We start from the raw sequence: 281,299 nt of genomic DNA on the forward strand, positions 1-281,299 counted from the left end.
TGAATATGGAAGTTTGAAGTTTCTGAGTGACCTGTTAAAGGTATGTCCCTTGGAGAAGGGCTGTAGTGCAGTGAAGGACAGGATGATGTGAAAGAGATCTAGGGAATTTGAAATTAGGATGGGATCTTTTCCTACACGCATATTGAAATCTCCTGGGATTGTGACAGAATAAGACTGTGAGCCGGGTCTGAAAGTCTGGCTTGAATGGAATGAGTTTAACAAGGATGATACAAGGTAAAGAGCCTTCAGTGAGGCTGGGCTTCCACAGGCAGATGGAAGAGTAAAGGCCTGGAAGCAGAGCTGGAGGAGCAGTGGCATGTTGCCTCTACCATATCTCAATAAACACACATTCTTGTGTATATACTAAAAATAATCACTTTCACTGGAGAGGCTTATGGGAGTACTGAAAACCACAATCAATGTATATCTTCCTGTGGCCTCCATTTCTACACATGCTAAACAATTTCAAACATCTTACATTAATACAACTCAGAGATACAGGGTCTGGCACAAATAATGCCCCTTTTTATTATAAAATCTTTTATTCAAAAATCATAAGCATGTAATTCTGTAACATAAACTATCACACTCAAGCATACCTTATGAAATTTTCAGTGAAATGTTCAAATTAAAACTATAGGTTATTACACCCATATTATTACCCTACCAACCTCACTCAAGCAGGCCTCACTTCTGCCGGACCCTGTATTTGAAAGTCGGGTGAAAAATTTATGTATACATTGATGATAAAACAACAAATGCCAAAGGAAATTTGCAGTTATGAAATACTGTTTTGGGCTGAATCTCCAGTGTCTTTAGAAGACTGTCTTTCTACCATTGTCTGTGTGAAAATACTTTAAAATTATCTAAGAGGTAAGGGGAGGTGAACAGATCCTGAAAGAAAGGTTGGGATACAGGGCAGTTCATTGTCCACAGAAAAGGGTCTTGCCAGGTGGTAGGAAAACAGAGTCAGGGTGTTTGGGTTGTTCAGTAAAGAGAAAGATCAGGAAGAACAGCCTGAAAACTAATGGTGTGGGCATCCTGAAAAAGAAGAGAGGAAAGTGCCCAGACTGTTGAAATTTTCAGTGATTAAGAAAAATGGAATGGGGATTGCTCACAAGTTTCAACATGGAGAAAGAAGACACCTACAAAGACAAATTCTTGGTGGCTACCTGGGCTCAAATTTTAAAAAGGGGGAGAGAGAGAAAGAGAGAGAGAGGGAACTTAGCAGTCATCTGTACACAGGAGCCTCCCACACAAGCCACTTCAGGGAGAAGCCTGCACTGAACTGACTGGCTCTGTACTGTATTTCTCACGTTTGAGCCAGCCCTTATTACAGAGTTCCTGGAATTCTACTTTAACCAATAGGACTGAGGCTTTCCCAGTCCAAATGGTGGATTGTGAGACCAACCAGAGAGGCTCTATTCTGACCAATTGGAACAGTGCCTTTTGGACCAATCCAACTTTGAGGATTTAGAGTCCTCATTTGCATGAGGACAGACCAATCAAGGACCAAGGGTGGGGGCTTCTGTCCATATACACCAGTTCTCCCGTGGTTCAGAGAGTGTACTTTCCCTGTCCACTGTAGACTGTACCTCCCTGGCTAAGCTGAAACACCAAAGATGTTTCACTAGAGCAGAGTGGCACAAATCAGAACAACCAAAACACAATGGTGCAGCATAGAGCAGAGTGAAGCAGACCATTGAGGAGAAGAGTAGAGCTGTTCAGCAGAAGAGGGACCTGGCCCCAGGGCTGTGTCCGAGATGTGGTGTATCACAATTGAGCTGTTTAGTACTGAATAAAGTTTCCTGCCTCACGGCACCCCAAAATGGGGATTCCTGTTGGTGTCGAATTGATGTCAATGACCATCAGTTGACACTGGTGATTGTCCTCAGATATTTCCCATTCTAAGTTTTTCACAAGTCCATTTTTTTGTGCCGGAAGTACTATACCATGTCTGTCTCAAGGAGGTGGTAGAGCTACATGTGAAAAGATTTTCTGTAAGTATCAAAAGTTCTGACCATGGAAACAAGGAACAAACTAGAGGAAGCAGAAGGGGGACAAGGGAGGAAAGAAGGGGATGGGTCTAGTTAAAGAACAAGTCTAAATGACCCATGGACATGGACAACAGGGTGGGGGGTGACTGTAGTGGGGGGAGGTGGCTGGGGCAGAGTAGAGCAATGGGGGGAATTTGGGACAATTTTAATAGAACAACCATAAAAATAGAGTTCTGACAAGTTCATGGCTTTTTCACTTTGTGAGAAGCAGTGATGGGTCATTAAGTCCCTTTCAGTCCCTTCATGGAACCTTCTGTGAGTCTTATAATTAATTCAGATGGTGACAAGATAACTCATTCCTGCCACATTAGATACAATCAATGAAGACTGAAAAACAGGATTTTATTTCTTTTATTTTGTTTCTATGGTGCTTATCTCTTCAACCTCTTTAAGACAGTTAAGTATGTACAAAAGGACAAACAACAATGAATTTCTCAGAAAACCTAACTTTTAAGTCCCCAAATATCAGATCTTCCAGTCTTCCATTCACAGTGTCATAACCCTGGTCCTTTTGTTGGAACTATTTACTTTCATCAACAATTACAGCAACACTCATTTTCTCCACATAAAGGCTATTTCTTCCTCATAAGAGATCTTTAAAAATGCACCAGAGTGAAGACGTGTTTCAGGACCCTTGAAGCTCTTTTCCTCCATTGCCGAGATGATTCTGTTATTTTGAAATTATGTAGCACTCTCATCTATAAGGCTTTACAAAGAAATGCTTCCTTCTTCAAATGTTATTGGATATTGATTTATAGTTCTTTCCCCGGTCATTGAAAAACTGGTCATGTTATGTTTGGATAAACTAATTTTGTAATTTTTTAATGATTTTGTGGCAACAGTTTAAACCGGTAAGGACATGAATGGTGAAATTTAAAAAAAAACTTTTTTGGAGAAATTTTGGAATTTAAAGAATTATATTTTCATTCCAGCCTGTGATAGCTAAGGTTATTTCCAGAAGGAAATAAAGGCAAGCCAGTTAAAAAAAGATTGGGAGGTTGGAACAATTGACAAAAAGATATTTTTCTAGAAAGGCAGGCAGTGGCCTCAGAAAAGAAGACTTGCTAAATGTATTGGATACAGGCAGGAAATAATAAAATTTCCAGATTGGGTTTTTGAGGATATTAGGATGGGGCTTAGCTGGGAATTCCTGAGTTTAAGTCTAGCAAGAAAGGAAAGAGTAACACATGGGGCTGTTACCAGTGGTTTGCTGGTCTGAAGGGGAAATATCAAAGTAATGTTAACCCTGAGATGAAATGATGAATTTCTACTTTTAAGAGATGCTGCTATCATCTAGATACAATAAAGCATCAGCTGGTATCTATTAAACAAAATCTGAACTTATTCAATCATTTAAATGTCAAATGATTTACTGAATTTTTTAAAAAAGACAATTTAAAATTGTATTAGAAAATTCCACCACTTTTTTGAGAATAGGTGGGGATGATTAGAGATAATCAAATTAGTTAAAAAAAAGAAAAGCATTGTGATATAAGGAAGTTCACAGAAAATACTGCACATTCTTAAATAGAAAAGCAGCAGTGACTTAGGACTCTTAAATAATGATATTTTGGATTGGCAAGGATTCACTGGACATGAGGTGGTGGCAGCTATTGCAATAATCCAAATACTAAGTGAATCTTCCCTGTAGGACAAGTTTTGTGATAATGGAGAAGAAGAGGCTGTGGCTGCAATTGATTGTGTTCAGGCCACCACTGGATCCAGATAGGTCTTATGTATGTGATGGTGATAAGGTCCACGAGAGTTTACCTACTCTGACTGAGGAGGCTTCTGCAAGAAAACCTGACCTAACAAGAGAGGGAGCCAATACACTTAACCTGTAAATATTAGAATAAAAGGCATTCATCACCCTTGGGGAATGGCTATGCTGAGTACACATTGTTTTTGCCTGTTAGATTTGTCTTCTCTATGGACCTATATTTTATAGTAAAAAAAACATTTGATTTATAAGTTTCTAAGATGGAAAACAAATGACTCTGCTGTGTTCATGTAAAAGTGATAAGCATTGTCTTCCAAGTCAAATACCTGGCATTTTTGAGATTTGAGTTTTTGCTGTTATGATGAGCACGCAGTGCATGTCATTATCTTTATCTACACTTCTGTGATTACCACTGAAATTGGTTTTCTCTTCATAATTTTATGGTGTCTGTATCTATAAGTTGCGTATTCCTATTCTTTCCCAGTTCTTTCTGATTTCCTTATTTCTTGAAAATTTGTAGGAGTACCTTGTATAATCCAGACCTTAATCCTTTGTCAGTTTTGGGTGTTGCAAATATTGTACCTTCTACCTGCTAACTTTATCACAGGGACCCATTTGAGAAAACCCTTACTTTTTTTTTTAAAGGTTTTTCTTATTTATTTTTAGAGAGGGAAGGGAGGGAAAAGAGAGAGAGAGAAACATCAATGTGCAGTTGCTGGGGGTCATGGCCTGCAACCCAGGTATGTACCCTGACTGGGAATCGAACCTGTGACACTTTGGTTCGCAGCCTGCGCTCAATCCATTGAGCTACACCAGCCAGGGCTGAAACCCTTACTTTTGATGCAGTACTGTATGTGACTTTCTTTTACTTCATTAATGCCTTTGGGTCTTACTTAAAATCATTCTCCATAGAGAGATAAAAGATATTAGAATACCTTTTCTACTAATTCTGTTGTTTATCTTTTTGCAACATGTCTTCAATCCACAGAGCTTATTTCTATGACATAGAACCATGATTTAATTGTGTTTTCCATAGAAAGAACTGATTTTTAAAGCATCATTTACAGAATAATCCATCCTTTATTCACTATATGCTATTTTAGTGTTTCACATTTTTACATCAAATGTTGCTGTTTGGAAATCTCAGGTAAATGATTCGAATTCAAACTTGTATTACTCTTTTCACTCTAGAAACATTAAGAATTGTCTTTATGTTCAATTCTTAAAAATATTTCTATACATGTGTATGTATTGTTTTATCAGTTCTGTCCTGTTCTGTAGTCTAGAGGGTTCTCAGCTGAGGGCATGTATCTTTTTTTAGTTGTGAGAAACTTGTTACTGTTTTGTCTTCAGTTCTTTCCTCTCTACCATTTTCTGATTTATTTTTCTTCTTCCCGGGGTTTTTATTATGTAGAAATTGGTATTTCAACCTTTAGTATTTGCATCTCTGAACTGCCGTCTTTGTAGGGTTAGTGTTTGAACAAGTACATAAAAATCTATCTCATTCATTTAAATAGCCATATAATACATTACAATATTATAAAAATAATTAATTGATGGACATTTTGGTTTCCAATTTTCACTAACAACAAAGAAATCACCTACTCTGTACATTTTGATGCCCATCTGTGACTATTTCTTTGGAATTGTTTTCTATAAATAGAACTGCTGAGTTAATGGGGTTGCACAATTTTATTTGGATAGACTGTTAACTTGTTTTCCAGAATTTATTCAATTTATACTCCCACTAAGAGTGTACAAAAGTACTATTCTTTGCATACTTGCCAAGGCTTCATATAATCACTGTAATTCTTGTCAAACATATGAAAAATAATTCCTTTTAATTTGCGTTTTACTTTTAACTAACTTGTCATTTTACTTTTATACACTTGTATATTTATGTAGATATTTGTGATTATCCTTTGTGACTTGCCTGCTTATATCCTGCCTGTTATTTCTATTTTTAAAATTGATTTTAGGAACTCTGTATATATATTCTGGATAGTAGTTTTTGTCCTTAATATATGATGCAAAATTTTTTCTAGAACTTTGCTAGAATTTTAACTTTTTTAATGATTTATTTTAGGGGAAGCTTTAGTTTAGTTTAGTTTGTCCCTTCGACAGTTGTTTTACTTAGAAAATATCCAATATTACCATATTACCAATATTACCAATAAACTTCTATAATTTGATTATCCATTTGGATTGTTTTCCAGTTTGGGGCTACTATTAATAACTATCTTTGTTAATTTTTTGTTGAAGATTTTTAGGGGACATATTGGACTTGAACTTTTTAAGTGTACAGAGAATTTTAATTAATCAATTGAACCAACTCAGAATTGCAGACATAAGGGAATTAGCAGAGAAAGACACTAAAACAGCTATTTTAATTATGATCCATATGGACAAGAAGGTAGAAAAAAACACAATTATGAAAAGGAGGAAATTGGAAGATATAAAAAAGACCTAGATTAAACTTTCTGAGATAAAAATACATTATCTAGATAAAAAATAAAATAGATCATAATATAGAAAATGTCTGTGTTCCCCTCTCCTAAATTCATATACTGAAACCTCATCCCTAAAGTAATAGTATTTGCCAGTGGGCCCTTGAGGATGTGATTAGATTCCAAAAATGGAACTTTTATGAGGGAAATAGGTGCCCTTAAGGAGGAACCCTTGAGAGCCCCTCACCCTTCTCACCATGTGAGTACACAGTGAGAAGATGGTCATTTATGAACCAGAAGTAGGCCCTCAGGAGATGTTGAATCTTTCAGTATGTTGATTTTGGACTTCCCAGCTACCAGAACTGTGAGAAATAAATATCTGTTGTTTAAGCCAGTAAGCTTATGGTATTTTTGTTACAGTAGCCTGAACAGAGTGATACAGATAATATTTATGTTAAATTAGACACAGTAGAGAAACAGAACTTGAACACAGAGCTGTAGAAATCATACAAAATCATGCACAGACACAAAAGATGAAAAAAATAAACAGAGCATCAGTGACCTATGAAATAATATGAAGCAGTTTAACATACATACGATTATGGTTTCAAAAGGAGAGAAGAGAGAGATGCGGGAGAAGAAACATTTGAATAAATAATAGCTGGCAATTTTCCAGGTCTGAGGAAAACTATAAACCTACAGACCCAAGAATCTCAACAAACTCCCAGCAGAGTAAACCTTATGAAAACTACACTAAAGTATATCTTAATTGAACTGCTGAAAACCGGTGGTAAAGAGAATATATTAAAAGCAGTCAGAGGAAATAAACACAGGAGACTTCACTGAGGTAAAATTTAGATGAATACAGTATTTGTGATTGGTAGTATTTAATCAACACATTTAACATAGATTATAATAGAAAGCATAAAAGATTTATTATTACTTTTTAAGTCTATACCAATTTATATCTCATAAAAACTACATTACCAAAGGAGTATAATAATAGTGAAAATACATTAACAAAATTTTTAGAAGAGTGTGGTTCTTATTTAAAAGATGTGAAGAGTCGATCATTTACAGAGGAGGTGAGAATGTGTTAGGAAGTCATGTTATCCCAAACCTCACTGAATATAAAACTGTAGCCCATTTCATAAAGAATCAACAAACTATTACCACTACCTAATTTTAAATGGCAAAAGCTAGGTAAAAGTTTGAGTGCTGAGTACTAGGTAAGAGTATAACTTAATCAGAACACTACTACTAAAATTTCCTGCCAGATGCCAGGATTTCTGCCTGGAAGGCAGCCTTCTGTATAGTTTATTCTCCTATTACACTTTTAACTGAATCAGGAGACAGCTGGAAGTGGCTCCCAGTGAGAGCTGTCAGGCCACTTGGAACAATTTTATAGAAAGCATTGGGACAACTCCACAATTACACAGGAGGAACTCTCCAGCAAAAAAGAGAAAATCCATGCTCTGCTTGCATCAAAGTATAATGTCCTTGTACTAATTTTGCAAAATAAAATGATGTTCCTAAGTTTTTCTCTTCTTGCTCTTATCATTTGCACAGGAACTCAATAAATTTCTTATAGCTCATTTTAACCACAATATTGTTCAAACACAAGTTTTTTATCTCTAGGGCTAAATAAACCAAAGAGCTGGTCAATATATTAAAAAACGGTAAAATTTTAAATGATGGTAATCTGAAGAAGTAAAACAAATACCCATCTATAAAACAAACTTACTATAAGAAAGTAGAAAAACCTTGCTAAAATCCATAATTTGTAAGTGTATCAAGGTACATAAAAATTAGAGTAGAAAGGAATTAAAGATCCAAGGAAGATTTAGAGATTAAAATTATGACTGCTGGATTTTGAAAATTAAATAAAGAAAAAGCTGTATATTGTATAGTTTACTGATAAATGCGCTAGTTTTTATCTTCTCAAATTAAACAGAAAAGAATATAATGATAAGTGCAACAAAGAGATCACTTGAGAACACAGATGCCTAACATTATACTTTCAATTCTTTCTTTTCTATGTGTCTGCTGCAGCCAGATGTCTTAACATAATATCTCAGTGTTTCACTATGTTGGTGATAATAGGTACATAGAAACTACCCAAACTGATGTGCACAGAGAAAAAGAATAGGAAAAAGAGACTAGAACATTCAAGACTGGGACAACTTTCACAGATATAACATACATGTAATTGGAATACCTGAAAGAGAAGAAAGAAATAGTAAAAGAAAAACTTGAAGTAATAATCTCTGAGAATTTTTCAAAATTAATGACAAACACTATAGATCCAGGAAGCTCATAGAATATAAAGTAAGATAAATATGCAGAATCCACATCTAAGCATATCATTTTGAAGCTGCAGAAAACCAAGACAAAGAGAAAATACTGAACACTGCCCAAAGGGGTGGTTGGGGAATCTTACTATAGAGTACTAACTATAAGAATTATGGCCAACTTCTTGGAATATAAACTATTCAGGCAAGAGTGATGTCAATAAAATGGCCAAATAAAACATTTCTTGCTCCTATCCCTCCCTCAACAAGAATAATTTAACATCCTTTCATGGTCAAAATTGCCTTTGTGTGAGCTTCAGAATCCAGGTAGGAGACTGAAACCTTGGTACAGCTCAAGCCAGAGACAACTATGTTAAAAATGCAGGCTTAAACTCAGGCAGTTGACTTGCCAACTGGATCCCTGCTACAGACCCAGAAACAGCTTTAGACACTGAGAATTTGGCTGCAGTCCTCTTTGACATTGGTGTGGTCACTAGCACCACACACCAAAGGACCCAGGAGAAGTCACGCTCAAGTGTGTGTGGAGTACTAAGCATATAGAACTCAGTCCTTTCTGTGGACCATGAAGCAGCTTTTGAACAAACTTCAGCCACTCTTAGCTTCAGCCTTGAAACTTAGAGAAGACTTCTAAACTTATTTGGGCTGTAGATTCTGAAAGAGCCTTGTAATGGGGCTTCAGCCCTTCCTAGCCACAGTCCACAACAGTCCTGCTGGCACAGAGACCCAGCAGAGGACACATCAATACTTCTACATGTCCTGAAAGGGCCCTCTCTGGTCTTCTAGCTTCCTGACAAACAGTCAGCCTGCAGTCTAGAGAGTCTGTGATTGCAACAGGAGACACTCCTATTTGCATCCTCAGAGATCCTAAATGGGTCTTTTATTCAACACTAGACCCCTTCAAGTCACAATCCATGTGCAGGCCTGCTAGCAGAGAACCTTCCACAAGATCTAAACTTTGCCTGACAAAAAATTTAAATAATCATCTTAAGGAAATGCAAGAGAACACAGACACAATGTGAAAACTGAGGAAAACATTACATGAACAAAATGAGTGATATAATAATATGGAAACCATAAAAAAGAACCAAACAGAAACCCCAGAGCTGAAAATACAATGATAGAATTGAAAATTTAGTAGAGGGCTCCAATTACAGGCTTGATCATGCAGAAGAAAAGGCCAGTGAACTTTAATACAGATCATTTGAGATCAGTCCATTAGAGGAACAAAAAACAAGAGGTGTGGAAAAGAGTGAAAACCTACACTAATTACAGGAATCAAGCCAGTGAACATTTGCATCATGAGAGTCCCAACAGGAAAAAAGAGAGAGAAAGGAGCAGAAGATTACTTAAAGGAACTTGGGGAACTAAAAACTCCTCAAATCTGGGGAAGATATGGATACCCAAGTACAGGAAGTTCAAAGGACCTTAAGCAAGATCAATCCAAAGATGATCACTCTCAGACACATTATAATCACAATGTTAAAATTCAAGGGTAAGGAGAGAATTTTGAATGTAGCAAGAGAAAAGCAATTCTTAACACACAAGGGAACCCGCAGAAAGGTATGGGAATTCTCTGCAGAAACCTTGCAAGCAAGGAGATTGAGAGATCCCATAATGGGGTGGGGATATATACATGAGTTATTATTGCACGTACTATATACACATATTTCCTAATTTTGTCAGCTGAGGGAGAGTGGAAGCAATGATACCCAAGCAGCAATGAGTGCACCCAGACTATGGTTTTGAATATCATTCTCCAATAAAAGAAATCAGGTCAACTTGGGGAGAAATGACTCATTTTAGGATGAGGATAGAAAATATTTAAGATAGCCTGGAGCACCTTGTAGAACCAGGAATTGTTACAGAAAGTAAAAACTTATGAAGTGCTTAAAAATAGCCCTTGCCAGGTGGCTCAGGTGGTTAGAGCATTGTCCTGATATTCCAAGTTGAGGGTTTGGTCTCCAGCCAGGGCACGTACAAGAAGCAACCAATGAATACATAAATAAGCGGAATAACAGATCCATGTTTCTTTCTTTCTCTTTCTCTCGCCATTCCTCTGTTTCCAAAATCAATACATTAAAAAAAAAAAAACTAAAAAAAAAGAAGAGGAATGGGCAAGCCAAGGAACACAAATAGAGGACTCATGGGCATGGACAATGAGGGAGGATTGACTGTGGGAGTGGGGAGCAGGGCACGGGAGAACAATTGGGAAAAATGTGGGACAACTGTAACTAAACAACAAAAAAATTATATTTGACTATTTAAAACAGTCAAATACAGTGCTCAAAAGCAAAACAAAGCAACCTCCTCAATGATGGGGGGGGGTCTCCTAATGCCCAAAGCGAGAACAGGTTGAGCAATAAAATAACTAAATGTTAGATTATAACTCAAACTATAAAATAAATATCCATGAGTCCATACAGATACACTTAGATTATTGAACAAATACATAAGTGGGGAGAGTAAGTCCATTTTTTAAGCAGAAGAATTCGAAGTAACCTTTGTAGATACTCTAGCCTCAAAAAGTTGGGACATAATTCCCCACTTCTTAAAAATGAGCTGTACATAGTACTTCCAAAGAGTATAATATGGAAATGGGAGTGAAAGAGTAACTTTACAGTGGAAAAAATCTAACAAATGCTACTTCAGCCATGTGACTGAGTTTAACAACAACAGTAGGAAGGCATGTTGATCTGCACACTGTTGGTGTGATGGAATGAGAAAGGGACTTGACCTCTGTGGTCTTTCTCCCCAAACCCTCTGTCTACTCAGTAGAAAAAGTCAGAAGAACTCAAATCAAGGTACAGTTTACAAAATATATGATCAGCATTTCTCAAAACTGTCAAGGTCACCAAAAATAAGAGAAGCCGAAGAAAACGTCTCAGTTAAGAAGAACCTAAGTGAACATGGCAATTAAACATAATGTGGTATCCTGGATGGGATCCTGTAACAGAAAAAAATGACATTCGGTTAAAAACTAAGAAAATATGAATATGATATGGACTTAGTTAATAATAATGATCAATATTGGTTCATTAATTGTGACAAATGTGCCATAATGATGTATGATCTTATTGATAGTGGAAACTGGCTGTGGATCTACAAAAACTCTCTTTACTACCTTCTCCATTTTTCTGTTTATCTAAAACTATTCTAAACTAAAATTTTCCTATAAGAATATTGTGGTAGTAAATGTTATGTTCTTTCCCACACAGTAAAATGTTTTCCTTTGATCTGTATTTCTATCCTGCATGTCATTTAAATAGTAGCCTAAAATAGAAAAGCCGTCAAAATGGACTCTTACTAATGTAGTTTGTAACTGAATATGCCTGAGAGAAAAAGATCAATGGGAGAAAGAGTGTCCTTGTAATATTACAGCCAGAGACCCTGCAAAACCCACAAAATTCTTGGAAAGTTTCTCTGTAGAGAGAGCACAGAGAGTCTCACTAACCTGAATAGCTGGGAATAGGAACCTGAAGTTACTCTTTTTGATAAGGAAAAAGGCAATTCATATTCACACTAAAGATAATGAATCATTGTTTTATCATGTGATATGACACTGGACACAATAATGTATACTATCTCTAAACACTCTTTAATCTCTATCTTCCCAATGTAGACATTTAATTTAAGGTTGCTATACAATCTAACTGATCCATAAGCAGCTCATAGTTCTCCATCTTTTCTTAGAGGTTTCTTTAAAAGACTTTGCCTATGTGCACAAACAAAATTTCACTGACCTGGGTGCTTGGAGTACAGAAATGAAGAAGACATACAAGGTCTGTCCAGAAAAAGTTCAGCCATTGTTAATATAATAACGGTTTGAGTGACATTGATATAACCTGACAGACAAGGAGAGCGGACTAGAATGCACATGTGTGAACAATGATGACTTCATTGTCCTAGTCAGTGGGGGCAGTAGATGTTCTTGAGTGAGCATGTGTACTGTGGCTGTTGCTTTCAAAATGCCTGAGTGAGTAGAGCAACAAATCTGCATCTGACTTTGTGTTAAGGTTGAACATTTCTCAGTGGAAACCTTTTGGATGATTTAAAAGGTCACAGCTATGGGCAACTGGTGATTGGCAGCTTCATCATGACAACAGGCCTGCTCATATATCATGTTTTGTGCAGAGATTTTTGGTGAAACACCAAACATCCAGGTGACTCAGCCCTCCTACAGCCCACATTTGGTGCCCTGTGACTTCTGGCTTTTCCCAAAACTGAAATCACCCTTGAAAGGGAAGAAATTTCAGACAGTTGACGTGACTCAGGAAAATATGACAGAGCAGCTGACGGCAATTGGGAGAACTGTGTGAAGTCCCAACGTGCCTACTTTGAAGAGGACTGAGGCATCATTGTCCAATGTACAATGTTTCTTGTATCTTGTGTCTTCTTCAATAAATGTCTCTATTTTTCATATTACATGGCTGGATACCTTCTGGACAGGCCTTGTACATGCTTCTCATCCTGATAGAGGTTACAGTATGGTTAGAAAGACAAATATTAAACAAGTAATTATCCAGACAACTAATCAATTATAAAGGTAATAAGTGCTACGACGGAAGAACTGAAGGTATAATTGGAGAATCTGTGTGGAGAGGTGGTGTCAGAAAAGGATTCTATAATGAAATAAGGTTGAATCTGAGACATAAATGATGGATTGGGTTAGCTAGATTAAAGCCATGGGGTTTACGAGAGTGCCAATTAAGAGAGAGAGAGGGGTTTACAGTCAGAGGGAAGAGCACGGCAGAAGTTCTGTGTGGGAAAGCCCAGTGGAGGATACCGCTGGACAGACTGAAAGTTGAGAACTGAGTTACACATTCAACAAAAATTGATTGGGCTTCTTTATGTGCCAGATTTTTGGTTGAGCAGGAGCCCTCTGTGGTTGAACATAGCAAAGAGAGAAGGAAAATGTTAGTATTAAATCCCTTGTCATTAGTAAACTATTTCTTAATAACTACTACTTTATTTCATAAATTCCTTTATAGCCTATTCTAGAACTTTTATTTGGATAAAAGAATCTTCAGGGTTTTTCACTTGGTTCTCTGCATTTTTGAATATTAGAAAGACATTAGATTCTCTCTAGGCTTTCAGTACTCTTGCGTCCACCTCACAAAGATTAATGCCCATCATATACCCTTCAGCAAACTCCTTTGCAAGTTATTGTATCACTCTTTGGATTATCCACCTAATTTAAGAGAATTGACCTCATTTTTCTCATTTTGAGATGATACTTTGTCTCTAAATATTTTATGTTCTAGCCTTTAATTTTTCTCCTTGTGGTGTGTTTATTCTATCCTTTAAATATAGTCATCTACCTTGCAGAATACAAATGTAAAAGTTTTATTTTCTTCTTCAACATTTCCTTAAGCTTCCACTTCTTTGTCTTTTGCTCCAAAAAACAGAGAAAGAAAGAAGAAAAAATTATTTTAGTTGACTTTAATATTTTTGTAATTTTACACGCACTGTGAACAAAACTTCCTGAAAACATTAAGTGCCAGTATCTTATCACTGTCACTCCTTCTTCATTTCAAATTGTGTATCGGAAAGCTTTCTTTGTGGAATATCAGCCTTACTATTGTTGGCCCCCAGGTTTTCCTCATCAGTATCTCTTCCATAGTTATGTGAGGAGAATAATATTTTGTGTGGAGCATTTTAAGGCCTTCCCTCTTAGGTGCCTACAGCCAGAATTCATTTTCACTGTGTTCTTAAACTAATCAATAATTTCTTGGAAAACTTAAAGAATGTTGTCTGAATGGGCCCCAAATTATCTTTTGTTGTTATGTAAAACCTTAAGGTAACATTGTTTCCTGTTCCCAAGGTTCTTGTCACTTCTGCTTTACCAACCTATTTTTCCTTTTGGTCGTGAATAACCTCAGAGTAGCAATTTTCCAAATTGCTTCACTACCTTCTAAAAGGTAGAAATGTCAATAGAAACAATGTAGTTACTGTTTAAACAGTCCAGGGCATTCCTACCAGTTTAGTGCCTTAAGTGTACTTTTTTTGGTAGTAGAAATATGGGTACTATGGGTAGAAATATTATAGTAGTTAACTTAGTTATAGTATAGCACCATAACTCATATTGTATTCTATTTTTAAAAAGTCACAGAACAAAGATGAGTTGTTCTTACTGTAGCCCACAAGGTTCTCCATGATCCAAACTCTGCTCCTCTCCAACTCCAGCTGATACTAATTTTCTGCCCACTCATCTTGGCCATGATCTGCCAACACAGTCAACTTTTTTCTGCCTTGAGTCTGTATTTACTCCCTCTGCCTGGACACTGCCCAACACTCTGGATAGGCAGTCCCTTCTTAATTTTTAAGTTTCAGTTTAACGTTTACTTTTCTATAATAACCTGCTGTTTATTCCCGTCAAACCACTTATCATAACCTGGAGTTGTTATACTTGTTTATGTGTTTGTCTATTGTATTACAGCAATGAGAAGATAAATGCAGTAGGAAATCTTTGTATCTTTACATTATTGTAGAGTAAACCCTCAGTAAATAATATTTAAAGAGGTGATAAAAGATATACTGAAATGTATTCTTTCCAAAAGCGAATTAAATGAAATTGTTGGTCAGTTCTTTGTTGTACATAATTACTAGATCAGAACAGCCAATTCATACATACCTCCACTGAGTAAACTTTAGGAAAGGTCACAGAGAAGGAACTCTGATAACAGCAGCCTCCCCCCGCCCCCAAATGCAGGCCATCTAGAACACCCAGAAAAATGGGCAAATTATAAAAATAAAATTGCTTGAAGGCACAAAAAAACTAACAAGATAGCGAAGAATTATGAGGCAAAGATTTGGGAACAGAGAGCACTCAGGGAAGCGATCCTGGCATTTGGGGCCGCGCTCACTGGGAGACGCGCCCTGCGGAGAAAGGGGTGTCTGCGCTCGTGAGATACGCAGAGCTTTAAGTAGTATAGGACAATAGGGGGATATTGATATCCGGAGCCTATCAAGAAGAAATAGCATTGGCAAATCTCCCACCTTTGGGAGGTCACACTAGAAGTAGAAAAGCAGTTCAAGAACATGGACATTATCCAAGACAAGATATACAGAAATATTCACACCAACCCGGTATATAGATTTTTCCGCAGACTTTCAATCATATGATTTTATGACTTTAATAATCTCTGGATTGCAGGAATTCAAGTAAAACACAAGCATTTAAAAATATAGACCTTATTAGTAATGAATATTTATTGTTATGTTTGCACCCTTGGTAGTTTCCTGAGTGAAATCCGAAACGAAGGGCAGGGAGAGAGGGAATAAAACGGTAGGCCCTCCAGGTCGGTAGGCGGCAGGCTCCCTAAGCAAGGGGCTTATGTATGAGGCTTGTCTTGGGCAGCAGGCACAGAGCAAGAGATCTCCGCACCCTTCAACCTGCCAGAAACTTAAGTTTGTATATAGAGCTTCACTGGGTTCAGACACATGAACCGCCCGTACGGTCTTAACAACACATTACTCCTTCAAGACTTCATCCATGAAAAGGCTCCCATGCTGGGAACAATGGGGAGAACACACATTTAAAGGACTGGAGAGAGGGCTGAGAAGCTTCCCACTGTCTGGGTGAGGCAGTGACAACGCCCTATTCATGACCTCTTCTAACATGGTAACTATCTCTATGCCCATATTTTATTTCTGTTATTTAATTTATTGCTTACAAAAACACCACTAAGAAGTACTAATATTATCCTGACTTATAGATACAGAAATTAATAGAGAGGTTAAATAACTTTTTTCAATGCTATATAATTAAAGCATGAGAGAGATGGGGTTGAAATAAGTATACTGTATATGAATGAAGAACATGTTTTAATCATGGGGCTACATTTTCATTAATAGTTTAAAATTGTTTTTCTTTTCTACTTATTGTTTGTTTCTTTTCTTTCATCTGTGGCTTCATTAGTTGAGTATAAAAACATTTTTTCATTTATCCTTCTACTAACATTTAGTTAAAAGTCAATTATTTAAGGGTTGCTTAGGAGATTACAATATGCAACTCTGATGCATATATAAGTTAGTACTTTTTACCATATGTGAGACATCCAAAAGACATTTGAACATGTAAATTCTATTTATCCCCCATATTTGTTTTAATTCTATATATATTTTAGACAACACACAATATTATTATTACTAATATTATAGTAATATAGTAATATTATTATTACTATAATAATATTGTTTAACAGTTTTTAAAGTCAATATTCATTTGGATTTGGTTACATATTTACCCTTCTCATTTTCCAATTTTTATTTCTCTCTTCCTTTGTTTCTATCTGGGACTAATTTACTTAGGCCAAATAACTTTTATTATTCCTGTCAGGTGGATCTGCTACAGACAATTCCTGTCAGGTGTATGTGAATATGTGTGTGAAAATATGTTTCTTCCATCTTCATTTTTGGAGGATACTTTCATTGTGTATGAATTCTAGACTGGCAGTTATTTTCTTTCAATACTTGGCAGTTGTTCTATTTTATTTTATAATATCCATTGCTTCTGTTTGTAATTCAGCTTTGGTGTTATCGTGAGTCATTTGAAGGGAGTGTGTCTCTTTGGACTACATTTAACTATTTTCGTTGCCTCTGCTCTTTAGCATTTTTATCCTGATATGACAAGGGACACTTATTATTTTATTAATCTTGCTGGGGATATAAGAGTACTTCTTGAATCTCTGGCTTAGAGTTTTTTTTTAAAAAATTTAGATTATTGTCACACTGCTATATATTCAAATACTGCTTCTGTCCAGTTATTTTTCTCTTTTCCACCAATGATTTTAACATTTGCATTAGACATTTTTTTCAACTACATATTTTTTAAAGTAACTTTTTTTTAGATTTTATTTATTTATTTTTAGAGAGGGAAGGGAGGGAGAAAGAGAGAGAGAGAGAAACATCAATGTGTGGTTGCTGGAGGTCATGGCCTGCAACCCAGGCATGTGCCCTGACTGGGAATCAAACCTGCAATGCTTTAGTTCGCAGCCTGAGCTCAATCCACTGAGCTACGCCAGCCAGGGCTGCATTACACATTTTATAGTGTCCCATATAACTCTTATATTCTTCATTTTTCCTGTATGTGTTTTAGTCTTGTCATTTGCTACTAATTTGATGATCTTCCACTTCAGTAATTATTCATCAACTCTGTCTAATGTCTCATTACACTAATATAATAATTCCTAAATTTCAGTAATTATGTATTTCATTTCTAGAATGTCTCATTTTGCAACAACTAATACAATAATTAATTCAGACAGACTATCAATGAAATGTTGGGGAATATTTTTTCATATGATCTTAAAGAATCATCCTATCGATTACATACTAATTACACTAGTCAAAATGTACTTTTGCATGAAGAGATTTGGTTGTCAATTTGATTATCAAATGACCAACTTAGCATCTTCATCAGTAGAACTACCTTTGCATGTCTTCTGATGTACTGTGGTAAAAAAACACACTCTATCATGTAGGTAGTATTCTTTCCAGAAATGTTTAATTGAATATAATAATGGGAGACAAATCCAGAATGTAGGATGCTCTGCAAGACAAATGGCCTGGACTTTTTGAAAATATCACAAGAAACAAAAGAAAGGCAACACATACAAGATGAAGGGAGATTAAAGAGACATAATGAACACATGCAAATCTGTGAACAGTAATTAGATCCTGGTTTGGGAAAAATCCAATGTGGAATATTTATTAGACGGTATTGAATCCTTGTTAATTTTCTTAGGTATTATAGATATATAGGAGAATGTCTTCATTCATAGGAAATACTCTGTACATACTAAAATGTTCAGAGATAAAGTGTCATCTATAGTTTTTTTTTCCAAAAAATCACAAACCATCTGTAAAGCAGCCTTAGAAGACTTTTTCTAATTTTTAATTATTTATTTTATTGATTATACTGTTAGAAGTGTCCCAGTTTTCCCCATTTGCCCTCCTCCACTCATCACCCCCACTCACTCCAGTGATCCCCCCCTCCTTTGTTCCCATCCATGGGTCATGTGTATACAGTGTCCAGCAGGAATAACACCCATTTTTTACCATAAAATCTTTTACTGCAAAGTCATAAGCATGTAATTCTGTAACATAACAATATTACATTCACACACACCACAAATATTAGGTGAAATGTTCAAACTAAAACTATAAATTATTACACCCATATTATTACCCTATCAACCATACTCAGGTGGACATTACATCTGCCAGACCCTGTATGTACTTTGGCAACTCCATTTTCTGTACTTGCTCTTAACATCTCCCTGCCTATTCTGTAATTAACAATTTGTACTTCTTAATCCCTTCACCTTTTCCTGAATTCCACCAGATCCCCCTCAAAATTGGCCACCATCCCAATATTTTCCATATCTGTGATTCTGTTTCTGTTCTGCTGGTTTGCTTAGTTTGTTTTTTTAGATTCAAGTGTTGATAGTTACATATTTATTGACATTTTAATGTTCATAGTTTTGGTCTTCTTCTTTTTCTTAAATAAGTCCCCTCAACATTTCATATAATAATGATTTGGTGATGATGAACTCCTTTAGCTTTACCTTGTCTGGGAAGCACTTTATCTGCCCTTCCATTCTAAATGAAAGCTTTGCTGGATAAAGTCATCTTCAATGTAGATCCTTGCCTTTCATGACTTCGAATGCTTCTTTTCAGGCTCTTCTTGCCTGCAAGGTTTCATCTGAGAAATCAGCTGAGAGTCTTATGGGAACTCCTTTAAAGGTAATTACCTGCTTTTCTCTTGCTGCTTTTAAGATTCTCTCTTTATCTTTTGACATTTTAATTATGTTGTGTCTTAGTATGGTCTTCTTTGTGTCCATCTAGTTTTGAACTCTCTGTGCTTCCTGGACTTGCATGTCTATTTATTTCACCAAATTAAAGACGTTCTCTTTCATTATTTTTTCAAGTACATTTCCAATTTCTTGCTTTCTCTTCTGCTTCTGGCACCCCTATGATGCAAATATTGGAATCCGTGAAGTTGTCCCAGAGACTCCTTATACTATCCTTGATTTTTTGGATTCTTTTTCCTTCTTTCTATACTGATTGGATGTCTTTTTCTTCCTTATGTTCCAAATCATGGATCTGATTCTCAGCTTCATCCCCTTTACTGTTGATTCCCTGTAAATTTTTTTTTAATTTCAATTAGTGTCTCCACTTCTGATTGGATAATTTTTCTGCTGTTGAAGTATCCACTGAGTTCCCTGAGCATCCATATAACCAGTGTTTTGAACTTGCATCTTATGGTTTGCTTATCTCTGTTTTGTTTAGTTTTTTTTTTTCTGGAGTTTTGATCTGTTCTTTAATTTGGGCCATATTTCTTTGTCTTCTCATTTTGGCAACCTCCCTGTGTTTGTTTCAACATATTAGGTAGAGCTGCTTTGACTCTATTTCTTGGTAGCATGGCCTAATGTAGTAGGTGTCCTGTGGGGTCCAGTGGCACAGCCTCCCTTATTCCCCAAGTTGAGTACTCTAGGTGTGCCCTCTGTGTGGGCTGAGTATTTCCTCCTCTTGTAGTTGAAACTTGATTGATGTCAGCAGGTCAATTGGAGGGATCTACCTGGTCCATACAGCTGGTAAAATTGGCTGTGACCCCTGGCCAGCAACTACCTCCCTTTGTGGTTGTGGAGGTGGTTAGGTGATACTTCAACATGGTCTTAACTGTCTGCTGGGTGCACAGACTCTCAGGTTTCCTGGGTGGTGCAGGCCAAGGTCAACTCCACCTGTGTTCTGTCTGGAGCTCCTTGGCATAAGTTGTAAAGTGATCATCAGATGGCTGTTGGTAGTGTGGGGCCTGGGGTCACTCAGCGAGAGGTACAAGGGTTGGGTTCACTTATTGTTTATAACTTACTTACAATTAATTAAAAAATAAACACACATATACCAGTATGTATGTATTATGTTAATGTGTATACATATAAATGTAAGTTAATATGTATTTAATGAGTGAGTTAAGTTCACCAGTAATCAAATAAATATAAAGTAATCAAGCAATAATAAAGCATTTTCTTTCTACCTCAATAAAGAAGGTAAGTTATGCTTTTTTGATACCATTTACTAAGGCAGAAAATATGGAATACATTCTAGATATTAATACATTCTGTCCTTAAAATATTGAAAAGTAAATGTTTGAAATCTAAAGGAATATTTGCTACATATCTTGAAATTGCGAACAACCAGAACATTTGCAAGCCATCCTAGACATTAGAAACAAAATCTTGAAGTTTTTATATGTTGAGAGCTGCTACATTTTTTTCTGCAAGTGAAATGTCCAACCTTGTGCAGTCTCTTATCTCTCCGAGGGCAGCATATGTGTACTGGACATGCTATGGTATTATTTAGAAAATTATATTTCCAACTGTCCTTCATGGCCAGAATTCTTTCGTTCTATTTTTGTTGCAAGTATTTTTGGTCCAGTAAAGTAATTTTGTCTTTATATAAAAAGAAGAGATTCAAGACTTTTATTTTGCTAGCCTGGAAATGGGGCTTCCAGGCATTCTTTCCTAATAGGTTGTGCAAGTTACCAGCTGTGGTTGTTTTTTCATTCAGCAATGGTACAAAGATATTTCTGTATTGCTAGTTTTTTTACTGTAATAGACTCTAGTATGATTCCCATGAGTTAGAATCTGTGGAAACATTTTCCTTACTAAGAAAAAATGCATGTGAAATTAATGTGCTCCGAAATCCTGATGGCAATGATGAAACTTGATATTTAATGATGTTCCCTTGTGATTTGGAATGCACATTTTTATAACTGGGACAAGACTACAGTTAAATCTCTAGTTTCCCATATTGCCTAGAGGGAGAGTTCGTGCAAGCTGATCCAGGCATTGCTTTCTAATAATTTCTTTTGCCTCTGTGTGACAACACAACATATTTCATTCTCTCATAACCATTGAAGTCAGAACTTTCTCCCTGTGCCTAACATAAATTCCTAAACTTGCAATTTCATTTTGGTGTTCTATTGTTCAGATGAGAAATAAAGAGAGTTTAAGAGATATTTTTGAAAGAATAAAAATGCATAAGCATTTTGGTTTTATACTGAACATATTTTCTGTTCTGTATATATGGTTGGTGTTGCTCAGGGTTTGGGAATAAAATGTAAGGAAGATGGTGATTGATACAGTTGATGGGAGTTAAGTCGAGAAGTTTTAGGGCTGTAGATTCTGCTCTATGGTCCCCACATTTTTTGGTCTGAATTCAAACTTAGTTCTTCTATTTATGATTCCACCTTCCCTAAACTTAAAGGTGAAGGACAAGGGAAAAATGTATACGATTAAATTGTGTATAACTTTGCTTTTCATAAAACCACAAAGACTAAAGGATGGAAAAAATAAAGCCATAAGTATTTGCAGTATCTCACCATCTGCAAAAGAGGGTTCTCTTTGTCCCTTTGACCTTTCTACTGCACACCTCTATCTCCTTAAGAAAAGTGTCATGCCTTCCAGGATTCTGGGTGACTGATGCAAGAAGTAAGGAACTATGTCAAGACAATCACTATGTAACAATGAATCTGAGCACTGACTTGAGTGATGTAAAGGGCAATCCAGGAAAAAAAAATCCATAAGAATAGCAATTCAGGCAAAAGAACAGTAAATGAAATGGTTCCAAAGTAAGAACTAGTTTAGTACATTAGTGAATAGAAACAGGACTTCGGGGACTAGAGATTAAGGTTAGGTTTGCAACATCATAGAGATCTTTGTTGTTTCCACCATGGTGTATCGGATGTATTGCTTTTGAAGCCCTGAGCTTCAATGTCAAGTGTCCCACTCCCCTGGTAGCCCTTGGGCTGCCATACTGGGGAAATTCCATGGAGACATCCTATTAAAAGATCCCAAGACTATGTAGATGGCAAATTCTCAGACCCAGCTGATACAGTCCATAGCCATTCAGTTCTCCTCTCTGAGGCCACAGATGAAAGAAAGATATGACTCAGATGAGACAGAGTTATAATAAGGAACTTGGATTTATCCTGAGTGCAATAGATAGACATTGACAAACAATGAAAAAGTCAGGGGCACCTGGAATATCTTTATTTTTTGGAAGACCACTTTGCTGGTGGTACACAGAATAGGTTTTTGCATCAATATTAAAGGTAGAGAGCTCTGTTAGAAAGTCACGGATAGCATGCTGGTAAAAGAGGTTGACTCCCTGGACAGTTAAGAATGGAAGAAGTGAATAGACTTGAATGATACTAAGGAGAAGGAATTTTATGTACTTGGATAACAAGTTGATCTTTGATATTAGATAGAAAAAGGATTGAGTTATGAGTGTTTTCCAAGTTTTTAGCTTGAGCATATCTGTGCCCTACCCCTAGATTCAGAAGGTTGCTGAAAAGCCTGAATTGGGGATTGGAGATAATGGATTTGAGTTTAGTCCTAGGTATTCTGTGTGCTATGCCTTGGGATAATTTATTTCTCTTAGTCATGGTCCTCGATTAAGCTTCCTAACTTGGTTCTCCTGCCCAATACTTGTTTGTTTGTTTTTTGGTGGTCATTGCCTAAAAGGGAACAAAATGATTGAAATGATTAGTAGTAAGAGCAGGGAGTATTGTCTTTAGGACTAAGGAGGAATGCATTGTGAGTATTCTCTTGGTTCATATTTCATTAATAAGTTGTGTCACCTATCACAATAATGAAATGCAATCAATGAAAGATGCTCTTAAATCTGTTTAACTAAATGAACAAATTTAATTATGGTGATAAAAAGATTCAGGACACTCAGAGAATACTGGACTTGTCAAGATTATGTATCTAAATATGGAATTAAAATTTATGTATTTTTTTCTCCCGACAGAAATTCAAAAAATGTTTTATATCACTTGGGAACAATTAGCTGTGTGTTTTGGCACATGGCTTAATGTTTTCCGAGAAGTTGTTTTGCAGTGCTAATTTATACTGGGGTTTTAAATTACTTTTTATTTCTGTCCCCAAAATTGCATGATAGTTTAAGCTATCCATAGTTTGATTTTTTTAGAAGATAAATTGAAAAGCAGGTTTCCATGGTCTGGTTAAAAGAGAAGAATTTCAATAATGCTTGCCTTTGTCTAGTTCCCTAGAACTGCTTCTTTGCCCTCATATCATTTTTACTTCCCTCAATTCTGTTTGAAACCTGCATGTAGTAGCTTTTCAGAAGCCTGCCTTTCCAGCTGTCTAGATGTCTTTCTAAATAATGAAGCTAAACTGGTGTCCTTATATCTGCTTTAGTTTAATTACAAGTCTGTTTCAACTTTCTCATTCCTTGTGCTCTTATTTTCATTTCCTGGGTAAACCAGCCAGATTATTTTCAACCTCTTGCAGAACAATATTTGTAACTCATGGTTTCCATTCTTTTTCTTCCATATTAAAGAAATTCAAACATAGCCCTTTAAAAAAATCTGCTTTACTTAACTTATTTCGATTAGTGTTCTTAGCGTACACTCTTTATTAAACAGGAGGATATATAGCTTTGGGATATAATAGGTTTTCCATTCACTAAACAATTGATGTACTTTATGGTATTTATATTTTGTTGTGTCTATTATTTTCTATTTTCTGTTCAAATCATGGTTCTACCATTTGCTCTCTGATGGGGACATAGGCATTGGAATTAAACACCTGTGGGCATGAATGTTACCAGCTGTCCCTTACTAGCTATGCCATATTGGGCAAGCTATTTTAAAATTTTAGAGTCTCAGACTCCTCATCAGTAAAATGCTGGTAAAATCATAGGTTGAGGATCAAGTGAGTTAAATCTAGACCTATTTGGTATTTTATTTTGATCTCAGTACTTTAAAGAGTTTGCACTACTGCAGTCACTAATGATTCCTTTTCTTTAATCACTCTGGCAATCCCTTGCCTAATATGAAGAAAACGAGTGTTTCAATACCTGCTTGTTGCACTGCTTGTAATGAAATAATATATGTAAATATGAAGTCTACTGCTTGTGCTTAGTAAATGTGAGTTCTTTTCCTGTTCCACTCCTCCCTTAATATATTCTGCAGATGCAAACTTCGGCTAATTTCTTGTCATAGTTTTATAAACATTCTCTTCAATATAGTTTCTTATGGATGTTTCATAAAGTGTAGTATGCTTTTAAAAATACAAATTTCAGACTGCAGGAATTGGTGCAGACCAAATCAACTGAATCAGAAACTCAGGGCGGTGACTTTTGCATTTTAGAAAGCTGCACAGGACAGTTGAATGCACTTCAAGACATAGAACTCTACTATAGCTGAGAGGTCAGAAAGACAATGTAAAGAGAGGGAATCTATAAACATATAATGTAGTAGAGTAAGTCATACATGTATGAAATCATTAGCAGTAGAAGGCAGGGAAGTACTAAAATACCGATTATAAAATTTTAATGAAATGTCTTACCTAACATCCATGATCTATTATGGAACAAGAACAATAGAAAGTACACTTTATTGATATCTGTCAATAATTTACACTTAGAGGTAGACCACCATCCTCTAAGAATAACTCCTGCATATTGCTCCCTTTGTAAGTTATAGTGACTTTAAGTAGTATGATAGGTGGCCATTTACTAGGGTCTATCATCTATCTATCTATCATCTGTCTATCTATCTATCTATCTATCTATCTATCATCTATCTATCTACCTATCTATCTATCTGAATGACTGGTACAGAGGGCTATGATATGGAATTTTTCATAACAACAAGGTCATTTTCAACTCTTGCTTTAAATGCTCATCAGTCAACATCTATGCTCATTGAGAATTTTTCTTTTCCTTCAACCTAAAATGCCTTTCTCAGCACTATTTGCACATTAATTTTCTAAATATACAATATGCTCAAATTGACTAAATGTCTGTTGTTTTGCTGGGTATGCAAAGCCTCTGGATCTGGACAATCAGGGAAAATTCTCTTTTGTATTTCTTATGTATTTCTTACAAATCAAATGACCAAGTTGTAAAATTAGTAATAGAAGAATTTTTCACATGTACATTTATCATCATCTTATAATTGTAACAAGTAACTATGTTGGATAGTAAAAAAAGCATATTGTATAAGATAGGTTATTAAAAGATGGTAATTGCATATATTTTTAAATAAAAATAATTTGAGAACAATGCAGACTTATTGCATGGATTCTAGTTTGGATTTCATTCTATCTCTATGGAATCTTCAGTATTTGAGCTAGTTTTGGCTTCTGCACAAGACAGTGTAGAATAACAGAGGATGTCATCAGAGGATGTGGGTTACAATTCTGCTCCTATCAATTATTAACTGTGATTTGAGGGTGATAGTTTTTCTTCATGTTACAATACAAGGTACTGTTAGTACATGCCTAAAATGTGTCATTAATTTTTTAAGTGTTCTATTTGGTTTTATGTGATTTAATAATAATAGTAACTATACTGTCATCATCCTCATTCTGTACGTGAGGAAATTGAGGTTCAAGGAGCTGTGTGATTTTTTAGGGGTCAGAAATCTCATGAAAAATACTTAGAAGATGAACTCCATTTTTTCGGCCTTCAAGGCCCATGGAATTTGTAATTAACCACTATAAAATACTTCCTCTCAAAAATTTATGAAATGAGAAAGTATAAATCACATATTAGTTTTAAGATTCATAATGTATGATATAAATATTAGTTATTGTTAAAAAACAGGTAAGTGGGCTCACATTTTTTACTTTTCAGATGAAGAAAACACAGAGGATGAATCAGCTTGTGTAACAGACAATTCCAGAGCATAATAACCCAAATATAGGTTTTTATGTAGTTAGTGACTCTGTGGCTCAATGCATCTGGACTAGGTTCACCTGGACAGTTCTGGATATGTATGACAGCAGTTCTACTTTTGGGAATTAAGTGGCTCTCATCTAGGGGAAGAGATGAAAAGTTAAAGCTGCCGGCAAGTACTTTATTCTTTTTTAAAAATCCTTATTCTATTGTGTTCTTGACTTGTTTCTTAATGCTACTTCTTTTTGTACTAAAGAGTTATGTGTGTGTGTCAGGGAGAGAGATCTCATCATCAAGCAGACCAGCTGAGGCTTGTTCTCACAGCACCAGAGGAGGGCTCCAAGAAAGAAAGAGAATGCAGAAGCCTGCAGGACCTTTTCAAGTTGAGGCTTTGAACTGTTACATCACTTGGCTTCATTCTATTGGCCAAAGCAAGTCATACAGCCAGTACAGATTCAAGGGCTGAAGAGACCTGATAGGAGAAGATATAAAGTCATATTATAAAGGATCATAACTACAGGGAGGGATGGGACATTGTGGCCATTTTTAAATCTACCTCAGAGGAATTTTGTCTATAAATAGCATTTTGCTTCGTAAAGGTGAGGAATATTTTTTAAATCCTTATAGCTGTTCTTTAAAAGAGTTAATTTGTTCAAATGTTAAACTTACAGATATGTCATTCTGATATTCTCAGTGTGGCTTCATGAGATCAAGCCATATGTCTGGTGGTGAAGTAGTGCTAGGTTTCCACAGCCTTGTGTGATGCTGACTCAAGGATGCAAAGGAAGCGGCATTTCAGCTACTTCACTGCAAGGAGTAACAGTCATGTAGATCCTTGCTGCACACAGACCAACAAAGGAAACCACAGCTGTTTTTTTTCCCCCTTCACCTTTCCATTGCCATTGTTCATCAAAGATTTGGAGTTAGCTGGAGGGATTTTCTGTTCTCTCCTGTCCTATATAATGAAGCCTGGATATTTGTCTTAGGATCTTCCCCTCTTATATTGACTGGAAAAAAATAACAAAGACTGTATCATTTATCAGTTATCCAGTGAAATATCCAGTGAAATATCAATTATCCAGTGAAATACAAGCTCATCTTTTATTTTTCACATTCTTATTTTCAAACTTATCTGGCATGTTCTCTAATTTCATATCTAATCCTTTTATGAATCACAAGAAAAGTCTGACTTCTTCTATAAGATGATCCTCTTATTCTTTGATTATTTCTAGATAGCTTATATAAGCTTAGACACAAATTGATTCATTACATCTCTTTCTTCTCTCCCCTCCCCCACGAGTCCTTGGCATCTCCCTCAGCCCCTTTTTAGATTCCTCTATAGATCCCTCATAATACAAATTTAATCCCAAATTGAAGGTTTTCATTATTGGTTCTGCCATCTGTATGAGTTATCTTTCTAGAGTCTTGTAATTTAATGTGAATACTTCTTCCACTTAAATTAAAAATCAGTAATTTAGGTAAAGCACTTTGCATGTAGTAAGAGCTCAGTAAATGTTATTATTATTATAAATGCTTCTGTTACTACACTTACTATTGCCAGTTTATTTTAAACCAAACCATGCACCTTCTCTCTCCACTGAATTTACATTAAGTTATATAAGGAACCATCTAGACAATACGAAGATGCATGTTAGAATTTGAGTAGAATTTTTCTTTGTAAATTTTATGGCAATTAAAATTAACTATCACTATTATTTTTAGAAATTCCTTTGTAATTTATAATAGGGAAAAACTAGAATCACTCCCTCAGTATTTAAGCTTTACACTTTTTTGCATGTGTTAGTAAAGGAAATTTATATTTTCACAGAGCAGTTTCTTAGGTTATTACTACCCATTGACTGTCATATTGTTAGTAAATTTTATACATGTATACATATGTACACATACATATTTTCTTGCATTACTTTTCTAGAAATCAGTGACATTTTAAAAACCTTTTAATTCTTCACTTTGTTTATTTATTGTCATAACAGGTGTTTTTAGTGAATTGTTTATCTTTAACCATACACCTTGCAGTCCTCTATATTGCTAAAACTTTATTAGTAACTCATAACTTTTGCTCTTTTCAGATCACAGTGTCACTTTGAACAACTTTTTCAAAGAGATTTCCTCCTACATACAACTTGGTGTTTTGCCTACTACGTGCACATCAATTCCATGAAAACATACCTGTGGAATAGGTGCTTGCCCCCTTCACCTCCCTCCCTAGAAATGTACACACAGGCACAGAAACACACACGTTTTTGGGTGGTGAGGTCTGATAAGGGTTGAACTGTTTCCCTGCCTTCCAGCCCCCAACCCTCCAGCACCCTCTCCAAAGAGAGATGTTGAAGTTCTGATCTCCAGCACCTCAGAATGTGACCTTGTTTGGAGATAGGGTTTTTACAGAGGTGATCAATTTAAAATGAAGTCATTAAGGTGGGTTCTAATCATTACATCTAGCGTTTTTATATAACTGAGAAATTTGGACACACAGACATCTGCCTAAAGAGAAAATGATGTGAAGACACACAGGCAGATGACCACCTCCTACAAGCCAAGGAGAGAGGGCTGGAATAGATGCATTTCTCAGAGCCCTCAGAAGGAACCAACCCTGACAACGCCTTAATTTCCAGTTTGTAGCCTCCAGAACTGGGAGATAATGTATTTCTGCTGTAAACAATGCACATTGTGATACTTTATTATGGCAGCCCCAACAAACTAATACAAGGCACGATACAAATTTAAGAAGGTGAGAGATTGGCTAATTAGACACTTGCTTTGGTACTTGGACATCTGTAGCTTGTCTTTCTCGTTTCTGATAAAGAAACCTGAATTTTTACTTGCTTGAGCATTATGGTCCTGGAATAAACTTTTAAAACTTGTTTTGTTTTACATAACCATGATGTGGTGTCTGGAGACCTACATTTGATTGAAAAGAGCAAGCCAGAGCCATGTATAAGACACGAGAAAAAAGACTCACTGGTCACCTGTAAGTAGACGTGTCTCCCATCAGCTGCCATTAAAAAAACAAACAAACAAACAAACAAACAAAATAATTGGTCTTAGATTCTCTCTCACTTGTTGGGAGGGGCGGTGGGGCAGCGGGAAGAGAAAGGATGTGGAGAGCCGGGTGTAAATAAGGCCGGCAGAGAGGGTGGGGGTAGAGCTTCACCAAAGAAAAATAGCTGAACCTGGTTGGTACAGCTGAGCTCACCCAGACCCACCCACACACCCACCCACCCTTCCCCGAGCTCCGTGCTCCAGCGGCGGTGGTTGGCGGCGAGTGGTGCGGCAGGGGCAGTTCCAGTAGCGGTTGCTTCAGGGGAGAAACAGAATCTGCAGGTCGCCATCGGAGCAGGGTGGCTTCACCTTCAAAGGGTTGAGCTGTCCAGCCCTCCACGGCCAGCTCCGCTGCAGCCGCGGCCAGCCTGTTTGCCCGCTCGCGCCCGGGGCGCGGAGCGCCGGCCGGACCCGCCCCGAGCTCCATGGTTCGCCCAGCCCCGCGCGATGGTGACTCGCGGCGCCGAGGCTGGCGCTGGGCGAGCCCGCCTCTCGCGGAATGAGGGCGGGGAGCGTGGCCGGCGGCCCGCGGGGGCTGTCTCCGCGACCCCAGCGCCCAGACGAGCGGCCCAACCCCCGGAACCCGCAAAACACCAACAAGTAGTTTCCCGTTGGAGAAGGGCGGCTCGGCTGGGTGTTGGGACCAAGTCCGGCTGCCGGGAGAAGCTCGTCCACGCGGACACCAAAGCAGAACCACTTTTATCTCGGTCTCGAAGGTATCTGGGGGCGGGAGGGAAAGGGGGTGATGTGCTGGGAAGGGCACGCTGACCCTGCAGGCAGGCATCCCCCTTGCATTCCGCATTAGGAGTGTGGAAGAGAAGCCCCGGGGGAAGGTGGCCGGGAGACTGGAAACGGGGACACTGTCAGCCCGGACTCGCAGCCCGGGGGGTGTGCCTCCCGCAGCCTTTCCCGCGGCCTCGCCCCTCCTAGAAAGCAGCCCCCACCCCCATCCCCGAGGCATTTTTGTGTGTGTGTGTGTGTGTGTTAGGAAGAGGAGACCGGACGGGATGCATTAATCACTACTATTCTCAAAAATGGATGCTAGTTAGTCTTTTCCTTTCCCAAGTAGTAAAAATATAAGCAGCAACAGCAATAAGGTGAACAGAAAATTGGATCAGGAAATTGGTCCGAGGTCTCCTTGGTGAAAGGCAACATCAGGGAGATTTTTTTTTTTTCTTTGACTTCTGCGTTGAGTCTTTTTGCCTGGTCAGTGAGGGAGAGTAGAGGTGAACCTAGAACAGGTCGCTCAGAGGGCACGCCCTGAGCACCAGGGAGCAGGAAGCCACCCAGAGTCGGCCGAGGGTAAGCGTGCCAGGGGGCTCTAGGCCGAGTCCGGGGGGCTGGGGGGGGGGGCCTCTCAGCTTCCACTGCCAACTTGGCTCAGCAGAGAGAACTCCCTGCCTGAGGGAATTACCTCCAGGCTAGGGGACGGAGAGAGCGACTAAGAGAGTGGCGAGTGGCAGAGAGGGACCTGGGGTGGGGGGTGCGGCGGCGGAGGGGAGGGGGGGAGAAAAGTGCAAGAGGGGGAGAGAGAGAGGAGAGAGCGAGCCCGGGGCTGGGAGGGTGAAGGGTGAAAAGATGAAGGAGCAGAGGGAGAAAGGTGAGGTGCGAAGCGGGGAAAAGGGTGTCCTGGAAGGTCAAGGAAGACTTGGACCGCCACCCCTTTGGTGCTCTGGGCACCTGGGAAACTTGGTGCTCTGAGCACCCCTTGGTGCTCTGGGCCCAGGGAGGGTCGTTTGCCCTTTGCCAGCCTGGCAACCCCGAATCTTGGGGCTCTTGGTCTGGGAGTGGGGGTGGGGGTTCGGCTCTGACGGCCGAGATGTTTAACTTGGGGCCGTGTCCACCTCCCCCCAGTCATGTCTGAGCCACAGAGATGGGCAAGATCGAGAACAACGAGAGGGTGATCCTCAACGTCGGGGGCACCCGGCACGAGACCTACCGCAGCACCCTGAAGACCCTGCCCGGGACGCGCCTGGCCCTGCTCGCCGCCTCGGAGCCCCAGGGCGACTGCCTGACGGCGGCGGGCGACCAGCTGCAGCCGGCGCCCCCGCTGCCCTCTCCGTCGCCGCGGCTGCCCGCTCTGTCCCCGGGGCCCGGGGGCTGCTTCGAGGGCGGAGCGGGCAACTGCAGCCCCCACCGGGGCGGCGGGGACCACCCCGGGGGCGGCCGCGAGTTCTTCTTCGACCGGCACCCGGGCGTCTTCGCCTACGTGCTCAACTACTACCGCACCGGCAAGCTGCACTGCCCCGCCGACGTGTGCGGGCCGCTCTTCGAGGAGGAGCTGGCCTTCTGGGGCATCGACGAGACGGACGTGGAGCCCTGCTGCTGGATGACCTACAGGCAGCACCGCGACGCCGAGGAGGCCCTCGACACCTTCGAGACCCCCGACCTCATCGGCGGCGACCCTGGCGACGACGAGGACCTGGCGGCCAAGAGGCTGGGCATCGAGGACGCCGCGGGCCCCGGGGGCCCCGACGGCAAGTCTGGCCGCTGGAGGAGGCTGCAGCCCCGCATGTGGGCGCTCTTTGAGGACCCCTACTCGTCCCGAGCCGCCAGGGTAAGTAAGGCCAGACTCCCCCCGCCTTCCTTGCTGCTCCAACTTTTTCCAACTCCTTCCCCAGCTTGCTGTTCATTTGCCCCAAGGGCCTCTGGGATGGGGAGTGGGGGGAGGGGAGCAGGGATCAGGGGTCCTAGACCAGGAGATTGGAAGCCGGTCGGGTGAAAGGTAAACTCAGGGGCCCGGACCCCCACCTGCCCAGGTCCCCTTCAGCTCCCTCCTCTCCTCGACTCTAACTCAGATTTACTTCAGCAGATGGGACCTGAAGGGCCTATGGTGACTTCTCTGTGCAAGTCTGTCTGGAACTTTTTCTTGAGACCAGCATCAGACTTCATCTGGAGGGCGTTTTGTTGGTTTGCTTGTTTTTCTTGATGGTTTTGTTACAACTTTTCTTTTAGCACGATGTCTCTTCAGGCCTTCTGGTCACCCCACTCTGACATTTTCAGTGAGGCTGACACTCCTTCACATCTGACTCACCCAGGGCAGTGGCTCAATTAGGGGTCTCATCTGAGGACAGACGAAGGGGAAATGGAATCCATGTACCCGTGGCTGGCGTGGGAGAGGGTGTGCCAGGAGGTTCTTTTTGTGAAGACAGTCTCCTGCCTGCTGTTTGGGCTGGTCTCTTTCCAAGGGAGAGGAGTGCTGGGATTGCTCTTCCCAGTGAGCTGAGGGGAGAGCCCACCTGCACACTGACTTTTGGATGCTGGTGTCTTTCCTCTTGGTCTGTAACAGTGTTTTTCCCAGGCTGAACGTGAATTAGTCACTTTGGTGATCCAAGTTTCATAAAATTTTCTAAATCTGGGTAATTTAAATTGTAGCAAACTTTATTTTACTCTTTAGATTGTGATCCCACCCTCAATTTTTCTTTGCAGTTTCCAGCTTGAGTGACAACTTAAATTTGGTTCTTGACATTCCCAATTAATTCTTCAAAATCCCATAAAGGGACTATAAAAGTTACCAATAGTGATTTCTTCAGTTTAAAGGAAACAAAAGAAATATAAATAACCAAAAATTATATGGTACGTGAATGGTTTTTAATTATATGTGAGGACAGAATACTGTATTTTGTTAAGTCTCTACAACTGTATGTGTCTCATTTGCGTCTGACACCCAGAAAAGATGCCCCCTGGGCAGAATGGGAGTTCTCCCAGCTTCACGTTGGCTCCATTCTCATTGCTGTCTTTGCGTGTCAGAAGTCTTTGCCTCTGAGATACCGTGCAGCCGTCCCTCTACCAACTTGTCAGAAAATGTGCTTCTGACACCACTTTAGAAGTCTGAAGATATGTTTTGTTTTCAGTATGAAATTGAATATAAAACAGATAACTTAAAACACTGCCACTCCATTGAATCTGGAATCTAAATGCATACATAAAGTCTAGGAGTTCCACATTACCATATTTGAATATAGAATTCATAACTTCAACCCTGAAAGGTTCTTTTCAGACAAAAGTTGACATTCAGAAAAACACAAACAAACAAGTACGTATTTATTTAAATGAAACCTCAGACTCGTGATCATCACATCTGAGTTCCTGCCCCCCTGCCGCTGCCCCAGTTGAGTGCCACAATACTCTTTCTCCTTGGTGGAGATAACTGGTAAAAAGATAACTGAATTTGTTTGCAGGTTCACCATGTGATATATGTATTTTTCTAGATCATGTGCTGTAAAAAGAATATTTTGTTATCTTTCCCTCATGATCATAGCATACATTTTATTGTATGACATTGCATAGCAAAAACTTTAATAGGAGTGTGTTCATCTATTATTATTGCTATGAAAATTGATTCAATTGATTATTGGTCTAAGGGTAGACCATTAGGTTGAAGATAGTCTTCTATAAATCTTTCTAAGATTTCGTTAATTAATAGTACTAAGAATTTGAGTTGCATCCATTTTAGGTGAGGGAAGAACACAGGTAGATTAAAGATTAACTTAAGGTCACAGATCCATTAGAAGCAGAATCAGTCTGTGAATCATAGACATGGACAATTTCTTTGACATCACCTTGTGAAGACCCTTTATTTTGTAGATGAGGAAAATGAAGATTGCAGATACTAAGTGATTGCCAAGGTCATATGGCAAGTTAATGGTAGAGCCAAAATTATCTGGAGGTCTTATGACATCCTCTGCAGGCTTTTCCACCACAACAGCTGATTCTAACTGACTGATTTGTGAAATCCCTGCAGATCCTGTTGCTCTGGAGAGCTAATGCAGCATAAGATATTCACTAGCATGCTAACTTCGAAAGGTCACCTGTGACTTTTTTTTATATATGTGTTCCCGGACTTTGGCTGGTGGAAATTTTACCCTGCAGCACCCAACATTGGAGTAAAAATATGGGATTGAAATTAATTTCTTTAAACCAGCCCTGTTTGAACTTCCATTTTTATTCACCAGTTGATAAGTAATGTTTTGCTTTCCTTCAGACTGGCTAACATTTGTAGGACTTATCTTCAGGGAAATCCCTTTTCAAATTGCTAGGGTTGCCTAAAAAAGAATAATCAGAAGTAAACCTCCATTCCATTTAAATGTGAGTTAGTATTTTTATATGAACGCTTTTAGTTCAGATGATGATCTGACTTAATGTGATCTGACTAGGTTGATAAATAGAATTACATTGGACATGGACATAGTTCTAGGAGACATATATCAATTATCAGGTGGCTTGCTTTGGCTCTGGTCTTAACTGCCACAAGTATCATTCTTAAGAGAAGTTAAATATTTAACTTCTATGATTTTCCTCATTTTTTATATTAATGCATTTTTATTGGTATACTTGAGATGAACAATTTGTCTGAACACCTTTTTAAATTTTTCATCTTTTCTAATATTGAAGAGATTGGCTCAGTTTTATAATAGATGTGTTTTATTTCTAACTTTTGTGATCTGAACTGTCAGACTGAAACAATAGTCATAGGAACCGGATAATTAACTGCAATTTACAGCATTGTGTTTTTGTCTTTATTTTTTTGTTGGCATTTCCCCTCTAGTCCCTTTAATTTATGATGTAAACACATATTTGAGAAGTCTAAATTGTCCAAGTGAACTTGGTAAATAAGTTTATATTTTATATTTTTGAATTCTTATCCTTAAGAATAGTATTCAAAAATAGAAATTTATAAAAACTCACAAATAAGTTGTCATGGAAACCTGTTGTGGAGAATGAGATCAAGGGGAAAAAAGAGATAATTCTGTTGATGCCATTGAGAGATATTTACAAATAGTAAAAAGCAAAGATCCATAGTTGTACCTGTGCAAATGTTCTGCATTGTATGTTTTCAATGTAATATCTAAGTTTTAGAAGGAAACGAAGCTTGTATGTGCTTTCTTCCGAAGACATTCTGTCACAGGTAAGCAGATAGGAACCAGGAAGAGATTCCTTGATAGAACTTTTAGATTTTTTAGATGTTTTAAGAAGATAATATAGTGACAAAATACTAGAATTAAAATTATTACATAGTTTCTTCCCAATATTAAAGAACTGAGAGCAGTTATAAATATCTCCTTCTTCCACTTCCTTTCACTTACTTTTTGGGGGGTGGGTGCAGGGAGATGGAAGGTGATTGAGTTAGGTTCTTTTTCAGATTGTGGCTCTTCCTTGGCAGGATGATCTTTGATTACCTGATAGACCATTTTTTACTTTCAAAGAACATTTTAGAAAAGAAAAACAAACGAAGAACTGCCATGGAATCAGATTGAAGGCATTGCATTTTTGTGTGGGTCCAGCCTATTTTATGCCTCTTCTCCAGACCTTTCTTTAGTACACTGCTGTGTGCAGGTCATCCCAGAGTACACACGGGTTATGATAGTGAATCCATCATTTTTTAATCATGAAAATATTTATTTTATTTCCAGAATTTCAGTCCTTAAAACTACTATAATTTAAATTTCAATATCTGGAGTTGGTTTCAGAAGTCACATACTTAATTCACTTTTGTTATTTCCCTCTTCTTCAAACTGAAGTAAATAAATAAATAAATAAATAAATAACAAAACCAGAAAGGGAAGGACCTAAATAACTATTTGCTGGCGTTCAGTGTAACATTTAATTAAAAATATGACAGCCCTGCCTACTATGGCTCAGTGGATTGAGTGTCGGCCTGTAAAATCTAGGGGTGGCTGGTTCAGTTCCTGGTGCAGGCACACTCCTGGGTTGCTGGCCAGGTCCCCAGTAGGGGGCATGCAAGAGGCAACCTCACATTGATATTTCTCTCCCTCTCTTTATCCCTCCCTTCCGCTCTCTAGAAATAAATAAATAAATTCTTAATAAAATAAAATAAAAAAATAAAAAATGATAAGGACAACTGGAGTCAAAAATTAAGATTAAAGAGGAAAAATATTTTAATTCTTGTTTTGTAAGCATTGGCTCAGTTAAAAGAATTAATGGCCAAATATATCTTGTTCACAAAATATTATTGTCAATTATTACAAATTTTAGAGCATTTATTAATTCAATGAGTATTGATTATGCAGTCACTCTAGACCAGAAACTATGCAAGATACTGTGAATGCATGGAAAAGATATAGTCTTTCACCCTCAATAAACTCATCACTGTATTTATAATAAAATATTTCCTAAAAACATGATCTATTAAATTTTAAAAATGCAACAAACAAAATTCTAGAGATATTAAAACATATTCCTTAAAAACAGCTTGCATGGAAATACTGCCTGACACATGCAGGAAAATATTCTAGTTAGAAATGATGGTGTTCAAGTATTGTTAGTCTACATTTTATTATGAAAATGTTAGGCTGTTTTAGTCTTGATTATTCTGCTTTCAAAGTGAGTTATTGGCTTTCTCTTTGTCATATTATTGGAGAAGATGATGAAGGCTGTACTTATACCGAACAACTGGATTTTTTGGGATATAGTCAAGTCTCTTAATCCCTTTTATATTAATTAAAAAAATCATGGCCAACCATATAACAATGCAAATCCAACCTTCGGAACCCTGAAAAGAATCTGCTGTAACAGTAACAGTTTGCATTTGCCATATAAACATCTAAGTATCTTTTGACATTTTCCAGGCCACTATTTTGAGGTTGACATGCTTATATTTTCAGAATCTGCTTATATTCTGAGGATTGGATAGGACCAGAAAGTACCTAATTCAATACATCATTAAAAGAACTAAGTAACTTCAATAGTCAAAAATAGTACTGTATTTTCAGTACTATATTTGAATCACAAACTAGATCATCTGAGCACTAGGCTGGGCATTAGGTGTGCCAAAGGTGAATGTAGTTGGACAGATTAGGCATGATTTTTTCTGTAATATTTTTCTAAGAGCTCATTTGTGTACTTCAGCTGACAAAGCTAAATAAGAGTCAAGGAAATTTTTCTTCTCTGTCAAGAAGCACATTTTCAAAGCAACTAAAAACAAGGAAATGTGTGGGTTTGTATGCAGGCCAATCTTTCCCATTTGAAATGTCTATCATTACCATTTATTTTTTACTACTACAAATAAAATAAATGTAGTTTTCAGGTCTCATATTTTTTGAACTTCTAAGTCATAAGTCCTTTTTATTATGGCAACCTTTAAAAATATGCCTAAGTGAAATAGTAAAAGGCACTAAAAGATTGATAAAAGATAAACACAGATCCCCAGAGGGAAATAGATAGTGGCAACATAATCCAAACAATATATTATGTAAATTTAATTCAGTTCTTGAAGTATGAAGGGATTTTTTTTAGAAGATTAGTCAAGATTTTTGTTTCTTATGACAGAACAGCACTGCTCTTTGCTTCTCTTATGGGTTGAAAGGTAGTAATTAATTTTAATACTGTGTAGTCAATATTTTTACAGAAAGTGACTAAACTGTGGGTACTTGGAGGAGAAGAGATCAGGAACAGGGAACATGTGGAAACAGCACTGGAAAAATGCCTGGATTGGGATGTATGACACCTAGGCATTACCCCTGATTTCACCGCTGGCTGTGTAACCTTGGAGAATTCATTTCATCTTTCTGAGTCTTGATTTTCTTTGCCTTATTCTGAACAAAAAGAAAAAGAAAAAGAAAAAAATGAGAATGACCCATAGGACTAGATAGTAGCCAAAACTTCTTTCCAGGCCTAACATTTTGAGGTTTGGAGGAAAAGCAAGGATACTAATTACTGAAGACCCCTGGGGTTGGTGGTGCAGGGACAGCATCCCTGCACCGATGTTGACTGTGCCATAAGGAACATCACACTGATCAGGTAAGCCAGCATCAGTTTTGTTTGTTTTTTTGCATTTATAACTTTCTGCCCTTTTTCCCCCTACAGCTGTTGGGTAACTGCTGCTCTAGTTACCATAGAAACAGGGTGGCCCTGAGTTTCCCGTTTCCATTGAAAGCAGCATTCTCTCAATTGCACATTTGATCTCAGGAAATCTTTTGCTGTGGCTCCGTCATGAAATCCATAAAGATGATTGGCTCTGTCATTCCCTAAATCTAAGAGTCCACACAGGTGTAAATCTATCCACCCACAAGGATAACTGATTAGATAATCTCAGTTTTATTTCCACTTGAAAAGTGTCTTGTCAAAGACACCATCCTTTTCCCCTTTCTGTATTTTATACAGAAGGGAAAATCTTATTCACTTGAGGATTTACAGATATGCCTGACACATTTAAGTGTTTACAAAATAGTGTCAAATTATTCAGTTCTATCTGTTTCACAGCCTGTTTTATCAGAATAAGCTTGGAGAATATAACGCTGTCTAACACAGTTCATAAGCTTACATTATAATATACTCATTAATTAATAACATTTCAAGATATTTATATATGTATTTTGTAGTGCTCCAAATTTCTCTTGAGAAAATAGTTTTTCTAAGTCAGGATACACATATTTACATAAAAAAGACATAGTCACTATCATAACAGATACATACTCAGAGAATATGTTTATAAAGTTTTTATAGGGATGGAAGAGATATCGAGGAATATGGTTTAAAGTTTTGAGTGAGAACATTAGTGTGTGTGTGTGTACATGCATGTGTATTACATATATTGAAAATATATACTTTTTGAATGAAATCAGTGGCTGATACACATGCCAGACTTCTGGTGTTTACAAGAACTAAGAGTTGGAAGGAAACTAACCATCATCTGGCACAGTTGCCTCGATTCATGCTAAGGCAGCTGCCTTGTTCATAACTATGGTTCATTAGTGACAGGCACAGGACTAGCATTTAGACCTGATTTTGGATGCTCTTCCCATTCAGTCTCGAGTGCCTAGGCTGGACTGTGTTTGACATGAGATGCACAAATTGTAGCCCTTGGGAAGCAGCAAGCATGTTAACAATGGTTAGGGTAAGGTCTGCACTCTTCCATTTCCTATCGTTCAACAAAAGCCAGCAATCGTCGCTGCTGCAGGCATTCACTTTATTTCCAGGTTTCTCTCCACTGCCTTCTCTACCAGTTCTACATCTCACTGCTCTACTTCTAAAGCCTCAAAACTATGAACTTACCTCTTATTTTTTCCTTTAGCTCGCAATCTCCATGTGAAGATGTATAGAAGTCTTAGCTCCCAAACAGCCATCCATGTATAATAGGCTTCAGGAGATATTTAGATAATTAAGAAATAATTTCTATATTCCCCTTTATCTCTGTGTATGTTTTATAACATGGTTTTTGACTCTTGTTTGATTTACTGTCTTTGAAATATTTTAATGCAACCCTGGTGCAAAACCTACTGGTGATGGTTAACGTGTTTTGTAGGGCATTTTCTCCTCATACAGAATTAACCGGATAGGGTGGGTGTATGCAGAGGAGTGAAAGATGTTTGGAACTGCTGTTAAGGTCTGCAAAAGAGATTGGATGTTGTTGTGAGGCCAGTAAATACAGGGCAGAATAGCTCGTCCTTGAACCTGTTTTGTTTAATGGATGGTTAGTCTGTGTTTACTGCACCGGAATGCAATGTAAAGCAACACTATAATTTTAGGAATTTTTTTGAGAGAATTCATTTTATAGGAATCAACAGAAGAACTTTGGCCCAAGTGTTACTGGTGATATCGGGGAAAAAAATACTCCATAATTTGCTACAGTCACTTGACTGATGTTTTCTTCTGAAAGTTGGTAATGGTAAGGACATCTGTATGATCCTCCATGTTCCATGTATTAAGAAAATCCCATGCAGACAACCCAGTAGGGTCGTCTTCATTTTCTGTTTGAAGACCTTCTGGGTTTGCTGTCAGATCTTAGAGCTTTGCCATTTTTTATATATCTGACAACATTGTTGACATGCTTAAACACTGGAGCAAAGGCCAAGACAGTCATTCCTGGCAGGTGTTCTCTGACTTAGTATCATTCATGAATGGTGTTTTTCTCTTGAATGTCTCTTTGGAGACAGTGCCAGAGGTGAAATTATGCCACCTATTGGCTGCCGACTCTCCCTTACTTACTACATTTTACACATAATTTTTAAATTGGTCACTAAATGATAAACTGCAAAAGATTTTAAAAATAAAATTAGGTGATATTTGAATAATATTGTCAATATATCCAGCTGATATTGTTGATTCTAAATTTTATACACGATTATGAATTTTTAAAGCAAAAACTATTTGTACCAATATAAAGGTATTTGTTGAGTAGTTTGTTAGATTGGGTTTAATGAAAGGGCCAGATGTTGTTCAGAGCTTATGTGAAATTTGTGTCTGTGTCTGCAAATTACACAACAGAAATTCAGATATGAGGTTGCTTATTTTGGTATATTTATGTTTATTGAGTTAGGATATAATGCTATTTGTCAGAAGTGAGTATTGTATCATAATTCAATTGGAAACAATAGCAAAATAATCATAGCCAAAATAAACATCCTTATTATTTTGACATATTAATTTTGATAAAGTGAATAAAATTGATAATTAGGAAAATAGAACAGTATAGTTATTACACTTTGATCTATTATTTAAATCATCCTGCTTCTCTCTTGGGGTGGGCAATGAGAAGGCAATTATGAATATTAAAATATCCTTAATGAAACCTGTTTTTCATTTAAATTAAGTAGGAAATGGACAAAATAGATCCTTAGCTGGCACTGTTCTGTGGAAATGCAGGTAACCTTTTTTTTAAGATATTGAGAATTTATTATGTATTAGTCCCAAGTGAACCTCTCTCAATCATACAAAATGATTAGAGGGTGCATCAAGTTGAACAATAATCATATTTATGTCATGATGAATAAACATTTGTGAGCTTATGCTTAATTCCTAGGTTCTAAATGCTGTTGATGATGTTTTGTTACTTAGAGTACAATGTTAGATATACACAATTCAAGCAAATTAATGAAATATTTGCTTGTTTTTTTTTTAATTTAGTGATTGTTTTCAACATCATTTCATTTTTCTACTTATGTATCAGTCATTGATTTAGTTCACCTCTGACTTCTATGTGAGGTGGCTTTTTGGTAACATTTGTTTTCTAGAAGTGAGTGTAGTTGTCAGAGTACTTTGTGCTCCAGTGCCAGGTTTATTGACCACCTTTTGTGTTTCCTCCACCATGGTTTGCATCGACTGGTTGATGTGTGTTGTCACTGGGCATTTGTATATTTCTTTCTTGGCTAAACAAACTGGAAAGTAATCAAGCATCAGAAATAAAGGCTTTTAAATGCTTTTGAATCTTTCAACTGATAAATATTGAGCTTCCATTATTGGCTAGGACTGCATTAGTATTGAAAAGGCAAGAAGCATTAAAATTTGGCATTTACCATTAAGACACTTGTATTCTGTTGGAAAGGAAGAAATGTACATCCATAGTGATAATAGAATGCATTAAACACTAAAATAGAGATAGTGGTATAGTGTGGACACAAAAACTAAGGAGGAACCCACCTTTCTATACAGAGGAGATGACATTTTAGTTAGCTGCCAAAAGATACTTGTTTTCCAGCATTAAGGGGAAGGCCAGTCGAGCAGTGTGCAGACATGGAGGACTAACAGAGAATACTGTGCCATGGAATATGGGGCAATAGAAGGACCAGAAGGCAGGAGAACAGACCTGAGTACAGAGAGTTGAAACTGGAATGAAGGCACCTCTGGGTTTATAAATGAGATTTCCTGATGAGATGGAAGATGCTAAGTCCAGGGCAGAACTGAAAACTATTATTTCAGTTCATTCAAAAATACAGTTTCTGAAACTTAGGTGTTCCTAGAAATAGGCACGATGACTACAAATTTCAATTCCCAGTTTTCACTCCGGAGATTGTAATTCAGTAGGATTTCATTAAGATTCCGGTGAGGTGAACATCTTTGGGGTTGTAGTTGGCTACTGGCCCAGTACATGCTGCTATTATGATGTGATTGCTCCAAAAGCAAATAAAAGTTAACAACGAATTAGGAGGATACTCATGCTTAGACTAGTGCTTACCAAGATGCATTTTTTTTAGGTCTGCAGTCCTTCAGGATAGGAGCAGGTATTGACCCTTAAAAGAGATCCATGGATAGATGAACTTGGAAACCAGTTTAAAGCAAAGTCAACTGGGTTTTTATTTTTAAAATTTATTTATTATTATATGTTTAAATACAAGTATTTTTAGGGTCAATGAATTGAAAGACTGACAGACTCTCTGATGGTTAGTTTGAGGTGGAAGTGGAGTAATGCTGAGGGCAGGACTCAGTTGGCTGAGTTTTAATTCTGATTCCACCACTTGCTTGCTGTGTAGCTTTCACCAAGTTGCTTCTCTAAACCTCCTTTTCATCTGGACTGGGAAGGTTTTTTTTTAAAGAGTTTATTTATTTATTTTTAGAGAGAGGTGAAGGGAGGGAGAAAGAAAGGCAGAGAAACATCAATGTGTGATTGCCTCTTGTGTGCTCTCTACTGGGGGGACCTGGCCTGCAAACCAGTCAGATACCTGAGACTGGGAATCAAATCAGGGACCCTGGGGTTCATAGCCTGGCACTTAACCACTGAGCTACACCAGCCAGGGCGAACTAGGAAGGTATTACTAGTATCTGATTCAATAGTATCTGACATTTTATGAAGGTGGACTAAGCACATTCACGTGAAGAATCCAGCATAGTGCCTGGTTCTATAATGTCACTTGTATCATCGTTGCCATCATCATCATCATCATCATCATCCCTTAAGGCAAGCATTAGTTGTTTTGGAAGATGATGTAGTTGCAATAGCCACTTAGAGAATCATTCTGGCATTTAGAATGTTCATGAAAAAAATAAGTTGTCTGTCCCTGAAATTTTTCATGTGAAAACTGAGTAACTGTCAGGAAATTCGTTAACAGTAATTCTGTCCCTCATAAATAAATAGTGATTAATTAGAACAGTATCTAATATGTACATTTTACATACCAGGCATTTTGCAAATGGCAAGGTCAAGGCATATCTCTTGCCTTTAAGAAGTTGGTAGTCTCCTGGAAGAGAAAAGTAAAAGGGAAAAAATAGTGCAATGTCATCAGAGGTCCAGAAGAGGTAAACACAGGGTGCTTTGGAGGTTAACATATTCTTCCCAAGGTTGGGGGAAACTTCCTGGGGAGAATATGTCACTGCTGGTACCAGGAAATGAAAAGGAAATAGTCAAACTCTTGAGGCAGATGGAAAAGCCTGAACAAAGTTCTAAAAGGGGAAGGAGGCGTGGCCTGTGCAAGGCACTGCAGGTAATTCAGTGCAGCTGCAGCGCTGTGTAAGGGGTGGGGAGAGGTGGCAGGGGACAGAGCAAAGATCAGGTGGAAATATCTTCCTCTTCCCCTGGTGGTAACGGGAAGATTTTGAAGGATTTTAAGCACAACAATGGCATGCAGATTTATAACTGGGAATGTCATTCTGAATCTATTTTACCTAAAGAGGGGATTGAGCTGAGGTGGAGGCCTGCAGTTTAGCAGCTGTTGACCTTAAAAATAAAAGTCAGTCATTTCACCAGCAAAAATGGGTTCATTTGGGAACAACAAAGAACTGCAGTTCACGATAAGCACGCTACTGCAAAAGTCATGGGTAAGGTCAACAAACAAAGGAGAGGAAGGTCATTTTATGGAGTAAAAGGGGGAGATTGGGAGAGAAAAACAAGAATTCAGGGAGGTCACGGTTTCTCATTGGCTGAGTTGCTGGGGTATTTGATTTCTTACAGAAGATGCAATGTACATCTTTTCCTGTTGGAGCCTATAGTTGATGATTGTTTCCTGTTGAGGACTGATTTTTCTGTTGTGGTCTGTGATTGACAGTTCCTCCTGTCATTGACATGGAGTGTGGGAGCTTTCCCCTCTATCTCCCTACTCCATTTTAGTGAGGTTTCCTTTTCACTAATTTTCACACAGGTTAGAGATTCTGGTGGCCTGGGTTAAGACAGTGGCCAGAGAGATGAAGTACAATGGACATGGTTGTGTGTTAACATGGAATTGTTGATTGATTAGGTGCAGTGAATGAAACAGAGAGACATCAAGACTGTTTACCTAGTTTCTGTTTGCACCATGGGACAGGAAAAGCTTTATAACTTTTCTAATTCAAGAGTCAGTGATTATATGATTTGAGAATCTGGTTTATTAATAGTTATTCTTTTATGGGGTTTAACACCATAATATTTTATATTATGTTTTATGATTTTCTTTTATATTTCAGTACCGATTAATGGCTTGTAGGCAGCAATTGCATAGATTTTATGGTTGTGACATTAGATGCAAAGTATGCCCCTTAAATTTTTTGATTATAGTAATTCACCACCATAAAAAAGAGGTGAAGAACAAGAAGTATCTTGAGAAGTATCAGCTTTGCATTGTTATTATCTTGGTTTAAAGCTCAAAAACATAATATTAATTTTTGTATAATTTCTGTGAAATGGAACTGACTATTCAATGTAGTAGTTCATGTAGACTCCAAAACTAGAAGCTTAAATTGACTGGAGATTAATAAAATACTAATAAGAGTCTGTGGCTTTAAACACTCTTTAGAAATTGTTTTAAATAAATACACATTTCCTTTAGATAAAAGTCTAGGAAACAGCCCAGGTAGTGAGGAAGGAGATAAAAACTGAAAACAGGCCTCATAGTAGTTAAACTGGGCAGAACATGGTGACTTCAAATGCAAGGCAGTATAATTCCTTCTAAAGCATAAATGTACCACATTGTTTTCTTACTTAAAATCTCTGTCCTTTTCTTTTGGCTACATATTAAGGTACTTTCCTTAGTCTGGTTCCTCAGAATCTGTCCACCATGCGTGCTCCTAATAATACCTCTTACAAGTCCACCAGTAAAAATACTGCTGAAGTCAGGCCATGTGTTTTGCCATTCCTGAAAATGAATGATGTGTTCATGTAGTTTACATGTGCATTACTGTTATCACAGCCTGGAACACACCTCTCTTTCTGGATTTAACAGTCTGACTTGATCACCTTTCAACATTGTATATAATTATTAAGTTTTACTTCACACTTTCTATGTTCTCTCAAAAATCACTTTGTAGATACAGTATTATAGTACTTAACTGACTGTATTAGTTTCCCAGAGCTGCTATAACAAATTTCCCCACACTGGATGTCTTGAAACAACAGAAATTTATTCTCTTATGGTCCTGGAACCTAGTAGTCTGATATCCAGGTGCCAGCAGGATTGCTGTCTTCTGGAGGTGTTGAGGGAGAATCTGTTCCATAGCTCCCTCCTAGCTTTTGGTGATTGCTGACAATCTTCGGTGTTCTTTGTATTACAGATGCATAACGCCAATCTCTGCCTCAGTTTTCCCATGCCACTCTTCCTTGTGTGTCTTTGTGTCTCAGTTTTCACTTCTTAAAAAGACACCAGCAGTTGGGATATAGCCCATAATTATCTTGTATAACTATATCTTAATTTAGCTAATTACCTCTGCAAAGACGCTAATTCAAAATAAGGTCACATTATGAGGTTTGAGATTGACATGAACTTTGGGGAGATATTATTCAACCCAGTATGTTGACTTTTCACATTTGGCAACATATTTGTAATATCCAATAAATCTTTTATTTTCTGATTTCTCCTTTTTTAATATCAGTGTGCTCTCATTTAATGGATGCAGTGTTTTTGTGTATCTTTCTGAAGATACCAGTTAGGTAATTTTTAACATTCTGTTTCATTTTTGGTATTAGCTCTGATCCCTTTATGAATATTTCTTTCTGATTTTCACTTTCCTTCTTTCTTTTACTATTGATTTTCAAATATCTTTTCCTTTGAAATATGATAGGGGTGATTATAATGTTATATGGGTAAATAGTCAGGATCATGAAGAAAGAGAGGATTCCCTTCAGGGTGGATGGGTAGAAGTAGGTGGGCAAACTAGGAACACTTTCCAGGTTTAAGAAAGGAAGTTTCATTTGGAGACAGGACTTCAGTATATTTCAGTTAATGTGGAGTGACCTTTCCCTCTTTTTCTCCTTCTCCTCCTTCCCCTTTCTTTTTCCTTTCCTCTCCCTTCCTATCCTTCCCCTTCCCCTCCTTCTCCTTCTCCTCTCCTTCTTCTTCTCCTCCTCTTTTTTTTTATCCAGTGTCCTTGAGGAAATCTGAGGTGGTAGGAAGTTCATTTCACTCTTCTGTATCACACTGACACATCTAATTAGGAACTGTCTTTTCTTTTGATTCTCTACTTAATTTAGAAAGCTGATCTTGCTGGTTGTATGCTGAGGGCAAATTCTGTAGGAAGTGGAAAAATTCCAAAAGTTGTCCCACAGCCAACTCCTTATTTTAGTGCCTGCTGCCTCTGAGTTTGAGGTTCTTATGGATTCTGCATCTCATTGGGAAGAAATGGAGCAACTCCAAGAAGTGCTCTCTCCTACGATTCTTCCACACAAAGTCAATGTTTCTTCTTACTTTCTTCAAGCCATTCTTTATCTTTTTATCTATTATGATCCCCAAATATATAATACTAGCGAAAAAATTCAAAACTTACATGTAGTGTGTGAATTTATCATTATTATAAGAAGCTTGTTGGGCTAACAATAACACAAAATACTAGAAAATTATCACTTGGAAAATGGTAATACATTAATTTGTTGACTGCCCACTGAGAATACATTTGTAAGAACATGAACTTTGATGGTTTAACAGATGTTTGTGGTACTTAAAATCCCCAAATAAAGTAACAGCATTATGTTGAAATGATGTCTACATATTTGTGTGCTTTCATTTTTTACATAGTGACATTGCCACTGGGACCAAATGCCTAGTCCCTATTTTGTAGAGAAGCATCTGGCTGATGATAATAGATGGCACGGATTGTCCTGTTAATTACATGGACGCAAGGCTTTCACCAAAGCATGTTATGTCCTAAGATGCTGAAGAATGGATGTTGTAGCAGCAAGGAAATTCAATGAGAGCAGAAAAAAAAATAAAAGATTCTTACTAATCACAGTATTATTATCTTATTTCATTTAATAAAATAGAATAACCAAAGGTGATTTTGCCCCATGTTATCTAGAATGCACTTTATCAAAACAAGGCAGTAATGAAGATCAATACATCTAAAACCTAATTGTGTCCAGATATTCACTCTGAGCTGTGACAAGTAGAATGACTGAGAAAGACATATAATGAAATATTCATACCCTATAGTGGTCATGCAAATAAAAGGAATGAGAAACTCCCTTCTTAAAAAAAAGATTTTATTTATTTAGTTTTAGAGAGGGAGAGGGGAGGGAGAAAGAGAGGGAGAAAAACAATGTGTGGTTGCCTCTCTCTCTCCCCCTACTGGGTACCAGGCCCCCAACCCAGCCATGTGCCCTGACTAGAAGTTGAACTGGTGACCTTTAGGCTCACAGGCCAGAACTCAATCCACTGAGCCACACCAGCTGGGAGAGAATTGTTTTACACAAACACGCCACAGTTAGTATAGAGATCAGCTGAAACTATATTGGCTTTAGAAAAAATGGAGGTAATAGATAAAAAAATTATAAAATACTGTAAAATATTAGAACAAGTTCATGTATTTAAGAAGGGAACATAGTTTGTTTTTAAGATAAGTTCATAACTCATTAAATATTTTCATTATGAAAAATCAGAGAAGTATAGAATATAATGAAGAAGAAAACATCTCATCTCCTAAAGACTATTAAAACTTTAGTATAATTATTTCATTTTTATTTTCTCATGATAATTCTAACTATAGGGTATAGAGAATTTTTTTAATCTAATATTTAATCTTTGTAATCAGAGACACTGTATCTTTCCATTTCATTCAAATCTGGTTTTAGATATCAAAAAATAATTTCATTGTTTACTTCTCACATATGTCTTACATGTTTCTTTCAGATGTTATTATTATTTGTTTTGTGTTTATTTGGTATTTTTTTTAAAGATTTTATTTATTTATTTTTAGAGAGGGAAGGGAGAGAGATAGAGAGAGAAACATCAATGTGCAGTTGCTGGGGGTCATGGCCTGCAACCCAGGCATGTACCCTGACTGGGAATCGAACCTGCGACACTTTGGTTCGCAGCCCGTGCTCAATCCACTGAGCTATGCCAGCCAGGTACTTGGTATTGCTAATAGTATCTTGCTCTCCCTTACTTACATTTTAGGTAGTACTGATATGTATGAGTAAGCATAGCTTTTAATATATTAATCAATCATCGGTATGATTATCTTATTGAATCTTTATTGATGGAAATAACACTTTAGTATATTGTTTTAGGTTTTGTGGATGTGCCATTTAATAAGTGGTAATTCATTTAATAATTTCTGAGAGTTATAATTAATATATATCTATATTATTATCTTTATCTTTGTTACATATATATATAATTTATAACTGTATTCATGGTCATAATTTAAAGACATACCTGTTTAACAAATTATTATTATTGCTTTCCTGTCATTATCTTCTCATTCTTGAGCCAATTTGGAAACACTTCTTTATGGTATGCTACATATTTTTAAATTCATTATTTGACAAATGACTTGAGTTTTATTTTTTTGTGGGTCTTCATATATATCTGAGGGTATCTTTCTGTTGCATTCGCAATTAATAGTTATCTTGGCTCAATATAGAATTTTTTGATACATGATCTGTTTATTAAAGTCTGCAGCTTTCTGTCTGATATTTAGAAATAATGAATTGATTTTGTTATTAAATAATGAAGATATTTAGAAAAAGAAGATAGGGAAATTCCAGTGTGTTGTAAACACAGGCAGGAACCCTAAACAAATCTTAGCCCCCAAAAGGACATGAGCTAAAATACAAAGAAAGACTAAGATTTAGCCAAAGGAGAGAAATGAGTATTTAAGAATGGAAAGTAGTGGGATGGAAGGCCTAGAGATGAGGGAGAAAAGTGGACTGAAAGAACTGAGAGGGGATAGGTGTGACTAGGGGATGGAGGGCCAAGGCAACTGTGGAAAGAGGGCCTGGAAATGTATGGTATTTTGCTGTGTATATTGTGCTTCAGTGTATGATGAGCACCCATGTTTTGGGTCCAAACTTTCAGGAAAAAAATTTCATTTTAAGTCAATTTTTGACTTATTTATATTTAGAAAAAAACCCAATGATCATATTACAGGGTATTATTTTGCATACAGATATCATTATTGCTTTCTAGTTATACTTTTAATGCATATGCATAAATAAAAGAATTAAAAATATTTATATAGAGATGAAATTAGCACTCCCCATGTCTAATGCACATCCTTATTTTTTCCTCAAACATTTGGGCAAAAAAGTGTGCATTATACATGGAAAAATATAGTAATTATGGGGCAATCAAGAAAGGCCGCATGAGCCACCTGAAGTTTCTCTGTTTTCACATCCATTTTTTAAAAAACTTAAGAAACCAAATCTACCTATATTTATAGGTTCACTCTCCTTTTTAAAATTTTATTCATCTTTCATCACTTGTGCTATTCCTTCTTATTTTGCATTTTTGCAAAAATTCCTAAGTAGCCTTCTACATTTATGATTGTCTCATTTTTTTTTTGCTGTGTCAAATTTGTTCTTCACTGTTTTCAACAGAATATATTTCAATTTTAATACCCTTAATGTATTTTTAAATATTTTAAATATTTTAACTTTCTAACATGTTTCTGGGTTTTGCACATTCTTTTATTAAATTGCTTGGTTACTTTCTCACTTAGGTTAGTTCTCATTTTTTCTGTCTTAAAAAACATTTTTCAATCTTTTCTTTGCTTTTGTTTTGTTGAATCAGTATCTCTGTCTCATGGCAAACTTGAAGCAGGTCGTGTTACAGTAAGAACTTCACTCTCCAACAGCAGAGTGCTTTTTCAGTTATCTCTTGCTTGCAGATTCCACCTCTGCTTCCAGTTTTACCCTACAGTGCTCTTGGACTCTCCCTTTCCCAAGTCTCCTCATCCCACCCACGGAGACGATTGACATCTAGCATTGGAATGCAGCCAAGTCTGAGAATTGTTCTGAACTTCCTCGTGATCTATTTATGTTCTAGCAGCATAATCTCCCTTTCAGGGACAACTTATTGTGCTGATGGCTAGGAGTATAGATATTGGCATCACAAAGACCTGGATTTAGATAGGGTCTTATGACATATTAGTTGCATGACCTTGGATGATATAATTCACTTCCTTAAGTTCAGGTTTCACTATTTATAAAAGAACCCTCTCATAAAAATGGGTATTATGAGTATTAAATGATACAAAAACTAAATGAGCTAATGTAATTAATGTGTTCAACAGAATGTGTAACATAAAGTAAGGTGCCTACATATTTTGATACTGATACTATTATTATTTAAATATAATTTATTGATTATATTATTATAGTTGTCCCATTTTTTCCCCTTTATCCCCCTCTGCCCAATACCATCCTTCCCTCCAGCATTACCCCTGCCTTAGTTCATGTCCATGGGTTGTACATATAAGTTCTTTGGCTTCTTCATTTCTTGTGCTATTCTTAACCTCCCCCTGTCTATTTTGTATCTACCAATTATTCTTCTTATGTGCTGTAACTTTTCTTCATTCTTCTTCTTTCTCCTTCCCACTGATAACCCTTCATGTTATTTCTATTTCTGTGATTCTGTTCCTGTTCCAGTTTGCTTAGTGTATTTATTTATTTATTTATTTTAAGTTCAGTTGTTGATAGTTGTGGGTTTCTTGTCATTTTACTGTTCATAGTTTTGATCTTCTTTTTCTTAGATAAGTCCCTTTAACATTCCATGTAATAAGGGCTTGGTGATGATGAATTCCTTTAACTTGACCTTATCTGGGAAGCACTTTATCTGCTCTTCCGTTCTAAATGATAGTTTTGCTGGATAGAGTCATTTTGGATGTAGGTCCTTGACTTTCATGCCTTCAAATACTCTTTTCCATCCCCTTGCCTGCAAGGTTTCTTTGGAGAAATCAGCTGATAGTCTTATGGGCATTTCTTTGTAGGTAACTCTCTTTTCTCGTGCTGCTTTTATGATTCTCTCCTTATCTTTAATCTTTGGGAATTTAATTATGATGTGTCTTGGTGTGTTCCTCTTTGGGTCCAACTTGTTTGGGACTCTCTGAGCTTCCTGGACTTCATGGAAGTCTATTTCCTTTGCCACATTGGGGAAGTTCTCCTTCATTATGTTTTCAAATAAATTTTTCAATTTCTCACTCTTTCTCTTCTCCTTCTGGCACCCCTATGATTGGGATGCTGGAATGTTTAAAGTTTTTCTAGAGGTTCCTAAGCCTCTCAGTTTTTGAATTGTTTCTTCATTCTGTTCCCGTTGAATGCTTATTTCTTCCTTTTGTTCCAAATCATTGATCTGAGTCCTGGTTTCCTTCCCTTCATTGATGGTTCCCTTTATATTTTTCTTTATTTCACTTTGTATAGCCTTTACTTCTTCTTTTATTTTGAGGCTGTATTCAATCATTTCTCTGAGCATTTTCATTACCTGTGTTTTGAACTCTGCATCTGATAAGTTGGCTATCTCCTTGTCGCTTAGATTTTTTTTCTGGAGCTTTGATCTATTCTTTCATTTGGGCCATATTTCTTGGTCTAGGTGCACCCATGACATTGTAAGGGGTAGAGCTTTGGGACTTTGCCAGGGCATGGCAACCTACTTCACTGTGTTGTGGCACTGTTTGTGGAGAAGGGATCAGAGAGGGAACAATGCCATTTGCTCTGCTCTCATCTTGCTTTCTGTCACTTCCCCTACTTCCCACACATGAATTGTGTCCTTTCAGGTGCTGCCCTCATGCTGATTCCTATTTGGGTGGGCTTGTGTATGTTTTAGGACCCCTCTTGACCCCTCCAACAGATTGTCTTATGAGACTGGGAGTTTCTCCTGCTGCCACAACCCCCCACAGATTTTTACATCCAGAGGTTTTGATGCTTCATTTTCCTGGTGCTGGAACCCTGGGTTCCATGGTCTGTCTTGCTCCCCAGTTATTCCTCCTGGTTTATCAGCACGTGGATGTGCCTGGTCTGCCACCTGCTGCCCCACTCCCCAAAGTCCCCTCCTCTGCCAGCCACTGCTTGCCCTGAGTCTTCTCCTCAACAGCTGCCTGTCTCTGGCCCTCCTACTGGTCTGGATGAATGTTTCTTTTTTAATTCCTTTGTTGTCAGACTTCCACACAGTTCAATTTTCTGGCAGTTCTGATTATTTTTTTTTGTTTTTAAATTGGATGTTATCCTTCTTTTGGTTGTGTGAGGAAGTGAAGCATATCTACCTGTGACCCCCCTTGGCTGAAAGCCTATTATTATTATTATTATTATTATTATTATTATCTCATAGGCAGGGTGATGTGCAGAATCTTTAATAATTGGTGGCCTTGATCAAGTGATTGTTTTATGTCTATATCTGGGGACAAAAGAGTGTCTTTTTTTCATTAGATCACAGGTAGAAAACCCAGGAGGCTATGATAGAGAGTTTTGGAGATTATCTGCATTTTTGTCAATATATTGTTGAGTGTAGCTGACAGCTTTCTATCTTGCTTTGACCATAATTTCATGATGCTTGGACTCTGCATTGAAATGAAGTAAGATGACATTGCCTACTTCTTTGAATTAGGTGAAAGTAGTGAGTAGTCAAGAGCACAGGGGAGACTGAGATCCCTTTTGCTTAATGAATTATTGTTGCCTAGGACAGACTGGCACACAGTAGGGACTTAAAGAAGTGTTTCCTGAGAGACAGACCAATTGAGTATTTCATAAGTGGAGAGGTATACTTCCTAGCATGTACCACTCCAAAATCTTCTACTGCTTTGACCTACAAACACATTCTTGAAGGAAGCAGCTGCAACCCTCCTCCTTTCCTTAGGTCAGTGGCTCCCCGAAATGATTGTCAGATGATAAGGAACAAAGGGCGGGCGTACCCCCAAACACTGTTATACACTCTGGTGTGGAGAACATAACCACCCTGGCAAATCTCGTCCCTTCTTGGATTGAAAGAATAATAATGAGGAAAAATATTGTTGCAGAAATAGACTTCATTTCTCTTGTTGAGTAGTTCCTGTTTCTTGAAAAATTATTGGTGGACTGCTTCTTGGGTAATGTGGGTTTTTAGTCAGAGGTAAAGCCCTCACTCTTATAACTTTTAAGCTCAATAGTTTTCAGATTTCTCTAATCCTGGTCTATAGTCCCTCCACTGCTTTTCAAGACTTTTAGCACAATTACTGTAGACATGGGTTCTTAACTATTCTCACCAAGATGTATTTTAATTAATATGAACTTTTCTTGCATCCCAGCATATTGTTGATTTTGTCCTTAATTTTCTGGACTATCGTAATGTGTTATCATTATATGTTTTTATGGCTATAGGGTTGCCAGATAAAATAGATACCCACTTAACTTCCAATTACATACAAACAATAAATACATGTTGTTAGTATAAACATTGTATACTAAATTCTGGGCCATACTTACCATAAAAATCTGACATTCAAAGTTAAGTAGGTATCCTGTATTATTATTTGTTAAGCTTGGCAACCCTCTGTTGCATTTTCAGGCAAATTTAGAAAAACATTTGGAGGGTTCTCAATTTGCAGCCTTTGTCTCTGTGTTAGCATTAGTGCCTACCTATATCTGGACTGAACATGTTCATGGTGATGCACAGTGGTCTACTGTAGCACTAGCTCTAACTGCTCGGAAGCAGTTAGTGGTCACATAGAGGTAGATGACTCTTCTAGCTGTCCAGGGACACCACTGCCAGAGCAGTAGTGAAGGTGATTGGCGTGTCCTTGCTGGGGGTGATTTTTGTGGTCCCAGAGCTGGGGAAGGGGTACAGTTTAATATAATTTTTATTCAGATGTTGTTGGACCAACATACTTGAATTGACCTTGTATTTTTTGCTTTTATTGTTGGCTTTTAATGCAATCTCTGTCTAGATGTTAATAACCTCATCTTAAAATCTTTTACTCAGAAAAGGTATGAGTATTGCAAAAATGAGGGCTTTTAGTTTTTTTTTTTAAGATTTTATTTATTTATTTTTAGAGAGGGAAGGGATGGGGAGAGAGAGAGAGAGAAACATCAATGTGCAGTTGCTGGGGGTCATGGCCTGCAACCCAGGCATGTGCCCTGACTGGGAATGGAACCTGCCACACTTTGGTTCACAGCCCGCGCTCAATCCACTGAGCTATGCCAGCCAGGGCAGGGCTTTTAGTTTTTACTCAGTAATTGCACACAAAGGCTATGTTATTTGAGTAACATAAATGCCACATAGACATGCGTGTTTTTGTTGTTGGTGTGTTTTAAAGTACGTGGGTATGTGCATTTTTAAATTCTGGCAATGTGAGTTCTCATAATTTTCATTTATAATCCTCAGGTTAATATATTTATATTATTAATTGTGGTGTTTTCAGACAGGGAATATTCAGTAGGCAATTAAATTAAGCAGTCTGTTCCATGATATACTTTTGGCAAGGTTGCTGTTAGCCTCTGCCTTCAGTTTGGTTCCACAGTCATTCCTTTCGGCCTTCAGTGTGTGTCTTCTGCAAATAACACACACGCCAAGCAGTGCCAGCCTGCCTCCCTGTGAAGTCCCCATAATCCAGTAGGTGAGGAACAAGCAGGTGGAGGAACGCAGCTGAGAAAATTAGGACAAAGTATGAGGATGGAACAAAAGAGTGTGTCCTATAATTGAGTAGGACTGATTTTCCAGTGTTTCATAAATGTCCTGCTGAAATCAGTTCCAACAGAGGACTTCTAAAAATGTTTTAAACAATGACAATGTCATACTAAGGGCCTAATGTCCCCAAGCAAAAGTGTGTTCTTTAGTACACAAGTCCTCTGAGACGCTGCATCATAAAAAAACACAGAGTGCATGGTGCATTAAGCCTCTGAGAGATCCCATTTAAAACAAAAACGAAAAATCTTTTATCTTTCAGTCATTTTTACAAAAACATCTAGTTTCATGGAATATCTTTTGTAAAATACAGCCCTTAGGACACTTTTTAAAAGGAGAAGATCATATTATTGTGTATCTGAGTTCTGATTTGTGTGTTTTTAAGGCCACTGCTGTTGAGTCACGTATTGCAGGAAATGTGTTAAAATGGCTCAAGAAAGGAAAGTGACGCCTGAGGTTCATGCATCTCAGTGGAGCTGCAGGACTAGGATGGGAAGACACCAATTTTGAGAAGTGAGGACTTAGCTCAAGTCTGTGTGCCCTTGAGTTTGGCCAACATTCAGGACAACATTTGAGGTTTTGATCATGTGATTCCATAATAAAGTCAGGAATCAAGAACTAAAAAATAAAAGTAAAATGATCATAAGAGTGTCTTCATACATATTAATAGCATATCTTCTTTCAATCATAGAGAAGACTGGTGACCTGCTGTTAGCTTCATAAACACGCAAAATTGTTTCTCAATCTCATAAGGTTATGTTTAGGAATTAATTATATGTGTATTAGGTATGAGGAAAGTAATTTTTGTACAAAAGTATTCCTTGAATGATTATTTTATAGTAGTGAAAATCTTGAAATAACTTTATACAACAAAGGGAGGTATGAGATTTATGTAAATTATAGTAATTCACTATATGGAATATTATTCTACTGTTAAAAATAATTTTTACAAAAATTTTATCAATATAGAAATATTCATCATAAAATATTATCATAGCACATGTAAATTGTACTTATTTGATATAAAAGTTATAGTATATAATTGAATTATGTATATATTTGAGATTACTTACTTTTTATCCTAGAAATATGTATTTCTGACTTCAGTGGTTATTTACTAACTTCTTTAAAAATACGAATGTGATAGCTTTAAAAATCACGTTTGTAAGGCATGGCAAATGAAGCTTGTAGCACTAAAGATGTCACAGCTTGGGAATTCCATAAGTCCTTTTGCTTTAAAGAAGTTAGCAAAATTATCAAAATTCTCACCTCTAATGTCTCAACTCTAATGCACACCTCAGAGAGAAATTATCAGTGAGAAAAACTAAGTAGCCTAATCAAGTTTCATTTATTCATTTATTAAATATTTACTTAACTTGAAGACTATTAAGTGCTATTGGTTTGGAGACCATATCTAGCCTGAAAAATCATACAGTCTAACTTGTGTTTGGGGGTGCAGCAAACAGGTAAACAGACAATTACCCAGTTTGATAAATTCATGAGAGAGAACAGAGTGTCTTAAGAACCCATGGAATGAATATCTGACCCAGATTGAGCAGTCTAGGCGATTTCTTGAGGAGGCAACACCCGAGTTGATTTTTAAATGATAGGACCAATGTAGGCAGGGCAAGAGGAAGAAGAAAGAAGTTCTTGGTAGAGGGAAAGCCTTGAGTTTGAGGGCAGCCACAAGTCTGTCATTTTGGCTTGAGTAGTGTGCAGAGGCACAGAATGCGTGGTGAGGAAGAGACAGATGTTTTTCTTTGAAATGCACTACTGGATGGTTTTGGAATTCTAAGAAGTGTTCTCAAAGAAGCCTAAAGAAATTTTCCAGAAACATAGAATTTGTAGACTCTTTTGTACTGTGGGACTTTACTGAAGATATTCCTCTATCTTGTTGTTTGACAATACAATGAGATTGGGATCAATAACTAATGTAGCAGTTATAGGAGACTATGATGGTCCCTTTTTTTAGTAGACTGCAGATTTTATAGTTTTGTTTTCAGAAATACATAGAAATTGAATAAGTATGCAAACTATTAAGTCATATAAACTTAGTAGCTTGTGTTACCATTGTGGCAGTCCACAATGTCTTTCATAATTCTGTTCTCTATTGTCTGATTAAATACAGCATCTGTTAGCATTCTTGTTAAAGGTTACTCATCATTCTTTTTATACTTTTTGATTACTCCATTTCTTCTATTAGAAAATTCAGTGAATCTTAAATGAATTCAGACATAGTCCAGATTTCTTTTGTAGTCCACCTCTGCTCCCTTAAGACTGTGCTTGCATTCACATGCCTATGAATGAATATTTACACACCAAAAGTTTCTCATGAGCATATTGCCTGTGACAGCCATGCTGGACCCTGGTTCTGAATAGTGAGGATCTAACATGTAACCACCACACTCATTTAAACTGTGTTCTTTCTCTGTGGATTCACATATCATTTCAAAAGCAGGCACTTGGGTATGTGAATGGCTCTTCAATCAATACATCATACAGGACTGGATGAATAATTTTAATATAATCTTTCCCAGGTGCAATGAGATAATTAAAAGGGACCACTGTGCCTGGTGACCAATACGTTTTCTTACTCAAGAAAGAAATACTGTGTGTCAGGCAGCACATTTATCAGGCCGTGTAAGGTAGTGAAAGGAAGAAGTGCCTGATGGAATTAGACCTGCGTTCCCATGCCAGCTCTGGCAATAACGTTGTTGACCTCCAGGAAATTACCTTTCATCCTTGCTGAAAGGGTGATGTAATAAGGGTCAGTGATAAAAAAAACATATAAATATAAAGAGAAGGTAGTCATCTAATAGTTGAAATTCTTATTACTGTTTAAGTCTAGTAATAATAACCCAGGTTTTCTTGGCCTAACCAATTGACACCTATGGAGACTTAAACTGGATGATTAAGTTGGCACTGTAAGTATCTGCTCTTGAAGACTATGAAGAATGTCCAGGTCTTAAAAAGGTATGCATAATTGTTAAAATGATTCATCCTTTTTGTTTATACACAGTGGAAGCCTCTGTGTTAGTTAAATGGGACTATAGAAGATACTACACACATCCTTATAGAATTTCTATCTAAAAAAGCTGAACCAATTATTACAATCAAATATAATATGTTAGAATAGGAGCTATACAAGGAGAACATAGTAAGTGGATCTGACAAAGCCTAGGTGTTCAAAGAAAACCTAGAGGAATTCACCTTTATATCTATTCTTTTATTTATTAATTAATTTATTTTTAGAGAGAGGGAAAGGGAAGGAGAAAGAAAGGGAGAGAAATATCAATGTGTGGTTGCCTTTTGTGCACCCCCGAACTGGGGACCCTTTGGTTCGCTGACTGGCGCTCAGTCCACTGAGCTACACTAACCAGGGCTACATCTATTCTTGAAAGAAGAGTGTGGATTAGGAGAAGTGGGTGTGAACAGGGCTGTATGTGAGCTGTGAGATGAGATGAAGGGCATCAGATGGACAAGTGGTGAGGGTAATACTCTTTAGCAAGAACATGAATAAGGTTGGAACCCTGATAACCTAAGGGGGGAATGGACAGAGAGAGTGATGAGGTTTCAAAGGTATATGGAAATTGTGGAGAGCTTGGTAAGCCAGGTAAAAAAGTTGAGGCTTATCCTAAGAGTCATGAAAAGTTAGCGAAGGATTTGTAGCAAGTAGTGACCAAAATCCATTTTAAGTTTTAGAAATGTCATTGCTGCAGTTTGGAGAATGGATAGGAGAGCAAGAATAAAATGAGAACAACCAGTTAAAGAGGCATGACACTAATCTAGGCAAGATTTTTCTATTTGTATATCTTAGTATACCTTCTTTCGTGCCTAAGTGTCACACAGTTTTTCCCTCTATAGAAGTGAATTCAGTGAATAGAAACCTTGAACAACTGGTCTTAAAAACAAAACAACATTTTACAGGACAATCTGGACTTCATTTTTTTTTAACTGGGAATAATAGTAGCAGCTTCACTTTTTGATTAATATTTTAAAACATGAATATTACTTAATTTAAAATTCAAGGGTAAAATGGATTTTTGTTATTAAGGTTGTGGGACCATCTTCAGGGAATTGACATTTCATATTCTTACATCCCTTTTCTGGTGAGAAGAGGAGATATCATTCAGCTGGACTTGAAAAGAAGCATGTGATTATGTTAAAATTCCTAACATCTGTAGATAATATTTCAAAGACACATGAAAGCCTTACAGAAATTTCAAATTTAGTATGTTTTTATCTCTAGAGTCTTATTATAACCAGATCTTTCTAGTAACTATTTCATTCCTGAATATGATCAATGATTTTGGTGTATTAAGCAATAGGTTTTTTAAAAAATGTTTTTGGATTGAGCACTAAAAAAAGCTTAACAGTTTTATTATGGTGGATATTTTCTGCAATAAACTACTTTGTTTTAGAAATTATGGTTATAGAAGCTCTTACGTTCTTACCACAAAGGGGTTGTCAAATTTAGATTTTGTGCTGTATGGGTAGGTAGTCTCTGGGGAATATTTGACATGAGGGGACCAAAATCTCTGCAACATGTTCCTTTGTTAAAATGGCAAAAGAACTTCTAGTAGTGGAGTCATTCCTTTCCATTAATGCATTGTGATTTTTTTTTTTTTTTTACTCAGGCATGTGTCCTGACTGAGAATCGAACAGGCAACTCTGGTTTGCAGGCCCATGCTCAGTCCACTGAGCTACAGTAGCCAGGGCCAAATGCATTGTGATGTTTGAATATCTCTGTTAACATATAAATATGTTTCCTGAGAGGAGTAACCAACCTGTTGGGTTTGTCTCAGCCACAAATGCTGCCATGAACTAATGATCTCATTGCTAAATACACCATCAGTGAGGATCTGAAAGATGTAAGAAAGGAGAACAGTGGCTTTTGCGATACAAGGTGGGGATGACAGTGTGTTCATTCTGTCTGTACTGCTGTGCTGTTAGATATCCTGAGTTCTTAGCTGCTGATGGGGTGCATGGGACAAATGAGCCTACCATCTATCTCTATTCCTCAATTCCCAAATCCAGAAAGCTCTGGAAACAGAGTATTTTTTAGTAAATGATTTGCAGTATAGCTTGTTCTGAAGTGAGTGATGCTATTAATAGTTTTCTTTATTTATCCCACTTAGTGTGAATGTTTTGATTGCTGTGGAAATGTTAATGTGCTTGATTATGGGGTGCTGCCCCAGAACCTGCTGGAGATCTTACAGAACACTTATGAAAGGTACTATAAATCAAAAATCTAAAAAATCACAATTCTGAAGTATATCTAGCTCACACGATTTTAGTAAGACACTGAAGACTTTAGAAAGTACCATGTATTCAGTGCTTCCCATGAGTCAGGCAGAGCACTGCACTTATACACGTTGCCTTGTTAAAGTGTGAGGCAGCTGTTGCAGAGTGGTAGGAAGGAGCAGGGGTTTGAAAGTTAGACTACCTGGGCTGGGAATCCGGCTTTACCTTTAACCACCTGTGTGCCTCTGGACATGGTGCTTTTCCTCCCTTTACTTCTGCTTTCTCATTTAAAACAAAGAAAATAACATTTTCCCTATAGACTTGTGATGGAGATTAAATAATTTAAGAGTCATGAAGCAGTTAAAACTGTGCCTTCACAAATCATTGTTAATCATTTTGGTGAAACTATGATATTGGCACAATGATCTTCTTTTTATAGATGGAAAAATTGAGATTTGATGAGGTTAAATAACTTGTCTGTATTCACAAAGCTGGAAAGTCATTGAGAAGAGTTTGAATCCTTATCTATGAGGTCGCCAAATCTCTAATTATTTTTGCCAGTGCCCCTCAGAGTATCTATCGCCCCTCTGTAAAAGGAGGAGCTTTAATGCGCTGATTGGAATGGAAAGCTTGAGAGAATGAGAGGTTGTTTGGGGAAGGTATCTGTGAAAAGGAGGACACATGCACTAGTGGGAGGAGGGAGACATCAAAGGCTGAGACCGAAATATTAAATATAACTTAGTTATTCTGCAGTATTATTGAGGATCTGTCAGATTTCTACTGCTGTAGATAGATATGCAGATATGATTTTTCACACAGAACTTGTAATATTAGAAGGAAAAAGTGAGTGTGATACTAGGTATATAAAATATTGTTTAAAAATAAGGCAAATATATGCCAAAATATTAATATACAAAATTTTGAGTGTTTAATATTTTTATACATCAGTATTTAAAAATGATTATATCAAGCATGTATTATTCCTTTTATAATAGAAAAAATAAGAAAAATATAGTAAAATATTGGAGCTTTAAATTTAATGTCTTAATATTATTTCTATTCCTGATGGTCAGCAAAAAATCTGCAAATAGATAATATTCCATAAATGCTTTTTGTCAATGGTGATGAAGATAGAATGCAATTAGAAGTTTTAGAGTTTTTATGGAATGCTAAACTAAAGAAACTGTGTGTGTTGTTGAAATAGTAGTAGAAATATCCTTTGAAAAAGCAACAGTTCATGTATTTTCCAATAATAATAGTAATAAAAACTATTGTTTATAAAATACATGCAACACCTTTAGTACAAAACTTTGCTTCTGTGAAAAATGGAGACATACACATAAATTATCCAAAATTCATCAATAGGTCTAGGGAAAAAAATATATTAACTTTAACTTTTTTCTCACATTTTGGAATTGACATGCAATCATGTTTTTTTAAGATTTTGTAAGTTTCTTCTTGTTCTCTGATTTATGGAACACTTCTTTAAATATCTTAGATTTACTCCTTATATATTTTAACCAAAATAAAAAAATGAGATTGATAAAAGTAAGCAAATTTTTTCTAAGTTGCAATTATTCTCACGCTTTGAAAATTATTTATCCTTTGAATGTCTATAGATAAATAACATTTTCTCCATAAAACATAATTTTTATTAGCATTGTGATTCAGCCTTAGAAGTGAACTGTTTGATTATGTATTATATAGATCAAAATTGTTGGAACATGTGGGTGAAACTTTTTAGAATGATAGATTTAGTTCTTATTCCTTCCTTATCCTCTCTTCAGTATATTTCTGTTTCTCATACTTAATCTTGAAGTGAGATTTCCTCCTGGCTTGTTTTCTATACGGATGAAACACTCAAGCGCAGAGACAGAATAGCCATGCACTGGGTGGCTGTTTCCTGATATATTAGCTCATTGATCCCACAACTTCCCTACACATGATTTTTCATCTTGACTGAAGGTGTGCTGAAATGCTTGGACAATTACGAAATGTCAATTGTGACTGAATTAATCCCTTCACACTGGCAGTTTGGATCCTTCTGTATCAATGGCAGAAATGTCTTCTTTTGTGCTAACCTATGTTCTAAATGCTTCCATATGTATTACTCAGTTTTCCTCCCTGCAGTGGTGGTGTAATTTTGTTATTGTGTTGTTTGATTAAATTCCCATTTGAGGGCTACAGGACTCCCCAAAGAGTTCCATGTTTACAAAGTTTTGTTAAGCTGCAAAGGTAATTTCTGAATTTAGGATTTTTGACTTCAGATTTAGGACACTTGTTACTCTATTATGAGGTCTTGCAAAAGATTTTTAACAGTCAACAAGACACAATTTCAGGAAGCAGACTTCCCACACTGCCTTCACCAATCATGACTCTACTAAAAAAATTGATGTCAGTTACATGGAGCTTCAAGAATAACTTGGCCATCCCTGTAGATCAGTTTTCCAGTTTAGCTGTTTCCTGTCACCTGATTTCTTTTTGAAAAGGTCTAGCTTCTAGTGACAGCTGGTAGACCTATGGATCTCTGCTGATTTGTGGCACAGTAGGACTGCATCACTAAGCATAGACAGAGACTGTGATAAAAGTGGAAGTAGAGAAATACTTTTTCATTAGCATTTCATGTCTGGACCATGCCCTCAGTGTGTTCCCAGGGATAGGTTATATTATGAAAGTTGAGAGGATTAACCAGTGTTATCACTGGGTACTTCACATTCAAGAAGACATGAGCATCAATGGTGGACCTTTCACACGATTCGGGGACAAGATATTTAATCCATCTGGATATCAGCTTTAGTATGTTGATATGCAAGACAAGGAATATTGTTGTTTACCTCCATTCTGCACTATCCTTCCTCAAAAGAGAATTTCAGTTTCATTCAGGTAGCCACCACTCTCTGCATGCAGCTATATGTTTCAGATGATGCTGACCCTTACCCAGATAGTGTGGAGGGCCTGACAGGTCTGAGAACAATCCCATTTCTTTTAACAGTGAATTTGTCAATAAAACAATGATATTTTGGGTCAAGGCTCTAAGGAAACTTTTGGGAGAAAACAGCTTCTTTCTAAACAGTGCACCTCAGGATGAGAACTTAATTTTTATTCTTTGTTTGACATTATATCTGGATGTGATGAATGAGACTGTTGTTTGACAAAAGATGAAGTGAACACAAAGGATGTTAGATCAGAACATTTGAATGAACTTGGCCACTTGACAACCTTGCTGAGCTGATGAGACAACCAACCTTGAAATTTCTCCTTCTTCTCGCTTCCATAAACTTTAAGATGGATTTCCCCATCTTTGATGATTGTAGCTGAAAACATCTTACTTTATACAGTTCCTAAATTTCACTCCAAATCAATAACTTAAACAATATGTAATATATAAATATAATTACATTGCATAAATAAATAATAATTATTGAGATTCCACAGTAAGATTACAGAATTATATGATCATTTCCTGAACCCTATGTTGTTTATTCATTGAGTTTATTCAATACTATGTTTATTCAATAGTATTACCTCTTCCTGGTGTTTCTTTGTTTCGCAGACTGGTGCTCCATCCACTGAGCCTCACTAGCCAGGGCCTGGTGTTTCTTTATTGTCCTTTTTTCCAGGAAGTAGGGAATAGATCAGATCAGATTTTATTAAATTCCTTAATGTAAGTTTATTAAATCTTCCCTATAATTCTCACTTTTTTCATAGCAACTTGTCTTGGAAAGTAGCTCTTATTTTTTGTTTTTAATGTTAAAACTTGATTATAATATTAATAAGACTTAAAATAATAAAAAACATTTTATTTATAAATCTGTTATCTTCTGTTATGGCTGAATTGTGTCTTTCTCAAATTCACACATTAGAGACCTAAGCCCTGGTACCTCAGAATATGACTGTATTAGAGATAGGGCCTTTAGAGACATAGTTAAGTTAAAATGGGGTTGTTAGGTTGGGCCTTCAACTGTCATGATCGGTGTCCTTATGAGAAAGGGAGATTAGGGCAGAGACAACACAGACTAAGCTAACACAGAGGAAGAAGGCAGCTATCACAAGCCAAGGAAGGATGCCTCAGGAGAAATCAAATCTGGTGGCGGCTTTGTCTTGGACTTCTAGCCTCCAGAATCATGACACAATAAATTTCTGTTGTTTAAGTCACTCAGTCTAGGGTATATTTTTGTGGTAGCCCTAGCAAACTAAACACTCTAAAACAATTGCTTTCATATCTTCCTGTTTTCCAAAGAACAACAGTGAACCGCAGTGTATGATAATTTGGAGCATTATTTTACTTTTTTATGTTGACACAGTCTTCCTTTTTCCAGTTTTAATGAGATAAAATATTCCATCAACATGCTTTTTTCATTATTATAAGTTGAATCATTGTGAACAACACTGAGGATTAGTGGTAAGGACATTTTTGAAAATACAAATATATTTCTTTGTTGGACAGCTCTTGGGACTTGGAATTTGTTTCAAAGGTCACAAATATTTAAATGGCTTTTAAAAAAAGTACTAAATTCATCTCCAAAGAGATTATATAAATTTAAATTATCATTTGAAATAAATCATTCTATTTATTTCTGAAGTTAAGGTGGTAGTGATTCATTGTTTGGTAAAGCAGGGGAAAGACACAGTTAAGTCAGATCAATAGCCCTCTCTCACTGTAGTGAGTAGGATAGGTTTGCAGAAATTAAGGCAAGAATGGCAGTAAGGAGTTAGAAGGCTATGATCATTATGTCAATTCAGGCAGTGCAGCTACTAAATATGGAAAAGAGACGTAAACTTAAAATGTGTTTAGAATGTAATCTTAACCTGATGTTGAAGTGATTATATGTAGAGAATGAAAGAGTCATGTGACTCCCAGGTTTTGCTCTGAGTGACAGGTGTCATTAATTGAGCTTGGCATTATAAGAGAAAGATGATAAATGCAGTTTAAGCATGTTGAATTTGAGGTGTTTGTTAGACATGCATATGGACGTCTCCATTAGGTATTTAAATATATTCCTGAAGCACAGATAAGAGGAAGGACTGGAGTGGATTAGATGGCTGAAGGCAAGCAGGTAGAGTAATATGATTGTACCCCAAGTATAGAACTTTAGGAGACAGGAAAATTTAAGAGTGTCAGAGAAGTAGTCACACATTTGCTTGAGAAATAATGGCTGTGATGGTAGGATATGGCCATAGAAGAAATAGCCCACCATAGAACTATGGGAACAAAACATTTATAAAAGTTTCAAACAAATGCCAACAAGCTTTGCACAGTCTAGAGTCCAGTAATTTAAGGCCTGAAAAATACCTATCCAATTTGTCAATGTAGTGATTATTGATAACTTTTGGATAAGCAGTTTCCATGTGGGGAGATACCATATTCCAGTAAGCTAAAGTGCCAGTGGGACAAGAGGAAATAGAAAAGTGCAGTATATAAATTTTGGATATTAACCCCTTATCAGATGTCCAGCGAATATGTTCTCCCACAGTCTTTTTGGGTTGTCTTTATTTTGTTGATGGTTTTCTTTGCTGTGTAAGAACTTTCTAGTTTGATGAAGTCCCATTTGTTTATTTCTTCTTTTGCTTACCCTGTCTGAGGAGATAGATCAGAAAAAAATTGCTATGAGCATTGTCTGAGATTTTACTGCCTGTGTTTTCTTCTAGGACTTTTTATGTTTTTGAGTCTAACACTTAAGTCTTTAATTCATTTTGAATGTATTCCTGTGTGTAGCATAGGAAGGTGGTCTAGTTTCATTTTTTCTGCATGTATCTGTCCAATTTTCCCAACACTATTTATTGAATGATGGTCCATTGTATGTGCTTGCTTCCTCCATCAAATATTAATTGGCTATAAAATGTGGGTTTATTTCTCAGCTGTCTATTCTATTCCATTGATCTGTCTGGTTTTTGCCAATACCATGCTGTTTTGATTATTATGGCCTTATAGCATACTTTGATATTAGGTAGTATGTTTCCTCTAACTTTGTTCTTTCTCAAGATCACTGTTTCTGTCTGAGGCTTTTTGTGGTTTCATATACATTTTTGAATATTTGGTCTAGTTTTGGGAAATATGTTATTGGTATCTTGATAGCAATTTCATTGAATCTATAGATTGTTTTGGGTAGTGTGGACATTTTAATGATGACATAAAACTCAACACCAAAAAACAACAACAACAACAAATCCAATTTAAAAATGGGCAAAGGACCTGAATAGACACTTCTCTAAAGAAGAAATACAGATGACCAAATGACATATGAAGAAATGTTCAACATAACTAATCACCAGAGAAATGCAAATTAAAACTACAGTGAGATATCACTTCATACAGTGATATGGTACTGGTGATACTGGTCAGAATGGCTATCATCAATAAGTCAACAAGTGCTGGTGAGGATGTGGAGAAAGGGAACTTTCATGCATTGCTCCTGAGAATGCAGATTGGTGCAGCCACTGTGGAAAGTAGTATGGAGATACCTCAAAAACATTAAAAATGGAACTGCCTTATGACCCAGCAATCCCACGTCTAGGAATATCCAACAGAATCCAAACACTACTTTGAAAGAACATAAGCACCCCTATGTTCATTGCAGTGTTATTCACAGTTGCCAAGATACGGAAGCATTCCAAGTGTCCATCAGTAGCTGAGTGGACAAAACAACTATGGGACATTTACACAGTGGAAATACTACTTGGCTGCAAAAAAGAAGAAAATTTTACCCCTTGTGACAATATAGATGGACCTGGAGAATATTAGGCTAAGTGATATAAGCCAGTCAGAGAAAGACAAATACTATATGATCTCACTCATATGTGAACTCTAATGAACAAACTGAACTAGCAAGCAAAATAGAGACAGACTCATAGACGGAGAGCAGGTTGACAGCTCTGCAAGGTTAGGTTAGGGGGTGGAGGGATGGAACCAAAAGAAAAGGACTCATGGACGGGGCAACAGTGTGGTGATTGTTCAGGGAGGAGTGTAAGGGGGATAAATGGTAATGAAAAATACAATAAACATAATAGTTAAAAAGAAAAATGTGTAGCATAAAATATTCTTTTAAGAAATTTTCCTAAGAAGAGAAAGTGAAAGGTAGGGTTCCAGTAAGAGGGTGTTGCAGACTCAGAGAATTGTCAATTTAGATTCAAGGGAAGCTATTGTTTGAGTTTGGGTATGACTTGAATATATTCAGAGCCAGGAGAGAGCAAGAAATTGAATAAAAGGGAAATAGTTTTTGAAATGGGTCAAGGAAAAGGCAAAATATGTAATGATTCCTGTTAAACTCTTAATTAATATATCCTAAATGAGTGAATGAATGCGTATAGGTGAAAGGATTAATGAACAGCACAAGAATTACATATCCTCTGAGTATAAAAATAATTGGATAGCATTAGGTTTAATGTTAGATAAAATTCCAAATGGGCCAGGAGATGAACCATTTCATGTCTGAGGCCTCAGTTTTTATGATGAAGTAGGAATGAGAAGTTGAATAGGACACTTGGGAGGCTATGAAATGCTTGTACCATATTAAATTACTGAGAAAAAGGAAACGTAGGAGGAAAGATTGCTACACAATTATTATGATATTGTCTGGCTTGGAGAGTTTTGTCAATGGAGAGGGATGATTGTGGATAGGAGTGGAGAGGGAGAGTGGGAAAAATCTTTTGATTCTCATCTTTGTCACCAGGATGACAGCTAATGGTAATTGTCATGGGATATGGAGTGTTGTATTCTTTTTCTTTAGTATATAGAGTTGTTTCTGATTTTTTAAAAAGAGTATTTTAATTGGAAGCCGCAAAGAGTGTGAATTGGCTTATCTTTTTTGTGGAAAAATATACATCATATAAAATTTACTATTTTAATAATTTTTAAATGTACAGTTTTATGGCTTTAAAGACAGTCACACTGTTGTGCCGCCATCCCCACCATCCATCTCCAGAGCATTTTCATCTTCCCAGCTGAAACTCTGTACCCGTGAACCACTGGCATCTCATTCCCTTTCCCCCAGCTCCTGGCAGCCACTATTCTACTTGCCGTCTCCATGAATTTGGCTATTCTAGGAGTCTCATATAAGAGGAGTAATACTGTATTTGTCCTTTGCGACAGGCTTATTCCACTTAGCATGAAATCCTGAAGTTTGTGTCAAAATTTTCTCCTGTTTTAGGCTGAATAATATCATATGTATATGTCACATTTTATTTATCCATTCACCTATTAATGGGCACTTGGATTGTTTCTATATTTGGCTATGGTGAATAATGCTGCTATAAACATGAGTGTACAAATATAAGTTCAAATCCTTGCTTCCAGTGCTTTTGCTTCTATACCCAAAAGAGGAATCTCTGGGTCATATGCTATTTCTGTGTTTAGTTTTTGAGAAATCACTGTACCATTTTCCACAGCAGGTGCACCATTTTACATTGCCACCAGCAATGCACATGGTTTCAAATTTTTCTACATTCTTGCCGACACTTATTTTATTTTGTTTCAGGAGTCATTTTAAATGAGTGTGAAGTGGTATCTCCTTGTAGTTTTGATCTGCTCTTCTCTAATGTCTGTAGTGATGTGGAGCATCTTTTCATGTGATTTTTGGCCATTTGTATTTCTTCTTTGGAGAAATATCTATTCAAGTCTTTTTATGAGTTTTTATTGCTACTGTAGGAGTTCTTATATATTCTGGATATTATTTCCATATCAGATATATGATTGAAAATATTTTCCTTCATTCTGTGGGTTGCATTTTCACTCTGTTGTTAGTGTCGCTTCATGCACGAAAGTTTTTAATGTTGATGAAGTCCAGTTTATCTACTTTTTCTTTTGTTCCCTTTGTTGTTGATATCATATCTAAGAAATCATTGCCATATCCAACATCATGAAGGTTTTATTCTATATTTTCTTCTTAGTTATAAATCACAAGGATTACTTTTAAAGCTTATGAATAAAAAAATGTAGTGCTGAAATAAAACTAAGTAGGTATCTAAAATTTAACTATTTTTAAAAAGTAGTATATCTCATGAAAACATTTTTATAGTTACTGAAAATTAGGATACAATAAAACTGTTTTTATTTTCTTGAAATAATGCAAACAGTTTGCTAACCATTGATACAGGATAGGGATGAACAAAGCTTATTGAAACATCTTCTGCTAACAGATAGAAGACAAAAGATTTGGAAGGTGATTAATGTAATTAAAAATGGGTATTAGTTATTTTAAAAATAAATTGAAAAAAGCATTTTAGAAAAAATCAACTTTATTGTACTTCATTACACTTAATAAATTTTGAAGAGTTTATTAGGGTACCCCAATTCCTCTTCCACTCTGTTAAAGTGATCTTGCTAAAGCACAACGCAGATGATATGCTCACCTGCTTTAAACTGTCAAAGGCTATTGTCTTTCAAAATATTTATGCATTCATTCATTTTAAGTATTGATTGAGTGCTTTCTCTGTGCAAGTCACTGCTTTGGACACTGGAGATGCAACAGTGAATAAAACAGACAAAGCTTTTAACCCTTGTGGAACTTACATTTTATTGAGGGAGCAGACAGTAAGTAAATGAATAATTAAATATATTGTATATCATATGGGATAAAAGTATGGAGAAAAATATTTGATGAGATGAGGGTTGCAACATTATAGCCATCAGGAAAAGCTTTGTTGGAAAGGTAATGTTTGAACAGAGGCCTGAAGGAAGTAAGGCAGCAAGTTGTGTAAAATAGGGGAAGAATGTTTTCAGGGAGAAATATGAGCAAGTACAAGGTTCCATGCTGTGACTGTGCCTGGTGCATTTGAGGAACATCAGGGAGGCCATCTGGCTGGGCGGGCTGAGGAGAGCCCTAGTGGAGGAAGTCCGAGAGCACATGGAGCACGAGAGGGTGCAGGGCCCATAAGTCTCTGTAAGCACGGCAACCTTCACTCCGAGTCAGATGGAAGCCACGGAAAGTGTTGAGCAGAAGAGTGACGTGACCTGGTTTTTGTTTTAAAATTACTGAGGTCACTGTATTGAAACACATTGTAAGTGTGGCTATTGTAAGATAGTGGCTTTCACCAGGGAGAAGACGTTAGAAGTGAGTTTTAGCCCAGCCTACCTTTCTGGTCGCATTCCAGCTCATACAGGAGCAAGGGCTGGGGTGGATGATAATGCTGAGGGCAGTCAATTAGAATAATGATAGTCATACCAAGTGTGAAACCCTAGGAAATTGAAATGTAAGGGCACTTGCCACTCCAGTTATAGTGTTTCAGTTGTTAGACTTACAAATCTTTGAAAATTTTCCTGTACTTTTTGGTCTTGGGCCCTTTGCTTGAACACCTGCTTATTGTTAGGAAAAACTACATGTCAAAATTCTGTTAATTTAAAATTTGTGTCAGATACCACTCACTGTCTTCATACATAAGGGTGTGACAAATTTAGCAAGTAAAAACATATAAGGTCCAATTAAATTTGAATTTCACACAAACAATGAATAATTTTTAGTATAAGTATGTCCCCAAAACTGCATGGGACATAACTGTACTAATTTTTTTTATCATTTACTGAAATTCAAATTCAACTGAGAGTTCTGAATTTTATCTGGCAATCCTGTTCTTAAACTATTCTTGAACACTTAAGTTTGATGTCATTTATGTCAGAAAATGTGTATTGTACCACAATAAAATGAATCTCACAGCTTTAGAGATATTAGACAACAAAGTTTTATTTCCTGCTCATACTACATGTATGTTGTGGGTCATCAGGAAAGCCCTATTAATTGTAGCTCTCCCAGACTGCCATTTCAAAGATGTTCCTTACTATGCCACAGAGGGGAGGAAAGAGAGCTGTGCACTCTCACGTTAGCAATAAGATGCGGTGGCCTGGAAGGAACAAACATCAATGCCTTTTGTTACTCTTTGGCCAGAAAGAGTCCCCTGGCCCTACCAAGAGAAGAGGAACAGGATGTTCAACCCTACCTTGTCCTGGGAAAGACTGGAACTATGTTAGAGTATACCAGTGATGTAATACCTAGATACAATTTTCCAGAGGTGGAATCGCTTTCTTTTTAAAATTTTTTAGTTATTGATTTGAGAGAGAGAGAGAGAGGGAGAGAGAGAGGGACTGATTTGTTTGTTGTTCCATTTATTTATGCATTATTCATGGGTAGATTTTTGTGTGTGCCTTTTGTGTGGGGTGGGGTCAAACCCACCACCCTGGCTTACCCAGGCACACTCTGAGGTATCTCCCCAGGGCCGGAACCTCTTTCTTTTAATGTAATCTATTTGTAATTCCCTAATGATATGTATCTTGCTTTAATTTACAGTTTAATTAATTTCTACTTATTTAACCCTTTTGGGCTAAGAAATTATTTGAGAAGCAGATATGAGAATTATGTTGAACAGAGAGTAGACCTTCAATACACGTATGCTGCATTGATCTTCCACTCTGTGCTTGAGGTGAGTACCGCACTCACCTCACCCTAGGTCCAGCCCTGTGTAAAGGCGTGATTTCATTTTAGGGGTTCTGTGGAGGCGTCCAGTGCTGTGACCTTCACTGACCTTCCAGTACAGTGAAGGCCCCTTTCCTTCCCATTTGCCTGGCTGTCCCCTCAGGCTGTTTTTCTGGAGGTTCTGTATGACAGACAGGAAGCACATTCCTCTGCTCCTGAACACTACAGCTGCTCTGCTTTTTGTACCGCTTTATTACAGCTATGTCCAGCTCGGAGGAGTAAATCTGGTATTAGTTTACTTTTCTCAACCTTTTACTTTTCTGCTGTCCTTACAACCAGATCAAATAAATAGATGTTCACACAGATAAGCACATGTGTAGAAAACCAGTTAATTCAGTGGAACATATTGGGGAATATGTTGGCTATTCTAGTGAGAGACTTCTTTTGAATCCATTTGGGATAAATAACCAAATTTTGGTGGATTTCTACCAGAAATAGACTTCATTTTCTAACAACTGAGAAGATGCATTTCCATACATATCAAGACTTGGAGAATGGAAGGAATTTGAAGGATTCAAACATCAAGTGAAGTCTGGCTTTAAATGATTATTTTTGAACCTGAAAAAGAGGGTATTAGAGCCAAGCTGTGTACTCTGTCAAGGAAAGTTCATTTGTTTCTCAATAGGAGATATTTTTAGACTTTGTAACAGTGCTGCCAAGTTTCCATCTCCCTCGTGGTGAGAAAGAGGCGAGCAAAAATACGTTCTTGCTACTCTTTGTTTACATTTACTAGGGGAAGCCATATATGCCATAGGCAATAGCAAGAATAATGAAGACATTCATCTATTATATTCAAGAACATTTGAAAAACTAGTGTTATATATTAGTGTGTACCCATTTTATGACAATTTAGCCATGTATTTATAATACTGAAGAATTCTAATAATTTAATTAATGATCCACAATATTCAAGTTTGCTGTTGTTTTGATAACCTGATTAAATTAAGGAAACTAGTTGGAGAAATGTGAGAACTATGAGTGAGAGGAATATTTAACCAAACCTACATCAAAATCTATATTAAATAAATCACTGCCTTTAAATTTTCTGAGGGGGAAGGATTAAGTATATATTAAAGACTAATAAAATAAGAAACTCAGAGGATGAAAGTACCCTGAAACTGATTGTATTGGTTAAAATTTCCTTTGAGGCTTTTACCTTGATGCTCAGTGACAAGAAAGTACAAAGGAAATTCAGTTGGTTAAAAAAATTATACATATATTTTTTTATTTGATGAATTTTAAAATAATTTATTTTATATCCTGAATGACGTCACTAATAGTGGAACATCATTGAAGATCTTATTAATTTTGAATAAGTTGTGCTGTTTTATTTTTTAAAGATTGTATTTATTTATTTATTTTTAGAGAGGGAAGGGAAGGAGAAAGAGAAAGAGAGAGAGAGAGAGAGAGAGAGAGAGAAACATCAATGTGCAGTTGCTGGGGGCTGTGGCCTGCAAGCCAGGCATGTGCCCTGACTGGGAATCGAACCTGCGACACTTTGGTTCGCAGCCCATGCTCAGTCTACTGAGCTACGCCAGCCAGGTCAGTTGTGCTGTTTTACTAATTATTATTAATTCAACAGAGTTGTTCTAGGTTTTATCTATTTTGTAATAGTTAGTGATTTATCCATTTATTCAGAAATGTTTTGTTCAGTGCTCACTATGTTCTGGGCATTGTGCTAGGGGCTAGGATGGAGATTTACTTGGGACAGATGACCAAGGCCCCAAAGTCCCAATTCTCTTTATGATTGAAAGAGATCTTTAATTACTATGATTTATTTATGACTGCATTGACCTCTGGGTTCTAAAAAGGAGGCTATATGCAGTAAATAAACTGTCTGGTGGAGAGATAGCTTAGACAAAAATGCTCCCTCCTTTCGGCATCTACCTCAAGGGAAGATTAATGATTAAAATATTATCATCTACCTGATTTTGCAAAGGGAAGTCTTTCTGTTAGTCTTATTATTTGGATTATATTTGTGAGAAAGTCTTTACACATAGTCATAGCTATGGCCTCAAGCAAGTAAGACAATCTTTAAATGGAGATAGTGTAAATTTTGCTTCCAAAATATCGAAACCGATTTTTAATATTTATTTTGGCTTAATTAAATACATTTGAACAGATTCCAGTTTTTTTCCAATCATAGACTGATATATTATTTACAATCCCTAATGACTTTTCAAAGATTTCATGCAATATCTTTCTTCTGTCAGTATGGTTTTAGTAAGAAACAGAAAATAGAATTGTCAAAATAAAAGAAAATTAAAAGATTATATTTATCATTTGTGATTCCAAAACAATTGTTTTCTTTGATTTTTACTTAATTATATTTTCCTAGTAAGTTTATATGAAACTGAAATTGACTGGTGTGTGGAAACCATACAATTGATAATTATATGGAGGAGCAACTACCAGTTCTCTGGGTCTGCAACCTGGCATCCCCACTTTCTAGTTTCTTGTTTTTTAAAGATTTTATTTATTTATTTTTAGACAGAGAGGAAGGGAGAGAGAAAGAGAGGGAGAGAAACATCAATGTGTGTGGTTGCCTCTTGCACGCCACCAACTGGGGACCTGGCCTACAACCTGGGCATGTGCCCTGATTGGGAACTGAACCACAGTCCTTTGGTTCTCAGGTGGGTACTCAGTCCACTTAGCCACACCAGTCAGGGCATCTAGCTTCTTTATGAGACTGGGCAATAAGCTTCCCTGACAGTTCTCTATTTTGCAAAACAGGGCTGGTGATATGTTTGCTTTTGTTTTGCTTTAGTAGAGGACTGACATACAATCCCTGGCAAATAGACAGTGCTTAACTGATAATGCAATATTATTTTATTATTATGTAGTATATTTAATATGCACATCTACTAGACTAACAAATAATGCATACTCAAAACAGATTTAAAAGTCATTATAGAATTTTTTCTCCAATGTTTGGTTGCTTTGCTGTACACAGTAGCACCTTTCAGTTTTTCTCAAACTATTTACAATTAAAAGTAAAAGTTGCATTCATTTTTGTTAGTTATAGGAGGGTGAATGATAAGCAGCAAGGAGATTAGATTTTTGGAGGGAGTAACTCCAGGTTATTTGTATATGGAGCTCATTTTGGCCCTTGGCAACCTCCTATTACACATTTTTAACAAAGTGTTGTCATTCTAATGTGGAAGATAAAATGCAGAGATTAAAGTAAAATTGGAAATGATAATTGAGGGTTTAACATAACCTTTTTATGCATTATAGATTAAAGGCCATCAGAGAGTTGGAAAATCTCGATTAACTGTCATATATGCAACCATGATTAAATTCTATTATAAAATAGGAGATATGTGAAAAGAAAAGATGTTAATGAAAATAATTAAAAATTTATTTGGTAGAATGAATGATTTAATACTTCAATCTTTCTCAGCTCTACTTTTGAGAAAACACTAGAGGCAAAAGGATAAAGCCATTTAAATACAATGCATCAGTTACAGCTTGGATTGGTGGAAAAAAGAGCACTCTGCTAAGGCCACGCTTGTTATCAACCTTTATTATTTACTTTAAAATTGATGCATCTCTACATATCTTAACCTTAGGTTATTTTCTTTGCAGTTTCCTCATTCTGTCATTTTGCATTTATCTATGATTTTTTATACATTATACTTGTGAATAATTCCTAGTTTGTAATTTTCATTATTTCTAAAGAGAAAAATGGGGCCCATAGGAGCTTTTATTTATATTTTTGAAAAGTGCCAGGTCACTTTTAATAAATCAATTTATTTTTTGTAGTATTTACTGAATGAATTTTATTTTATAAGTGAAAACATTAAATAAGTGTTCCATACTTGTTGTTAAAGAAAAACAAAAGCAGAAAATAAAAATACAGATAACTGAGGAAAAATTCACCTTAGTCCTATGTCTGCTGATAACCACTGGTACTATTTGGCTATATATTGTATATTTTTCATGTGTTCACACATCTTTATCACACATATGCATGAATGCATGTACCACATCACTTTTACTTTACAAAAATTAAATTATAATACAGTTTGGTTCTCTTCTTTTTACTTAACAATATACACATACTGTTATTTTATATGCTCACATATATAGCTACTTGGCAATTATAATGATAACATAATACATAATATTCCTTGGAAAGCTGCATCATTGATTTAACCAATCCCCATATTGAACATTTGGAATGTTTATGAAAGGGAGCAATGGGTGTGTAGTGTTTTTAAAAGCATGGTTCCTGGATCTAGACTTCTTTGGTTCAAATGTCAGCTCTGTTATCAATGGATAAGTGATTTGGGGAAAGTTTCTCAATCACTATGTTCATCACTTTTCTCACAGGTGAAATAAAAATTGTAATTGCAGTTATGTCAGGGTTGTTTTAAAGATTTAATCAATTAATGATAAAAATTATAACACTTGTAAATTACAATTAATCTTAGGCTGGGAAAGCATTGTAAAATCTCACACATTCTCAGTGCTGATGCAACCAATATTCTATGAGTCTCATCTTTAGACATTTAAACCCAGAGATGTATTGGAGCATATAGGAAATGCAGAGTATTCCTGATCCATCTCAATTCCTTATTGCATTGGGTATTTATACTCCCCAAAATGTCCACCTCACAGAAAGGATTAATCTGCTCTGGAAAAAACATTTTCAACTTCAGCCTATTTTTTTAATACATAATGTTTGATATGTAAGTGAAAATTAAAAGACATACTAATGGGCCAAAAATTCAAGAGAATAATAGATAATGGAAGCAGATACACAGATAATACAAATGGTAGGGCTAGCAGACAAGAACTTTAACTACAGCTTTTACATTAAGGAAAACGAAGAATACAATACATTTAAAAATGGAGAGTTTCATAGACAAACCATCAGAGATTGAAATGGGTATTCTACTAACTCTACAGTTGAGAATTTATTAGATTGGACTGACAGCAGACTAGGGACACTGAAACACATGTTTAGTGAAATTGAAAGGCAGGTCAATAGAAAACACAAACTGAAACACAGAGGGGAAAAGAATAAAAGAAACAGAAAAAATGGAGATACTGGGGGTAAAATCAAATGCTGTAAACCCTGGAAAACTAGAGTTCTAGAAAGTGAAGGGAATGCATGAGAGAAACTATTTAAAGTGATAGTGGTTGAGGATTTTCCAAAACAGATAAATTCAGGTTCAAGAAGTTCAGAGATTCCTAAGTGGAAAAATGAAGCACACCTAGGCAAATAATATTTTAATTGATTATAATTACAGATAAAAAGACATTCTTAAAAGTATTCAGAGAACAGAGACATTGCCTCGAATGGAATAACAGAACTGCCCACATTTTAACAGACTATGGAACACAGATGATAGTAGAATGACATCTATAGAGCATGACTGAAAACAACAACCTGCCAACTTAGAATTCTATCTTCAGTGAAGCTATCTTTCAAAAATTCAAGGAAATAAATACATTTCTAGATTTAAAAAAGCTTAATATACTCAGTATCCGCATACAAGTAAAGTAAACAATACTAAAGGAAGTTCTTTATGTATGGCAAGGAAAATACCACAGAAAGTAAGTGTTAAACTGCAGGAAGGCATGCAGAGAGCTGGAAGTGAGTAAATATAAGAGAACATTGACTGAAGCCACAATGGTAAATGTGTATTACAGGGCTTGTAACCTATGTAGACTAAAACATAGGATGATAGTATCACAAAGGACAGGAGGAAGGAAATGGTGCTATACAATTTGAGTTTCTTGAATTATTTAGGAAGAGGTAAAAGTACTAATTTAAGATATATCATGCATATTGTAATCTTGAGGGTTACCAATGTCATACAAAAATGTATAACTAAAATATTAATAAGTATAAAAAGAATAATGAAAACCTTATTAATCCAAAATAGGGTAGGAAAGAGGGATTAAGAGGCAAAGAAATAGTGGGGAAAAAAGAAAAGAGTAAGATGGTAGACCTAAAACAAAATATATCAGTAGGTACATTATTTATATGACTGAATATACTACATTAAAAGACATATTTTTAAAACTTTTGAGTGATGGTGGGAAAATACAGACAATTGTACCTGAACAACAATAAAATAATTTTAAAAATTTAAAAAAATTTGTATCAATTGTTTCCATTGCCATTCAGTCCCCTTATAACTTCCTTACCCCACCACAATCCCCACCCTCTTGTCCATGTCCATGAGTCCTTTTTCCTTTTTGCTCAATCCCTCCATCCCCTCACCACCCCCCAGCAAACTGTCATCCTGTTCAACATCTGAGTCTGTCCCCATTTTCCTTGTTAGTTCAATTTGTTCGTTAGATTCCATATATGAGTGAAATCATACAGTATTTGCCTTCCTCTGACTTGGCTTACTTCACATAGCATAATATTTTCTAGGTCCATCCATACTGTTACAAAGGGTAAAATTTTCTTTTTTACAGCTGAGTGGTATTCCATTATACATGCCCCATAGTTGTTTTATCTACTCATCTAAAAGACATGCTATTTAACTGGATTTAAAAAATAAAGAAACAAAACCCAATTATTTGCCAGGCACTGTTCTGTATATTTATATAGCATCTTAGAAGCCATTACCTAAACCAAGATCACAAAGATTTACTCCTGTGTTTTCTTTTAAGAGTTTTTATGGTTTCACTCTTATCTTTAGATCTACTATCCACTTGGAGTTAATTTTGTGTATGGTCCAAGTCAAACTACAAACTTTCTTCTTTTGCCTGTGGTTACATCAACACCACATGTTGAAAATACAATGATTTCTCCCATTGAATTTTCTTAACACCCTTGTCAAAATCATCTATATATCTATTCTTATGCTAATACTACATTGTCTTGATTACTGTAGATTTGTAGTAAGTTCTGTAGTTGAGAAATGAGTTCCCAACTTTGTTCTTTCTCAAAATTGTTTTGGCTATTCTAAGTCCCTTTAATTTCCTGGTGAATTTTAGTATCCACTTGTCAATACTTGTAAAAAAGGCAGCTGGCATTGTGATAGGGATTTTGCTGAGCCTGTAAATCAGTTGGGAAACATTCTCATCTTGCTAATATTGTCTTCCAATCCATGAACTTCAGTAATCATTCCTGTATTTAAGTTTTAAGTTTCTTTTAAAAATATTTGTAATTATTAATGTATAAATCTTCCACATCTTTTAAAAAATTTATTCCTAAGTATTTTCAATGTCATTTTAAATGGAATTGTTTTCTGAATTTCAATTTTGGATTGTTTATTGCTAGTGTATAGAATTACAGTTGATGTTTGCATATTTATCTTGTATCCCGTGAACTTGCTAAAATTGTTCATGAGTTATAACCTTTTTTTAGTGGATTTCTTATCGTTGTGATCATGACGTCTGCATATAGAAACACTTCTTCCTTTCTAATTTGAATGCCTTTTATTTCTTTTTTGTGAGTAATTTTTCTGGTTAGGACTTCCAGCACAAAGTGGAATAGAGCTGGCAAGAGCAGACATTCTTGTCTTGTTCCTGGTTTTAAACTTTGTTCCTGGTCTTGAATTTCTGCTATTAAGTGTGATGCTAGCTCTTTTGTTTGTTTGTTTTATAAATGCTCTTTATCAGGATGAGAAAGTTCCCTTCTTTTCCTAGTTTTTTTGGTGTTTTTTAATCATGAAAGAGTGTTGAATTTTATCAAATTAGTTGTGATTTTTGCCCTAAATTCTATTAATATAATGTATTACATTGATGAGTTTTCAGATTTAATTTAGTCTTGTATGGCTAGGATAAATTCACTTGGTCATAGATGCACAATACTTTTTAAGATTTTGCTCAATTCAGTTTGCTAGTATTTTGTTGAAGATGCTTTCTGGTGGGGTCTATATTCACAAGGAATATTGTCCTGTAGTTGTTTTTGTGATTTTTTTTCTGGTTTTGGTATCAGGGTAATAGTGGTCTCATGGAATTAATTGTAAAGTGTTCCCCCCTCTTCTATTTTTGCAATAGTTTGTGAAGGATTGACATTAACTCTTTACATTTTTGGTAGAATTTACTCCTATACATGTCTAGGTTGGGTTTTGGGGGGAAAGTTTTAAAAATTACTGGTAGAAAATATTTTTACTTTGTATAGGGCTATTGAAATGTTCTATTTGGGCCACTGATAACATACAGGGAAAAAATCATTAAAGGGTAGATATTCTAAATACTTATGATCAGACTCAAAAATAACAATACAGACCTCCTTCTATCAGTTTCCCTTAGAATTTTCCATGAGTGGGCTCCATGGATTTGTGAGACACTATGAGGCAACTGTAAAAGATACTGTCCAACCTCAACAAATAAGAATTTCTAAGAAATGAAATAGGAATTTAAGTATGTGTAGCAGTCATGGCTTGGCTTAGGAAACATGCAGCAGGTTGTGGGTCCCTTGGTGGTGAAGTTAGGGAAGCACATAATTGAGAGATTGACAAATTTTGTTAAATGGGTTTTCAAATATTCTATTTTGAAGAATTCATGCAGATGAAGATACATTTATTTCAACTGTTTTTTTAAAGATTTATTTATTTATTTTTAGAGAGGGAAGAGAGGGAGAAAGAGAGAGAGAGAAACATGAATATGTGGTTGCTGGGGGCTGTGGCCTGCAACCCTGGCATGTGCCCTGGCTGGGAATCGAAACTGTGATACTATTTCAACTGTTTTTGGTCTATGAATAATACACAGAAAACTCCAGGCACCATACCATTGGCAAACTCATAGATAAAAAATAGATTTGAGCGGGGAAGGACTGAATAAAACAGCAGTTGTTACAGGTCAGTGTTTAAGGAACTGTAATTTACTCACCCGGAGAACATTCATGTCTTCCCTGCAGATACCTAGTGGCCCTATTACCGAAATTCTATCTGGCAGCACTTTAGTCCAGAGGAATGCATTCCAGTTAAGGATAAATATTTATGCCCAAATGCATTAAGGGAAAGCCTGAAAAGACAGAGGCTACTGGCAAAGGATCAGAAATCTGAATGGTTTCTAGGAACTGGTATTTTCTAGTTAGTGCACACTGTGAAATGTGTTAGATATGTGTGGAGCCGAGGGTACAATTTGACATGTGACACCTCATGATACTTATATGATAAAATGACCAGAGTTGTCCTCAAAATGGATGCCAGTTTACTGTGAATGAAATGAAGTGAATTAAATTCAGTTTTAGAGGGTGGTGTGTGGGGCCTGACTGAGTGAACACAGCCAGGGCCGGCACATACCCCTGAGTATTGCATGAAGTCTAGGCCACTTCCACCACTGAGAACACATAGGAAAAAATACAACAAAAACATAAATATGAGGACAATAATGCTCAGATGCTGGTCTGTAGTCTCATCAAATGACCTAAAAGAAGCTAGTCATAACAAAGAGTTTAAGTCATATATTAAAGGTCGTTCTTTAAAGAGACTTTTGAGAGTTCTGGAATCTGGGTACCCTTCTCTTTCCCTTTTTCATACTGTTCTTGCAAATTCCCCAAAAAAGGGGGATTATGGGATTTTCCTCAAAGTAGTGCCCCCACCCCACTCACACACACTTTAAGATACCATAGTAATACACCATGGTTAGAAGAATAAGGCTGTCCCTAGTAAGAAAATTTATTGTAAAAACGTGTTGCCTAGTTAGAAACACTGTTGCATGACTCCAGGTGCCTGCAATTCACATTCAAGTCCATGGGTATGACTTCTCCAGATTGGCAATGGCCAGTCTGAGTAACGGTATGTGGCACTTCTAGATTATGAAACTCACCAGCCCATAAATTTTACCAACTCAGTAGAGGTCATAATTTTTCTTTCTTTACATTGCTGGAGGGGAATATGACAATAACACTCTTCACTAAGTAGAAATTGGGACACCTCAGCTTCATGCTGTTAAACTTCTCCAAAGTTTATTACATAAACTACCCTGATGTTGGATACAGGGAATTTTTTATTTAAAAGATATCAGAGTGCTCCCTTTGGCTCTGTTTTTTATGTCTTTGAACTCCATTTTTGTACTACTTCTTGAAAGTAGTTTCCCATTTGGCTTTGGGTAAAATTAATTTCTACTTGAGTAGATATCATTTACATTTTAAAAGTGCGTTTGTAGAAATAAAGCCATAGATGTTTACAAAAACATTTTAGACTTGATACTTTGATTTAATTCTGAAAATATGAAGTTCTACATAATGTCTATTATTGTTGCCATCGTGACTCTTTTTGAAAGCAAACACAATCTGAGTTTATACTTCAGTGTATCTGTGTGTCCACCCATCTCTGTAAGAGGAGACCTAATCTGTGGAAGTGCCTACCACCTCAGTAAGGTGGGCTCATTAACACCCCAGTCTGTGGATTTGCTACCTTGCATAACCCAGTAATAAATGGGAATGAAACTTACTCTGTTTTGGTTTATTTATTTATTTGTTTATATTTTTAAATAATCCAAGTGAGAGTTTATTTTATTATTTATTTATTTATTTTTAGAGAGGGAAGGGAGGGAAATAGAGATAGAGATAGAGATAGAGATAGATAGAGATAGAGATAGAGAGAGAAACATCAATGTGCGGTTGCTGGGGGTTATAGCCTGCACCCCAGGCATGTACCCTGGCTGGGAATCGAACCTGCGACACTTTGGTTTGCAGCCCGTGCTCAATCCATTGAGCTACACCAGCCAGGGCTTGTTTTGGTTTATTTTTATTGTAATTTGTGTTTAAAGGTAGACACAAAACACCTACCTTGTTAAATTTGTTTTTGTCTCATTTGCTTTTCATAGTAGGTGCAAAGTTTTCAAATTGAGATTATACTTGAAAATTGTTACATGTTTTAAAACTACTTTTTGCAGTTATTATGGCCTAGGCATGTCACTTGTGAAAGTATGAGCATGCATTTGACTGAGATGTTAAATGCATCTTTTCTTTTAGATTTTAATGAAGTCTTTAGTGTACTTATGATGAGCAAATGGGGCTCTGAATGCCGCAGATATCAATGTGCATTTCACAATTTCACATCATTACATATTGGATCCTGTTTTAGAAAACAATTATAATTCCAATTTTATGACTAGAAAGGGCACTTTCCAATGCTGTGGTACAGTAGGTAAATTATTTGGGTTAAAATCACAAAGCCTGTTAAACCTGTATTCACACCCTGCTTAGGAAATACCTGGGTTCCTGGCTGTGTGATCTTGGTTAAAGCAATTTTTTGGCTCATGTTGAAGTAATTATCATAACTAATAAGTATAAAATATTCTTATAGCAAATCCTAATATGGCTTTGATTTTTCCTTGATAAATTTGTTAGTTTTCTGGGGTTCCCCTAACAAAATACAGCAGACTGGGTGGCTTAAATGACAGGAATTTATTTTTTCACAGTTTTGAAAGCCAGAAGTCTGACATGAAAGTGTCAGCAGGTCTGGTTTCTCCTGAGGCCCCTCTCCTTGGCTTGTAGATGTCTACTTTCTTCCTGTGTTTTTTCTTGTGTGTGGGCACATCCCTGGTATCTTTCATTTCTTTTTTTTTTTTTTTTCAGATTTTATTTATTTATTTTTAGAGAAAGAGGAAGGGAGGGAGGAATAGAAGGAGAGTAACGTTGATCAATTGCCTCTCCTATGTGCCCTGGCCGCACCTGCGCCCCCCACACTCTGCAACTGAACCTGCAACCCAGGCATGTGCCCCAACCAGGAATTGAACCTGTGACCTTTCGGTTTGCATGACAGTGCCCAACCAACTGAGCCACACTGGTCAGGACCCTGGTATCTTTCTGTGTGTTCAGATCTCCTCCTCTTATAAGGACACCAATCATATTAGACTAGAGTCCACTCTAACACTTTTATTTTGACTTAATTACCTCTTTAAAGACTCTATTGTCAAATACAGTCACATTCTGAGGTACTTGGGGTTAGGGCTTCAACTGTGAAATTTGGGGGAAGGGGGAACAATTTAGCCCATAATAGTAACTAAGAATTTTTTTTATCACTTTTCATTCATTTATATATTTTTCATTAAACATTCACTTATAAAGATACTTACTGCTCTGGGGCAGACACCTATGTGAGCAAGGTGCCAGGGATTCAAAAATGGTTCTGACCCTGTGCCTGCCCTCAATGAACTCACAGTAAAGTTTCAGTGGTTTGCAAACTTGGCTACACAGACTCCTGAGTGGGTGGGGATCTCCCTGAATTGGCTTTGAGTATGTTACAAGAAAATTCCCTGTGAGATATGAGAGTTCAGTTACCACCAATTAAATTGGAAATAATTACTACATATATGTATATATATAGTAATCATAAAGAAATTTATACAGAGAGAGAGACTGCTTTGTAGGTGGTTGAGCCCTTTTGTGATTATTATGCCCCCTAGTCCTACACAGTCTAATGAGGAAAGAAATTGAACTAAGAAAATCTCAAGTTCTTTGCCTAAGATTACCCATCTGGTTTGAGTCAGGGGTTGGACTGAGCCTTCCTACTGCATTTCCCTAACACAAATACCACTTTAATTGTTTCGTGAGATAATCGTAAACCATTGGGTCCATTAGGGCTCTATCTTCGGGTTCTGCATGCATCTGCCAGTGATACCCTTATCCTAAAGCCATCATTTCTTAAATTCTACTAGAGCTTAAGGAAGTGTTATTGGAAGAAACACAAAAATGAAACCAAGACCCACATTGTTTTGCAACTTAGAGTTCACATATTTCTTAAGTGTGTTGCCCAGCTCTCCAGGTGCTCCCTCAGCCCTTACCAGAGTCACATTTTCACCCTACACCTGCAAGCCCTTTAAAAACAGAAATTTTTGCCCTTTGGGTTGTATCTCTTGGGTCTGATTAGATAAGACCAAAATAAGTTTTGCTCAGTGTTGACTCTAAGCCTTGATTAAAGTCTTGGGCACTAAAATGAAATCTGTAGACGAAGATAACTTTGCTGTTAATAAAATGCCTCTTAGATGTCTGTTGCCTTTGAAGTTTATTAGAACCTTTTTCAGGTAAAACTCCTCAGAAGGTATTTGGGCCACAAAAAAAATCAAAGTAACTTTGTGGGCTAAAAAGCCTTGTTATGATTTCCTCATTTCACAAGACCTTCCAGTGCTTGAAAAAAAAAACATTGATTTTTTTAAGTAAATTTCATGGGAAATGTCATAACAATGAATATAACCTCCTTTTGGATTTCAAAGCACCAGGCCTTCTTAGTAGGAAATAACCAAAGTTACAGCCATGTAAAAATAAGAGGATGCAGGTTGTTACTTTATTTTTGCTATTACCTAAAAATCTGTGATTGCTTCCTTTCTCCCTTTTGAAGCATGTCTAAAAGTGTAATCTTTAGTGATTTAATGAATGATTTCTAAATATAGGTATGCTTTCATTCTTATTAAAGGTGGTCAACAAAGTTGTGTGGAAAAGTCTTTTCCCACTTTCAACTAAAGTTAGAAATTAGATTCCATAAGTTCAGAAAATTAGAGCTACATTTTTTGGTTTATGAGGCAATACTATTTATTTTATTACTGTTCCATTTCATAGTTTGAGTTTTGGTGGATGATGGTTTTATTTAGGTAATAAATTACTAAGCTAAAAGATTGGTAAACTTTATGTATCCATTTATTATTGAATGCTGAGAAAATGTAAATAAATCTTCCACTGACTTGTTTTGACTTCAAGTGTAAATTGTGTAAATGAGGTCTGTGGGAATCTATTTATGACACAGGTTGGCCAAGGTCAAGTCAGATGTGACTTGAACCAGTGACTTGTCTGAGTGAATTATGACCTAAATGATTTGACTTCAATAAAGCTTCTCTGTCATTTAAGCTGATCTCTCTTCGTAAGAGAGAAAGTTTCCAAAGGAGTGGGTAAACCAAAGGTTTATGAGGTTTGAAGTTTCCAATTAAAAATATCTTTAACCCTGACTGGTGTGGCCCAGATGGTTTGGTGTCATGTCGCAAGGCAAAAGGTCACCGGTTCAGTTCCTGGTCAGGGCATATGCCTGGACTGTAGTTTTGGTCCCTGCTCAGGGGGGGTACATATGAGAGGCAACTGATAGATGTTTCTCTCTCACATCAATTTTTCTCTCCCTCTCTTTCTCCCTCCCTTCCCCTTCTCTAAAAATAAATAAATAAAATCTTTAAAAAATGTCATTAAGTGGTAATATAATTGTAGTGTGGATTTTCAGCAAAGAATTCAAATTCAAGCTCCCCAAACAGATTCTGTCAGTTAAGATTGCCATTGTCAGTAGTCAGCTGGCAAGAAGTCTCATTCAGAGTTCAGCATCTCCAATTCCTTTTCTCCAAGGAATGACACAGTGTATTTTTTATCTTTTTCTATTACTTTTGATGATTGGTGCTTGTTGAGTAAATATATTCGAGTGTGAAAAATAAGAAACATAAATACTGGAAGTCCTAGCCATAGCATGCAGACAAGGAGAAGAAATAAAAGGCACCCAAACTGGAAAAGAAGAAGTATAACTGTCATCATTTGCAGATGACATGATACTGTATATAGAGAACCAAAAACTACTAGAAGATAAGTGAATTTAGTAAAGTAGCAGGACACAGAATAAATATCCAGAAATTAGTTGCATTTTTATATTCAATAATGAACTATCAGGAAGATAAACTAAGAAAACAATCCTATTTACAATTGCATCAAAAAATAAAATACACAGGAATGAATTTAACCAAGAATGTAGAAGACCTGTACTTGGAATGTTATTGGACACTGAAGAAAGAAATTGAAGAAGATACAAATAGGTATCTTCAAAAGTGTATACTGTGTTCATAGATAGGAAGAATGGACATAATTAAAATGTCCATACAACCCAAAACAATCTATAGATTCAGTGCAATTCTTATCAAGATGCCAATGGCATGTTTCACAGAATGAGAACAAATATTCCAAAATTTTATATGGAACCACAAAAGACTCTGACTAGCCACTTCAACTGTGAGAAAGAAGAATGGAGTTGGAGGTATCACAATACCTGATATCAAACTGTACTACAAGGCCATAGTAATCAAAATAACATCGTATTGGCATAAAAACAGATACATACATCAATGAAACAGAAAAGAGCTCCCAGAAATAAACCCATACCTTTACAGGCAATATTTGCCAAAGGAGGCAATAAATACAATGGAATAAAGACAGGCTCTTCAATAAATGGTGCTGGGAAAACTGGACAGATATGTACAACAAAATGAAACTAGATCACCTTCTTATTCCTCACACAATAAATTCAAACTGTATTAAAGACTTAAGTGCAAGACTCAAAGCCATAAAAGTCCTAGAAGAAAACACACGCATAAACCTTAGCAATATTTTTTTCTAATATGGCTCATTGAGCAAGGGAAACAAAAGGAAAAATAAACAAATGGAACTACATCAAATTCGAGTGTTTGCAGAGCAAAGGAAACCATCAACAAAATGAAAAGACAATCCACTGAATGGGAGAACATATTCACCAATGATACATCTGATAAAGGGTTAATTTCCAAAATGTATAAAGAATTTACACAACTCAGCATCAAGAAAACAAACCAATTAAAAAGTGGATGTAAGACCTAAACAAACACTTCTGTGAAGAGGACATACAGATGGCCGATAGACATGAAAAGATGCTCAACAACACTTATAATCAGAGGAATGCAGATTCAAACTACATTGAGATATCATGTCACACCTGTCAGAATTGGTTTTAATCAATAAATCAACAAGCAATAGCCCTGACTGGTGTAGCTGAGTGGATTGAGCACTGTACTGTGAACCAAAGGGTTGCAGTTTGATTCCTAGTCGAGGTACATGCCTGGATTGTGGGTCAGGTCCTCAGTAGGAGCCTATGAGAGGCAACCACACATTGATGATTCTCTCCCTCTTTTTCTCCTTCCCTTCCCCTCTCTCTAAAAATAAATAAGTAAAATCTTAAAAAAACAAGTGCTGGTGAGAATGTGGAGAAAAGGGAACCCTTGTGCACTGTTGGTGAGCATGCAGACTGGTGCAGCCAGTGTGGAATGCTGCCTCGAGGGTCCTTAAAGAATTAAAAATGGAGCTGCCTTATGACCCATTGATTTCACTTCTGGGACTGTATCTGAAGAGCATCAAAACATTACTGTATTTTGCTGTGTATAATGCACACTTTTTGCCCAAATTTTTGAGGGAAAAATAAGGATGCACATAGTGATTACATACCATGGGTATAATAATGGGTATAGTAATCCTGTGTATAATGAGCACAAAAATGTGGGTGTTCATTATACACAGCAAAATATGGTGTTTTGAAAGAATATATGCATCCCTATGTTCACTGCAGCATTATTTACAATAGCCAAGATTTGGAAGCAGCCCAAGTGCCCATTAATAGATGAGTAGATAGCAAAGTTGTGGTATATTTGCACAACAGAATCCTACTCAGCTGCAAAAAAAATGTAGAAACTCCTACACTTTGCCACAGCATGGATGGACCTGAAGATATTATGCTGAATGACAAATGACAAATACCACACAGTTTCACTTATATTTGGAAATTAGTGAATAAAAAAACGAACAAAATATAAACAGAGTCATAGATACACAGAACAGAGTGACAGCTGTCAAAGGGAAGGAAGGGGTTTAGTGGGCTGGGTGAAAAAGGTGAAGGGATTAAAAAAAAAAAAAACCATCTGATAGACACAGACAACAATACAGTGATCACCAGAGGGAAAGGGGTGGGGGACGTAGAAGGGATAAAGGGGGAATAAGTGGTGATGGGAGGAGACTTGACTTTGGGTGGTGAACACATGATGTAATATATAGATGATACATTATAGAACTGTACACCTGAAACCTATAAATTTTATTAACCAATGAATTCAATAAAAATTAGTAAAATAAGAAACACTAATATTTTTTAGATTTTATTTATTTATTTTTAGAGAGGGAAGGGAGGGAGAAAGAGAGAGAGAGAGAAACATCAATGTGTAATTGCTGGGGGTCATGCAACCCAGGCATGTACCCTGACTGGGAATCGAACCTGAGACACTTTGGTTCACAGCCCACGCTCAATCCACTGAGCTATGCCAGCCAGGGCTAGAAACATTAATATTTCTAAATATAGTCTGTATGTTTGAGTACCTGTGCCCAAAGAAGTACTATATGGATCAAATAACTTCTTGACATTGGATATGTTAGTTAAGATCAGATCTGACTATAAGAAGCAGAAACTGAAAGACAAACTAAATTGTATGTGATCTTATTAACCAAGTCACCCCAATCAATTTAGTAAATAAAAAAGTTACGCTAAAGAAGACAGTCACAACAGACCACTTATTCTATGCTTCCACTTATATCAAATGTCCAGAATAGGCAAATCCATAGAGACAGAAAGTAGATTATTGGTTGTGTAGGACTGGGAGGAGGGGCAGGAGGAATGAGAAATGACTGCTAATGGATATGAAGTTTCTTTTTGGGGTGATAAACATGATCTAAAATTTATTGTCATGATGGTTGCATAACTTTGTAGATATATTAAAAATCAGTAAATTGTATCCTTGAAATGGGTGAGTTGTATTATAAAAAGTAAATAAATAACTGAAGTCTTTATTTTTCTAATTTCTTAAGGAGGCTTGATATGTTCACAGCAGTGCTAGTTAAAACAGCCAAGATCTGGAATCAGCCCAAGTGCCCAACAGTAGATGAGTGAAAAAAAAAGATGTGATGCATTCACACGATACTACATGGGTGTTAAAAAGAAGGAATTCTTACCCTTTGCAACAGCATGGATGGACCTGGAGAGCATTATGCTAAGTGAAATAAGCCAGTCAGAGAAAGACAAATACCATATGATTTCATTCATTTTTGGAATCTAATGAACAACATAAACTGATGAGTAAAATAAAACCAGAATGGATATGTGGAACAGACTGATAGATCTCAGAGGGGAGAGGGGTGGGAGGACTTGAAAAGCTTAGCCAAAGAACATATATGCATATATGCAAAGCCCATGGACACAGACAACCATATTGTGAAGGCTGGTGGCGGGGGGCTGGATGGAGGAGGGCAAAGAAGGGGGCAATGGGGGACATTAGTAGTAGTGTCAACAATAAAAAAAAATTAAAAAGAAATCTTGAGGCAGATAGTTGCTGGTTCATCAGCTCAAGGATGCCAAAGCTAGGTTTCTATAATATTTTAAGACTTTCTCTCATAACCACAAAATGACTGCTAGAGCTCCAGCCATGATGTGCACAGTTCAGGGAGGAGGGAGGTCAAGGGCTAAAAACCAAGTGAAGAAGGGGCTGTGTAGCCCAAAATTCAAGCCTGTTACCCAGTAATTCTCACTTCTCATTACCACAGTCTTCTAGGTAAGTAGGAAAATGCAGTGTTTTGTGTCAGCTGGGCACATTTCTACTCATGATGAAAGCAAAATTTGGTCATTAAGGAAGAAGGAAGAATGCAGCCATCAGGTTCTGCACAGGGAGGAACCAGAGCAGCACCTAGGATTTTCTCTAGATCATAGTGGATTCTCAATAAACATTTCTTGATTGACTTGATATCATTGCTATCTCACAGAGCTTTCATTTTAGCTAAGCCACCCTGTCTGTCTTTTAAACACATTAACCACTTCACTGGGAAAACGGCAACATGATGGACTTATTTGGTTATGATAATGATATTGACAAAATCTAAATGGGCTTTTGGAGCCCATAATATACAGTGAAAATGACAGGCTGTAGAGTTACATAGAGAGTTAGAGTAATCTGAGTGAAGGACTTATGGCTGTAATTTTTTTTGAGTTTTTATTACATGCAAGACACTCAGTTAAGTGCTTTAGTTTATCATTTTGTCTCTTATAAACCTTCAAGGTAGGTATCATTTAAAGATGGGGACACTGAGATTCAAAGAAGTTAAATGACTTTCTTAAGATCACATCTAGACAATAATCAAGGTTTGAATTTAAAACCCAATGAGTTCTGAGCAGGGTTGGCAAACTTTTTCTGTAAAGGGTCCGATGGTAAGTATTCCCTTTTGTGGGAGCCATGACTCTCACACGAGATAAAGTTTTTTTCTTTTCATAGTTTTCAGCCATTTAAAGTATGTAAACCTTTTGTAGCTTGTGGACTGTACAAAAAATGGACTGAGAGTCAGAGTGGGCCCATGGGTCATAGAGTTTGCTGACCAGTGCTCTACATCCTGTACACTTGACCTTGGTGCTCTGTCTGCTCTATATCCTATAGCTACTTTGTGCCCTGGGTAGCCACTATAGATATATCAAGCTGGCATTTCCTAGATGTCTGCACTCTCTATGACATCTCTGCCTTCAAAAACTGCGAGGGAGAAATATACAACCTTCTTCCTCAGTGACTTGAAATCATACCATTAAAAATCTCTTTTCAAACACTGAAGCCCAAGTTTGTTTTTTTTTTTAACAGTGCTGCATCATAGGTACTTATTTTTATTTATGCTGCTTGATGACAATATTTTCTCCTTTTTCAGATGTAAGTGGTCCCATTTCTTTGGGATTTCACATTGTCCTCACATGTAAGTAATACTTACCTCAAACCCTTAGTATGAGAGAAAATGATAAACTGTATCTAAAGGACTTAGCCCTGTGATCTAACCCTCCCTAACCTCATTATTATGGAACTGTACTCTGCTTCCCTTCAACTGCTTGGGCAATGTCTAACTCATTCATTCTTCTCCTGTCCTTTCCCTTTGTAAGACCCTCTCACGTTAGGGTCATTTTCTGTCATCAGTGGGTAAATAGAACACATGAGCTCACAAGTCAGGGTTGGGTAGAAAACCTTGCCAACAGAAATTATCCTCATTTTTTCCTAATGTCTAAACCAGGAACTTTAATGTGGGAAGAAATTGACCTTAATTTGTCGGGACCTTATCTTTGAGCGATCACGCCGGTACTGACTTTAGTATTCTCTTGAGTGATTGTGAGTTTACTCTTCTTTGTATTACTTGTCCCTGACATATTTTTAAAAATTGAATTTGAGACCAGCTTTTGGGAGAAAAGTATTGCTATTCTTAGTTTTTCTTTGTTTTTAATTTGTCCCACTGCCTCCAATTCAGCTGTTAAATGTTAGAGTGCATGAGAAAAACTGAGAGATTTTGTCAGTTTGTAAAATTAATCCCTAATCCAATTTGCACATTGATGATTATTACTGCAATATTTAGGCCAGAGGTTTGTGCATGATGAAGAGGGATAATATTCTTGGGTGAGGGAGTTGGAACACAGGACTGATTCTAGCATCTTGCAATTTCCCTGAACTTGGGTGAGCTCACAACTCATGGTAGTCATGGAACTTTCTTCATACTCATCACACAGCATGGCATCAGTGAAAAGGGTGTTGAAACTTGAAAGGCGCTCCTTGGTGGAATCAATAAAAACAGGAAAATTGGCAGAAACATTTTCATTTTTCAAATGTTAGTTTTTCCAAATACTTAAAATGCGAAAGAAAATTCACACAGCAGTTGCCATGTTCAACTATTGTAGAAAGCACAGACTTTTCTATTGTCTATTTATATACTGTGTATTTACTTATAGCACCAGTACCATATGATTTATGAAGTGATACAAAATGAAAATAGCTCAGAATTATACAAACATTAAGTGATTTTTTTTCTTTTGTACCTATTTGGGTGACCAGCTCACACATTTCGTGACTCGAGACACACTATTGCCAGTCAGATTTCTTTTTTAAAACATGATGGCATCTATCTACATGGCAGGGGCACCAGATGGGACTGGGGAATTTAGTCAGTTTGATTTATTGTAGCTTATCTTCCACACGCCACAAATGCCAGAGATGAGTCCTGCATGCCTGACATTTGCCAAGGTGTAAAGGCTGCATAAAATGAGAACCACTGAACCCCCATGAGCGCATCAGGGTGGGGGCCTGGAAACAGACAACTGCGAAGACAGGTGTGATGATCCCTGGAAAGGCGATCAACCAAGGCCTCCCTGTCTCAGCTGCTCCTTCTGGACAGCCAGTTTTGTCCAAAGAATGTGGCTAGGATGAGATGCCTGTCTTTCAGATATTCCCATCTAACTTGCCCACAATTGATTCTCCTGATACAACAAATGTCATAGTTGTATGTTGTGCTAAAGTACTTACATGTCAGGGAGAGGAGGGACCCCAAGGAGTCACCTGCCCCAGCACACTCCAGCCAGTCCTATCAGGAAACTACTCAATGAAATTAAAGTAAGTTTTTTTATAAAGAGTCCTGATAGTAAAATGTTTTTATTATAATATATACCATAGTAAAAGTGCATAAAAATACATGCATACTTTAAGGAAAATGATAAATATATTTGTTACATCATTGAGACTAAGAAATGGAATGTTATACATTAGGAGCCCTTCATGTCTGCCTCTCCCATCATCTACCCCTCTTTCTTTCTCCCGATATCTATTATTCAGATAAGTTCCTTTAAATGCATCCCTAAACAGTATATGGTTTGGTGTTGACCTTTTGTGAACTTTAAATGTCTGAGATAAGTGGAACCTAATTAACAAAACAAACAAGCGAGCAAAATAGAGCCAGAGACATGGAAATAAAGAACAAAATGACAGTGACCAGAGGGGAGTGGGGTGGGGGATAAAGGGGGAAAGAAGGGGAAGGACCAAGGAACATGTATGAAGGGCCCATGGACAAAGACAAAGGGGGCGTGGATTGATTGTGGGAGGTGGGGGGTGGGTAGGGCAGGGGAATGTAATGGGGAGAAGTGGGGACATCTATAATTGAACAACAATAAAAAACTTAAAAAGGAAATGTATGAAATCATACAATAGTTATTTTTCATTGATTTTACCTCATCACAATAATTTGAAGTTCATTTGTTTATTGTTGCTTTTTTAACCTACTCTTTCCTTGTCCTGAGCCCCCTCCTTGGCCCCACCTCAGTCTTTTGGGATATATATATGTATATATACACACATTTTTTAAACTTATTTGTCTCACTATATATTTTGCTTGTAATTTTTGAGTTATATGGTCTTATGACTTTTTTTAGTTAGCATGTTATCACATGCCTAATTTACTCGAGGCCTCTAAAGTATTAGAGCCTATCTTTTTTCTGCAACAAATCAAAAACCTTAGCATCTCTTAACCTGATCACTCTGCTAACAACTTACATATTGTTCTTATTCTTATTCAGTAGTTTAATCCCAGCTATGTATCCCTAACCCTATACAAACATACACTTTTTATTGCTAATGTGTACAATCAATGTTTGTTTAGAGTTGCTCACATATTTACCAGTAATTACCATTCTTTTTACATCTCAAATCTCATATCTGACATAATTTTCCTTTAGCCTAAAGTATATAAATGAAAATTTCTTTTTGAGAATCTTTTGGTAATATACTTTCTCAATTATTTTTTGTTTGAAAATGACTTAAAATCTAATACTGAAAGTAGAACTATGTTGACAATTATTTGCTTTCAGTAACCAGGGGATCCATTCTTTTCTGGCTTGTATTGTTGTTCAAAGGCCAGCGATATTTAAACAACCATTCTGTTAAAGATTGTGTTTTTCTTTCTGTTTGATATTAAGATCTACCCATTCATTTTGGTAATGGATATTTACTATGATGTGTTTATGTGTTTTTATTTTTATTTTTTATGCTTAGGACCCACTGAGCTCCCTAGATCTGAGAATTGAGGCTTTAATCATTGTCACAGAAATACCTTCAGCATTATCGTTTTGAATATCATTTGCTCCCCTTTCTCTTTATTGGCTACTGTTTTAACCTTTGGTTATACATGCATTAGGCTTTCTCTCATTACCTCCATGTCTCATGTTCTCTTCTGTCATTTCTGTAAGTTCTACTCATTTTTTTCCCAAATCTGCTTGGTTCCTGGTCATATTATTAAATATTATTTATTTAGGGGGTTTAATTTCTTTCAATGTGTTAAATATGTATTTGATAATTCCAGAATATATTGTTTTATTATCTATCTATCCATCTATCATCTATCTAATCTTTTCTCTTTCCTTCTTCCCTCATCTGTCTTTCTATATATTGTTCTGCTGTTTCTTAGTGATTGTGGCTCAGTGTTTGTGCAGGTTGTGAATTTTGACTGTGAGATATTCATTTCTCTTGGAATGTTTAAGTGTGGAAATTCTTTAATGTCTGGTTTGAGGTTGAGCTCTTCTTGAGAGGCTTTATATTCATTGCTGCCAGTCAGCTGGCAGGGCACCAGCCTAGGAGACCTTTAAATTCTCCATCTGAGCACTTGGGGACTGAAGAGATAGTGTGAATGCCAACTGCAGGCCTTGGGAGAGCTAATCAGTGGTTAAGATTCTCAGGGGAAATTTTTTATTTTTCTCTTCACTCACATCCAAGGTCTAGAGAGCTGTGTTTGTCCGATCTGTCTTTTCAAGTGCAAGGGTTTCTTTCTTTTATATTAATCTTCTGTGAAAGGTTTTCCTGTTAGTCTCCCTGTGTGGTTGAGCTTTACTAGTCTTGTCACTCTGTCCAGTTAGTTATCAAGCTCAAAATCTTTTGGCTTTAGACAGAATCTGTCCAGGTGAAAGTCATTTTTTATATTTCCTCACCCTCCAGAGTTTCTCCTTCCTTTTTTAAATTATGTGTTCAAACACACATGTGTGTGTGTACATGTACTACACACACATTCAGAAGGGCATTATTCATTAAAAGTAAATGTATTGATATTGATATATAAGATATTGGTACCATATATTGGTATCTGAATATCAATAGTGCTTCATTCACTTCATTCACTAAATAGTGCTTTATATGGTTAAAAGAATAAAATGTATGTTATAATAAACCCTCAGCTTTGTAAAACATGACCTTTAAAATCTTGCAGTAAAATTTAGGGGTAGAATCAGTCTTCTATTCATTTGTAGCTCTTAACACTCAAGATATCTATTTCTATCAGTATGATAGATTACACACTGTATAATACTTCTCACTGAAGAATTATATCTATTTATATTTACATATATATATACATATATTTATATTTACTGTATGTGTAGATCTGGAAAAGCCCAAGTATCCATCAGTAGATGAGTGGATAAAAAAAAGCTGTGGTATATTTATATAATGGAATACTATGTGGTCATACAAAAGGAGGGAAATCTTACCTTTGCTACAGCATGGATGGACCTGGAGATTATGCTAAATGAAGTAAGCCAGTCAGAGAAAGACAAATACCACCTGATTTCATTTATGTGTGCAATCTAATGAACAAAATAAAGTGATGAACAAAATAGAAATAGAGACATGGATATTTGGAACAGATTGACAGCTATCAGAGGGGTGAAGGGGAACTGGATATAAGAAGGTAAAGGGAATAACCAAAGAACATATATGCATAACTCATAATATAGATAACAGTGTGCTGATAGCCAGAGGGAAGGGAGGGTGTGAGTTGGGCGCAGTTGAGCAAAGGGCAAAATAGGGACATCTGTAACAGTGTGCACAGTAAAGATAAAGTTAAAAAAGACATTGATATGTTATCTAGATTAATCATAACTACAAACTCTTGATTAGAATAATATGATCATGTCATATTTTCTTCTGAAGACTGTATATTTCATATGTATATGTAAAAATATGCTTGGCCATGAAACCTTTCCAAGATGTTTAAAACTTGTGTTAAAAATCAAGGAATTGTGAGAATTACACAGTTTTATTTGTCTGCCTTTATGAATATTATATTTATGATACCTACTAAAAGGTATTATTTTTATGCTTAAATTCATTAATAAAAATAGCTAACCTTTGTTGAACATTTGTTCTAGGAAACTGTTTTAAGCTCTTAAAATGTTTTTACTTAGTTCTTTTTAATTCAAATTATAACCATGTATATGTCTTATTTTTAAAGATTTAATTTTTACTTATTTTCATTTTTAGAGAGAGAGTAAGGAAAAGAGAAAGAGTAGGAGAAGATCATCAATGTGCAAGATTGAGAGGTTGCCTCCCTCATGTGTCCAACTGGGGACCTGGCCTGCAACCCAGACATGTGCCCTGATTGGGAATTGAACCAGCAACCTTTTGGTTTATGGGATCACACCACTGAGCCACCCATATATATGGACCATATATATGTATTTTAAGTCATTATCCCTTTTTTATGTCATAGGTATGGACTGTAAGACTCATCCCCCAAATTTGGGAGGAAAAAGGGGGTGCATCTTATAGTCTGAATGTAGCTCACCTGGCTCGCTTTGTGAGGGAGGGGGTGGCGGTGGGGCAGGATCACAGGAGGCAGGAGCAGGGTTGCCGCTGCAGGAAGCCAGTGGCAGCAGGAGTAGGGTGATGCTGCGGGCCCTGGGCTGTGAGGAGGAGTGTCCTGGAGGTACGAAGCAAGGGAGGCAGGAGCAGAATCCCCACTTCAGCGCACTATAGTGTTAGGGAGGAGGGTATAGGCAGTGCCGACACGTTAGGAGAAGAAAGCCGTGTGGCACCCCATCACACTTCCATCACGTGACTGGTGTGTCCCCCATTAACATTAATGTAGGCAAATTCCACTGCAGGGTCACCTGTCAATGTGGCCCTGCAGCTGTTGCAAAACTACAACTCCCATCATGCTTGGGCAGGTTGGGATAATGGGAGCTGTAATTTGGCAACAGCTGCAGAGCCACACAGCCTGTGCAAAACTGCTGCCTCCATACAACAGTGTTACACTTGTGGCCATCCAGTAGCAGATCCCCCCATAACAGTGCCAGCAGCAGATCTCCCTATAACAGTGTGTCATTCACTGATGTTCTCAGCTACAGTGCCCCCATAACTGTGAAAGACACAGTGCTGATAGTTCTGTCATTACTGTATTTGGTTGTAGAAAGATATGACAGTGTACCATGGTCTCCTGCTGAATCTACTGTAATTGTGGAAAGATGTCAAAGCAGAAAAAGATTTCCTATAAAATCCCTTTTAAACTGGAGGATGGTAGTCAAAGAACATGGGAACAGAGCAGTGGAGAGACACTTGGGGCCACCTCCAACTGAAAAATGATACAGGAATGGAGGAAGTAGGAGGATCAACTGCAAAAAATGGGCAAAACAAAATGAAACAATGTTTTTGTGGGCATGTTGCAAAATGGCCACAGTTAGAAGTCACTGTGAAAGAATGGATCACATGTCACAGGAACAATGGCTTTTCAGTATCTACAGAAATGATCATATGTGAAGCCAAATGTCTTGCTGCAGAGAAAGGCGTTGGGGACTTCACTGGATCACCATCACGGTGCCACAGATTTATGAAGAGATGTGGCCTTGCTCTGTGCACCAAAACTAGGATTGCAAAAAAATGCCTATAGAATATGAATCGAAGATTGTGTTTTTTCACAAATTGGCACTGGATGCAAGAAAGAAAAATGATTTGAAATAAGCCAGATTGGGAACATGGATGAAGTCCCGTTAACTTTTGATGTTCCATCAAACAAGACTGTTGACGTGAAAACCCCAGGGCCTGATAAAACCCAACCATGGTTGTGTTGTCCTGCTGTGTGGATGGCACCAAACTGCCTCCAATGTTGATTTTCAAGAGAAAAAGCATGCCAAAAGAGGCAATCCCAAAGGAGTTATTGTTCATGTTCATGACAAAGGATGGATAGATGAAAATGGCATGAAGATATGGATAGAAAAGTGTGGTCCAAATGTCCTGGAGGGCTTCTGAAAAAACCTGCTCTATTAGTGCTTGACCAGTTTAGGGCACATATCACTGAAGCCACAAAAAAGAGATTTAAAGAAGAGAAAACCCATCTAGCCTTAATTCCTGGGGGGCTTACCAGCCAGTTGCAACCTTTGGGTGTTTCCATCAACAAGCCATTTAAAGTTTTCATGAGAGAAGAATGGAACAAATGGATGGCTGCTGGAGATCACGATCTGACACCGACTGGACAAGTGAAGAAGCCCACTATTACCCGAGTTTGTGAGTGGGTGAAAACCTCCTGGCAGTCAGTTAAGGATGAAACTGTTGTGAGGTCCTTCAAAAATGTGGCATCAGCAATGCCTTAGATGCCTCTGAAGATGACATCTGCTATGAGCAGAGTGAAGACACTGATACTAGTGATTCTGAGGAACCGAGCTTCATAAATGTGGACAGCAGTGATGAGGAGTTCTTGGGGTTCCCTGATTAGAGTAGTTTCCGTACTTAAAGCTTCAAGTTAGTAATAATGGTTGTTAATGCTGCTGTTGAGTTCTGTTTACATTTACATTGGTGAAATGTTATGTTATGTTATTAAATATTTTACCACATTTTTTGCTTCAAAACTTAGGTGCATCTTATGGTCCGAAAAAATGAATTTTTAGCAGATAATTAAAATGCCTTCCAATGAATACTTTCAATTCTGAGACACAGATCAAAACATAAATAAAAACAAACATTGGCTGCTTAATTTACCAATGTAAAGCACTAATTAAGGTTAAAAATGATGACTATAAGATTAGAAGTGGATTATCTGTGAAATGACATGCCACATACAGTGACTGCTCTTCTTGTGGGTGACCTTTTAAATGACCGGCAAAGAAAACAGTCTTGCACAGGTTAAGGTTCTGGCCGAACCTGAAACTTTATTTACATTTACAATGGTGTACATTTTGGGGGGGCTTCCTCCATTTTACTGAACATATTTTTTAGTTGAGAAGCTAATGTAGGATCTTCAGAAGACTAATGAAAAATAGATGATATAGAGCCTTGATTTGTGAATGGACATTTGTGGACACAAGAGTCCCATATTTTTGCACATTTAGATGACTAATTACAAGGAGTAGTGTAACCTGGAACAACATAAAATAAAATGCGTACCTGCAACACATGCTTGTGTAGTTCCTCCAACTTTGCCACATTGTTACCTTTTTAAATGATTGGTGAAAGTTTTCCTTAAAATGCATTCTTGATTCATTGAGTTACTGGAAATTGGCCATTCATGCTTGCACTTAACAATCTAATATTCTGGTAGATAGTTATAAGATGATATCATTTTTTCAGTCCCCATCAAGAGTCTTTCTGTTTTAGCACATCAATCATCAAAAAGATTTTCACACTCATTTACATCATGAAATTTAATGTGACATAATAATTGTAAGAAATAATGCCAGTTTTAAAAATGTTCGCATTGGCAGTCAGGGAAAAATCCTCAAATGGTTGAGTTGAAATTAAGGAGAAAAGTGAATTGGGAATGCTGACTCATTCTTTCTTACCTAGATAGATATGAAGGAGAATTAAGTCACACGAAGATTTCACTCTTCTTTAAAATCGGGCCAAAGTTATGTGAGAAACTATAAAACTATAACAACTCTTGCCAGTGAGCTTTCATTTTTTATGGTAAAAAACAATTAAATAATGCAGTTTTATTTTGCCTATAAAATGCAACATAAAACACATGAGAAATCTTTTTCTTTTAGTCTGCCAAATGGAAATATTAAAGCATAGTCATCAATTTAGTTTTTGATTCAAATAACTAATTACTTTTAACATTAGAAAGTCATATTCTCTCCCCTATTCCCCCCCCCCCCCCCCAAAACAAAACACTTGTTCTGTATTATCTACACATTCACAGCCAGGCAGACTCCTGACCTAAGAATGAGAAGTTTAAAACAAATCAACAGAGAAAAACATCTCCTGGTAGCTCATTTTAAATAAATATGTGTTACAGTTTGGATGTCAGCCATAGAAAAACTATACAGTTTTGTCAGATTATCTCATTTACTAGTCATGTGAAGGAGAAAACTGTGACTTTGTAAAATTTACACGTGACAATGAATCATAACTTGGTATCTTTTGAGGATATTGTGCCATCTTCCTTTACCATCAGGACACTATACATTCTTAATTAGCACAGTGTGTTCTTTATCACATTTTTATGCAACAAATAAAATTTTACTAATTTTTGTTTGAAGTTCAAACTTCTAATCCAGGAATTTAAAGGCCTTTATAATTTGGTGAAATTATATTTGATGAAATATTTTTCAAGTTTAGGACCCTAAACTTTGGATGATTGCCCCAGAAACACCTTTTATATCACACATGCTGTGTGCCTTGGTTATCTGAAAGCTGGGTTACTTTGGTCTTTTCAAGGGTAGGATTTGGAGACTGAAATGTGTAAGCGTGGCGAAATAAGCTCAGGACTTTAACTCTGTGTTTTCCCTTCAGCATCATGTTTGGGATCTTGGTCAAGACGGGCATCATGTCTGTGCTCTGTTTAGGCCAGCTGACCTTTCAGGCGTGCCTCTTTTTTTTTTTATTTTCTCATCTAATCAAATTTTATACAGAATTCTGGCTCCCACTTTAATCTATGTAAACGTCTTCTCTGGCCAGCTTAGATGCAGTGCAAGGTCTTTCCTAGGAGTGCTATAGCTTTCATTTCTTGTACTATTCTTTTAAAAACGACCACTTCTTAGACTGTGAGGAATTTATTTTCATGTGCTATGACTTCAAATCAGCTAGAACCATAAGTTAGTTTAGTATAAGGCCTTAGTCTTCCATATAAATTTGATGGTAAGACAATAAAATTTTATGAAAATCCTGTTTAGATAATGATCAAAGCAGCATTAAAAATTTAGATTAATGTGAGGAAGATTATCTTCTTTCCCATGAAAAAGTATTTATCTCCTCATTTATTTAGTTATAGCTTTTATAACGTTTTGTTTCTTTCCATAAATATGTTGCACACATTTTGTTTATCTTAAGGTGTTTTATGATTTTATTGCTATTGTCAACAGAATTGAATTACCCATTTTTTATAGAGATGCTAAGAGTTTTCATATATTGATTAGGTAGTCAACACACTTGGCCAGGCTTTCTTATAGATTTGAAATTGTGTAAATTCTCCTGGATTTTGTAAGTGTAAAGTCCTATGATCTGCAAATATTTTTCTTTTCAATCTTTTGCACCTTTTGTTTTGTCTATATTTATTTTCTCATTTCTCATATTAAGACTTCAGCACTATGATAAAGAGACTAAGTGTAAAGTGTTTCCTGAGGAAATGCAAATTAAGCCAATGATGGACATGTTGCATACTCATGCAAATGATCAATACATTTATTGACACTGACAGTTGTTGGCAAGATGTGAAGAAATGGAAACTCACACATTGATGGGAGAAGTGCAGTTGGTATAACTGCTATACAGATCATTTTATCAGTATTTATTGAGGCTGAAAGGGCATATACTCCATGACTTAGCAGTTCTCTTTCTAGGTATTTATTCTAGGGAGGCTCACATACCTGAGCAAGTATGGTGATTGCTGCACTATGTTCAGTTGTCAAAATATGAAACTAAGGTGCTTTGGTGGCAGATTAGATAAATGAACTATCGTTCATCTGTACAATGGACTATTACATAGCAGTTAGAATTACAAATGAGATCTACTTCTAATAACATATGAATCTCAAAAATAAAATGTTGCATAAAATGCAAGTTTCAAATAAATAGTGAGAAGTCTTTTATATACATTTTTAACATCACTCTGAACTATTGTGTCCCTTTTTTTGTTTGTGGGTATCTATATGTTGTGGAACTTTAGCTATAGCTATAATAGTTGATTTCTTAAATGAAATAAACAATAACAACAAAAGACACGAAACAAATATAGAACACAATATTAATATACATTAATCCTGAATGGACATATAAGTGCTCCTTATAGTATATTAAATTATGTAAAATATTTTGGAAACATTTCACAATTACAAAAAAATCTTAGAACATATATTGCATATTTACCAAAATACATAGCAAGCAGGACCCTAAAAATTCTTTAAATTATTTAGTTTTGTTCTCACACTTCACCAATTAAAAAATAATGATCATCAAAGAAATATCAAAACTCTGTATTACTTTGACCTTATGAAGTAAGATTAATAATTTAGAATAGACTTAGGATGTGATCATTATCTTATACAACTGTTATGATACCTGTCATTTTGTTTTTCTACAAGAGAAAAAAATAGGATATGAACTTAATGAAACTGGCTTAGACTCACTGTGGAAATAAACAGCAGATAACATAAAATTCTAGAACCTGTACATAGCATATTAGAAATCACTGGGCCAGGCATGTTAGCTGGCATTTGTGGATATTCAAAAGAGAACATGGGGAAGTTCTAAGAAGCAGTTGCATATCTTGAAATATGCATATTTCATTCATTAATAATTTTAGGTACATTTCCTGTAGAGAGGAAACAGTTTCTATGGAGTTAACATGCAGGCCAACTTTTGCAATTTGGAAATGAGAAAATTGAAGTTGGTAGGTAAATGAATTGGTTATGGATTCATAACTGACACACAGCCCTTACAAGACTTTAGCATTCTGGTTCAGTAACTCTTTTTTTCAGTAAAAACACCACAAAATCAGAGGAGACCTAAAAACTCCCCAATGGATTTGTGAGAAGCATGATATTGTAGATAATACTGTAAACAATACCCTCTTCCTTGACTTTCTCATTCACTTTAGATAAAGCTTATTGGGACTTGGAGGTAGTGAAGAACTCTGAATATTTCGATTACAGAGAGGTTTTTTGCTTCGTGAGTCTCGGTAATGCAATGACTATGACAAAAAGAAGAGACACTCCCAGAGACAATTCACATTTTGGATAGCAACTAGAATTTTGAGGGTCTAATGATATCTAAAACATATTAACAAAGTTAGGCTATAAATAAGGACACATCAAACAAGTGAGGGGGCCTAGCTGGGTAGCTAGGTTAGAGTGATGTATCGATATGCTAAGGTTGTGGGTTCAATCCTCAGTCAGGGTACATGCAAGAATCAACCAATGAATGCATGAACAAGTGGCACAAAAAACTAAATGTTTCTCTCCTTTCCTCTCTTTACTCTCTCTATCTAAAACAAAACAAACAAGCAAAAAACACACAAAAACAACAACAACAAAACAGTGAGGAAACTCTGGAATGTATTCCAGTGTATTGTACAAGCATATTTTGTAGTTCTAGTAGCCCCAATTTAGTACAGTAGCCAACTGTTTAATAAATTAATACAAAATTAATATAATAGTGGAAAACCACTCTGCCAGTTCATTAGTTACACCTGGTCTATCACATGTGAATGCATGATGAACCTATCATGATGCATTTTAAAGGTATTGAAGGATAATACCCATATCATATTAATTCTGACATACTAATTGAGAAAACAATCAATAATTTAAAAAATAAACAATGCTTGCAGTCATGAGACAATATGTTTGTTGAATCTTTGTACAATGAAGCTAGTATTTATTTTTGTCTTTCAGTGACAAGTAAAAGTTATAATTATCAGCACAATGTCAACCATATAAAAGTGGGTATTCATCACGAATGGCAAGGTTTTCTTAGGCAATCTTTACTCCCATGCAATAATTCTTTACCTTCTTATCATTTTTATTATCAGATGTCTACATGAATATTAGAAAAAATATTGCTATCACTGAAATTAGTTTCATATGTGTAATTCAAACTCCCATAACAGCATATTATACACAAAGGAATTTCCAAGCTGAGGTAGGGAAGACTTTGTGAAAAGGTTTTGCTGCCGTTTTTGCAAAAATAATCCAAAATCAAGGTGAAAATACAAGAACACACTGGTACTTTTGCTAACATTAGTTATGGAAAGAGAAAGCCATTTAAAATAAATATAAGAACCCAGGATCTAAGCCTGAAAGTGAGAGATTTCTATCAGAACTTCCACGGTCAGGTGAAGGTCAAAGAAAGCAGGGATTGAAGACTGGGTCTGCTATTCTAGGGAGAGACACACAAGGCACCAGTCTGAAGATAAGTCTCTAACATGTCAATCAACAGAAGGCACAGGTAAATAGGCCCCATCCGGATCAGTAACCCAAACTAGCATCTGCCTCATAATAGGTGGGGCAGCTGAATAACAGAGGTCCATGTTACAGAAACCCTGGGAAGCAGGTTGAGCTCTGGGAGAGCTCTAGGAACAGTTACCACTAGGTGCCTAATCACTGAGGTGAGTTTCCAGGGCAGATAGATTTGGTATCTGGATGGTGTGAGATATAAGTATGAGAGGATAGATAGGCAAAGAGTTACTCTGATTACTAATCTCAGAGGTTTTGGAGACCATCTAGACTAGCAACTTTTAACCATTTTCATCTCATGGCACACTTAAATTAATGACTAAAAGTCTTAACACACCAAAAATATATTTTTTGCCTATTTGATGAAAAATAAATAATTTGATTCATTTACACAGGATGGCTATTGTTGTGTTGACTGTTGTCATTTTTTAATTTGATAATCTAAAGGAAAAGGGGTCAGTGCCCCTGACTAAAAAGTCAGGTATTGCATGTTTTAAAAATTTCTGTGGCACATCGTTTGAAAATCACTGACCTAGACCAAGAACATCACTTTATAGATGAGAGAACTAAGGACTACAGAGGCCTCCATCACATAGGTTACTGAACCTCCTGGAATTAGAGCTTGGATCTCCTACCTTCTGAGATGAATGCTGTTTTGAATGGCGTTATTATTTCTATGTCCTGCAAGAATGACTCATCACGAAGCTGCTGAGCTGCTTGAACAGGATTTGATACACTCTTTGCTAGAGACAGTTAACTTGAGAATTTGGAATGGGACTAAAGTTATTAATTGGGGTTAAAGGACTGCGGCTTTTAAAGTTAAAGGAATGTAAGGATATAATTATCACTTTGACACTCCTCCCTTCCCTGTTGTCTTTCTTTGAATATGGGCAGGCAGCTTGCAACTACAGCAAAGTGTCGCTAAGTCCACTCATTTACTGCTGGGCACTTAGGCTGTGAGCACAGGGGTGCATAAGTTCTTTTGAATTGGTGATTCAGAATTCTTAGGGTATACCCCAGCAGTGGGACTGCTGGGTCAAAAGGCAGTTAGTTGCATTTTTAGCTTTTTAAGGAAATTCTGTATTGTTTTCCACAGTGGTTTCACCAGCCTGCATTCACATGAACAGTGCACTAGGGTTCCCTTTTCTCCACATCCTCACCAGCATTTGTTGTTTGTTGATTTATTTATGATGGCCATTCTGACTGGTGTGAGATGGTATCTCAGTGTGATTTTAACTTGCATCTCTCTGATGGCTAGTGATGTTGAGCATCTTTTCATATGTCTATAGGCCCTCTGTATATCCTCCTTGGAGAAATGTCTGTTCAGGTCCTTTGCCCTATTTTTAACTGGATTGTTTGTCTTCCTGGTGTTGAGTGATTTCAGGTCTTTAAATATTTTGGACATCAAGCCCTTGTCTGAAGTGTCACTGGCAAATATGTTCTCCTATACAGTCAGTTCCCCTTTCATTGTGATCATGGTTTCTTTAGCTATGAAGAAGCTTTTTAGTTTAATATAGTTCCATTCATTTATTTTTTCCTTTATTTCCCTTGCTCTAGGAGATATAGTGGCAAAAATATTGCTATGTGGCTATCTGAAATTTTCCGGCCTATTTTTTCTTCTAGGACTCTTATGGTGTCATGACTTATGTTTGTCTTTTATCCATTTTGAGTTTATTCTGGTGTGTGGTGTAAGCTGGTGGTCTAGTTTCATTTTTTTGCATTTACCAGTCCAGCCCATCAGTAAATGAATGGATCAAAAAACTGTGGTACATTTACACAATGGACTACTACTCAGCAGAAAGAAAGAAGGAACTCCTACTCTTCCTGACAGCATGGATGGAACTGGAGAGCATTAGGCCGAGTGAAATAAGCCAGGCTGTGAAAGACAAATGCCATACGATCTCACCTATAAGAGGAATCTAATGAACAAAATAGAATAGTAGGCACAGAAACATGGAACAAAATGACAATGGCCAGAGAGGAGGGAGGAGGGGCATAATGGTGGAAAGAAGGAGAAGGGACTAGAACATGTATGAATGACCCATGGACCTGGACAGCAGTGTGGGAATTGATTGTGGGAGCAGAGGATGGGATGTGCACAGGATGGCAAAGGGAGAATATTGGGACAACTGTAACAGAATGACAATAAAATGATTTAATAAAAAAAGAAAAACTTGAAAAAAAGTGTCACTATGTTAGTTCCCAGGCTAGATCATAAAAGATAATACAGCTTGTAAGTAGTTTTCCTGAGATTCTTGCTTTGGGGTCCAGCTACTATGCCATGAGGAAGCCTGAGCAGTCCTAGAAAGGGCTCAGTATCCCTGGCTGAGGCCCCAGCTGGCTGTTTGCACTTATCTTCAATCTACTGAACCATCTTGAAAGTGGACTCTCTAGACCTCATTCAAACCACCAACAGCTGATGCCACATGGAGTAGAAGTGGCCTGTTTACCTATGAGAAAAATAAGTGAGTGTTTTAAGCTGCTAAGCTTTGGGAGTGGTTTGCCAGGTCAGATGCAGTGCTCTTGTTTACTCAGTGATGGATAACAGCAAGGCCTTCTATTCAAGAGGCCTTTAAAAACTGTTTAGCTTACAGGTTTCATTGTTTCTATTTTGCTTCAAAACTTAGTTTTGGACTTGTGACAGACAAGTCTATCTTTGTAGTTTAACAAGAGTGCACATTTTCAGATTTGTGCTTTCTGGGGCCACAGCAGTCTATTATTTGTTTGTTTTATCCTAATGCCCAGCCGTCCTGGATGCAAATCTTAGATCTGTCATTTATGGTGGGATCTTGGACAAGGTATTTAATCTTGCCCTGCCTCAATTTCCCCACCTATGAAGTAGATCCAGTAATTCTCACACAAGACTATTTTTGGCAATAGTATAGGGAGGTTATTCAAGAATTAGGCACTCTGCTTCTAGCATCTGACTTGGATTTGAAATCAGACATTGACACTTACAAAGTGTGAAGTATTAGGCAGGTCACTCCATCTCTGTAAGAGTGAACTTTCTCATTTGTAAAATAAAACAGTATGAGTACCTAGTCCAGCATTGTAATTTTGTGAGGATAAAATAGATAATTCATGTAAATTGTAGCCTAGTATGGTACATAGGAAATGCTTAATACATGATAGCTATTACTCATTATTATCATTTCGGTTGATCCTTTAAAGCATACAGCTACTTCCTACTCTGGTACATAGTGATTCCTACTAAGGAGTACTGTCTTTATCTTACCTCCTTCTCAAGACCTCACGGCCCCCTTAGTCTATTATAATAAACTTATATTAGTTACAACCTTAGTCACACGTGGAAAAAATGCTTTGAAAGTGAGAAGAGAGATTTAAATTCTGAATGACTGATTGTTGAATAAATTTAAAAAAATAGAATGCTAAGATGGGAAATCACTGATTCTGCCTGAATAAAGGTGAAGATCTAGTAGGCAAAGTGGCTGAGAAAATGCTTGTTAGTCGAGAATATAACACTATTAGTAAAAATGTCAGTACCTGAACACATACTTGCTAACCACATTTTATACTAGTTACCATTTTAATCTAACGCTAAGGAAACACCAATTATTTAATCTTTGAAACAATCTAATGACGGAGAGGTTGACTGCTTCATACTTGTCTCCGGTTAATCACGACCTAGGATGAGGGATCCTTACTCTTTAGAGATGAGTGTTGAACTTTTGGAAAGGATTTGGAAAGAGGTAGTGAAAGTGATTTAAGGGCTTGAAAATAAAAGCCCTTAAGCCCCGAGGAAGAATTTAGAAACTGTAATTTAGTCAAAGAAGAGAAAAATAAGAGATGTCATAAGAACGGCTCTCAAGTGCATGAAGGGTTGTGAGACTGTGAGAAGGAGGTAACCAGTGTCGTGCAGCTGCCCAAGAACAGGAGTGAGATGACAAGCTCAAGTTTCAGCATGAACAGTGTCGGCCAGACACAAGCAGTATCTGTATCTCACTGGCAATTATTAACAATCAAGTGAAATTTATAGAAGAGATAGATGATTTTTCTCTTCACTTTTTTTAAAGCATTGGTTGATTTTTTTTTTGAATTTCTGGAATGACATTAACTGGTGTTTTGAAGGAGAGAGGCGATCTCTCTGTTGTTTTCATCTTTCTGGGTCTATGACATTATTCATTCTGCTTTTAAACAATGGTTGATTGTGTATTGTTTCTGACTTTTATTTTATGAATTAACAATTATTCATTTGTTTAACTTTTTTATCCTTTTTGTCTGCCTGTCTTTTGGCCCTTTCATTTTTTCTTGAGCAGATACATATTTCACATGTGTCTCCATTATCATGTACTTCCAAAGACATGTTTAAACAGTGATGACATTAAATCAAATTTACTACTTGTTAGCAAACAAGGTCCAGGGAGGAAAGCATTGATAGAGTTAGTCCAAATTTATTTTTACAATATTTTTTTTACTATTTTTGTTATTTTACTCTTCTACTACTTCTACTATTAGGCTTCTTATGTGTGTGTTATTCTTATAGTTAACGAAATAATTATAATAATTTTGGCAGGTTGTGGTAATTATGATCCCTGATGAATCAACATGTAGGAATATGACCCCTATATCTCTGCACAATCCCTCCCACACTCTCGATTTGGACATGTGACTTGCTTTGGACAACTGGATATTAGTAAATGTGATGCAAGCAGAGGCTTGAAGATGTTTGTGCATTGTGGCCTGCCCACTTGGAACATGCTGAAGTTATGTGAAGGCCACAAGTGCCAGAACAAAAGTCCCAGAGAAATACCAGACACGATAAGACCACTGTCTTCCCTCCAGATCCAATAGACCCATCTCATGGATGCCCAAAGGGGAGACCATTAGAAGACCCCTTAGCTAAACCCCTCCCAAAGCAGAATACTAAGTTAATATATGATTTTTACTTAGACTCCTAAGTTTTAGGGAGATTTTTTATACAATAGGTAGCTGATACATATTTTGCTATAGCAAACATATGGGGTGCAACCCCCAAAACCTTGGAATTTATTTATTTAAAGCATTGTGTAATTATTCTTACATGTTTAAAACTTCAGTTACCTTCAAAGTACTCTCCATTTTATGCAATAAACTCACTGAGATGTTTTTTTCCACTGCTCAAAACAGTTTTTGAACTCACTGATTTTGATGCCTTCTACTGCTTCAATTTTTTTTTTTGTTTCACATCTTCCACATCAGCAAAACATTACCTGTTGAGGACTTTTTTCATCTGGGGAAACAAAAAGAAGTCACTCTAGGAAAGGTTGGGTGAATAGGGAAGGTGGGACACAGGAGTTAGGCCATTTTTGGTCAAAAACTACTGAATACTCAGCATGGTGCGGGCAGGTGCACTTGTAAATCACCCATCATGAAATGGGCAAATGCCTTGAGAATCTTCAAAAACAATTCACTGAAGCAGAATGCAGCTCCTCTCAACGATGCCAGCTAGTACAGTGATACAGATGGGTTCACAAGAGCACTTGCCTAGTGAGGGAAGCTGTACTGTAATGGGCCCACCCTCCAAAAGATAATTCTGGTGTTTTTTGGGTGCCCCACTCTATATGGGGATAGCAACCTTGTGAAGCAGTTAGGGAAGGTATTGTCCCAGTTTTGTATCTGAGGAACCTGTGGCTCAAATGGGATTGTTATTCATTTTTTTCTACTCTACTGTATTAATTCCAACAGTTGCTTTAGAAGAAAAACAAAATCTAGCAATTATGTCGTAAGCTTCTACAGAAATTTTTAAAAATCTAAACGAAATATAAATTATATTTCTAAAGTAAAATTATTTAATTTTATATTTGAAAAGGTATGTTTAACATATTTCTGCTAAGACACCTCCTTTATATCAGCTACCACTAGAAAATGTACTTAAAAAAGAGAGGAGGCCTGAGTGAAGGTAGTAATTATGAATGTGGAACAGCTGTGAGAGTTGAACTAAGTTTGCAAAAAAATTCTTGTTCATGTAATAAAATTTCAACCTTAATCGTGATTTCTTTTTAAAGAGAGTTTTGTGCTTTTCTCCTGGTTGCCAACTTATACTTCACTTGCTGCTGTTTTTAAAGCAAAGCATCACTTACAGTTTTATCATTTTTTTTCTAACTGCCATTCAAAGCTTCCTTTGAGGGAAATATAAAATTTTGGTTCATGTTTTTATTCTTTTTCATTTTCTTTTTTAAAATTTAATCTTGATTGTATTTCTTTCCATTACCATTTAGTCCCCATATACCCCCACCCTCCAGCAGTCCCCACGCTGAGACACGGTCTTATTACATCTGGGCCATCTTAGATGTTTGGAGTGACTGCTTTTTGTGTAGCAGAATGAAGTGAAGTGAAATGGTTATTTTAACTCTAAAGAGAGCACAGGCAGTTAAGCTGATCTTAGGATGTAGACAGTAAATAGTGTGATTTATTAGGTCCCTGAGGTATCCAGGATGTCATGCTAGAATGCCTTCTCTGCTTTGGCATTTTCTTAGGTGAGTAGTCAGCACAGGCAGACATCTCCTTGAACATTTCCTTAATGAGGTCCCTCCCCCTCTTTTTTTAAAGTAAAACATTTTGACAACTTCCTCTGCCTTCCATCTAGCTTTCTGATTTCTTGTTCAAAGTCAGCTCATAAAACATAACTAAAATGTGTCTTGTTCTCAATTGTAGTGTGCATAGAATTATCTGGGATGTCTATTAAAAAATAGACTGTTGTATCACTGAAAATATTCTGGGGCTCCAAGAATCTGTTTTTTTGTTTTGTTTTGTTTTGAAATAAGATTTAGGAGATTCTAAAGCAATTGGCCTAAAAACCAAGTTTCATAACCTTCAGTATACTCATATTGTTACCTTTCAATTGATATTGCTAAGTCACACATATGTCTCAAAAATATATTAAGGCCTTTTACAAAAAGTGAGAACAGTCAGTGGTGGAGCTTTCTGTAGTGAATAGGAGACATGCAAATGACTAGAAAGTAGATTTTTTTTCTCTTGGCAAAAAATAAAAACAAAAGGAACAGTAAAAATATCAGATGGTTGCTGTGCTTTCATGTCAAGAAACATTCCAGATATGCAATCCTAAATTAAGCATTGCTTTTAAAATGGAATTTGCAAGATTGTGTTTATATACGTATGGGAGAGTTAGTTCCCTTGACGGTACAGCACAGGTGACTGTTGATTAATGACAACCTATTCTAAGCAGCCAATACATTCTCACACTTGGCTTTCAGTAATGCTCATAATCTTGATGAATTATGTTTTTTTCTTTAGGGAAATAAACTCAACACTGTGTTTTCATTTTGGTACCTATTAAAATAAATGTGACCGCTAACAGGCACAAGTTTGTGAATCAAAGTAAAATCAGTTATTGATGCTGTGCCCCTTCTTAGTCTGACAAGCTGAGAGTATTTAATGCTGATTAATATTTGTAAATGGAAAGACCTTCAGTTAAGATAGGCATACTTGGTTCACCTCTTAGCACAACTACATCAAAATTACAACTAAAAATATAGAACAACCATGACTCAACCAGCAGAAAATGAGTTAAATGTAAGTCTGACAACTATGGAATTTAAAAAATCACATCTATCCAGATTAGTAGGATGGGCAGAGACACAGAATAAGCTGGTCCCATATCCATGTGTGTTGGATAAAAATTCAGGAGTGATATTGTTACAGAACAGGGCCAAAGGGGGTACAATATACTATTACTGAAAGGACCCCCCCGCCCAAGGTTCACATTGTCCGCCGCCAGAGGAAAGATGTCTCTCAATGCCAGAGATTTGTGAAAAGGAAAGGAAATGTTTATTTAAAGCTATACAGACTTAAAGTAGTAACCTAATGTCTTCATTAAAATATCAAAGTCCTTTATGATACCCATAGATGCACACAGTGCTTTCTTCTACCTCTGCCCTAATTTGGGGTACTGTGTTTCTGGAAAAGAAGTAGATTCAGGCTCCTGACACCATCAGCTGTGTCCTTGGCCAGGATCAAGCCAGTGGTTCTCCCTGGCAAAGCTGAGAGGGGGGTCTCAACTCTGCCAAAGCTGCGTGGTTCTCCCCACAGTGGCTGCTGCATCTCAGTTTAAATCCTTGTGCCAATCCTCCTCTGCAGCCCCATTTCCAACTCCTCCCACAATCAGCTACATTTGCTAGCATTCTCATATCCTTCCAGCTTTACTGGGCTGCCATAGTGAGTCTGGGCAGGCGTGGCCCCATGGCATGGAGCCAATCATCTCCAAGCTCTCACGCAGGCCCTGTACCTAGGGGGTGTTGCCTCCTAGTTACCTCTTGGGTGGAAGTCACTTCCATCCCCATGGCTCAAAGCATGGCCACAGCTATTTAACATTTCTATGAAACCAGTTAAAGGTTAAAGATATACTAAATGACCATGCCAGAGGTTAGCTGCAAAGCTGTTGCTATGCAAAACAACTCAATGGCCCTGTTCCATGTGTCCCTTCCCCTAACACACACCTATGGGGGGAAGTGGTGAGGACATCCTAATATTTCCTGGACACCTTGAGTTCTGGATCCCATTCCAAATCCCTGTTTGGGGCTCCCCCTCTTGGCTACACCCTGTTACAATATCTCGGATACAAGGAGTCACAGCCCCACACCAGGCCCCCCAGCCCAGGGGTCTAGTGCCAGGAAGATAAGTCCACATAACTTCTGGCTGCAAAAACTAGCAGGGATTGAGTTGGTGGAAGAAACTTATCGAGTCCCAAGCAGTTCCTCATAAGGAAACCACACATGAACTCAATCAGACTCCCTTGCTCTGAGCTTCAACACCAGGGTAACAGCTAGATAGGCACCAGTGACATACAGGGAGGAACGGGAGTGTCTGATGTCAAGGAGAGAGCTGGGAGACAACTTTCTCACAGCAGACAGAAAAGTAGACAGAAGCCATTGTCCATATTCTTAATATCCCCTCCCCCCTACACACACAGAACAAAAAAGCAAGGAGGCAGGTGCCATATCTGAGACTCCATCAACCTGGCTAACACGGTTGACCCCACCCTGGAGATCCCCTGAGGCTCTGTCCCACCCAACTTACAGCTATGAACAGTATGAATGGTTGTTCTTGGCACTTGCTTCACAACTGCCTAAATCCTTCCAAACAAGGAATATCTGCCCTCAGTAAGCCCCTAGGCTTGTACCTCTTTCTAAGTGGCTCCAGACCTGGCACTAGCAGCAACAAGCCTAGATTCCAGCTTAGCTTCACCGGGACATCTCCAAGCCTAGCACAAGCAATAGCCATATCAGATTGCTTTATAGATCAGGCATGGTAGCCCTGGGCAAAATACAGATGGGGGCTGATTTTTGCCTGTACCACCTGGGAAATCCCAGAGCCTGCACACCCAGTGGACAGCTACAGACCACATCAGAGTACCATCACCCTGCCCCCGGAACAGCTGATCCTCCACAGAAGGCAGAGGTTGGTGGTCAGTGATCATAGCCAATCCTTGCAACTGACTGGCATGGGTAAGTCCCTCCGACTGATCTGCCAACAGCAATCAAGGCTCAAATACAAGAGGAGGGTGTACTCAAGCCACAATAAGGGTGCTCCTTTAGTACCAGTTTGGGTGACAGAGGAGGCTGTACCGCTGGGCCTTACGGAATACCTACTGCCTTAGCTATGATACCAAGAGAGGGAGTAATAGCAATTCTACCTAATACATAGAAACAAACGCAGAGAGGCTGCCAAAATGAAGAGACAAAGAACATGGCCCAAACGAAAGAACAGGTCCAAATTCCAGGAAAAAAAAAAAACTAAACAAAATGGAGATAAGCAATCTATTTAATGCAGAGTTCAAAACACTGGTTCAAAGGATGCTCAGGGAATGTAGTGAGGACCTCAACAGCATAAAAAGATCCAGTCAGAAATGAAAGACCTGAATTGAAATAAAGAACAATTATAAGGAAAGAATAGAAGAGTGAATGAAGCTTAGAATCAAATCAATGATTTGGAACATAAGGAAGCCAAAAACAGCCAACCAGAACAAGAAGAAGAAAAGAGAATCCAAAAAACTGAGGGTAGTATAAGCACCTTCTGGGACAAATTCAAGAGGTCCAACATTTGGATTATAGGAAGACCAGAAGGAGAAGGGAAAGAGCAAGAAATTGGAAATCTATTTGAAAAAATAATGAGAGAAGACTTCACTAACTTGGTGAAGAAAATAGACATGAAAGTCCAGGAAGCATGGACAGTTCCAAACAAGATCGATACAAAGGGGCCCACTCCAAGACACATCATAGTTAAAATGCCAAAGGTTAAAGATAAAGAGAGAATCTTCAAAGCAGCAGGAGAAAAGCAGTTAGTTACCTACAAGGGAGTTCCCATAAGACTGTCAGCTGATTTCTCAAAAGATACTTTGCAGGCTAGAGGGGACTGGCAAGGAATATTCGAAGTCATGAAAAGCAGGGACCTACAGGCAAGATTGCTCTACCCAACAAAGCTATCATTTAGAATTGAAGGAGAGGTAAAGATCTTTCCAGACAAGAGAAAACTAAAGGAGTTCATCATCACCAAACCATTATTATATGAAATGTTAAAGGGGATTATTTAAGAAAAAGAAGCTCAAAACTGTGAACAATAAATACATATCTATCAACAATTAAAACTTAAAAAGAAAACTAGGCAAACAAGAAGAATAGAGACAGTATCATAGTTACTGAGAGCATTATGATGGTTGTCAGATGGGAGGGTGGTTTAGGGGAATGGGTGAAGAGGTGAGGGGATTAAGAAGGACAAATAGGTAGTTACAGAATAGTCTTGGGGATGTACAGTGCAGTATAGGAAATGGAGTACCCAAAGAACTTATACACATCACCTATGGACATGAACAGTGGTGTGGGGATTGCCTGAGGGAGTGGGGGGTGTTCCATGGAGAGTGTTATAGGGGGAAAAATTGAGACAACTATAATAGTATAATCAGTAAAATATAATTAAAAATACAATCAGTAAAATATAATTACAAAATAATTAAAAATATAATTAAAAATGTTAATGGAATGTGAACTGAGAAAAGGTATTTAAACTGACTTTATGTCTTATTTATATCCTTTACTTTGTTTTCTTTAAAGGTCACATTAACTATAAAGCTTTCTTCATGTAGAAATAGAAATGATCTGTATAGAAATGTTTAAGCATAAAGACATTTGCAAATGGGGCATTGAGATAAAATACTAATTAAACCCTATTTTAGTGGAAATGACTGTGTCATCATTTCTTTTATTTATTGTATTAAAATATGATTTGTCCATTTTTTTCTTGACCTGATGGAAACTTGGTTATGACAAAAGATAAGATCCTGAAACTTTGAGAACAAGCCAGGAACACAGATGCAGTTAGAAAAAGTCTTTATTATGTAGATGGTAGGTAAAACCAGTAGATAACATGTCATTTTCTAGGAAGTTTTGTGAAATGTGAGAAGAGTTGAGGATATAATTCTTGAGAAATTAGCATTTATAAGACAACAGGGGAAAATACCTACTGTTCCAGACTTAAAAGGAATAGTCGAAAAGGTAGGAGAGGGCTAGGTGAGACAGCATCTGAGGATCAAAGAGAAGAAAGAAGAAAAGCCCTAAAAGTGTTCATTAGATTTAGAAATTAGGTGGTCACTGGTGACATTGGCAAAAGCATTTTCAGGAGAAACTGTAGTGAGTTGAAAGAGAAAAAGGCAGCTAGAGTAGGCCATTATTGCAAGTCTGACTGAGAAGGGAGGAGAAGGCTGCAGTGGACCGGGAATGTTGCAGTGGGGGCACGCCTCATAAAGCAAAAGTTGTTTTAGTTTAAAGAGTGGGAGGAGCTGGAGCTTCTTTGTCGGCTGAAGAGAAGATGCTAGTGAGAAGAAAAGTTAAATATATGAGAGAGAAAGGATAACAGATGGAACTAAGTCCTAAATGATATGGAGAAACCTGAGTGTCCCAATTGACTGATTAGTATTAACTGAGGGGGCCCATTTACTCTGAGATTAGAGAAAAGGAGTTGAAGGTAAATGTGATGTGTAGAATGAAAAATGCTTAGCTCTCTCTCAATTTATTACAAACTTGTCAAAAGAAGGAACCATGTTAAATTAGAATATCATCATGCTCAGGGAGCATGTAGAGTGCTATTATCCATAGTACACAATTAATGGTAAAAATGGGGACTTATAATGAACCTCTATGATTTCAAAGAGCTAAGATAGGTCATTAATATGAGGAAATGAGTGCACAGAAATCACATCCATTGTGTTAACCACAATTCTGTGATGTGTGAAGAGGGGAAGCCATTTGTCAAAGAATCAATGTGGAATGTCCTTATAGTTCTTCCTCTGATTTTCAATAATAAGCTCTCATTTAAAATCCTGTCATTACAGGGCTATTGCTGTTACATCAATATTGTATCCTAGTTTTTAAATTCCCTTTTGGACTAAAAGTTTTTTTATTTTTCAAAATGGTCCCCTGAGTTTGAGTATAAACATTTATTTATTCATTTAGTTAGCTATTTATTTCTCGTACTTTTTCTAGAAAGAATTTAAGGACAGTAACGTTAGGAAAGTTGGATATTGAGTTTGCACAAAGTAATAGTTTGAGTATATGATTGAAATAACACAGACCTGTCACGTAACAAAAAGGGACGCATTAAGTTAACTGCCGTCATTATCTCCTTCACACAGAGCTGTGAATGCATACTGGTCAGGGATTCAGTGGCGTTTATTTTCCTCACATTTTTTTTTTGCCAGAAACAAACACCTGGAACATTGCCTGATGAACCCAGCTATTCTCCATCTGTCCTGTCCTGGACTTACTTCCATTTGCTGTGTAACTGTGAATAGGGATTCTAAGGAGGATAGTTATTTGCACCTTCAGATCTTAAGAATCAATAAAATATTTGCTTAGTTACTTGGACTATGTAATATTTGAGAGTGCAAATAGGAAAATATTTTGGATTTATTTAGAGAAAAATGATCTGACACTGGTTATGAATGAGTTTACTAAAAAACATTCTTTTTGTGCATGTATTGTAATTGTACAAAACCTGATTAAATTAGACTAACTGGAGATAACTCTAGTTTGAATTTGAATTTTAGAACATGTAAAGAATGTGATGTAATTACTTGCAAATACACATTATATTTAATATGGGACTGAAAATATTTTCAAAGAGTAAGCTTTAAGAAGCTTACTCTATTATTAGATGATTATGTTATATCAATTAATTACCTGTGGATAGATGTTTCTGGAAAGAATAATATTGCTTTAAAAGAGTTCATAGTCTTTCTGCCTTGGAGAATCCATTGTGAGTTTAACACAGTATATTTTTAAATTGTATTTTATTTTGTATTTTTATTTATCGTATTTTTTCCATTACTATTATTCCCCTTATAATTCCTCCCTGCACTGTCACCACACTGTTGTCCATGAGTCCCTTTTCCTTTTTGCTCCATCTCTCTATCCCCTCACCCTCCTTCCCCCACAGCTGTCATCCTGCTCTCCATAGATGAATCTGTCTCTATTTTCCTTGTTAGTTCAGTTTGTTCACTAGATTCCATGCATGAGTGAAATCATATGGTATTTGTGTTTCTCTGACTGGCTTATTTCACTTAGCATAATGTTCTCCAGGTCCATCCATGCTGCTGCAAAGGGTAAAATTTTCTTCTTTTTTATAGCTGAGTAGTATTACTTTGTGTAAATGTCTCATGGTTGTTTTATTTACTCATATACTGATGGACACTTGGCCTGTTTGTACTTGTTGGTGACTGTAAATAATGTTGCAATGTATATAAGGGTGTTTTTGTTTTTTTCAGACTAGTGTTTTGTGTTTCTTTGGATGTATTCCCAAAAGTGGGATCACTGGGTCAAAAGACAGAATCATTTTTAATTTTTGAGGTATCTCCACACTGCTTTCCATAGTGGATACACCAGTCTGCATTTCCACTAACAGTGCAAAAGGGTTCCACTTTTACCACTGGTTCCAGCACTTATTGTTTGTTGATTTGTTGATAATAGCCATTCTGAATGGTGTGAGATGATAATCATTGTGGTTTTTATTTGCATTTCTTTGATGATAAACGATGTTGAGCATCTTTTCATATATCTATAGGCCATCTGCATGTCCTCTTTGGAAAAGTATCTATTCAGGTCCTTTGCCTATTTCTTAATTTTTTTGGTGTTAACTTTCTTTATAAATTTTGGATATTAATCCCTTACCAAAAGTATCAGTGAATATGTTCTCCCATTCAGTGGGTTGTCTTTTAATTTTTTCATGGTTTCCTTTGTTGTGCAAAAACTTTTTAGTTTGATGTAGTCCCATTTTTCTTTTGTTTGACTTGCCTGTAAAGATATATCAGGAAAAATATTGCTATGACCAATGTCCAAGATTTTATTGTCTATTTTTTCCTAAGATTTTTATGGTTTCAGGTCTAAGATTTAAGTCTTTAATCCATTTTGAATTTATTTTTGTGTGGCATAGGAAGGTGTTCCAGTTTCATTTTTATGCACATATTAGTCTGCTGGGGTCCAGCCTCGGTGGGTCTCTGGGTCCCCGGGTCCCCAAAGGAGGAATGGCTCAGGCGAAATGAGATGCTGGGTGAGGTGCTGGAGGACAGCCAGGCTCTCTAGGTCTGACTGACACACCGAGAAAAATCAATCTTTATTTTTATAAGGGAGGTTATACAACATTCAGTGCATAATATGATTATTAAAACAGAAACAGTTACCATAGAAATAATTTCAAAAAACACAGATTTTATAGATCAATCATGTTAAACAAAGAAATAACCGAAAAGTACAACAAGTCCCACAGATCAACCATATTAAACAAAGATTATTTTGACCAAGAGGGTCATTAATCAGATAGCCAACGAAGCTATATGAGCACAAACTTTCAAATGCTGATTATAATTAAATATCTACTAAGTTTCTATAGATTGGTCTAAATCAAAGGGGTACAAGGAGTGATTTAAAAATTAGTTATTGTTTATAGAAATTAGATTGTCTAAATTAAATAAATGATTTTTGCTTAGATCTATTAACTACATATCTGGGGGGGCATATTATGTTTCCATGTACTAAGATTATTATATTTAAATTAAAACTCCTTCCTCCTCTGTTTACCTGGTCCCATAAATAACCGCTTCTGCCCAGGGCATGGGAAAGGCAGTAGTTCTAATACATCTTGAGCTTTTGAATGGTGACTCCTTAAGCATTCCTAGCAACGGCCTCCTCCAGCATTCTGGCAGCTAGTCTGCCCATAGTTTAAATCTATCCTTAACTTTCCAAGTGGGGGGATTGGGCAGCACCATGGCTACCAGTGGCCCCCAGTTAGTGGTCAGCAAGTCACTTCACGCAGAACCAGAGGCAACGTGCAAGGTCCCTTGCTATAAAGCACAGGTGTCCAAAAATCTCACTACCTGATGTTAATAGGGACAGGCATACGGGAAGAGATAGACAGGACACCCAGCCACAGCCGCTTCTGCTGTGCAGATGCATCTCACCCAACCCGACTGTGTCAAAGGTCAGCTGTTTGTGGGCTCCTGACATTAGTCCAGTTTTCCCAACCCAATTTATTGAAGAAACCATCTTTAGCCCATTGTATGTGCTTTATCCCTCTGTCAAATATTAATTGAGTATAAAGTTGTGGTGTTATTTCTGGGCTTTCTAATCTGTCCCATTGATCTATGTGTTTGTTTTTATGCCAGTACATGCTGTTTTGATTACCATGGTCTTACAATGTAGTTTGATATTACATAGTAGGATTCCTCCAACTTTGTTCTTCTTTCCTAGGATTGCTGTTGCTATGCGGGACTTCTGTGGTTCCATTTAAATGTTTGAAATATTTGTTCTAGTTCTGTGAAATATATTATTGGAGTTTTGATAGGGATAATGTTGAATCTGTAGCTTGCTTTGGGTAGCATGGACATTTTAATAATGTATATTCTTCCCACTCATGAACATGGTATGTACTTCTACTTATTTGCATCTTCTTTGATATCTTTCTTCAGTGTCTTATAATTTTCTAAAGACAGGTTTTTTATATCCTTGGTTACATTTACTCCTAGATATTTTATCCTTTTTTTAGTGATTGTGAGTGGGATTGTTTTCTTAATTTTCCTTTCTGATAGTTCATTATTGACATATAAAAATACAACTGATTTCTAGATATAAATTTTGTGTCCTGCTACTTTGCTGAATTCATTTATCAGTTCTAGTAGTTTCTTGGTGCAATATTTAGCTGGGAGAGGACTCAAATAAATAAAACAAATGAAAGAGAAAAAATATCATCTGACATTAAAGAAATACAAAGGATTGTAAGAAAATATAATTATGAACAACTATATGCCAACAAATTGGACTACCTGGATAAAATGGATAAATTTATAGAAACACACAATCTTCCAAAACTAAATCAGGAAGAATCAGAGAATCTGAATAGGCAGATTACACCTAGTGAAACTGAAGCAGTCATCAAAAAACTCCCAACAAACAGAAGCCCTGGACCAGATGGCTTCACAGGGGAATTTTACCAAGTATTCCAAGAAGAACACCTGTCCTTCTCAAACTATTTCAAAAATGTTAAGAGGACAGAAGATTCCCAAGCTCATTATGAGGTCAGAATTATCTTAATTCCAAAACCAGATAAGACACCAAAAAAAAAAAAAAGAAAGAAAATTATAAGCCAATATCCCTGATGAATGTAGACACTAAAATTCTCAACAAAGTATTAGCAAACTGAATACAGCAATACATCAAAAATATCATACACCATAATCAAGTAGGATTTATTCCAGGAATGCAAGGATGGTATGACATTCACAAATCAATAAATGTGATACACCACCTAAATAAAATGAAAGATAAAGTCACACAAGCATATCAGTAGATGCGGAAAAAGCATTTTATAAAATCTAATACCCTTTTATGACAAAAACTCTCAGCAAAGTGATAATACAAGGAACATACATAAACATAATAAAGGCTATATATGACAAACCCACTGAAGCATTATACTCAATGGGCAAAACTTACAAGTGTTCCTCTTAAGATCAGGTACAAGACAGGGATGTCCTCGTTCACCTTTCTTATTCAACATGGTCCTGGAAGTCCTAGCCATGGCAATCAGATAAGAAGAAGAAATAATGTGCATTGAACTTGAAAAGGAAGAAGGAAAACTGTCTTTATTTGCAGATGACATAGAGAACCCAGTATATTTGATAGTATATATAAATAATATACATAATTAATATGAAAACAGAATACTAATGCCCTTTCTTCCTTGTAGCTATGGCACATATATATACATATATATATATATATATATATATATATATATATTTTGTCACAGGACATATTTCTATAATAATAGATGAGTAAGTTTTCTTTTTTTTATCAGAGAATGGATTACAAAGAAATCAAAATGTGTGCTTAAGTCTAACTGGAAGCAGAGTCAGAATTTATTTCTCTTGTTTTTGGGTGTCAAATCTCCCCTTCCCCACTGAACCATTTATATACTGTTTACCTTTCTGCCTGAGTGCCCAAAATAGTAACCAAATTCACACATGAAACTTAGTGACTAATACTCAATTGTTGAAGTACTCTCACAGAGAAAATAATATTATTAGTCATATGAATTATAAACCAGGGATTGGTTTGAGTGGATTCTTATAAACTTTCATTTTATGAAAATTATAACAAATTCAATGTCTGTTCCTCTGTCCTAAATGATAGAAAGTACCGTTTTTAAGCCTTTGAGCTTAGCTACAAATTCCCCTACATAAACAATGCTCAATCAATATCAAATACCTGGTTTATAAATTATTCTGTTACATATTTCTTAATTCATTTGTTACCTGGTAGTCAGATCTTAAAGATTTATTTAAACATGAAAGATAACTAATAGATAGAAATTTTTCTCCTCAATAAACTTGTATATGTTTTTTTTTTATTTGAAGTTATTGGTCTTGCACATCCTTTAAACTTAAAAATATTAATTTAATAATTTTTATTACTCAAGGCAAATTCAAATAGATATTGCTTTAGTGATGGATGAAGTCAGGAATTTATTTATAACTTTGAGTACATTTTCATACTTCTCCAGCTAGCAGTAGTTCTTGGGTTAATAAAAGCCACTCACATTAAAAATAAAAATAAAAAATCCACTGCTGAAAGTCAGTAATGCAGTGTTGCTGATCTTTCTATCATAGGTTTAAAAGATCATAATCTTTTAATGTAAACGTATGCCTCCATGGGCATTAGAAAATCTCTAAAGGAGCCCTGAAACAGAAATGAACAATTGATTAATCAGGAAAAGCTTCTGGCAGTAGTGTAAATGTAAGTTTAACTCATTTTCCTTTGACAAGGGATAAGGGCAATTTTGATAAATTATAGTCCTCATTTGAAACACAAGTTAACTTTCAGTACATGTTGCATTTGAAAAAGAAAATATTGCAGCTGGGGGAATTATCCATCCCCCAGCACATACTGCTTCTTTCCTTATTTTGTTTTTACACAGAATATCTTTTATTATTTTTTTAAAGATTTTATTTATTTATTTTTAGAGAGAGGGTGGAGGGAAGAAGAAAGAGGAAAATATCAATGTGTGATTGTCTCTTGTGTGCCTCTATTGGGGACCTGGCCTGCAACCCAGGCATGTGCCTTGGCTGGGAATTGAACCACTGACCCTTTGGTTCTCAGGCCACAACACGGTGAAGAATATCTTTTAGAAGTTTGTTCTTGTTGTCAATACAGAAAAGATTTATTTTAAAGTTCTGGCTCAATTTTGCTCTAAGTATCTGCTGAAGTAAGATTATGTTTTAAGTTAGTTTGTTCAAAGTATTCAATATTCTCCATAGGTATCTTGACTCTTCTGACTAAACTGCACAAATGTACTCAAGGGAGATTAAAGATCTTCATCAGCACTGGTTTCAAGGCAGACACTTGGTAGAATTTCAACTTCTTTCCACTGTATAATTATGGGATAACCAACTAAAAAATAGTGTTTACAAATATCAAAAAGAAACATTTTAGGGTTAATGCATTTAGCTTTATATCACATAGAATACTTAACATATATCCTAATTTTAACTTTTTAGCCTCCTCTCCTGTAAATAGTCCTTACTCTTTTGCATTCCTTAGTTTTTCCCCTAGAATAATTATCACTGATTTTCTTAAGTGACAAAACTTAGCATCATTGTGGATTCTCTCATTTGTGTTATTCTTCAGGTTCAGTGGTATACCCATCAGAGTAAATTTATTTCCAGAGTGAGTGTTAAATGCAATTTGTTACCATTTCAGGCCCTCATCATAACTTTTGCCTTGTAGTCTACCTTTCACACAACTACTTGGTGATTTTTCTGATTATGTAACTAACTTGATTATGTCCCTTTTGGGGAAAAACAGTGCAAAAACAATAAAAAAAACAGGAGTGATACATTTCACAGCATGGAATTTGTGACTCCTTACTTTCCAAACTCTTGATTTGCTCTTATCTTAACTGTCTCTAGGCCCAAGAGTAGTGATCCCTGAGAGAAAGAAAACAAATGGGGTGCATTCTACCACTGTCCCAGATGCCCCCCTGGAGATACCTTCCGGACTAGAGAGCAGAGAGAGAGAATCCAAAAGGAACCCACTAATCTCTTATAGTAGAGACAAAGTCCAGTGTGTGCGCAGGGAGAGCTGCTGTGATTTGCAGAGCAAAGTGTGAATCGTTTCAGACATATGCAAACGATTCCCTTTCAGGTTCTGGTCCAGTACTCATCTGCATATGGGGAAAAAACTACTGCAAAGTGAATAGTGGAGCAATCTTAAAGGTCACATAGAACTGGGGCCATCTCATGCTCCAATAAAGAAGAGTAGAAAGATTTCACAGAGGGAATCTAGTAAAATCATCAAAAGTCATGCAAAGAAGCAGGAAAATATAGAATCAGGAGAAACATCAATGAACTACGAACAAAATAAGAGAGTGAAAATTAAGTCATAACATTAATCAGAAAGTAAAAGGACAGTCCACTTATTGAAATAAAATATTTGCAAATTGTACAATTAATAAGGAACTGGCACCCATGATTCATAAAGAACAACTACAGCTCAGTAATAAAAAGACAAATAATTTAAAAACAAGCAAAGTATCGCAATACACACTTCTCAAAGGTATACAAATGGCTAACAAACACATCAAAAAATGCTCAACATCATCAGTCATTAAAGAAGTGTCCATCAAAAACATAATGAGACGCCACTCCACATCTGATAAGGTGCCTATAATTTAAAAGAGCAGGCAATAAGAAGCATTGAGGAGGATGTAGAGAAATTGTAACCCTTAAACATTGTTGGTGAGGGTGTAAAATGTAGAATCTTTCTAAAATAGTTTGATACTTCCTCAACTAGTTAGACACAGAGTTACTATATAACCTAGCAGTTTACTTCTAACTATATACACAAAGTAATTGAAAACATAGGTCCATGCAAACCAAAAAGTGGAAACAACCCAATGTCCATCAACGGATGAATGGATTAATAAAATGTGGTATGTCCACACCACAGTACGTGATTTGGTCACAAAAACAAATGAAGAGTGGACATACACTCCAAATGGATGAGCTATAAACACATCATGCTGAGTGGAAGAGGCCAAACACAAGAGACCATATATTGTATGATTCCATTTATATAAAATGCCAAGAATAGACATATTTACAGAGGCAAAAAATAAATTGGTAGTTGACATGGACTGGGGGGAGGGAGAAATGGGAAGTGACTGTTAATGAGCATGGAATATATTTTTGGAGTGGTAAAAATGTCATAAAGTTAGATAGTAGTTATAGTTGCACACTATAAATATACTAAAGATTACTAAATTGTACGCTTTAAATCTGTGAATTATGTGAGATGCAAAATATCTCAATAAAATTATTATTAAAATAAATTGATAAAATTAGTAGCCCAAACTTATTAAATAAATTAAATTTACACTTAAAAGTATTTCTATGAAGAAAATTCTGGACTCAGATACTTTCACTTGGTAGATCCTGTAAAACAACTTAGGAAGACATAATATTAATCCTTCAAAGACTCATCCAGCAAATGGAAGAGGAGGAAATGTTTCCTAACCCATTTTATGATGCCAGTTTTATCCAGACTTCAAATAAAAGACATTAGAGATAAGAAAACTACAGATAAGCCCTGGCTGGTGTAGCTCAGTGGGTTGAGCGCGGGCTTTGAACCAAAGTGTCACAGGTTTGATTCCCAGTCAGGGCACATGCCTGGGTTGCAGGCCAGAACCTCCAGCAACCACACATTGATGTCTCTGTCTCTGTCTCTGTCTCTGTCTCTCTGTCTCTCTCTCTCTCTTTCTCCTTCCCTTCCCTCTCTAAAAATAAATAAAATCTTAAAAAAAGAAAAAGAAAACTACAGATAAATATCTCTCATGAACATAGACTTGAAAATCATTATCAAATATTGGCAAGTTGAATTTAACAATATGTAAAAAAGATAATATATGTTGACCAACTGAGTTTTATCCTAGGAATACGAGGTAAGTTTATTATTTGAAAATAAAACAGTATAATTCACCACATTAACAAACTAACAAAGGAAAATAATATAATTTTCCCAATTGATGCAAAAAAGCAATTATTTTCTGTAAGTTAGGAATAAAAGGGAATATCTTCAATCAGTTAAAGTATAAATGTGTATAGATGTATATATGTGCATGTATATATACATATATATGTATGTGTGTGTGTGTATATATATACAGATATATATAAGAAAATACTACAGCTAATATCCTCATATTTAATGGTAAAATCCTTAATGCTTTTTACTGTTTCATGGGGAACAGCTCCCTTTTATCATTTAAATTCATTATTTTACCACTTTTACCATTTTGGGGGAGGGCTGGCTTGGATCTGTCACATCAGTGGAATTATTGAGCTACTTGATTCAGCCTCTGTTGGAATGCAGTAGAATTCTATCACCACGTTTTGAATTCTCCTCAGAATTTTTGCTCATCCCATTCTTTTTCACTATTTAAAAGAATGAATTGTGTTGGGCAACTGGAATCATGTAGAATATTTTTGTTTGTTCTCTGGAATCTTCTAGATTCTTTCCCACTCTTCCCTTTGTGTTCCAGAGAGGTCTTCATTCCTTGCCCTCTGTCGCAATAAGATCAGTCAATGGGAGGGACTGGCAAGAGACCAGAAGGCAAAGCCCAGAAGTTTCTATATTTATTCCTCTACCTCCCTCCCTGCTGCACCTTGAAATGGCACTAGCTGCATTTCTCAGCCAAATGCTTCTCCCCTCAAGCAGCAGGTCTCCCTGCTACTGTCCCATCATTTGTCTCCTGAGGCCCAGGGATGGTAACCACTTTCTGCTGTTGCCAACGCCAGGGTGATTTGCTGGATTTCCCCTCGTGGATTTCCATAACCATTCTCACAGCTTCATAAATACTCTCTCATTCCTTCATTACAGGATCCTCAATTATCCAGTCTTGAATGGGCCATTTAACTGATACAGAGAAAAATGAGGATACCATACAGTTCAAATGCAGAGGGAATAATTAAAATTCAGATACCTCTGTCCCTGATGTTGGTTTTGCTGTTGTTCATGTGAAGAAGATCTGATTGAAGAGCTCATGACATCACTGTCATGATTATTCCATAGCCTTTTCCTAACACACTGGCCAAAGGTGTTTTGGGGGTCAGTGACCTTTTAGGGCTCTGCTTTGCCTCCTGTCCTCCCTCCCTGTTTACCATTCACATAGTGAGTGCTCCTGAGCCAGGATTTAAGCTGACTCACTTGGCTTGTATGTGTTAACGTTCTGTACACAGAATGATTACTTGGTCTTAATGGTCCTGTATAAGTGAAATGTAGTCATCATCAGAAGTAGATTTGAAAAGTTTTATAGCGTCCACATTGACTTTTTAGTAGCTGGGCTATTTCTGCTTATTATGATCAAGCTGGACTTTGTGGGAGCAATGGGATTCCTCAACGCATCTTTAATTATGATGAAATGTATTGTCACTGAGGTTACAGTTTTCCCTTGCATTTTAGCTGATTGTAAAAATCAGCTAAATTTAGCTTATTTAACAAATGTAATGAATAATCTATGAGAGTCATTTTAATGTAAACACCAGACCTATAATTTTCCCCACTAATCTCAGAGAACAAGTAGATTGTTCTAGATGAGTTAGAAAAATGTCAGATAAGTTTTCTCCATGTGAAAAGAGTTTTCACTGAAGAGTTTTCACGTGAAGATTAGTTTTCTGTCTTCTTGAAAAGAGTCATCAAAAAAACCAAACAAACTAGGTTATACCTGAACTAGTTCTGTTGAGTATTACTCTGAGGTGTATTGATGGGAACCAGGTGAACATTAAATCAAGTGCTTACATCTTTTTATTTTGAGGTGCTTTTGCAGTCTGGATACTCTACTCATTGACTTATCAATTCTTATAGCATCCAGAACATGGAACACATAGGCTGAATTTTGTAATTATCACTTTATTATTAAAGGCTATAGAGGTTTTCCCTAAATTTTCATTTTTAGTATACACTGCTCCTGCATATAAGGCCTAGACTCTGTATTTCGAGGTACTAAATTAAAAACTATGTCAGATTTAGTAAAATATGAAAGTAAAATTTTTGCCATTTTATGTACCCATATGAAATACAGCTGCTAAATGGTAGACATATAATATTCAGTCTAGACTTGAAGGGTAAACATTATGATAAGATATTTATAGTTTCATAAATTATAATTCTTGGTTACAAGTAGCTAATTATTAATTATATTAAACTTTTTGGTGTCTGAATAAAAATGAAGTATATAATACATTTGATAAAGCCTATAGTCAATCTTTGTGGTAACATTATTAATTATTTTTTAAGATTCAAAGCAACCTCACATGCTAATTAACCAAATGGAGGATGGGCATGTGTGTGAGCGGGAATCAGAGAAGAATGGAGGAGAGCAGGGTCCTGCCACAGTGACACTGTAGATGGGCTGGGGGCATGGATTAGTGGGGGAGCATGCATTTAATTCATGTTACGTGTCTTCACCAGTGTGTAGAATCATTTACTTTGCTTTTTTAATGTGCCTATTTTAAAACATACAAATGAATTACTTTATGAAGAATTATTAATTGTATAATAAATATATACCACACAGCACTGTTGTTGTGTGTTGAGAATGTACATACCTTATAGAATTTGATTCCATTAGCAGCTCAGAGACAGGAGAGAGAGAAAAAGTAAGGGCTAAACTCTAGGTTTCTTCTCTAAACTTGTATTAATTTTGCTAAAAATAACTATGTATTTTACCCTAACATAGGGTTTTTCCTTGTTCAAACACCTCTGGCATGAATTTTGTTTTATTCCAATATTTTTATAATACAAATTGTGAAGTACACAAAAAGTTGCAAGAATTCTCCAATGATCATCCATGTACCTACCACCTCTATTCTGCCATTATCAACATTATATTATACTTGTTCTATCACATATTTATCCATTTATCCAACCCTCTGTCTATTCATTAGTCCACTTAGTTTTGATATACTTTAAGGTAAATTACAGACAAACACACATCCCAATGAATATGTCAACAAATGTATTTAATTTTAAATAAAATAACTAATATTTGTTGAATACATACTAGATACCAAGTGCTAGGCTAAATATGTCACTTGCAGGACTTAATGATGCCCCGACAGAGCTAGGAGGAAGTCATTACTTTTGTTAAATCAACTGTTCAAGTAGAAATACAGAGCCTTAGAATGGAGACATAGCTTTTCCCAGCTTATGCTTACCTGTAGAGATTGATCAACTTGCAAGTTCGATTAGTCAACTTGTACAGGTTGATTAGTAAACTTTATGAGATTATGTCTTTGTTGTAAGGCTGGAATTTGAACCTAGAAAGTCTGATTCCATAGCCAGGGCTTTTGTATTAATTTTCTATTTCTGCTATAACAAATGACCACAATCTTTGTAGCTAAAAAAAATCCATTTAGCCCTGACCAGTGTGGCTCAGTTGGTTGGACTTCATCCCATAAAGTGAAAGGCCACCAATTGGATTTCCCATCCTGGCACATGCCTGGGTATGTAGGTTCGGTGCCTGGTCCAGGGGGCATACAAGAGGTAGTTGAACAGTGTTTCTCTCACACATCCATATTTCTCTCCCTCTCTTTCTCTCTCTCTGCCCCTCTCCCTAAAACAACAACAACAACAAAAAACCTTAACGATTTTATTTTTAATTTAATGGATGTTTTAAAATTCATTAAAACAAAATTTAAAATCCATTAAGACAAAATTAAAATCCATTAAAATCTTACCCCCCCATCCATTTATTATCTCACAGTTTTATGGATCAGAAGTCAGTGCAGAACGTGGCTCAGCTGGGTCCTTTGCTCAAGGTTTCATAAGGCTGAAATCAAAGCGTTCCCTGAGCTCTACACTTAACTAATTGCTCTAGGAAGATTATGCCTCCTTCAGGTGTTGGCCAAATTCAGTTCCATGCAGTTGTGGAACTGAGGTCTCCCTTGTTTCACTGGCTGTCAGTGGGGGCACTGACTTCCCCTCTAGAGGCTACATGATTCTTTCTCTGCTTTCCATGCAGCTCCATTCCATCAATGATAAGTTGAGTTCCTCTGACACAGCAAATCTTTCTAACTTTTCCTCTGCTTCATTTCTCTGCCTCCAGCCAGAGGAAGCTCTGTACTTTTAAGTGCTCATGTGATTAGATTGCACCCACTCAGGTAATCCAGGATAAGCTCCCTATTTTAAGGTACATAACCTTAATTACATTGGCAAAGTCCCCATTGTTGTATAATATAACATATCACAAATCTGAAGAGTTTGCAAACAGTGGGGTGTGTGTCATTCTGCCTAAACAATAGAATGCCACTATTGTTTGGCATTTCAAGCAATCTCAGGAGCCCTCTATTTTAAGCAAGGGTTTCTGATCATCCAACAATTTTTTAAAGACATACTTTTTACTAAGCGTCAAGTATAAAGAATATAATTAATATTTGAGGATAAGATCTATATGAAATTATTATAAAGTTTATATTTACATTTTTATTTCTGGGTAGATTTTGAAAGCCAAATGTTTGAAGATGTCAATAAAAATGGTAGTCATCTTCCCTGTGACATATTCCTTTTTTAATGCTTTGAGTCATTTTATATTTATCTGAGACAGTCTAGCTGACTTGTATCATGTGTCCAAAAACTTATTTCAGTGGAGAATAGACAAAGTACCACAACTGCCCTCAAGTCTTAGGTCTTCTCTCAACACATGTTTATTCCAGTTATTCTGAAGGGTATTCTACACATCATTGCATTGGTGCATCCAAACAGCAATAATTCAGAAGGCACAACAGATGGGACTGATTTTGTCTGTGATGGTAGATATTGCTCATTCATTCAGAAATGCCAGCGAGCTGATATGAATTCTAGGATGGACTAAAGCTGAGCTTCTCTATCTGTCTTTCCTGCTTCACTTTACCATGCCCTGCATAGGCATTGTTTAGTGGTTTTTTTTTAATTATTAGCAAACCTTTTACAAGATATGAAAACCACTATATGATATTAAAAGTAGATATACACAAGTCAAATAAAAAATCCTTGCCTTCGCAAATATCAATAGCATGGTCCTTCAACATCCACACTGGTGCAGATGAGTTGGCTGTGAGCCACACCCTTACAAGAATGTCTTATTGACCATTTGTAGCACTTTCTACGTTATGATGATTTTGTAACCTTATACAAGTCATGGCTTACATGTGATCTGTCTTTACAGCCCTAACAGTTCTTAATACTGATTCTAGCATGAAGCAAGCACTTACTTTTTATCATTACTGAATTAGTCCCACCATTCATTCATTCACTCTTTCTGCACTTGTTGGCCTATGTTATCTTAGTCATGGGCGTGACCTGGGAGGGGAGAGAGAAATAAGAAACAGGTTTTCAAAAATGTTTGTGGACTAGAAAGAAAGAATAATATATAAATAAGTTATCGTGATATTGTAGCACTCATATTGTAGTGAGGGCTAAAATTAAGAGCATTAAAAGGACAGGGAGGAGACAGACCTAATTGAGACTAAAGACATGAAAGATATGAATATCTGTGTGTGAGTGTGCACCTTCATAAAGGAGGTGTACTACGACTGAAAATGTGTTATAAGCAATTGGATTTCTGCTTGCCTTGGGCAATTTTATATATATATATATATATATATATATATATATATATATATGTTTAATTATACATCTTTGTGTTTATACACATTATGTATTTTAGAGCAATATGAGAACCCATTTTGGGATAGCTCCTCTGAACTGATTGGGGCAGTCCCCATACTTTTTAAAATTAAGGCTACTGGCATATCACAGCCATGACACCAAATTTAAATAGCATTATATAGATTTAATAATTTTAGGAAACTGTGTGTGAGATTTTTTTCTACATATGTATTTAGATTAGTTCTTTACCTTGTCAAGAAAATACATAATTACATTATTCTGCCATAAATATTTCAGCATTCTAAAATGTATTAAAGTACAGTAAGCTCTTAGGCATCATACCATTCTACAAATACTTTATTAGTTTACTGATTGCCATGACCCTTCAGATTATTCTGTCTCTAGTAAACACTTCCCATCCCATTTTTCTGTATGATTTCCACACCATGGTACAGATTTAGAAAATAATTATATTTGTTCCACCTGTCTTCCTCTGCTTTCACTCCTGAGTTTCCTCAATTTCAAGGTGCATACAAGGAACAGTTCTGTGTCAGGCATTGTCTTATGCCCTGGAAAGGGACCCTCTAGTTAGGGTAAAGACACACTCTTGCCCTTAAGGAAGTTAGAATGTAAGCAAGAGAAAAATGATAAACTCCCATGGAAGGACAAATGCTAAGTATTGGCATAGAAGCTAATAAACTCCCATGGAAGGATTTCTGCTAAGTATTAAATTAATATTAGCATTTGGTAAACTGAGGGGTAGGGAACATCGAGATCAGTATAGCCACTTTATACATAATATCACTGGGTATTTGCCCTTACTTATTCCCCAGGCTCCCCGACAACCATGGGAGAGCTGGGGAGGGGATGGAAGATGGTATCAGACATTGTGAGTGCCCTGACTCTTTGGCTGGAACATGTGCTTGAGGAATTGTTCAGCCAGTGGTGTCAATGTGCTTGTTTGTGCTAATCTGCCACCATCTGTCATTTCCCCTGGAGACTGATGGCCTGCCTTTGGGTCATTTGTTACAACAGTAGTGTGTCAGGAGTTAGGGGTGAAGCATATAACCATGGTCTTGAGAACGGAAGTATAACCAGCTTACAAGGATCTCAAGTTGGCATCTTGGCAGCCACAGTATGATCTACACTTATTTTTTTTTATTTTGTAAACCTTTTTTTAGCTTTTAATCATTTTTATTATTATTCTATTACAGTTGTCCCAATTTTTCCCTCTTTTCCCTCCTCCACCCATCCCCCTACACTCCCACAGTCAGTCTCCACACTGTTGTCCATGTTCTTTGACTTGTCCCTTCCCCTTCTTTCCACCATTATCACCCTCCCCGCTCCCCTCTGGTCACTGTCAGTCTGTTTCATGTTTCCATGTTGATGGTTCTGTTTTGTTTGTTAGTTTATTTTGTTTATTAGATTCTTCTTATAGGTGAGATCATATGATCCATACTTTAAGGGGCTCTTCAGCCTGCTTCTCATACCTGGCTTGTACAAGTCAGTGAAGAAGATTTTCATATTTGGTAGAAATCTTTCTTTTTTTTTTTAAAATTTTATTTTAATCTTTGTCCAAGTACAGTTTTCTCCCTTTTACTCCCAAGCTAGTCCACCCTCCCAAACCTCCCCACTTCCTTCTCATTACCACCCTCCCCCGAAATCTTCCCTTAATGTTGTGAATCAATATCAATGGAAATGATGGAGGCTTGAAGCCAGGAACTGATTAACAGGTGAGAAGCTAATTACATCTTCTCTGGAGAAATCAAGGAAATAGAGAAGGCATGAATCAATAGATAACAGTACTCACCAGTGGTGATTATCTGATTGTGTGCATTTCTCTGTGCCTCCTATGTAAAATAAATTAGTTTAAAGCTTAACTTTTGTTTTGAATAATATCAGCACAGAAATTTATCTTGAGGCTTGAATATATATTTTTTTCCTCATGTACAATCTGAAGGACAAAACCCTGGATACGATGATCTTATTAACAAAGGATATTAGCCCTGGGTGCACATAGATATAAAAGTCTAAAGTCCCTGAAGTGTAAACATGAACTTCTCTTTTTGGTAACAAACAATGTTTTCTTTGAGTCTAAATGTGGAGAATAGGTGCCTTACAGTGAAAATTTCAAGTTGGGGGTGGTGCTCCACTCACAGGGCCACCCCATCTGCCACGGATGAGAATAAGTCTACTAAGACATGATCTGCTTGGGGAGGAAAGGTGGCTGATCTGTCAAAGGAGAAGGGCAAGAGCCTTTTCCTCAATGGGTTTTTATTGGGTTTGTTTGCAAAAGAATACAGGTAAAGCTCATTAATCATTGTCAGGCAGTAAGGATCAAACAATAGATAACAAAGAACTCTGAGGGCCTATTTTGAGTCAGGGTCAGATAGCTAAAGAACTATAAAACTTTGAGGAACAAACTCACTTCTTGCTTGGACCCTTATCATTTAATTGAGAGCATTCTAAACAAAGCAGGTTTCACGGGATTTTACATGTTCTTTCTTAGGCCTGATTGCTTGGGGAACCTGCCCTTTCCAGCTGCACTACCCTTTGCCATTGTTTCAGGCTTAAGTCAGGTAAGGGAAGTAAGGCAGCCAGGCGATTAGGAGACTTCTTGCAGACAGAATGAGGACTCAGGCTATGTCAAAGCTGAGGGGTGAGGATTCATCACCCCCTTTTGCTATAGCTCCCCAAGTCCTTCCTTGGGGGCCTCCTATGTGATCGTGACTGGCTTACGTTGTTTCCCCCTTTGAGGAATCTTACCTGTCCTTGGCTAACCAACCAAGCATTGGGGGCCAGTTATGGAGTAAAAGGAGCAGAAGCAACGCTCCTGCCAGGGAGGTAAGCTTTGTCTCCTCAGTGGCTTGTGGTTCCAAGGTCACTCACCCAGCCTTAGTCATGGGGGGATTACAGCTTCTGAAACCAGGCAGGGCTGTTCCCAACATCAAGTGACTTTCATTCTATAAGTATTCAGTTGTCTTAAACAATATCTATTTAATGGTGGAATTTTTTACAAATTAATTTTGTAAGTTAGGTATTGGAATCATAGGATTCTGAGCACTCTGAGAGGTCTACACACACTAATCTAATCTTGCTCTTCCCTGACATGTTGTAAAGCACAGCTGGTGTGAAGCTGGCCTGAGAATTATTTACACCTTTCAATCTTACAAGTGCTGTGGCATTGATTTTTTTCTACCTAAGTAAAGATATTAGATCTTTACATGCATATCTTTCTATGTTGAATATATTTTTACTTCTGTCTGAACATGTTAGAGAATAGATTTCTAATGTGAGCTTTAGAGAATTAAACATCATTTGAGTTATTATGCTTCATTGGTTAATTTTGTGATTATTATATGGAAGATTTTCCTTTATTTGAAATTTATATTGTAAATATTTTCAAGTTAAAGATATTATAATAAGAAAAGAATGTTTATTAGGAGAGAAAGTGATAGAAAATAGGTTGCAGGGGGTAGTCTGGAATAAGAATTTGCCATGGAATTTTGTTTGAAGCTGGGACATTCAATTATATTACTAGATATTTTGATTGCTATACTATTTTAATGTTAAAAATATGTTTATGCCATGGCTGGGTAGTTCAGATGGTTACAGTATTTTCCCAATGAGCCAAAGTTGTGGGTTCAATCTCCAGTCAAGGCACATACAGGAATCAATCAGTAAATGCATAAATAGGCAGAGAATCAATAGGCAAATTGATTCTCTCTCTCTCTGCTCCAGTCTCTCTCACCCTCCCTCTCTCTCCAATCAATTAATAATTTTTTAAAGTATGTTCATCATTATGACCTTTATTAATGGTTTTGCTTGGAATATTTCTTAGTTTGGAGAAAATTCATATCCATATATTTTTCACATGTTTAAAGTCTTTGTTTTTCTGTAGGTAAAAACCATGAGAAATCTTTAATATTTTACTTAAAGATGAAAGGAGAATTCCATTAGCAATTTCATAATCGATAACTTATTTGAAAAAGGTACATTGAGTTGTGAGATGGAAATATTCTCCTGCAATTTCTCTTAGCAAGCTCAACCCTCTTAGCCCTACATTTGTCTTCCAAACACACTCACATCTGTATCTTTTTAAAAAAATGTTAAATTAACTCTTTTTAACTTGCCTCCTCTTTTTAGAGAAATACTGTTTGACACCTTTTTTTCTTTTATTACTTCTCCATCATTTCTGGTCTTTATTATCTTCATTCCTAAAGACAATGTGTTTATTCATCTCATCATCCTCATAGAAACCTTTTAGTGGGGAAATGAGAGGCTATGTGTCTTTATTACCCAGTTAAGGGCTAGTTTCTTTCTCATCATTTTTTCTTTATATTTTACAATTGACATGTTCAATTATTACTTCCAAACCCTCACTAGAACTAAATAAAATAGACCACTGAGACTGTCCATTTTCTTCATAGTTTCCTAAAGCCACAGACAATTTCCCTTAAATATCAAGCTCCTTTTTCTCTTCTTGTCAACAGTTAGAGAACTGACCTTTTTCTATGAAAGCAAGTGAGAGATCCTTTAATTTTAAGTATTGTTTGAATTTAATTTGCGCTACACTTCAAACTGGTGTTGTCATGTAGCCACTAATTCTCACTGTTAAAACATGGCTTTTGACAGAAACACAGAAAGTGTTACTACCTGTCTTCTGTAATTTCCACAGTGAGTTCTCATTCATAAATCCTTGAGAAAAGTGCCAGTCCAAAATATTCACTCAGACAAACTAGAAGGCAAAATTCCTTAATAATATACAGTGCTTTAGGGGGAAAAAGCAATGTTTAACACAGCTTTGTGTTAGTAGGCATGATGGAAATTTTTTGAAGTGTTTGGCTATTATACGTGAGGGATTTGGGGGGAAAGGGGTTTTGTTTTTAAATGTGTCAAGATCATTTGGAAGAGTTGGCTCTCTATCATGTGGTTTAAAACCATCGAGAAATCTTTCCGGCCCCAGATGGTTGTCTAAAGCATGTTTCTAATTCTCCTTACTGCTAGAGTAACCTTTTGAAACAAAAGGGTTATCCTTATAATCTTCTGATGGTCCCCCTTAAAAGTCAAGATAAATTTCAGGATCCTAAGTAGGCCCATGAACTTCATTTTTAATCTTCTCTTCATGCCTCACACGTTCTTCAGAACCATTCTTAACAATTGTGGTTCCTGCCTTGTCTAGATGTTTCACACCTGTGTCTTCTTCACGTCATCTTAAGTGTCTGGAACATCCTTTCTTCTCACCAACTTCCTCATTGTACAAAACTCCGCTCACTTGTCATATTGCACACGAAGCCTTCACAGGTGTCTTCCCAGACTTCTTTGTGTCTCTAGTTTCCTGTGTAAATTTCTCTTGTATTATTTATCACTCTCCTGTCATCAATGGTGGTTAAGTTGCTTATCTCTGCTGACATTAGACATGTAAAAATGCCTTTTCACATTGTGCTCTTAGCACTTTGCACAGTGTCTGACGCATTGACAATGTCTGTAGGGTTTTTTGAGTAAATGTGTGAATGGATAAATTAATGCTTAATATTTCGACATTAGAAATTTATTTTGTTGTTTGAAAGTCTTGACTTACCAAATTATTCTCTTTTAAAATGCATATATTAAAATGAGGTAATACGTTAAGTCACTATTAGTTTTACTCCCTTTAGTGCAACAACTACCCACTTAAAACTAGTGCATGTAGCACTGGACTAGGCTACAAAGATGACTTTCTTTCCTATTTTGTGTACTTAGGTCATGACATTGAGAAAGGGACTTGCCTTTTAGTCTTGGCTGTACACTCAGTAGATACCCATCACAGTTTTAGTTCCCTCACCACTTAAAAGGAAGAAAATAATATTCATGCTATGGGTATTTATGAGTATTTATGAGGAATAAAATGAGATATGTATATAAGCTTACATATGTATGCTTTATAAATCTAAAGTTAATATTCAAGTGAAATATGTATTTTAACACTTGACATTTCTAATGGATGAGCCCAGAAAAGGCTGAGCTGAGAATTTTGATGAGGAACAAGAAAAAGAGATGAAATGAATCTGAAAGGCCTGGCCAGTAGCCTGGGTGTGTGGGTTTGATAGTAGTGCACGTAACTGGGCAAAAGGAGAGGAAAAAGTGTGTTTGGCACAAAAAATATCAATGACATATTTGTGAAACTTACTTCCCACAATTATTATTATTCCCACAACTGACCCTGCACATTGTAATAATCTTGGCTAAATACCTTACAAAAGTAATATTAAAACAGAAGTCACAGAGAAGTGGCTCATGTTCCAAATGATTACCTTCTGAAGTAGAAAGATCCAAACACGAAAGATTCCACAGTTCCATAAACATATGAAAATAGTGCAGTTAAGAAACCCAAATGCTCCTGTTTCTTCTCTTGGTTTGGATTCTTTCCTAAGAAAAAAATAAGTTGATTACTTTTAATTGTAAGTATATTAGAAAGTTTCTGTGAAGAAGAAGAACATATAATCATGTAGCCCTGAACTCTTGGTTGATTGGCTAAAATAGGTTGTTCTGATTTGGTCTCAAGTCTAAGACAGAGAGGATATTTTCAAAAAATAATTAATTTGGATGTGTACTTTTGTATGCTTTCTTGCTCTACTTATCACCCACACTGTGAACAAATTGCTCAGGAGTATGGTAACCCCATGCATCTGCGAACTGTCATAGTTATTCCCAACGTGGTAGAAGATGCATCCATCACATGAGCCCCTCGGATGTTCTTTGCCAGTTTAGTAAGCATTTTGTCCTCAATTTTTGGTGCAGTGTGATTCAGGTCTTTTCAGTAAAAATAGTAATAAAGTTGTTAAGGATGGTAAATTTCAGTGGGAGGATTACAAACTTTTTTGAAGAATGTTGTAAACACTATTAAGAAAGTAGATTGTTTTTCATTTTGAAAGATTTATGAGGCCAGTAAGAAATATTAGTTTAATCACAATACATGGGGATTCTATGTTTCTGATCCTTCTTTAACATAGAAAACCTTTCTTTTTTCAAAGATTCACCTGGATCATAGTCCATTTCTACAGAATCATAGGTCTGCAAGGAGTCCCCAGAACTCATTGTGTATGATTAAATATTTGAACCATTTCAGACAGTTAATCCTCAGTGACACGTTAAAATATCTCCTGCCCCTAACAACAATTCATATTTACAGTTCAATCTCAAAATCCCTCTCATTGCAATCTAAACTCTTGTCTGGCCTCATTGAAGGTATAAAAACACCTGGTTTCCTTCTCTGTAATAAATCTTCATAGAGCTGAAAGTTATGATCAAGTAAACCTGCAACCTTTTAACTTAAAAAATATCCTGTAAAGGCATTTTAGGGTGTATAAATAGCCTAGACAGGCTTGTGAAGTGGGAATAATCATACTCCTGTTTTTTTTCAAATAATAGAAATTGATCAGCAGAGGCCACATTGTTTTTTCCTGTGGAGTTATATGCAACAAGAAAATAGATTTGGAGATATGAAGATGATTTAAGTTGGTACACAACCAAACCCTGTATACAGACGATAATAAAATTTCATGTAGCAAGATTTGAAAGATTTGGGCTCTTTTATGGATTTTTTTATTATCTTCCTTTAACACTTTTAGGTGAAATTTTATCCCCTTGACTTGATGAATGGGGAATATATAAGCCTTCAGAAAACATAGTGTTTATTGAAGGATGGCTCCACTGTGCTGCAAAAGTGGTGTTCAATTTTGGTTCTTGACAAATAACCATTGGAATCTCCACAGGTTGGCTTCCTCTGTAACCAACCTGCCAAGGGCTGGCTGATATTGAAGTTTCTTCTGCTTTCCTTGTGATCCTGAGAGATACTCACGGACTCCTGTGTCCCTAAGAGAATCACGTCCCTAAGGGTTGCACCATGGTAGGAAAGAATTGAAGGGAAAAGAAAGAAGAGTGGAGTGGTACATAACCCAGGGGCAGAATTATATTCATTGTGTTGGGCTGATACCAGGTCAGGAAACCTGGTACCTTTTAACTCTGGACTGCATTGGTCTAGAACAGCGATTCAACCCACGTGCCATGGCTAGTGGGGCACTAACCTCTTTTCCCTTAGATTGTCAAATAAAAAAATGATAACTGCTAACACAACACAGTAGCTATTTTGTGTGAATGAATCAAAATTATACCCTTTTTTGTCAGATTGGCAAAAATATATATTTTTTGATATGCTGCAGAATTTTAGTAATTAGTTTATGTGTGCCATGAGCTGAAAAGGTTAAAAATCAGTGGTCTAGAATCAAGACTTTAAAGCTTGTCAGATACAGTTGGAATGTTCCCATGTGAAAAGGAGGACAGGGTGTTGCTATGTCAGTTCCTTTGTGGAATCAATGAGTAGGGAAGAGAACTGCAGGAGAAGGGTAAGGACTACAAATTTAGCCCTAAAGAGGCATTTGAGAGAGGTACTTGCTTAGGGTGGTGGGTGGATACTAAGTTATTTGTTTTGCTCTTTTCCTTAAATATATTTTTAAAACATTAATTAGCAGAGAAGTATTGCACTGTATTTATTTTTGTACCATGAGGAATAAAATTGGTTTCAAGTGATACTCTACTAAGATTTACATAACACTGGTTCTAAGACAATTAAAATAAGGTCAGTGTTTAAGCTTAATCTATGCAATTAAAATTGCCTTGAAAAACCTAATATATCTCATCCATACCCAAATATGAAGCTGAAATGTTATAGAGATGTTTTTGTTTTTGTTCTAACATGGCATCTTAAATACATATAATGATGCTAGAGAAACATTCATTCTTTAAAATGAGTAAGGTTTATATACCAATCTTCAGAATTTCCCTGCAAAATTTATACTTACTTTTAAAGACATATATTTAATTTGATGCAATTTTTTGATTTCATTAGATAGGAATTTTATTTCACCTAGAATTTGTTAGCACTCAATTTAAAAATATAATATTTGACAAAATATCTTCATAAATCATGAGGGCAGACCAGCCTGAGACCTCAATGAAAATATTCTGTGATTTAAAAAATCTGAGTTCCAAAGAATACATTTATTTTAGTAAAACTATGACCTAAAACACTACCTGATATTTTTCCAGCTTTCTGATGTTCATTATACAACCTTAGAAAATGTTAGATCATAATGAATATTCCAGAGGTGAAAAAATAATGTTTATACTTGCTTGGATTCCTTTTAGCTTTGCTTTCTTTTAATGTTATTAGTGCTTATGTGCCGTAACAGAAATCCTACCCTTGAATTTTGGTTTTACTCACTGAAAACATACTTAATAGATTTTCATATTTACTCTGACAGTGAAGCCAGGTGGACCAGGGGAAGCCTATTTTCCTTATCTTGAATATGAGACTACCGATCAGTTCATAAGGATTGAATGAATGTCTCAGATCCACAGTTACAGATGGGAAGATTTAGGACTTGAACCTTCGTCACTGGATCTTGGATTCCATATATGTATGTTTTTTACATGATGTGTCTTATGTTTTGCTCCAAGGATTTATCAGCTAGGTTTTCTAAAAAGTTGAGAGAAACAATGGAATATAAAGTCTATAGACCCTTAGGATATGTACTGTAAAGCCCAGCTATTAGTAAAAATGTTTTGTGTGAACGCATTCAGCTAGATTTACAAAATCATTTATGTAGCTTCAAGAAACAATTTCATTCATGTGAATATAGATGATAAAAAGATAGCTACCATTTCCTAAGTGTGTGCCAGACACTGAGTTAAGCAGTAAGTAAATCTGCATTATCAATATAGTACTTGAAAAATCTTAATGGGGAGGAACCATTATTTATCCAATTTTATCAGTGATTAAAAAAAAATCAGGGAGACAGACAGTAAAGTGAGTGAGCAGCAGAGTTAGGATGAAAATCCAAGTATATTGGATTTCAGAGCCTTCAGCTTTGAACTGCTTTTCCTGATCTCTGACTTTTTAAAAGTTAAAACTTTCTGTTGATAAATCAATATTTAAAATGGGCACTTGTCATGGGGGAAGATAGGGGAAGGTCCATCAAGGAACATGTATGAAGGACACATGGACAAAGCCAAAGGGAGTAGATTTGAGGGTGGGGCGGGGAACTGTGGTGAGGCGAAAATGGAGACAACTGTATTTGAACAACAATTAAAAAATTAATGGAAATATTACAGAAATTAGAAGAAACTTAACTCTTAACTCATACCAATATTTTTCCAACATCTCTAGGTATAATGAGAAGCTTGGCTGCTCTGGACTCCCCTGTATGTGGGTTCTAAAATAGGTCTGTCGCTTTCTATTGTGTAAATGGACCTGAGACTCAATTTCTACACCTGTAAAACAAGATCCCATGCCTACACTTTAGGATTGTTGCAAGATTTCAATGACAAGTTTTGTAGAGTGCCCTTGTTCGTGACTCCATAAAGCAGACCCCCCTTCCCCTTCTCCCTTCACACTGACAAATGAACTGTACTGTCCATCAGTCTATAGGAGAGCAGAGATGGTTCCCTCCTTCTGGCGAGAAGACTAATGTTCTTGCCTCGGTGGTAGTGGAACATGGCTTTTAATTCCTCCAAATGATCTTTCTCTTTCAGTGCACCATCATTCTAAGCATTTTGGCCGGATCACGGCAGGTGTGACCTCGAGCAATGCCATTAGCAGCACTCTAAACACTGAGTCAGTGTTCAAAAAGCCTCAGAGTTTCGTGTTCTGACCTTTTCTCTATCAACAGCTTGCAGAAGCCTTTGGATGGATGAGATCACTTAAGCACAGAGGACCTCCCTTTTCTCCTCTAGACAGCAGAGGTAGCTAAGGATCGCAGTGGATATCAGAAACGGATTGGAGAATTTTATTCTAACATTAAAACTGAGCTGATGCTTTGGTTGGTGCGGTTCAGTTAGTTGGAATGCTGTCTTGTAGACCAAAAGGTCGTGGGTTTGATTCCCTGTCAGGGCACATACCCCTGGTTGCAGGTTTGATCCCCAGTCAGGGCATGTACGAGAAGGCAACCAACTGATGTTTCTCTCTCTCTCTTCCCCTCCATTACTCACTCTCTAAAAGCAATGAAAAAATGTCCTTGGTAAGAATAAAAAAAAATAAAAAAAGAAAACTGAGCTGATAAATCAGTAGCTCTAATTTTAATTCATAAACTGTGTTCATGGGAAATGAATGCTTCTGTTCCATGGGGAATTCTGAAAGAAACAGGACCAGCTCTCCAGACACAGCTGCAGAATATCTGAGTCACATGCTGAATATTAACCGAACTAATACAACATTCTAATTTCAATTGCTAATCAGAAAGCACAATTAAACAAACAAGAGTGATTATGGGCCTGTGACAAAAGCAATCACTTCCTCAGGGACCTTCCCTGACTCCCTCCCACCCGTTATATGTTTTCCAAGCACATACTGCAACTTGCGCTTTCTAGTTAGACATGTGATTATTTGCTGAGCTTTCGCTCCTTCCTGCGAGCTGGAATCATGTCCATTCTTCATGTCCTTAATGTCTCACCCTGTGCCTGGCTCTGTGCTCAGAACTAACCCTCGATGAAAAAGACTTGTTAACAAATTGTTCTAAAGTAGCTGACTTGGTGTAGAGAATGCTTAGCTTCTCTGTGAGTCTGAAAAGGGAGAATTTTGGAAACAAAGAAGATGTAATGACTAGGAGGTCCATTGAAAACAGATGAGTCTTGAAGAGTCAAATGGTCGAGTCAGTAGCACTGGTCATAGAAGTCTGTGGCATTAGGAACTAGGGGTGAGATGAATTAAGAACTTGAAACATTGTAAGGGCTGGGAGGAAAAACAGAAGGTGTCAAGGCTAGCCTTAGCTTTGTGGACCGTGTGGCCCAGAGAGAGGTGCACACAGAGGTGCAGTTAGATGGCAGGCACTGTCCAGAAGCCTGCTGTCGGCGGGATGCTCCTGTTAATTCACATTAGCTGCAGAGAAAGGGATAAAATACAGCATCACTTATTGTTAAGGAAATGTATAGAGTCAGTCTGTTGTGGATTTATATCCAGAACTAGGTTTAAGGAAAAAATGTTGCAATGATTAAAAGTAAGTGAAAAGCTGTGTGTGGCTAAAAAAGTGAGAGCATATTCTCAAAGCCTTCTGAAGATACATGAAGCTCTCTCAAAGAATTCCCACATATCCTCTGAGGGAGGCACTGTCTGAGGACCAGCAACTGCTTTCCTGGCAGGATTATTAATAGCCATGTGCTAAGGGATATTTTGTAAGAGGTTCGCCTTGTTGTTAGAGTCTTTCATCAAATGTAGCATTTTGTGTCAGGGTCAGGGCATTCCTTTGATGGCTTTGGCCTCATTTCTGGCCTCAGTCCACACAGCTTCAGAATCTCAAAGGTATGCTATTCCCTAGGATTTAGGAGATTGCATACAGCAGATTAGTTCTAGTTGCAAAAAGAGCTGGCTGGGCTCGAGGAATTGCATATAAGGAAGTGCTGTGGCATGCAGTCTTAGCTGTACATCCTGCTTGATTTAGAATGTGGAGTTGAAGGCAACCAGCACAGGAGGTTGCAGCTTCTGGTGGAAAGCCAGGGCAGGATGCTGTGTCTGCCAAGCTTCATTGCCAGGATGCCCAGGAACCTGTGGTCTGTTCTCCAACATAAATCAATCCTAGATATCGGCGAGACACTGCTGTCACATGGTGAAATCTCTGCGACTACTAAAATGATAGCGTACTTGGGATTAATGGGAAGCAAGATGCTCTGAACACCCCTTAAACACAGGTGGCTAGAAATACTAAACTGAAGCTCCTAAGAGACTTCACTTTCTATTTTATTTAATCTGTATTTATTACATTTGAGTCCCTAGTTGGAAACTGTCTTTGGAAGTTTTATGCAGAGTATAGCAACTGTCTGGGTCACATTATGCCTGGTTTGGTTTTACAGTTGTGTCCTAAAGATCATTTAGGGTATATTATTATTTTTTAAATCCTCACCTGAGGATATGTTTATTGATTTTAGAGAGAGAGGAAAGGAGAGAGAAAGGGAGATAGAGGGAGGGAGAGAAAGAGGAAGGGAGACAGAGGTACAGAAGGAGATAGAGAGACATCAATGTGAGAGAGAAACGTCAATCACTTGCCTCCCAAACGTGCCCTAACAGCCAACAGGGATGGAACCCTCAGCCTAGGTAATGTGCCCTGACCTGAAATCAAACTCACGGCCTTTGGGTGTATGGGATGATGCTCCAACCACCTGAGCCACCAGCCAAATGAGAGTATATTCTTCATTTAGTTGCAAGGGTCATCTATTTCTTAAACTATCACTTATTGAGCTATTGCTGTTGCTTAAGGTTTTGCACTAAAATCTTTGAATATGTTAGTTTAGTTCTCAATAACAAAATTATTTTGAGATGGAGTTTGTTATCCCCATCTTACCTATAAGGAAATTGAAAGCTTGCGGGTATAGAGATTGTCAGTGAACAGCGGAGCTGACACACAGTCTGATGGAGGTATATGGGGCTCCAAAGCCTGCACTCTTAACCCTGGTGCTGCACAGCTTTCTGGGACCAGAGACCTGCACTAAATGCAGCAATGTAGGGTGATGGAACTAGCATGACTTTGAACTGGTTGCCAAGTCCTGGCCGAGTTGGCCAGTTACTGGCTGACTTTTCTTAGTTAAGTATTAACTTCCTTGAACGTGTTTATTTATCTCTGTATTGGATATCATCATCATCATCATCATCATCATCATCATCATCTTATATCACAGTGTGAGTTTGAGGAGTTTATAAGGCATTGTGTCGGGAAGTACTTTACAAATGTAAAGTGGTATATAATCAGTTTACTTTAAACCAAGTCCTTTTCACTGTCTTTATTAGAGCTAGAGAATAATCTATCTTCCTAGCTGTGATTAGGTTCAGTCGAAGCCACTTTTAAAAGAAAATCTAAATTTTGAAGTTATGTGTGGAATAGCTCATTTGGCAGTCTCTCGCTGGGTTTTTGGTTGTGTTCCTGAAAACAGCGGTGAGCAGCCTCAGGTCCCAGTCTTACCGTTGCCAAGTTGTGCATTTAATATTAATCTACTTAACAGGGCCATTGAGTGAAAAGGAAGGCCTGAAAGGAGAGGATATAATGGGAGGGAATATCCAGCGAATACATCCCACATAACCTTTTAATGCAATTGATGCACCATTTTGTTCTTTGTATTTTCGATGTTATGCTGTGATTTAGATGGATTATCACCAGGTCTGGTAACCTACAGTGAAGTTGATCAAAAGTAAGATGTAGGTATCACATTTGGCTTATAAGCGAATATCCTTTTCATACCCTTTTCCTGTGCTTATAAGTCATAAAAACATAAAATTCAGAACATCATTTTCAATCAGTACTATGTTCTGTTCAGTTACATATTCTTTCTCAGATGGTGATAGTAAGGGATATAATGCCCCAAATCATCTCTTTCCTGGATTATAGCACTGGGCCCTTAACTGACCTTTCTGCGCTTTCCTTCCTTTATCTTCTGCATATTAGCTGGGTTAAATTTTGTAAAGTTGAAAAGAAATTCCACTGCTTCCTTCCTTAAAGCCTCTAGTGGATTTCCATTGTAACCAGAATAAAATCTATCCTCTTGGCCATGACTTGCAATGCCCAGCCTTTCCTTCTGACTTCTTCCTACAAATCTCCTGCTTCCTTACAGCATTCTAGCCACTCTGGGCTTCTTTGTACTCTTTGCCAATGTGTTCAGGTCTTCATCCTTCATGGTCTCCTGTGTGGGGTGCTCCATCTCCTGATTCTGGCATGGCCATCTTCTCAGCATGGAGATTGAAACTCAAAGGTCACCTCTTGGAGACGCCTTCCCCAAGTTCATTACATATATCTGCCAGCTAAGCCACTCTAGACCCTACCTAACACTCTACCTTATTGTTCTCCTTTTACTCACCAGGAGTATCTGAAGTTATTTTACTTATTTGCTTACATGTTATCATCTATTTCCCCCCATTAGAATACTAGCTGTTGTTGGGAGAAAGCCCCAAATGTCTAAATTCAGAGTTGATTCTGAAGAACTGGCACACAGCCTTATTCAAATTCATGAGTTTTAATAGGAGAAACTTACATACACAGCAGCTGCTCCCAGTGGTGGTTGGCTGGGAAAAATCCACAGCCCTCCCTGGACTGCATCCTTTCATATAAGTGGTTAATAGTAAAGCCACACAGTGAGTAGTCATGTAGACCACCAGAAAGAGCAACACATTCCTGAGTTAACAGACTCATCAGGCAGTTATCATACTCTGTACAGTCATTAACCTCCTTCCTGGGGGCATGACTTTTATCTTTAGGTGGCATTCTGGTTTTCTGGGTAGTCAGCCAAACCTGAGGCTACAAAGAGTAAAACAGAGAGTCACACATTTCCCAGACATCTTTGGTGCAGGAGCCATATTGCATGTGAAGTGAGTGCCCCCGTAGCTTTCACAGTAATGATTATACATTGTCCTTGGCTGTACCCTGGAGTCTGCCACATCACTGGTATTTAATAGTAGAGCTCAGAGAATGACTAATGACCATTTTAACTGAAAGTTCTTGATTAAGTCACATATACTTTGTGATTTGGTTTCTTTTTCTAAAAGGGGGTGATAATACCTGCTCTTCCTGATTCCTAGAGATTTAGTGAAACTGTCTAAAAATGTTATCACTTACATTTTAAGACCTTGTTGACACTCCTCAAAAGGTACAACTGAGGTGTACAAATGAAGGACAGGTCCTGTTTTCAGGAGTGTGCAGTGCAGTGAGGTAAGCACGTACTTGGACAAATAGCTTTGGCACATCTGATTACGATGCGGAATCACAGAGTGCGGCACCTCTGGAGGTGCTGTTCAATGTGTGGTGTGTAGTGCCCAGCTTCATTGCCCTAATTTAATTTATGCATTGTTTTTAAACACTTTATACTAACTCAAGCAGATATTTATAAGAAACTGATGAGGGAGGAACTTTAATTTTCAAATTTTCAGTTCATTAAAATGTAAGACTATATCTTTGCTATTATTTATATATTGCATAAACTTTAACTTTATTGCCTTTTTGACTTTTTTTTTGCAAAACCAAAAGCTATAATTTTTAGTTTGTTTTCAAATGTTGCTGGTTTCTTTCCTTTTTTTTTAAAAGATTTTATTTATTTTTAGAGAGGGAAGGGAGGGAGATAGAGAGAGAGAGAGAGAGACTTCAATGTGCGGTTGCTGGGGGTTATGGCCTGCAACCCAGGCATGTACCCTGGCTGGGAATCGAACCTGGGACACTTTGATTCCCAGCCCACGCTTGATCCACTGAGCTATGCCAGCCAGGGTTGGTTTCTTTCCTTTTGTAAAACAATTCCCTGAATACTTTTTAGCATTACCTTTGCTAAAGAGTCATGATGAACACTGTAGTAAAGTGCTTGGAGATAAAGAAAAATAGTGTTTGACCATAAAAGTCATTTGGATATTTCATGACTATCCATGTTCTTAACAATTAACACAATAGAGAATCAGTGTTATAGTCTTTTTGGAGGACACTTGTTTTGGGTAATTTATGTAAATCGTCTGCCATCCTGTTGGTGGCTGTAGGCAAAGCAATGCAGGGCCAGCCTGTTGACAGTGCAGATTGTAGCTTCCCCAGATTTTCTCCATTGTATATTTTGAAAGGAGCAGGCAAAATTAATTCAAAGCAAAACCTTCTCAGAGCATCAGAGAGCATAAAAAACATTAAGCCTTTAAACGCAGAAACTTAATGTATGGAGACAAACATGTAATTAAATCTGGAAGTTATTTCTTTCTTCTTGTCTTCTCTATCTTCTTTATTTTGGAACTGAAATGCAAAAAACCTCAATTATCGGTTATAATGAAAGTCAAGGAGTAACTGTGCCCAAGACAGAAAAAAAAATCATTGCTCTGTGAATGGAATCTTAGATTAATTGTAAGAGGAAGCTTTCTTTGCTAGGCTGGAAATTATAGCTAGAGCAAGTGAGATGCCACCCTTTAAAGTTAGATGGTTAAAGCAAGGCAGTTTTCTTTGGAGGTGATGGGCAGTGGAGAACAAGTTGTATGAACCAAGCCGTGTGCTGGAGATGTATAAGTGAGGAGTCTGCTAATGAGGGTGGGCCCAGGGTGTGGCTTGAGCATGTTAAAAATTGGGCTATCTTGTAGCCCAGCTATTTCTACATTACTTTGTTCACTTTTCTTCCTTTCTTTCTCTTCTCTCCTCCCTCCCTCCCTCTCTTTCTCTTTTCTTTCTTTCTTCCTTTCTTCCTTTCCTTTCTTCTTTCCTCTTTTTCTTCTTCTATTGTTAACACTATTACAGATGTCTTTGTTCCACTTGTAAATATCCTTTTGTTATTTAGTGATCTAAATTTCAGGACAAAATGCTGTGTTTTGTCTTTTATTCCTACTGTTCCTCTTTGGTTATTTTTAAAAGTTGTTTTTGCTTTTACAGTATTTTTCTCTATTCGAATATTCATGTGCATATTCCAGTTCCCTGAGAATGTTCATCTTATTTGAATCTGAGTAAGGAAATTATATTATGGAAGAATTCATAAGAGTGAGTTTTTAGTAGCTGCTTTTATAGTCTTCTCTTTCAAAATTTAATAATTCCCTTCACTTTATTATTATTTTTTTATAATGAGCAATTTCAACAGTATCACTAGGAGGAAATATTCATCTGATACTCTCTTTGAGGCAGGGAGTATGAAGTCCCAGTTGAACCCAGCTGAGCCTAAAGTTTCCTTCAGACAGTCATGTGACTCCAGGTTCTGCAGCCAGCTTCGAAACTTACAGCTCAAGGACCTTGACACAGTGGGGTTGAACAATATCATGCTCCCTTTTAAAAGTTATAATATCCCAATTTTGGGGGGTCTGCAAAGTGGATCTATCATTTTTTATTTAGCAATATAGAATTAGATGAGTTTATGCTGAAAACCTATCACTTTGCATCATCTGCAGCACAGGTCTTTTGGCAGGCTAGTCACTTAGTATTTGTTCAGCCTTGTGCCAGGCACTGCAGGAAGCTCAAGAGAAAATAAATTATAGTTGTTGTTGTCAATTTTTCTGGGTAGTTCAAGTAAATGCATTTAAACCAGGGAGTCCAGGGATGAGTTTCAGGTATGTATAATGTTGTAATCATATTCATTTTTTTTTTCTGGGAGGGTATCTGGGGCTGTCATTAGATTCTTAAATAATTTTGTTTAGAATAAAAGGATTAAAATCACCCAAGGACAAAAATAAATGGTACCAACTCATGCAATTCTGGTTCCAAATGGGCCAGGAATTCAGAGAAGAGCCATCAGAATGGCCTTAACTCTTTTGGGAAAACCTTGTAGCATCCAGGGCTTGAAGAATGTGTATGCAGAGGAGAAGCTCAACAGAATTCCAGGAAAAGGTTATGAAAATTATCTGCCTCCTTATTTGGAAATAAGAGATGGGACAAACTTTGTTTTTTTGATATAGGAGCATAAATAAATAAATGAAATATATGAAATTAAATGAAATTGGGGATAGATTTTGGTTTTGCCATTTACTAGCTGTACAGGCCAAATAACTCTAAAGGTCAGTTGCCTTATCTATAAAATTGAATAGTAATACCTATCTGATAGAAGTGTCATGAATATTAAATGAGATAATATGTAAAAGCTACTGGCAGAGATCCTGCTTCACATTAAAAGTCCTTTGAGTATTATTTGTCTTTTAGATTCCAAGTGCAATGATACTTGATACAAATCACAATAAGTAGAATAGCTGGTCATGAAAGAAGTTGAGTGCTGTCTGGACTCTTTGGAGTCAAGGTCATGGAAGCAGGCGAAGAACTGATTGGATTTCAAAAGGCAGCAGAAAAGTTGGTGGATATTTTAGGGAGAAAACAATACAAGCCCAAGTGTAGATAAAATACATAGTATGATGGGAATAACTCTAGGAGCAGAGAAGACCCCAAGTCCTTTGCACCCACCTGTAGGAAGGCTCAGTTCGTCACACCCCTTAGGCTGTGATCAAATGTTACTTCTTTGGGTAATATCTGAAATATTATCCTCTAACATTTTCTTGTCATGATTTATTTTTCTCAATAAAATTTATAGCAGCAGTACGTTATAGAACACAGGCTCAAGAGGGCAATATTAATCAATTTTGCTTACTACTATATCCTTGCAGGTAGAACAGGGCCTGGAATTTATTAAATTCTCTCTCTGTTCATTGAATGAATGAATAATGCCTCCAAGATATTTAGAAGCAAGAGCCTACCATATTTACTGACAGATTGGCTATAGAATACAGAAGAGACCAGGGCCAAAGTGGGCAGCCATCTACAATTTCATCTTTTAACTTGGGATTCTTTTTGTTTTGTGATTTTTTAAAAATTAAAGTATATCTATCCATTATTGGTTAAGGTATATCTATCCATTATTGGTTTTGAGTGTCTTAGCCAATGTGTCAAAAGAAATCTCATTTTGGTTGAATTTTTTACATATTATTCCATCAGATTTTGAGAGTCTTCCATTCTGCTTCAAATTAAAAATTTGGTTAGCTGAAGTTCAAATATAAATTAATTAAATTGTCTGATGAAAAAATATTTATCTTAAGCCACAGTCTGAGGACCTAAAGTTTCATAAACAATATGTATGTGTGTTGCAGACTTACTTTGGGAAAGAGAAAATAGAGTTACAGATAAATACACCATAATTAAGTTGTGGTTTTGTTGATTTAAAAAAAAACGCCTTCCAGAGGAGATATGAAATGGCTAAGTGTTCCATGTCTTAGCGTCAACACAATATTCTTGTGATGCCGGCTGGAGAATGGACCAAAGTCCTGTGAGCAAGACTAAACTTAAGAATCAAAATACAAGTGGATAAGAGGTTTTTTCGCCTCATCTATTACATTTGAATTTACAAAAATGGGTTTCTGAATTTAGGTGACAGTTTTTCATAACTAGTGGGCAGCCCAAGTATTAGTCACTCAAAGCTCCTGGTGAAGAGGGGGTGGAGATAGCATTTGGAGCTGGAGGTGTGGAAGTTGGGTTGCGGTGTGGGGAAGTTACCAGTCCGGGATTTCTGGCATAAGATAGTGTGATTCCTTTATAAATATAAACCCTAAATGCAAGAATATTTTGGAAGATTATACTGAACCAAATTTTCTTTTCTTTCTTTGGATAATTACAGCTGAAATAATGGTTTTAGTGTTCCATTGGTCAGAAGCTGCATATCCAAATGACTAATAACATTTTAATTAAGGCTAGGAGTTCAGTGTTCAAGGGGTAATGCTGAGGTCTTATCCCATGAAAATCAAGTATATTCACCTTGGTGGTCCAAATCCCTTGCTATGAAAATTGTGATTAATGTCAGCACATTAATTTTAAACATTTAAATGCATCGAATGATAGGTGCCATCGTGTGTGCAGATTCACTTTGAACCATCGGGTGTTCGAAGGTTGTTAGATGCATAATTATAAGCATCGTTTTCTGTCATATAATGTGCTTTTTCCTTTTGATGTCTTCTGAACTACACTTGGTTGCTTATTGCTTAGCTTTTAAGCTAAATAATGGATTGAATTCAGGTTTCCTAATTAAACTACATTGGTTCTGCTATGTGTATATTTGAGGATTTTCTGTGGAGTTTCAATTTCCTAGCACTTAAATACTGAGGCAAGGCTGATTGTCAAGAAAAGACTGAGTATTTGTATATTCTAGGTATTTGTTAGCACTATCTCCCACATTTTCAAGTGTTTAGTTTTGGCATGGTGTATTTTTATTTGCATGTATCCTTTGTATGGTTACAATTAACCCAAAAGGAATGTTCTTAAGATTTCTATTAGACTCTTGGTCTTTTTGTGCTCAATCATATGAGTGATATGTATTTTGATGGCTTGTTACATTTTGTGATACTTGTGGTATGCCCACTTCTGGGCAGTATTGCTTATAAACAAAGTTCAGGCTTGCATCGATCAATTCGTGTATATTCTAGTCATATAAGTAAATGGAGAAAATAGGTAAGAAGTTGCAGGTGAGGAGTAAAGAAAAGATACTGGATCATAGATAAATAATCATAGAGGAAGTAGAACAGAGTAGAATTTTTAGATGAGATAGAACAAACATGGAATGGCCAAATGAGACAATAATAAAACACAGGGACAGGGCAATTGTAGGTGGGGTTAGCAAATCACACACAATTTTTTTTAATATTTAAAAAAATCTTCTGGTTCTTAGAAGTCCTATTAAACTAAATGTAATTTTTAGCAATCATTGCTATCAAGGTGAAATTATCTTTATATTAATTCGGAGAACTTTACTTCAACTGGATTCTTTTTTCTTTTTTGAAAAATGTTTAATGCGTGATAGTTAGAGACTCATTTGTGAATCGTGAATAACATTTTAAAAGAATGGATTAGAATTGGATACACTTCTTTAAGATATTAGTATCCTTTTGGTAGTTTTATTTTTCTTCACATTACATAAAGTGATAAAGCCAATTTAAATTAGAAGAAATTGTAACAGGCATTTTATATTTTAATAGTAAATGTTTCTAAAATTACTTAAAGATAAAAAATCTAGTATAAATTGGATGGAGTATCCAAATTTCCATAATTTTCTTCATGTTGTCTATAGAATGTCTATTTCTTGAACAATAAGAATATTTTAAAATTGGCTAATTTTCCACACAACACTGAAGGGACAGTTTGTTGAAGGAATTTTAAAATTAAATGTGTTCACTGTGTTCACTGCTTATTTGTTTGGTGTAACACTCTTTGCATGTGATTTTGGGATACAAGAGTGGGTGAAAACATGGACCAAGTTGCTGTAGATCTGTCCCCGTAGTCTTAGTTTGTTTAGTTCATATGAATTCCTCACTGTGTTTTGAAAATTTACAGTTAGTAGTCAAGTACTTTTCTATAAAAGCAAAACAAAACTGAATTAATAGGCTCTTTTGAAAAGCTGGAAGGCGTGGCCACACTGGCCTGCAGACTTGGCCTACACACATGGTGTGTTGCCTGAGGCAGGGGTGCCCCCCAGGAACAGCTCACCTCGCAGCCATACTGCGTCCTCCCTGCTCTGCCAACCCTCACTCCTGGCTCCACTTACTTATTCACATACACGATCTCTTTAGGCATTTGAGTTTGTGACACATTTTGATCAGTTGAAGTGACAATGATGAATTAAGATCAATCATCATTTTAAACACCCCAAACCCTCTATTATTATGAATGTGTTATGGCAGTTAATTATAAAATATAATTAATGCACAGCTTGAAAATAAAGGCAGCTAGAATGAAATGTTAAAAGATATTTTGTAAAATTCCTTTTTATTTTGCATTTCTTGTATTTTAATATTTTTCTTATCAATTGCATCCTTGTATATTCATTCATTAATTTTTTTAAATCTTCCAGTTTCTTAAGATGAGTATGAAAGTATGAGATTATTTTGTTTAGTTCTTATTTATTCATATGATAATGATGCTACTCTAGTCCATAAGATTTTTGTCTAAGTAGATCTTTAGCTATTTCTAGAACAAATATTTTTAATTTCAAATACATTTTGTAAATTTACTTTTGATTACTTCTTTGAACCAAAGATTAAGAAAAACATTTAGAAAATGCCGTTGATTGGGTTGGCCAAAAAATCTATTACTTTTTTCTATAAGATGGCCCTGGTAGTGCATAGCTGTCTTTAACTTCATTTGAAACAGTTTTGTTAGATTGTATTGTGACAGCTGTCATATCAGCATGCATTTAAAAAAACTTACCAAAATTGGTGAATTTTTGTGCAGCCATTTTAATATTGAAGATGGAAGAAAACATGCAACATTTTCAATGTATTATGCTTTATTATTTCAAAAAAGGTAAAAACGCAAATAAAATGCAAAAAAAAAAACCTTGTGCAGTGTATGGAGAAGGTGCTGTTACTAATCGAATGTATCAAAGTGGCTTGCAAAGTTCCTTGTTACTATTGACATTTTGGCCAAGTAATTCTTTGCTGTGGTGCTGTGTTATGCATTGGAAGGTGTTTAGCAGCACCCCTGGCTTCTACCCACAGGAAGCCAATAGCGGGAGATAGCCGATATATTCAAAATATGCAAATCCCTAAATTTCATGGTGAAAATAAAAAATGTGTCTTTTATTTTATGGAAAAAATATAGTGGACTTTTTGACAACCCAAAAATTAGCTTTACAGTTATCTTTTTATCATTTCTAAGTTTATTGGTTAATCACCTATAAAATTTCTTCTTTAAAAATATTAAATATATTTTATTATGAACCACATGATGTATTTTTATAAAATTCATTGGCAATAAATTATGAATAGAAATTTAGTACTCTAGTGTGAAACATAATTAGAAAAACACAAAAATAAATGAAGAAATAGGTAACATAACTGGGCTTTTAGCTGTATTTTCTTAAATCTCTCATTCCTTTTTTTATTTACAGATTTTTTTATTGTTGTTCAAGTACAGTTTTTCCATTTTCCCACCATCACTTTCCCCTGCCCCACCACCCCCATCTCTCACTTTCAATCCTTTCCCACTGTGCTTGTCCATGTGTCCTTTACACATATTCCTTGATGAGCCTTCCCTTTCTTTCCCATGTTATCCCCTCCTCCTTTCCCTCTGGTTACTGTCAGTTTGTTCTTTATTTCACTGTCTCTGGTTCTATTTTGCTTGCTTGTTTGTTTTGTTGGTTAGGTTCCACTTATAGGTGAGATCATATCATATTTGTCTTTCACTGCCTGACTTATTTCACTTAGCATAATGCTCTCCAGATCCACCCCAGCTGTCACAAAGGATAGGAGTTCCTTCTTTCTTTCTGCTGCATAGTATTCCATTGTGTAAATGTACCACAGTTTTTTGATCCACTAATTAACTGATGGTCACCTAGGCTGCTTCCAGCACTTGGCTATTGTAAATTGTGCTGCTATGAACATTGGGGTGCAAAGATTCTTTTGGATTGGTGTTTTCAGGATTGTTAGGGTATAATCTCAGCAATGATACTGCTGGATCAAAAGGCAGTTCCATTTTAAGTTTTTTTCAGGAAATTCCATAGTGTTTTCTTTCCACAGTGGCTGCACCAGCCTGCATTCCCTAAACCCCTCATTCCTTAAAATGATTTTTCTCTATTCAGAAAGATGTAAGTTCACATCTCATTCTATAATTGTATGTTTATCTAGGTCACCTTGTACTTTTAGTAAGTTTGAGCCTTTATATTTAACTGCAAAATTTATAGACCTTTGTAAATTGTCTTTTATGATTACATCATGTACCTTTGTCCTATTGAATGCTTTGAGTTTAAATTCTATTCTACCAATATTACCACTTCTGCTTTGCTTTTGTTTGCATTCATCTGGTAACTGAACATCATTTTAATTTTAACCTCTTTGTTTTGGGTACTATGAGAGAAAAGAAAAAATAGAGCAGGTTTTTTTTTGTAGTGCTTTTTTGTTTCCAGTGGCCTCTCTTCTGCTGTAAGGGGGGTCACCCAAGTCAGTCACATTAATGTAACTAATGATAGCTTTATTATAACACATGATTCTTCTGCCTCCGGATTTATATAGTTTATTCTTATTTTTCTCACATAAAGTAATAAGGAATTTCCTTCCTCTAAACTGATCAGTTTAGACCTTCAAGTCCATCTTTCCATTATGCTGCTGTTACCTTGCTATTCACGTTGTTAATTTTCAAATTTATATTATGTGATTATTATTTTAAAGACAAAACAAGTATAATGTTCCTCTATTCACAAAGGAAGACAACTTTTTAGAATGCATCTATTCCTCATCTTTCTTTGACTCACTTCCACACCCTAGATTTTGGGAAGATTGCTTAATAGTCTGAATTGTAGACTAATAAAGCTTTCTTTCTTAATATATCACTTTAGATTTTAAAACTTCCCTAGTGTCAATCCCAAGTTTTGACAACTCTCAATGAAAACTTATACACTACTAGTGACAATAAAAATGAATGTTACCTTATGGAATGGATATTTATTAATATATAATAAGTTGGTATATTTATCTTTGTACATTCTATAGAAAAACTATTGTACCAGAAAAATATGAACAAAATTGTTCATAACAATACTGTTGATAACTGCTAACCACCAGGGATTTCCTACAGGAAAATGAACACGGTGCCGTGCGTTCATGCAGTGGGTTATACTCCTGCAGTGGAGACAGATCATCTGCAGGAAAACATGCGTGGGTTTAAGGGTCATGTTATTGCATAAAATGTAAGTTCTAGAAAATCTCATATAGTGTAATACAAGTTTTTATAAATTTTAAAAACAAGAAAAGCAAAAAACATATAAAGATATACACATGTATTTTTAAAAAACAAAAGTTCAGAAAAAGCAAGGAAACACTAGTGGTACAGTGAGGCAGAGGAATTGTAGCCTAGAGTCAAGGTGTTTTAACAGTCAAGTAGTTGGTTAATGGATATTCATTTTCTTATTGTGATTTCTACCTTTTATTTATGTAGCATGCTTCATAAATACAACTATTGCATTAAAAAGATTTGCAGAAAAGAATGTATATTTGTAACATAGTATATCAATTGTCAGTCACTTCATGGATATCATTCACATAGATTTATCTATGTGCTTTTTATGGCTCATGCTTCACCCACCTCTCCCTCCTCTCTTCAGCTTTTCCTATCCCCAGGTTTCTGGTGCTGCTCAGTTGGTGTTTGGTGCCTTCTTACATATTCTCCTCAGATGAGAATGCAGGATGGACATATTCTCAGAATCCGTGCCTATTCAGAGATATACTTCTTTTATTTTCCCAGGTGACAGGTGTCTCATCTGGGTATGGGTTGTTTATTCCAGTCTTTTTGTCTCGTGGTCTGTGACTCTTAGTTTGAATGCTAGTCTCATTCTGTTTATTGTGGAAGTTCCTTACTTTGTATGGAAGCTTACAAGAGTTTATCCTATTTTAGGAATTCAGAATAATTTGCCAGAATACATAAAAAAATGAGGTGGACTTTTTTCATTAGTCATGTCTAGAATGTATTAAATCTTTTCAATCTGCAGCTCAAATATTTCTTCAGTTTAGAAAATGTTTTGTCTATTGTTGGCTTGATTATTCTCTCTCCTCCATCTGTTCCTTTCCCTTCATCTGAAAATCTTATTATTTGCATATCAAGTCTTTTGTATTTTTCCTTCAGACTCTTAAATTTTCTTCCATGATTTTTTATATTCTTGTATTTTCTTCTCTGTGGGTTTATATATTCCTGTTTATTGATTTTTTTCCATTTTTTTAAAAAATTGCCATTTACATTCATTATTATTTTGTATTAGTTTCAGGTGTACAGCATAGTGGTTAGATAATCATGTACTTTACAAATTGGTCCCTTCAATATTTCCAGTACTCACCTGGCATCATACACTGTTATTAATTACAGTGTTATTGAATATATTCCTTATATTGTACTTTGTGACTATCTCTGTGACTATTTTGTAAGTACAAATTTGTATTTTTTAATCCCTTCACCCTCAACTCTCTGGCAACTACCAGTCTGTTCTCTGTGAGTCTGTTTCAATTTTGTTTACTTATTTTGGTTTTTAGATTCCATATGTAAGTGAGATCATGTGGTATTTGTCTTTCACCACCTGGCTTACTTCACTAATTATAATATTCTTCAGATCCATCCATGCTGTTGTGATCTTTACAAATTCTTAAACATTGTCACCATTTTTAATTTTCTTTGCTGAGTTAAAAATCCAGATTATTTTTCAAGACCTAAAGGATATCCTTATGTGATCTTATTGCTTTTTATTAGTTTCAAATGATCATCAGACTCTTAATAAACTATTTAAAATAAAAGCATTGAGTCTGGGACCATCTGTTTGAAAGTCCCCCTACAGGTTTCTGGGCTCCATTACCTGTTAGTAGCCACTAGGTCAGATTGTAATGGTCTCGAAAGTGCTGGCCAACCGGCAAAAGGTATCCAGCCCAACAGTGTTTTGTTCCTTTGGGCCTGCAGTGAATAGACGGGGCCCTTGAAATCTGATGAGACAACTTAAAGGAGATTCTCAGATGCTCCCAGACCTGCTGGGGTATGATACAAGCTTAAATATTTCCTTAACTTCCAAGATTGTTAGCAATGTGGCCCCAATTATGGCTCCCCTATAGGCTATCAAATACTACATAAGCATGTGTTCCTTAAAATAGTTCATGGGTCCTCAAAGATGAAGTTATCTGTGGGTGCACCAAGGTCCAAATAATGCCCCCAGACCACTGGTTTCTGGATTCCCATCAAGACCCAGAAAAGAGTGAACAGTTTGTCTTCAGTAACAGCTATCTTGAAGCGCAGAGTATGAGGGAGTATGGTGGCAACATTAATATTTAAGTTCAGGTGATGTTGTCTTTCTAGAATCTTCCAGGTCTTTCTATAAGACTGGTCAGTTATACATAAAAGTTAATGTATTAATGGAGTTTACTGTGTGTCAAGCAGTATCTATATTTAAATCATCTCATAGGTCTCTCTAGGTATGTAACAATTGCTCTGTTTTAAATGAGGAAACTGAGGCTTAGATAAGTAAGTTACTTGCCCACAACTGCATTAGTAAGAGGCTTGGATTTTGACTCCAATTTTTCTGGACTCTAAACTTGTCCTCCTTCCAGTAGGTAAAGTGTTTTACTTTCCAAGTCAGCCTAAACTTCATTGCTGAGAAATTGTGAATGTTGCTAATATTCCCCGTTTCCTCCCAGCACATTTATATATATATAAATATTACTTTGGGAAGATAGTTACTGTACAGTTAAATGGCTGTAGTTGATAGTTTGAATTTCAGTTAAACACCTTAGGAAAAAAATGCTTAAATATCCATGCCCAACAAAACTATCTCAGCCTTGAAACTAGCACATTGGACTCATAAAAGCATCATTTCCTTCTGGTTCAAAATACATTTAAGCAAGAAGTCCATTTACAAGAAGCTGTGAGGGCTTGGGCAGGCAAGTTGTAATTGCTGGTCTTAAGAAATTCAGCAACTGCTTTGGAATGGATAAGGCAGTCAAAGGCTTAGTGGTGGCAAACAGTAGTCCCCATTCTGAGTTTACTTTTAAAATAAGTGCTTTGGAGGTGGTTAAACAACAGCACTAAAAGAATTGTTCTAGAAGCTGTGGAGGATTAAAAGCAAGAAAGGGCAGGTTTTCTTTCTTGTGCTCCTAAACACTCTTCAGTTCAATACACATGGAAAAGACAAGATAAACACGAGCATACAAATATAAGTAATTATTTTATATAGTTCTAATTGGAACCAAATTTTAGCCATTCTTTTCTTTCCTCTAATTTTTTTTAAATATTTTATTTATTTATTTTTAGAGAGGGAAGGGAGGAAGATATATATATATAGAGAGAGAAACATCAATGTGTGGTTGCTGGGGGTTATGGCCTGTAACCCAGGAATGTACCCTGGCTGGGAATTGAACCTGGGACACTTTGGTTCCCAGCCCGCGCTCAATCCACTGAGCTATGCCAGCCAGGTCTTTCCTCTAATTTTTAATAAAATTTTCTCTGAAACTCACGGCCATAAGATAATACAATGAACTCAGTAGTTGGGGCAGTGGGATGGCTAAAGAATGGTTATGGGTGTTTCCAAATCCATTAAAAATTAAACAGAAGGAAGAAATATGTCCTGACAGGAAGGTTTGGGAAGGCTGCATGAGGCTAGGGTGTAATTATGGCAGCAGAGATTTCATTCTGTGGTGTTTCAGACACCTTCCTAAGTGTTTTTGTTGTATTATCTTGGTATGCTACAATCGCTCATTAAGTAATTTTGTTTCCTCTTTGGTGAATGTGGAAACTAAAGATCAGAGAGTCTGAGTAGCTTGCCCAAGGGCACACTAGGCTGTTGCGTATCTATTTCTTTTTTGAAAACTCTAGCCATTCTGGGTCAAAATACAAATTGTTAAATTTTTTAATGTATTCATTAGCTTCTGGGAAATCATTTTATAAAGAGGTAGGTGGAAAATAGCTGAAAAATGTACCAAATATTTGCTTGGTATTTATTCATTGACTTACTCAGCAAACATTCCTTCTCACTATGGACTGAAGTGATGCGTCAGCGAGCAGAGGTCACAGGCCTTAGGACAGTTCTGGCGACTTCATTTTCTGCTCTGTAATTGTTTGCTTTCTCTTCCATTTTTTTTTCTTTCAGTTTGTTGTGATGTAAATCAGAATTTTAAAGTAAATGAGGGTTATACACAGATTGCTGTCTGCTACTTTGAGAAAATGAGAGTGTCTGGGGAGCTCGATGCTTTAATTGTGTCAAATAAAAGTGATTTTCTTGATGCTTTTCCTGAATGTCTCAGGGAAGGGAAAACATCAGTGAGTTAGGCCTTATTTTTCTGTTTGCTCTCCTACAGCTTATTCTAAAATTCCCTTTTTTAGGTTGCCATCATCACATTCCTTTTACTTTTCTGACTCTTAAACTTAAATATTATAGCTGTGTCATGTGAAAGGTAGTGCAAGAAGCACATTTGGATAAATGGACGCATTTCATGTTTTCTCTGAAAGCATAAATCCAGCAAAGACTTGAGAAGATTGACCGGCCATGTCATTCACTGGAGATTAGTCTTAGAAAAATCTTTTCTTTTTTACTGACTTAGAGGTTACTAAAATAGACTAAACATTTCAGATAATACATAGAAGATGGGAAATATTATTTTACTTTTATGTATATTTTATTTTATAGTAAACTTCATAATAAAAGCTCTTTATAAGAAGTAATAATCCCCACTCTTTCAATTCCATTTATATTCCTGTGTGGTATTATTTTCATCTTCTTAATATAAAAGAAAGAAAACAAGAATTAATTTTAAATTTGCTGATAGAAAATGGACTTGATCTAAAAACTATTATTTATTAGTATTTATAGATGCTTTATTATTACTAGCTTTTCCTGTTAACATGTGTTGAATTAAAAATGCATCTTTGAAATGAAATTGGAGTTGTTTTGTTGCTATCCAGTTTCTCTATAGTCATGCAAGAATAGTATCTATTTCATAAATTATGAGGTATTAAATGACATAATGGACCCAGCTCTGTGCTTGTTACATAGTTGATGCTTGATCAATGTTAGTGGTAGTTGTGGTGTTTTATATTCACTTCATATTTCATTGAAAAAATAGGACTAATCTGAAAGGAACCTACGTGTCCATGTACCCACTTATCTGCCTCTCTCACCCACGTCTTCACCCTCTTTGCTTTCCCTCCGGTTTCTATGAATGAACAACTCCTTCTCCTATGGGTAACAGTCTCTCTTCATGTTCAGTAGTCCCATTCATTTTATCTCGTCAGTAACACCTCTCCAGCAAGTCTCTCCTCTCTCAGGTATCACTGCTTTCTTGTTCACCCCTGTAATAATTCTCATCAGTATAGAAACATACTCTAATGTCTTCCAGCCTCCAACATACTTCTTGGCTGCCTCATACAGAAAAATGTCTCCAAAAAGTACTCCATATTCCTTTTGTGCATGCCCTGTCCTACCAGTCTTGCATGAACCTGCCACTCTCAGGTTTTCAACCCTCCTTTTCTGAGACGTTTCTTTCCAAGGTTACCACTGACTACCAGTTGCCAAAACTAAGGTGAAATGATTGATTCTGACAACAGTAATGTTTATGGTCAGCATTTGGTACAATTGATCATTTCATCCTGTTTGAAAGATTTGCTTCACAGATCATCTGGTTGCCCTTTTACCTTCTTTCTGTTCTTTTTCCATCTCTTTTGTGGTTTTCTCTTCTGTTAATATTCTAAGGATTGAGTTCTCTCAATCTCTCAGTTCTCAAAATTTTAATCTCTGGATTTCCCTCTCTAGGCAATTTCTGCCAGTCTTAGAAATTTAAATTCCACCTACTGAGTGATGCATATAGTTCTCTTCCCCAAGTTCTGGATTCCTTCTTTCAATTGCTTTAATTGACATCTCTTCTTAGTTGCCCTATAGTCTCCACTGGACTTCACATACCTCCCAATGAAATTCTAGTAAGCTCTAAATCAGTTCCTGTAAACCTCTTCTCTGAGATTAGCCAACTTTATCCTGTAATGTGTATGGGCCAAAAACATCAGAGTCAAGTTCAATCCCTCTTGTTCTCTCCTTTTACTCCCTATATTCTATTCCTTAGGAAATTCTATTTTCTCTGCCTTCAAAATACAGCTAGAATTTGATACTTCTCTCCATCTCCACCCCCACTACTCAAGCCTAGGCCAAAACCTGTATTTGCACAATAACTTTCTTAAAGACGTCCCCACTTTCACCTTTTCCTAATTAGTCCACTCCTGACCAAAACGCCATTCAGTTTGAAATCCAACAATAGCACCTCATTATTCTCCAAGTAAAAGCTAAAGTCCTTCCAAGGCTCTGTAAAACTAGGTCACCTCTGACTTCACTTTTTAAGCCTGTTTATTTGTCCTGCTGCTGCCCCGCTGGCCTTGCTGTTACTCACAGAGGCAGGTGTCCTGTGGCCTCAGGGTCCTTGCACTCGCTGTTCTCTTTGATAGAATGCTCTTCCCCCACACATCTGCGTGTTTCACACACTCACCTCCTTCAGCCTTCTCCTTAAATGTCATCTCTACAGTAAGGGGATTGAAAATAGTAAATATTTACTCCTTATACACCTAGATTTTCTTGTTTCATTTATATGCTTTATTTTTCTCCACAGGAATGACATGCAGTAGATTTTACTTGTTGATAATGCTTGTTTTCTGACTTCTGCACTAGAATACAATCTGAGGGCAGGGGCCTTGATGTGTTTTGATTCTAGCTTCATCTCAAGCACTTAGATCAGGACCTGAAATAGGCAGGCACTCAAAAATAGTTGTTGAATAAATGTATTATAATAATTGCCATTAATATTAAGAGCATGCTTTTATTACTAAAAAGCAGTATAACCTGGCGGTGAGATTCTTGATTTTGGAACCATACTGCTGAGGTTTGAATCCTGGCCCTGTGATTTACTTTGTGTGAGCTTTGGTGAGTTATGTAACTTTGTGTCTCAATTTCCTTTATTTACAAAGGTAAATAAATTGATATTTGGAAAGCGTTTGGAGCAGGACCTATTTTGGGAGGGAACATGCTGTACTCATTGCTGTATATTAGTATCATATTATACAATGAGTGTAATTTTTTAGAATAACCCTGTGGTACCAGTTCTCCTGCTAGCTATGTGGCTTCAGGTCACTGATATTAAACTTTATCCATCTCGTCTTAAAGTGGTATTTACACACCATAGGCCTATATAATGTACAAATGAGGGAACAGATATAGAGTACCCTGCAGAACGGTAGATACTAAATAAACCAATAAATCAGAAACTCTGGCAGTGAAGAGTAAGGATAAGCCCCCAGGGCACATAACTATTGTCCTTGCTTCAGTATCTTATAGAAAGTTACTGGTGGTATTTTATGAATGGCTATATTTTCAGGTTTCAAGACAAGCAATAAGAACAAACCACAGGCTTTCCTTAACAATTCTATTTAACAACAAAAGGAAAAAAAAAACCCTCCATGCATCTGGGAATTACAATAGTGGATATAAAACCCATACATCTAGTCTGCCTTATGGTTGGAAATTTTCAGTTACATTCATTGGCTTGTTTGTTTTCTGTGGAGTTAGATTTAACCCTTTTTATGGTCTTCATTTAGAAAGCCTATGATTTGTCCTTGGAGATTGTTTTTCAAGCACCCTCTTAGGGAAAGCTGGAATGTGTCTTCAGCATTCTCAGCCTCCCCTCCTGGTGTCCTGGCTCTTTCGGTTTTGCTTCAACTCCTTCGAGGCATCTGATGTCCCAGGGCCCTTCATCCAACCATGAAGACCTGTTCTGAGGAAAGTATTAGTTATAATATTTCATGTCATGTAGGAGATTCAAATAAAAAATTGTACTCCATACATTGCTATTTGAAACAAATTACCTTGTGAAACCGAAGACATTGTTCTCTGTTAGAAGGTCTAGTATCAGTAAACATGTACAGGAGGGGATGTGTTACGTGGGCAGTGGTACTTTCTGAAAACTCCTGGAAGCTCACCATGTCCATGAGAACATAATTTTTTGTCACTTCCACTTAATTAGCTCCATTAAGATATAAATCTTCTATCTTAAAAACATATACACATGTAAAAAATATATATACATATGTAATAAGGAATAGATATGTATATATTATAGAAACAGATAATAAATAATTAGAAATATGTGTGTAATTTTAAATATATATATCATTAGAAATATACATGTATATATAATTTAAAGTATATGTATATATAATTAGAAAACTGTGTTTGTGCATATATATGCACACAAAATTAGGAATCCTACTTTTCTTTGGCCATTGGTAATAAATATTATGGAAGGAGTCCTAAAAAGTACAGACCTTGAGGAGACATGCAGACAACATTTGCATGCTGTCGCTTTTCTGGGGGGCTGTTTTGGCTGCTGGCATGTTTTCTTCCTGGGCTGCTACTGGGCCTTTCCAAAATTAGAGCCACATAAACACCTTAGTCATCCAATTTGCATCTAATGATTATATTTGAAAAAATACTCTACATGATGGAATACTTCTCTGTAAAAGAAGAGTCAAATTAGCCTTGCTACATAATTCTCTCTTTTGTCCCAGCTCACTTTTGGAAAACAGCTCTTCTTCCTTCTCTTTCAATTTCTATGCAAAACAAAAATATGGCTATTTAGGAAAAGCTTCCACCACTAGACCCAGAGAAGAGTGTAGCATCCAGCAAATGCAAGAAAAAATATCGGAGACTTTCAGAGTATCAAAGATATTACTTTATTGGCCAAGTTTAACCTGCACAGGGGCGAACTCTCAAAGTGTCCAGTGACACAGTGCCCACAAGGAGCTGCAAATGAGAGGCGCGCCGAGCGCTTACAACTAAGTCCTTATATAGGGGCGGGCAAGCAAGCGTTATCACAGAAGCTGATGTGGCAGTTAGCTATTTGCTTATAGGAACCGAGTGCGGGAACAGGGTAAAATTCAAAAAAATTCTAAAACTACAAAGCATTGCTTATCTAGCCTACCCAGGGGAGAGCATTTGCTCAACACAGGATGTTTGCTTAACTGCACTTTGTCTCCCTTATCAGTTCCTTTTAGCTACAATGTGGTTCTTGTTTACTAAGGTTAAATTTAGTTCTTAATTTCCTTATTCCCAACAAAGAGCTGCTTGCTCCTGGAGGATAACCTGATTCCTTCTTCTCATGTGAGGAAGTGCGTGAGAATAAAGATCCAATCCTGTTGCCTGAGCGCTTCATACACTCTCCATTGATGCAGTCACCCTGTAACAAAGCACAGCACGAGAGCAATGTGCGAAAAGAAATTATTCTTGACATATCCTTTAGGCTGTGGACTTTCTTGTGCTGGGCAATCCACTGAGATGGACAGTTATTATTTCTCATTTGATTATGGGTACACATGTGTTGTCAGTTTGCACTGGTAGGATAAGAAGTTTGAATTTGATGATTTGTTTTAAATACTGTCCCTTCCTCTTCAATGAAAGCTCATTTTCTAGCATTTTCAAGGCTTGTAAGATTAAGCCACAGAGGAAAATATGGTGCTGAGGATAGAGAATGAGTCCTCAGAATTTCTAGTAATATACCTAAAGCTTTGAGAAATCTGCGTTAAACTGGATGGTATGGAAGAGTTATTTTTGGTCCTTTTAATTAACTAAGGAAGAAGGATGTTTATATTAGTTAACGCTTAGGAAGAAGAGGTGATCTTAGGGACTAGTCCAGTTTTCTCTTTTGTTTAGGGAAGTCGTTTTTGTGGAAGTAGAGGTTTATTTATGCTCAGATTGTGGATCAGCTAGTTCTTTCTTTTTTGTTGCTCTGTTCAGTACAGAGTCGCACTCTCAATGGGCGTAACAGACAAGATGGCCAGCCCTGAAACAAGGGGCAGCTTTTAGCCAATCACATCAAAACTTCTTGTGGGTATTCCCAGAATAGTGCCAACCTGTGAAATTGCCCCAGAATGAATTAGCTTGTCTTTGAACACTGTCGTGACCTGGAGTTTAACTGTTCTCGTCAAAGTGAAAACATTTCCATTGTAAAAGTCATATTTTTATCAAGTCAAACTTGATAAGCTGTCCTTTTATACTGAGCTTGATTGAATTTCTAAGTAGGTATGTGGAGCATGAGTCACAAATCTCCTTAACGTAAAAGCTTGTCTTTTTAATTTTGTGTATATTTGGGCTTTGCAATGACAACACAAGGAGTGTAAAGTATGTGAAAAAACTCACGTCCAAGATAGCAAATGAATCTGCTATTAAATAAGAGTTTAAAGTTGAAACATTACTTTAAAATTATCAATATACTTGTAACAGAGAAAAGGAAACATCCTCCTCTTAAATGTAGTTTCTTTCCCTAAAAATAAATTATCTTATATAGTTCAGTGTCATAATTTATTAGTACCCCAAAATGTGATTGAAGATGTCTCTCAACCTGCTGTATTTTGGAGGTTGATTTCCATTTTCAATACAATAAAAATTATTCAGTGTACATGCAGGTGGTTCTTTTAGTATAGATACCATTGTCCAGAAAAATCAGGAATTGTCATCATACTATGTTGACAATATCCAGGTTACTTTTACTTTTTCTAATCTGTTAACCAGTAAGTTCTCACTAATAGGTTACATTGATTAATTTTTGATAAATGCATTTTGATATATACACACATAGATATGTGATAAATATAAACGCATAATAACTTCATGCACTAAAAATGAAGTAATGGGTGTAAAGTTACTTTGAAAAGTTAAACATTTTTTTAAATTTTAAGATTTTTTAATAGTATAATTTGAATTTGATGTCATGACATAACTGGTTAGAAAATTACATTTTCTTCCTTTTCATTTGGCAACCAAGAGAATTAGATATTTTAACCTGTAAAGAGACCTTAAATAAAATGTGTATCATTGTGGTGAATTGATTTGATCAGATTTGCAAAGATAATAAGGACTTATGTTTTCTGACCCACACTTAGTAATATGTGGAGTATATAAATTACCTAATTACTTAAAGTGTAAAATAAGGAAATATTTTTATTACATTAAATCTTATGATGAACCCCAAGAATAAAAAAGTTAAATACAGAGTGGTTCTAATGGAAGTGAGGAATAAAAACCCTGGCCATCTGAACTTCTTTTCCTCCACCTTAGCCTTTGCTAAAATAACACTGTAGAACCCAGAGGTTCTGGAACACAATTAGAAAATCTTTCATTGAGTCCATTATCCTCCATTGTTCTGTGGAGGCAGGGGCCTAGATCCTTGCCCATGGCCACATGATTTTTAGGCATCAGGAAAAGCTCTCCGACTTGGTCTACTGCCCCGCTCTCCCACAGCTCACAGTTATTCTGTTCATTTTGACAAATGGCAAGTCTAAGAAATGTGGCATTGTCTCATGTGATATGTTTTGTTTATTAATTTGAAGTTATTCCATAGAGACTTGAGATCAGAAATAATAGAAATCTAGTATTTGAGCAAAAGCTGAGCTCTTTATCTTGCCATGATGAACCATTCAACAGCTATCTAATGAAGCCTTAATAACTCAGCTAGGGTTGAATTTTTATAAATACCACATGTTTGTATAAGAATCTCTAAGTAATGCTCCTTTGTAATCTTTATGTTCATAGAGTCAGAAACTTTTTTGTATGACCTTCAAACAAAGAAAATATATGTCTACCATTTTTAGTTCCAAAGGAAATTGCAGGAGTACAGAATTCCACAAATAAAGCTATGATCAAGTATGACTGATAGACAGCTGGGCAAGCAGCTGGGCCTTTCATGGACAACACAAAGCAACAATGTGTGAAAACTGAACTTTAAGTGTCAACTAAATTCAACTCCAAAATCTCTGAATGCATTGTACAGTTGTGGGTTTCTCTGTGCAATATTCAATTTCTTTCTTTCTTTTGGTTCTTAGAATAGAAAGTAAATTTAACTTGGAACAAATGGCATCTTGCCTTTGTGCCAGCCTTCCACTCATATTTATCAAGAATTAATGTATTCTAGTTTTCCTATTACATTTTGCATAAATAATAGTGATATTTAGTAGTAGTATCTGTTTTAAGATTTTTATCTGAAGATAATGCTATTAATGTATAAGCTGTTATTAAAGAATGCAGAAGATATTGACACTTTTTGCTCATTTCCTACCTCCAGCGAAAGAGACCTTGAGCAAGGTCAAACATGAATCAGCAGGACACTGGGAACAGCCTTTCCAAGTTCTCTGAGGGCAAAGCCCCACTCTGTGAATCAGCCACTCTCCAAGCCTTTCTCAGGCCACACGTGGCTTATGATTTTGGACAGCTCTAGAATACTTTGAGTATGATTTCTGAGAAATAATTTCTGGTAGCAAACCAACACAATTTAAGAACTCCACAGAGAAAAGGGATTTAAGTTAGGTTTAGAATGTTTGAAAAAGCTTCTCTACAGCTCTCTGTGGAAATAAAACCTGAATCAAGCAATGAGAGTAATGTGAAATAAATATTTTACAAATAGCAATAGATTGCACAGTAATGTAAGTGCTCAGTAAGACATGTGAATACTTAAGGGGCTGCTCATGCTTCTTATTAGGAAGAACAGAGGCAAACTCCTCTTCTGCTGAATGTTGAAAATGTGTTTTAACATAAAATATTCAACAAAATGGTTATGTCCCTAAGCTGTCCTTATCTAGAAAGGGACAGCATCTACTTATGAAGTTCAGATTGGAGCATTATTGCTGTAAATTTCCCATTTCTTTAAGACTTAAAAATCAGCAAGACTTCTTAATTATACAATTCATAATAATGTAAATAATAAACTTTCTTATTATAGAACTCCAGGAGGTAAAAGACAGTAAATTTATACCACTGGCTCAAACTGAACCATATCATAACTTGATACCATTCTGATTTCCACAAGAACAAATAAACTTTGTTTTTTGAATATTTTATATTGACACAAACAAACAGCTATACCTACAGATATTGTCTCTATTTTGTAAATGATGAAACTTAGATTTTGAGAAGTTAACATATTTTCCCAAGGTCTCAGGTGGTGAACAGCAAAGCTTAAATTGAAGTGTTTGTCTATTTTCCTCAAAATCCTTGTGGCTAAAAAACATGCTCTGTGGTTGCTGATGTTTTTTGTGCAGTAGAATTGCTTCACTGGTACACTTTTGTTCTCTTATTTTTTAATGGGCCTTAAAAATAGATATATTTTTGTTTTGTTTTGTTTTGTTTTTTGAGCAGTTCAGGGTTACAGAAAAATTAAGCAGAAAGTACTGAGTTCCCATATATGCCTTCCCTCTTCTCCTCTCATTTCTTCTACTATTACTACACCTTGCTTTAGTGTGGGACATTTGTTACAATTGATGGGTCTATATTGATAAACGTAATTAATTAAAGTGCTAAGTTCACATTAGGCTTTGCTCTTCATGTTACATTCCATATGTTCTGACAAACGTATGATGATACAGCTCTACCATTAAAATATCACACAGAATAATGTTACTGTGCTAGAGATCCCTCGTGTGCCTCCTATTCATCGGGCCTCCTTTCCCCCGGGGTCCTGGGAAACACCAATCTTTTTAATCTTTTTATTCTGTCCATAGTTTTGCCTTTTTGAAATACACATTTAACATTTTTCTGTCTTTTCCTGATTCGATAGCTCATTTCTTTTTTATCACTGAACATTATTTCATTGTATGGATGTACCACCGTTTGTTCATCTCTTCATTCATTGAAGGATATTTTGGTCTCTTCCAAGATTTGGCAATAAAATAAAAGCTGATATATATAATTATGTACAGGTTTTTTTCTTTTTTCATTGACATATTTCATTGATTTAAAAATTACGTTTCCATAAATTAAATTATTCACAATGATTTCATCTTATTTTACATTGAATTTATTGGGGTGACATTACTTAATAAAAGTAGGTAAGTTTCAGATATACACTTCTATAATACATCATCTGTCTATTGTACTATGTGTTCACCACCCCAAGTCACATATTTTTCTATTACCATTTATTCCCCCTCCATCCTCTTCTACCCCCTCTCTCCCCTTTTTGCCTCTGATAATCATTGTACTCCATGTGTCCATGAATCTTTTATTTTTTCTTTTCTTTCCATGGGTGGATCTGGAGAACATTATGCTGAGTGAAATAAGTCAGTCAGTGAAAGACAAATACCATGTGATTTCACTCGTATGTGGAATCTAATGAACAAAATAATCTAACACACAAGGTAGAAACAGATAGACTCATGGGTACAGAGAACAGGCTGACAGCTGTCAGAGAGAGGGGGTTGAGGGCTTGGTGCGGAGAGTGAAGGGATTATTCCCCATGACTTTAAAGTCAAAATCATTTTAAGGGCCTGAAAATAATTAGGATATTATTTATGCATTAAACATTAGGAATTATACAGATTTTTAAATTAATTCTTTTTTAAGTAAGAAATTCCAATTGTTTTCAAATTTTTAAATCTGGGTAAGCTCATTTTCTAAGTGCTTAAGGGTAGTGGAATAAAGATAGCAGTGGTGGGCATGTGCTTTCTGCAACTTTTTCTTATTTCTCTGACATTTGTTACTCATTCTTTTTCTCCTATAACCGCCTAAAATCACTGCGCTTTTTACTGTAACTCAGTGTTCTTCTGAAGAAACATACCATTTCTTTCTTTGATACAGATATTTTGAATAAGAAATTTACTATATGATTTTCCCATACTCAACAAAAAATGTTTTATGCAAGCATTTAGAACTGTAAAGGATCTTAAGGCAGTTTTTAGCAGAAGGATATCTTAAATGTTACTGAATAATTAAGGAAGATAAATATGGATTTGCTTTGCTACAAAGTGGGGAATTTGCTGGATTCTTTCCTACTTTCCCCACTTTCCAAGTACTGTTCCTAAAATATTTTTATGCAACTGACACAATTAGAAAACATTCATCTAGTTCATTCTTCTCATTTTCACATGTAAGTTGAATTGCCTGTAAGTATGGGAAACTGAATTGTATCTTTATTTCTGAAGACAACTAAGATTGAGCTGAGCTGTTTGCACTTGGCTTGGTTGGAAGTGGTGTGATGAAAGAACAAATTGTGGGGTTTGTTTGTTGTGTGAGGAATATTAAGGACTTCATCCAGGCTGTAGATGGCCTTTGACAGGGAGAGGGTAAAGCCTGAATTCAGTAGAGTCATACACAGCTTTACCATTTTACCCAAAAAAAAATCATAGGTTACTTTCTCAAGGAAACTGAATCTTTGACACTATCATCTTACTTGAAATAAGTTTTTATAGCTGGCAAAATCACAAATACAGTACCTATCCACATTATTCTCTAAGGAAATGAAGATAAAACATCATAATTATGGTAAGAAAGTCAAGATTAGGAAATTTTAAAATTTGAGGTTATTTGGCAGATTAAACAAATGTTTATGAAAATTATTAGCCTTATTTACTCATTCTCTGAACAGATATTTATTAAGTGATTGCTGTTGAGGCCTTTGAGGGACTCCTATACATAGTATTTTTTCCCTGAAAAATAAAAAATGAAAATACAGAAACCCAAAATATCATCACTAGTGCTAATATGGTAGAAATGGAGAATGTGGCTCAGCGGTGAGGGTAAAATGGGGTCCCTAATACTGTCTTCCAAAATTAGGCTGATTTATTGGCTGTCATGGGATTGTGTAGACCAGCACTGAGTAAAACTCATTCCCTGTGGGTTAGATAGATAGCTTTATATATAAGAAAGAAACATTTACCCAATTTAATAGGCAAAAACCCAAGATTATATGGGCTCAGATGTAAGTAGGTTATTGCATATGGTTGTAGGAGGAGGTGGAAATTCTCTTTTGATTGTTTCCTTTTCTCTGTAGTAAAATAAAACACACAAACTATCCAACTGAAAACAAGAAAGAGGAGGAAGAAAAGTAAACAATGTATGAAATAGTCATTTGGGAGAATTGAAGAGTGTAGGAGTGATTTGACAAAGCTTAGGACTGGCAGTAGAGTTTGCAGGGACTGGGGTAAAAGGCAAAGTGTCCGAGTTCTGTTGTTAAATTGTTAGAAATTCAATGGAGTGACAGCTAAGCATTAAATCAAATGGGGCTTTCTTCATGTGAGTCCTGTGCAACCACACCCATGCATCTTAACCTAAGAGAATGCAGTAAAATTGCCTGCCAGCACCGAGGAACCACTTAAAGATTAAGATTGCATGGTGAATATGAGAACAGTCAATCCGTATAGTTGTATAATTTTCTTTATTAATGATCAGCTATAAACCATCTTCCATCCTTATACTTTTGTTATCTATAAAACAGAGATGAGTAAATACAGGGTGGGGCAAAAGTAGGTTTATAGTTGTTCATGTCGAAAAATATGTAACACATAAATAAATAATAATGCAAAAATAAACTGTGCACTCATACCTGTAAACCTACTTTTGCCCACCTCTGTACAGATCCTCTGCCTTCAGTACTTGAACTTGCTGACCATGTGTAGTCCATCCACGTGAAGCATGATGCCTTAAGCCTTTTTTTCTATGTAGGGGGCATTGGGTGTAGTGAATTTCTGTTACTATTCAGTTACTTTAAAAAGAGCTAAATGTTCCTAGACTACCTTGGTCCATTTCTGAGCTCAGTGGAACTGTATCCTCTACATCACTACAGCATTATTTTCTGTAATGTCTTTGAAGTGGGGATTTGCTTTTGAGAGACAGATGCAGTAAGTACTTATCACTGCCAATTTCTATTGACTGAGCTTTCATTTGATTATTATTTCCACATCAGGACTGTCAGGAAGACAGATGTAGTTGATTAGTCCTTATCAATTCTGAATTGATTAAAAAATTCTGGGAAATTTCTCACTATCTTGTTGAATTGTCTTATGGAATCCTTGCTATGAGGAAGGTGAAAGTCCTTATTACATAGAAACAGGGACTTTACAAGTCAGAATTTCCCTGAAGGGAGGGGTTATATTGACTAATTGATTTAGAAAAGACAACATATTGAACATAATTTTGAAGGGTGGATGAGAGTTTTGCTGTTCAGGTTATGCTTTTGAGCTAGACGAATATGAGAATATATACATAGAAGAGCAGAATAATTTTTCTATGCTTTATTACCTTTAACAAATCAGGCTACTACTTTGCTCAAGCTGAGAATTACAACTCATTCACTTATGTATTATCTTTGCAGAATTATGTTTTATGGTGGTCCATTTATAAAGTATATTAGTTGATGGAGTATTTGATATTAGTAGATGTTCATATAGGGGAGCAGATAACTTTTCATTTTTTGATATGTACTTTGTGCGTGTTTAAATCTTATGTAATTGAAAAATTGAAACACAACTTTAAAAATCATATTTAACTCTACTTTTTAAAAAGATTTTGTTTATTTTTAGAGAGAGGGGAAGGGATGGAGAAAGAGAGGGAAAGAAATATCAATGTGTGGTTGCCTCTCACGTGGTCCCCACTGGGGACCTGGCCTGCAACCCAGGCATATGCCCTGACTGGGAATTGAACTGGCAACTCTTTGGTTTGCCTGTAGCCCATGCTCAGTCCACTGAGCTACACCAGCCAGGGTTTAACTCTACTTTTAACGAGCATAAAGTTGCACCTAGTCAAATTGTGAACCAGAACTAAATGTGCAGCACTGATATTCTGAACCTCAAACCCAAAGGGAGGCAAGAGTTTCCTTTTTAGTCTACAGGAAAATAATAAAAAATTTAAAAGAAAGATCTAATAAAGCACCACACTCGGCCTAGGCATTGTTATAATTTACAACGTGTTACACTGAACCCTTTAAGTGTAACTTCCTAGGAAAACAGTCTCATATTACCTCAGTTTTTTGCTGGTCTGTAGATAGAATGTTTATTAATTAAAATAATGATGATTCAAAACTTAATTTTTCTTAAAATCTTGAATGTTTTGTGGGTAATTGTGAGTCTTAGTTGCTATTGGCCATTTAATTTGAAGCAAAATCAGGGCAATAAGCTCTACTCATTGCCAAGTTGTGGTAGGATCTCCTTACACACAGACCCAGCTGTGAAGTAATCATCTTTGGCAACTTTAGTAACCCTTTCAGATGAAGAATAATTTAGTTTGTAGTATGTTGTTGTCAATACTTGTAGATGAAATTAGGGCTACCATTCCCAAGTAAACTGAAAAAGGGCTTCAAGCCTTTTTTAATAACCCAGTAATCCACGAGTGACTAATGTGTGGTAAATAGACCTGATTTTCAACAAGAACAGATGTTGTATCTGGAGAGATCAGGGTTGCTGGGCTATTGGCTTCTTACAGAGACTGCTTTTCCACAATCACATGAGGAAAGAGACATTTTAAGATCATTTTTTTCTTTTTGTGGATATAAACTGATTTTGTAACATATGCAGAGTTGACACTATTGAGGCCATTGATGTGAAAAAAAGAGAACAGATTTTAAAAGACTTTTCCAAATTTCATTTAATTTAGGAATCCCTGCTATTCCATCTGAATATGCACATTCCTAACGGTTATGGTTGCCAGACTATTTTGGTTCTATGCATTCATGAAATGATAAAAAGGAACAATTTCAATTGCTACATTAGCTTTTTCCTACCCTCCACCTTCATTTTCACTGGGAGTTTTTAAATATAAGGGAAGGAAAAGATAGCTATGCAACCAACTTTAAAAAAGAATCTGAAGGCCAAATTACAATCGCACACAGAATTCAGGACCTTTCACAGTTATAGTCATTCTTGTGATAAAAATTTGTGATGAACTGATTGAACACTATATGCAAGAATGACTTCTATGGAAATATAAGCTTATCCACCTATTAGGCTTAATTCTGATGAAAACTGTTAACTCGGGTCTTTTATTAAAAGAATGTTGTCTTCAGAACTACAATGCAGTACTTGATATGTGTTTCCTTTAGAGATTCTGGTGGAAATATGAAGAGTTAGGGGAAAGGAAGATTGACAATTGTTTTTCTTAACTATGAAATTTTATTTTTTTATTGTTGTTGCTTACAGTTTTGTACAACCAATTATCATAATCATCACTTACCCATAGGAGTCTCATTTTTCAGGATAGATGTCTTTTTTCAATTTATCTTAAAGATACTTATACAAATTTTCATCAATGAATTTTAATGCAAACTTGAGGAAAATATATTTGAATATGTTTGCGAGGCAATGAAAACTATTTTTTCCCCAGAGAAGTGTTACACTAATTCAAATAATTTTACAAACAAATTTATGTTGGGTATATAAGCCTTAGTCTATTTTATTATTTAATTGATCAAAGTTTTTGTCAAGAAAATTTGAAAACCAGATGTTATGGTAATGGATAATTATACGGGCTGACTATTCATGACATCTGAAGTAAGGACTTCAGTTATGAAGCATGATTTTGGTGAGAGAGATGAAGTTCCACATGACCTTTCCTCTGTCTTTGGCTTTGTAATTCAGTCAATTTCATTCTAAACAATATAGTGCTTTTTTAAAAATTTTGAGTACCTAGTAATTATCTGGGGTGATTGTTAAAATGCAGATCAGGCTCCATCTCCAAAATTAAGTTACTTCCAGGAATCTGCACTTCAAATAAGCATTTTAGGTGGATCTGATACTGTTGATTCAGGGAGCAAAATTCTGACACTTATGGATATACTGGAATAATGCTGGTATTTGAGGCAAATTATACAGAAGTGCAACATGTATACTGTCCCCTTTAATCCATGTTACTGTAATTCAGTTGCTGAACATTTACCATATGTGAAAAAATAATTGAGGTCTTTAAGTTCTGTCCTACAAGCACAATGGATAGTATTTGTGGATGTATCTTATAGGGTGCAATTTTATATTTTCCTGCAGACCTTATGGCATTCTTTTTTTCTACATGAAATATATATATATATATATATATATATATATGTATTAAATTTAATACTTGAGCATTCTACAGGGGCCCACTCACTCGTAGTTATTTTTAGAACCACATTTTTACGGTCAGTGAGAGAGAACTCTCCATATACTCTAACAACTGCTAAACCTCATTTAGAAAACAAGAGGAAACAAAGGGAAAGGATAATTTGCATCTTACAAACTGAAGACCTCTTATTTAGAGCAACTTATTACCTAACTCACTCCCCATTTTCCATGAGCATCAAAGTACTATTTTTTAAAAGATCTCTCATTTTATAACTTGGTTTTCAAGCATTATTTTATTATTACTCAAAGTAGGACTGTGTATGAGGAAAGCTGAGATTCAATATTAACTTGCTAAGACAGCTTCACACAGATGTTATAGTCATTCAGCAAATCCAATGCTTTTGCTAATAAGTTGCTTTGTTAAATCAAAAAGCAGCTACTTTCATTGAAGACTGCTCCTAAATGGTTGCTACATGAAGACCCTGAAAGCAGGGTCTTAAAGTATTAAAAAGCTCAATTGAAAGTTATGAAAATGAAAGAATGAAAACTGACGTAAGTCTTACAGTAACAATATTCCAATAATTTTTATTTAGTGGTAATGGGATAACATTACTCTCTATATTGATAGGCTTGGTATTGTGTCTGAGAATAAAGCATACACACTACAGATGTGATGTTTGCACCAGGAGGTAGAAATACAATGGAAATCTTTGCTCTAAATTCAGAAATCCTACATAAACAATGTGAGGTTATTTATAGCATTGGGCTTCAACTACCTTTGAGTAACTTTTGATGATAAGGAGAACGTCATTGGTATCCTGAGGCTACTCGTTGGTGATATGATGAGTCCTGGCAAGTGGATGGTGCCTTGTCTGACCCATTTTCCTTCACCAGTGAAATGAAACTCAGGTCTTTACCAATTTGTCTATGCAGACTTCTTCGACAATGCAGCTAGAAGCTTGGAGGCTAGAACCAAATTAATGATGACGTAGAAGCTAATGACGATGTTACCAGACTAAAGGAGTCCATTTCCCTGGGTGCATCAGAGCCCAATATGACACAAAGTGGAGTTTGGAGCAAAGTAAGGGTTTATTTTTAGGAAGTGGCCCATGTCTGGAGACAGGTTGGCTAATTCGCATAGACCTGGCTCCCTGATGGCTTCCAGGACATGGGTTATACAGGTTAAAAATAATCACCATGACTAAGGGAGTTAGCCATGTGGTCAAGTCATGGTCTCTACTGATTGGCTCTAAGGAAGGGGGCGTCATTGAGCAGTACATCTGCTCCTGATGTCAGCCACTTTGTCTGGTATGGCTGCTTCTCAGGGTCTGGACCTGAAACACAACTGAGGACTACATGTTATCTCTAGTTTGTTTGGCAACTCTGTCTCTGGGGTGAGCAGACCAGATGCTTTGTTTTTAGGATTAATAGATGTCAGTCAGAAGCCCATTGCCCTGAGGGCTTAATCTTTAAGGAAGTGGTCCCACAAGGGAGAAGGAGGCAGGTGAGTCAGGGTGCTGGTTGAGACCAGTTTGAATCAAAAAGAAAGGAAGAAAAAAAGGTCATATTAAAGAAATTACATTTCTACACAGTTACAATGATATTAACAGTAACAATTTATTACATAGTTTAATTTTAATCTCTAAATTGTCCCTGAAAGTTAATATTCTTTCCTCTTGCTTTATGGTTGAAGGAACTGAGGGTCACAGAGATGAAAGGCCGTGAACTTTATTTTCAGGTACTTTGAAACAGCTTAAAAAAATCCCAATAGTAGTTACCGTGGCTTTGTGAGAGCAGTTGGTAGCATGTGTAAGGGTTTATGAAGCCTTTAATGCTATACAGAGCAGTCTGCACTTCATTTTGTAACTGGATCTGTCATCAAAATTGTGTTCCAGGAAGGCTGCTGTGGCTTCTGTTTGGAAGATGGATTAAAGTGAGAGAAAGATGGATGATAGTGGCAGTGAGGGTGAAGAGGAAGAAAGGGCAAAAATTACCATATTTTGTCATGTATAATGCACATCCAGGTTTCTGGCTCAAACCTTCAGGAAAAATGACTTTCATTTTAATTTTTTAAGTCAATCATTTATTTATTTATTTATTTATTTAGTATTATAAAGGAATTTTAGCAATTTTTTAAAAGATTTTGTTTATTTATTTTTAGAGAGGGAAGGGAGGGAGATAGATAGATAGAGAGAGAGAGAGAGAGAGAGAGAGAAACATCAATGTGCGGTTGCTGGGGGTTCTGGCCTGCAACCCAGGAATGTACCCTGGCTGGGAATCAAACCTGGGACACTTTGGTTCCCAGCCCATGCTCAATCCACTGAGCTACGCCAGCCAGTAGCATTTATTTTTGAACATATAGATATCATTATTGCTTTCTAGAGTTACACTTTTAACCGATAAACATAAATAAAATTATGAAAAACATTTATATGGATAGGGATTTAGTACTACAAATGTATAATGTGCATCCTTATTTTTCCCTCAAAAATTTGGGCAAAAGAGTGCGCATTGTACAGGGCATGGTGGCAAATTCAGAGGTATGAGGAGACAGAGAAAAAAATCAAAGACATGATTTAGAAAGCTTACATTTAGGTGTCTATGGAGATGGTGTTACTATAAACACAAAAAGAGCAAGCAGGAAAACAGCTTTTTGAAAATAGTGTAGGAAAGGTGAGTAGAATTTTTGTAAGTAATGAGTTTGAGAGTTTATAGAAACTTTTGGTAGAGATGTCACTTAGACTGTTGAAATGAGGATCTGAAGCTCCTTATAAGGTGGCATCCAATATTCAACTGGTTTATTAATAATAGTAACAATATATTTAAATATCTCATTCCAGCTTCTTAGAAAGTCTTAAATTAGACCAAATGCATAAAAAAAAAATCAAAGCTAAAAGTAGTTGCTACTAAAGCCTAGGTCAGGGCAATCCTGTAGAACTTTCTGAGATGGTGGAACTGTTCCATATTTCTTCTGCCCATTGCAGTAGCCACTAGCCATGTGTTTATTAAGAGCATGACATGTGGCTAGTGAAACTGAGGAACTAAATTGCACAATTTATTTAATTCTGATCCCTTTAAAAGTAAATAGATGTGGCTAGTGGTTAGCAAGCACTAAGTATTTGCTACCAAGATGGTTAGCAAATACTTTAATCTAAAGCTAGCACATTGTTAACAATTTGGAGACCAAAATTTTATTTGTAATAATTTCATAAAATTCACCACTGATAAAGAAAATAGAAAAAAGAATCCAATAAAGTATAACATTATTCCATGTTGCACATTCTTTTAGCTAGACATCTCCCATTGATGTTAATGAAATGTAGGTGAACTGATGTTCGATGTTTAAAAATTCATAAACCATATTTTAAACCTAACTAGTTGGCATTTTAATTTTTTTGGTGTCACTATAATTAAGATAATCTTTCAAAGCACAGCCCAACTCAATTACATATGAAACTGGAGTCTGTTTTATAGTTCTAGTTATAGCGTTCAAGTAGACAGTTTCAGTTTGGGAGTATTACATTGTGAATGCTGAGGGTGAAATGACAGTTCTTATTCTACATAAAACTTTATGCTTTGACTAACTGCATATTATTTGTATTCTTTGGTGTGTTACAGCAGGATTATATAGGCACTTAGTTTTAGTCGAATATTACCAGACAAAATAAATCACCAGGATGTACCCCATCTCTATTCACTTTTTTCTCTTATAATTTACACATATATGATGCCAAAATAGAGAATAATGATTTATTCTTAATTTGTGATGCTCTTTTCTTATAAAAATTTGTAATCAGTCTACTAGAACTAACAAATTACATTCTAACCACAACATTGTATCTTCTCGTTCACTCTGGCCTTTATAGATTGTCTCCTCATTATGGGGGCAGCAGAGGCTACTATCTAGCAACTGAAAGCAAGAACTACTTGTTCAGACACGTTGGGTTTGTGAGTCAGCACTTGTGTATTAGATGAGTGGACTTGGACACACCATTCCCTTGCAAGATTCTTTTGAGGTTTAATGGTAATGTGGGTGTGTGAGTATGCATCCACTGATAAATTTCAAATTTTTCTGCATTATCTACAGTTTTTACTTTAGCTTTCTCTGAATCAGACAAAGTTGAGACGTAATGAATGCAGAAACTTCTATGTTTTCAAAATCTCTCCAGCCCCATCTCTTGATCTTTTGTCTTTTCTCTCATGTCAAATGCTATAGAAATTTTCATTAGTATATGTAGATTTTAATTGAATTATAACATTACTATAATAAGTTAAACTGGCAAAAAACCAAAACATTGGGAATTGATACAGGGAGTAGGGGGTAAACATACACATTTTCTGGCAGGATAGAAACCAGGGGTGCCCTGGAAGGGTGGTCATGTGACTTACCATCCAAGCCTAGGTGCTTTGGGGAGGGAAAGAGGACATAAACTCCAACTGGCCTGGACTAGCTGAGGCCTATGGTTACCGTAACTAGAGGTTATATTGTTAGCCATGGTGTTTGGTTACTTCAGATATTAGTTCATATGCTTTACACAAAAAATAAAATTTTTAGTTACCACATTTGTTGGACTATAAGACACATGCCCCCAATTTAGGAGGAAAAGGGGGGTACGTGTTATAGTCTGAATGTAGCTTACCTGGCTTGCTGTGGGGAGGGGGGCAGCGGTAGAGCAGGGACACAGGAGGCAGGAGCAGGGTTGCCACTGCATTTTCATCCCAAATTTTAGCGGGGGTGGAAATGTGTGTTTTATAGCCTGAAAAATATGTAATCTGGGTAGTCAGTTAATTGGAAGTTAAGAGAGCTTCCCCTGTAACTTTATGCCTGTATACACATGAAGAGTTCACACTTACTGTGCTCATAGAATGGCCCTGACATCAAGTTAAATACTTACATATATTACCTTATTAAATTCTTAACATTTGTGGGGTAGATTATTTTTACATGCGTTTCACAGATTTGGAAACTGAAACTTAGAATTTCATCTTTGTACAGTTTGCTAAATCCCATTGATCTCACTATATGCCAGACCCTGTGCTAATTACAGGGTAGGGCAAAGTAGGTTCATATGGAAAATAATAATATAATAAACTGTTTCATGTACTGTCAACTGTAAACATACTTTTGCCCTACCTGGTTTGTATATAATGTATATATGTATAAATATATTAATCTCTGTGTAATATGTACATAAAACATACATGTATACATGAAATCAACTAGTTTATGGGTCCCTGGGGAGCAACCTTCCCATTGTATATTGTATTTAGCAGAGGAAATGTTTGTTAGATAGTTTTGGGCCATTCACTTTCTTTGACATTCACATCTTTTCAACTTTCTCTGTGAACACATGTGAGAGTGGTTTGATTCTAGGATACTTCAAGAGAAGTATGGGCTCTCAAGTCAAAAGTTAAATAGGATTCTAATTAAAAAGATGCGCCCAATTTAGGAACATCATTGACTACACATATTCTACTAGGTTCAAGAAGACAATAGGGAAGGAATAAAAATGAATATATTTTTCTTTGAGTTTGACTAAATGTTATTTTATTTTATATATCTTAATATTCCTGAATTTCTACTAATTTTAGTACAGTGTGTTTCTAGTCTGTAAAAAAGGAGTAAGAAGACATTAGAAAACCATGTATTTGTTAAAGTATCTTCCTAAAGGCATAAAGATGTTAGACTTAAATATTTTGTACAAAGGTGGTAATTAAGTTGCCAATTGCCTGATTTATTTTTAAATAATAATCACACTGATTATAATGCTTATATAAACCTTCATATTTTATGCCTATTATCAATGTCTGTATTCACTTCTCTCTCTTAAGGTAGAACAGCAGTTATTTTTAGCCCAATTTTATAAATGAAGAAAAGAGACATGGAAATTTTTAAGGAACATTTTAGGCCTTAAAGCCTTGCAAATAGCAGAACCAGGATTGGAGCTCCTATTTTCAGGACGTTTAATCTGTTATTCTCTTTCAACTTTAACATGTACCCCACTGATGGTATCAAACTAATGACTGAGTAAGTGTGTTCTTCACACATCGACCAGTTAAATGCACCTAGTGTTGTCTTTAAGGATTTTTCTTTAAACCTGAAAAATTTCAAATGTGATGCCAATTAATTACCAATAAATTAACAGACAAATTAAATTGTGATTAGAGAAGACTAACAGTCTTGATTTTTCAGTTTTTACTTTTAATTCTTTATTAATTAAGATGGCTAACAGAAAATGGGAGTGGCACTGTTTTTGGTACAATGATGGCCTTTTCCTTTATAAATTATCTTTTGTTTACAAAGTGTTAGATATTTATCTGGAAAGTTTCTAAAGTTTCTACATTCCTAAACAAAATAATATAGATAAACATAAGAAAAAATTCTAAGCCCTGGCTGGCATAGCTCAGTGGATTGAGCGCGGGCTAGGAACCAAAGTGTCCCAGGTTCGATTCCCAGCCAGGGTACATTCCTGGGTTGCAGGCCATAGCCCCCAGCAACCGCACATTGATGTTTCTCTCTCTCTCTCTCTCTCTCTCTCTCTCTCTCTCTCTCTCTCTCTCTCTCCCCCTCTCCCCTTCCCTTCCCTCCCTAAAAATAAATAAATAAAATCTTAAAAAAAAAAAAGAAAAAATTCTAGTCCTCACTAACTATAGATAACTACTTCTACACACCTACAAATACATACCTGCAGACATATATACATACAGGGTGGGGCAAAAGCAGGTTTACAGTGGTTCATATGGAAAATGATACAATAATTAAGAAATAATAGTACAAGAGTAAACTGTTTTATGTACTCACAACTGTAAACCTACTTTTGCTTCACCCTGTGTGTACTCGAATTGGTAATTCTATCTCCATAAATATGTTTACAGATAAACTTTTATCACTCTTTGTAGATATCTTTATCTCTATTTTTATCTCCAAGTCTGTCTCTGTAGGTGTATCAGTCTCTGTCTCTCTCAATTTACCTCTAGTTCTATTATCGCTGTACAGATCTGTTTCTGTCTCTCTACACAGATATTTCTATCTCTGGATGCAAAAATGAAGTGTATGCTATCTTTACATGAACAAAAATAGAATCAGCTTAGTATTTTTTGTAACCTGATATTTTCAGTTAATTTGTGAACATTTTATCATAAAATTAAGTGTTTTTCCAGAATATCATTTTAACTGGTTACAAAGTAGTTCAATGTATGAATGTATCAGTTACATGTATGAATGTATGAATGTTAAATTATCCTTTATTACTTGGATCTGGGGTTATTTCCATATTTTTACCATAAAAAACAGCACCATAATGAATATTCCTATAACCAATTTTTTAAACACATCAGTGCATAATTACTTAGGGTGATTTTCTAGAAGAATTTCTGGATCAAATAGAATTTAAATTTTCATTATTACTAAATTAATCTTCTGAAAGATTGTACCAGTTAGCACTCCAACCAGATATCCTTGAATTTCATCAACACTCATTCAAATATGCATTTGACAACAAATACATTGTTTTGAACTACACATTTTAAAAATATTTTATGATTCTAGAGGGAGAGAAAGAGAGACATCGATATGAGGTAAACATCAACTGGTTGCCTCCTGGAGGTGTCTGCCTGGGGACAAAACCCACAACCCTGGTATGTGCCCTGACCAGGAATTGAACTGGTGACCTTTTGGTGTACTGGAGGATGCTCCAACCAACTGAGCCATACCAACCAGGGTGAATTGTATATTTTTTATTACTAGTGAAGCTAAATGTTAAAAAACATAATGGATATTAATATTTGTTGTTTGTGAATTCATTGCTTGTGTTCTTTGACTCATATCTCATATTTAAAAATATTGTATAATTAAATTTTTTAAGAAATAGAATTCTTTATTAAAGATATGTAAGGAATTAATCTAGGTCACGTATGTATGTCCCAAATGTCATTTTCTTCTGAGGTTGTTTATTGTACTTCATTTTACTTGTGATGTTAACAATCTAAATTGTCCTTCTTTACAGTGGCAGTCACAGCTAAGTTTCGATCATGTACAGACACATAGGGCGGTATTTACCTGCACACCAAGTGATAGTCAAGCCCACATAGAGTAGGGCCTAATCTTATACAGCAATCACTCTCATTTCAGAACGTTTAAATTATCATTAAATAGGAGAAATATTAATTATATTTTGGTTAATAACTATGAAAAAGAAATACTCACAAAATATTGAAATGCCAAGAGCAGAAGACCTAAATGGAAAAGCTCTGGTAGTTAAAAGCTTTTTAATTTGAGCACACTGTTAAAAGTGCCAGAAATGGTTTCATCAGTCTGAAATAATCAAAACTATACCTGTGTACCTTAAGGAATGTTGTAAGACCCAAGTGAGACAATTGTGTAAAACCAATTGGCATATGACCAACCACACAATGTAGTGCTCAATGAATAATGCAGTCTGTCCTTCCCCCATACATGCGTTAAGAGTGCAATTGTATTTTTCTAGTGGTTATTGTCCATAGAACACTTGTCTTTTACTGCAAAAGTGCCATTCATGATGATAGCAAGATCAGGTTTAGAAACTCGCTTCCATTGTCATTCTTTAATTTTAAGTGAAATAATAATTATATTACTTAATATTATTATATTTATCATAATATAATTGTTTATAATTTTATAATAAATTTTATTATTTTTATTTTGTGGATTTTATCATCCACATACCTGGTGGTACATCCTGAATTTTCAGGATTTATCCTGAGATGTCTCCTTATTTCTCAAAATTACAATACCTTGAGTTTATATAGCACTTTTCAGAGTTGTCAGCAAGCAGTGCCTTCATTGATCTTCACAGCACCCCTGTGATGTAATAGTAAAAAATAAGTATTGTTATGTCTCTTTTAGTATTTGCATTCTGAAAATATTTAGCAGAAAGACAACATGTTCAAGCCTAAACAGAAATTATGTGGTTTTCAAGAGATTATGTGAAAATGTGTACATCTAGGAAACTGGAATCATCTTTTAGTATTATAAGCATCTTAATTCCAAAGATGTTTGGGATGAGAAGAAACCAGTGGAAAAGTTCATATGAGACGGGCTTTGGGTCCAGCACAGAATTCTAGATGCCAACTAGTTAGACCAGAGGAAGTCGACTAATATGGGTTATGCTTGCTTATTTTCTAAATGTAGCATATGTGCATCATAATTTTCAATTATGTGTGCTTCTACCGAAGCATTTATGCTTCTTTTTCTGAGGTATAACTAGTTCTTATATTCTTATATTTTCAAACTATTATATAGTCATGGCTTCATTACCTACAATGGAAATTTTTATTGCTAGGCTTTTCCAGGGTAAATTTATTACAAGAAGTAAATCAGATTGTTTGTAGATAAAATATTTAGCAAGCTATTCCTAGTAACCAAATTATTATGTTAAGAAAGAGCTATAAATTTCTAGAACAAAGTCATTTTCAGGTTGGTCCAGGCAGTCTAGGGTCTTGTTATTATACTTTATTGTCTCTTTAAAGCTAGTCTTTGGCTAAAGGGGATTCTAAGGTCAAAATAAATGTTTAGAAAGTGTCCATTTTGAAAAAGAAAAATATAAGCAGTGTTATATTGTGCTTTGCTTTATTCCAGTAAGATATTGATATAAAAAATTAAATTGCCCATGAATTAAGTGTGACAAAATACACTAATTATTAAAATCAGTTGATATGCCAGTTCTTTGATGATAAAAAAAATCTCTAGGATGGGATTTGGCTCAATTTAAATATTGTTCCAAGATATTTAAAGATTTCTGGGGAAAGTTGTTAAAAATACGCTCATTTCCAATAAGATGGATACTGAGAATATATTTAGTGTATGGAGTTGCAAGAGACTACTGAATATAATTATAGAAAATAGGAAGGCATTCTGAAAATGGCCAAATTTACCCCATGTTAACATAGTATTTGCCATAAGAAGATTAAGAAACCATCAATCACTGTCAATTAACATAGATGGCTTCTGATACATGCTTTGTCCCACACTGTGTGCTGAGGGAGAGAGAGGGAGAGAAAGAGAGAGAGCAGGAACGAAACACTAGATGACTAGCACATACAGAAAGATTCTGTGTGCTAAAGGACCAAGAAAGGTTTCAGTGTAGAGTTGGTCCTTGCTTTAGTCCTTGAAGGATAATCAGATCTCAAAAAATGAATCTGTTATGTGTCATTTGTTATGATTCCAGCACAATACAACATTTCCGATATAGAGAAGTTACACATATTGAATAATGACTTTTGTTGTTTTTATTGTAAAACTAAATCTCTAGTGTTAGATTGAACTGCATGTTCTCCTTATGCATGAAGAGTTGGTTTATATCAAGAGATGACTTGAGTGATTTCTTAAGGGTTTCATTTTTCTTCTATGTAGAGATTTATTTTTTTCTTTGATAGCACTACCATTCCAGGTGGGGCTTATGAATGGTCATGAGCACACACATTCATTCTCTCACAGATTAAAAATAAAACGGTTTCTAACCTAAATTATTAGCATACAAAAACCCCAAAGGAAGAGTTATTTCCACAGCACAGCACATTTGCGTTTGTCTTAGCAAGTTATTTAATTACTTTTTCTACATTTCTGATTTAACAAATCATTTTCAATGAAATTCTTAAATTATTTTGGAAGAACAATTTATTGCCAACTTATCTCATGAGACTGAGCAAGAAAATAGGAAGAACAATATATTTTGAAATCCAAACCAATTTTCTGTAGAATTAAATGAGGTGAAAGCTTTCACGAGAGGATCCAGATAGTCATAGACCCAAGCTCCCTCTCTTGCCATCACTGCCAAATCTAGCATCTCATCTGTTCCTTTTTATTCTCACTGCTGATGAAATGTAGAAGTGTTAGGGACAAGAGCAGGAACCCCTTGTCTCCCTTGAAAGAGTTGCATTGATGAAGGAATGCTTTATATTAGGGGTGTCAAACTCATTTTCACAGGGAGCCACATCAGCCTCACGGTTGCCTTCAAAGAGCCAAATGTAATTTAGGACTGTATAAATGTAGCTACTCCTCAACTAGGGGCAAGGAGCTCTAGATTCGGCCCTTTGATGGCAACCATGAGGCTGATGTGAGCCCCGGTGAAAAGGAGTTTGACACCCCTGCTTTATATCATATTGAGATGCTACATTTTTCCTCTATTTCTCAAATGTTGAAAACTATGTCTCAGGGAATTATCTGATTAATTATCAATTATCTTTGATTATTTAGTTATTTTATATTGAGAACTCTGATTAAGAGCTATAAACTTCAGTTAGTCATTTGGATGCTTAGATATTTTCAAAGTTTTGGTATCCAGTAATAACCGAGTTTTTGTTCTATTTCTGGTTAGAATTCCAGCCCAGTATGGAGACTGCTTACTTTACCGTGTCTGATATGATTTAACTTGCAGGCAGTTATGATGATCAAACAGTACATATACAGCATATACAGGGGAGGCATAAGTAGGTTTACATTTGCCCCAGTGGAAAGACATGCAGGTTATGATTATTACAATAGCCTTATTAACAAAAACAATGTCACAAATACAGTGTTCTTGCTTTTGTTCACCCTTGTGTACACACATACATATACACTTTAAACATACAAATATAATAACAAAGCAGTTCAGTATGCATTTATTTATTCAGTCATTTAGTTAACAAATTATTTCTTAATATGTATTATATGCTAATTACAAAAAAATATATAATCGTGTTTTTTAAGACCTTGAGACCTTCGGTTTTTTTCTCACAATGGAACATTTTTTTTCTTTTCTGAAATTGAAATTTTACATATAGTGTTTCCATTCAGGGATAGAGAAAACTTCATCCTTATTATAGGTCACTGGAGAATTTCTGGGGAATCCTGGGGAAATTGTAGCTTTAGGGCACTTAGGAATCTGTTCATGTGAAAAATCAAAGGTTTGAACTTCCTTCAAGTTTTAACAGGTTTCCCCAGTGGAGGAGGCACAGCCATAAATGCCACTTAACATACTCCCATGTTTTCTTATTCACAACATCAAAAACATTCCTCTAGATTTCAAACACTATTTGACATTAAATTATATGATTTATGTTAAAACAAATAAAATTCAATTTTCTCTTCCATCCTAACTTAATTTCAACTTTTCATGGTAAAATCTGAAGCTTTTGTGTTTTAATACATATTTATCTTAGTGAAGTAAAAAAATACACTTTAATAAAATTCACTATGCCCTTATGTAAACTTGGGCAAAGATAGAATCTAGAGGAATTTACCTTACCATATCTTAGGCATTCTCTAACTATACCCAAGTTGATTAACTTGTTGAGTTCAAAGACCATTTTAAGTGAGAAGCTTGGAAACTTCAATATAACAAGAATGCAGATATGTTAAAAGTATCCTTACTACATGGTCTAGTCATTTGTTTTGCTTACCAGATTCACTCTTATGGTTAATACAGAAGCAGACTGACTGGATTGGAATCCCAGCTCTTCCACTTACTATTATGTGAATTGCACAGGTTAATGTCTATTGCTTCCCTTTTTTCACTTATAAAATGAAGAAAAGAGTAGTATGTGCTCCCCATAGGGCTTCTCTGAGTCTTACAGGAGTTGACACATGTGCAGAACTTAGAACAGTGCTGATTTTGTAATAGGGGCTCTCAGTACGTGTTGAACTGTTATGATGGTGAGGACTGACCATACTGAAGGAAATTGCTGTTGCCATTCAACAGTACTTTCTATGTTCTCTTGATTACATTTTTGAAAGTTATTACAATTATAAAGGATAGGTTTATAACCTGACAGGTGTGGCCTAGTTTGTTGGGCATTGTCGCACAAAGTGAAAGGTTGCTGGTTGGATTCCTGGTCAGGACACATGCCTGGATTGCAGGGCGGTCCTTGTTTGGAGTGTGAGCCAGAGGCAACCTATCAATATTTCTCTCCCTCTCTTCCTCCCTCCCTCCCTCCCTTCCCTTTTCTCTAAAATTAAATAAAATGTTTTAAAAAGATAGGTTTATGTGAACTTTTTGACTTGAATGTTCAAAAATATAAGTTTGAGCAGAGGTGGGGGTTAAATTCCTTTTTACTTATGTACCTTCACCAGCTGATTTATCGTACGGGGCCCTCCTACCAGCTTTGGTCTGTACTGCTCTGGACTTTTGTCCTCTTGGAGAAACACAACCAGCATTCTCCAGTCTTCATTTAGACTACGTTCTCTTAGCACTTATTCACAGTTTGTGAATTCCTACTCTTGCCCAATCTCTTTAATGGGCATTATATATAAGGTACCTAATATGAGTGAATTCATTATCTTTTATTTATCAAACATATTCACATAAAAATAGAAGCTTGAGGGTAACAACACAGAACATTAAAACAAATAACAAAAACAATGAAGCCAGAGAGCTTGAGTCCTGAAGTAGAAAGTGGAATGTGATACAATAACTGGGAATCTTCTCTTGTAACTCAGAAAATAACCGAATGTGTGATATTCAGTTTTTTCCAACATCAGTCTCCTATTGGGATGCCTGTATACTACATATTTCAATCCCTACATGTTCACTCTCCCTCTTCTTTTCCTGTCAGAATTACCAGAGGAAGTAGGGATTCAAGTCACTTGCCCCTGTATTTGTATTTTTGTAAAATATACTTTATTGGTCTTATCCTATCATTACTTAGCTATTCCAACACAGAAGATATTATCTACATTGCATAAGATTCTAATGATACCATGTTAATTTTAAGAGAGTAGAGAGAAGGCTGACAGCTTGGGGTGGAGAGGTAGGTGATAATGGGATGGAGCAAAAAAGAAAAAGAGCTCATAGACACAGAAAAGACTGTGGTGATTGCTGGGGAGGGAGGGGGTGGGAGGACCTGGAGGAGGGTTTCAGAGGGATAAACGCTAATGGAGAAAAACACAATAAAAATAAACTAAAAGAAAAAGCTAGTTAACAGATCCATAGTTAAGAATTAACGTGAATCTTGCAGTCCTTTAGAAGAAAGGAAATTTTAGTCCTTCAAAGGTATCATGCACTAAACAATAAAAGAACAAATGGGTAATGCTAAGAAGTTGATTTGCATCAGAAACCTTACTTTGTTTTCTCGTTATGGTTACTAGAGCCGTGGAACATCCCATTAAGGAAACAAACTTAAATTTGCTCAGACAGCAAGGGATGAAATATTATCAAAATGGCCATGTGTGGAAAGTAATTATTGCATGAGTCACTCAGATCCATAAAAACAGGAATATATTAAGTCTTAGAAAATTGACTGATTTTAATGGATTTTGCCATAAAGAAATGGTTGCGTTCTTACTTAAATAATGAAGACTAAGGTGACGTTTTTTTTTTTTTCCCACAGCAAACACTAATGAAATTAGTACTGGTGATAACAGAGTGTATTACTGATATAATACATGTATTAGTAAACATTGGTACAACTAAAACATTTATAAATTAACTCATTTTTTTTCATTGAGTAGATTAAGTTTGAAAATATGTCTAACCACAAAAAAGCCTTACTCTTAATCTTTGTTAAAACCCAATTAATAGTGCTTGTCATATATGTGTATACATAGAGAAAATAGATATATTTACCTAGAATACAAAATATTAAAATAAACACTTTTAAAGTCAAGAAGTTCCTTGCTGAAACTATGGTAATGTGCATTGCAGTTTTTCAAGTGTATAAATATCAAGATAGGTTATCTTTGTTAAGACAGATCTAAATAAGAATTATTTTATTCAAATCCATTCTAAAGGAGACTTGTAAAAGGTTATCAGAAAAAAAGATCCTATACTCTGCCTCTTCCCAGGGGTACTTATTGAGGAGATAACATGAATAATGGTGCATAGTATTATTTGAAGCATGAATACAGCTACCACTACCCTTACCTTCTAAAACTATAATGTCACATATTTCAACACATGGGTCAAAGACTTTAACAGTTCAGAAATTAGTAATACAATCATAACTGTCATCTGCCTTCCACCCAGTCTGAACAAATTCAAGATGATGTGGTTTTCTTCTAAAGAAGCTTCCACTCCCTATTAAAATGCCAATGACATATCTCACAGATATAAAACAAACATTTCAAAAATTGACATGGAGCCATAAACAACACTGAATAGCTGCAGCAATTTTGAGAAAGAAGAACAAAGTAGGAGGGATCACAGTACTTGATATCAAGCTATATACTACAAGGCCACAGTAATCAAAACAGTCTGGTGCTGGCATAAGAACAGACACATAGGTCAATGGAACAGAATAGAGATCCCAGAAATAAACCCAAGTCTCTATGGTCAATTAATATTTCACAAAGGGGGCAGCAGCATAAAATGGAGTAAAAATAGCCTCTTCAACAAATAGTGTTGGGAGATCGGGACAGCTACATGAAAAAAATTAAACTCAACCACCAACTTATGCTATACACTCAGAATGGATAAAAGACTTAAATATAAGTCATGATACCATAAAAGTCCTAAAGGAGAATATAGGCAGGAAAATCTCAGATATTCCACACAGCAATATTTTCACTGATCTGTCCCTTAGAGCAAGGGACATAAAGGAAAGAATAAACAAATGAGACTTCATCAGAATAAAAAGCTTCTGCATGACTAAAGAAAATGTCAGCAAAATGAAAAGGGAACCAACCTTGTGAGGAAATATATTTGCAAATGATACCTCAGACAAGGGTTTGATCTCCAAAATATATAAAGAACTCACATGACTCCACTCTAGGAAGACAAACAACCCAATTAAAAAATGGGCAAAGGACCTGAACAGATACTTCTCCAAGGAGCACATACAGAGGGCCCAGAGACATATGAAAGGAAGCTCAGCATCACTAGCCATCAGAGAGATGCAAATTAAAACCACAATGAGATGTCACTTCACACTGGTCAGAATGACCATCATAAACAAATCAATAAACAACAAGTGTTGGAGAGTTTGGGGAGATGGGACCTTAGTACACTGTTAGTGGGAATGCAGACTGGTGCAGCCACTGTGGAAGACAGTATGGAATTTCCTCAGAAAAATATAAATGGAACTGCCCTGCAATTCCACTGCTGGGATTACACACTAACAACTTTGAAACACCAATTCAAAAGAACCTGAGCATGCAAATGTTTATAGCAGCACAATTTATTTATTTTTATTTTTTTTATTTCAAGTTTAATAAAAACTTTAATCATATACAAAAACATTACATTTTTACTTCACCCCTCACACACAGTTATTAATGTTACAATTCACATCTTTTTATATTGTGTATCCTTTAACATATTTTTATAGTATAGTTATTTTAAATACTGTCTTTGAACTTTTTTTTAAATATATTTTATTGATTATGCTATTACAGTTGTCCCATTTCCCCCCTTCTCTCCCCTCCACCCTGTACCCCCTCTCCCACCCACGTTCCCCCCCTTTAGTTCATGTCCATGTGTCATACTTATGAGTTCTTTAGTTTCTACATTTCCCGTACTATTCTTGCCCTCCCCCTATCTATTTTCAACCTACATTCTATGCTACTTATTCTCTATACCTTTTCCCCCTCTCTCCTCCTCCCACCCCCCTGCTGCTAACCCTCCATGTGCCCTCCATTTCTGTGGTTCTGTTCCTGTTCTAATTGTTTAGTTTCTTTTGGTTTTGCTTTAGGTGTGGTTGTTAATATTTGTGAGTTTGCTGTCCTTTTACTATACATGTCTTTTCTTTATCTTCTTTTCTTAGATAAGTCCCTTTAGCATTTCATAAAATAAGGGCTTGGTGATGATGAACTCCTTTAACTTGACCTTATCTGAGAAGCACTTTATCTGCCCTTCCATTCTAAATGAGAGCTTTGCTGGATAGAGCAATCTGGGATATAGGTCCTTGTCTTTCATGACTTGGAATATTTCTTTCCAGCCCCTTCTTGCCTGTAAGGTCTCTTTGGAGAAATCAGCTGACAGTCTGATGGGAACTCCTTTGTAGGTGACTGTCCCCTTACCTCTTGCCGCTTCTAGGATTCTCTCCTTCGTTTTTACCTTGGCTAATGTAATTATGATGTGCCTTGGTGTGTTTCTTCTTGGGTCCAACTTCTTTGGGGCTCTCTGAGCTTCTTGGATTTCTTGGAAGACTGTTCCCTTTGCCAGAATGGGGAAGTTCTCCTTTATTATTTGTTCAAATACATGTTCAATCTGTTGCTTTTCCCCTTCCAATTCTGGTACCCCTATAATTCGGATATTGGAACGTTTAAAGGTGTCTTGGATGCTCTTAATCTTTTCCTCAATTTTTTGAATTCTTATTTCATCATGCTTTCCTGCTTGGCTGATTCTATCTTCCTTCTGGTCCACTATATTGTTTTGGGACTCAGATTCCTTCCTTTCACTATTGGTTCTCCTCCGCCTGTCTTCCTGCATCTGTTTTATGGTAATCTGCATCCTTTCATCTAAATTTCGTCCAAAATCAACCAGTTCCATGAGCTTTCTGATCACCAGTGTTTTGAACTGCGCATCTGATAGATTGGCTAATTCTTGGTCGCTCAAAAGGATGAGTCCTGGGGGACTGATCTGCTCTGTTGAAAACATATTTTTTTTTCCCCTGTCTCTCCTTTTTTTTTCCCGGTCTGGTTGCTCTTGTTACGGTGTGGGGTGGAGCCTTAGGTTCTCACTGGGGCTGGGCACCCCAGTTCGCTAGAATGTGACGTTATATGTGGGGGTGGGGCGGGAGCCGGAGCGGGACGGGAGAAAACAATGGCGGTAGTTCCGTTCCCCTGGACTCAGACCCTTGTCTGGGTTTCTGGGCGCGAGTTCTGCCCTGGTTCACAATTGCTACCCCTCTGGGTCTGCCAGCCGCAGCTTGCGTACTCAGGGATCAGCGCTGCCTTCTTGCGCCCCCGGATGGCTTTTGCGCCGATTTCGCGCCAAATCTTCCCCCGACCTCCGCGCGCCGCCGACCCGAGCCAGCCCCGTCCCCGCACGGCTCGTCTTCTCCTACCAGGCCGGATGAATGCGTCTACTTCAACTTCTTGGCTGCCCGACTTCCATTCAGATAAATCCTCTGCTGGCTCTGGGTGTTATTCTGATAGTAAATTATTGTTGTAAATTATTGGTTTTCTAATCTTGGTTGTATGAGGAGGTACGGTGCGTCCACCTATTCCTCCATCTTGCCGGAAGTCTATAGCAGCACAATTTATAATAGTCAAGTGTTGGAAGCGACCTAAGTGCCTATCAGTAAATGAATGGATCAAAAACTATGGTATATTTACACAATGGAATACTATGTAGCAGAAAGAAAAGAGCTCCTACCCTTTATGACAGCATGGATGGAACTGGAGAGCATTATGCAAAGTGAAATAAGCCAAGCGGTAAAAGACAAATACCATATGATCGTACTTATAAGTGGAACCTGATCAATAAAACAAACAACTGAGAAAAATATAACCAGAAACATTGAAATTAAGAACAAACTGACAGTAACCAGAGGGGAGGTGGGAGGGGGTAATGGGGGAAAAAGGGGAATGGTCATCAAAGAACATGTATAAAGGACACATGGACAAAGCCAAAGGGAAGTAGAATCCAGGGTGGGAGGTGGGAATGGTTGGGGTGGGGAGAAATGGTGGGGGGGAAATTGAGATAACTTTACTTGACCAACAAAAAAAGAGAGAGGGAGAGAAATATGAAAAGAAAACTGAAAAAGAAAAAGAAAAGAAAGAACAATCTCTCCCTAACATTATTGAGAAGAATAGTGTTACCATTTTTCATGAATGCAGTTTTAGAGTTAATGACTTAGCATAAGCTGGAGGTGATAACATTCAAATTTAAAAACTCTGTCGTTGTAATGGTTCTTTTTAAGTGTCAACCTGACGGCTAAGGGATTCTCAGAGAGCTGGTAAAACATTTTGAGTGTGTCTCTGGGGGTGTTTCTGGAGACTAGCATTTGACTCAGTACACTGAGGAAAATCACCCTCACCATTGTGGGTGGGAGTCATCCGGATAATCCATTGCGCCTACCCGTCAAATAGAACTAAAAAAGGGAGAAGAGCAAACTCTCTTCTCTTCTTGAGCTGGGGCATCTGTCTCCTGATTCTCCTGACTTCACACCACTTTGAGACTTACAAAAGTGGCTTGTTGGAGTTGGACTGAATCACACCCCTGGCTTTCCTTGTTTTCCAGCTTGCAGACGGCGGATCGTGGGACTTTGTGGCCTCCATAACCATGTGAGCCAATTCCTGTCATAAATGATAATAAATCTCTCTTTTAAAAAAAGCTTCCACTAATTCCCATTCAGTCTTTATATTAGGTTTACATGCTGAGTTATTTTTTTCTGTTTTGCTTTCCTAAGAATTGGAATTTAAGTTTGGAGACATTCAAATTTTCCCCAAAGATTTTAAGGAGATTCTTCAGTTACTGAAGAGATATTTTATTCTGAAGGGATAAAGAGAGGAAGAACCATAGCATTTCTTGATAAGAGCAGAGTTTAACCACCAACACTGGCCTGATTTGTTGGGGTTGGATAAATTGATAAAGCAAGATGAAAAACAACAAAGTTCATGACATATGGCTGTTTCACATTTTAATAGAGTTCAAATGTACACATCTAATTCTATCACTCTCTTGCACAGACCTCCAGTGTTGTTTTGGGATTGAAGTTACAAGCCTGTAGATTAGCATTCATGTCCCTAAATGACTTGTTCCATTTTTTGTCTAATCTTTTTGCATTCACCTTTTTCTACTGTTTCACATGCAACTCTAATCCAAGAGCACAACAACTCTTACTATGTAACATTTCTATCCCTTCTTCTCTCTCTCTTTTTTTTCATATAGGAACACCTTTTCTTCCTCCAGGAATCTGGACTTGGATTCAAGTGAGCGCTCCCTTGTCCTCCTGAGTTAGATATGCATCTTTCTGTGCTTCCATAAGCACACTGTGCTTCCCTAAGACAACACTTCTTATACCATTATATTAAATAATAATTCATGTCTCTCTGGTTTAACGTGTCAGTCTCTTTGAGGGCAGCAAATATATCCTATATATCTTTGTGGTGTCAATATCCCATACTAATGTTTGGAACATGATTGGTATATAATTGACATTCATAAAATGAATAAAACCTGAATAAAGCTCAGTTATGAGGCCAGGCCGATACATTTAAACTGGAAAGGGATTTCCAAGATCATATCCAAATCCTGAATTACCCACAGGACTGAAGAGGTTAGGACTTTGCTGACAGATCAAGACCAAATTCTAAATGAGGCTGAAATTATAAGGGTCAATGCAGTTATTGATTTGAGGCAAATTAATTTGATTCTAGATTTCCTGAAGGATAAGGAAATGGAATTGATCAAGTAGCAGAAACTTCATAAAGATTTGGATATCAGAGAGAGCACCCTAGAGAGAGAACCCTGACCATAATACTCCCTTCCCTCTCCCTGTGCTTACCTCGGATCTGGATAAAAAACACTTTTACACATCTTACCCTGGAAACCCTAGAAACAGTCCACTGATGAATTTTGCAGAACTCCAATAACAATTTTATCAATCCACAAAAGACTATACATGAGCTAACCTTGGTTAGACTATCCCAGCTTGCTGATTTCCTACTTAATTTTACTGATAACTTATTGTAACAGATTGTTTTTTATTTAAATAGGTTCTTACTATAATCCTGAAACCAAACAACCATTTTAAACTCTATTTTTGTTGATGACTTTTTTATGACATCATCTTTTCTCTCAACTTGCTTTCAATTTCAAACTGAAGAGCCACTAAAGAGAGTGGATGGTCAGCCTCTGCGATGTGTGACACTGAAGCAGGGAAACATCACCTGTCCAGAATATACAGGAAGAACTTCAATACAAAGCAGCAATGTCAATTAGATTAGTTATATTACTTTTATTTGGATTCATTGAGTTAAAATTGTATATTAAAAAGCATAGTAATATCTTAAGGATAATTACTACCTAGATCTAAATATCCCATAAATTTATACACTATTTAGAATTTAAAATTTTTTCATGGTTTATTCTATAAAAGCATTTGAAAATCATCTATGTGTGTACTTTTGGAATTTTATATTCTTCTTCCTCTGAACAGTTATCTTGATTACATATAGTTTTTTTAAAGATTTTATTTATTTATTTTTAGAGAGGGAAGGGAAGGAGAGAGAGAGAGAGAGAGAGAGAGAGAGAGAGAGAGAGGGAGGGGAGAGGGAGAGGGAGAGGGAGAGAGAGGGAGAGAAACATCAATGTGCGGTTGCTGGGGGTCATGGCCTGCAACCCAGGCATGTGCCCTGACTGGGAATCGAACCTGCGACACTTTGGTTCTTAGCCCGCACTCAGTCCACTGAGCTATGCCAGCCAGGGCCTGATTACATATAATTTATGTGAATAATTCAGTCTCCTAAATTTATGTGCAGCCTTTATAATAGTACAAAATGTTTTAAACAAGAAACTAAATACTTAAATAAGATCATCTGGATCTACCTGAAACTAATGTAATATTGTAACTATAGGGAGAAAGCTTTTATTAAACACGATGATGCTCCCTCATTGAGTTTTTTCCTAAGTTTAATTTTGTGAAAATCTTGCCAATCTAAAGAAATGAGAAGACATGTGAAACTGCAAATAAAATGAGTTTAAGAAATAGGTATAGAAATACTGCTTTGACTTTGAAAGCTATTTTATGTAATTCCTACTTAAATTAGAAGATCTTTCCAGCAGAATGTAGCCAGCCAAACACTTATTTTAGAATTATGTTTAATTTAAAAATAACATTATTATTATTGTTATTTCTATAGGACCACATTTGTCTCAGAGTAGCTTAAAGTCAGACAGGCTTTGTATGTTTAGAACAATCAGAGGTATGGCAGTAGATCTTTTAACAATGATAGAATATCAAGTCTCAACAGATAAACGACCTGTACAGAATTGTGAAATCAGGGAATGAGGTTTATAATTCCAGTTCAGTTTGCTGCAGTTAAGGTGATACTTGTTTTTCTTTGATATAAGTAGACATTTTTGTTATGAAGGATATAATTTCATTTCTTTGAATGGGCACCACCCTGTTTACTTCAGTGGAAGGATCCTAAATTTTATAATAGTCAGCAAGTTACATTTATTCAGCAGTTTTGACAGATTTGTGTCTTAAAATCATGTCAGATCAAAGCCATTTCAAGATGTTTCATTGAAAAACCTTTCCTGAAATAACATTAAAGGTCTGATTTAAACTGACAAGGGGAAGAAAGTGGCAGGTAAGGTCGCCATCCCCAGGCACTCGGCAAGTGCCCAAGAATTCTTTGAGTTTTATAGAATTCCTGAAAAGCTAATCATAAAATAACAACCTTTTGTACTTGGGACTTATTTAATTATTTGCTGCTTTCCTCTTAAATATTCTAAAATTTTATATTTTGGGGTTTCCCAGATATCTATTTTTAAGATGTCAACTATGTAGAGAGATTAAGATTTAACACACATTTAAACAGCAGGACTTCCTGAAGGATGTCAGACATATTTCTGAAGTATCGTATCATTTGTTTTTGATAATTACAGACGACTAAATTCCTCTCCTTTAACCATTAAATCTTTTTATTTTCTTTACTCTCAATTTGAATTGCCTATGTTGGATCTACTACCAGTGATAACCAAAACTTAAAACTTTCTTTTTTTAAAAATTGTATTTATTTATTTTTAGAGAAAGGAGGAGGGAAAGTGAAAGAGAGGGAAAGAAACATCAGTGTGTCACAATTGCCTCTCACATGACCCCTAATGGGGACCTGGCCCACAACCCAGGCATGTGCCCTGACTGGGAATCAAACCAGTGGGCTTTTGATTCAAAGCCCGCGCTCAATCCACTGAAAATTTAAAACTTTCTTAATTGAATCAAATTAGACACCTTTCTTGCCACAGTGTTCACAAATGTCAAGGTCACTTTAATTCTTCTTCCTCTTGATAACATGAAGTTTAGTACCAGCTACAAACACACAAATCAACAGATGAAGAGAACTACATGTAACTTCACAACTAGCTTCATGACATATGAATTCTATATCAGCAAAATCACACATATCAAACTGACATTATATTAAAGAATACCCCATTTGAGTTTTTATAAAAAGAGATTTAATTACAAAATTTCTGTGTTTGGTCGTCTATTATCCATTTGAGTTTTTATAAAAAGAGATTTAATTAAACAAAATCTCTGTGTTTGGTGGTCTATTATCCAGCAATTTAGCTAATCTCACTGGAATGTCAGGTTAATTGTTCATAGTCATAGCACTGAGGAATTCGAGTATTTTGAAGTGTCTACTGAATCTCAAGAGAGGCTTCATTGGGTTGGATGCAATTTCAGCAAGAAGCATAGTCCATCATTTTCAAATTTTTTGAAAACTTACATAATATGCATAAGGTATATAATTCTCAATAAGAGAATAGCATACACACCTAACCATTTAAGATAAAGGATGTGCATTTTGAATTGTGTATGTGAACAAACAGATTTATGGAAAATTATAAAAATAAAACTATACATTCATGAAAAATGTACACCATCATTTAAAAAATACTCTTTTATTCATCAACCTGGCACTTCTAAGAGGACATGGAGGTGAAACATACATACTGAGTACCCCCACGATCAATGCGCAGGGCTGTGTATAGATTTTGTAGGGTGTGCCCTATGCAACAGCCCTTGTCCTGGGGTGTAAGTGGGGAACTGTAATCTCCTCTCTCAGTTCCTTAAGCCATGAAACCTGAAGTATGGGGGAGTTTTTATAAATTAGTCTGCCCAGAGCTAATGTTTATTTAAATTACTGCAAAGGCATCTTTTATGCTAGAAGAGACCGTCACATCATGCAATGCCTTTTACATAGATAGGATAATTCTGAGGAACAAATAGTAACTGTATAAAGAGTTTTATTATTGATATCCTTAAAGTGAGATGCAGCCTAAGTAAATTGACTGGAGTTATACGAATAGTAAATGGTGAAGAAATGACTCATCTCCAATCTTGTAAAATTGATTTCTACTATACCATGAAACTGTAATTAGGTATAGGAAGATAAAAATTTAAAACTGAGCAAAATAAATATAAAAATTAAAATGAAAAATATGTCTGTTGATAAGAAGTGGACTATTAATTTTAAGGCATGTATTTTTAATACATAATTTTCTGCATCAGCATGTATATGTCTTGTGAGTATATTTTAGCATCTTAGTCTGAAAATGTTTTCAGAATATTTGTACTCTTTATTTATTTCCCATAAATGCTATTTTAATCATTTATAATTTATGCAATCATTTTCTTTTAAATTAAATAAATACAAATCTTATAAAGGGTGCATATAAATTAAGTGTATTATAAATGCACTTATACATCATATAGTATCATAGATAGTACTGTATTTAGAATACGTAAATGTTTTTTTAATTTTTAAAAAATTAAAAATTTTTAATTTAAGTCCAATTTTTTTTACATTTTTTAAAAGATTTTATTTATTTTAGAGAGATGGGGAAGGGAAGGAGAAAGAGAGGAAGTGAAACATCAATGTGTGGTTGCCTCTAGCACACTCCATACTGGGGATATTGCCTGCAACCCAGGCACGTGCCCTGACTGGGAATCAAACTGGCAATGCTCTGGTTCACAGGCCTGTGCTCAATCCACTGAGCTACACCAGCCAGGGCCTTAAGTTCAATTTTTGAATATCTGACCTTAAGTATTGAGATGAAATGGCAATGTCGGTATCAGACTATGGAAATTTTCACCTGAAAATATTTAATTCTCTTTGAAGAAATTGCCTTTGCAATTTTTACTGTTATGCAATTTAAACAGTGACTATATTTTGTTCAGAAAATGTGTCATAGACATATTATTGTATTAACCGGAAGAATATTCTTATTAAGGGCATTTTCTTAAGTTAGCTCAAATATTATAGTTTAGCTAACGATTGTTAACAGCTACATTTCTATGCATGAATAAAGGCACCAGAGAGATAAGTCTCCCATATCTCATGAAATTTGTTGCAGAGAAATTGATTAGATTCTTTTAGTTGCTTTCTTGCTGTATAGATGGGGCTGCTAAATTTTTAAAGCCTCAAAAACTGACCCACTGAGACCCAACCTTACTATCCTAGATCTGGCTGATTAGGAAAGATGCAGACAGTGTAGCTGAAGCATAGAGGAGGTATTAACTCCTCATTAGCTTGAAGCCTTACTTATTTCAAAGGCTTATAAGAAGCTCTACCCAGAAGTGGAAGGTGTAGGAAGGCACACTTTCCTTTTCTTGGTATACCCCATTAAAGGACTTCCTTTCCTCCCTTAAGTGTTTGATAAAAAAGAATAGTTAAATGAGCCCAATAATAATGAGACAGAAAGAACAGAAATAAGGTGTCTGTAAACCACCACAATTTGTCCACAAAAGTCATTCTGCAACAACTATGTTGCATAGTGAAATCTTTGTCCACTGAAATTGTTCAATGGAAACAATACTCTAAGCCTTCAGTGAAAATTATTTTGATTTTTAGATTACATAAAATTGAAGCTGTGAATTGAACTGAAGCTATGTTTTGAATCTTTTGACATGTTTCAATAGTTCTTTAATTTTAACTCTCTGTTAAGATATGCTCACAGATAAGTGTGTCTGTTGGTGTATATTCAGGCTCTTTCCACTGATTTGTTATCTTCTGCCTATGAACATACTTGAAATATCTTCTAAAAGAAGAGCAAACACTAAGCAAAGGCAAACAGACCTTCCTTAATAGTTTCTCTCCTTCAACACTGCTTTGACTGTCTCTTTTGTACGATAGGGAGTTTCATAAAGAATCGTTAGCTCATCTTTCCTTTCTCTTCCCCAGTCATTCCTGAACCCATTACAGTTTGCCTCTGGGATTCACAACCCCACAAAAGAATTTTTATTCTGGTCATTGATTATTTCCCTTCATCCCAAAACTAGTTTTAAGTACTCTTTGATTTTTTTCCTGATAATTGTAACTGTGAATTATCCTCTGCTCCTCAAATCTCCTGCCTCCTTTGGCTTTTTGGAAATCAAACTTCTTATCAGTAAAAATATATTTTTTTGTCAGTAGGCAGTATCTATAGGAATAAGTCACCCTTGATTGGACTATATAGCTTTACTTCCTATCATTTATAACTCTGGGTTTTACTAATAATTAACCTCATTAAAGAATTCTGAACAAAATATACTAACATTTTTTCTCTTTTACCTTAGAAATATATCTTGAACCTGTTTCCCTTCTTTATCCTAGTGGCTACTGCCATGGCTTTGACTCTTGTGCTCATTTTCCATTGCTTACTTGATTGGGAAATACTTCTTTTTAGTCTTTTCTTCCCAAAGTTCTTTCTTTTCATTAATTAAAATAATACAAAAATAAAGTTTGATGATATCACTACTATTTTCAGAGCATCCTTTGGGTACCTGTGTTGAACAGAAAATTACATTGTTCTTACTGTGACACCTAAGGCCATTCCCAGTTTTGATCCAGTGCATCCCCCATCCTTTGCTCTGCAAGCAGTTGCTCCTGCTTCCATAGTATGACCTCCGTCCAGCTGTGCATACTCTACCCCAGACTCACTAGGGTCAAATGAATTGCTTTAGTAAAGCACCAAATATAATCCAAAGGCTTAAATTATCTAGGAAACTTTAATTTAGTCATAGGTTGTGACATCCATATAATCCAAATTTATAAGTGAAATTGCTCTATTAAAAAAAACACACTATTACTTCCAATGGAGAAAGGAGCATATTATAGTTCAACCTTTGTCTTTGTAGGAAAACATTAATCTTAATTATAATAGAAATTATGTAACAACAAAATTTGTAGCAAAACTGAAAAATGTAGAGAAGAAATTTTATTGTGACAAATTAAACATTGGCTAACCATAAAAAATTAGTGTTGGTAAATGTTGAAGAAATCAGAAGATGATAAAGAAATCTGAAAAGGCAATATTAGTATCATAAAGTTAGGTTCTCTTGAATTATTCTTATAGGTTTTATAAAAGAAGAAGGATATCTTACTTTTAATAGAGATCACATATATTTAATAGTATTTCAAGATAAGGTTTTGATAATATATTTCACATTGTTTTAATTGGTGCAAAAGGGCTGTGTAGCAAATTGAAAACATGAATGTAATTTTACTTTAAATAATCAAGGCAAGTTCGGTTCTCTCAGATACTATCTTTGAACATTTGCAAAATTAAAGTTGTAGAGAAAACTAATGATAGCTGGCAATAGTTTTATAAATATTTAACTTTAAATAAAAGTCATATGTTCATGAATTTCAAAAGTGTTGTCCAAATTAAATCTAAATGGGACTTCACCCATTTAGGGGTGCCCATGGGGCACAGCAATACATTAAATGACTATATTTTCATTGGTATCGGCATCTTTTGAAGAAACTGAGCCAATAATTATTGACCGTTATTGTTTGAATCTCCACTAAGGAATCATTAACTGCTGGTGGTCTCATCTTGTGTTATTATTGAAATCCATTTATCATGAACTAGTAGTAATTATATTTAATTCCATTTTCTGTTTTTATAATATAAATACTACCTTATAAAAAATTGAATTAGTGAATGAAGGTTATTAGATGCTCATATAATAAAGAAATTCACTGACATTAGTTTCTCTTTTCTACCTATCAAGTTGCTTATGCTATTTGGGGAAATGGAATCACAGTTTCCTAAGTTTTATAGAATCTGTACACAATATTTGTTGGTGCTATGCTACATACACATGCATATATAGTGAAGTGTATACACTCCCAGACTAAAAAATGCATACTACAATATTTTGACTGGAGTAAAGGTGTAAATCATATATGTTAATGGAGAGTTACTTCACAAAATTCCAGCATGAAACTTCAAAACTGGAAAAAAGAGAGAGAAAACCATTTTTTGATCAATCACATTCAAAGTTAAAGGATGATTAACCTGACAGAAGAAATAAACTTAGAAATGTCATTTTTGAGCATAAGCTCTATTGTCATTTCAAACTCTACTTTTGAAAGCCACCATGTTGTTGAAAACAATTGCCACTGCTGTTAATACCAGAGCGAAAAATTCAATCAAAGAAATTTAAACCTGTCTTCTAATAACAATAACAAAAGATCAGGTATGTTATTTCTGTATCTTCTCTATAATCCATATGATTTAGAGAAATATTTATTCAGTCTTTCTACTGCAATTACATGGAATATTTCTTAATAGAATTTAGTGTATTTTCCCCCAGGAAGTAAAAAAGTTAAATTTATTTCAATAGTAATTGGGACACCTCTCTAAAACCATAATATTTATAACATAAGGCTGCACAATGAAAGACAAAAGGTGTTATGAGGAAGTGATATTGTCTAATGTGGCTTTTTCTGTCTTTAGAATGTTTCAGAACCTAATAAGGGAGATAGCAATTTGTAGCACTTTAGAATAGTGCAGTGATGGAATAAGGGAGCTAATGAGAGATTATTTCAAAATAGAATTTAATAGAGATAAGTGGCACATATTGATTTTCATTTCTCAGTATTTATCTATCTTGGAATCAGTCTAGTTTTAGAAACATAATAAACAAAACTATTAAACATGATGAAAAGCTTTTTTAGTGTATTCTTATTTTAGATGTTAATAGTGTAATATTTTTTAACACCAAGAAGGTAAAAAAATATGAAATTTTGTTATAAAGCTTCAAAATTCATCCAAGTTGTTATGTATCATTTTTTGAAAAAAGAAAAATTGATTGTGAAAATTTACGCATTGGTAAAGAAGTGTAGGCAAACTCAATGAGTCTTGCCCTTGCACCTAGTTGTTCCCATCTGCTTCTCATTGGATTAAAACAAGTTCATGATAAATTGTGAAAGGGTGTGTCCTGTCTCTAGTCCATGCACATTTTTGCTTCCAAAATGTATAATAAGAAACTTAAGGACCTTAAATATTTTATTAAATTTATCACCAACATTGTTCATTATTGTTTATTGAATAAGGTATTTGAGATCATTTGGTTCACAAAGTTTTTGCAATGACAGCCTTCTGCCTGTTCAGCTCTGTACCCTCAGCCTAGTGCTAACACATGCATCACTGTCCTATGTCTCTCATTCTTGGTGTTGAGAATCATTTTTATATGTGGCAGGCAGATAATCTGGGAAGGCTAATAATTTGGTACCAATTCAAACCATTTAATGACTTCTAATTTCCCACTTCTCATACAACAAGAGAGTTTTTGCCATCTCATTGTACTGCTGGCAAATGTTTTTGCTTGTAGACCAACATCTCATGATTCCTTGGCCACTGCGTCCCTGAATCTAAGTCTGTGTTCTCCCTTTCAGATGTTCCCACCCTCTGGACATCTATTGTAACTCCCTCTTGTGCCTACAACAACCTGGGCCATGATGCTCTTCATCTTCTTTCACTTGGTCCCATGAAATGTGCAACCCATTTTTACTATGAATTAATTTATTAGTGTTATGGACTGAATTTTTTTCCCTCCTCACCCTCAAAATTTATATGGTGAAGCACCTATTGCCAAAGTGACTATATTTAAAGGCAGAGCCTTTAAGATTATAACTGAGGTGAAATGAGGCCATAACTATGGGGCCTCATAAGGACACCAATAGGACTGGTGTCCTCATAAGAAAAGGACACCAGAAATGAAACAGGAATGAGCACACACGGAAGAAAGGCCATGTGAGGACACAGAGAGAAGGTATTGATCTGCAAGTCAAGGAGAGTTGTCTTGCTAGAAGTGCACCCTGCCAATACCCTAGACTTCCAGTCTCCAGAACCATGAGACAGTAAATTTCTGCTGTTTTGTCTGTCACTTAGCCTGCACTGTTTTGTTATGGCTGCTTGAGCAGAATAATATATCCAGATTATAGTTTACTTTCCTGTCATTCTTCTATGTCCTTGCATAAATGAAACCTAAATTTTCCCAACGTTGCTTTCTATTAGTGCTTCCTCCTTGTGCAATTCCTTGGGAAAAAAATATTTTTTCACTTTCTTCCCTGCTGCCAAGTTCATATCATTGTCTGAAGCTTTCTTCATTTGAAACAGAGTTTGTAGCTGTATTTTTTCCATTTAGGTCATTTCTTCTCATTGAAATTACACATGGAATATCTGAATCTCCTCCAACCCTACTTGTTAACATCAAACTTTTTACCTAGACTTCTTTCAATACTATTCTCTCCATCAATATCCACACAAACTCACATTCTTGAGTTTATTCATTTGTTTAACCTTTTTGTTCCATTTCATTACATGTCACAATGATCTTAGAGTTATTTGATGTAAAGACCCTGCACTCTAGGCAAAGAACGGCTGGGATGGTTTTAAAATATTTCCATAATTCTTTTTCTTTTGTAAAGATTTTATTTATTTATTTTTAGAGAGAGTGGAAGGGAAGGAGAAAGAGAGGGAGAGAAACATCAGTGTGTGGTTGCCTCTCATGTGCCTTCAAATGGGGATCTGGCCTGCAACCTAGGCATGTGCCCTGACTGGGAATCGAACCAGTGGCCCTTTGGTTCACAGGCCTTTGCTCAATCCATTGAACTACATCAGACAGGGCTCTATTTTCCTACTTCTTGGTAATTCTTTCTGCAAGAGGGGTAATTTAATTTTACCATTTCGAATATAAGCTGGCCTTTTGTGATGTGTTTCTAACAAACAAAATGTGGAGAAAGTGATGGTACATAAAATAACATCTGAAACTAGGCCCAAAAGGCATCACATTGTCTTCCTTGTGCTCTCTCTTTTTTGGATCTTGCATTCTGGGGAGGCAGCTGACATGTGATGTTGTGGATACTCAGGGAGCCCTGTGGCAAGAAACTGAGGTCTTCTCTCAATGGACAAGGAGGAATTGAGATCTCCTGCCAACAGCCTATGAGAGAGCTACCTTGGAAGCAGATCTTTGAGCCTCAGTTAAACCTCCAGATGGCCACAGCTGCTGATGAAAATCTTGACTGCAACCCACAAGAGGTCCTGACCCAGACCCACACAGAACCACCCTGACTGCTATGAAATTGGGATAATAGATATTTGTTGTTTTAAGTTGCTATGTTTGGGGCATCGTATATATAGAGCGACAGATGACTGCAACACTGTCCAGAAGCATGGGGACAAATAGACTAGTTAGAAGCCTGCAATATTTTCTCAGAGTTGACTGTCACTTGGAGTCTGGTGAGTCAGTGGATTAGGCAGTGAACTGAGGAGGGAACGGGAGGCACCAAGGTGGTCTCTCAGTTTTGACTTCAGTAACAGTGTTTCAGTTACTGAGGTAAAGAGAATGGGGGACAGAACACATTTCAGAGAAAAGAAATAAAAAAAAGGTGTACCTATTTGACATCAGGCCCTGTGACAATGACAAGAGAGAAATTTAACAAGAAAGCAGCTTAAAAAGCTCAGTGAGGTCAGGGCTGGATATATAAATTGAAATCACAGGCAAATGAGTGTAGGTTTTAATAACTGGACCATAACACAGCACCTAAATACAGAAGGAGGTCTGGGGTGAATTTCTATGCATTTGGAGATCAAGTGGAGGAGAATGCCAAGCAAAGAAAACAGGAAAGTATTGTCCAGAGAAGTGGGAAGAAAATCAGAAGAACATGGTATCCTGGAATTCATTTAGTGAGAGCATCTCAGAGGGAGAGCAGCACCTTTAGCGCTTACTGCTTTTGAGAGTGTGAACATAAAAATATCCATTGGAACTGGAAACAGGCTTACACCTGATGACCTCTGCAGGAGCTAGCTATTCTAATTGGAGAAACAGGCATGGAAAGAAGAGTGAGGTGGGTTGATTGATGGCTGACTTTAAACCTTTTGTTTCTTTGTATTGAATAAACCATATTTTACTTTTATTTGAAGTATTTATTTTTATATCATTTCCCCCACATAGATAGCATGTTCCTTGCACATAATAATGTCTTTGTTTCTCCACAACTCACTACAAAGAGCCTTCAACTTAATAGTTGGACAAGAAATATTTACTGAAATGAATTACAGACTCTTGTACAACCTATGAAGAAATTGCAGAACAGAGAAAAACAAAACTATAGGGCACTAAAAAAGACCCTATGAAGGAATATAACTATTTGAGAGGTACTTTTAGATATGTGGGGAAGGGTTCCTTTTCCAGGCTGAGGTCTTTCAAAAGCTTACCCTATCTAAGGGAACTCTCACATTCTTACAATGAAAATCAACAAAGCATTTTGGATGTGTAGAAACTGTTAAGTAAGATTAGAAAACTGATTTGCTTGGTATTCTTAATTTTTTTTTTAATAAAAAAAATGACAAAGCAGAAAAAAATAAACAAAGCCTAGATAAAATTCTGGCTGTTGCCAAATGGTTGGTTTTTAAAAGAAACAATGAGGTGATAAAAAATAGAACATGAACAAAACTTTAAAACATGGTTCAATTATCTGTTTGCAATTAACTAAGCTTTCAACACATATCTTTAAAGATTTGTTTTACCTTTAAAAATGTAACCATTCAGCCCTGTCTGGTGTAGTTCAGTGGATTGAGTGCGGGCTGCGAACCAAAGTGTCTCAGGTTCAATTCCCAGCCAGGGTACACGCCTGGGTTGCAGGCCATAACCCCCAGCAACCACACATTGATGTTTCTCTCTCTCTCTCTCTCTCTCTCTCTCTCTCTCCCTCCCTTCCCTCTCTAAAAATAAATAAATAAAATCTTTAAAAAAATGTAACCACTCAAATTGTGGGTGTCACTTTAGGGAATACTTTACGGACTGCACTTTTAAGAGTCTTCATGTGGAAAAGGGACACCTTTCGGTTTCCTTCTAAGTCAGCATTATGCAAGCTGAAGAGAATATTAAATGTAGTATTTTCTAGCTCTAATAAATATTAAGAAGCTTTCATCCTGTTGTCTCTATATGAAGGCAAGTTCCGTAAACCTTGGTCTGAGAACTATGAAATTAGCTGAATAATCTATGAAAACAGAAATCACATTCTTCTGCCAGAAAATAGAGTTTAAAAGGAAAGCATAGGAAGAAGGAAGAACCTGCCCTGTACTTGCCCATTCATGCAAGTTTCAGAGTTTTATAGATACTTTAGCCCCCAAATGTATAGTGGACTTTGTTTAAATAATAAAAAACACAATTACTTTTTATCCTGGAACTCATTTGCTTGGTTATCTTTGCCTATTTAGAATCAGCATTTGATTAGTAAACCATTTATTTTATAAAGCCCTTGAAAAGGTACCATGTATAAAGATTCATCAGGCAGATCAGGATTAAAATTTAGGAATGTCACTTCCCTGGCTTTATTGTTTTTACACTATTGGTAACCAAACTTTAGCATGTGTGTGTGTTCACATGCATATATGTGCATAAAACACTGTAGGGATATTATAGTACTTATTTTGTTAGCATGTATGTTCAGTAGAGTAGAAGAGTCTTGAAGAAAGGTGGTTGAATCAGACAAGCAATATATGTTACAAAACAGACAGCTTTGACCCTAGTCTCTATACCTCAGTTTACTTCTCTGTAAAATGGAATAATAGAATCTACTAGGTACTATGTTTGCAGGGTTAAATGAGATGAAAATTATTTTTTAATACAGATGTGTTCATTGAACATTACCTATTCGTGTTAGTAGTGGTATTGCTTTTAGAAGAAAAAACATACATGTATTTGCTGGGATTGCAGTCTTTTCAATGGCAAATGCTGTATTCCTCTTGGCATCTTCAAGCTATCACATTTTTCTATATTAGTTATCAATCCTATAGAACTGTTATCAGTGTCATGGCCCTGAATTTCCTACTTTCCTGAGGCTTTGTAGGACAATGGATGCACAGGAGAATTAGTTAAACATGATACAAAACAAGTGGAAAGCTTGCTGATCGGTTATGGATAGAAAATGTCTATTTAGATAGTTTTGGTAAAATATTCAGGAATATTCAGTATCAACTTTTATTGGTAAGTTCTTTACCTTTTCAAAAATATGGTTCAGTGCTATATTATCTTTTTATACTGTGTAGAATTAGCCCATTTTGTTTTTCTTAGAGCAGAGCCAAAAAATGTTTAAATTTGTAATGATCTCTATGGACAAAACTGACTCAAACCTTTGTGAATGAGTTGTGTGTGTGTTTATTTGACACTTGCACTTCTCAATACCCACTAACTTGTCAATCCTGAAATCTCTGTTTTCTTCTTCTTCATTAAAACCTCACCAGGTGAAACTAATGATGCCCTAATTATCTTACCTAATAGGCCTTTCTCTATTTTTATCTTCTTTGAACTCTGCAGAAATTGGCATCACAATCCCTCCTCCTTGAAGCATTGTTTTCATCTCTGACATTGCCCTGCTCCCGTCACTGAAACTGACAACCTGTTCCTTCATTAGTCTTACACTATAGTCTTTTTACAATAAGTAAAAGGTTATAGTCTTCTCCATATGCTGTTGTGTTCATAAGCCTTCTTACAATTCCATCTAGGGGTAGTAGATAGGTGTAAACAGATGCATTAAAATGGAGTTAAGCCTTCTTTTTGGTGTGGCCATAGTCTTTGCTATTACTTCTTGTAAATATTTATTAAGTGCTACCTCAGCCTCCTTGACATAGAAGACAGGTAAAAATTCTTGCTGGCACAAGTGTGTGTTCTACTAAAGGATCAGAAAATAGAATATTACAGAAATGTGGTCAGTGCTATAGCAGGGACATGAATAGGAAATGACAAGAAAGTGTTTAATTTTGCCTCAGATTCCAGGAACTTTTTTCAATGACCAAGTGTTTTTGGAGTTGAATTTTGAATACTAAGTAGTTTTTGCCAACCCTTCAAAGGCAAGAGGTGTATTTCAGAGAAGAACTGTATGTACAGAAGTATGAGGACTGGAGCACCTGTCATCACTGAGGGTGGTAATGTTCACAGTAGAAATGTATGTGAGGTCCACAGAAAGAAAGTTCTTGAATGACATAGTAAGAGCATTATGTGTTATCCCATAATTGGGAGCCTATTTTAAGCAAATGAATGACATAAACATATTTTTTCCTTCAAAGGAGTGCTTAGTCCTAGTACTCCAGGAAAAGCTAATTGAAGGCAAATTAAAAGTTAAGCAACTGACACTGGAAATGAAGAGAAGGGAGTGAAACTAGAGATATGTCAAGTCTGAGGATCTACAGGATTCAGTGATTGAACAGATGAAGGTGCTGAGGAAAGAAAAGGAGTCCAAGTGCTGAGTGGGTTGATTGGTAAATGATGGTTCCAATTAACAGAAGAATATAATGGAATAGGAAGATCAGATTTGAATGATGTGTTGGGCAAACCAAGCTTGAAGTTCCTTCGAAACCATCAATAATTAAATGTATAGTAGTCATCATCATGCTTAATTTTATGGGCCAGCTTGGCTAGCCTAAAGGATGCCCATATGGCTGATAATACATTATTTCTGACTGTGTCTAGTTGGGTGTTTCTAGAAGATATTAACATTTGAGTGTGAGAGCATGCATTTCATGAAAAATAATTTTTTTAAATTCTAAAAGGAAGAAATAAAGTAAGAGACATTGGTTTATGTTTTTGTAAATCTCTTTCACATCTGGCTCAATAAAAGATGGCTGGGTTCTCTTACCTCCTTGAGCATTTGCTCTGCCATGATAGCATGTGCTGTGCAGCCTCTGGAAAACTCTCCTGTAAACTAGTGAGAGTAAAAAGGCAAAAAAATTGCATTATTACAAAACTAATTTTGATTTTATGGATCCCTAGAAGAAATCTGAGATTCACTAGAAGTCCCCAGACTACACTTTGATAGCTGTTAGAATACTTAAATTGCTAAGACAAGCAACACTAATGCTGGCCTGTATTGGATTTCCAATTAAATAGCCAATCAATGCCCTCCAGATTTTGAAAATGGCTTTTCTACATCTTGTAACAAAATTACAAGTTACACAGGAACTTTTGTTTTGTGGAATATAGAAAATTTGCCTCTGCCCTCTGGGAAGAATTTGCAACTATTTGCAAGAGTGACCAAGACGGTCAGGCAGAAGAGGAACAACTGACACTTTAGGGTCCTGTGTCCACATAGAATGCCTGCTGAGGGAGACTAGAGTGGACCGGAGGATCCTGATCTAACTGCGTAGCCAACCAAAGCAAATATTCACTAAACGAAATGAACTTGAGGAAGGAGCACTAAAGTCCTAACAAGTATGTAAATATGTGTGGTGAGGGGCCAGCTCCTTCAGAGCCCTTGTTGGGAAGACTCATAGAGCTTGACTACCTGGGCACAATGGCATGTTTTTAGGAAGTATTGCTGAGCAAGTAAATAGGAAAAAGAGAATAATAGTATTGGGACTGAAGCTCGGGACACCATTTAATGTCCTTGGAGCTGCAAAAGTGGCACTGCAGGTGTTGATGTAAGAAACATCCAAATCTGTAGAGGATTTTTATGTTTATTTGAGCCAGGCTGACCACAGTTGTGGGAAACAAAATCTCAATGAATTGTGATTTTGATCCAGAGAATGGTAGGTTAGGGAGGCAGTAGAAAGCAGAATAGGAAAATCTCTGAGATTGGAGAAAGAGTAAAATGAAGATACCTATCTTCTTTTACATTGTTGGGTAAAGGGTAGTTAACAATTTGCAAAACATACAGACAACAATGAGGTTTCTGTGGTCTCCTGATCAGCTGGGAGGTTGAACCCTGAGGCGTCCAGAACAGAAGGCTTACTTTGGTGCACCAAGTGTTATCACAGGTAGTTAGCTAATTATTAAGAAGTGGGAGCAGAAGGAATTAGGTGTTGAGCTTAATAAACTGGGGAGCATGACTTTGTTTGCTTCATCAGGAAGCTACAGCTTCATACCCCCTGGGGATTACAGTATTGGTCCTCCAAAGGTATTAACATTCCTCCCTTCCCCTCCCTGGTATGGATTGTGGCAGGAGGATGCAGGGGGAGGTGCTAGACCAAAGAGGCTTGTCAATCTGATCTGTGGAAAGAAAGGATTCATTGGGAGGTGGCCCACAAAAGCTTGGGAAATTGATTGGTTCTTTTGAAAAAGCACTTGGTCCATCCCAAACCCAAGCTAGTATATTCCCAGGGAAACACAGAAGCACGTTCTCTCTCTCTCTCTCTCTCTCTCTCTCTCTCTCTCTCTCGCCCACCTGGCAATGCACTTGCCCTGTACATTTGTGCTCTCTCTCACCCAGGAACATGGGATCATGTGGGTCTAGCAAATACTGAGGCTGCAGCAGATAGCATGGGCTCCAAAGGACTAACCTTTAATTTGAAGCAGAAACTATGCACCTTGGCTTTTGTTTTCGCCTTGCTAAATACACAGTTGGACTTTTTCCTTGGCAGCAAAGAGGGAGATGGGACATTGAAAACTCAGGGAGCAGCTTGTATTTCTACCCAAATAAACCTTGTGACATCATAATCTCTTGTATATGGATCCTTGAAATACTGTCCTTATGACCCCGTGGAGAGCCTGATTTCCACTGACAGCACAAGGGTATGTTACCTTAGATGCAAGAAAACAATAGGGAGGCTCACTTAAAGACTGACTTTTGTCAAGGAAGCTACTAGCTTAGGAGATGTCTACCCACCATGACTGGTTTTAGTTAGAAATTTTTATGTTCAGACTTTTCTACATAGTTTACTACACCAGACTTTTGGCCTCTGAGTTTGTAAGGCCTGCCATGCAGGGCTCCCCTGTGCTTGTCAGGCTTTGTATATAGCCCCTTTAGCATCCACACTGGGTAGACAGGCATACATGGCATTGTGTAGCAGGAGTGTCAAACCTGTGGCCCACAGACCTCATGGGTCCCAGGATGGCTGTGAATGTGGCCCAACACGAAATCGTAACTTTACTTGAAACATTATAAGGTTTCTTTTTGTGATTATGTGTTACAATGAATTTAATGTGTGACCCAAGACAATTCTTCTTCCAGTGTGGCCCAGAGATGCCAAAAGGTTGGACACCCCTGGAAAGTATGTTATAACCACAGGGCTGTAATGTAGAAACAAACAGGTATATCTAAATCAGCAAATTTCCGGCAGGTGTTTATAAGCTGGTCACTTCCCTTCACTTTTAATTTTATCATTCCTTCACCATCCTCATTTTCAACTAAATAAGCCAAATATTTTTGGATAGTTTTCTTTTAGAAAGTGATTTTTAGTCTCCTGAAGGATATACTAGGGCTCGTGGCAGCTAGGGCTAAAAAATATGGCCCTCTAAGTAATCCTAGATCATGGTGGTATAGGTCATATCATTCAAAGACAAATTGAACTATTTAAAAAATGAATTAAAAACAAATTAATATATGTTAAAGTAGGACATTTTGGGGGGAGCTTTCAATAACTGAAATTTAGGAATTACAATTTATATTCATGCTTATATAGTGAAATAATTACATATAATTTATCATTTTATGACTGGGAAGTATATAATTTATCTTGTCTAATGAAACAATTCTCAAAAATCATTTTTATGAACTATATTAGTTTCACAAACACTTTAAATTTTGTTGTGAGACATAGAGAAGCAAATTGATACTGCATATTCATATTTGATAGCTTTTAATTCAAGTCAACTAACTTTAAACACCATAATTCATTGTAATAATGCTATTGTAATATATGTATATTACCTTTCCTGTATCCCATAAAATTACAGTTGGATGTGAGTGGATGAGCCTTAGCTATAAACAATTAAGATTTCAGTGAAATCAGCCTGTGACCTGAAAAAAATAGAGAGAGAGGGAATGGTGTGCATTTATATTGGACAAGGATATCAAAAACATACATGGAAATATTTATCTGAGGCCACATAAATTTCAGAAGCCAAAAGTAATACTTGGGTATGTCTTCTTGATTTGAAATATCTAAGCATTATATTTTTTAAATCTATTAATATTCTTATACCTGTATATAATTTCTGTGTATATATATATAATATAATGCATATCCAGCCATACACTAAATGTATTTTATGTGTAGCTACAGATGTAAAACAATGTGCTATAAATGCACACATGATTATACTGCAATACCTGAAGCTTAATCTTCTTCCTCTTCACTGACTTCTGAACTTAATAGTCATGTATTTTATGGTGTCCGCATTGAAGAAAGATCAGCCTTCTTCAACCTAATTTGTACCATAAATGCAGTAGAGTTTGTAGTACTTTTTTACATGATAAAACTTGGGTGAAGAAAAATTCATTTTGCTGGCCTACGAAGAGTCTGAAGTCATTGTCAACTTGGCATGGAACCAGCAGACACGGGCACTAGTCCCTGTATGGCTGGCCTGTGAGGATAGACTTACTAATGAAAGGAGTCTTTTTCTTTTTCTCTCTCTGGAGACTGCAGTTCTATGAACCATGGCACACTTGTTAATTATAGCAAAGCTGGTGTATGAGCCTTGAATACATGCAAAATTAAGAGCATCTGCCAAGTTTAAGGTGCTATAGAAAAGAAAAATGGCAAACTGCCAATGTGTAATTCCTAAAGACTAGTAAAAGCAGCTTAATGATCACTAAGAATAAAGATCTAGGTTTAATCCTGTCTGGGTCATTATTTTCTTTGAACTTTGTTTGAAAATTAAACATATATGATAAAAGATTTTGTAAAAAAAAATAAATTTATAAGATCAGAATTGTCCATTAACAGCACACTCACCAGTGACACTCTTATACCCAGACATTCCCAGTGCTGAGTATACAGCATATCTACGTGTGTGCATGCATTAGTTACACATAGCGAGGTGCGGTCAGACTGCGTATGTTGTGCCACAGTCATGTTTGGTTTTGGCTCAGTGTTTCACTGGAGATTGATTACGCCTCACCAGTGTGTAGTGGCTATGCCAGTCTTTGTAATGGTGTATTATGGACGTGGCATCAACGCATGGATATTTATGTTTTGTTTTGTACCAATAATATTTCAGTGAATTTTTTTTCTTACACATACCCTTGTACTTTTATATAAATATTTTACCAGAATAAATTTCCAAAGTGAAAATTTTGGATCAGGAGGTCAGATAGTTCAATACTTGAAATCCCTACACCTTTCTTGTCTTCATTATTTAGGAGAGAAAAACAGAATAAACAAAATAGAAATGAAGGAGTCCTATTTGGAAAACATATAATGTCCTTGAAATACAAACTAAAAATAGATGTACTTCATGTGGAATATTAAAAACTGACATTTCTTAGCCTATGTTTTAAGTAACTTGTCTTAAAATATGATCTCACTCATATGTGGAATCTAATAACCAAAATAAACTGACAAACCAAATACAACCGGAGGCATGGATACATGGAAGAGCCTGGCAGATCTCAGAGTGGGTCGGGCGGACTGGATGAGATTAGCCAAAGAACTTATATGCATATGTGCATAGCCCAAGTGGGGAAGGCTGGGGCAGGAGAGGCAGGGGCTGGTTGGAGGTGGGCACAAAGGGGAGAAAATGGAGGACACCTGTAATAGTGTCAGCAATAACAAAAGGAAAAAATAAGCAGAAATTCCTTTTGAACAATTTCTTCACTTTTTTTTTGTTTTCATGTGGATGGCAAACAGATTCTGAAGAAAAATGCTGAGCCCTTATCGTTTCTACCTATGGCTAACTTTCATAAAAGCAGCAGTAAACAGAAAGAAAATCTCCTTGTAATGCTAATCTCCAAGTGTTAAATGATCTCCCTGACATTTATTATACAAATAGAGCTGAGTTTAATTTTTCAATTGATTTTTGCCTTTAAGATTTGCAAAATACTGTATGGTGAGGTTTCTTGTTATGAAGTAAGTGGATAAAATGACTTTTAAAGGACAGATTCTGTGTGAGACAAAGGAATTTTTATATACCAAGTAAACATTTTTAATATTTGTTCTTTGCTAATTCCACAAGAACTAAGCACCTACCTTTTGCCTTTGGTCAGACCTGTCCTCAGCTCTGGGGGTAGGTGTTTCAGTCCCTGTCTTTGAACAACTTGTAGATGTGTAGAATCGGCAACAAAAGTGTGACACTTCCTACAACATCAGTGATCCTGGGCTCTGAGCGCACAGAGGAGGGTCACTTAATGTGTCTGCTGCTCTTTTCATTTTGAAAGTTCTGGCACTTTTGAATTGGCTATCAAGTCCATTTATATTTAATACTAATAGGAGAGAAAATGATAAAGCATTAAAATATATCGCATCCCCCCTCCCCACTTTCTCTCAGCCTATTACACATACCTAGAGATCTACTTGAATATTTTCACTGAGGTATATTAACATAAGGCCTTCTATGTAGAACTTGGAGTCAGAACTTTCCTTTTCATGGTTGCTAATTGGAAAAGGGCATTGGGCACTCTGTGGGTCTAAACATGGATGCTGGGCTTATGGAGGAAAGGCAACTTACTCATTGGACCCACAAGCCAATATTTTAGCAGGGTATATCCGTTTGAAAATGCCTGAAATGATATATCAGTTCTATAATTTCAGTTGACATGACATACCTTGTTTCTTTTTTTTAAATATATTTTATTGATTATGCTATTACAGTTATCCCATTTCCCCCCTTCACTCTCCTCCACCCTGTACACCCTCTCCCACCTATATCCCCCCTTTAGTCATGTCCATGTGTCATACTTATAAGTTCTTTAGCTTCTACATTTCTCATACTATTCTTACCCTCCCCTTGTCTATTTTCTACCTACAATCTATGCTACTTATTCTCTGTACCTTTTCCCCCTCTCTCCTCCTCCCACTCCTCTGTTGCTAACCCTCCATGTGATCTTCATTTCTGTGGTTCTGTTCCTGTTCTAGTTGTTTGCTTAGTTTCTTTTGGTGTGGTTGTTAATAATTGTGAGTTTGCTGTCCTTTTACTCTATGTGTTTTTTTTTTTTATCTTCTTTTCTTAGATAAGTCCCTTTAACATTTCATCAAATAAGGGCTTGGTGATGATGAACTCCTTTAACTTGACCTTATCTGAGAAGCACTTTATCTGCCCTTCCATTCTAAATGAAAACTTTGCTGGATAGAGTAATCTGGGATATAGGTCCTTGTCTTTCATGGCTTGGAATACTTCTTTCCAGCCCCTTCTTGCCTGTAAGGTCTCTTTTGAGAAATCAGCTGACAGTTTGATGGGAACTCCTTTGTAGGTTACTGTCCCCTTATCTCTTGCTGCTTCTAGGATTCTCTCCTTCATTTTTACCTTGGCTAATGTAACTATGATGTGCCTTGGTGTGTTTCTTCTTGGATCCAACTTCTTTGGGGCTCTCTGAGCTTCCTGGATTTCCTGGAAGTCTATTTACTTTGCCAGAATGGGGAAGTTCTCCTTTATTATTTGTTCAAATAAATTTTCAATCTGTTGCTCTACCTCTTCCCCTTCTGGTACCCCTACAATTTGGATGTTGGAACATTTAAAGATGTCCTGGAGGTTCCTAAGCTTCTCCTCATTTTTTTGAATTCTTATTTCTCCATTCTTTCCTGTTTGGTTGTTTCTTTCTTTTTTCTGGTCCACTCTATTGTTTTGAGTCCCAGTTTCCTTCCCATCACTATTGGTTCCCTGTGTATTTTTCTTCATTTCTTTTATGGTAACCTGCATTTGTTCATCTAATTTGTGACCAAAATCAATCAAGTCTGTGAGCTTCCTGATCACCAGTGTTTTGAACTGTGCATCTGATAGGTTAGCTATCTCTTGGCCACTCAAAAGGATGAGTTCTGGGGCACTGATTTGTGCTTCTGTTGGAGCCATCTCTTTCTCTCTCTCTCTCTCTTTTTTTTTTTTTTTTTGGTCTGGTCACTCCAGTTACAGTGAGGGGCAGAACCTTAGGTGTTCACCAGGGCTGGGCACCCCAGTCACTAGATTGTGACGTTGTATGTGAGGGTGGGGTCGAGAGGGAACAATGACGGTAGCTCCGTTCTCCGTGGGACCTCAGTCCCTTCCCTGGGATCCTGGGTTGCACTCTGTGCCCTGCTCTACAATCGCTGCCTCACTGGGTCTGCCAGCTGCTGCTTGCATACTCAGGGTCCACCCGCTGCGATCTTGCGCACCCCAGATGCCTTATGTGCTCCTGGTTGCCTTATGTGCCCTATTCTCCCTCTTCTCTGCCACACCCTGCAACTGGCTGCTGGTCTCTGCCCCTCCTACCGGTCTGGATGAACGGGTCTATTTCGACTTCTTGGCTGTCTGACTTCCATTCAGATAAATTTTCTGTCAGCTCTGGGTGTTATTCTGCCTCTAAATTGTTGTTGTTCCAGTCTTGGTTGTGCGTGGAGATACGGTGCATCCACCTATGCCTCCATCTTGGCTGGAAGTCTCGACATACCTTGTTTCTAAATTGTGATAATACCTCACTTCAGTTTGGTTTAATGCCTGTAGACTGTAGTCTTATCAAAGGGGAAAAGAAAGAGAAATGACAATGTGATTTTGTTTTCCAACATTACCTGCTAAAATACAAACTCCATTAACAGAATGAATGGAAGCTACTATTGGCAACATTTGGATAAATAAACCAGTTACATTGGCTTCTGCTATAGACTTGACTTTTTTTGCTTCAATATTTATACTTTCTGATTTCTATATGTTATTTCTTTTTTTAAAGATTTTATTTATTTATTTTTAGAGAGGGACAGGAGGGAGCAAGAGAGAGAGAGAGAAACATCAATGTGCAGTTGCTTGGCGTCATGGCCTGCAACCCAGGCATGTACCCTGACGGGGAATCGAACCTGCAACACTTGTTATTTCTTTTTTTAACATCATTTGTATTTCCATTAGAATGTACTCTACCTTATTATTTTGTTCTTTTACCCATTCTTTCTTTAATTTTCCCATCCTTCTATCCATTCATCCAGCTATACTAAATACTAACAGCTGCGCCAGAAGCGAGAAACAAAAATGATCATGACATCATTCTAGTCCTTAAGAGTTCACAGCTCAGTAGAGGAAAAACACAAGTAAATAAAACCTTTTCCCCTATTTCTTTTTATTTTTTTTCTTAATATTATTCAATCTAACCTCATATTCTCCCATTTCAGCTAAGCACAGTGAGTCAGAAGTCGTTTTCGGTATTCAAGATTCTTTAAATGAAGTTCAGATCAAGTGCACAGATTCCTTGCTTGTGCAATCACGTGTTACCTCTGGGTAACTCCATGTCTTCAGGGTTTCTGGGGTCTCCCTTTCATTTGACAGTCATGCTCAGTTCCTAATACAATGAGTTATTCTTCATCTCACGGACAGCTCTGTCACTCCCAATATCTCCCAGGACCCTCATGCAGACTAAATTTACCTTTCACTCTTGTTATCATCCTGTGTTTTTGAACCTTACTGTGTATCCTGCCTCCTGTGGTTGAACACTGCCTTCTATTTGTCCTCCCAGGGCCCACTACCTTTGTTACTCAAAGCACCGTCAATGCTGAGCTGTTCATACAACAGCATCTTACAATTTAATATTCCCATCAGTATCCCAAACTTCTGCAGCTCTGTGTGTGGAGGGATTTCTCCCTTTCTTGCCATCATATTAGAGGTCTTTCCTCTTTTCTTTTTGGGAACTTTCCCATTTTCTTCTCTTTAGAATTCAACTTTTTTCAAACTTCCACACTGTCAGACCAACTTCCAATTTCCTACCGTATTGTTAGGCACCCTACTTTAGTTCTCTGCTGTGGCTCTCTCATTCTATACCACACCTAGTGTCCTTACTCTTTACCACAAAAAAAAAAAAAGAAGAAATTGTTTAGCTGAGTTTTTAAAGCAAAGTAATTACCTATTTCTGAGATGAATATTGTCTCCAGAATGCCAAAGTTTGTTTTTTAAATATTTTTATTATCCTATTATTGTTATACTCCAGCAGTATTTAAAAGCCACAGAGTATTTACAAAGTATTTAAAAGCTAAAGATACAGTGAAGTATTAAAATCACAATAATGATACAAATACAGAATTGTCATGTTGTACTTTAAGTAATGCTAATAAAAATATTGGTAAATGCAGCCCTGGCTAGTGTGGCTCAGTGGATTGAGCTCCAGACTGCGAAGCAAAGGGTCACTGGTTCGATTCCCAGTCAGGATACATGCCTGGGTTGTGGGCAAGGTCTCCAGTGAGCGGGGGGGGGGAGTGAGAAGCAACCACTCTTTCTCCCTCTCCCTCCCTTTCTTTCTCCCTCCACCACCCTCTCTCTAAAAATAAATAAATAAAGTCTTTAAAAAATATTGATACATGCAAATCCCAAATGACTTATAAAAACAGACAAACAACTTTTGGCTTCCAAAGTTTTGTGTGTTGGAGTTGTGTATATATGGACAGAGGCTGTTCAATTCCTTTGTTTGCTCACAGGTATTTGTGTGAAGGCCAGAATTATGTCACAGCTTACACACACAAAGGTGCAAGCATCCCATTATTGAGGAGGCAGTAGCCATTTCTTATTAATGTTCTTTTAAGATCTCACAGATGCTTATAACTTAAAAAACTCCTCTAGTTCTTTTAATAATGATTTATCAATTGTGCTATCAATTTGCTGAAAAAAAAAGCGCTGTTACCACGGTTTTCAAACTTTAGTACACACAGCAATCATCTAGGAAGTTTCATAAATGCAGCTGTCTTCTTCCCACGTGTCTGACATCTGATAAGGAGGTGAAGAATTCGCTTGGTGTGAACTCCCCAAATATATTTAATGAATGTGGTGTGGAGGTCACACTCCTCTTCTAGGAATATGGGTGGGCAATTTAAATGATTTCCAAGTGCAAGATGATTCATGTTAGTAATTCCAATCACCAAATGTGGTATCTTAAGACTCTGTTGATCTTTTACTGACAACATTATAATTCATTTAATAAACATAAAGTTCTAGTAGTTCTTAAAGAAGTAACAATTATATTTTGAATGTGTACTAAAACATGTATAATGATGATTTATAATACCTGTATAGTACTTTAAATTAAAAAAACATTTCAATATGTATCATTATTTTCACTTCATCCCGAACAATGGGGCTGGTAGGAATACTTTAAGATAATTGAATTATGTAGGTTTTCCAATAGATCAGCAAGTTAAAAGGAATGCTACCAACAGTCAGGTTGCTCTAAAGTCACCTTACAACCTAATTTTAAAACCAAGGTAATGTTTTTGGCTGGCTTGAGGCCTTTCAGAAAAAGAGGTTCACCTTTAAAAAGTCAGGGTCTCTGTGCAAGGTTGGGATTTATTCATCTCGATTTGAACAGAAGCGCAGATTGGAAAACCTGCTCTTCCCCTGCGGTTTGAGTCAAGGCAGCAGGTGAGAAAGTGAAACTGGAGAAGGCCAGACCTGTTGTCAAAGCCCCCTACTGTGCGATATGCCTCTCCCTTTCCCTCAGGTTCACCTCCACTCACTCCTCAGGGTCTCATCCACTGATACTTTCTCAGAGGTTCTATGACCCCTCAGTCTATATAAACTTTCCCTCAGTCTATATAAACTTTCTTTTGATCCTCGTTTGTCTTTATTGCATTTACTACAATTGTAATTACATAACTTTTAGGGTTAATTATTTAATGTCTGTATCCCTAGTAGATTGTGAGTAACTCAAGACAGGGATTACCTTTGATAACCACTGTTAAATTAAGGCCCTAGCCCTGTGGTCTGGCACAGACAGGCATCTGATATACACTTGTTGCACGAGTGAATGAAAAGTAGAAAATGCCTGATTGAAAAAGTCCCAGTGTTTTTTACAAGTCCCAGTATATTTACAAGCATCAAAGTATATTAGTAAAATTTTTTGTTGTATGGCAGGTGGGTGGGTGAGCTTGGACTGATTTTGCAAAACAATATTGGGAAGTCCCACTATATTCACCACATAAATGTGGGTGGAAAGAGTTTGAGACTATAAAGTTAGCTGCAAAAATGCTGATTGAGGAACACTAAAAGCATAAAAAATATGTCATCATTTAAAGTATCTGGGGTGCCTTATTGATACTGTTTTAAGATGTAGTTGAATTAAAAAAACTGTATTTGTTCAAAGGGACAGATGAGTGGAAAAAACAAGCTAATAATCTCACAATATGTCTGGGAAGGATAAGTCAAATTGTAATGTCAAAACCGAGGCAAGTAAGAAGGTGTGCATGGGAGAATAAGCTAAAGCCACGAGAATGACACTCCTGATAATGCTACATGATTGCTTTACTAACTGGCACACTGCAGAGTTCTGTAATTTGGGTGTTTCTTTAAGGCAGGTAGCCTAAGATTTTTTTTAGTCCTTTTATATTTCTCTTACATATTTGGTAAGATTTGTATCTCTCACACTGTGTCTTGAGCAGGTTTTTTTTAAAAATGGGAACCAGTTGTAATCTTATCTTGAAACTTAGATCTTCTCAACGGCAGGGTTGAGGAGTTGGTATTAGGAGCAGTATTAGTTTTGGATATACCCTATTATTTCCAAATGAGGATCTCTCTCCACTGGACTGAAGACCTCCTGCTCCTGAATAATTTATCTGTTTAGACACTGATTAAGCACACTAAGTCAGAGAGCACTAGGAATCTGCCAACTACTTTGGAAGCCTCTGGTGCTGACTCAACAGTGCCATTCACTCAGACAACTGGGTTTCACCTTTTTTAGATCTTTACTATTAAGAAGTATGTGAAGCAAAGACAAGTGTTTCTACATTTGTATTCTACACTGGAGGCTTTGGTAGTTAATGGAAAAGGATCTGGGGTGGAACTTGTCAGGTTAATGTCTCAAGTCTATCACTTTGTATTTTATGACTTTGGAAAAGTGACTTAAACTCTGTAGCTAACATTCTAGAACTGTAAAATGCCATAGGAATAGTGTTGTTAATAAGTACTGATATGAATTAATTATGTAAATTGCTTTTAAGAGTGTCTGGTACTAGCAAGAACTACATAAGAGAACTTTTATGATTATTCTGTGTTAGTAGCTGTGTGTATTCATGTACTAATGACCAAAGAAATGAAAAAGTTGAGTAAAAGATACTTGTAACTTACAACACGATACTCTAACATTTAGAGTTCTTTTTCAGGAGAGGAAGAAATTGTCTTTTAATTTGTTCCTTAACTCCGTTTCTTCCTCTTCAGCCATGTTGCCTATCTTCTTCCCTCGATTTGATCTTTTGGAAAAGTCTCCTCCTTAAATTGGTATAATTTGGATAATAACATAACTCAGAGGTTTTTTTTTTTCTCATGTTCGTACTTGATGATAACTGGAACATTTTATTTCTAGGTAGAAACCTACAGTTAAATTTGGGTGGCTCCCAAGTTTCTGCAGTGTGGACTACATCTACTTTATAGATGTGAAACTTGATCTGCTACGTGAAGAGTTCTAGGACCATAAATAATATCTGGAACCATAGTCTACCTTTGTTATTCTTTTTAGTCTGTTGCCCTTTAAAATTCTTTAGGAGTGATTTTTATGCTGTCTTCACAGGTATACAAAACAGTTAAGAAATTTATTTTCCAACATAAATCAAATTTTTTACCTGTATAAGCTGAAAACAGAACTTGAAATGCATTGCATGCATGACTCTAATTAATGTTACCTGTAGTCTTTTCTTTCACTCAAGCAACATCCCAAGGGAAATCTTCCCATTTGCCTTTATTGTTTTTCCTCTACAGGGAGTGATGCTCTTCAGTTTGAATCTAAGTATGTAATGGTTTAAATCACTCTGTCTCTTATATTTCTTTTCCCCCACTACAGTTTATTGCTTTTGCTTCTTTGTTCTTCATCCTGGTTTCAATCACAACTTTTTGCCTGGAGACCCACGAAGCTTTCAACATTGTTAAAAACAAGACGGAACCAGTCATCAATGGCACAAGTGTTGTTCCACAGTATGAAATTGAAACGGATCCTGCCTTGACATACGTAGAAGGAGTGTGTGTGGTGTGGTTTACTTTTGAGTTTTTAGTCCGTATTGTTTTTTCTCCCAATAAACTTGAATTCATCAAAAATCTCTTGAATATCATTGACTTTGTGGCCATCCTACCCTTCTACTTAGAGGTGGGACTCAGTGGGCTCTCATCCAAAGCTGCTAAAGATGTCCTTGGCTTCCTCAGGGTGGTAAGATTTGTGCGGATCCTGAGAATCTTCAAACTCACCCGCCATTTTGTAGGTCTGAGGGTGCTTGGACATACTCTTCGAGCTAGTACTAATGAATTTTTGCTGCTGATAATCTTCCTGGCTCTGGGAGTTTTGATATTTGCGACTATGATCTACTATGCCGAGAGAGTAGGCGCTCAACCTAACGACCCTTCAGCTAGTGAGCATACACAGTTCAAAAACATTCCCATTGGGTTCTGGTGGGCTGTGGTGACCATGACCACATTGGGCTATGGGGATATGTACCCCCAAACATGGTCAGGCATGCTGGTGGGAGCCCTGTGTGCTCTGGCTGGAGTGCTGACAATTGCCATGCCGGTGCCTGTCATTGTCAACAACTTCGGAATGTACTACTCCTTGGCAATGGCGAAGCAGAAACTTCCGAGAAAAAGAAAGAAGCACATCCCTCCTGCCCCTCAGGCAAGCTCACCAACTTTTTGCAAGACAGAATTAAATATGGCCTGCAATAGCACACAGGGTGACACATGCCTGGGCAAAGACAATCGACTTCTGGAACGTAGCAGATCAGGTAAGGCACAATTCCACATGCATGCCATTAAGTACTTTATAGACCAGTATGTCCCTTAGGTAGAAGGTGATCATTCCCATTTTCTGCTAATGTTCATGAGTTTTCAGTTCTACCCGTTCACAAAACCTGTGTTTGTGTCAGGCTTACAGGTAGCGAGATTGTAGCTTTTCTAAATGAATTCTAAGTAGAAGTCTGTCTAGCTGGTCTGTAGAGTTTTCCTGCTTCAGTGGGAATGTCCTTTGCTGATGGTGCCAATATTTTCTTTTGCCTGTGTGTTGCATTTGTGCCAATGTTTCTTTGTTTCCCTGCACGATGTGATGGTATGATACTGGCCATTTTCCATCCTTCATCCTCAAAATGTTGATCCCCATATCATTTGGCTTGGTGTGTTTGTCTCAGTTTTATCTCTGCCACATGGGGCCATGCATTTGCACCTAACTCATAAGAAGCAGTTACTTAAGAAGAATGGATGTTTACATTTCAAAGGCCTAAACATCAAAGAGGTGATATGGAAGATAGCCCTTTTAATAACAAAGATCTTCCCTAATAATATTCTGGAGGATTGATTACATTTAATTATTCTTAAATTAGGTAGTGTATCAACATAGTCCCTTTGGATTGGGCAAGGTGCTGTATAATCAACTCACCAGTATTCTGGGGATAGATGATCTGCTTTTGGCTAATCAATGGCAATGTTGAATTTCTCTGTAGGATTTCTTCTTTTATGCACTATGCACTGGGCTTTCATCCCTCCCACACTGGATATTGGATGATTAACTGTTTGACATAAGCTGAATTCCTACTCTTCTCCATTGCCATAGATAACCTGGAATAGATGGACTCCATTGACTGTCAATTGATGTTCCGTTTGCAAAAGTGATCATCAGTAGTTATCACCTCTAGTCTATTATGTCTGGTACCAGTAAAATATTTTTAGGTTAAACAACTTAATTACCTTTTAGCCCACTATGAAAATTTAAGATATATATACATTCACTATAACTTGATTACATGTATTTTTTTTCTTATAGAAAAGTGATTTGTGATAATCCCATGTGAATCATTTTGGATAATTTAGAAATATCACCAATTAAACAAAGCAAACAAGCAAACAAACAAAGGCAGGTGACATTTTCATTGGCTTTCTCCTTAGTTTACAAAGGTTTTATGGAATAAATAGGAAAACATGTGGCCTGAGCTGAACTGCTTCTTAAAGATTTTACTCACAGTCCTTATATTTAGTCAGTAGATTGCTCTGTAAATTCTGTCAATATATATCAGAAACTGTCAGGCGAAGAGTGTCTTTCAGAAAGGTAGCATTTAGTTGATGGTGCTGGCCTCATCAGACTGTTCTCAGAGGACCTGCGCCTTGTGAAGGGCATGGAGGAGGAGCACACACTCTAAGCCCAGGGAACATTGTTATAACAAGCTGGTACCAGGCGGATGGGTTGTGACCGTCTTTGGCAAGCATACAGAAGTAAACAGTTCTTTCAAGGGCATTTGGAGAACTTGATCTTCTTTCATTATGCACAAAACTATTTGTTCACTTCAAAGTATAGAACCTGGACACAAAGTTTGTGAGCTTTCGGATTCTTTTTATTATAATTTGTGGGAAATGCTACTTCCAGAAAATAATAAAAGTTTGTGTCTTAAAGAGCTGCAAAGACAGATACTTACTTAGTTTTTCCTTAAATAGGCTCCACTTAAAAAAAGGTTCCTTTTTATAGTAACTAGATCACATGTCAAAAACTGTAAGATATTAATTTGTATTCTCCTTCATGATCACACTTACTTTGAGTTCATGTTAGTTTTGTAAAAGTAAATTTCTTATTAGATAGAATCCAAAATGGAATTAAAACTTCCCAAAGAATATTTTTATCTCTTTCAATACATTTCCATTTTTTGGTCCATGTAAATTTTCGTGGTGAGTGATGAAAATCTTTTTCTTATCCTGATGTGATTATTCTGTTTTGTATACCGAGTGACTGTACTATGGACATTTGGTGTAAACTCTTTGTACTGTCTGTCTCATTTCCTCATCCATCACTGTCTGTCAATGGGCCTGGTGCTGTGACCAGTGTTATCAGGTGATGACAGTTCGGGACGTGAGCCATCATTATCACCCCCAGAAAGGCTCCCCATCAGACGCTCTAGTACCAGAGACAAAAACAGAAGAGGGGAAACATGTTTCCTACTGACAACAGGTGATTACGCGTGTGCTTCTGATGGAGGGATCAGGAAAGGTAGGCATGCATTTTGTCAGATCCTCACAGGTGACTTAGAAATGAAGTGCTGCAAATATACAGAGTGATGTAAAATTCTTTTTCATTTTCTTGGAAAGACTACGCATAGTGCTCTTTTTCAATTCTCATCACATCTTTTCTCATAAACATTAAAAATATGTATCATAACAGTCTCCTTGGCTATCATGTCTGAATGTCATTTTCTTCCTTCCTCCCTGCCTTCCTTTGTTTTTTTTTCTGATTTTCTATACCTTTATGGGAAGAAATGTAATGGAGTATTTAAAAGTTAATTCATCCAATTGTTGAGTAGCAGTCTTCAAAAGTTATCTTTTTTCCCCACAACTAATAAAGCTCACTAATTGGCTCTATGCATATAATTGATAAGTAATTGATGATTATAAAACAGTAAGTGTATTTTCAAAGAAAAGCACTAAATGGGCTGTAATTAAGTCTGTTACCCAATGTTTGAGCATGTTTTTGCTGTGGTTTACATGAGTGTTAGAAGGTTGAAAAGGTACAAGATCCTTGGCCATCTAGAACACTGTGCCCAATCACTTGAAAGGCTACTTATGTACTTATACAATGTGATTATATAATTTATCTTCAAGGTAATAATAATTTTAAATTTATTACTGTTTTTCAACCCACACAGAACTGTGCCTGGTGCATAGAAAGTATGTTGAATGTATAATTTTGTTGCGCCAGCATCTTGGTTAAGGAATATAACGTAATGCCAAAGTTTCACTCCCCTACATGGTTCAGTTTTCCTAGACTGGGCCATTTTGACCATTTCCTGGGTGTTGCTTTTTGCTTTTGTTTTGCGTAAACTTTACAGATATTAGAACAATTGAGCCCTTTTTTTTCATCCTTAAGAATTAGTTTTATTACATTTCCCATCCTTGTCAGAGTGACAATATGCTCCTTATTAACTCCCACTTTGATGGTTCCAGTTGTTGTATTGACATGATTATTTTCTCTGTTTATTGACAGAATGGAAAAAGATTTATAGTAATTCTTATGCAGTGGATTGAATTTAAATGAAAAGCCACTCCAAAACTTTCATATTCATGCAACTGAATTTTAAAAATATTGTGCTCTTTGCTATTCATTGCAGTTTCCCCCTATTGAATGTTACCATTTTAAGCCTCTGATATTTATTTTATGATGCCGTCTCTCTTTGAAATACCTCATTACCCTTGTCATACTTCTACTTGATTTCTTCTGAGCATTTTATATCATCCTGTCTCCATGCCTTTGAGTCTCAGAAGACAAAGGACTCTTCTTTTGTCTCTTCAGTATGCAATATTTTAAATCTTTCTTCATTTAAATTATTTCCATTCTCTGTATCCATTCCTTTCCCCGAAATGTATTTCAGTCATTTGAATATGTTTGATTGCTATTTAACATATAAATATTGTTTAAAATTTTAAATATTTGATAAAGGTAGTTAATATTCTATTATAGTACTTGAACAAGAAATATGTACATGCATTAAATAATCATAATAATATCAAATAATACCTTATGTAGAACAATATTTTAAGTGCATTATATATCTTAATTCATTATATATGTATATACATGTATATGAGTGTATATATGTATATATGTATTTATATGTATTATGTCATTAAATTTTTGCATTTTAATATAGTCATAAAATACAACATGCAGTATTTATATTACATGTTTAAGAACATTTTGTTTTTAATGTAAGAATATTAAACTGTCAAAGGAGATCACATATGAAACTTTGCAAATTATAAAGCACTATGTAAATATAAAGTCTTCTTGTAAAATGGCAAAGTTTCATGAGCAAAGCAATTAATAAGATATTTAGTCTGTATGGAAAAGTTATGCATACAATCTTATTTCACAAATGCAAATTTTCTTTATCAATGGGAAAAATTTTGAAAATTTATCTATGACATTTTATTCTTTGTCATTTCTCACCATAATCAACTTCTTTTTTCACTCTTGTTTAATTCTTTTGCAGCTTTGTGTTTTTCACCTAGGTCTGGTAACATTTCTGGCTAACTTCACTTAATCTTAGTGTGTTGTCTTGTCATGTTTATCAAGAATTCATTCCTGTGTTTTGTTTGCTTTTATGTAAATTATACATTTCCCTTTATGTAGATGTAGATTTCTCCTATTATTCATACTCAGATGTTTATTTCCTATATGATCCCCCCGTTTTTTCTACTTTTCAAATTAGTCTCTTTACTGATTTGATTTTAGAGTCCTGAAAATTCTCTCCTATATAGATGAAAAAAATATTTGATTACCTTTCAATTCTTTTTCTATTAACAGATATGAATATAGTTGAGCATACATTAAGACACCTTATAGATTCCCTAAAAGAGTAAACTCTCTGTACTTAGAATCCATGATTTTATTTATGCAGTAATTTTTAGGAAATCACATTATTGGAAACAAAAACATACCCATTATTAGTACATGGATAGGCAGTTTCAATATTGCCTCAAATAAGCACTTGCTCTTCAGAACTATATAAAATGCACACCATGTATTTAGATGTTAGTTCAAAGTAATGTAAATATAACTTATTTTTATGTTATATTTTAATAAAAGTTTGGGGAAAATTTTAACAAATTTTCTAATCATAAATTGACCTGCAGAATAAAGAAAAAATATATTTATATGAATAACATAATTTTCCTATTAAAATACTTGTTATTAAATTAGAATGCAAGCCCTTTCAAATGAACAATGAAGTTATAGTTATTAAAAAAGGATTAATAAACAAAATAGATAATATTTATGTTAAAATCTACTTTTCAGAAAAATAATCGAGCATTTAGAACAGCCACCAAGATTTACATGTAACCAGTATGATTAATATAAAACTGTCAAACAGATTTTTACATTTTTGTAGGTCAGGTAGGGAGCATGGAAATTGTGGGGGACAAAGTGTGCATTTTTATGTGGATGATTTATAGGTATTAACAACCCCTTCCGGCCATGCATATTCAAGTTTGCTTTTCATTAAACCCAATCAATGTTTATGGTAAAGTATATATTTTCAGGTGACACAGAAAACTAGGATAAATTATTCTTTCTGAAATTTCCAGTTATATTTTCAATCACTTTACCAAAGAGAGGTAATTAGTAGCCCTCCAGGCACATGAAGGTCCCTGTGTAAGGATAATTCACCTAGAATTCTTTTTTAATGACTTAAGACATCCTCCCACTAACTATACCATCCTTCACCAGAGGAGAGTAAAGTACATACCACCTCCCATGTTTTGTAGCTAACAAAATACATTGGCAGATAATTTTCTCATTAGCAGAATTTATTTCCTGGAGAACTTCACTATAGTTAATGGATGGCATAAATTTCCATCTACAAAATACCAAAGAAGACATCTAGTCTGCTGAAAATTTCTGTGTGTGTATGTGAGGAAGGGGTTCCTCTTCAGTCCAGCCCTACTCTGCAAAGGAGCTGTTATTGCCATCCATACCCATATCCAAATCTGTCCTGGGCCCTTGTAAATCGAATAATCACTAAATCATTTAAATCACCTCTCTTCCAGGGAAATGGGGAGAGATAGCTGTGGTTTCTTCCCCAGAAGTTTCATGAGAGTAAAAGAATTAGAGAAGGAAGTAGCTGAGAGGAACATAAGGAAACACACCAGGCCCACTTTCTTTCTTATAGAGTCATCAGGCACACTGAGGCGAATTAGGGCCCAAGGAGTGTGCCATCAATCTGAGGGAGGCAAGACGCTCACTGGAATTGTGTCTATTTGCTCAGCGTTGGCTGTGCAATAGAGAATTTCACTTTCCTGCTGCACCACACTTGTTCAATGGAGCTGTCAGAACATATCTTTCTTAGGCTGTATGACTGCTTCTCTTGTCAATAGTTGCCCTATTTTCAGGACAGTTTTCCTCTAACTTGACACTAAGTGCTGCCTACCTCATTTACCTGCCTCTAATATTTTCTAATGAAAAGTATTACAATATATGAATTCTTCCAAAGGTTACTTTGATAGGATGTTTCTTTTATTTGTATTTTATTTGTATCCATTTTTTGATGGAGTGTTTCTTGAGTAGTTAAGATGAACTATTGGGTTAAAGCTTGTGAGAAAAACCTTTTATTCTGTAAGTCCATGAATTTCATTAACAAAAGGTTATAATGCAAAATAATAAAAAGAAAAGGTGAATTAAATTAAAATTGTTTTCAATTCCTGGCAGAGAAGGCAGCTGAAAACATCATATAATTAAAATTAGACTTTAACTCACTGAAATTATGACTCAATTTATATTTCATTCATTTTATTTTTTCTTTACTTTTTTATTGAAAATATTAGATAAGGACATTCATTCAACATCATGTGGATAATGGCATCAAATGTCATTATTTAAGAATCATTCTTTTAACTCCATAAAGCTGGAAGATTAAATATGCTATGAAAAGAGTTGTCCATTTAAAGTTAAGCATGCTTTAACAGCTTAGTAAATACTAAAACATAAAAAGGAGAAATAATCCATTTATTTTTTCCAGGAACATATTCTGAAATTTAGTAATATTAGCCAAGTATGTATCTTACTTAAGTTGCTTTGCCTAATTCTAAAAGAGTTCTGGTATTGCATAGGCCAAAATTACATCAAAACAAAGAACAATCTGGGAAAGAATAGATTTTGAAAGTATTACAGCCATAATTTGTGATAGGTGGTTTACTCTTTGGGAATGACAGCTACAGTGAACTTCAGTTTTTCTAGAGTTAAATATTGTCTAAATATTGAATTCTTTGTAAACAAACTCTGTTTTGAGCTCAAAAATAGGACTTTTGATTATCTTGCATGGTATTGTTTTCCTGTGTCTATTTTCTGGTTGAATTCAACTTATGTCTGTGCCTTTTTTCATAAAAGGATATGAAAAATCCCGAAGCTTAAACAACATAGCGGGCTTGACAGGCAATGCTCTGAGGCTCTCTCCAGTAACATCACCCTACAACTCTCCTTGTCCTCTGAGGCGCTCTCGATCTCCCATCCCATCTATCTTGTAAATCAAACTTCATCAGTCGGCTAAATTGTATTAATTCGAGTACAGTCTACTCCATCATGGGAATAATTAAATGTAGAGTTACTCCAACCTCCTTTAACACAGTACAAATCTGCATGACGTTTTCTGAAGTCAGAAATGCCATTTGGGTAGTTACTGAATTTTATCTTGGCTTTAAAGATTATCTAAAGTAGTGGTATTACTTCTCCATATTAATTGCCCTGATGTCCTTTCGCAATAAAATAACAGATAGTATCAGATATTGGCCAGTACACTAATACCTAAACATATTTTCAGGGAGATATATTTAAAACAGTGTGCTTCCAAATGCTAACCACTTCATGGGACCTTCATTTCTGTGACTTTCTACACCATTCTGAAGATGTCTGGGATCCTATCTTGCTTGCATACCACATGACTTCAGTCAGCTCATTTGCATGGACCGTCTTGTCTCTGTCACCTGAAAGCGATGGCACAGAGTTCAGGGACCATGGAGGGCTCGGGATATGTGTACTTGCATCCAACTGTCCTACTGATATGAAACTGGTCGACTGTTCTGCATGTTGAATGGTGGGGCAGGTGGGCAAGTTTCTCTTTGACATTTTTTCATTTATTGTTTGAAAGAAATATTTGTCTTAAACAGCTTAATTTCTTGATTGATTTACCTTTCTTCAAAATTGCTGTATTGGAGTTCTGAATGTCTCTGGTTGTTTGCACACAGATAACTACAAAGAGGTTGTCATTACTGGTTACACGCAAGCCGAGGCCAGATCCCTGACTTAATGGCTTGGGGAAGGCACAAAACATGAGAGACAGGTAACTGTCAGCCAGGCTTGCCTTGCTGAAACAGGAATTGCTGCTTGATAATTGAATCATTTTTTTTTAAATCCCAGGATTTGTCATTATTTTCAGAGGCAGAGCGCCAAATATTTCCAAAGCTCTGATGCCTTTTTTAAACCTCCTTTATTTCATTTATTAATTTTTGTGCAAACATCAAAGAACATCGTTGCTCACAGGAGGCTTACTTGACCAGCCTTAAGTTTCTGACTCACAAGAATAATCAGATTTTCAGTCAATGTTTAATCAGGTGCTTTGTCCTGAATGTTGTTCTGTCTGTCTGTCTAGCTCCCTGTCTTAACTGTATATGCCATCTGTCTCCATAAAGCACAGAAATGCCTGATAAGGTGTTCATGATTTTAGTACTGGGCCTTTTCCCGTCCCCTTGCCTTCCTTGCTACTTGGAACAGCTTCTCTGCTTTGTGTATGAATTAAGGATGCCCGATAGACTAAGTTAATCGATACTGTGAACCTTTCTGATAAACAGAATTTAGGCAGCAGCAATGTTACCATTGCATTTGGTTGCCTGCTGCAGTGTCAGATTCTACTGCCTACCAACCAGCATTCATCTCTACACTCTAATCAAACTTCTAGGGAGTCTTATTCAGTCCAAGTGGAAGAAATTCTGTTTACACATCCCCATGAATGCAATAGCAACAGTGTGTCTGGTGTATTGGATGTGTGAGGGAAGAAAAATGCCATAATATATATTGAGGGATAAACCATATTTCTAAGGCATTCAGGATCATTGAGATTGTTGATTAATTTCTAATTCTCATGTTTATTTTTTGTTAGGAGGACAATTATCACTTTTATTCTTGGCCACGTAACTTATATTACTCTAGATCCCCAAGTCCTAGAGCATGACCTGCATGTCAGAGACCTTGTACAGCAATGTATTTACCCAGACGTACCCATCTGATGTTTAGAGATTCAGTGATCCTCTTGTTAACACCACACATTGAAAGCTATAATTATTCAGAGCTCTATGGTAAAGGAATTATAATACTCTACTGTCTGGTGCTGCTGTTATTGACTGCAGTGTTGTACAGAATTTAGCATGGACTTTTGACGGCTGAAAAAGGGACAGTGGAATTTAGCCATATCAAGGACTGTACTGGAAACAGGTTTCTGCTGCTGAATGTGCCCTGATGTAACCAGGATGCACTTGGAAGAAGTTCCTGCGTCTTCAAGAAACGTTTAAAGCTCGTAAAAGGATTGTGGCTGGAACTCATTTGGTGCTGCCCGTATGAGTGGTTTGCTTGTGGACTGGCCAGTGTCCATGAAACAATTGTAAATACCAACATGTGTGCGTGGGTCAATAATTTTGGACATCTCACATCAAAGGAAGCCAAATTCATGATCCACATCTCTGAAGCTTCAAGTATGGCCCATACCTCTGTGAACTACCACTACTCGTGGGCCTGCGGTAGATTGTGCTGTGAATCACACAAGGCAGCGATTTCGGTGTAATATCAGTCTGTCTTAATTTCTCTTATTTCCCCTTTGTTGGTTGGATTCATGAATATTGTATCATTTTCTTATCAAGCATTTACGTTATCAGCTTGTCATATTATGTTGTCAAATTTCCAGTGCCTATTTATTGAAACTGACCTAGTTTTAGTCACGTAGTTGTTTAGTTCTAGAAAATCACCATGACAAAAAAAAACACCATTATTCATAGTTTGTCTTTTGTCATTGTTACCTCAATTATAAATATTATAGAAAAATTCTGGCAATGAGAGTATTTTTTTACTAAATGACCAAGGAACAATGTCAGTATATAGTAGAATATTAATCAAATTATATCCTAAATTGTATATTTTGCATAAAAGAGATATTCTTCAATGAATTACTTTTTGGTGAGTTTTGTGGCAAATGAAGCTTGTATTTGTCTTTAAAACTGTTGTGGTTGAAACTGTGTAAGAATTCTTCATCTTGCTTAATCAATATTTCTAGGATCTATTAGTTCCCCTGGGATTCTGAATATAACATATAACCTAGTTATATACCCCTGTATTGTGGACCTTTTGTGAAAAATTCAAGGTGCATGCACAACCTTGGTGATAACTGTGGAAATGTAACTCACTGAAATGAAGAATAAAAGACACCTAAGCTGGGGTAAGCTTGAATCCTATCTGATTAAATTATTCATTTTTTTCTGAGCTCCTCTCTTTACTATTTTTATGTTTCGTGGCAGCAAACCAGATGCTCACACATAACAAAGAAATTGGGGTGGAAGGATTTACAAATATACATAGCTCTCAGGCTCATTCAACTCCCAAGCATGTAGCCAGCAGTTTACTCTTCTAAGTATTTTGTCTGTCTAATTTTTCTTATACTTTTTTTTAAAGATTTTATTTATTTATTTTTAGAGAAGGAAGAGAGGGAGAAACTGAGAGAGAAACATCAGTGTGCGGTTGCTGGGGGCCATGGCCTGCAACTCAGGCATGTGTCCTGACTGGGAATCGAACCTGCGACACTTTGGTTCACAGCCTGCGCTCAATCCACTGAGCTACACTAGCCAGGGCTAATTTTTCTTATACTTTGAGATGACCAAATTATGAATTATTATGGTATTTGATATCTATATGGCATTTTATGAGTTATACTTTCCAACTTCATCATCACGGACATTCTGAAAGTCAACATTTTTTATGGTGATTGAGCAAAAGATCAGAGAGGCAGAACTGTTCACTTACACATTTGCCACAGAGAATCTTCCCTGGCATAATTTCTCATAGTTTAAATATTTACTGAGCCTCTAGTGGTAAATGCCTTACCTTCCAAAGGCAGCTGCTATCTCACTGTTGGGAAATGGACCTTTGTGTCAGCTGCACACCACATGTAGCTGGTGTTCCACTTACATTGTGGGGTCACATGTACATTTTCTCTGTAACATTCTATGAAACCATAGGATGAGGGGAAGGGAAAATGATATAGAGAAATCAGGTTGATGAATGAAACATTTTCCCATCATGAGTCAACAGAATCTTTTCTAGGTCTAAAAATGCTCAGTGTTGATTTTTAAGGGACTGTCAGGAAACTGAGCTCAGGAAAGGGAATCTGTCTAAATATAATTACTGGTGATATGTTTTTATTGATGATGACAGAATGTAGGATTTACTGTAAAAAATATGTATGAGAGGGAAAGAATACATTTTAAACATGATAATATAATACATTTTAATACATGATAAATTAAGTAGTTATAAATGAAAAGCAAAAATATTCATTTTATCTTTGAAATAAATCACAAGACAGATTAATGGAATAGCAATGGTGAACTTGTCTTAGAGACAATGACTGTGTTAAAATGCTATATTACAAAGCAGGAACTCTAGAGAATTTATAACATGATTGAAGATAGTTAGAGCTAAGTGGATCTTTAAAATATTAAAATCCTTAGTGGTTTATAATGATTAAAATAAATGGTTTAAATTTTTTCCTTGTTGAGAAAATTAACTTTTTTCCTTTCAATTTTTCTTGCCAAAATTCAATTAGTTGTTGAAATGCTTGATCATTATTAAACTATGGATGTATACTAATTTTTTCTAACATGGATTCAGTATTATTAATATTGAACCTAAATTTTATAATTTCTTCTTCTCCTTAAACTAACTCTATTTTGAGGCTGTGATGTTTTCATTATTGTCTAAAAATTAAATAATTTTATTAATATTACATAATTTTATTTTATATTTAGTACACTATCATGTCAAAGTGATGGAGCATCAACTATGCATTTTAAGCACTAAAATCTTCAAAGACTATGGTAGTCTCCTAGAGTCCCAAGTAACCTAATACTCATTTTTTAAATAGACCTGATTTTTTAGAACAAGTTTAGGTTCACTGAAAAATTGAGCAGAAAGTAGAGAGAGTTCCCATCTAACTCCCCAAAACCTCCCTCACTATCAGCTCCCACTCCGGCGTGATGCACTTGGTACCATCATGAACCAATGCTGACACATTGTTGTCACCCCAAGTCATCAGTTTACATTATGGGTCACTCTTGGGGTTATATACTCTATGGATTTTGATAACTGCATAAGGAAATGCGTCCAACACTCTAGCGTCACACAGAATAGTTTCATTGCCCTGAAAGTCCTCTGTGCCTCACATATTAATCCCTCCTTTCCCTCCAATCCTTGGAAGCTCTTGATCTTTTTACTCTCCTCACAGTTGTATTTTTTCCCAGGATGTTATATAGTTGAAATCATACAGTATATCGTTTTTTCAAATTGGCTTTTTTTCAGTTAGTAATGTGCATTTGAAATTTCCCCGTGTCTTTTTATGGCTTCATTGCACATTACTTTTTAGTGTGTAATAATATTCCATTGTCTAGATGCACCATTGTTTTCCCAGCCACCTACTGAAAGACAGTTTGGTTGTTTCCAAGCTTCGATGATCATGTATAAAGTTGGTTAAACATCTGTGTACAGACTTTGTGGATATGATTGAGTATCATAGTAATATCATGGGTTTTGTCAATGACCATTTATTAATGGTCTGTGATTAAATTCAAAGTATAGAAATTACCATGAACTGAACCATTATAGATTTTATAAATATCATGTTTTTTATTTACTTTATAGGTTAGCTAGTCACTTACTAGCAGGCTAGTCAAGTATCTTTATGAGGAAAGTCTTTTTTTTTAAATTTTGGAATCAAATTTTATGTACCATTGTTTGTAAAATAGTGTGTATTATAAACCATAGAAGTTATATCTTTATTTTTCAGTGTATTTCCCATAATAAAAATAATGAGACAAGGGCATTCCATGTAACTTAAAAAAGTTATCATGTTACATTCCATGTTACATTCCATGTAACTTAAAAAACAAATCAAGTAATTTGTTTTTGGAGGAAAATAAAAATTTTACCTTTGTTAAATTCGGTAAACATTAACAATTTTTTCTATAAGCCAGGAAGAAATATTATCACACCAAAATAGTTTGGCAGCCATGAAAATGTTACATTTCTCTTAGGAGTAGTGAAGTGACATAAAACAGCTACAAACAATACCATATGTGAAGGATTCTTAATATAATTTGAATGTGGCAGTACCTGAAGTCTTTCCTTGATGAATGGCCTCAACAATTTTATTTATTTTCTTTTGAGATTCTTTAGCAAGTATCTAAAATGTTATGTAAATCACATTCTTTCTTGATGGCAAAGAGAAAAAGCTATGTTAAAGACAAGTCTGAAGGCTATGTTTTTTGATCAAAAACAAAACAAAGCCAATGAAAACCAAATCTATAATTTTATTGCGCAGGATTAAGCATGAAGCCACTACCTAAGAAATGACTAGATATATTTTTTCCTATTGAGAGCTCACATATTCAAGGCACTAGTTTAAATACTTTACCTGCTGTTCTCTCCTGTTGCAGTAGCTGTTTCTTTTCCCACTGGATGCTAGCAGGATGCCTAAAAGCTATGGGGATTCTGGCTGGCTGGCTGGTAGGAAGCTCCAGAATCTAAGGTAATAATGGTTAAAAATGCACACTCCTCCATACAGCTGGATATACAGAGATAAAGAAAAGGCATACAAGAAAAGGCTTAAGATAAAAAGCCTTGAAAACTAAATGTTGCCTTAAACAAGATCATGTAGTGTGAAATAAACAAAAAGACAAGTCAAAGTTAAAGAAATCATTCTATAATTCTGCTTCCTAAACAATGTTAGAATAAATTCTGCCCAAAAGGACCAGCCTTTCTTTTCACTGGAGACCTTGAAAGGTTTCTACTGCATAAAATGGGCAGGAGATGAGACCGTCAATTTTCACATTCCATAGCTAGGAATGATTTTACACAACTCGATCTTAGGTGCTTTTCAAAAAAATGTTTCTTCTTTTAGTTTTAACAGAGAAATATTCTTTCTTTATACAGGGTCCAGTGGAAGTAACACCTGCTTGAGTGTGGTTGGTAGGGTAATAATATGGGTGTAATAATTTATAGTTTTAATTTGAACATTTTGCCTAAAATGTCACATGCTGTGCTTGAGTGTGAAGCTATTATGTTACTGAATTGCATGCTTATGATTTTGTAATAAAAGATTTTGTAATAAATAGTCATTATTTGTGTTGGACTTTTTGTTATATTAATATTGTGGTTAAATACTTTCAGGATCAACTAATAACTGTCAAAATATAAAAATGTCACTGGTCTTCTTTTGTTCTGATTTGTAAAAAGTGGATTTGCACAAGTTTTTGGCAGCTAGTGATAGAGTACTACTGAGAACAAACTGCCTTTTGATGTAAAACTTCTCAATGGCACCAATGAGAGTCTTGAGACAAATAATACAAGGCTCATTTTCCAAAATTAGTTTTTGTGGTTTAGATCTATCTACTTATGTTTTTAGAACTGATAATTTTATGCATAACAACCATAACCTTGAGTGCCAAAATATTAAAGTAGAAGAAGATGGTTTGCTTTTGACAGCAGCTTTCCTTAGTACTCGATGTCCTGGTACTGACATGTGGTTTGTTGGACACATGACAGAAAACACACAGAATTAATACGTAGACAGTGTTTGCTGATATGTGTGGTTCACTAGAGAACCACAGGCAGAAACTGCTGCAGCCTCACACCATCCCATCAGATAATCCTTATCTAATCATAGTAGGTTAAATATGAGACTCTTTCTTATATTAACTATGAGGTTGAATATTTTCTTAAGAAACATTGAATTACCATCAGTAGTTAGGACCAGGATGCCTTCATATTCCCCTCAGCTCCATTAAGCTTTTTATACATTTCTTCCTGACTATAGGCCCCTGACTCCCTTGTCTCAGAGCACATCCTATAGGAAACTGCTGTTGTAAAGTCTTTCTCTGCTCCTTGCCAGTTCTACAACTCATGAATGTCTTTCTCAAGGGTGGGGAGCCATTCCTTTAAAATGTAAAAATTATGAAAGGTAGCACCCCTACCTATCAATCTGTGGGAAAGTAGGTGCTTAACTCATAAGAAAGTGCCAATTAGCAAACTTCAAATGGCCTAATCGTGTCTCCCCTAAGGTCTTCCAGAGCTTTCCCACTTGTCACCCCATCACTTAGGAATTCTCTTGCTTTTGTTTCAGCAGAGTTCATTCAGTTCAGCCTCTCTCCCCTATGGCAACAGTCCTGAAAATAATCTTCTTTGGACTATTTGGTTTGGTATAATCTCTCTCTGACGTTTCCTTGATAGATATTATAATTGCAGTGAATCACAAAAAAACAACTTGGAGAACTTATAAGGGTTGGTGTTGGAGGGGTGTATAGGGGTGGGATTCCAACCACTATGTTAGTCACTTTAATTTTGAAATAGATCTATAGAAGATTTGAATACTATGAGAAATATTATTTGAAAATTATTAAAAATCTATGGGCTTGCTTTTCTTTTTTGAAACTGTTAAGTTTCTTCTTTTCAGATGACTATATTGACAGGAAGCTGTAATTAAACTGATAAGTTGCTGCCATTCATCTCTTCACATTCTACTGCCAAGAAGCTTGATGAAGTGATTTAGTTAGGCCAGCTCTTTTTCTGGGCACTGCCCCTTAGAGTCCCTCAGCAGGTATTCAGCTCTCCATCTCCCTTGCCTGTCTCATGGAAGAGTCTAATCTATATTTGTTAAGCTGAATTTAGACTTTTTTACCCCCTGAAACTCACATCTCACCGTTTTTTTTTCCTGGTTGTTCATCTTGCAATATCAGAATACAACACAGACTTTTAATCTTGCCATTTTGCCATTCAAGATGTTTTATCATCTGGCTCCTTCTTACCTATCTAGGGTCATGCTTTTGTTTGGTTCTTGGTTCAGTATGTCCAGTGCCTCACAAAGTGTCTGAGAGGTAGTAGGCAGTGTTATCATTGTCCCTGTGTCCCTTGCTGTCCTGCCTCACCCAATGGACTGGACCTTCTCAGACTCAAATACCAGTCTAAATGAAACTTCAGATGCTATGGCTACTATAATTTAAACCTCTTACATATTCCTTTAATCTGTTTCAACAGCCATGCTGGAGTTAATTGCCTGTACTATTCACTTTGCAGATCTACCCTGGTTCCCTACCATACCTTGCCACCAATTTGCACAAGTAGTTAGGTCTTACTGTACCTTGTTAAAACAAACAAACAAACAAACAACCCCCCCTGCTAACTTGTAGTGAAGGAAATGGCATTTAGAGTCATAATAAGTTTGAGTTGGAATTTTGTTCTCATCCTTAACCAGCTATATAACTTCTGGCAAATAATTAAACTGTGTCATATAGGAACTTATAAAATGGTGAGTATCATAACATCTACATTATAATTTAGTTATGAGTTCTGAATGAAAAGACATGTATATGTACTTAGGACAGTATTGTGTACAGACATTCTGCTATTGCATAAACTGCTATTATGATTATAATTATGTTATGGATTTTTTACAAAGAGATTTTATGGTATAACAACTTGTAATTTTTTCTTTAGTATTGATTTTCTCTGTAGAGGATAATATTGAACAAAATTTTGGCAACAGTTTCTAAACCCCTTGCCAGTTGCTTTTAAATATAATGAAATTTTCCTTTTAAATTCATCTTAACAGCAATATGAACATACTGTAAAAGGATTTTCTTCTAGTTTTCAGACTAAATCTCCAGAGATTGAGGGGTTTTTATAACCGTAAAAGGAAATTAGCAGGAATTGAAGGCATTTTTGTACACCAACAACGAAATATCAGAAATAGAAACTAGGAAAAAAAATCCTGCTTACTATACCAACAAAAACAAAAAATAAAGTACTTAGGGAAAAACTTAACTAATTAGGTAAAAGACCTGTACTTGGAGAGGTACAGAACACTGAAGAAAGAAATTAAGGAAGATACAAATAAATGGAAGCATATACTGTGTACATGGATTGGAAGAATTTACATCATTAAAATGTCTATACTACCCAAAGCATTCCCAAAGCAATCTATAAAGTCAATGCAATCCCTATAAAAAAAATCAATGGCATATTTCACAAATCTAGAAAAAATATTTCAAAAATTTATATGGAACCAAAATAACCCCAAACAGCCTCAGCAATCTTGAGAAAGAAGAAGAAAAGCAGGAGGGATCATAGTGTCTGATATCAAACTATATTACAAAGACACTGTAATCAAAACAGCCTGGTACTGGCATAAGAACAGACACATAGATCAATGAAAAAGAATAGAGACCCAGAAATAAACCCATGTCTCTACTGTCAATATTTGACAAAGGGGGCACGAGCAGAAAAATGGAGTAAAAATAGCCTCTTCAGTAAGTGGTGTTGGGAGATCTGGACAAGTACATTTAAAAAAAAAAATGAAACGAGACCAGCAACTTACACCATACACCAGAATAAACTCAAGATGGATAAAAGATTTAAATATAAGTCATGACACCATAAAAATCTTAGAGGAAATAAAATTTCAGATATCCCACACAACAGTATTTTCACCAATATGTCTCCTAGGGCAAGGGAAATAAAGGAAAGAATAAACAAATGGGACCTCATCAAGTAAAAAGCTTCTGCACAGCTAAAGAATAACATCATCAAAATAGAAAGGGATCCAACTGTATGGGAAACCAATTTTTGCCAATGATACCTTGGACAAGGGTTTGGCCTTCAAAATATATCAAGAACTGATATGACTCAACACCAAGAAATCAAACAATCCAATTAAAAAAAGGGCAAAGGACCTGAACAGACACTTCTCCAAGGAGGACATACAGAGTCCCAGAGACATATGAAAGGGTACTCAACATCACTAACCATCAGAGGGATACAAATTAAAACCACAATGAGATAACACTTCACACCAGTCAGACTGACCATCATAAACAAATCAACAAACAACAAGTGCTGGTGAGTTTGTGGAGAAAAGAGAACCCTAGTGCACTGTTGGTGGGAATGCAGACTGGTGCAGCCATTGTGGAAAACAGCATGGAGTTTCCTCAAAAAACTAAAAATGGAACTGCCTTTTGACCCAGCAACCCCACTTATGAGGATATAGCCTAGGAATCTTGAAACACCAATTCAAAAAAATTAGGCACCCCTATTTTCATAGCAGTACTATTCACAACAGCCTAGTGTTGGAAACAGCCTAAGTGTCCATCTGTAAATGAGTGGATCAAAAAACTGCTACATTTATACAATGGAATACTATGCAGCAGAAAGGATGAAGAAATCCTATTTTTTGCAATAGCGTGGATGGAACTAGAGAGCATTATGCTAAATGAAATAAGCCAGGTGGTGAAAGACAAATACCATATGACCTCAGTCACAACAGGAACCTAATCTACAAAGCAAATGAACAAAATAGAACCAGAGGCATGGAAATAAGGAACAGACTGAAGGTGACCAAAAGGGAGAGGGGAAGAGGGGGCAGTTGGAAAGAAGGAAGATAATGGTGGAAAGAAGGGGAAAGGACTAGGCAAAGAGCATGTATGAATGACCCATGGACACGGACTGTGGGAGCAGGGGGTGGGCTGGGCCGACAAAGGCAAAGTGGGAAAGATTGGGACAATGGTAATAGAACAACAATAAAATATTTAAAAATTAAACAAAAAATATCTTTGGAAATTTAAAAATTTAATACGATGGAAGCCTTATCATAATTCCTGAAGAATATGAAAATATAACATATAATTTCTATTTTATTATATTTTATTTAAGATTCTATTTTAATCTTGAAGAGAATCCAAGATTACCCTAGGATCACATTAAGATCATCCAAACTTAAACATAATCTTAGAATTCTTCAGGAAATTATCAAATTCACAAAAGTACCTTGTTTGGTTCTTTCACATTAGGAAGAGTTTCTATATTGAACTGGTTAAAATAATGGGTATGCTCACATAGTTATTTGCTTAGCTATTTCTCAAAAGCCTATGAAAATGGAAAACGTCCTCATTTAGCTTAAGAAAAGGGAAGTAGTGGCCTCTGTTGTTAACAAGAGCAGTATGACAAGAATTTAGGATTGTTCCTTTCTGTGATTAAAATGAACAGAGATGAGATATGGTAACTATTTTTCAGGAATGTAACTTGGCATGTTTTTTTTTTTGATGCGAGGAAAATAAAACTGGGAGAATAGAAAAGTTAACACTCCTAAAATACATTATTTACTAATTTAGAAATTATGTTTTGCATAATCTATAACATTGTCTAATATCTATATATTAATCTGTGAAAATTCAATTATTAAAGAAACTGGTTAGCTATAAAAAGTGGATATTATTATTTTTATGTATTTGTAGAATTTTTTTTAGAAAATAAATTGATGGCCTCATTATTTTTAAGAAAAAACATTTTTAATTCTTTTAGTTTTATGCTAGTAAATATAAGCTTGTCATTCTCTGCCCAGGTGGGTATTTCAAGTAAGCAGGTAAATATTTGAACCTGGATCTCAGGTAAGTTGTCTGGGCTAGAGATTTACATTTAAGAGTGGTTGGTATAAAGATAGCATTTAAAGCTATCACAGTGGGCTGGCATGGATAACACCCTGATCCCAAGGGCACTTCCACCTGGAGTAAGGAGAGACTGTCAGTCAGGACCGGCAAATGGGATTGAGAATGCCTGTCTACCCCCAGAGAGGATAGGTTATAACAGTGTAACTAAGCAAATTAAAAGGAGAAAAGTATCTAGTATCAGCTATACTTTCCTTACTCCATTGCTTCCTCTATTCCACCCTTAAAAGGAGATACAAATTTAAGGGTCTAAAGGCCCCTTTGCAGTGAATATGCTTGACATTTCCAAAAAGAAAGAGAATAAATAAAGTGCTTGTAGTGGAAAGGCTGGAGCTTCTCCCTCTCGGCCAAGGTGAAATCAACACTGGGAAGGAGGCAGGCTTTTGATGCTGTTACCAGGAATAACAGACAGTTGTACCACTTTATCATAATAGATCAAAAAGAGAGCAATGACTATGGAAAATGACAGCATAATAAACCGTCTAGCATGATATACTAGAGAGGTGGGACCCTAGGCAGCAGGGCTGCCATGCTCAGCCACGATCCTCTTAACCAAGGCTGGAATTTTAATTAGAGATGTGTTTAGGTACAAGAAAGAGGATTTAAAAATATCTTAAATAAGTAGACATTTATTTTCCAGATATGAAATTTAGTCCCTCATTATTTTGTTCTTAGCATTGGCTCGGCTGTTCAACAATGGCAGGCTCTTGCTGTCTATTCTGCCATGTTTGTTTTTGTCCTTTTACTTTTTGTTGAGCACCTGGATGTCTCTCCAGCTTCATGTCACTGTCTCAGGAAGCAGAATGGGGGAATGACCATGGAAAATGCACTATCAGCGAGCTTCTGTGTTTGGCTCGGTGACCAGACTGTGTATCACATGTGTAACCCAACCTGCAAAACAGCCTGGTAAATTGAGTCTTTAGTGTTTATAGTCTCTTATGTTCAAAGAAGGCAAACGAGGATAAGTGGGCAGTGGAGGGTCAGTCACACAGCCCTTATCACTTCTATTGCACATGGCAATACAAGCATTCCTTCAGCCATCAGTGAGAACAAAAGACCAAGGATCTTTCATTTTCTGGATGCATAAGACCCTGAGATCTTCATAGAATCTCAGGTTCAGAAAAGGAGAAATGCCTCAATAAAGACTGCAGTTGAATTTCTTGCCACACTGGCAAAGAAAGACATAGAGACAGGTTTAATATGACTGTCAAATATAGTAATATAATGTTTTTTGTGCCTGATTTATGTGGTGGAATTAAAATCACATCTGCTCTTCAGCTTTATGATACTGTTACATTACTGACTCTGATAACCTAAAATCTCAATCACAAAACATAATTACTAATTTTTTCATTTATAGTATAGAACAAAAGAAATATCTAAAAACTTGCACATAGATACTTAGTTTTCATTGATTTTATTGGCATGCTTTTATCTCCAAATATTTTCAATTAAGCAAGATTTAGATTATTAAATCTCATTTCTCCACAAGCATTGCATGTTAAAAACAATACTTAAGAATTGTACAAAGTATCAGAAGTGAGTAGGCTTTTGATAGGGTCTTTTATTTACATAAATAACTATGTACTTTAAGGCATTTGCAGAAACATTATGCCATTTTCATTGATATAGCATTACTTTAGAATTATATGGTTCCTATAGTAACATGCATGGTACTTAAATTCTTTTTCATTTTTTTAACCTTTATTTTTTATTTTACAGAAGAATTTATTTTTATTTTTTATTTCATAAGGGTCTCCCCCAAACCTTTTCCGTGCCTGGAATCTGTGAGGTTCTTTTTTCTTTAATTGGATAAATTCAACATGTAACAGTGTGTAAATTTTAGGTGTAAAACCTGTTATTTTGTTACAGTTATATATTATAATATGGTTGTCATTGTAGCAATGTCTATGGCATTACATGCTTATAGCACAATAGGATGACCTATAGCCAGTATACCGTGCAGTAGGTCTCTCTGGCTTATTTAGTGCTCATTACATATTTGTACCTGTTAACACCCTCAGCCTTATCCCTTGACCCCTTGTCCCCTGGTAACTACTGTTTTATTGTTTTTGTCTGGTTTCATTTTTTTTAGATTCCACATATAAGTGGTATCTTATAGTACTTACCTTTCTCTGTCTGACTTACCTTGCTTAGCATGATGTGCTAAGCACATGGCATAAATACCACAACACTTTATTCATTTATTCATAGATAAATGAATTTGGGTTGTTTCCATACCTTGTCTATTGTGAATAAGGCTGCAAAAAACATGGTTAAATTCTCTTTTGGTTTATTCATTAACAAATAATTATTGCATCCCCAATCATTTTCCTAGGCACATTGGTTTAACAAATGAAGCAAAATCTTTGCTCCCAGAGAATTTATATTTTAGTAGGGAAAGACAAAGAATACATAAATAAATGCTATCTATTATATGCCAGATGGTGATAAGGGTTAAAAAATAAATAGGCTGTGTAGATAGGGAGTGGACTGTATGGGTGGGTGCCATGTGTTTAGGCTAGTCAGGAAAGGCCCGGAGACATTGGGACAAGAGTGTATGAAGCTGAGAGGACCGAGATGCAGAACTGTGATTGTTGTCATCACGTAGCAGCGAGGAGCCGGGGTGGCCAGGACAGAGTGAGCAAAGGAAGGTGGGGTATGAGCTGAGGCAGGGAACACATAAGTTAAGCAACTGCAAGAAACTCAGTGAAAAATAAACAAAGAACTAATTTGCATGGCCTGAGGACACGAAATAAAGGAGTGGGAACTGTTGGATGTAGTGGAGGGTGATGGGTGGAAAGGGGGCAAAGGGGGAAAAACTGGGACAACCGTAATAACATTATTAATGAAAAGAAAAAGAAAAACTCAAAACTATGATTTTAGCAATCTAGTTGACCTAATTTTTCTCAGGTGATATGAGTACATAGTATAGAACAAAATATGTTAATGTGCATTTGTAATGTACCTTGGGTAAAATTAAATTTCATATGCACATAACTAAGGCATGTATAAATGGCTTTAAATGGTTTAAAAGCATTGAGTTCTTTCATTTTCTCAGGTGGAGGCTTGAGTCTTCACATACCTATAACTTTAGGTGGACTACTCAGAGAGAGCGTTGAGTGGGCAGTGTGGGCACAGCTGCCTACACATGGTAATTCATCTCATGTCAAGGCCAATTCTTGCTACTCCCACACCCCAAGGTTCAAAACACTTCTCCCACTGGCCTGCCACAGGACTGGAAATTAACACATCATTCATTCCCTTGAGCTAAGGCACTGCAGGTTGCTGATAATTATCAAAATACGCTTTGAGAGGGAGGCAAATTAATACATGCAATTACAAAATTCCCTTAAAAACTCAATCTAATACATGAGAAGTTCATCTTCCTGAACAGATGAATTAGAAAATTATTACAAAAGAATTAATCGCAGATTTTTTCTGTTTTTAACTTTATTTTTATTGTGGACACTTACATATGTCCTCATTACTATCCCTGCCCTACACTTTGTCCACCTCCACCCAGCCTCCAGCCCCCTGCCCTCTGGCCATAATTACACTGTTGTCTGAGTCTATGAGTTATGCATATATGTTCTTTGGCTAACCATCTCACCTTCATTGACACATTTCTTTTAAATAAGTAAGCTCCTGATGCATTTCAAATGCAATCTGATTTAGTAGAATTAAGAACAAAAACAAAAACAAAACCCCTCAAAACAAATGAGCTGGGCAGTCACCTGTTAAGACACTGTGGGGATGGGATAGAGGTGAGGTTTCATGAGATGGTGAATGTCAAATTTGTGAACATGTCGTTTCCATGGAAACTACTAGAAAAGGATCCCTGGACAACTGGGAGTCAGAGTGAGGGCATTGGAAATAAAGAGAAAAGTGGTTAGCCTGTATTGCTAATTATACTCAGAGTTAATGCTGCTATGATGGTCTAGAGCAAAAGTATTGAAATTCTGGAAGCAGGAGACCTGGGTTCTAGGGTAAGTTACTTCACCTTTTGTGTGGCTGAAGAATCATACAGGAAAATGTGTATGAAATCACTTTCCTAAGTGATAAGCAGAAGCATGTTGCAGTGCGTGGCTCTTAGTAGGTAATATATAAATATGAGACCTATTAATATATAGACCTGTTCAAGTAGAATAATGACATCTTAATGCAGCATCTTTGACTCAGTCTCATATAAATAGTAATGTCCAAATGTTTTTTTTAATTTTATGTTTTATATGCAAAATATATCCTGGAAAAGTACTCTATGAGCATCATCTTATTTTTGACCTTTACTATACTCTCTTCAGGATATTCACTAACATTTTAAAATACTAAGTAATTGCTAACTAACATATGTAATATTGCTCTGTTCTTAAACACATGCCTGAAATTCAGCCCATGCTATAATGTTATTTCTCTGAAAATTTTAAAAGAATAACAACTGGTTAAAATAAAATTTATAGACTATAAACCTCTTTTATTCCCTCTAATGTGAATTGATAAAAAGTGAATTAAGACAAAAGGAGACTTGGAGAAGATAATTTTAGTTCTAACTTCTAAGAAGACCATAAAAAACACAGTTTATCACTTCTTTTTCCCATTCCCAATTTCAGAGATACCACAGAAACAGAGAGCAGAATCATTAGGTATTGTATTTAATATAGGCTACTTGAAATTCAGTAGAGACAGAAACTGTTGGGGTTGAAGTGTGAGGAGAAGTTGACAACAAAGTAGGCCATGTACAGAAGGTCTACCAAGAAGAAAGCTTTAACTAGGTTGCCATTTTCCTTCTCTGGGAAGATCCTTGCCTGCCCTATTGGAACTGAGAGGCAGAAACCAACAGTGTTACTTGGCACTGCCCTATGAATAAAGGTAGAAATCAAGCCTTGCTAGAGTAGCAAAAATATAAAAAGAAATATTACCCTATCTACCAGCCTTGAATGTTTTCCAACCTCCAACTCTTCTACATCTACATTCAGGGTCTAGGTGATAATCAAATGAAAGAAAGTTTCTGCATGCTTTCCAGAGCAGAGCCTTCAGTGTCAGTACAGAATGATTCTCAGTCAAAGCTGAGTCCATGGAGGTGTCCTACCATTATTGCAATAACACTGGTCCTGTCTCTCACTGTGTTTCATGTACATACTTTCATGCATCAAACAAGTGTAAAAGTGGAATAGAGACTGAAGACATTTTGTACAACAAAATGAATGGCACCAGAAAATAATATTCTAGAAGGCAAAGTTAGGACATTTTTCTAGATGTTATCAAAAATGAGATGGACATGGAAAATATTTCAAAAAATATATTGCAATTATAAAAATAGAATTTTTAAAATTTGTGGGAGTCCTGCTTTAAGAAGATGAAGAAAAAGAGCAAGAGAGAGGAACACAGGTATGAAGGGGAAAAATAGCAATGAATAAGTACTTATCAATAATAACCTTAAATGTAAATAAATTAAATGTTCCAATCAGAAGATATAGGGTAGTTGAATGGGTAATAAAACATGATCTGCACATACACTGCCTACAAGAGAACCGCCTTAGAACAAAAGACCTACATAGACTGAAAGTGAATGGTTGGAAAAAAATATTCCAAGCAAATGGACAGGAAGAAAAAAATCTATATCAGACAAAATAGATTTCAAAACAAAGGATGTGAGAAGAGACCCAGAAGGACAATTTATAATACTCCAGGGAAGAATCTATCAAGAAGACATAAACATTATAAACATATATGCACCCAACATAGGAGCACCCAAATGTATAAGGAAATCTTGGAACACTTCAAGAAAGATATAAACAGCAACACACTTACTTATACTAGGGGATTTTAATACCCCACTGTCAACAAAGGATAGATCTTTCAAACAAAATATCAACAAAGATATTGTGGCACTGATTGACACTCTAGATCAAATAGACTAAATAAATATATACAGAACCTTTCACCCCAAAGAAGAAAAATAATGCATTCCTTACAAATATACATGGAATGTATTCAAAGTTAGACCACATGAAGGACACAGAACAAGCCTCCCCAAATTCAGGAAAATTGAAATCATATCAAGCATTTTCTCAGACCACAATGGCTTGAAACTAGAAACCAACCTCAAGGAAAAACTCAAAAACATTCAAATTTTTAGAGACTGAATAACATATTATTAAACAATGAGTGGGTTAAGAACGAGAAGGAAGAAATCAAAAAGTTTCTGGAAACAAATGAAAATGAATACACAACAGCTCAAAACCTATGGGACACAGTGAAGGCAGTGCTGAGAGAAAAGTTCATAGTGATACGGGCCTACCTAAAAAACATAAAAGCATTTCAAATACACAACCTAACCCTACACCTATAAGAACTGGAGGAACAACAACAAACAGCCCAGAGCCAATAGAAGGAAGGAAATCATCAAGATCAGAGCAGAATTAAATGACATAGAGACTAAAAGGACAATTCAAAGCATCAATAAATCAAGCAGTTGGTTCACTGAAAAGATAAATAAAGCCCTGGCTGGCATAGCTCAGTGGACTGAGCATGGGCTGGGAACCAAAGTGTCCAAGGTTCAGTCCCCAGGAGGGTACATGCCTGGGTTGCAGGCCATAACCCCCAGCAACCGCACATTGATGTTTCTCTCTCTCTCTGTCTACCTCCCTCCCTTCCCTCTCTAAAAAATAAATAAATAAAATCTCTAAAAAAAGATAAACAAAAAAACAAGCCTTTAATGAACTCACAATGAAAAAAGAGAGATGACTCAAATAAATAAAATCAGAAACAAAAGAGGAGAAATTACAACCAATACCACAGAAATACAAAGGATTGTAAGAGATTACTACAAACAACTATATCCAAGAAATTTGAAAACCTGGGCGAAATGGACAAATTTCTAGAAACCTATAATCTTCTAAAACTGAATCAAGAAGAAGTGGAAAGAATGAACAGACTGATAACAGCTACTGAAATTGAAGCAGTAAACAAAAAATTCCCAGCACACAAAATCCCTGGACTAGATGGTTTCACAGAAAATCTTTACAAATCATTTAAGGAAAAGCTAACACTTATCTTTCTAAAACTATTTCAAAATATCCAAGAAGACAGAAGACTCCCACACTTTTTTATGAGGCCAGCATAATCCTAATTCCAAAACCAGATAAAGATACAACAAAGAAAGCAAAATACAAGGCAATACTGCTAATGAACATAGATGCTAAAATCCTCAACAAAATGTTGGCAAACTAAATCCAGTCTAATGATCAAGTGGGATTCATCCTAGGGATGCAAGGATGGTACAATATTCACAAATCATTAAATGTAATACATCACACAAACAAAAGGAAAGACAAAAATTACATGATCAATAGATGTGGAAAAAGCATTTGATAAGGTACAGAATCCATTTATGATAAAAATGCTCAGCAAAGTGGGAGTAGAGGACGCATACCTCAACATAATAAAGTCAATATACAAGAAACCTAAAGCCAACATCATACTCAATAGGCAAAAACTAACAGCTTTTCCACTAACCAGGAATAAGACAAGGATGTTTGCTTTCACCACTTATATTCAACATAGTATTAGAAATTATAGTCACAGTGATCAGACAAGAAGAAGAAATAAAAGGCATCCAAATTGCAAAGGAGGAAGTAAAACTGTCATTTTTTGAAGATGACATGATAGTGTACATAGAAAACACTATAGACTCCACCAAAAAACTACTCAACCTAATAAGTGAATTTTGCACAACAGTGGTAAACAAAGTCAATATTCAGAAACTGATGGCATTCTTATAACCAACAATGATGTATCAGAAACAGAAATTAGGAAAAAATCCCATTTCTTGCTATAGCAACAAGAAAAATAAAGAATCTAGGAATAAACCTAACCAAGGAGGTACAGTTTTCTGTACTCAGAAAACCACACCACATTGAAGAAAGAAATTAAGGGAGACAGAAATAAATGGAAGCATATACCATGTTCATGGATTGGAAGAATCAACATCATCAAAATGTCCACACCACCCAAAACAATTTATAGATTCAATGTAATCCCTATTAAAATACCAGTGACATATTTCACAGACAAAGAACAAACATTTAAAAAATGTATATGGAACCATAAGTGCCCTGAATAGAGTCAGCAATTTTGAGAATGAAGAAGAAAGTAGGAGGGATCACAATATCTGATATCAAGCTATATTACAAGGCTACTGGTACTGGTATAAGAACTGACACATAAGTCAATGGAACATAATAGAGATCCCAGATAAATCCCAAGTCTCTATGGTCAATTGATATTTGACAAAAGAGGCAGGAGCATAAAATGGAGTAAAACAACTTCTTCAGCAAATGCTGCTGGCAGATCTAGACAGGTACATGCAAAAAAATGAAACAAGACCACCATCTTATACCCTACACCAGAATAAACTCAAAACAGATAAAAGACTTAAATACAAGTCATGACACCATAAAAGTCCTAGAGGAGAACATAGGCAGTAAATATCTCACACAGCAATATTTTCACCAACATGTCCCCTAGAGCAAGAGATACAAAGGAAAAAATACACAAATAGAGCTACATAAAATTAAAAAGCTTCTACACAGCTAAAGAAAACATCAACAAAATGAAAAGAGAATCAACCATAGAGGAAAATATATTTGCCAATGATATTTCAGACAAGGATTCAATATCCAAAATATATATAAAGAACTCACATGACTCCACACCAGGAAGACAAATATTCCATTAAAAATGGTCAAAGGACCTGAACAGACACTTCTACAAGGAGAACATACAGAGGGCTCACAAACATGAAAGGATGCTCAGCATCACTAGCCATCAGAAAGATGCAAATTAAAACTGCAATAAGATACCACTTCATGCTGGTCAGAATGGCCATCATAAACAAATCAACAAACAACAAGTGCTGGTGAGATTGTGGAGAAAAGGGAACCATAGTACACTGTTGGTGGGAATGCAGACCAGTACAGACACAGTGGGAAACAGTACTGAATTTCCTCAAAAAAGTAAAACTGGAGCTGCCTTTTGACCTAGCAATCCCACCGCTGGGAATATACCCTAAGAATCCTGAACAACCAATTCAAAAGAACCTAGGCACCTGTATGTTTAGAGCAACATTGTTTACAACAGCTAAATGCTAGAAACAGCCCAAGTGCCCATCAGTAAATGAGTGTATCAAAAAACTGTGGTACATCTAGACAATGGAATACTATGCAGCAGAAAGAAACAAGGAGCTCCTACCCTTTGCGACAGCATGGATGAAATTGGAGAGCATTATGCTAAGTGAAATAAGCCAGATGGTGAAAGACAAATACTATGTGATGTCATCTATAAGTGGAACCTAATTAATAAAACAAACAAATGAGCAAAATAAAACCAGAGCCATGGAAATAAAGAACAAACTGACAGTGATCAGAGTAGTGGGGGAAGGGGATTATGGGGGTAAGGAGGGGAAGGTTCAAATCAAGGGACATGTATAAAGGACACAGGGACAAGGAAGAGGGAAGGGCTGAATGTGGGGAGGGGTGGGAAGGACAGTGGAGAACAATGGGGGGAATGGGGACAACAGTAACTGAACAACAATAAAAATTTAAAAATAGAAAAAAATTTAGGAGTCCCTTTAGGAGACAAATATTGAGAGATGGAAATATTTGTTCAAGCAATGATGAGGATGTCTCAGAAAAAAAGAGAAATATTTCAGGCTGAAATGGCATAGAGGTTCCAACTGCCTCCCTCCCCACTAAAAAATAGAGGGTAAAAACCTGTTAGGAACTTCTAGAGAAAAGCAGATAATCTACAAATGAAAAATAATAAAAATGATATTGGATATTTTATCAGCATGTGTCAATGCAAGAAAATGATGGAGTTCATATTTTTGAAATTTTAGAGACAAGAGACTTGGAATCAATATTAGCTATCCAGGTAATATACTATTTAAATGTGAAAGTGAAATTAAAAATATTCTTAGGTTTAAGTCCTCAAAGAATTTATAATCCAAAGGTTCTCTTTCACATCATTCTTGGAGAAAGTACTCAAGCAAATGCCAGATTACGAATTTAGAGTTATTGCCTACGACATTAAAAGTAATACTGAGTAAAGGATAAAAAGTTTACCTTCATTGAAAAACATAAGAATTAAATACAACTTATCTATCAATCAATATATTGATGTATCTATCTAAAGATTTATCTACCTACCTATGTAATTGTCTATGTGAAACATTCCAGGACTGATGCGTGGGTCACCGGCCAGCAGTGATCATGGAACGCTGTGGATGGCTCGACAAAATCACGTGAGAAAAAACATGCACAGAGACAGACTAGTTTCTGTGGAGAAGTAGGGACAGAATGGCCACCCCCTCTAGTGGGGAGCACACCGATTTACCGTCCATACCTGCTTTTATTGGGCTCATTTTGCATAATAATTCAGGTAAAGTACAGCACTCATTAGGGGGAAGTAAGGAACTATAGAAAACAAGGAACTATGCCGGTCTATTTTGAGTCGGGGTCAAAGAGCTGTAAGACTTTGAGGAACAAACTAACTTCCTCCTTGGACCCCTCTCATTCAACTGAGAGCATTCTAAACAAAATAGGCTTCACAGTAATTTACATATTCTTTCTTAGGCCTGATCACCCGGGGAATCTGCCCTTTTCAGCACAGAGCTGCACCACCCTGTCATTGTTTCAGGCTTAGGTGGAGCAAGGGAACTAAGGCAACCGAGAGATAAGGAGATTTTCCCCCGCAGACAATGAGGACTCAGGCTATGTCAAAGCCGAGGGGTGAGGGTCCATCATCCCCTTTTGCTGCAGCCTCCAAAGTCCTTCTTTTGGGGGGCCTCCCAAGTGATTGTGCCTGTCTTAGGTCAGTCCCCCCTTGGGGAATCTTACCCATCTTTGGCTAACTGACCAAGCTTTTAGGGGTTCAGTTATGAATAAAGCAGCAGAAGCAGCATTCCTGCCAGGGAGATAAGCTTTTGTCTCCTAGCTGGCTTAGGGTTCCAAGGGCGTTCCCTTAGCCTTAGCCTAGGTGGGGCTGGGGGGGTGGGGGGGTGGGGGGTTCAGCTTCTGATACCAAGCAGGGTGGTTCCCAACACAGGACTAGATATATAGGAGATAACAATATGAGAAGCAGTTGAGGATGCAGGAAGATTAGGGACAATTATAAATGTGCTAAGGCATCTCTTTGATTTGGTGGAAGATGAGGATATTATTACACTGAAAAAAATTTATAGATAAAATAAATACATATTAGCCTGAGTAGTAGTAGAAAGGTAAGACTAAATAGGAGATAAATAAAATTAACATGCTTTACTTTCAACTCTGAAGAAGATTGTGCAGTTAATGGCAGGCATAAGTGAAGACAAAAGTAATAAAAGGGGTGATAGATAGAAATTATAAAATAAGATGACGGATAACAATAATGAAAAGAGATAAATTATTTATGCATTCATCAAAAGTCTGAGACACATTTAAAACAAAAAAACAGGTTTCAATATAATATAGAAAAAAGATATCTTACAAAAAAACAAAAGGAAACTGGATTAGCAATGTTAATAACAGAAAAGTGAATTTAAAAATAACAAAAAACTTGATATGAGACGTATTTTTTAAAAGAAACAATAGATCCAGTACACAAGAATTGGAAGGAGTGTAAAACTTCATACATTCTTTTTAATCCCAGTTACAGAAATCAACTTTGTTTTAAGAATTAAAAGGAGCTTCGTACATTTAAAGAACCAATACCTAAACAGTATCTTCTTTGATTGTAATACAATAAAATAAAATCAATGAAAAGAATAACTTAAAATCTAATACCTCTGGAAACTAAAAATGTAATACTAAATATCCTTGCATAAACAAGTGTTTCATAAGACAAATTAGAAAATACTTATATAACTGCATGACATTGAAACCGACATGTCAAAACCTATGTGACACAGACAAATTCTGCTTAAAGATTTATAGCTCTAAGTACACTTGTCACAGAGTAAGAATGAGTACTAAGAAAAAATTGAGACCAGTATTTACTTCAAGAAAATAGTAAAACACTGACAGAATGATAGGAAAATAAATTCCAACAAGAAGGAGGTAAAGAAGAGATCAATGAAATAGAAATAAATAAAATTAATTAATTAACCAAACAAAACATGGTTCATTGAAAAGACTAATAAAAACACAATCATTAGGAAATAAGGGAAAAAATAGAAGGAACTTAAAAACAGCTAAAATCTAGAATAAAAAAGAAATGTCCAACTACAGATACAATAGTGATTGCAAGATAGCAAAGGAATATCTGAATAATTTTACATAATAATACATTTTAAATACCTAACAGAAATGTTTACAATTTTGGAAAATACATACAATGCCAAAATTGGTACAGGGCAGAATAAAAAGCAAGAGTAGACCATTATCTACTAAAGAAATCCAAGAGATGGTTAGAGCTCATCACTCACCCTCAATCAAGAAATCACAGACCATATGACTTTTATTAATGAGTTCTTAAAAACACTCAAGGAACAGCTTATACTTACATATATCATTATAGATTATGAAAAGAGAAGTTTTCCACTTAGATTTATGAAGTTAATGTAACTTTGATTTCAAACTAGAAAATGAGACAAGAAAAAAAATGATAGATTCATTTAAGTTATAATAGATGCAAAAGTAAAATATGTATTCAAACTATTTTAAAATTATCAAGAAGAATCCAGTCTCAGAATGCAGTTATTCTACATCAGAAAATTTGTCAACTTGACACATTGAAGGAAAACAATTATCTTATCAGAATCAGAAAAATAAGTTGATAAAATTAATCTTTAGTTATTATTTAAAAATTATTTCTAGAAGCTATAGTTAGAGATAATCCTCTATAGATTATGAAGTGGTGTAATACCAAAAACTTATTGAAAATTCAGGCAGAAATATTTACTTTTGTTTAAGATAAAAATTACTAAAGGTATATATACCTTAATACTGTCACTTTAAAACATTTTACTAAATGTCTTAATTTTATAAGAAAGAAATAGCCCTGGCTGGTGTGGCTCAGTGGATTGAGTGCCAGCCTGTAAACCAAAGGGTTGCCAGTTTGATTTCCCAGTCAGGGCACATGCCTGGGTTGTAGGCTAGGTCCCCCAGTGCGGGGGGTGCATGACAGGTAGCCACACATTGATATTCTCTCCTTCCTTTTCTCCTTCCCTTCCACTCTCTCTAAAAATAAATAAATAAAATCTTCAAAAAGAAAGAAGGAGGGAAGGAAGGCAGGCTATAAGGATTCGTAGAAAGAAAAATACTGTCATTTTTTAAGACTTTTGATCTACTCTACAGAATTGCTAGAAGCACTATGGAACTACGAAGTAGTTTGTAAAACTGATAAAAATAAATTGGTATAATTAACTCATAAATTAATAATATCCTTTTATACTACAAATAATCAAGTAGATATTATAGTAGGAATATCTATCAGACAAATAACAAAATTGCAAATGATTTAGAAATTAAGCAAATAAAAGATGTAGATATACAAATGCTTTCTGGAAAAAAACTAAAAGTATTAAAACACATAAAAGAACACATAAATATATCTGCATAAATATAGATCTATTTTAAAAGACAGAATCTAACCATGGATAAAATAACTTACTGTAAACATGTTAATTATCCAAAAATTAGGCTACAAATTAGATTTGATTCCAACAGAATTTTTTACCGAATATAATTAGTGTTTGCTAAGAGTCTATAAAAGCATAAAATTTCCTTGAGTAACTTTGTCAATTTTGAAAAAGAAGAGCAAAGTAGGGGACTTGCTGTACAAAAATTAGAATATAGTTCAAAGATACAATATAGTACTTATGAAAAGCAGACATATAGACCAATTTAATAAAATAAAGAACACAGAAACTGACCCTGTGTACAAGAAGGTATATTATTTAATAGGAAACATTGTTGGAAAAATGTTGGGGACTGCCCTGCCTGGTCTCAGGAAGCTGTAATCCCCCTTGACTTAGGCTGAGTGAGAGACCTCCGGACCAGGGGCCACTAAGGAGACAAAAACTTATTTCCCTGGCACAAAAGCTGCCTGTTCTGTGCCTGTCCTCCTCAGCTTGATCAGTTAGCCAATGACGGGTAAGATTTCCCATGGAGGGAATCCTCTAAGACAGGCATGATCATATGGAGGCCTCTGGGAAGAGACTTGGGGCTGTGGAAATGAAGGGGTGATGGACATCAACCCCTGCCCCCTTGGCTTTGTCAAAACCTGAGTCCTTGTTCTTAGAAGTGAGTAATCCAAGTCTCCTGGCTGCCTTTGTCTCTGTTGACTCAAGCCTGTGGACATAGCAGGGGTAGTGCAGCCCAGACCAGAAACAGCGGGTCCCCTGGGTAATCAGGCCTGGGACATAGAATATGCAAGATCCTGTGAGATCTGTTTGCTGGAGATGTTATTAGATTAGAATTTGAAGGCACAGACAGGAAACCAAAACTAGCCCTTTGAACCCTGTTAGATAAAACTCCAAGCTCTGCCCAGAATCACAGTGGGGGTGCTGTCTGCACCTTTATAAGTCACCTACTTCTTTTCATCTGTTCTGCCAGACTATGAATCCACAAACTAAGTCTGTATTCTCAACAAAAATCTGTTTGGGAATAGATATGGGGCACTCCCCACTAGAGAGAGTGGCCATTCTGTCCCTATTTCCCCACGGGACCTGGTTGTCTCTGTGTATGTTTTTCTCCTGTTTCGATGAGCATCTGCAGCAGAGATGGATACTGCTGGCCGGTGTCATCCACAGAAAAATTGACTCACTATATGGTGAAAATAGTTGGACAATTTCTCACTTCCAAATGAATTAAAAACAGAATTTGAAAGAGATAATTCTAAACTAATAATTAAAAATGTAGTTGGCAATCATAGTGCAAATACATGATGGATTTTACACTTAAATAAGAAAATTTCAGTACAAGAAATGACACCTTATCTAAACTCTAACAAACAATTTTTTTTGAAATGTCATTTTACATTAAAGAACTTAGTTTTCAAGAAAATATGCAGTGAATGTGGACATCCCAGGAACTTCTATTGAAAAACAAGATGATGCAAAGGGGCCCACTCTAAGATGCATCATAATTAAAATGCTAAGGATTAAAAATAAAGAGAGAATCTTAAAAGCAGTGAGAGAAAAGCAGTTAGTTATCTACATGGAAATTCCCATAAGACTTTCAGCTGATTTCTCAAAAGAAACTTTGCAGGCCAGAAGGGATTGGCAAGAAGTATTCAAAGTCATGAAAAGCAGAGACCTACAGCCAAGATTGCTCTACCCAACAAAGCTATCATTTAGAATTGAGGATTCTAATTGAGGAAACTCTGGAGATACAGAGTTTCCCAGAAAAAAAATAACTAAAGAAGTTCATTATCATCAAACCATTTTATATGAAATGTTAAAGGGACTTATTTATGATAAAGAAGATCAAAACTATGAATAATAAATGGCAATAAATACACATCTGTCAATGATTGAATCTAAAAAACAAACTCAGCAAACAAGAACAGAGACAGAATCATAGATATGGAGAGCATGTTGATGGTTGCCAGATTGGAGGGTGGTGTGCGGAAATGGGTGAAGAGGTGAAGGGATTAAGAAGGACAAATAGGTAGTTACAGAATAGCCATGGGAATGTAAAGTACAGTATAGGAAATGGAGTAGCCAAAAGCTTATACACATGACCTGTGGACCTGCACAATGGTGTGGGGATTCCCTGAGGGAGTGGAGCAGTGTTCCATTGAGGGGCAGAGGGGAAAAATTGGGACAACTGTAATAGCATAATCAGTAAAATATAATTAAAAAAAGAAATCTAAGCAAAAGAGGTAATTCATAGACTAAGACTAATGACTAAAAAGCATATGTAGAAATTCTCATAGCTTATGCTTATCAGAAAAGAACAAATTATTTGTTCCTCACCACTAATAATGACAATAAAGTAATTTATAAAAAAGAAAAGAACAAATTAAAATGACAATGCAGTGCGATTTTGTTCTTGGTAAATTTAACAAGTCTGATTATTTCCAAGCATCGGTGAATTGTGGGAAGCCTATGTTTCAGCAGGAGTATAAATGGTCACAGCTGCTCTACAGAGCATTACTGCCCCACAGAGCATTCCTGCCCCACTTAATGACGGGGAGTGTGCATGTGCTCTGCAGTACCACCCAGTCATAGATCACTGAGAAAATCTCTCACGGATACATCCGTGTCCGAATGATGAAGCTTTCCATCAGAATACAAATTTGTTGGTAGAAAACTGAAATAAACCTAGTTTTGTAAGTTTTAGGATAATGGAAAAGCAAAATACGGATCATTATGAAGCACCTGAAGCACTAAAGGGGATACCAAACAATGAGGTGAATAGATCTGAAAAACATAATGTCAAGGGAAAAATGTAACAAAGAATGAGGTCTGCAGAGCAACTTAAGCACATACAAGGTGTCATGTATCTTCTATGTACACAACACTTTTGAGGTCACAAATTAAATACTTGACAATGGTTGTCCGTGAAGGAGAGTGAGTGGGTGTAGATGCTAATAAGCATGAAATAAAATAATAAAGCAAAATAAAATGAAAGCTGTGAATTGTAAAGATTGACTAATTCAATTCTTGTCATTGGAGGACCAAGAGGAAAAAATGAATTCAGATAACAGTTAGTTTTTAAAATAATTACCAAAAAATACTTTTTTTTGCTGGAATAAGAAAATGGTAAAATTTGAGGTGAAAAAATGAGCAGGACAGTATTTGTGTAGAAATTAGAATCAGTTGCAGTTGTCCAGAGGTAGTGTCTGATAGCAGATCTGAATAGTAATCATATACTACAAAGAAACCACATACAAAAAGTGAGATTTTATTTGTGACTAAGTAAACCTATATAAAATACATTTTTAGCACTTTATTTCATCATATTCACACATAAAAAACTGTGAACAGTAGAAAAGTCTTTACGTAAGTTTTTGCTACTGGAGGAATGAAATATCCTGCAAGTGGGAAAGTTTTCAAAGGACTAGTTTAACTTTCAAATTGAAGTTTATTTGCAAGTTCTAATATTTTCAATCTGAAATAGAACAAAATATAAAGGAACCAGGTGTCTTAGACTAAATGTCATGATGAAATGGGGCTCATTATTTTGGACAAGTAATATTCACTAAAGGATCAATGCTCTCATTTTCTCTAAGTTAGGGGGAAAAAAGGCTGTTAGAGAACTAATCCAGAGGCAAAATATCCCCTATATTCAGTGTGCTAAATATAAAGTTCAAGTATGTTGTTTTTACAAAAGGAAACACCCTCAAAAGTAGAATCTAAATGCCCTGACTGATGAGACTAGGTGGGTTGGGTGTCAACCACAAAGCGAAAAGTTGCCTGTTTGATTTCCTGTCAGGGCACATGCCTGCGCTGTGGGCCAGGTCTCCAGCTGGGGTTGTGCGGGAGGCAGCTGATCAATGTTTCTCTGGCACATCAATGTTTCTCTTCCCCTCTTCCTCCTTCACTTCCTCTCTCTCTAAAAATAAATGAATAAAATATTTTTAAAAGTAGAATCTACAGACCTTTATATTTCAACTTTTAAAACTTGATATGAACTGCTGAAGAATGTATAAATCTATTGTTCTTTAAGACACATAGTTTAAACTTAAAATAGAATTGAGAAGTAATTTAAATGGAACAATAAATTCATACACTAATACTATATTTTGAATCTCTGCTATATCACATCAAAAAGAAAAAAGTCAAAAAAATTAAAAAATTATTTCAAAATGTCTATCACATTTTTAGTAAGTGAAATATATTTTATTTACTTAAATTTGAATAGGATGAATAAATATTCATACATTGATTCCAAAGATCAGAGCAATGACTGATTATTTTCTGCAATTTTTAGAAAGTGTGTGATAGCTTTAGTGGTAAAAATATAAGGAGGACACCAAAAATGGAATTTATTTATTAAACATTGTGTATTTATTCTTACATGTTCAAACTTCTGTCACCTTCAAAGTACTCTCCATCTGATGCAATGCACGTATTGAGACATTTTTTTCCCACTGTTCACAACAGTTTTTGAACTCGTTGCTTTTGATGCTTTTTAGTGCTTCTGACATTTTTTGTTTCACGTCTTCCACACAGGCAAAATGTTTCCTTTAAAGAAACTTTTCACCCAGGGAAGGAAACAAAAAAATGTTGCTTGGGGCAAGATCAGGTCAATAGGGAGGGTGGGACACAAAGGTCCTGCTGGTTTTGTCAAAAACTGCTGAACAGTCAGGTGCACTCATGAATCACCCATCATGAAATGGGCAATGCTTTGAAAGAGTCTTCAAAAATAAAAATAAAAAAGCACTGAAGCCTAATGCAGCTTCTTATAACAAGTAACCTGTACTACAAGGGGCCCAACCTCCAGAAGATAATTCTGGGTTTTTGTTTTTTGTTTTTGTACTGATTGTTTACTATTTTACAGGCAGTCTTCTAAGTGCTTTGGTTACATTAGTGAACAAAGATTGTTTCCTTTGTGAAGTTGATGCTCTAGATTACTTAACTATTTAAAAACTTTAATAACTTTAATAATATTTAAATAGAACTTTAATATAATTTACAAATTTTCAAATTGGCTGTTAAAACAATCAGCAAAAATCAACAATTCTCTCTTCTCCTAAACATTGATTCTTATGTTTCAATGAATTGACAAAATAATCAAAGTGACAGTTAATGTTCTAACTGAAGCAGGAGACAGCATAGGAAGAACTCTGAGACTGCAATACAGTCACTGGCCAGCATTTAGCACCCTGGGTGCCAGGAAACGCCCTTATCAATTAGGTGGAATAAATAGTAAACTGAGGCAGGGAGGAGGAAGGAGACAAGTCACACATGCTAACTCAGCAGTCCTAAGCTTGTTCTGATAATATTGCCAGGTGTTTCAATATCACAAGAAACACTATCAGCAAGAAAGAAAGTCCTTGAAATTCTATGTAACATTTACACTATCTGGGAAAGAAAGCCTTGAAGCTGTGCTTTCATCCCAAGGCCTGAATGTGGGAGAGGGTCCCTGATGCTCACAGAAAGAGCCCATAAATAACTTTGGAAAGTGCCCCAATTTTAATTAACTGCCTCCTGTCACGTATTTGTTTTACAACAGGATGACCAAATGGAGTCTAGAACAAGATAAGAATTTGGGCAGACAGACCCTCATTCATCCCTAAATTTGGGTAGTCACATTTCCCCAGGAAAGCTGACGCCACATTTACCCGCTAATCAGTATGTTACTTTTTCCCTCCTATCCCACCAACTATATAGGTCCTGGGAACAAATGACTCACTGTCTCTCTCTCTCTCTCTCTCTCTCTCTCTCTCTGGCTCAGGATGCTCTTGCTCTCTCAGGGGCTCTTGGCTCTCAGGCCACAGGGCCTCTGGCCACCTGGCCTCAGGCTACCCAGGGGCTTGCCACCCTGGTCTCCAGCCTCTCTTGCTTTTCTCACCTTGCTTTGCTCTAAAACTTTCCCTTTCACCCCCTAATCTACCCAGTCCTGTTCTCTTCCTTGGAAGCGAGCCACTAATAAACTGATCACATACTACTAGATTTGCTGATATGTAATTCTTTACATGCGTCAGCAAGAAGAAGCAGGTCTCTCCTGTCAACATAACCTGTTCAGAAAATGGAACATAGAACTTACATGAAATATTTAAAAATCACATTCTAATGGAAAAATCACATAGTGAAAAATAGGCCATTTTCAACTGCAAGTAGGTTTATATTGTTGGAGCATAATTGAAAAAAGTAGGGTGTATTTTATTCCATGACTTAGTGATGAGATGTTTAGATCCAAATTACTCTTACTTTTTTTTTTTATTCCTTAAAACTTCCTCTGGTTTGTAAACTATGGAAATGTATGGTAGTAGACAAAAGGGAAATTTTTGCCAAATTTAGTTGATTATCTAAACCAGAAGCAAACTAGTTTTATAAACCTATGGGCAATATACTGTATTTGATCCTAGTAGTCTTTTTCCTCAAGGTATGACTTCTCAAAGATGAAATTAATATAATATTCTAATTATTAAAGTTGTTTTAACTTCAAAGTATTTGAAGGTTAATTCTATAAATGAAAATAGAAGAAGTTTCATTCATATTTAAGATGCATACTAATAATTTTATTTCTATGACAATCCAAATTGCAGTAGGAAAGTTTGGATAATAATGAAACATTGCTTATGTTGTATGGCATATATAAAGCTTCATGAAAAGAATTAAGGAAGCTTATATGCTTATTTTTAAAATCTATCTCAGGTGATGTAGATTATTTAATGACTCAGAATGGCAAAACTGTGAGCCTTTCATGAACTCTATTTCTATTAGTAGAATATAAAGGATATTGTTTTCTGTAGCAGTTCAGGTGAGGTAACCGGACATCAAATATTCCTGTTGGAAAGTTTAACTAGGCACAATGGGGATATCTATATATAGGAAAAAGGCCTGACTTTTGGATATTTTTACTTTAATCATCAAACGCTGTGACAACCCACTTCTATTCAGACACAGCCTCTCTTTCTCCCTGCTTTCTCCCCCACTCTTTCTCTCTTTCTTCCTCTCTTAGTTTGTCTGTAATGTGACATCTATTTGTAGAATAGTACAATATTTACCTAAAGTAATTAAGAACAAGTATTTTATTTTTCAGTATTATTCAACATCTACCTATGTAAGTGAATAGCTATTTTCCATCAATAGAATAGATCTAAGGTTATTTGTTTGAACTTTCCAGAAGAAAGGGTAAGAGAAGGAGATGCAGAATATTTTTCCTAGGCTTTGTTGTTTTACAATTTGATCTGAGTTTATTTCATGCTGACTCGCCTACATGTTAGATTCTTTCCAAATTACCAGCTTAAAATATAGAGATATTGTGTTTCTCTGGAAAGATCTTTCTTAAACCTTTTTGATGCAGTATCAATCTAAGGAATATAGTCCATCCTTGGTGGCAGAAATTAATTAATTATTAACATTTTCTCACACTCTGGAAACATTTTAAGTATATAAACATTGATAGGTTAATCATAACCTTGATATTACCTTAAGAAAAACAGTTCAATATTTGACAACTGCGAGAAGTTATATTAGGTCCAATGATAAAAATTTAAAACTATGCTTTGTATGTATCTTACATTTCCTATTTTATCTTTTTTGTACTTAAGTTCTTCATCTTTTAAGCACTTAATACTAATTGGGGAGGTTTTATGACAAATAATTCAGATAATCATTGTTAGAAATTTTTAGAAGTTAATACATTTGGAAATTGTTATTATTAGATAAATGATCACCATGTCTCTTCCAATTAGTGTTGGAATACCTAGGAAGAAGAGAAACTTCACAAACTGCTTTACTAAGCAACAACAAGAGTTATTAGGATGTATCCTAGATATCAACTTAGGGCGCAAACAGAGTACATTCCATTGAGTTTGGCCTGACTCTGGTACACAATGAGAGGAGAGAATTCAGGAATAAGGATAAAACAGACGGCAGATGAGACAGCCTGGTGAATGCATGAACAAACATTGAGGAAAGCGATCCTTCTCTGCAGTGTTACTATAAGCCTCCATCATCTCTAATGCTGTGTTTTCCATTTTTTTCCCATTAGTAATGAAAAACCCTAATTACTATGCAGTAAACTAACAACTGGATTTGATAGCAATGCTAGTCACTGATGTGGATAGAGAATTGGTGGATGTTGTTGACAAAGGTAAGAATTTAGAGCAGAAAATTGCTGATAGATACATAGGTAAAAGCTTGTGTATTAGTTTTCTCTTATGTTGTAACAAATTTTCACTAACATAGTTGTTCAAAACAACACAAATTTATATTACTATTCTTGAGGGCAGAACTCTAGAGTGGGCCTTTCAGAGCTAAAATCAAGGTGTTGGCTGGGCTGTATTCCTTCCAGCGTTTCTAGGACAGAATCTGTTTCTTTCTTTTTTGTTAGCTTCTAGAAGTTACTTGAATTCCCGGGCTCAAAGCCCCTTCCATCAAATATCTCTCTCTGACCCCTCTTCTGTCTCCTTCTTTCACTTTTAAGGGTTCTTTCAATTACATTGTAAAAACCCAGAATAATCTCTCTATTTTAAAGTCAGCTGGTAAGCAATGTAAGGTCACTTGCAACCTTAATTCCCCTTTGCCATGTAACATAACACATTTATAGGTTTCTGGGATAATCACATAGATATCTCTGGAGGCACATTGTTCTGCCTGATGCAGCTTGGAAATCAATGATGGGATGAAATCAATCAATGTATTTTACTTCACTTGGAAGAGAAAAAAGTTAGCAATACTGAGGAGACACTTTGCAGAACAGAACATCATGAGGTAAAGACTGCATGAGAATAATGGTAGAGCTGGGAGACCAACAGAGACAAAACTGAGTATGCGAACAATCTGGCATTGAATGAGGGTTACATTTTAAAGTCAGGGGCAAAGGTAAAAATGTGTATATAGTATTAGGTAGCAATGATAGAATTTGGAAAATAAATTCATTGAAGTAATACTAAATGCAAGTTGAAAATCAATGGAAGTTTTCAAATTAGCAAGTGGAGTGCAAAAATTTTGCTTCCCAATTATTCTCTAGTTATATCATTTCAGGTATGCCACCAGAAACTCATTTTATGATGATGTGGTCTTTATTAGGGATTCTTATCTAGATCATATGGTGCATTTAACTAGAATTTTAATCTGTGACCTGAAAATTCAACATGAAAGTTTTCACAGGAAAAGTCTGTGTAACCAGTGCCTTCAAGAATCCATTACATTATTCTTAAGCATTTTCCTTGGTTTGCCCTCCATAATTCTTGAAAGTGGTTGACAGAGCAGCTCTAGTTCATTCAAGTGAGTTTCAAGTGGGGGGGAAAATCCCTAGCTTTCATTTTAGAGCTGGATCTCTGAAAATGATTCAGGTTTCAAGTAGATATCTCAACTCACGAAAAAATCGCTGGCTGGAAAATAGGATCTGGAAATAGCAACAGCAGTAAAAGTTGATATGCTCTGGAGAATGTACATCATTAAATTATTCAGCATCTTAATTACATTTCCTTTCTCTGTCCAAGAGGCTACTAGGAAATATTGTGTGACTGTCTTCACTGTTTCCTAATGATCAAAACTGTCAATATAGATTTTTCCTGCACTATATTTTATTTTTTTGTGATAATGAGACACATGAGCATAACATCAGCTGGAAAGTGAAATATCCAAAAGCACTAGGTTCTGATATACAAATCCTTGGCATTGATATTCAGAATTGAGGGAGCCCCAAAGTGTTTATTGTGATGATTTATTTAAAGCTCCTGGAACAGTGTATGCCTTTGTTTCTTTAATACTCCTAAGTGAAAATAGTTAAAATAGTATGTGGGCCTTTGAAATTTTATCTCTATAACTCCCCTCTCTTCCTCTTTGCTTTCTAGTCATGAAATATTCAACATGCAGCTCCTTGGCAGTTGGAGCTCACTGCCAAAGGTTTCTTTTCCACTCTACCCCCACGTTCAATCTGATGGGTGTCATGCTGCCACCTGTAGCTATTTCATCTTCAATCACAATCAAAGCACATCCCACTCTGATCTCAGAATTCTCCCATTCCAACTCTTTTGTATTCATTGGTATCTCAAGTCCACTGATCACCTTTCTTACCTCCCTGACTGCAAGTACCTCCAATTTCACAAGAGTCTACAATTCAAATTTGACAACACTGTCAACAATACTCTTAATTCCCTGGTTTCTCTTTATATTTTGTCACATCCTTTCTGCAAAACCTCAACTATAATGAAGGCCAGTCATCGGCTCTCTCTGTGAATGCACTTGACCAGACATACACTGTCGAGAAAATTCTTATAATACAGCACAGTGATCACCAAATTAAAATAAGTCTGGATATTGTTCAACCATTCTACTACCAAACATGTGCAAATCACTCACAAAGTTATATTTATAGCCCTGATATTTTGATTCTAGAAATGGATTCTGAACTAGGTTTCCAATATTCCTATCTGGATATCTCAAAGGCAGCTACAAGTCAACATCTGTGAACTTACTATTGTCCCACCAAAAGGGACCTCTTCCAGCATTTCCGGCATCTACATCCATTGCCCTCTCTTTTCTGCCAAATAGAGTTCAACCCTATAAATAGACTTTCCATCCTAAATATTTCCCAAATGAATTTTCTCCCCATCTCCACTGCTATGCCCCAGTTCACACAGTATTGTCTCCTTCCTACAGCAATAGTCCTTGACTATTCTCCCTGTATCCGATGTTGCACCACTAAATCCCTTCTTCACACTGAGGCCACACTGGTCTACACAATGTAAACTTAGACACTGAGCTCTCACTTCAAAGTTTCCATTACTTATAGGGCCAAAATATTTGGCAGGGCCCACAAACAAGGTCTTTAAGTTTTTACCTTATTTACCTTCACTACTTTATTTTTCTCCACCCTTCCCTTTCCTTGTAGTACTTCAGCCTTATTTACCTTTGAATGTGGTTATATGCTCTTTCTGCCTGAGGACTTCCTTTTCTGTCTTATTTTCCCCGTCATTTAACTTCTTTGTTCTTAATATTTCAATTTCATTATTATTGTATCAGGGTAATTTTGCTGCCATACACAAGTAAGTAAATGCCCCATTTAGAAGCTTAATGGTATCACCAGTTTTTTGATATAGTGCTTATAACAGTTTAATTTTACAGCCTTGTGTGTTTCTTTCTAGATTAATTTCTCAATTAATACGTGGTAAACTTGCCAAAGACTAGAAATACAATGGAGTTGAATGAAACTGCTCTTACAGTAGTACGTTAGTCTATCAATGCCTTCTGTGGTTGCATTCTGAAATATATTCAATTACCTGATTTTTTGAGAGTGCTGATAGGAGTAAAAAGAGTCTTAAGGTCACTGCTATATAATGAAATAGTAAGTCTTTCTTGTACTTTATGCAACAGAGATTTTGGTTATTTTAGCCACTGTATCTTATTTCTTTAAAAAATGAAACAAAAACCCCAGTTCTTTTAAAATTTTCTTTCTTATTAATTAACTAACCATTATAATAATTGGGCTTTTTCAGTTGAATCTTATTGTCTTTACTTCTAATTGTCATGTTATTGTGACTAGACTGAAATTTTACTGAGTTTCTGTGAAGGCTGACTGTCCATCTACTTTGTCTTAAATGTTACCGATTGCATAACTTTTAGCCATTGGCAGTTTGCTTGCTCTGTTTCTACTTGGAGAAACTCCCTGAATTTTGGACACATCATGTTTCTGTGACTTTTATTTGTAACTTCAATTCACTAATATTTCACTGGGAGAAGGTGTGGAAATAAGAGAATGTAAGACCCAATTCTTGCTCTCAGAAAAAAACAAAAACAGTGAGGTTTTAGAAGAATATGAACTAGCTAAAGAAATGTTTTATTTCTTTATTTTAAAGACTTTGTTTATTTTTATTTTGTTATTTTTTAAGGATATTATTTATTTATTTTTAAAGAGAAGAAAGGAAGGGAGAAAGAGAAGAAGAAAAACATCAATGTGTGGTTGCCTCTTGCACACCCCCTACTAGGGGCCTGGCCTACAACCCAGGCATGTGCCCTGGGTGGGAATGGAACCAGTGAACCTTTGGTTTGCAGGCTGGCACTTAATCCACTGAGCCACACCAGCCAGGGCTAAAGAAGTGTTTTCATAAGTGATTACAGTCTCAAGTTTGTGGCATAGGCATGAGGAATGCTACAGGAATTCAGAAAAGGGAGCGATTAGTGAAGACTGGAGTAGTCTAGTGATAAAGAACTCAGTTACTTTGTTGAGTTTGAGAGAATTAGAGACCTCAGAAAGATGTAAGAGAATGGTACTCTGTATGGCAGGGCAGTATTTTGGCAAAATTATAAAGAAAGACAGAAAATCCAATAAATATTTAGAAGTATTTATAATATAGAGGGAAACAATTTTAAAACCCTTTTAAGACAAATATGTAAATATGAATGAATGATGTGAATGTTACTCCAACAGCTTGCCTCACAACAAAAATTCTTGAAAGTAACTTTACAGTAAAATTGCAACATCAATAAGACATGTATGCTGCAGTATTCATTTGGATAAGGGAAGGAGTATCTACATTGCATGACCTTTGGGTGACAAGTACATGTACTAAGTTGAATCAAGAAGATGTAAGAAGAAAGGGAGAGGTTGAGCATGTGGCTAGCTGGAGAGTATAGCAAAAGACTTTCTAACTCAAACTTAAAATAAACCATGTTAGCAAAAAGCATGTCTGTGAGTCATGATGACCTAAGTCTACAACTCTCTCTGGACTATGCATATCTTGACATTCAGGGATGTGTTTAATGGGTGGCAGTGTCTCCCACCTTGGTGCAACATTGGAAAAATATCAGTGTGGGTGGATGAATGAGTGAGTCTCACTTCATTATCAACCCCTCTTCTGAGCATTGACACTAAAGCAACTTGCTGTTTCTGAGAGACTCTTGGCTTCTTCTCATATGTACAGGTCATTCCTAGCTTATATAATAACTAAATTTTTATTTACTTTTTTATAACCTTATGATGTAATCAGAATTGGGATTGTTCTCTATGCTTTATAAACAAATGAAGCTCAGAGGAGTTAAGTGAGATGGCCAAGATTAGTTAGTTAAGATGAAAATCTTATATTAAGTAGCAGAGATTAATTTGAAATTTTGTGTATTTACGTGTATGCCTGCCAACTTCTTCTGGCATGGAACTGATTATAAATTTTTAGTGAAATCTAAACTACGTATTTAGTGCCTTATCATACAACAAAAATGTAATAATATCCAGAGCAAGAATTTTCAGAAATTACTAGAATCTTTCCTAGAATATTTCCACTGGCCCCTAAAACAGAGACCCAGCTCTACGGAGAAAATGGAATGGATTTTGGTTTGAGGTTGCATAGCACTGTTTTCTGTTATGTGATTTGTGAGAGCTGTGAAGAAAAATAGTGTCTTCAACAGACACTATTTTTAAAATGGGGTAATTAATCCTCAGGGCAACATCCTGGCTTTGAGTGATTTAAGGCTAATAGATTAGTAAAAGGCATGGCTTATTTTCAAACCTGAATCCTCTGATGCTGCATCCAGTGAGAACCCCACTACCTAGTTTCTTAAAGATACCCTGATCTAAGAGGATAATCTGGAAGTCTCGAGTATTCAGAAATCTGTCAAGAATGAAGGTGAGAGTGTTTTAGGGTAAAGAAACCTCGTTTATGCCCCATTTATTTCAAGGAGCATTTTAGGGATATAAACAGTATCCATTTTCAGAAAAGCATTGCCTTTCTCCTTCAAATTTATGATCTATGTCCTCCAAGAATTCAGATCAATATGATGACCAAGTGATTCATCTTCTTATGTCTCACTCACTTATAACTGTCACTTTGCAAAAACACTTACCTCATTCCACCTTCCAGATATATCCTGGTCACCCTGCAGTGCAAATACTGCCTAAAATTCTTTAAAATAATATCTTTAAAAAGAATAGCATAAACCTAAAAGTCAGTCTAATTGATTTCCTTAACGCAAAGTTGTTTTAATCTACCTAAAAAATGACATTTTATAATAAGAAGACAAAGTAAACACAGCTCTACAAAACAGAGGAATAAAAAAAATCACTTGCTTGTTGCCTATTTTGATTTTTGTGAGAAAGATCATTTAAAAGTCACCTCATTTTCATAATCCATCCACTAACACTAAAAGTTTTTGGGTGGTCCAGGTTTGATTGTCTTAGAAGGTGGGGAGATGAGGATAGTCAAAGCTGAGCCAAATTCAATAGTGAATGACAAAAACTTTGGCTTTGTTGTATGGTACAACAAATAACAAACAAATTTGGAGCAATACAAATTGCTCATTAATTTAACATAAGAAAATTCATATGAAAACTATCATGAAAACATTCTATAATTTTATTATAGATCATAGAAATCATATATCAGTAATGCCAAGAAAATTTTTGTTTATGTAAGAGCACTTAAAAAGAGAAACTGAATATGAAAGCAACAACTATCGCAGTAAACAACTTTACCACCCAGCAGGGTTCTCTAACTTCTCATGGCCAACACATTTAAGTTTTTATTCAACATTTTCATTTTAATACTCATAGTGAAATAGAATGCTGGTATTATATTACATTACCATGGTTTTAATTTAACTTTTTTAGGATCACTTCTCAGCTTCCCACTTTCCAGAGTCTATTTATAAAAATCAATAGGGAAAAAATTACAATACTGAGAGGAGTTTGATGAATTAAGTGGCAACACTTGAAATGTGTCACCAGACACCTTAAGCCGTTTTCCTGTTTGCAGACAGGAGAGTGTTTCAAGGCCAGTCAGGAGCTGTGGCATCACGCACATTGATTGCAGCTGGGAAGATGCCCAACTGAACATCTGCATGTGATATAAAACAAAAAGGGTGGTTGGTACATGAAATGATACCAATAAATCTCAATGATAAGATGATAAAGGATGTTTCTGAGGAGCTCCAGGAAAGGTAGTAATGGACTCACATTGTACAAGTAGAGATTTAAGGCGTTAAATAATAAAATGAGATAGCTAGGACATTTACTGAATCTCTGTGCCTTCGAGAATAAGGTAAATACCTGTACTGGAGTTTTTAGCAGTAGGGAGGTAAAGTTTGAGTCATAAAATTTAACACCAAGGGCAGTAGCTGGAACCCAGTGGAAAGATGATTGTGTTGTTGCTCGGAGCCTGCACTAGTCTTGATTCATTCAGTTACCCAGAGCCTTGTGCTCTGGGTGAGCCGTGCTGTTTATCTTCTCTGCTCTTCTTCCCCACACCATACTTTATCTCTGATGTTTTAGGATTGGGAGGCATTTTCAGTCAAGATGGCAAGTACTCATGACTATAACAAGCAGGTATGAAATGTCTCAAAATACAAAAACTTACATTCCTGGATGCTAAATATTTATTAAAATTAAGAAACTTTTATTGAACACCTACTGGGTAACAGACAATGCATCTTTCTGGAATGATATTTGAAGCAAAGCTGTGTTCTCAAGTAGCCAAAAGTCCACTAAGGGAAAAAAGAAAATCAAACAGGCAATTGCCAAACACTAGGAGACTATTACAGGAATGTGCTTACTGTTCAGAAGTACACACACACAGAGCATAAAAATATGCCTTGAGGGCCATTAAAGAGATATGTCAGCAGAGGATAGGATACCTAAGTCAAATCTTAGAGGACAGGCAGGTATCAGTCTCATGGACAAAATTCAAAGGCCCAGAAAAAAAGAAATAATATTTACAAAGGAACAAAGAGAAAAAGTATCCCATCTTAGAAATGGCAAATTGTTCAGTATGGCTGAATGGATTGTTTGCTATTATGTTTAAGAATAAATGTAGAGGTCAGTCATGATAGATTCAGTGTGTTTGTGTGTGTGCGTAGGGCCATGATTTTATTTTATAAGGCAGGTAACATATATAATTAAAGTGGGTTTGTGAATTGTAGCTGCTTTTCACTTCACTTTGAGCCAGTGGTGCCCTGGTAGATGTTTAACTCTGGTCTCTGATGTGAGGTGGAAACCTGGCTGATAACATTTGCAGGTTTTTGTTGTGTAAATATTTCCACCATGGGCAAATTCAAGTTACCAGCCTGATGCCACGGAACTTGAAATTGGAAAGAGATGTGCGTACTTTTCTCTTGAAGCAGGAGCACCTGGCTCCAGCAGTACAATGACTGCCTCCATCCCACCACGACCTTTTGTATTCATAAGGAGGCCTGACCAGACAGTCGTTTGAGCATTTGGGAGTGACGGAGGCTGTGGGAGATTGGAGACCATCTCCTCTGTTTAAAGCAAGTGGCTGCTAGGGAACCCCAGCTGTCATCAGCCAGTGTTGCCAAAACTTCCAATCTTTCAAAAAGTATAGAATCACACATTTTGTTTGTAAAGTATACTGAATTGTGATTGTTGAAAAATCACTTTTTAAAAAAATCCATGGTGCCAATAGTGAAAAGACTTCAGAAAACATGTCAGTCAGATATATTCAGTCTGAAGGTCATGAAGTGGTATGCAGTGCAACGTTCTTCAGATTTTAAGATGAAAAGTGAGTAATACAGCTACATTGGGTGCAATGAACTCCAAGCATCATCAGGAATGGTCATCTTTGCTCCATGTGGCTTTTCCCCATCCTCGAGCTGATTCCACAAAAGCAGGTTCCATATACCTTTCTCCTCACCCCTTCCTTGAGAACGCTGACTCAGCCTTATCTCTTCAGCATTGAGTGTGGCAAAGAGAAATTCAAAGGCTTGACTGAATATGGTAAATGAAGAATACTGCTTGCTCTATTCTCCTAGGAGGCATGTCAAGTAGTCGTAGCTAGTCATAAACCATATCATGAAGTTGAATTAAATAATCAAGAACTGACCGTACCTGAGGTAGTAAATAAATTCTGTGATTTTGGGTCTGTCTCCAAGACCTTTCCCTGTTAGTGGTAAGCAGTTGCTAGGTAACCATTCTGAGTCTGTGGCTTCCTACATACAAGCTAGAGAAATGAATTGCATTCCACTTTAAAATAAAACAAGATTTTACTTTTTTATCAGAGTATCTGAGTCTGTTATCTAAAACTCATGTAATTACTATTTTACTTAATTTTCTTCTCTTGGGAATAGCATTGAGTCATTGATTCACAGATGCAACAAACCTGTGTCTGTTAACTGCTAATCCTGTGTCAGGTTCTAGATCACAAAGATATTAAAAAATATATCCCCACCCCAAGGAAACTCAAAATGTAGTGAGGAGAATGCTGAGAAAACACACACAGCATACAAAATGAATAGATGAGACAAGAGCAGGTGCTTCTATATATCAGCCCTCAATTCTATAGTCATTTTAGGGTTTTTTTAAACTGCTCCAATGATGATAAATAAGATCATTTGATTAATTTAGATGCATAGCTATACCAGTTTCACTCCAGGAAATATAACAGATGAGTCTCAGCTTAATCTATGGTCTTCAAATATCCTTTATTTAAAAACAATCCATATTTTTCTGCTAACCTCTTCATTATTCTGGTCTCTAATATTTCAAAGCCTGAATGAATCATTTCTTTAAAACAAACAAATGAGCATAATAGAACCAGAGGCATGGAAATGAAGAACAAACTGACAGTAACCAGAGGGGCAGGGAAAGAGGGTTAACAAGGGAAAGTAGGGGGAGGGGCAAATCAAGGAACATGAATAGAGGACTCATGGGCACAGACAATGGGGTGGGGATTGACTAAGGCAGTGGGGGGGGGAGGGGGAGGGGGAGAGCAATGGGAAAAATGTGGGACAACTGTAATTTAACAAAAAATTGTTTTTAATCTCTTTTTAAAGATTTTATTTATTTATTTTTAGAGAGGGGAAGAGAAGGAGAGAGAGAGAGAGAGAATCAATGTGTGGTTACCTCTCACATGGCCCCCACTGGGGATCTGGCCTGCAACCCAGGCATGTGCCCTGACTGGGAATTGAACCTGTGATGCTTTGGTTCACAGCCCACGCACAATCCACTGAGCTATGCCAGCCAGGGCTAATTTAGCAAAAATTTAAAAAATAATAAAAAATAAAAATACCTGTCTGGTGTAGCTCAGTGGATTGAGTGCGGGCATGCAAAGAAAAGGGTCACTGGTTTGATGCCCAGTTGGGGCACATGCCTGGGTTGTGGGCCAGATCCCCAGTAGGGGGCATGCAAAAGGTAACTACACAGTGATGTTTCTCTCCCTCTCTCTCTCCTTCCCTTCCCTGTCTCAAAAAATAAATAAATAAAATATTTAAAAAATAAACAAATTTTTTTAAAAAGCTGAAAAATTCCCTCTCCTTTCTCTACCTGATTAAGGTAGGGATTTTTTAAATGCATATTGATGTCAGGTACAAGGGGACATTATTTCCTGAGTCCAAGTCTAGGACACACAAATCAACAACATGACTGAAAAGTTTAATTTATCACTGATTCAGAAAATCCAGGATTATATGTTTTAACCGTGTCTCAATAGCTGAGCTTATGTGTATCAAATAAGTCAAAGGACGGAGCAAGGAAACCAATAGGAAAGCTGTATTTTCTTAATGCAAAGATTTACATTACACAGAAGATCTGAAATCATCCTTAGACCCTTTGACAATAGGCTGTGTCTCCTGTGACTGGAGATGGTGATGCTTTGGTTGTTTACTCTTATCTCTGAAGCCTAACATGCTCCCTCCTGGGTTGCTTTCTTAGTCATTCTTCCTTTCCATTTACTTAAGAAAGCTGCGCTCTTTTTATTATTCCCTATTCAGAGGAAGAAGCAGATAAGATTTCACATATAACCCTGATACAATTTAAAAATAGAAAACCACAAAGCCAACTGGAGTTTATCCCAGTAACTTTATTTCATGTGCCTGGAATATTGATTTAAATGAATTTTAAGAAGTTTTATGTATGTCCTGGATAATATTTTTAACATTAATTTATTGATTCAATCCTGACACCTACTATACAATTTGTAGCACTTCACGTATAATTGAACTATTAAAATATACTGAAGAATTTTGAAGTTCCAGAACCAAGCTCCATAGTGTTTGTTGTATTAATGGTGGGCTTTCCCTTGCTGCTTTTACACATATAAACTATAGGCAGGTAGTTAAAATATTCCAAATCAAAAGTTTCCTCCATATTTTTATTTTGCTCCAGTGTCTCCTCTTGCATCTGTGGTTAACACTTTTCTTAGCCCACCTATGAACTTCTCATCCTCAGTTGTGGAATGTACATACTCAATTTGTTAAACTGAATCTATTTTTCAAGGAACAGGTCCTCCTTTCTAAGACATTTTAATAGTTTTTTAGAGAATACTTTCAATTTCATAATCATTGACAGTATCCATCTCTTATTTATCGGGTTCAAGAAAATCTTGTGCATACATGCTAGAGCTGGGGCCGGGGACTGAAAGGAACTGCTTTCGTATAAGGGTTCTGTGGGCTCTAGTAACCAGAAATTGTGAAATCAAAAATCGTGTGCCCACTTTGACATCTAAAAGAATGAATTGGAAGAGGTTCCTACCATTCCACCTTCCTCTGTAACACAGACCTCTCTGATGGGTTAAACAACTGTGTGTTTGAATTGTCCTGTTGATTCAGAAATTTTAATTTTCTAGTAAGAATTCCCAAAATGTCCATGCTGTGAGAACAAAACTTAAGGTTATAGAGATAGTTAGACTAGAATCTGAATTACTGTTTTTCTTTGTTTTCCTGGAATTTATCAAATGTTACTGTCCAGTGCCACAGTGAAACATCAAAAGGAACACTTTGACCCAAATGCTGAGCTTTCCAGTCCCCTCTGGGCCACATGTTGTTTAATAAAATGATCCTAGAGAAAAAGTAACCTTCTAGGTACTGTGTTAGCAATTCAGTGATCTTTTTGCCCTTTTATCTTGGATAATGTCCATGGAATACATTAGATTATATTTGTTACATGATACAAACTATATCAATTAGCATTATGATTCACAACTCAACACTGCATTTATATTTTATCTATTTACCTGATTGAAGTAAATTTCTACAAATATTTATCAATATCTGTGATACTTAGGAATATTTCCCTAAGTTATTTTAAAAGCTTTTCTGCCTATTTATTTTAGCTAATATACTTGTTTATTTTTTCCTTGATTTGCAACTGACACTATTTATGAACCAGGTTACCATGAAATAAACATCATTTGTAGGAAAATTGTTCTCTTGATTACCATGGTTATTTAGTTTCTATAATATCGCCTTTGCTATTAAGCTGCTTGAAGTTATCTTCCACAGATTATCACAATAATTGTTTCCTATTATAAAAGGTCATCATTATTTTCAATGTTAATTGTTATTATGAACCACTTTCATGTATATTTAGAAGAGAGCCTCAGGAAATACATTTAAAAAATAAAATTCAATATCCTAAAATTGCATAGTGGAAAAATTCTGTTAATGTGTTTTAGAAGTATATTTAAATGTGTAGTTTCATAAGATGTATATCCTTAAGATATTAGCCCCATGTGCCTCAATATTTAGTGTGTCATTTTGACAAAGCACTGCTGGCAGGTTACAGTGCACATGTGTGATCTAATGTAACCAAATGGAAGTTAGTGACGTCTGATCATTCTACTTACATGTTAGTAGTACACTGTGTAAGTCTTCTTATTTGGCCATTATATATCCATCAGAATAAGCCATATATTAACATATATGTAGGTATAATCCCGAATATTTTATTTTTTTCTGTCACAAGACTCAGGCATATTTATGATTAGATCTCTCCTACATTTATACATGCAAGCAGAGGCCTGTCTGGAAAATGTCCAGCCATTGTTAATATAACAAGAACAGTTTGCACGACATCAAGGTAACCTGGCAGCCAAGGAGAGTGGACTGGAATGTGCATGTGTGAACAGTGAGGACTTCACTATACTAGTCACTCGGGTTGGTAGATGCCATTGAGTGAGCATGTGTACTGTGTGGCTGTCACATTCAAAATGACTAAGCTGAGTAGAGTAACAAATCTGTATCAGACTTTGCACTAAACCTAAACATTCCTCTGTGGAAACTATTTGGATGATTCAGAAGGCTGCAACTATGGGCAACTGGTGATTAGCAGCTTTATCACAACAGCCCCTGCTCATGCATCACATCTTGTGCACAGCTTTTGGCAAAAAGTCAAATCACCTAGGTGACTCAGCCCCTCTACAACCCAGATTTGGTGCCCTGTGACTTCTGACTTTCCCCAAAACTAAAATCACCTTTGAAAGGGAAGAGATTTCAGACAATCAGTGAGATTCTGGAAAATAGGACAGGACAGCTGATGGCAATTGGGAGAAATGTGTGAGGTCCCAAGGTGCCTACTTTGAAGGGGACTGAAGTGTCCTTGTCCTAGGTACAATGTTTCTTGTACCTTGTGTCTTCTTCAATGAATGTCTCTATTTTTCAAATTATATGGTTGGAGAGTATATATATATTTGTGAATATTTTAAGAATTTATGTGGCACTTGCTCCAAATCATATTTTTAAAGAACCAGGTAGCAGTTGTGGCTTTTTATAACAAAACTCACTTTCAGTGAGGAAGACTGCCCAATATCCTTTGAGGTTTCATAACACAAAAGCATTCCTGACACTTTTGGAGTAACTGAGGCATTAATTAACGTGCTTCCAGACTTTGATATATAAAATAAAAACTGTCTAATAATCATCATTTTAATTCTTAGTATATAAATTTCTTTATTTGTATACATTTAAAATATATCTTGAAATACTTGATCTACCTGAAAAAATATAGGTAGTTTCTTGTTCAGGTATTCATAGGATTGCTTTAGGAATTGGTAATAGTATGCTAAGGCATGATTTATTCAGGTTACTTCCACTAACTCTAAGAAATCTAAATCAACAGCAATTTTGTCCCTTTAAAATAATAGTTTTTTAGTGGTACCTGTGTTTTTTTCTTAAATGACATTGTCTGTATTGAGCTGAAATGTACTTTGATTTATCTTTTTGTACTCCCTTAGTGTTCTGTTTGAAATGTTCTACCCACAAATGCTTGGAACTTCTGCTTCAAATACTTGTTAGCATCTTTGTCTACTTCTAACAGAGATTTTTTGCCCTTCCTCCCTTCATCTCTCTTTCTCTCTTCCTCCCCTCTTTTTTCCCTTCCCTTCCCTTCCCTTCCTTTCCCTTCCCTTCCCTTCCTTCCCTTCCCTTCCCTTCCCTTCCCTTCCCTTCCCTTCCCTTCCCTTCCCTTCCCTTCCCTTCCCTTCCCTTTCCTTTCCTTTCCTCTTTTCTTCCCTTCCCTTTCCTTTTCTTTTCTTTTCTTTTTTCTTTTCTTTTCTTTTCTTTTCTTTTCTTTTCTTTTTCTTCTCTTCTCTTCTCTTCTCTTCTCTTCTCTTCTCTTCTCTTCTCTTCTCTTCTCTTCTCTTCTCTTCTCTTCTCTTCTCTTCTCTTCTCTTCT

General features: G+C 36.3%; 1 protein-coding gene across 11 annotated transcripts; it reads left to right on the plus strand.

Moving 5' to 3' along the window:
* The first annotated feature begins 29,887 nt into the window (after nt 1-29,887).
* On the plus strand, nt 29,888-235,991 carry KCNC2 (potassium voltage-gated channel subfamily C member 2). Of its 11 annotated transcripts, none has more exons than XM_028533340.2 (6): nt 29,888-30,027; nt 31,166-31,868; nt 224,824-225,751; nt 227,830-227,994; nt 233,739-233,833; nt 234,650-235,991. In XM_028533340.2, the coding sequence occupies exons 2-5, from the start codon at nt 31,185-31,187 to the stop codon at nt 233,798-233,800; spliced, it is 1,839 nt and encodes a 612-aa protein (XP_028389141.1). In that variant the 5' UTR covers nt 29,888-30,027; nt 31,166-31,184; the 3' UTR covers nt 233,801-233,833; nt 234,650-235,991. The 11 variants fall into 11 exon arrangements, with proteins under 11 accessions (XP_028389141.1, XP_035874565.1, XP_028389139.1 ...); XM_036018672.1 differs by lacking the exons at nt 233,739-233,833; nt 234,650-235,991 and adding exons at nt 229,991-230,009; nt 232,885-233,022; XM_028533338.2 differs by having other exon boundaries at nt 232,885-235,991.
* The last annotated feature ends 45,308 nt before the right edge of the window (nt 235,992-281,299 follow it).

This window comes from Phyllostomus discolor, chromosome 2, assembly GCF_004126475.2.
Source record: "Phyllostomus discolor isolate MPI-MPIP mPhyDis1 chromosome 2, mPhyDis1.pri.v3, whole genome shotgun sequence".
NCBI lineage: Eukaryota > Metazoa > Chordata > Mammalia > Chiroptera > Phyllostomidae > Phyllostomus > Phyllostomus discolor.

Bases quoted from the DNA above. Each gene is read 5' to 3' on its own strand.
- KCNC2 (XM_028533338.2), top strand. From the start codon at position 31,185: ATGGGCAAGATCGAGAACAACGAGAGGGTGATCCTCAACGTCGGGGGC. The intron at 225,752-227,829 runs GTAAGGCACAAT...TGCTGTGACCAG, and splicing joins TCTGGAACGTAGCAGATCAG to TGTTATCAGGTGATGACAGT. The intron at 227,995-232,884 runs GTAGGCATGCAT...TTTTCATAAAAG, and splicing joins TGATGGAGGGATCAGGAAAG to GATATGAAAAATCCCGAAGC.